General features: G+C 49.6%; 8 protein-coding genes across 10 annotated transcripts in view; 5 read left to right on the top strand and 3 right to left on the bottom strand.

The window, feature by feature from the left end:
* The first annotated feature begins 7,580 nt into the window (after positions 1-7,580).
* On the top strand, positions 7,581-90,279 carry BRD4 (bromodomain containing 4). Its single transcript, XM_060296806.1, is given in 20 exon segments — positions 7,581-7,684; positions 54,606-54,924; positions 58,656-58,793; positions 59,921-60,056; positions 61,687-61,976; positions 62,656-63,021; positions 63,906-64,034; positions 69,615-69,824; positions 70,577-70,776; positions 71,122-71,417; positions 72,523-72,633; positions 81,831-81,883; positions 82,018-82,381; positions 83,006-83,599; positions 85,706-85,837; positions 85,840-86,079; positions 86,213-86,343; positions 86,488-86,693; positions 86,776-87,016; positions 87,356-90,279. Coding segments are annotated over 19 exon segments (4,191 nt in total). The 5' UTR covers positions 7,581-7,684; positions 54,606-54,639; the 3' UTR covers positions 87,425-90,279.
* A 1,309-nt stretch (positions 90,280-91,588) lies between these two features.
* EPHX3 (epoxide hydrolase 3) lies at positions 91,589-95,714 on the top strand. Its single transcript, XM_030880322.2, has 7 exons — positions 91,589-92,710; positions 92,887-92,972; positions 93,343-93,500; positions 93,609-93,737; positions 94,654-94,757; positions 94,835-94,971; positions 95,065-95,714. The coding sequence occupies exons 1-7, from the start codon at positions 92,468-92,470 to the stop codon at positions 95,288-95,290; spliced, it is 1,083 nt and encodes a 360-aa protein (XP_030736182.1). The 5' UTR covers positions 91,589-92,467; the 3' UTR covers positions 95,291-95,714.
* An 8,747-nt stretch (positions 95,715-104,461) lies between these two features.
* Positions 104,462-137,774, top strand: NOTCH3 (notch receptor 3). Its single transcript, XM_030880314.2, has 33 exons — positions 104,462-104,616; positions 107,281-107,359; positions 110,590-110,732; positions 110,813-111,151; positions 111,244-111,366; positions 111,444-111,677; positions 112,526-112,681; positions 112,770-112,955; positions 113,622-113,735; positions 113,979-114,092; positions 114,655-114,888; positions 115,009-115,119; positions 115,607-115,799; positions 115,875-116,026; positions 116,247-116,360; positions 116,811-116,966; positions 117,872-118,097; positions 118,504-118,705; positions 118,912-119,065; positions 119,443-119,627; positions 120,187-120,319; positions 120,405-120,662; positions 120,744-120,862; positions 121,310-121,875; positions 123,291-123,623; positions 125,535-125,689; positions 125,788-126,010; positions 126,932-127,016; positions 129,686-129,848; positions 130,970-131,274; positions 131,540-131,687; positions 134,787-134,884; positions 135,692-137,774. Exons 1-33 carry the CDS (start codon positions 104,502-104,504, stop codon positions 136,736-136,738), a joined length of 6,963 nt encoding a protein of 2,320 aa, XP_030736174.1. The 5' UTR covers positions 104,462-104,501; the 3' UTR covers positions 136,739-137,774.
* An 18,189-nt stretch (positions 137,775-155,963) lies between these two features.
* Positions 155,964-159,693, top strand: LOC115865555 (olfactory receptor 10T2-like). The gene is made up of 3 exons (XM_030880435.2): positions 155,964-156,023; positions 158,719-159,278; positions 159,336-159,693. The coding sequence occupies exons 1-3, from the start codon at positions 155,964-155,966 to the stop codon at positions 159,691-159,693; spliced, it is 978 nt and encodes a 325-aa protein (XP_030736295.2).
* Positions 159,694-167,445: 7,752 nt separating this feature from the next.
* Positions 167,446-177,662, top strand: ILVBL (ilvB acetolactate synthase like). Of its 2 annotated transcripts, none has more exons than XM_030880327.2 (16): positions 167,446-167,948; positions 168,484-168,628; positions 169,857-170,058; positions 170,182-170,309; positions 170,395-170,533; positions 170,622-170,733; positions 173,390-173,489; positions 173,624-173,721; positions 173,831-173,967; positions 174,948-175,082; positions 176,133-176,247; positions 176,337-176,506; positions 176,583-176,653; positions 176,736-176,807; positions 176,968-177,073; positions 177,203-177,662. In XM_030880327.2, the coding sequence occupies exons 2-16, from the start codon at positions 168,494-168,496 to the stop codon at positions 177,379-177,381; spliced, it is 1,899 nt and encodes a 632-aa protein (XP_030736187.2). In that variant the 5' UTR covers positions 167,446-167,948; positions 168,484-168,493; the 3' UTR covers positions 177,382-177,662. The 2 variants fall into 2 exon arrangements, with proteins under 2 accessions (XP_030736187.2, XP_030736186.2); XM_030880326.3 differs by lacking the exon at positions 167,446-167,948 and adding an exon at positions 167,962-168,196.
* Positions 177,593-184,538, bottom strand: SYDE1 (synapse defective Rho GTPase homolog 1). Of its 2 annotated transcripts, XM_030880325.3 has the most exons (8): positions 184,400-184,538; positions 182,493-182,834; positions 181,747-182,391; positions 181,354-181,568; positions 180,574-180,700; positions 180,200-180,360; positions 179,375-179,600; positions 177,594-179,073 (listed from the first exon to the last, which is right to left on the bottom strand). In XM_030880325.3, exons 1-8 carry the CDS (start codon positions 184,485-184,487, stop codon positions 178,670-178,672), a joined length of 2,208 nt encoding a protein of 735 aa, XP_030736185.1. In that variant the 5' UTR covers positions 184,488-184,538; the 3' UTR covers positions 177,594-178,669. The 2 variants fall into 2 exon arrangements, with proteins under 2 accessions (XP_030736184.1, XP_030736185.1); XM_030880324.3 differs by lacking the exon at positions 184,400-184,538 and having other exon boundaries at positions 177,593-179,073; positions 182,493-182,946.
* A 10,844-nt stretch (positions 184,539-195,382) lies between these two features.
* Positions 195,383-196,316, bottom strand: OR1I1 (olfactory receptor family 1 subfamily I member 1). The gene is given in 5 exon segments (XM_030880436.2): positions 195,383-195,528; positions 195,531-195,750; positions 195,753-195,928; positions 195,931-196,055; positions 196,057-196,316. Coding segments are annotated over 5 exon segments (927 nt in total).
* Positions 196,317-230,345: 34,029 nt separating this feature from the next.
* TEKTL1 (tektin like 1) overlaps positions 230,346-236,505 on the bottom strand; it is an 8,389-nt gene continuing 2,229 nt past the window's right edge. Inside the window, exons 3-7 of the mRNA XM_030880412.2 lie at positions 232,106-232,304; positions 231,552-231,718; positions 231,321-231,416; positions 231,119-231,232; positions 230,346-230,594 (exon numbers count right to left, since the gene is read on the bottom strand). Coding sequence (XP_030736272.1) covers positions 230,346-230,594; positions 231,119-231,232; positions 231,321-231,416; positions 231,552-231,718; positions 232,106-232,304 — 825 coding nt within the window. The remainder of the gene's footprint in view (positions 230,595-231,118; positions 231,233-231,320; positions 231,417-231,551; positions 231,719-232,105; positions 232,305-236,505) is intronic.

Below are 236,505 nucleotides of genomic sequence, written 5' to 3'. Positions count from 1 at the left end.
CCCCCAAGGGCCAATGACTAACTTCAGGGTAACAGAACGTGTGAATTGTTTACTACAATAGTCCCCATAAGGAAAACTATAGCCTCCTTAGAGAGACCTAAGTTCCTAATTCCTTCTGATTGGAAGATAATTTAAATGACAATACTGTTCGCCTCAAAAGAACTAAGACCACAACATTCCCCAGTATTTGAAATATACTTTGTCTACTTTAACGATGCAAAACCAGAGGAACAAAGGGGATATTTTGGGAGAAGGAAGAACTTGCTTGCCACACTATTCATCAACCCCACTAAGGCTGAAATATATCTTCCCTAGGGAAAGGGGATATTTGGTCCCAGGATGTATGTTATTAGTTATCTATTGCCACATAACAATGTACTCCAAAATTTAGTGTCTTAAAATTAAAGCATGCTTATTATTTCACAATTTCTGGAAGTCAGGTGTGGCTTAGCTGGAATTACAAGGCTGCAATCAAAGTGTTGGCCAAGGCTGTGGTCTCATCTGAAGGCTTGATTATGGAAGGATCTACTTTCAATGTTGTGTTTGCTGGCAGAACTAATTCCTTGCAGCTGTTGGATAGAGGGCTTTAGTCCCTTACTGGCATTAACCAGAAGCTACGTTCATTCAGTTCCTTGGGCCTCTCCTACATGGCAGCTTGCTTCATCAAAATGTGCAAGCTGAGAAGGCAAAAGAGAGTCCAGCTGGATGAGTCAGTCTTTTGTAACCTAATCATGAAGGTGACATCCCATCACTTTTGCCATAATCTTTTTTTTTTTTTTTTTTTTGCCATAATCTCTTTGTTATCAACAAGTGACTAGGTCAGGACCACACTCAAAGGGAGGAGATTACAGAAGGGTAATCAATGGGGGCCATTTTTGAAAGCTGGCTACCAGACAACACTAGTATAAATCTAGATACAGATGCTGTTCTTATAAACATATTAGATTCCAAGAACCTGCTTCTTCAGCCCATTTGTCTTGAAGATGAAAGGAGTAAAAGAGATGTAAGCTTTCAGTCCTGACTTGTACTTACACCAATGAGAGCAGGTTATTCCCACATGAAGTCTTTTTTTTTTTTTTGCGGTACGCGGGCCTCTCACTGTTGCGGCCTCTCCCGTTGCGGAGCACAGGCCCAGCGGCCGCGCAGGCCCAGCAGCCATGGCTCACGGGCCCAGCCACAGCCACTCCGCGGCACGTGGGATCTTCCCGGACCAGGGCACGAACCCGTGTCCCCTGCAACGGCAGGCGAACTCTCAACCACTGCACCACCAGGGAAGCCCTCACATGAAGTCTTTGCTGAAATAAATTCTATCAAGCATCCTTCACCAAAATAGGCTGGTTTCAACTATAGTGAAGATCTGTCAAGGCAAGAAACCTTTTCTGTTTGGTAAATGCTGAAGAGAATTTTTTAAGCAGCTGGAGCAACCTCACTTGACCCATTGTCATTCATTTTGATGCCATGATGATTCCATAAGGGCTTGAATCCCTGGGACCATTAGTGGCTCATGACCGAAATTTTATCAGGAACACTTTCCACCATGCTTAGCCTCTAAGCTTTCAAATTGCCAGCCTTCTGTGTGAGTCTTAAAGTAGAAGGTATCTTGCAATGCTGCTCATTTCCTGGCCATACAGTCAGAAGTTTGTCCATGTCAACTTCATCATTAGCCTTTTCTGTTCAGTTCTCTTCACTTAGGCACAGTTTTCCTTGTTTATATGATTCATTCTTTTTTATCCCTAAAAAAATTAAAATATAATACAAATATGCATAAAACATATAGTAGAGTGAATGCACAGTCAAGAAGCAGAATACTTTCCAGTCATGTAAGATGAAAAAGACCAGCTGTACAACACTGTGCTTATAGTTAATAGTACTGTACACTTAACAGTTTAAGAGGGTAGATCTCACATTGTGTTTTTTACCACACACACACACACACACACACACACACACGAATCAGCAGGGCCATACCAGGTCTTCAATTTGGAAAATAAATTTTAAAAAGAAATAGAATACCACTATGCCTCTGAAATTGGCCACCCACACCATTCTCCTCATCCCTTCCTGATCACTCTCTCAAGTAACCAGTGGTAATTACCTGCTTGTCTTTCTTTATAGTCCCCACACCTCCACTGGCTCTTGCCCAGAACACAACCAAATAAAAGAAACAAGCAGAAGCAGCGGTCCTCCTAACTCCACAGAGGACTTCATGATGATGGATCCTTGGCTCAGACCTCCTCAGGCAACAGGAAACTGTAGTTTTATTTCCCTAAAAATCTCAGTCTATTTTTATGTTTTAGAAATCAACATAGAAATGGAATCATCATGTATGCCTTGCTTCTTTGGTTTTCCCATTATGTATGTAAGTTTCATCTGTGTTGTTGTGTGTGGCTGTGATTTGTTCATTTTCATTATACTACCATCTATTCATTCTACCAGGTAGGTGGACATTTGGGTTGTTTTCAGTGTGGGCTGTTAGGAAGAGCGCTATGCTGAACTTTCTTAAGTGTGTCACTGAGAGTTTCCGTGGAATGGAATTAGTGGGCCGTAGAGTGTGCAGAGCTTCAACTTCACCAGACAAGGCCAACCTGTATTCTAAAATGATTGAACCAACTGAGCAGTATATAAGAGCTCCTACTATCATTCCTTGTTTGACTTCCTGACTCCTTCCTCTTGAGTACTTTTATCCCATGTGCAACATTTGCATTTTCTTTCCACTTTGAAACTTTTTTAAAAAAACCACTGCCTTTTTAAAATTGCAATTGTATGGCTCTTCACACTAGGTCTTCCAGCACTCTCATTATTTTAAGTGTGGTAGTGAATGATATTTGTAAAACACTTTGAAACTAAGCAAAAACACAGCAAAATAAATGTTAATGAAGTAGTGGAAACCAAAATGACCCTTACAGCCATCTTGTACCTATTTGTGGCTGACAGAATTGTAGTGCTTTATTCTGAAGCTTATTTTTGTTCTTAGCTAGCTTATGAGTTAAATATTGGCAAACATAATGGTCAATATGTGTCATACATTTGTCAAAACCCATAGGATGTACAACACGAAAAGTGAACCCTAATGCAAACTATGGACTTTAGTTAATAATAATGTATCACTATTGGCCCATCATTTCTAACCAATGTACCACACTCTGCAAGATGGGGGAAGTGAGGGGGTGTAAGGGAACTCTGTACTTTCTACTCAATGTTAAGGTAAATCTAAAACTGCTCCCCCAAAACTATTAATTTAAAAAAGTTGTAAGCAGAATAACTTCTGCATAATGGTAAAGAAATTTCCATTTCTCTACACTTGAGGTTCTAGAGCAGGGATCAGCAAACTACTGCCTATGGGACAAATCTGGCCTGCTGTCTGTTTTTGCACAGCCTTCCAGATAAGAATGGATTTTATAGTTTTCAAAGGTTGGAAAAAAAACCCAAAAGAACAATATTTTGTGAATTCTGAAATTTACATGAAATTCTAATTTTAGTATCCATAAAGTTTCATTGGAACACAGCCACACCCATTCATTTACACATTAATTATGGCTGCTTTTGTACTACAATGACAGAGTGACAAAGATTGGCAATGTTATAGAGACTGTATGGCCCACAAAACCTAAATATTGACTACCTGGCTCTTTACAGACAAAATTTGTTGGGAGTTCCCTGGTGGTCCAGTTGTTGGGACTCTGCCTTTCCATGGCGGGGGGCGCGGGTTCTATCCCTGGTTGGGGAACTAGGATCCCTTAAGCTGAGTGGCAAGGCCAAAAAAACAAACAAACAAAAAATGTCGATTTCTGGGTTAGAGAAGGCAGTCTTCATGGAGTCAGGAGATATGAGTTCTAAACTGTGTAAATGTGTGACCTTGGGTTACTCATCGTCTCTAGAACCTAACTATAAATTCCAGAATTTATAGTAACTTCATGGGCAAGTTCTCACTGGAAAGTGGGCATGGATTCAGGCCATAGCAAATCAAACACCTCCAGCTTTTCCAAAGCTGATCACGCTATATAAATTTACCCTTGCTTTCAAGAAAACACTATATAATTTTTTTAACCTGTAAAAATACTGGCAAGTATGAAAAGAAAATGAGAAATGCAGAAGAATCTCACTGTAATACTGGTTATTATGATGGAAAAACTGGAAATGAATTAAATGTACATAATAGGAGAGTAGTAAAATAAATTATGATATATCCATACCAGATAACAATACTGTATATTCTCTCCAAGTTATCTCCCAATTAGGCAGATCTCCAAGTAGTCATGTGGAGTGACTTCCAAGATGTAGTAAATGAAAAAAGCATATTACAAATTAACAAGTACAGAATGATGTCTTTTGTTTTATAACACAACTATTTCTATATGTAGATATACTGCTGCATAGACTAAAAAGTCTAGACCAGTGCTGTCCAACAGAAATACATTGTAAGCCATATCTGTGATTTCATATTTTCTAGTAGCCATGTTAAAAATGTAAAAAGAAACAGGTAAAATTAAATTTAATAATATATTTTATTTAACTCAATGTATAAAAAATTATTTCAACATGTAATCAATATAAAAAGTTAATAGCGAGATAGTTTACATGTTTTTCATACTATATCTTTGAAGTACAATGTGTATTTCACACACTTAAAGCACATCTCAACTTGGGCCAGCTACATTTCAAGCATTCAATAGCCACATGTGGCTATCATATCAGACAGCACAGGTCTAAACACATCAAAGTGATAACAGTGATTACTCTGGTGGGGGAGGGGAAGAATGAAGGGGGACACTTTTTCTGCTATATTCTTTTGTATTGTTCAATTTAAATTATTTCATGTAGTACTTCATTAAAAATAATAATATATATTTAAAACAAGTCAGAAATATGTACTTCATGTTTTATTCTTTGTTTTTTTTTTTTTTGGCCGTGCCACGTGGCATGTGGGATCGTAGTTCCTTCATCAGGGATTGAACCCATGCCTTCGGCAGTGAAAGCTTGGAGTCCTAACCACTGGACTGACAGGGAATTCCCTGGATAAACATTTTCTGAGTTTGAGCTGTCTGTGAGGAGTTAGGATATGCATTATGGAAGATAAAAAGAATGAGTCATTGTTGTCCTACAAGATTTTTGGAGAAAACTTTTGGAACTGCCTTTACAGCTTGCAAATTCTCTTCAGGTTGGATCTGACTTCTAGCCATAGCCAAAAGCCCTTTAGTTGGGTCCAGTAAATCAACTAGGTATTATGGCATTGTCTAAAATGAAGTGTGACAAAAGATTTTATTATGTGACTTGCAAACTGGCAGCTCCAAATGCTTCCCAAAACATTTATGTTCAGCAACAACAATAAATTAAGTAGATAATGCAACAAAACGACTATGGGTAAGCTCAGCTTTATATGATACCTTCTTGGGACTTCCCTGGTGGTGCAGCGGTTAAGAATCCGCCTGCCAATTCAGGGGACACGGGTTCAATCCCCGGTCCGGGAAGATCCCACGTGCCGAGAAGCAACTAAGCCCGTGCAGCACAACTACTGAGCCTGCGCTCTAGAGCCCAGGAGCCACAACCACTGAGCCCGCGTGCCACAACTACTGAAGTCCACGTGCCTAGAGCCCGTGCTCTGCAACAAGAGAAGCCACCGCAGTGAGAAGCCCGTGCACCACAATGAAGAGCAGCCCCCGCTCGCAGCAACTAGAGAAAGCCCGCGCGCAGCAACGAGGACCCAACGCAGCCATAAATAAATAAATTAAATAAAGAGTAAAAGTAAGTCTTTAGTTTGCCCAGGACCTATCAATAGTTTATGATTGCCCTTAGTGAAGAGCAAGCAAACCATGATAGAGACAAAACTATTTGACTGCTATCCTAGTGTATCAATATGTTCTGAAAGAAGGGACCATCAGGAATTTTTTTAATTACCTGGACTTTTTAGAATAACTGAGCTTGCTATTTTTAAAAGATGGGACTTAAAATGCTAAAAGAGTGACGATAAGGGCAAAAGGGGAAAGGAGGTTATGGTTTCCCGTTTGAAAAATTTAACAGGATTATCATTTTAAACTGTAAGCAACCTAAGCCTAATCTCTTCGTTTTATGGAGCTGGCTTGTGGTTTGAATCTTAAGGATGAGAAGGAGGTCAGCTGGGGGACAACTGGAGGGAGAGTGCCCTAGGCACGAAGTCCAGCACCTTCCAGTCTTTAGATCCCAGTGGCTGGCCAGCCAACCAAGAAAGATACCTCCCCAGCCTTGCTAACAGCCTCCTCTCACCTCCTTTCCCTCACACCAGCGCTCCCATCGCAGCTCTCTCCCTTAATGTTCCAGCACCGCCCCACTCCAGCCTCCTTCAACACCCTTCAGCCTCCTCTCAGCACGGCCTCCCTCAGACAGTGTCTCTTCTCCGCCTCTGCCATCAGTCTTTGGAGTCTCTCCTCACTGTCCCCCTTCTCTTTGAGGGTCTATCATCAGTCCCTTCCTAAATTTGTGGACGTCTCCCTCTGCCTTCAGATCTTTTCCCTCAGGCCCAATTTTCAGTCTCCCTCGGTCCCGTCCCTCAGTCTATAGGTCGACCCCCTCACTCAGTCTGAGGTGTCTCCTCTCTTGGTCTGCGGGGTCCCCTCTCTCGGTTTGAGTGCCTCCCCACTCGGTCTGCGCGGTCCCCACCCTCGTTCTGCGGGGTCCCTTCCCTCGGTCTGGGGGGACCCCTCTCGGTCTGAGCGTCTCCCCTCTCGGTCTGCGGGGTCCCCTCCTTCTGAGGTGTCTCCTTCCTCGGTCTGCGGTGTCCCTTCTGTCCAACGACGTGCTCCCCTCCCTCGGGTCTGCAAGATCTCTCCTCAGTCCCCACCCTTGGTCTGAGGGGGGGGGGCTCTCATCTTCCCGCTGGCCTTGAGCACCGGCTTTCTCCACTCACCTCCCGGCCGCCAGCTCTCTTGAGCTCGCTCTCGCCGGGCACGGTCTCGGGCGCGCACGCCGGGCGGCGACAGCGGGTGACCGCGCGCGCAGCGTGCGCGGTGACGTCAGTGCGCTGGCGGCGGCGGCGGCGGCGGCGGCGGCGGTAGGGCTGTTTGTTCTGCTCTCCCGCAACCGAAGAGCCGAAGTGGTGGCTGCGGCAGCGGCGGCTGCCGGCAGTGCCCGCGGGCAAGCGGGGCCTGTGAGCGCGGCGGAACGGCGGGCGGGCCCCGGCGCCGCGCAGGCAGCCCGAAGAGGAGGGGGCGGCGGCGGCCGGCGGGGGCGGCGTGCGGCCTAGCGTCTCAGGTGAGGACCGGTGCCCTTCGGGGCGGCGGACGGCGCGGGGCAGCCGGCGGAGCTCCGCGGCGCGGCCCGCGTAACCTGCATTGCGTAATGGGGCCGGTGCGCCAGCACCTACGCCATCGGCGCGGCGCGGGGGCGGGGAGGCCGGGGCGACGCGGGCTCGGGCCTGCGGGCCTCCCGCGTCCCCGCGCCGTTCGCGCCGGGCCAGGGCCGCCTGCGCCGTTGGCGGCAGGGCGGTTCGCGGGCTCCCCGCCGTTGGCGCCGCCGCCCCCCGGCTCCGGCAGGGGTGCAGGGCAGGGGCGCGGGCGGGGGGCGCGGGCGCAGCGGCTGGGCGGGTGGCCGGGGGCGGGCGGGGGGCGGGCCGAGGCGCCCGGCACTTCCTGTCGCCGCCATTTTGTCAAGTGAGGAGGAGGAGGAGGAGGAGGAAGCGGCCGCCGCGGACTCCGCGGCGCGCCTGGCCCCGGTAAGTCCGGGCCCGGCGTAGTGGTCACAGGCGCCGCTGTCCCCGGCCGCAGTCCCCGGGGCGGGCTTGGCCCCGGCCCGGACGCTCACGTGGGGCGGGCCCAATGCGCTCCCTGGTGCTTTGGTCCTCTTGTCCAGGCTGGGGCAGCGCGCCCCCGCCCTCATTTCCTCATCTTCCGGGCTGTCCCCGGAGCTCTGCAGAGAACGGGGCTGGTTCCCCGGTGGGGGGAGAAGGCTGCCGCTGCACACCTGCCCGGAGACAGGCTCTTGGGGGCGGGAGCGGTGCACTGAGGGGCGAGCCTGGCCCCCTTTACCCACCCACTCCCGGCTTGGCAGCCCCTCACTGGGCGCTTTGTTTTGCTCGGTCGGTGCTTGTTGGCGTCCTTGCCAGGGTCTCGTCTATTTGCAGTCTTGTGCGTGGTGGTGGTATGGGGTGGGGATGTGGGGGAGTTGTGATTCAGCGAAATAAAATGACCCCCCTCCCTCCAAAACGGAAATAACACAACTTCACCCGACTGAGATACTCCTAAGGCCCAGCCTTGGATGAAGATGGGAAATCCCACTTCGGTGTAGTGGGCAGTATAAATACTTCTGTTCAGGCCCGTGGATGAGTCATGTTCTTTTGCTGAGTGACCTCTCTTTTAGTCAAGATCACGCATTGTTTTCTGAAGTGTTGTTTTTGTTTGTTTACTCAGTGTTTTGTGCAGCCTCGTGCGGTGTATGGTCTTGGCCCTTGGGTTACTTTCTGTGTGTGTGCTGGATGCAAGAAGTGACCTCTTGGAGAAGTGAATGAGAATTGAAGTGTCTTTGCTTATCTTCGAGAGGGCTCTACCTGTTCGTGTTTACAGAAACCGTCTCAGTGTACCTCTAAGCCAGTGGCTCTTTGGTGCTGTAATAATGTTTGGGAGATTTTTATGAATGGGGCTGTCAGGTTCCTTAAATTGTTAGTTCTTGGAATCTAGTCCTTGGAGGTTGTAAAGAAAGTGATACGCAGTAGGATTTATGAATATGTTACCAGTTTCGAGAAGTTTTTGGATGGCACAGTCTATTTTATGACTTAGCCAGTAATATGATAAAACATTATTTTCGGTTTAATTTGGATAGGATTTATCTTTCCCCCAAGGCATTGTAGATAACTAACCCCTTCTCCCCCAAATTTTCAGCCTGGGGAAAATAAACCTCTCCGATGATTTCCCTCGACCACATCGAGAAAAGCCTGATCTAAAACAGTGCATTGCTCCCCTGTTATCTGCCCTACCCCATAACCTTAGTAGGAAACAAAGTATCTAAGGGCTCAAGCTGTGGAGTGAGTTAGTCTCTTAAGATGGTTTTAGTTGGTCTTAACCTGAGGAGATGAGCCCACATGTGTGAATCTTGCTAGAATTCAGCCCCAGCCAATTGCTGAAGATAAGGAATTTTGCCTACAGGTGAAAGTTAGAACATGAAAGTGGCTGCATTTTAAAGATGGGTTGGCTGTTCTCAGGTGTCTATATGGTTACCTTCCCTTCCTGGGATAGAGATGAGAAAAAAAATTACCTAAGAATTGCAAGAGAATCATTGGCCACTTTGTAAAATTTCCACTAAATTATTGAATTGTTTAGAGGAATTTAGACTTTGTTTCCAAAAGTTACCTTTTTGAGCCAGTTGTTGTGATCTTTGTACTAAGTTGCACTTTTGCTTTTGGAGGTGGAGAGGATGCAGTATTTTCATGTTACACAATTCAGGTTATTGAATGACTTGAGATTTATGAATTCTGGAAGGAGATTGGAGGGATATTTTTTTTTAACTTATAGTAAAAACCATTTCGTATCAATGATTTGAAGACCCTGGGCTGTTAAATCTGCTCTGACAACCCGCTGTCGTCATCTGTAACGATTGTGTGGATGTGAAATGTTTCAAATTCTGATTTTGAATAAAATTGTGAAGTTGACACGTTTGTCTTTATGTTCCTGGCAGATCTATAAAAAGGAGAGAAAAGCTTGTTATTGAGAACAGTTTCAGTGTTTCTATTAATGTTTAATAAATCTTTGTGATTTTTAGTGTTTTGAAAAGACTGAACATTTGCAAGGTGAGAATTGTGGGGATTCTTTGCTGGTGCTGGCATTTTATTTAATTCATAAGACATGAGTTTGTAAAAAATAAGATTTCCTTAAATTATTTTTATTTTTACTAGACTGTAAGTTCTGTGAGGGCAGGGTTTTGTTTGCTTGGCTTTGTCTATTTTTATTCTCTAGTGTATCCTCAGCACCTTAGAAGAGCAGCTAAAATATTCCTTGAGTGAATAAACTGGAGAGATAATTTAGGAAGAATTTGACATGCCCATAATACCAAGTGCAAGTAATTCCTTTTAAATCAGTAAAATATTAACAGTGGGCATAATTGGTCAGTAGTGACTTACAGGAGACGTGAATTTTTGTTTTTATTTTATTTATTTATTTATTTTTGGCTGCACTGGTTGCTGTGCGTGGGCATTCTCTAGTTGCGGCGAGCGGGGGCTACTCTTCATTGTGGTGCGCGGGCTTCTCATTGCGGTGACTTCTCTTGCGGAGCACGGGCTCTAGGCATGCAGGCTCAGTAGTTGTGGCTCGTGGGCTCTAGAGCACAGGCTCAGTAGTTGTGGTGCACGGGCTTAGTTGCTCCGCGGCATGTGGGATCTTCCCGGACCAGGACTCGAACCCTTGTCGCCTGCATTGGCAGGCGGATTCTTAACCACTGTGCCACCAAGGAAGCCCGGGAGACGTGAATTTTAACTAAGGTAACGTTAAGGTCCCTAATTGCAGTAAACTTACTAATAGTCCAAGCAGCATGGCATGCAGTTGCTTCTGTGCACTGTCTACTGTGCGTCTCCCACTTAGCAGTTTGAAATGTGGTGAGTGGGTTTGGGCTGTGGGTCAGTCCTGACCTGGGAAAAGTATTTTAAGAGGAAGTTGAAGTGGGTGATAAATAAGTATGCGTAGCATTTCTTAATGTGGATCTCATTTTGTCAGTAAAAAGGTTTTGTTTTTTTGTTTAAAAACATTGAGCCCTTTCTAATATTGTGATTTCATGTGATTGGCCAATCCATTGTAACAATTAGTTTCTGAGCTTCTACTATGTATAAGGGAAGACAAAAAGATATTTGCACAGTGATTTTCTGTGGTACATATATTCTTTCTTAACGTATTCATTCTCTCCAAATATTTATTGAATATAAACTAGAGTATTATACTAACATTGTAAAATCTTATCTTTTTGTTTTTAGTGTTTTTATAACAGGTTTATTGAGATATAATTCACAAATGATAGTTCACCAATTTAAAGCGTACAAATCAGTGGTTTTTAGTATGTTCAGAGTGGTGCAGCCACCACCACAACCAGTTTTAGAACATTTTCATCCCTCCAAAAAGAAATCCCTATTCATTAGCAGTCACGTTCCATCCCCCCCAATCCCTGGCAACCACTGATTTACACTCTGTCTCTATAAATTTGCCTATTCTGGATATTTCAGGGATCATATGATACATAACCTTTTGTGGCTGGCTCCTTTTACTTGGTATAATGTTTTTAAGGTTTGTGCTGTAGCATGAATCAGTACTTCATTTCTCTTATAACTAAGTAATATTCCATTGTGTGGATGGATATGTCACATTTTATTTATTCAGTTGATGGATATTTGGGTTTCCACTTTTTTGGGTATTGTGAATGGTGCTGCTACGAACATTCATGTACACATTTTTGTGTGGACATTTGTATTAATTTCTCTTGGATGGATATCTAGGAGTGGAATTTCTAGGTCATGGTACTTAACTTTTTGAGAATGCACAATGACTTTTTAACTGCAGTGATTTTTCTAGTACTTTGATGGAGGGGTTAAAAAAAAAAGCTTAATGGAATGTGGTGTAGCCATTTAAAAGAATGAGGAAATGGAAGTGCAAGGATGTCAGCATGTTGACATGTAGTACAGTCTGCATGGTTTGATCCCCATTTGGTTTTTTAAATTGTACATTGTTAGAGAACACTTTGAAATGCTGGTGAGGCACAGAAAACAGTCTGGAAGATGCAACCCAAACTCGTACCATTGTTACAAAGGTTAATTTTAAAAACACTTAGGTTTTTTTTTTCCAGTCCAAGCAGGCTACAACTGATTAAACTTGATTAAACTGCATCCACATGTCCCAGCATAAATCATGGGATGTATTCCATTCTAAAGAAATAGATGGAGAGTGAGTCCAGTGTCAAAGATAGGGCAGAGCAGCCATCTGTCCTGTTCTTGACCAAATCCTGAGGAGGAATAGCACTGGTTGATCCACATCATTTGCAAAAGAGGTTTTATGGGATTTTCTCTTTAAACAAAAGTAGTGCACGGTCATTTTTTAAAATTTGGAAAATACAGTGTTAAGGTGATGTTAAGTGTTAAAAATTGTTACCTAACCCCATTTTTGTGCCAGTTTTTTTCTACATGAGTAACAAAATTGGATTGTGCTGTTAATTTTTCAAAAAATACTACACTGTGAACATTTCCAAAATACTCTATTTTAAATGGTTGCCTAAAATTCTATTACGTGAATGTACCATAATTTAATTCTGCTATTTTTGGACATGATTTTCAAGTTTTCTCTTTTTTTCATATCTAGAAATGGAATCACCAGACCAAAGGGTGTGCGTTTTTGGAAAGTTGATACAAATTAGTTTTCTAGAAAAGTTCCATGAATTTCCCTTTCTCCAATCTAAGCTTGACAGTGTCTTGTTTATAAGGGTGAGGTTTTTAACAGTTCCCCCCCACACACACAAATAGTAACTGTTTAAAAACAAAATGTGGTTTTGAGTGTGTTCTGAAGCCTTCTGAGAAGCAGAAGTGTCTCTGAGATCTTGCTCTTTGACCTTTCTACTCTCCTGCCCAGAGTTGGACTTTGTTTCCTGAAATCAAGTCGCAGAATTCCTGACTCTGTGATAGAAGTCCAGTGTTATTTGAATGCTCTGGGGAGGGCTTGAACAGCCTCTTGGCAGTCCAGTCCTGTCTCATTTTTGCTGCCCTGCTCCAAAGACTGATACAACCAGTGTGGCACAGTTAGACCCCAGTTTGAATCCTGGCCCTCCTGCCTGCTGTGTGACCTTCGCCTGTCACTCAGCCTTCCCCAGACTTCATTTCTCCATCTTTAAGTTGAGGATAAAATGAGGCAGTGCTCTCTCAAGGTTAGCTACTTATTTGCTGTCATTATCCAGGATGGAGAATAGAAGTGGGAAGAGGTAGCCAGGTATTACAAAGTAGAGCAGGTGAGGGTAGGAAGGTGGACCAGCTGACATGCCTGGAAACCATGTCACCGGGTGATATCAAGATCAGCCAGGTGCCTTTCAGATCCCCCTGTGTGTTGGTCTTCCTTCAAGTGAGCTGTGAGTAGAGATCAGTGGGGGAGGTGATATAAAGTAGGGGCTGGTTTTTCTAGGTGAGGATTTGTTTATCTGATAATGAGATTAAAAGTGGTGGTGGGCTTCCCTGGTGGCGCAGTGGTTGAGAGTCCGCCTGCCGATGCAGGGGATGCGGGTTCGTGACCCGATCCGGGAAGGTCCCGCATGCCGCGGAGCAGCTGGGCCCGTGAGCCATGGCCGCTGAGCCTGCGCATCCGGAGCCTGTGCTCTGCGGTGTGAGAGGCCACAACGGTGAGAGGCCCGCGTACCGCAAAAAAAAAAAAAAAAAGTGGTGGTAATGGGATTAATGGAAATTCAGCAAGCTTTGGGGGAGCCCACCCTGGGATGTTGTTGGCTGCAGAGTTTGGAGAAATGATCCATCAGGGGAAGGTGGTCCAGTATATCCTCAGGCCTAAGATGTAACTTAACTATTTTATTAAAACCTGGTTGTCTGAACAAAGGCAGCAGTCATTGGGAGTTGCTGATGGAGGAAGTTTTTGCGGAGCACAAGCGTAGCATCTCTCCATACCTTCCCTGCCTCTTTTGGCCCTAAATTAAATTGTGTTGACATCTGGATTTGTTGAAAGGATTCTGGTCTGCAGGAAGGTTTGTATCACAAGTCAGGGACTCCCTGGAAGGGAGGCAGGCAGTTGGATGATGGGCCAGGAAAGTGGAGTGTCTGGCTGGGAGGCTGAGTTCTTGCTGGTGGACTTTGGGCCTGTTGACCAGAAGAACCAGTCGATGCCAGTCACCATTACTAGGGGCCATCAGTATCCAGGTCCGTGTGGAATGCCTTTAGTTTGTGTTAAACTGTTAAATCTGAGCATTTAACTGCAAATGAAGAGTACCTAAATGAATATGCCATTTCTTCTTTTTGATCTGTGACATACTTACAAATAAAGGCTTTTTTAAGCTCACCCTAGGTGTAGGGTATTCTGTGATCTTTTCCTTGACAAGTGTTGGCCTGTTCTGCTCAATGTAGGAAGTTCCAGGACTCTGGGCTGTGGCTAGCAGAGTTGGTTGGGCTTGGGTGGAGCTGTGTACTGAGAACTGTGGAGTCCATGTCAGGGATCAGTCCAGGCCCACTCCCTTCTGGCCTTGACCTCGACCTCAGGCAAGTTACATAATCTCCCTAAACCTCAGTTTCCTCCTGTGTAAAATGGGATTTGTATGAATAAGCATTGACTGAGTAGACAACAGGTGGGGGTGTCTGGCCTCTGTGTTGTATTCAGATTGGGGGAAGGTAGGGGAGTATCTGACCTGTATTATATTCGATTGGTGAGAGGGTGCTTCTTTTGCTCTGCATAAAGGGTTTCTAGAATAGCCGTCCAGGCCTCACTTTGCCTGTGGTCACTTCTCTTGTCTTGGTGTCCCCTTAAGGCTGAAACTGCTTATTTGTTCCTAGTTGCTGTTAGGCCAAGAGACACTGGTACACTGTGGAAGCAGTGCCAGGGAAAGGTGTTGGGCTTGGTATTATGTAATTTCTAGAAGCAGGAATTAGTAATATCCGTGTCCTTGTGTGTGACTAACATCCCCAGTTGTCCTATCCCAGGCAATAACATACATGCTTGCCGGCGAATTGGCTTTTGAGATTGTTTTGTGTAAGTGAGATAAATTTGGGGATTTCACACTTGAAACATTTTCCGCTGTGTTTGAGGAAGCATACGTTTCAGGTGAGCAGATCGTTATTGTGAGGGTTGAAACAGGCAGACTGCGTGGAGTGTGGAGCCTGCCAGTGCATGTTGTGTGTGTGCACATGCGTGTGTGTGCACACAAGAGGGAGAGAAGGAAGGAACTGGGCTGGACACATTGCATCTGCTGTGTACCTTCCTTGGACCAGTCGCATATCCTCTCAAGTCTCAGTTTCTCATGTGTAAAATGAGAGAATAGGTTTGGGCTCCAGAGAACTTTGACCACAATCTAGATTTTAAGAGAGAGTAATTATTATTTTATATCTGTGTTTTTCATACTCTGGGTAATGAACTGAATTTAGTAGGTTGCAGTCATTGTTTAAGGAGGGAGAAAAAGGAAATGTCAAAGGGTGTTACACATTCAAGGGTATTTCATAAAACCTTTGCTGTGATTTTATGTACTGTGTACATGACAAAATCTGTTTCTTATTGTGAATCTTGTCAGCCTAGTGTGAAATAACCTCATTTTAGATACCTCTCAATGGTAGCTGTGGGTACCCTGAAAACTTTTTAAAAAATTTTTTTGGTGGCCATTTTGCAATCTGTTCCTTCATCACTTGTGCAAGGGTGACTGTCCTGGATATGCTTTCTAGTAGCGAGTGAAGTGCATTGATCTTGTTTTTTGGCTGAGTTGGGTCTTCGTTGCTGCACGTGGGCTTTCTCTAGTTGCGGCGAGCGGGGGCTACTCTTCGTTGGCGGTGTGTGGGCTTCTCATTGTGGTGGCTTCTCTTGTTGCAGAGCATGGGTTCTAGGGTGCGCGGGCTTCAGTAGTTGTGACTTGCGGGCTCTAGAGCTCAGGCTCAGTAGCTGTGGCCCACGGGCTTAGTTGCTCTGTGGCATGTGGGATCTTCCTGGACCAGGGATCGAACCCGTGTCCCCTGAATTGGCAGGCAGATTTTCAACCACTGCACGACCAGGGAAGTCCTGCATTGATCTTCACTTTCTTTTCTTTCTTGTACTCTGCTTGCTAGAAGCTGTTTGGAGGGTAGAGTGGGATGGGGAAGTTGAGGAAGCATGTAGTGGTGAAGGTTGTCAGTAGTTCGTAACAAGCAAAACAAGAAGTATGTGAAGAGTATTTTGTGTGTGTATGTGTAAGGCAAGTTACTTGTCTTTTACTCTCAGATAGTGTCTTCCCAAGTTTTTAGTGAAGATGTCAGTTTTAAAGGAAATGGCTGTATTGGTTAGGTCTCTCCGGTGAAAATACCAGGCATAAAACAGGTTGAAATGAAAGGGAATTTGTTGGTTGATGTGATAAGTCTGGAGTGGGCCTTGGGCACAGCTGAATTCAGGGGCTCAAATAGGGACATCAGAGCTGTTCTTTATCTCTGATATCCTGACCTCAAGGTCAAGAGTGATTCTTCCCCAGTAGTGCTCTCTAATGACGGAAGACTCTGGCTTGGGTCATTGCCCATCCCTGACCACGTGCAGAGTGGGAATGCCGAACCACCTCGCCTCAAACGTGACATATTTATCCCATCTCTGCCCTCCACTTGCTCACCTCAAGTGGTAGCCCCAGCAGCATCTTGCTCACCATTATGAGTCATTCTAGATGGGATAATTTTTGTCAAACTGTCTATAGTTTACACTAGAAGTCGAGTGTATCCCCTAACTTGAAGCAAGTTTTGGATGGCTGAAAGGGAAGCTAATTTACCATGCTTGGTCATAAACCAGAATTAGGTGAAATCAGCTTAGAATGAGTTACTCAAGAAAAAGGATAAAGTGAAGATGGTCAAGGATGTGTGTATTCCAAATCTTTGATAGAGGATTAAATGAACGACATGGTTTATTCCAGGTTCCAGGTACAGTGGGAGTTGCTGTGGGGGCTCTGGGAGGAGTCAAGCCAAGTCTCAATAGTCTCTTGAGTGGGCAAGAGGACTCCAGCCACTGGTGATAGAGCCCAGTTTGGCCAGAAAAACAGCCCTCAGGAAGCACAGGGGTGAGATGGGCTTAGATCACGGAATGAAGCGCAGGGGAAGACTGGGTTAAGAGACCAGGTAGATAAACATCGGCAAACGCTTGCGTGAATGAACTTGTTATGGAGAACATTTCAGTGGACTGGATTCATCTTCATCCACACAAAAAGTCATTTGTAATTTTGCCATTTGTTAAGCTGTTTCTGTACTTAAGTTCTTGTAAAGTCTGCTGCTTGGCATTCCTCTAGTATTACAGAAAGCTTACTCAGATTTCCATAATCAAAAACAAGTGTTAAACATTGCTAGAGTAATCATTTTCCTGCAGTTCTTGCTCTTGGATTTATTCAGTTCTTTAAGGGGCTCAAAATAATTGAGGGTCCAGTGGCCAAGGATAGACCAGCCCTGCTTCTCACTAGAGCATCAGTTTTTTTGTTTTTAATTTATTTATTTGGCAGCATTGGGTCTTTGTTGTGGTGTGCGGGCTCTTTGTTGCAGCGCGCAGGCTTCTCTCTAGTTGTGGCGGCAGGCTCCAGAGTGCGCGGGCTCAGTACTTGCGGTGTGCGGGCTTAGTTGCCCCGCAGCATGTGGGATCTCAGTTCCCCAACCAGGGATCAAACCCGCATCTCCTGCATTGGAAGGCGGATTCTTAACCACTGGACAGACCACCAGGGAAGTCCCTAGAGCATCATTTCTTAACTTGAGGGGAGGTTGGAGGTCCCTTTGAGAATGTGACAGATAGCACTGTGGATCCTTCTTCCAGAAAAATGCATATGTGCGAATGTTGAACAGTTTGGGGGCAGGGGCAGTTCTCAGAACCCTAAAGCCCATTCAGGGAGCATGTACTAAAATGAATTTCTTGGATTTTACTTTGAGAATGAGTAATTATGTTAATTAAAAGACTCTTGATGGTTTTGAAGACTTTCTTTTTTGCATGCATCCTGCTTTTGCAGGCATTTGCAAACTTATGACTGTAGGAAACTGTGTGGAGCACCCCTTTTGGTTTGTCCTTGTGAAAATCCTCCAGAGATTTTTACAGAGTGGTCGAGTAACCAGTGTCAGCTGTGGTACACATCTGTCCAGGGGCCCTCTGCGCCCTTCTTTTTCAGCTTGTTCTCTTTCTTGGAGATGAATGTCAGAATGTGCCAGAATGGGCTTATTGCAGCGGCTGCAGATGAAGGAAGGTTTTTGTTCTGGGGCTCTTCACTGAAGCTGTTTGTGCTGTTCATAAAACTATCTCCAGGATTTGGTGTTGGCCTGGAGCCTTTGCTGCAGAAGGTAATCCAATGGGTCGCTAGCCAGCCTGATGATTTCATGGTGTTGGATGTGGGTAGACTTAGAAAGATTCATGGCTATGGTCCCTTATGTGGCTTAGCGCCTGCTGTCAGCTGCAGCACCCTTTATTCCATGCATGCACTTGAACCTGCAGACTGAGGGAGATAGAGCTTGTGGGATGAGAAAGTACCATTCTTTAGTGTGATATGTTTATGCTTAGGGATATGAACATGCTACACAGGTGGTGTGCATGGTGCCACTCTGCTCTCCTTTCCCAAATCCTTGTCTGGTAGAAGGAATGGGAAATCCAGTATCGTAAACTTGAATAATTCATACTTTGTAATTGGGGCAGAGTTGTCAAAGGATGGAAAAGAACTTGTATTACTTCTAAGAATAGGGCATATTGTTTGAAAAATTCAACTGAGTAAACTTCAAAGATCTTACTGGTTTTTATTCAATGATTCATGAATGGGGCAGCATCCCATCTAGCAGATGGGAAGGAGCGCCCAAGGAGCTGCACAAATGAAAGACTTAGTAACAGAGAGCAGGATGAGGGAAATTATGCTATCAAAAAGCAGATTGCTTGTGGCAAGGTCACTTTCTTTTTAGGGATGTTAGGGGTCTGTCAGGAGGATTACCTCAGTAGTGCTGACCAGGTGATTCCCGATTGACTGGTTTAAGATTCCATTTTGGGAGAGCCGAAACTAAGTTGTGGTTTGTGGACATGGGGCTTAGCATAGGAGACACCATTTTGGGCCTGTTGTCCTCTTTTTAACAATATTAAAATCCCTTTGCTTTCCCCTAATTTCTAAAGTTTGAAGATAGACTTGTATATGCTGATGGATATTTCCCCTTTTCATTTTCTGTTGATCTTGGCTTTAATTAATCCCATTGCTCTGCTCAGTTGAATTACAGTCTTACTGTACAGCCATGGCTTTGTTACTTAAGCAGTTTTCCCTTTCTGTTCTGTAATTAAATAAACACATAGCCTATATGAAAGAGTTTTGTAAGAGGTGGTACTATCCATGTGTAGGTTGTTTTCATTTATAATCTTCATTTAAAATTCTTACCTCTGAAGTGCTTTTAGTTATAAAAAGCTGCTAAGTAATGAAGTTTGTGTATATGCGTCTCTGTTTTCCTTTTGACGCCAGGAAACAATTGAGCTCACAGATTGGTTGTCTGGAGATAACACCACCTTCATGTTCATCTGTTTCAAGATAATAACTCACATATATTTGTAATCCCAGGAATGCAGTTTGGAGTTACCAGAGTTGGAGCTGACAGGCCCATAGCTTAGCTTGCCTGTCCTCTGTGTCATTTCTCAGGACATCTATGGGCCTTTTTGTTCTGGGAACCCATTTGAGTACCCTTCCCTTGCACTTGTGAGAGCTGGGTACCCTCCCTGTCCTATGGCTCTTTCAAACCCCTCCCACCCCCTAATTGTTCATCTTGAGACAATAGTTATCTTTGATCATTGATTTTGTGAAAAGGTTCTGGGCTTTTAGCAAATAGTTGCCTGTGAATAGACTTCCCTTCAAAGGGTAGAACTACCTTTTCTGAATAGGCCTTTTTTTCTGTTTCTTCTTGCTTGCCTATTCTGAAATGGTAAATTTGAACAGGAGTCACCCTGCTTGGTTTGGGTCAGCCTTAATGTATGGAGCTGCAATATGGGTCACTTCTCTTTCTCCGCTGTGTTCCCCTCCACAGACTGGGGAGCTTGTGCATCCATTTATGATCAGTCCATTTTAGTGAATATTTGAGTGATAACTGTGTGCCAGGTGCTGGATTTCTAAGACTCTGTGTTCCTTAAAATCCTCAGAAAATGGGTACTGGTATCATCTGCGTTTTGCAGATAAGGAATTTGACACCCAGAGAGCTCAGTCACTTGGGTAGGGTTGCTGGTAAGTGGCAAGGCCTGTTTCTAGAGCCCAGGTGTTCATGATTTCTGTTCTACAGCAGAAGAGAGGAAGGAATCCACCTCATGCAGATGGTTGGGATGGTACATAATGAGAACAAGGCAGACCTAGGAAGTGCTTTCTGAGAGGTACAGTTCAGGCAGTCAGAGAAGGAAGAGACTATCCAGCTGTGAGTATAGGGAAAGAACTGATGTTTAGGCTCATCCATCTGTGAGGACAGCCGAGGCCTGGACAGAAACCTGGATAGTTCTGCAAGCAAACACCTGTTCTTTGGAGGCAGGCCATGCCCTTGGTCCAAAAGATCGGAGGTTATTAAAAAAAAAAAAAAAACTCACCGGGGCAGAGAATGGTCAGAGGAGGGTCGTTACTTTGGCTGGGCAGATCTTTTCATCCAGGATTCTGTGCCACTCTCCTGAAGAGTCTCATGAAGAAATTCACACATGTGGAATTAAACCTCACCTTTAAAAGGTTTCCACCAGAGCGCCAAAATGCCTTGATTTGGTTTCACCTCCATTTTCCCCTTGATACTCCAGTGAAAGTATATGAGAGGGAGTTTGGGGGAGTAGTAAGCTGGAGTGTCATCTTTAGCCCAGGTGCCCCACCCAGGCTTGTTAACTCAGGGATGTGAACTGGATGATCTCTTAGGATTTTGGTGAGCCTCTCAGTCTCTAAGTGCTACTTTATTGTAGGGTGAAATTGAGTTCCAGCTCTTGGGTGCTTATTTTCCCACATAGGGACCCTTATTTAAAAGGAATTTCCTGCCTGAAGCAGACATGCTGAATTGGATGATTCCATCAGTGTGTGTGCGTGGGACTTCTTAAGAAGTCAGGTACTGTGCTGTATTCTGCGTGCACAGTAACGATTCAGTGGTGAGTAAAGGTGTTCGCCATGCCTGTGCCATGTATGATTAAAATGACTGGGGGCGGGGTGTGACAGGTGTTTTAGAGACCTTAATATCTCCAGTGGTGAGCAGCAACCCAGTGGTAGAAAGGTGGTAATTCATTTAACAAGTGTGCCCTGAAGGAATAGGTTTTCATTTTACTTTTTTTTTTTTTTTTTTGCGGTATGCGGGCCTCCCACTGTTGTGGCCTCTCCTGTTGCTGAGCACAGGCTCCGGTCGCGCAGGCTCAGCGGCCATGGCTCACGGGCCTAGCCGCTCCGCAGCACGTGGGATCTTCCCGGACCGGGTCACGAAACCGTGTCCCCTGCATCGGCAGGCGGACTCTCAACCACTGTGCCACCAGGGAAGCCCCTCATTTTACTTTTAAAACTTTTCTTGACTTTATAAAATGACAAATGATCTCATTGAATAAGGGTTTGGTTCTGAGTAGCTGTGATAAGAATTCAGTCAAGAGAAAATCTTCTTGCTATAGCATTCTGCATGCTTGCACGCATCCAAGGGGTGTGCAGGTGTCTTAAGTAAGTGCCCAGAAGTGGGATAAGTAGGCCATTGAGGATGCCTTAATGCCAAATAACTGTAAAAAAAACAGTTGCATCTGTTTACCTTCCCACATCTGAAAATGTTGAGCCATATTTTCACCAAAATTGACATTAACAGACTTCTTATATTTGCACAGTAACGTGGTTGAGCATCTTCTTGTGTTTATTGTACTTGTTTGAAATACCTGTTTCTGACTTTTGTCATTTTCCTTTAGCTTGTTTATCTTTTTAAATTGATTTGCAGCCGTTTTTTTTTTTTTTTTAATAACCTCAAGGTTTTTAAATTTATTTTGGCTCCGTTGGGTCTTCATTGCTGCGTGCAGGCTTTCTCTACTTGCGGAGAGTGGGCTTCTCATTGTGGTGACTTCTCTTGTTGCGGAGCACGGGCTCTAGGCACACGGGCTTCAGTAGTTGTGGTGCACAGGCTTGTAGTTGTGGCTCACGGGCTCTAGAGCACAGGCTCAGTAGTTGTGGCGCACGGACTTAGTTGCTTCATGGCATGTGGGATCTTCCCGGACCAGGGGTCCAACCCGTGTCCCCTGCACTGGCAGGCGGATTCTTAACCACTGCGCCACCAGGGAAGTCCCTGCAGCCGTTCTTTATAAAGTCTGAGCACCAGATCTTTGTGGCTGGTACATTTTACAAATATTTCCCCCTAGTTTGGTGTCAACACCACCACCACCACCACCACACATACTTCTGTATTATCTTTTGACAAACAGAAAATCTTAATTTTAACATAGATGAATTTATGACTCTGTTTTACAGTTTGTGAGAACACTACCTGAAATCAAATATTCTGTTTTATCTTTTAAAAGTTGTAGAGTTTTGCCTTTCAGATGTATGTCCTTCATCCATCAGGAAATGATTTTTGGGTACAGGGTGAGGAGTCATGCAGCCTCTGAATCCCTTGCTGGCTTTGTGACCTCATATAAATGACTGATTTCTTCTGCATCAGTGTCCTCAGCTACAGAATGAGATCCTGATCTCTGCTGTGTACAAGGTTCTTGTGAGGTCGGAATACAGCATCCCAGCACACTGAGCCCCAAGCCTCAGTAGGCATTCAGTAATTTCCTCCTTGTTCTGAGTCCAACTGCATTCCCTAAGCATGTGGACACTCGGGGGAAGTTGGCACTTAACCCAGAAAGTTGTTGCTAGTACATTGCCTGCCAACTGCTACAGCCATCGCGGCCAGGCTGGGTTTGACTGCTCAGCAAATCTTCTGGCAGGGCACTGGCGGCTTGGAGAATGTTCAGCTGTGTGCAAACTTGCCTGGTGCAGGCAGGTGCTCAGTCTTAAGAGATGTTTAGTGCAAATCTGATGCATTGTAGAAACAAATGACTGCTTCCTAACTCCAGTTAAAAAGTTGAGTCCGGACACTCATCTAACCAGGAGCTTTGGGCCTTGAAAGGAGCTTGTTTAGTGACCACCAGTGACCACATGTGCAGACACACGGTGTGCATTCCTGTGAGCAAACAAACAGAAGGCTGGGGATCTGGTGATGTTTGGCATTTGTGTCACAGTGTGCATTTTCCAATTGATTCATGGAGAGATAGAATGGGCTGGGATTGTGTGGTGTGGTACAGTAGGGATGTCCATGATCAGAGACACTTTGCATTTCCCTCTGGAGGAGAGTAATGACCATGAAGGATGGGTGGACATTTTTGCATGTGCTCTAGGAGATCAGATGTCAGAGTGAGGAGACTGAAGGGCATAGACTTCAGGCATTGCTCATCGAGTGTGTTGCGGTGTATATTCCTCTAGAGCCTTTTCCAGTTTCACTCTCCAATGTTCTTGCTTCCATTTTGATCAGGGGCTTCGTCATACACCTTTCATGGAGGGGACCACTGAGCTGGGCATGTATTAATTCAGCCATCAAACATTTGTTGATCCCTCTCAACCCTGTAATGTCCACATTTGGAAAAACCAGAAATGTCCCAATGTAAGACAGCTGGGGAGTGGTAAGCTTTGGCCTTTTGTGATGGGTAGTGGCTGTCATGTCACAATTAGAGGTGACAGATAGGATCTATACACATGTCCCATCAACACCAGAACATAGTATGAGGGGAATATTGATTGTAAGTAACCCTGTGAGTTTACACATGTGGAAATAGGTGTTGTGCTGAAGGGTGACCTTTCCCCTACTTGTGGCTTTGTTACATTTTATTGTAGTGACAGCTAAATGTTTTAATCAAGAGATCTCAGTCCACAGGCAGAATTGGCTTGTTTGCTTATTGCTGCTTGTTCCCTCTGAACCCAAAGGTGTTCTGTTGTCAGGGCCAGTAGGGAGTTGTTTGGTTCTCTAGCACTTGTTGCCTAGGAGTCCCCCTCCCAGCCCTGCAGCAGCAAATATCTTTACTAGTTTTGAGATTTAACCAAAACTGTAAAATTGGGCCAAGGTCGTCTAGGAAACATTTAGTATGAAAAATTATTCTACACAGTAGTGTTCTATCAGGGTAAGTTAATTTTCTCAAAAGATTAATGAACTGTCTTAAACACTCTTCAATAGCTGGGTATCAACTTTCCCCCTACTTTGAGCTAGGAGTAGCCCCACTTCCCTAACTGATTTGAGCGCAGGAAATGTTTCGGTTGTGCAGCCTACAAGGTTTTTCGTTTTTTTTTTTGTTTGTTTTTGGCTGCGTTGGGTCTTCATTGCTGTGCGCGGGCTTTCTCTAGTTGCGGCGAGTGGGGGCTACTCTTCGTTGTGGGGCGCGGGCTTCTCACTGCGGTGGCTTTTCTTGTTGCGGAGCACGGGCTCTAGGCACGTGGGCTTCAGTAGCGGCACGTGGGCTCAATAGTTGTGGCTCACGGGCTCTAGAGCACAGGCTCAGTAGTTGTGGCACACGGGCTTAGTTGCCCGTTGGCAAGTGGGATCTTCCCGGACCAGGGCTTGAACCCATGTCCTTTGCATTGGCAGGCGGATTCTTAACCACTGAGCCACCAGGGAAGCCCAAGGATTTTTTATTACTCCTTTAAGATTGTTAGTTTCGCTGCTTTGCTGTCTTAAATGTAAACCACAAGTCACAGAACCCATTCTTTACCTTGAATTTTCCTGTCAGAAAAGCAATTTATAACATGTAGTTGTTCAGCAGTGCTCCAGTAGCTGCTCTCATCTTGGAGGAGTTTCCAGTCTACACAAGGTGGATGGATCATTCCAGAAAGTAGAGTAGTTTGGGTCTTTCTCAATACCTCTCCCACCCCCCCCCACCCCCACCCCCCAAAAAGCTGTGATTGAACAACATTAGGCACTTCACATAAGGCAGGCACTATATGTAAGCCTGCTGATCCTTGGGACAATCCTGAGGATGGGCCCTGTTAACTACTCCCGTTCACAGATGAGGAATCACAAGTCTAATGACGATGTCTGTTGCTAAAAGTCTCTCAGGTTAGTTCTGGAGGTTGAGGTTCAGACCAGGCTGCTTTTGTTCTTAACCTGTAGGTCTGTCTCCGCCTTCCCTGCACAGCAGCAGGTCTGAAGTAGGTGGGGCCCAGACATGGTTTATTTGTTTATTCATTTTCTTAAGTTTATATGCCATAAAATTCATTCTGAAAAATGCATCACTGGCAGTCAAGATACAGAATATTTCCAATCCCCCAAATTGTTTTGTGCCTCTTTGTAGTCAGCCCCTCCTCCTATGCCCAGCTCTACACATGAGTGTTTAAAATAAGATCCCCAAGCAATTCCCTGTGCAGCCGGAGATGAGAGCCACCACTTTATGAGCTCTCTCCAGAGCAGCAATTATGTCATGTTTTTTGCTTGTGAGCCTTGGTGGGTAAGACGCAGAAGCAGGTGGCCACTGCTGTAAGGACAGATAGCACTGGAATGTTGGGCCTTGCTCCTGAGTGGTAGTTGCTTGGTGGCAGCCTGTTGCTGCAGCCTTGCTCTGGGGAGGAAGGAGGAAGCACGAACGTTATGCCACAGAGTACACTCATGCTGGGAGCCATGGAAATATGTTCCTGTTCTGTGTGCCTCTATATCTGTCCATATTGGGAGTTCTGCCTGAGGCTAGGGCATCTATTGCTGGGGAATCAAAGTAAACCGCTTCTTAGCTGGGATTGGCCATAGCTTGGATGCCCCATCCCCATGTCCCTTCATCCTATTCCCTACTTCCACCAGGGGACTGTTGAGTTAGTTACTGTGCCTACGGAGCAAGTAGATCATTGTGAAAGAATTGTGTGAAAATTGCAGAGTTCTCTAAGGGGAGGATTCTTTTTTCGGTGGGGAGGAGAGGTGCTCTGCCCATTCATGCATAATAATCACCTTATAAAATTCTGGGTCCTTCTGCTGTGAGATAGTCACATGGGTCACAAGTGTAAGCAGTGCCCGGCCAGAGCCTCGGGCATTCAGGTGGGCAACAGTGGTAGCTGAACATGTTTGCGTCCCAAATGTCTGTGTCTACAAGTGTTTGTAGTGCCCTGAGAGTAAGGAATGGCTCTGTGCCAACAGAAGAGGGCTCTTGCGATGTGCCTGAGGCATGACCCATAAAAGTGACAGCATGATGTGTCTGCAGTTTAGTTTAGTTTCCAAATGCTGGAATCCCAGGAAATAGCCTGAACTGCTTAAGGATCTCTCAGTGTGGGGCCTATTTTCTTTTTCTTTTTTTTTTTTTTTTGCGGTACGCGGGCCTCTCACTGTTGCGGCCTCTCCCGTTGCGGAGCACAGGCTCCGGACACGCAGGCTCAACAGCCATGGCTCACGGGCCCAGCCGCTCCGCGGCATGTGGGATCTTCCCAGACCGGGGCACGAACCTGTGTCCTCTGCATCGGCAGGCGGACTCTCAACCACTGCACCACCAGGGAAGCCCGGGCCTATTTTCTTTCTCTAGGCCTCGGGTGGAGTTGGATTGATTGCGTATTTTACTAGGGATAAATGATTTGGTGTTCTTTCTATTAAGCCGATTTTCTGGTTGTAGGAAGTAGATTGTTATAATTTTGGTTTAGTTCACAAGTGTTAGGGAAGCTGTAGAGAAGTACAGTTTCCTCCCTTTTTCAAGGGTGGAGTGAAGACAGGAATCATCAGTGTGACCACAAGCTTTTTACATTAAGAATGGAAGGAAAGGGACTTCCCTGGTGGTGCAGTGGTTAAGACTTCGCGCTTCCAATGCAGGGGGCGTGGGTTCAGTCCCTGGTCAGGGAACTAAGATCCCACATGCCGCCCAGCACAGTCAAAAAAAAGATGCAAGGGAAGCATTTTTTGATTCTTCTCTTGACAGCCATTCAAGTTAACCACAACCTTAGGCAAGATTCAGGCAAAAAGAAACCAAGTATTCCAGCAGTGCTTACAGTAAATATTTCCGTTTGTGGAATTTTACCCATGTTTGTGTGTTTTGCAGAGCCCACCAATAAACTACTGCTTAATAATGAAGTCCCAACTGGGTTGTGAGTCTTTGGGCCTGCGCTGTGCTCCATTGCCTGCATAGAACAGGCACACAGGAACCTTTATCACAGTTGTTAGCGGCTGCTTGACCTGGTGTCTGGCCGCCTGTTGTGTTGTGGCTCGTAGTGGTTCTCCCAGTTGGGGACATTGCTGGTTGTAACAACATCCTGTTATGCTTCACCTTCACCTCGAAGATGAGATTGCAAAAATGCCTGAGATTGGGAATGAGGACATGCAGTCATCACCTCTTCCTCTCTGCTGCTGGGAGCCCAGGGTGTTTGCTTTATGGGCTGGGCCCTTATATGCTGCTGTTTCCATTTTCGATTTCCAAGTGAACCAGTTGCTTTCTGCTTTTTTTTTTGTAAGTTTTTTTTTTTTTTTTGATGTGGACCATTTTTTTGAAGTATTGAATTTGTTACAATATTGCTTCTGTTTTGTTTTGGTGTTTTGGCTGCAAGGCATGTGGGATCTTAGCTTCCTGACCAGGGATCGAACCAGTACCCCCTGTATTGGAAGGCAAAGTCCTAACCACTGGACCACCAGGGACGTCCCTGCTTTCTGCCTCTTACATCCCCTGTAACCCCTGAGGGCCAGCCTCAGACAAAAGGAAATGAGGACTCTTCTAGTTGGAGCCTACATCTGTATTCCCTTTGTCAGCAAGTGGGGCATCTCCCACCAGACCTGAGCCCCTTACAAAGGTGGATCCAAAAGCAGATGAAATGTCAACAAATTCTGAAAGAGACCTCTTAATTATGCAAACTGAATGTTCCTTGTACTTGTCCAGTAAACAAAACAAAGGAAGGTGTGGGAGTGTGTCAGGCTTTGATGAGTAGAAGACTTGAGAAGCAACTGAAGCCACCCAAGGCGATTTACCAACTTTGTGAAGATAGGTCTGGAGACTCTAAATGCTTCTGTGTCTTGTTTGTGTATTGCTTGTTTGTGAAGATGAGGGAGTAACATATTCCACTTGATGTGTTCTTAGAGACAGAAAAGAGAAAAGCGCTCAGTAAATTTAGATCTGTGAAGGAACAGCTTGGGAAGACCTTGCAGTTTGTGTGGCTTGGTCAGCAGGAGGGTGGCAGGACTCCCTGGCCTGACATTTGAAGGTGCCATAATAGCAATGATGCCAGTCCTGGTTGCCATGTTGTGTCTTTTGTGAAGATTGTGAGACTGTAACTGAGGGCTGCTCCTGTTTCACAACTTGTGATTACCTATTTGTGGGAGGGGAAGGAACTTTTGTTTTCAATGGTTTGCTTGAAGCTGTGCTGACTGCTTTTTTCTTCTTTCTTTTTAGTTCGCAAAAAACACAAGCAGATATGACAAAATCCCAATAGAAGAAGGGCGTCAGGCTAAAGTGCCTGCCTAAGGTCACATGAGCAGGATCTGAACCAAGGTCTTACTGACTCTGAAGTCAGTCTTTCACCTGAGGGGTCACTCCCCATCAGAGACCACTCCCCCAGGAAGGGGAGGCAAAGGGGGTTATGTGCTTAGATAACCAGATTAGAGGGGCTTCTGTCAACACATCTCCTTTGTTAAGGGGATTTTCAGAGGATTGAGAGTAAGTTGGTTTGTCTCCCTTTAGGCCTCTGTATTTCCCAGACTCAAATTTAGAGCTCTGCCCTTGGGTTGAGTGCTGCTTCAGAAGCTCAGTGTGGTTTAGGAGATCAATACACTGCACATTGTGGTGCCACCTCAATGATCCACCCCCTACACTGATCCTCTTGGTTCCCTGTTCACTTTAGCAGCCATGTCATACTCTCTGCATTACTACTGTCTGAAGACACACTGGCTCGTCTGCAGGCATCCTGCCATCTCTCTCTGGGGTTGGGAGGCCTCTGTCCCAGGCTTTGGACTTTGCATGGCTGGTATCCATGGTTTGTTTCTGGCTTTATTCAAACGTTTATTGAGACCTTTCAGCCTGCCAAGCACTGACTTGATGCTGTCCATAGCAGTACGAACTTGAAGGGGAACAAACATGATCACAGTTCAGTGTATGCTGTGGTTGTAATTTCCAGTTGTTCATTACTGGTATATAGGAAAGCAGTTGACTTTTATGTATTAATTCTGTATCCTACAACCTTGCTGTAATTGCTTCTTAGTTCCAGGTGGTTTTTTTGGTTGATTCTCTGGGGTTCTTTATATAGACAGTCATGTAATCTGCCAATAAAGACAGTCTTATTTCTTCCCAATCTGTATTCTTTTCTTTTCCTTTTTTTAATGTATTAGTTAGGACTTCCAGCACGATGTTAGAGGAGTGGTGAGAAAGGACATCCTTGCCTTGGTCCAGATCTTAAGGAGAAAGTGTCTAGTTTCTCAGTATTAAGTAGATCCTGTGATTATGATAAGACAAAAACTGGCCACAAGAACTCCTGGGAAGGCCACCTATGGCACACTTGGTGTGGGAAGGGGATGGGCACTCAATGAAGGCTTCTTGAAGGAGAGTGGTTTGCCAGGATGGGGAACTGTGGAGAACAGGGTATTTCAGACAGGGAAGGCCTAGTGTATTCAAAGGAAGAAATCAGCTGTGTCAGAATGGTACATGTGTGAGCAACAACAAGCATCTTTTTGAGAAAGATGGGGAACCTGGCTAGAATCCTTGGACTCCTATCATGTGCCCAGTGCTCTGAGGTGCCAGGGACACATTATATGTAGATACCAGCATATGGCACCCCCAGGCTGCAGTAGGAGTTTGGATGTGGTGCAGCTTTCTTTAGCAAGCTGGTTCTCTGGAATGGGCAGGCTCTACCAAGGTTCAGCTTCAACTGTATGGCTTGTTCCCTGGGCCACTGTCCCTGTTCGTGGCACCTCCAATTGGTACCTGATTCGGAAATTCTAAGGAAGATGAAGTATTATGGTGTTGAGTGCTGAGGCAATGGGGGAAACAATCATAGTCGAAGAATGGTTTTATCTTTTCTCTTTTTGAAAGTAGATGTGTTAGTTCTTTGTTCTCTGAATGGGTCTGGGACAGCCTGCCCCACTATTCACTATCCTTGACTGCTTTGCCACTTCACCACACAGGGCCCAAACTCCAGGCCTCACCCCACACTGTCTGCATCCTGGGAATCTTGGATGTCAGCCAGACCCTAGAGCCCCAGGCTCCAAGGAGATCAGCATTTCTGTTCATTTTGGATTAGTCCTGGCATCCAGCCATCATTTACAACATTCTTCCCTGGGAACCCGGCAGAGACATCCCAAGAACTGGCTTGATGAACCTTTGGAACATGAGCCTGCCCTAGGTTGCTGGTTGCTGTGGTATGTTGAGAAGACTTTTCTGGAGAAAAGCAGTGGGAAAGAGGGAAATTCCACACCCAGAAATTAGCCCTGGAATTATAGCCAAGTTTCAGTTGTGTTCCGTGCTGGCGGCAGAATCATATTCCTCTTCCTGTCCCCTTGGCTTCTGGACTGGAGAGGAAACAAGTGGACCCAGAAAATCTCTGCATGAGATTGTTTTCCACCTAGTTGGTGGAGATCACGGACTCTCTGCCAGATGTGTATGTAGAGGCCAGCGTGTCTCTCTCTTCCACTGTGAACCGCATATCCAGACCTTTATTTTATCAGTTACAGCTGAAGAGATTAAGGGGAAGGAGAACCTTAGGCTTTGGTGTTTTCACTTATGTTTTACTCAACACAGATTTTGAGAAAATTGTTATGAATTACATTTGTGAAAACTCGCAGACTCCTGGTATGTCCTGGCATTGGCACCCCAGTTCTTGATTTGTGCAGTGGATCACAGTCTTGGCTTGAATGTTAAGAATAACCTCGGTAGCTTTGAAAATCCTATTACTTGGCCCTTACCCGGGACACTTTTCACTGGAATCTCTGTGAGTAGGGGCCCAGGCATCCCTTTTTTTTTTTTCTTTCGGGGTTTCTCAGATGCTGCCAACTGTACAGTTCTGTAAACCGTTGTTTAGCCAGATTTCACTCTTGAGTCAGTGCTGAGCGTTGAGAATCTGGAAGCTGCACAGTCTCGTGAGGAGAGACATAACACTGGGCAAGTCACAGACTCTTCTGGGCATGTTTGGCTTGAAGGCTTTTATTTAAATCTGGCTACTGGATTTTTCCTTTGCTAACTAACTTCATTGCAGAGCACCTTAGTCTGAGGACAGAGGGAATGGTGGTCTGGTTTATTATTAAAGCCTAATTAACTATTTTGACTGTATTTGGGCCCTGTTGAAATTTGGGATATGGGCCTCTGACTTAAGTGCTGAAGCTATTTCTGCTAGTCATTTGAGATGGAAAACTTCCTGAAATGAATTACCAGAAGCTTTGCCCTGAGGTAAAGAGGGGTGTGCCCTCACCAACTTCATACTGCCACTACTCAAAATAGCAAAAAGGTAGAAACAATCCAAATGTCCACTTGATGAATGGTTAAACAAAGTGTGGCATATCTATATAATGGAACAATATTCAGCTTCAAAAGGAAGGAAATTCTGACTTGTGCTTAACAGCATGGATGAACCTTAAAGACACTGCTAAGTGAAAGAAGCCAGAGACAAAAGGACAAATATTCTGTGATTCCACTTATATGAGATACCTAAAATAGTCGAATTTGTAGTGACAGAAAATAGAATAGTGGTTACCAGGAGTTGGGGGAGGGAGGGGAGTGGGAGTTCGTGTTTAATAGGGACAGAGTTTCTGTCTGGGAAGATGAAAAAGTTCTGGAGGTGGATGGTAGTGATGGTTGAACGACAGTGTGAATGTACTTCATGCTACGGAACTGTACACTTAAAAATGGTTAAAGTGGTAAACCTTAAGTATATTTTACCACAATTTAAAACAGTTTTTTTAATGGGTGTGCCTTACTTCTGGGTAGCTAGCTGGATATTGATCATATTCACCACAGACTAACAGGTTGTGTCTGCACAGGTCGCCTAAGGCTGTTGTTCTCTTCCATGGCAGGTTAACTTGTTAGCTGTTTTTCCTTTTGGTGAAATGGCATAATTGTCTCCTTGCCTGCTATCGAATTGCCAGCTGTTGCTTCCTCCTGCGCCTTCAACTGCTCCTCTCCCCTTTCTATGGGCTGCTTCTAATCTGGTGTCCTGGGGACGGAGATAAGCCTGCCTGCTCAGTGGTCTTGGGCTTTGTGGTAGATCCGGTGCCACCCTTCTGGGCTTTCAAGTGGCCAGAACCCCCATCCCCCCCGCACCCCCCCCCCCCGGCAAACAGCCACTCTGGTTGTTGGGTTTCACGGTTTTTTCAGCTTCAGTTTTTACATTGGCATCTGAGGTTAATCTTGTTTTGAGTTGAAGGTGAGTTTATTATTGATTGGCTTTTTCCATTTGGATGTCACTGTTTTGAGTGGTGCTTCCATTGGTCCCCTTGAGCTGTTGGCATTGATGGTAGATGGCTGTTTGAGGACGCCCGGGTGTGAACTGAGCATGGTGGTCTTGCATGAGTCAGCCCTTCCAAGGGTACTGAAATCCAAAAGGAGCACAGATGTGCTCTCCTTCCTTTGCTGGAATCCTCTAGGGCCCGAAATTGTGAAACACAAAACCTAGGATGCTTTCAGTTTGGGGTGTTTGGGATTTTCAAAGAAACATCTATAGATACTTTCCACGTGCTTACAGTGTTTTATTAGGTAAGCAGCTTTCTCCATAGCCTGTTGCTTAGTCCAAATAATGGCAAGGATTTTGGGGGCCACAGTTTCCAGCAGTAAAGAGGAGACCCTTGGGGTGTAGATAAGTCACCCGAGTCTGCAGTCACGGGTAGAGGGTCGTGAAGGCATCTCCCAGATTAAGGCACACTTTTGCCTTTGGCACATAGGAGCTGTGAAACTTCTGGGAATTCTGAGATAGAGAGAAGATCAGGGTAGGAAATGTGTAAGTACAGTGGCTTGTTATAACTAGGGTACTCTTTTTGGCCTGTTTTTCTAATTAAAGGTGGAGCATATTTGCGAAATGAAAAATCAGGCTTTGGTCAACTGAGAAGCTGTCATTCAGCAGGGCTTAAAATTGTGACATTTATTTAGGGAATCGGGTTTCCCTTGTGGCAGTGGTTAAGAATCCACCTGCCAATGTAGGGGACACGGGTTCGATCCCTGGCCTGGGAAGATCCCACATACCGCGGAGCAGCTAAGTCTGTGAGGCACAACTACTGAGCCTGCGCTCTAGAGCCCGCGTGCTGCAACTACTGAAGCCTGTTCACCTAGAGCCCGTGCTCCGCAACAAGAGAAGCCACCACAATGAGAAGCCCGCACACCGCAACGAAGAGTAGCCCCCACTCACCACAATTAGAGAAAGCCTGCGCACAGCAACAAAGACCCAATACAGCCAAAAGTAAAAACAAATAAATAAATATTTATTTTATATAAATATTTTTATATAAAAATATAAATCATTTTTATAAAAGGGAATCATTTTTTTTACTACCAGCAAAATAACTGGTGTACCAGAAGGTAAACCTAGGATTTGCTCTTGTTGTATCCTGCCTGAGGGGTGGAGTCAAGGATGACTTGTCTCTCAGACACGACTCTCTGCAGGAAAATACGCTTGTATTGTAAATGTGTAGGCAAAAAGTAAAACTGTAGTATGGAACTGGCTTAATGAATTCTTTTGTCTTATATGTAAATTCTCAGAGGTAAATAAATTCTGTCCTTTTTCATTATTGTTAAAGGTGAGAGTGTAAACATTCTGTCACTGAATGGAAGCTATGGGGTTTTTTTGTTTTGTTTTGTTTTGTTTTGTTTTTGCGGTATGCGGGCCTCTCACTGTTGTGGCCTCTCCCGTTGTGGAGCACAGGCTCCGGACGCGCAGGCTCAGCGGCCACGGCTCACGGGCCCAGCCGCTCCGCGGCATGTGGGATCTTCCTGGACCAGGGCACGAACCCGTGTCCCCTGCATCGGCAGGCGGACTCTCAACCACTGCGCCACCAGGGAAGCCCGAAGCTGTGGTTTTAAGTAAGCCACAAGCCCCTGTGTTCAAAATAGATACATATCTAGGGAACCATCTTTAGAGTAATTTACACATGAATGAGAGGTTTCAGTGGAGAAAATTTGTGAGCCAGGTGGACTGTTTTTCCTTTTCAATGCATAATATGGATGAAATGGGATGAGATCAGGAACCACAGTCTTGCTTTTGTGAAAGTCCCAAGGAGTAGGGACTTGGAAAAGCTCCAATTCTATGTGCCCCCATCCTTTCTTTTTTACATAGTACATCACATAATTTTAGTTGTTATTTTCATTCTTTGTTGTCTGGCTGTCCCTGTTCCCCCACCTCTGGGCCAGAATGTGAGCACATGAGGTCAAGTGTCTTTGTGCTGAATCCCAAGAGCCTGTAGTATTAAAAGATACACAGTAAGGTGTTTGTTAAGTAGCTGAATCAGAAATCCAAAGTTTTCACCTAAACCAGGAACACCTCAAACGACAGGGGTATACCCAGTCATCCCTAGGCCTCTGCCGCTTGGCCAGCCTGGACCAGTTGGTTTTAAGCTTGTTCTTAATCTCAACACCATCTCCTTATAGACCCACACAAGACAGATGCATGTTAGCACGTGTCTGTGAAGTGGGGCAGCAAAGGTAAGAAGCGGGGCAGGCCAGATAATGGTGAGAAGAGCAGTAGTTGGATCACAAGAGAAAAGTTAGCAAAAGGAGCAAGCTCAGCCCTTATCAGAACCCCATGATTTGGGGTTCTTCGGGGTCTAAAGTGCCAGCATGCATAGCTCTTTCCATCTAGGTCTTGCTGGGACCTTTACCTCTGTAATGCAGTAGACTTTTTTCTTTATAAAGAACACATTTTAAAACGTCTCAAATCAGGGACTTCCCTGGTGGTCCAGTGGTTAAGACTTCCAACACGGGGTGCGGGTTCAATCCCTGGTCGGGGAGCTAGGATCCCACATGCCTCGCGGCCGAAAAAGAAAAAAAAAAACCCACCAAAACATAAAACAGAAGCAATGGTGTAACAAATTCAGTAAAGACTTTAAAATTGGTCCATGTCAAAAAAAAAAAAAAAAAAAGGTCTCAAACGATACTTTGGGTTGAAATCAGATCTATAATAGACTATATCTCTTGTATTTACTCACTAGAGATAGTGAGCCTAACTTACTAGGGAACTTATATCTACTGGGGGTGAAAGCTTATGTTTTCATAAGTATGGGTCAGTATAAAAATTGAATAAATCAGAAATATGAAAACTGTGGACTTGGAGTTGGAAGGTGTGTGTGCTGCGAGCTCTGTTGCCTCTGGTTTCTGCCCAGGCTGGGGGCAGAGTATGGTGGGTCCTGGTCAGGAGGGTAGCCTGGCCAGGTTGGCTCTGTTTCCCTAGAGGGTCTTCCACAGGGCTGGTGTTCTGTGTTTGTGTTGAGTGAAATTTCCTTTTCTTCCCCGGGCCTGGAGCACATCTGTTTAAGTTGCGTTCTAGGTATACTTGCACCCATTTATTATTAAAGGGATTTGAGTTTGAACTGGATTTGATAACGGTTTTTCTTCCTAAGCACCCATGGTGCATTTCTGTACCTGAAAGTATAATGCATTTTGATGCCATTCCTATGGCAACCAGTGAACTCCAAGGGAACAGATTCTATTTTGTGCTCTAACATGGTAACAGGATTAGTGAAGGCACATTGAAAACACCATTATAAGTCTGCTGCAGTTTGAAGAGAATTTAAATGGTCCAGTACTAAATTTTCAACATTGACTCCGTTTGAGTACACTTCTGATAATCTGCATGGCACTCAACTTAGTCTGGTTTTAAATACCATTGTGGGGAGGGGGTGCTTGATGGGGGCTTATTTTTAATCCAAAGTGGGTCCTCAGTAAAATCTTCAGGGACTCCATTTTCTGGGTTTCAAAACCTTGTTCACAGGTCTCTATCATTGGGGTCTTTGGTTTCTGTTTTTTGGCTGCGTTTGGGTCTTCGTTGCTGCACGCAGGCTTTCTCTACTTGCGGCGAGAGGGGGGGTACTCTTCATTGCGGTGCGCGGGCTTCTCATTGCAGTGGCTTCTCTTGTTGCGGAGCACAGCCTGTAGGTGTGCAGGCTTCAGTAGTTGCAGCATGCGGGCTTCAGTAGTTGCGGTGTGCGGGCTCTAGGGCACGAGGGCTTCAGTAGTTGTGGCACATGGGCTTAGTTGCTCTGCGGCATGTGGGATCTTCCCCGACCAAGGATTGAACCTATGTACCCTGCGTTGGCAGGTGGATTCTCAGCCACTGCACCACCAGGGAACTCCCTATCATTGGGGATTCTTGTGTTCAGGTGTGTGACACTCTACCCCAACCAGAGCTTGGAGGTCAGGTGATTTTAACTTGTCTATCCTGCCTTTAAACCAAACTTCTCTAAGAGACAAAATAAAACAGAAATGTGAATTCCTTCCTCAGGAAGCTTTCCTTCACCTGAGCCTCTTGCTGAGGTGACGGTGGCACTCTGGGAGGTAGTGCCTTATGCCTTCCTGCCCGTCGGAGCAGGGTCTTGGCTGTGGGTGGTGGCCCCCATGGGGAGAGGGCAGTGCCCCCGAAAGCCACACCTTTCCCAGCTTCCATTCTCCTGGTTTCATCAGATTGAGCTATCCTGTTAGCCGTTTAGGGTTGGGGAAATGATGCCCACCTATTTTCTGATTTTAAGTTGATAAGAAGCCTAACTTCTGCTGGAGTAATTTGGAGGCATCTTGGTAAAGCATCTCAACCCTCACTGGCTCTGGGAACTAATATCTGAGCCTGGAAACGTGGGGGGCTGAGTTGGGGACGTGACGAGGTTGAATAGGGCAGCCAGAGGTGGAGGAGATGAGGCAATTCTGAGGTGGTTCTGTACTTTGGTTTCCCCCAGTTGTTACAGAGACTGTATAGCTCACATTGTTTGGCTTCTCATGTTCAGGCCTTGCCTGTTCCAGCTGCCTTGGCATGGTGGGGACCCAGGTGGTTGTTTTCCCCAGGCTGTGGAGGGCTGAGGACTCCGTGCCTGTTCTCTGACTTTTCTTTCTCCATAGCAGATGATACTGTTGCACATTCTCCTTTGCCATAGAAAGAGCTCATTCATGCCATTCATTGAGGGTGGACTCAGAGCTCTGCCTTCCTTCATCTGCCCGGGTCGGCACCCCCACCCTATTCTGAAGTCACCCTTATGTGCTGACTTCCTCACATTGGCCTAGTGCAGCACACGATCCTGGGTTGGGTAGCACTGGCTGCTGAGGCCAGAACAAGGGAAGTGCAAAATGGCTCAGTTCTCCTTAATGCTAGGGGGAGGCACCATCCAAGTTTGTGGAGGGCTCAGGGTAGTGTCAGTAGTCCTGGCTGAATTCTGCGTGTGCCTCACAAAACAGCCTCTGGGAAGCAGCTAAGTTTATAACTGGAACCTGTGTTCCAGTCCCCTTCTTCTAGTTATGAGGAACCCAGGGGCCCTGCAGTATCTTAGCCCATGCTCTGGAACCTTCTTTGGAAGTTATTTTCTCATCTTGTTTCTGTCTTTGGTGTGTTCGCCTTGATCCAAAACTCTCCTTCAATGTCTTGATGCTTTAAAAGCCTTTGTGTACCTCACATTAAACATTTCCTGGTTTCCGCTTCCTCCACTTTCACATCAACTATTCAGCTCTTGGAGGACAAACTTCTGTGGTTGGTTCCCCCCCCACCCCGCAAGTTGCCAACAGCCTCATTGAAAATCCCAGGAGCAGCTGTGGTGCCTGAGACCACGGGCCCCCACCTACCACTTCTAACCTGCCCTGTGGTTTCACCATCCAGGAGGCTGCTGATTCCCACGACTCTGCCTACTCCTCTGGCAGGGATTTCAATTTGGGCACTCTCCTCTCTGGACACACAGTGTCCCGAATGGTCTCACTCGGCCCTGTTACTCAGCTCAGGTGTTCTTCGCTCCTATACCTGGATCCAGGTTTGTCTTGTGGTGGCTCAGCAGTTACTCCTGGGCTCCCTTTTGGCCTCAACAACTGGGACTTGTCCTCTTAAATTATCTTTGGGTCTGACCCCATTTTCCACATGCCTCCCCCCGAGTTTGGTCTTGATTTGTTCCTGCGGTAGCCTCCATGATAAATTTGCTCTCCAACTGCTCAACAATGTTACCAGATTGTGTGATGCCTAACCCCTAAGTGGCATGACTTCAGCTAGTACTAGGACTAGCAATCCCCATGGGAGAAGGGCACATTTACCTTTTCAGTTTCCCACAGTCCTTCTGTCACTTTGAGGAAGAAGTCTCATCAGTTGCTAATCTCCCTTTGTATATACATTGAGTGCTGCTAAGAATCTTGGCCTAGAAGCCATGCCAACATTGTTTTCATTGTCCTTATTTTTACACTGACTTTCTCTTTATAGCAGTTGGTGCTGGTTTTTAAGTTAATGACTTTTTTCTTTTAATTTTGAAATTTTTCATAGCTACAAAAAGTAGATTCACCAATTAACATTTTGCCACACTTGTTTTATTTATCGATGCACAGGTTTGTTTTTTTTTCCCCTCAGTCCTTTGAAAGTATGTCGCAAATGTGGTATCTTACCTTGTGTACTTCAGCAAACATCTCTTTGAGAATAAAGGCATTTTCTTGAAAGCAGGGACTCCAACAGATATTTGTATACCCATGTTCATAGCAGTATATCATGATGGTGAAAAAGTGGAAGCAACCCAAGCGTCCGTGGAGGGATGAGTGAACAAATATGGTGTATCTATACGATGGAATGTTATTCAGCCGTGAAAAAGGAAGGAACTTCTGATACATGCTACACATGGATGAACCTTGAGGACATTTTGTTAAGTAAAAGAAGCCAGACACAAAAGGACAAATCCTGTGTGATTACACTTATATCAGGTACTTAAAGTAGTCAGATTCATAGAGACAGAAAGTAGAATGGTGGTTACTAGGGGCTGGAGGGAGGAGGAAATGGGGAGTTAGTGTTTAATGGGTATGGAGTTTCAGTATTGCAAGATGAAAGTAGTTCTGGAGCTGGACAGGGGTGATAGTTGCCCAACAGTGTGATTGTACTTAATGTCACTTAACTGTATGCTTAGAAAGGGTTAAAATGGTAAATTTCATATTATGTGTATTTTGCCACAGTAAAAGGATAAGTAATATAAAAGGTGTAAGTTTTTATTCTTTTTTTTTTAATGGCATTGTCCTATAAAACCACAATAAACGTAGTGGAAAATCAACAATAATTGCATCCCATATTAAGAATTCCCATGTTGTCTCCCAAAATGTCTGTCTCCCATTCAGACAGGTTCACACATTGCATGTGATATGTTAATGTTTTCTTTTAAATAAGTATATTTGTTTATAAATAGCAAGTTGGTGTAAAGCACAGGTGGATCTGTGTGTGATGAAGGTGGTGGGTGTGGACTGACTAGGGTCACACCAACCCTGAATGTGTAATGGTCTGGGTCCCTTTGGCACTGGAGCTGAGTTCCTAATATGTATGCCCCAGCCCTCCTAGCTTCTGCAGGAGGAACCTTCTACATCTTTACAGTAAGATCAGCCCTAATCTCTTGGGGCTCTTGAACATCATCAAAATGATGAGTTGCGGGCTTCCCTGGTGGTGCAGTGGTTGAGAGTTCGCCCGCCGATGCAGGGGACACAGGTTCGTGCCCCAGTCCGGGAGGATCCCACATGCTGCAGAGTGGCTGGGCCTGTGAGCCATGGCTGCTGAGCCTGCTCGTCCGGAGCCTGTGCTCCGCAATGGGAGAGGCCACAACAGTGAGTGGCCTGCGTACTGCCAAAAAAAAAACAAAAAAAAAAACAAAAAAAAATGATGAGTTGCAACTGGAACTGAGGAATTGAATTTTTAAATTTTATTGAATTCTAATTAAGATTTTAAAACGCATGCCCATTTAGTTTTGGAGAACATTGAAGTATGTTTGGAACATCTTGGGTATGTGAATCTACTTTTTCTTTTTTTTTTTTGGCCACGCCGTGTGGCATGTGGGATCTTAGTTCCCTGACCAGGGATCGAACCCATGCCCCCTGCAGTGGAAGTGCAGAGCCCTAACCACTGGCCCGCCAGGGAAGTCCGTGAATCTACTTTTTTAACTTTAAACTTTATAAAATCTACATACAGAGCAAATATTCTGAATGAAAAGTTAGTTCCTGAATTGAGATGTGCTGAAAGTGTGGAGTACGCACGGATTTTAGACATTTAGTATGAAAAAAAAAGTAAAATGTCTGTTTCTTATAGTGGTTACACATTGAAATGATATTTTGGGTATATTGGGTTCAGTGAAATATACTGTTAACTCACTTGACTGATCACATTTATTTCTATCAGGCACATGTAGATATAGTACAAGTGTGAAGGATCTCTTCCTCTGTGCAGCAGCCTGCATTGCCACCCTCCACCAGGTCCTCCTCTGACTTCCTTTTCTAGGCTCCTAAAGACTTTGGGCCCTGTTGTTTTTTGGTGAATTCTCAGCTGGATTCTCTTTCTCATTTCTGTCCTGTCCTAATAAGGCCTAGGGGCCTCTGAGCCCTTGACACTGGGCACACCTCTTGAAGCCTTTGCTTCTCCACTAAGTGTTAGACTGGTGGAGGGAAGGGGCCCAGATGAATCTCTCATCTGCGTAAGGCTTCTAGGGTGTGGGAGGAACGTGGCAACCCATCTACGTTACTGGTTACATGGGAGGAGAACACTTCTCTGCTCCTCTTCTGTGTAGCTCTTTGTCCCAGGTCCCAAGCAGCACAGAGAGATGGGAATCATTGGTGGGAGGACATTGAGACCCCAGAGAGGGTAGTGGGGGCACCAGCCCAGTTCAGCTCTGCTCTCTGCTGGGTGAGACACGCCGGGCATTGAGTCTAGAAGAACTCATAGAATGCCAGAGAGTTATGTGGAGAGGTAGGGAAGGGCCATGGACCTCAAGCTGCTTAGCATTGTGGGTCTCCAGCTTTCCCCGTGCACGCCTTGCAAACCAGTTAACTAAACCCAGTGAGTGCAGGTGGCGTTTTCACTGAGATGTGCGTGTGCACACATTTTCATTTTTTTATTCAGTCATTCTGTGCACTAGATCTTGGTTTGAAGCTTCATGTGTGATGAACGTTAGTTCCACATCCTTAAATGTTATTCCTGATTTTAATAAAAAAGTGGCAAGGAGTTCCAGGAAATGCTGCAGGTTCATTGGGAGTGTGATAGTCTGTGTACTGGGTCAGGGGTTTTGGTTTCTGATGGGCTGAGAGCTCCTCACCAGTGAGCAACTCTTATTTTCTTAAGTGGATGCTAAGGACAAGCTGACCTGACCATGTCTGCCAAGGAGTAAACTTGGGCTGTGCAGCAGAATATGAGTCTGTGAAATTCTGCTGCAGCTGAGGTCCCCTGGGGCACAGCACATAGGGCTGGCTTTGCCAGTGGCCACTGCCTGCGGCAAGGCCCAGCTGCCCAGAGCAGAGTGGCTGGAGGCTTGGGATGGGAGGATGGGGCACCCCACCCCCACCCCCCACCTTAGAGATCAAACATGCTTTGTGGTGTTTGACCTTTTCTCTTCAGCACCTGTATCCACTTTTCTGTCTGTGTCAGAGTTGGGGCACTTGACCTCTGTAGATCATTTACTTCAGTGGGAGTTAGGTGGAATTAATGGCAAGCAGAAACATTAATTTTCACAAAGAAACAGATCCCTGTCAAGTTCTTTGCTTCCCTAGCTGTTCTCATCTGAAATAGTGTGAGTTTTGTCCCTGATTGTCTTCTTTGCACTCTGAAAGTTGCTGAGATCTAGAGGAGGTTGGTTATTTAAATCCACACATCCATCTGAAACTGACATGGTTAGATCCTGAGGGCAAAAGTAAACATTGAATGTTTGCTGAGGGCAGAGACCTCCTTGCAGTGCGTGGAGGTGGCTTGCCCTTACCTGAGAGGAGAAGCACCTGTCTGGAAGTCAATGGTGTGTGGAAGCCAGGGCCACTTGGCTTGTTTCCCTGGGGCTGCTTGACTGTTAGAGCACCAGCCTTTGCTGTAACCTTGGCAGTGCATGTCTAGTTTAGACACTGTCAGCTCTCATTGTTATTTGGGTTCTGTACCTGATGAAAGGTGAGGCAAGGTAAGAGGAAAAGTCATCTTAGCTGGAGCCACCTCTTGAGAGTGCCTGATAATGACAGATGTATCCTTCTTCTTCTCAGATCTTTCTTTTAAAATTCAGCTTCACAGTGAAGGTCAGAGGGTAATATCATTAAAGAAGAGGTCACCCATAAGCCTTAGCTCTTCATCAAGGTAACTAGGCTCTCCTGCATCTCTAAACTCTGAGTCAGTGTGTGCCCTTGTCCTTGATAGATGTGTCTGTTCCTGGCTCCTTGGTGTGTCTCCATGTCTCCTCTTGGCCTTTGAGGGGCTGATTAGGCCTTCCCTCTCAGTGAGGAGTCTTGGTGGTCAAGGCTGAAGTGTCACTTGGATGTCAGGATAATGGTGTCTCTGGAAGCTCTTGTGTTAGCCATCTTCCTGGGCCCCTTTTTTCCCCAGTAAGTGTAGTCTTGAGTCTGCCTCTCAGCTACCATTCTGCTGCTTTGAAGAGAAGCTTAGAGACATGATGTGCTCTTGTGGGGATATCTCTCACCTTGTTAGCCTTGCATACTCATGGAGGTTGCTTCCCAGGGAATGAAATTGTAGGAAAGTTGGTTGGAATGTCACCATTCCCACTCATGGGTCTATTCATCAGTTTTATGTTGTTTCCACTTAAACATAGCAGGACTAACTGTGTGCCTGTGAGCTGGCATGTTCTGGAACATTTCAGCCACAGACAGTAAACTACCTCTCGCCCATGTGCTGCTACCCATCGGCTCTTGGAGGTTGTTCATCGTCTGCACTTCATTTACCTTCCTCTTTGCCTCCCAAATTCCCAAACAGCTTGACTTTGACCACTTGCTTGGAGGTCAGCACTAACATGTTTCCCTGGTGTTTGGCGTGCTAGAAAACACCATAGTTGTTTTTTTTGTACTAGTTTTAAATTTCATTCATGAGGACCATGAGCTTGGATTTTATCCTTTTGTTGGAAATGGGAGGGTTCCAGAGAACCAATGTGATGTCACTCTCAAAAGCTTTCTGATCTACACCCAGGCCACCCAAGACTGTACTTTGAGCCTTGTTTGGTTAATCCTAGTTTTTCACTCTTAGACATTTTCTTCACTTCAGTACTTTATCTTTAGCGAAGTGAACACCATCTCCCATTCTTGCTTCCTTGCAGATTCTTCTGTTCTCCATCGTTACCTATGCTTCCTTCCTACTGGGGAACTCTCATCTAGGCAGAGGAAGTGCCTGGCGTCACTGCCTGCCTTGGCTTTGCAATCTGCATGACTCTGTGGCTATATTGGAGTCCACCTCTCAAAGCAGGATTTTTCTACATGAAATAATAGCCTGTTTTGTTGGCATTTCATATTGTAGTGTCGGTTAATCTCAGTGTTGCATACACCAGAACAGCTCTTTTGGAAAACAAAATCACTTAAAAATAAAAGGTTTAAAAGTAATGGCAGACAGAGAAGTAGGAGTAATAACTTTACAAGAGGCAACCAGAAGAAAATGTCAGTCTTACCTTACCTATGAAGGGCACAACCTGAGACCTAGGTCAGTGGGAATGCAGAGTTTGAATTAATGGCACTGTATTTCTGTCAGTCTTCCAGCCTCTAACTTGGAGACTTGGCCAGGTCAAGCCTGCTTTGAGAAGCAGTGCCTGGAGGCCAGCTCACCAGGTAAAGAGGCAGACAGATCAAAAGATCACACTAACAGGTCAGTGGGGGCTTGTGAAAGGGGGCAGATGGTTAGTTGGTTGTTTTTTGTTGTTGTTGTTTTTAATTTATTTTTTCTTGGCTGTGTTGGGTCTTGTTGCTGCGCGCGGGCTTTCTCTAGTTGCGGCGAGCAGGGGCTACTCTTTGTTGCAGTGCACAGGCTTCTCATTGCGGTGGATTCTCTCGTTGTGGATCATGGGCTCTAGGCACGTGGGCTTCAGTAGTTGCGGCACACAGGCTCAGTAGGTGTGGCTCACGGGCTCTGGAGCACAGGCTCAGTAGTTGTGGCGCACGGGCTTAGTTGCTCTGCGGCATGTGGGATCTTCCCAGAGCAGGGGTCAAACCCGTGTCCCCTGCATTGTCAGGCAGATTCTCTACCACTGCGCCATCAGGGAAGCCTCAGTTCGTTGGTTTTTAAATGTAAATAGGTGTAGTGGTCCACAGACCCACCACCATATCCCACTTCATTTTATGGTTTCACGTACTCACCCACTTGTATATCTTTACCTAATTTCATCTGTATTGTGCATTTTGCTTTTCTAACATAGCATTTTGTCACCTACATTTCCCTCACCTTGACGCAAAGTCTAGAAATCTATGGAACGGGTTGCAAACTGAGGCCTGTGGGCCAGTCTGAATTTTATCGGCACATGGCCATAGCTATTTGTCTAAAGATTGTTAGCAGGCTGCGTTCATGATATGGCAACGGTAGAATGAGGAATTGTAAAGACTGTATGTCTTGCACAGCTGAGTATATTTACTGTCTGGCGCTTTGTAGGAAAAATTAGCCTCCCCCTGCTGTTTTAGTAGTTTTGATCTTCTCCATATCAAAGTTTTGCTTTCTTTTTAACCGCATGCCCATCTCAGGAACATTTTAAATTCACACATTGTCTGCCCAGATTTAACCATCAACACCATGATGTAAGCCGTGTGTCACGGTGGAACCTTTTACTGTACCTCCAGCTGCTGGCAACTTTCATAGGGAAAAGATGGTGCAAAACTTTCACTGCCCCTAATTTAATGTGCCTGCTGATTGGTTTCTAAAGCAAAGGGACTGGAATTCTCATTGACGGGGCGGGGTTTGTGGCCTGCTGGGGTCTGGCTCCTGGTCTTCCTGGTTGCAAGGTCCTTGTGGGCCTGGTTCCCTCCAGTGGGGGACAGAGAGCTAGAGTGTGTCTACACACCCTTAGCAGGAAGGCTAGCTCATCTCCGCTTTGGGTCGCCTGGTTCAAGGCAGCTGCCAGCTTGAGTCTGAGGTGATGGGGCCCTGCTTGGCAAGTCCATGGGGCAGGGGGACGGGGCATGTACAAGCTGCATGAAGGAGGATTAAGGCTTCTAAGAGCTGCCTCAGCACACAGCCACTGGCCAGACTCCAGACACGTCAGTCTGGCTGATGACACGAGCACTGTTCTTAGCAGCCGCCTGAGCCGGTCAGATGGAAAAGTAATCCTGTTTGTGCTTCCCTTCTGACACAGATCACACTGTGGAACGGGCCTTCACTGTGAATGGGGGAAGTAGCTTCTGCTCTGAGACCAGGAGGAAAACATACCTTCTGATATTAGTGTTCCATAGTCAGTGTAACTAACATTTCAAGGAAGATGTTCCTAGCACAGGATAAGATTTACTGCAGATTGACTAGTATTGAGAAATTGCCAGGTTTTTACCAAAGTCAGGGTCCCCCATCCCCTTCTCTGTCTGTGGTTAGACTCTTTCTCTTGCCTCCCAAGTGATTCTTTATAAGAGAACCTTGCAGTGATGGGGAAGGGTCTTCCTTTGTCTGAAGGGTGAATGCTACTGTGAACTTGTAATTTCTTGAGAGACTGGGGTCAGCTGGCATTGGCCAGCATTTTTCTTGACATGAAACAAATTCAAGCCATAGCCACTCTGACCATTTACTGCTTGGGAAGCATAAATAATTTGCTCTTTACTCCTTGACCACCTCCCCTCCATGGCATCAGCAGGGAAGTGTACCGCTGATTTCACCCATGATGTGGGCCAATTCACAGATAGCCAGGTGCTGCGAGAGTTATCTTGACTTTGATTTGTTTGCGGGGGTGAAATTCTTCGGAACTTGCTTGAGGGTCATGTGACATTCAGCTGCTTCTGCAGAAAGGGAAAGTCTGTTGATTAATACATGCCAGGACATGGATGTGGGGTGCCCTCAGCCAAACAACAGACCCTCTGGGCCCAGCAGTTGGCTAGGCCTTTGCCCCTGGGCTTGGTGAGCAGAGGCAGCTGTGGAGCAGAGCACTCAAGAGACAGACAGCCCTAGGTGACCTTCTGCTGACCAGACCACCACCCACTCTGTTTCTTTGTTGCCAGGAGGATGAAGATGAAGGTGATGAGGCCACCACCTCCCATGTAGGCTTGCTGTGAGGATTAAATAAGTGTTCAGTACAGCACGTCAGCCCAGGAAGCAGCAGTTACCTACTGGCGAGCTTATCTAGGCCCTAGCAGAGATGTGTGTGTTGGTAGCTCGCATAAAGCTCTGCTGAGTATGGTCACTGTATTTCATGGGAGAGTTCATGAAGCTTTCCAGTTAATCTGCACTGTTCCTGCCTTCCCTTGCATCTTGCTCCCGGCGTGCTGTATCACTTTAGGATGGAGGTGAGTGAATGGACAGGACAGAATCAAGGTGGGGTCACTGGGCTTCGTGGGCCCTCTGGGACACCAGGAGTTAAGGTGGAACTACAAGTACAGAGTGTAACTGTCAGCCTCTCACAATGGACAGAACTGGAACTGAATCTCCAGGAATCAGCCTTTCTCTTTTCCTCTGTTGCTTGCTTTCAGAAGCCTAGACCCAAGCCTACCCCATGTCTGTCTCGCCTCCTAATCTCCAGGAAAGAAAGTGTTTCTGTTGAAATTTGAAAAACATTGCAATTGTGTTGGCTGCTAAATACTATCTGTCCTTAGATGAGTTGGAATGATAGCAAACAATATCCTTGAAAGCAGGAGTGCTTAATCAGGGGTCTATAAACATAGGAAAAGAACTGACATTTTTATTTTCATTAGCGCACCCAGAGGTTCCCAAACTTTCTTGGTTCACAGCATCATTAGCATCTCAATTTTTTCATCATGATCTTAGGCCAAAGGAAATACCTAACAATTTTGTTTATTAGGTAGTTAGATACAAACAACTGAATAAATACTAATGTCCCAACAATGGTATAGCTGTTTTGGAGGGGAGGGCACATAAATTGAAGGGAAAAATATGATATTCTTGGATTACTACAGCCAGTTCCTTATGGAATGTGTGTGCCTGTTGGGTACCGCACAACTCCTCAAACCTTAGAACCAGAACCTTAGACACCTGCCATCCACATTTCCTATCCCACGTTAGTTTTTACATGGTACAGTTGTCCCTTGGTATCAGTGGGGGATTCATTCTAGGACACACATAACAGACACACACTGCTAGGCACCCAAATCCGCAGGTTCTCAAGTCCCTTATATTGCAGCAACATGGATGGACCTAGAGATTTATATTAAGTGAAGTCAGTCAGACAGAGAAAGACACATGTTGCTTATATGTGGAATCTAAAAAAATGATACAAATGAACTTACAAAACAGAAAGAGTCACAGGTGTAGAAAACAAACTTACGGTTACCAGTGGCGAAAGGGGAGGGGAGGGATAAATTGGGAGATTGGGATGGACATATACACACTACTATGTATAATATAGATAGCTAATAAGGACCTACTGTATAGCACAGGGAATTCTACTCAGTACTCTGTAATGGCCTATATGGGAAAAGAATCTTAAAAAGAGTGGATGTATGTATACGTATAACTGATTCACTTTGCTGTACAGCAGAAACTAACACAACATTGTAAATCAGCTATACTCCAGTAAAAAAAATTTTTTTTAAATGGCATAGTGTTTGCATGTCCTCTGTCCTGTACTTTAAATCATCTCTAGGTTACTTATACCTAATACAATGTAAGCACTATATAAATAATTGTAAACACTGTGTAAACTCTTTGTAAATAGTTGCCAGTGCACAGCAAATTCAAGTTTTGCTTTTTGGAACTTTCTAGAATGTTTCCCCGCAAATATTTTTGATCTGCTGTTGGTTGAATCTGCAGACACCAAGGGCCAACTATTTGCTTTTTATCACAGCAACCTAAATTCAGGCTTTGTAAGATATGATACTGTCGAAAGGAATATGGTGCAGTCTAACATTATGAATTACCTTGTGCTGCTGGTTCCCACAGTGCCTCTCTGAGTTACTGTAACACCCTGTGGTCCTTCAACACTCAGTTTGGGAACCAGGACACTGACCATCTAATGTCTCTTCGTCTTTTTCTTCTTATTCCTGTAAACTGGGAATATGTTGTAAGATACCTGTTGGGAGTAGATCCAGAAATTAGACACACAGTTGGGTCATGCAGCCTTCTTTGGGTTGGAAACAATAGGTGAAATTCTCTTCCTGTCCCTTGACGTTCAACTATCTCAACACAGTACCTGCTGGCTCCCACCTCGACCACAGATCAGTGTGAAAACAGAGAGGGAAAAGCATATTTGGATCTTTCAGATGTAAAACTTTTGAAGATGGTATACTTTGTCGTGAGAATCCAATTAATTCCTCCATATCTGCAGATAGATTTATAAGTTTGAGTTTTCAGCCTCCTTTCCCCATTGAGCCATGGTGCTGAGAGCCATTCATTTCCTGTAGGACTGAGAGCACACAGAGAGCACCCTGCGTGCACCCTCATTGATTAACTCTGTCCCCACGCATCCCATCTTTTGCACCTGTAAACAGCGTGCTGCTGTGTGCAGGTATAGTTGAGGATGAACTTACTATTCCCTACCCCACAGTCTGGGACTTGTGAAGAACAAAAGCCCAACATGGTCACATGGCCCTTGCACTGTCCCATCCTGCCTGTCCTCCTTTAAGCTCTTCATATGCACTGGTATCTCTCCTGCTTACAGACCTGTGCCTGTGTTATTGCATCAGTTGTGCCTTCCCCTGTCCATCACAAGCCTTGTCCCTCTCTACCTTACCCACCACAGGAGTGCACACCCTCTCTGTCCATGGCCACAGCAACCCTGCCATTCTTTTTCACAATACTCACCCAGGTATTGCTTAATCACTCAAAGAACATCATGTCGACTGCAGAGTCCCTAAGCCTGGCATGTAGCTCTGATGAGATGCATTGGCTGAGCAATTTTCCGTGTGAGACTGTGAGCTGATTTCCTTTTCCAGAGCTTTGAAATTGAGCTGGAAGCCCCAGGGTGACAATCGTGTGTGGTCACTGTAGCCCCTGAGTTGTTCACTGAGTACTTGCTGTGTACTGAAAGGACAAGAGAAAAGTAAAGATGGCCCTGCCCTTGGGCTCCCAGGTGTGTGTGTGTGGGGCTGACCATCAGAGTCACTAGACAGAGATCAGGGAAGCACCAGGTACAGCAAATGAAAGGCATGAAGGTGACAGAGAAGGTGCCCATTGTGGCCACCATGTTGTTCGGAGTGTTGATGTCAGGGGCTGGGACAGTGCAGGGTAGAGGCGACCACTGTGGGAAGAATTTACCCAAGGTGTCAACCCAGTTGGATCTGTGCCTTAGAAGAGTCGTCCTGTGTGGCTTTCACATAGCGCTGCTCACCAGTGCCTCTCTTTCTTGGCCCACAACAGACTAGAGATTCTGGTGTTTTGCTGCAATATGCATGAATGGCTTCTTAAAGTTTCCCAAGGAGTTTACTTGCCCACAGTCCTGGGAGGGCTGAGCTGCAAGCTACAGACTGTCTGGGTGTGGTTTCTTGAGGTGCGAGTCCTGCCTGGGCCCCAAGTGGGTACAGAACAGAAGTCCAAAGCATCCCATGATTATCCCCATGGCTCAGTTTTCGTATTTCATGATCCCTCACATCGGGGCCATGGGTGTCACCTGTCATTGGTTGTCCTCAGAGCATCGTAAGACAAACTGATATATTTATGGATCCCATCTCATCTGTCAAAACCACGTTATCATGCCTTCTCATTTGAGCTGGCAACCTCCAGCAATTTTTTTCCTTATAAATTGACCTCAGTTGTTACAAGTATGTGGGTCTTGTGCTTAGTTTTTCATGTTACTTAAGATGGGCCAGCCCATCCTGGATGTTTGCATTGGACGCTCCTGGGGGTGCATGTTCAGCTCACAAATGGGGATTTCTCAAAGCTCAACTGAAACTTCCCAGGAATCATGTCAAATTATGGGCCACAGCAGCCCATAATAGAAGTGGCCTATCTTTCCACTTCCTGGGTAAGTTACTTCTCTGTGCCCTGGTTTCCTTATCTTTAAAGTGAGGATGAGGCTAGAAGCAATCTCAGAGTTGTGAGGATTTAAATGTCACTGTCAGATGTGAGCTGGCAGGCTAAAAAGGGTGTTTTAGCCTCTGTGGTAGAGGTAGTGATTTAAAGCAGAGATAAGACAAAGTTAAAGGGTCAGACTTTCTGTAGAAAAAGGTCTGTTCATTTTCTGAGCAGAAAATTCAGCTTCCTTGGCTCAAGGGCCCATGTGGGCCTGGCTTGAAGGTGAAGGAAAGTGATTGTGTCCAGAGTCCTCCATCCTTTGGCTTTGCTGAGAGTCCATTTGGAGAGAGAACAGGCACAGCCCAGCCCGGAAGCTCCAGAAGTCATTTACCTTGATTTCAGCTTGCCTCGGGGACACTGCTTGAAGGGTTCCAGAATGTCATTACTTAATAGGAAGTTTATGGGGCTGCTTCCTCCTGGTGGGATGGGCTTGTCTCGCTCCCCTCCCTCCCCCCAGCAACCTGCGTCCTTGTGGCTGACAGAGCTCCACTGTCCTAGGGCCAGAGCGTCTCCTTCAGGGTGGGGCTGCTCCTGTCCTTTGTGTGCCATAGCTCACCTGGCACATGCTTGGCTGTGTAATTCCTGAGCTGCTTTCTAGGAGACCTCTAGTAGTGGAAACCAAACTGCACATCATTCTTGATCCTCACTTAATGAGATCCTCACTTAATGCCACCCTCCCTCCCATGCTTGCTTCTCCAGCACATCCAAGACTCCCTTCCTGATGGAGCCAGAGTTACATTCATCCCCTTTTGCTCCTTTGGACATGTTGATCCTGCTGCATGAAAACCCCTCTCCCAAACGACTCCAGGTGTCCTTAAACCCCAGTGACATATTTCCTTCTCTGTGGTGCTGCCCCTCTGTCAATACTTGTGTCCAAGCACTCAGCATATCCTGTATCTTTCTGTATCTGATTTGTGGCCACCGTCTCCCCCTTCTGTCTTACTAGCCCCAAACCCCAGTTTCTGTTGTTGCCCAATAAATTATCGTCCCCATCCACTTACCTATGGAGGGTTTGCGAGGGAGAGCTCCAAAGTCTCTGCCATCTTGTGGATGCCTCTCCGTCCTCCCTCCTTCCAGCAGTTTTCTACAAATTCTTCTAGCCCACTGGCTTCCCCACGTGGAATCTGCAGTAAGTCTTGGCTGGCTGTCCTCTGGAGAGGGTCACAAGAGTGAAGCCACAGGCCAGGCTGCCCTCACCACTCCCACTTTATCCTTGTCCTTCCCTGTCTTGATACTTGCATCCTTATCTGTGGGGGTTTTTTTCTTTTTTTTTTAAATGAGTTTACTGTTTTGTTTATAGTACCTTTATTTTGAAAGGAAGCTAAATCAGGAGCCACACATGGATATCAGTAAAATTAAAAACCACGAGAACAGGGCTTCCTGGGTGGCGCAGTGGTTGAGAGTCCGCCTGCCGATGCAGGGGACACGGGTTCGTGCCCCGGTCCGGGAGGATCCCACATGCCGCGGAGTGTCTGGGCCCGTGAGCCATGGCCACTGGGCCTGCGTGTCTGGAGCCTGTGCTCCGCAGCGGGAGAGGCCACAACAGTGAGAGGCCCGCGTACCGCAAAAAAAAAAAAAAAAACAAAACCACGAGAACAAAACAGTGATGTTAAATTCCATCTAAATAATAGTATCGTCTGCTGACACCTCTGAGCACAACCTTTCACACTGGCACAAACAGGGACTTTCCTTGTCAATGCTGGAAGGAGAATAAAAGGAAATGAAAAGAGGGGAGTAAGTAATTAAATGCCATCTACCTAAAGGCAGTCTGTGCTTCCCTGGTGGCTTCAGGGACATGGTTCTGTGAACCCTCCTATGGCCCCACCTGAGCCCTAGCATGTCACTCTGCAGGTAGCTATAGACACTGCTTCTCTGAGATTGAGGTCCCACTCTTTATCAACTAAACCTCATAACTTGGAGAAATCTTTTCTCTTTTCCTTGCCCAGTCACTTTAGGAATGAAGGCATGCTTTTTGTCTGCAAAGCTCCATGCACAGCCAAACGCAGCTTCCAGGTACTGCCTCCTTCTGTCGCCTCCTTAGGCTACCCTCACATCCTGCCTTAGGTCAGCAGTGACATGCTCTCAGCCAGATTCCTCCCTTCCTCCCACATTACACTCAGTGTCGAGTGATTCAGCCTAGCCCCTTGTTCTCTCTTCCCTCTGTTCTCTTCTCTGAGCAAGCCCTTTCTGATGATTCTACACCTTATCCCAGCCTTTGGATGCTCCCTCTCCCTGGATCTGTATGTGGCCTCATCCTGCTTTCTTTGGGGTATGTTTACTCAAATCAGGGCTCCAGGATCCACCCTGTCCTTTCCAAGCTCCCAGCCAGGTGCACTTCATGTACCTCCCTTCCACCAGTAGCACCTCCATCCCCTCTGTCCCACCTTGATTCATTGCATGACACTTCTTCCCAGGACCACATGGTGCTTAGTTCTGGCCATACTTGTACCAGAAGTACCCCTGATGGGAAAAGGAAAGTGCCTTGTATCCCCAGAGCCTGAAGCAGGCCTATCCAGTCATGTCTGCCTTTGGAAACTATTGTAGTCCACAGTGCTCCTTCGAGGTTGTTGTGCTATTGCAAAGTTTCATCAACCCATCATCAAATTAAGTTGCTTCGGGAAATGTCCCTTCGTGGTCCTGAACTCCTAGCACACTGCTCTCTTGGCTTCAGGGATGCTTTCACAGGCTGCTGGCCAGCCAGTCTCCACCTCCAGTCCCCATCACATTCTTATGCCAGATGCCCATTTGGTTTTAGCTTTGGGTGTCCCTTCCCCATCTCTAGCACCGTGTGTGCAAGAGAGGTACCAGGGATCGGCTTTGCACCTACAAACCCTCCTTCCTGTAAGTGTTCTTCCTGGGCTGGTGTTCTCCGTGTAGAAACTTAGAAGTTGTCATAGGAGCTGTCCCTTCCGTCTTGGGTCTTGGGAGTTACCTGGGAGGGCGTAAACTCTAAATTCTTGCTGGCATCTTGAAAGCAGTTGGACATCATTAAATAGTTAAGTTTAGCATCAGATGGAAGACCACATCTAGACACCTAACTCACACTGCTGTAACACGCCCTTCCTCCAGCACTGGACAATTGCTAAGATCCAGAGTCTTTTGCATGCAGTGGCCATGGGCTGCTCCTGCACAGGTTCCCGCCCTGCGGCAGCGTTTTCCTTGGGGCAGCACTCTCTTCATGTGTGTTCTCTGGCCATTTGATAGCTAGACCTGTAATCAACCAGAGCACCCTGGAAGGAAAGCGATCTCCTTGGCCATGTCAGTTTTGTCAGGCCTCGGGCCAAGGGGTCCAGCTCTCCACAGCCCCCCATGATGAACTCACCACTGAGTTGCTTTTACATAGCAAGTTCTCCCTTGTGCTTTAAAATTCGGTAATTTGCTGGAACTGCATTTACAGAAACCACTGTGAGAACCTTGTTTCAAATTACACTTGGACTGAATTATAAAGTAATTCATCAGCAACTAGAGTGCCTAGTATGTGCTAAGTGTGTTCCAGAAAGAAAGCTGTGACAGAGACAGCCAGCTTGCTGTGTTTTTTCTTGTGCCCTCTGCCTACCAGCTCCTGTGGTCCTAAAAATCTTCCCTCTTTTCCTAAGCCCTTGCCTGACTTCGTCAGCCACAGAGGTTTTCTTACCCTCACTGAACTCCTAGGTTTATTACTGGAGTTGCTCATTACATGCAGGCAGCTCCTAGCTTATTTTCAGCCTTTCTTCCTGCAGGGACTGATCATTCCTTTTTCTTGCCCTCAGAAAGGTGTCGGAAAAATAGTGCACAAAAAGTGCAGATGATCAGTACTTTTGAGCAGATGTTTCTTCTCATTAATAGAGTGAAGAAACTCGACATTCTGAGTAAGGGGTGAGTTAGTGCAGGGGTCCCCAACCCCCAGCATCAGTCCGCGGGCTGTTAGGAACCGGGTTGCACAGCAAGAGGTGAGCGGCGGGCCAGCAAGTGAAGCTTCATCTGTTTCTCCCCATCTCTCACATTACCACCTGAACCATATCCCCAGCCCCCACCCCCACCCCGCCTTCCGTGGAAAAATTGTCTTCCACGAAACCAGTCCCTGGTGCCAAAAAGGTTGGGGACCACTGGGTTAGTGTGTTTCTGAGGGACAGTTTGACATTAAAAACATGAACCCACTGCCCTGTGGTTGTCCTGTTAGAATAACTGGACAGGTGCACAAAGTCGCCCTTGCAGTGATGCTCATGGTGTGTCTTGAAGCAGGTGTTGTTGAGGGCAGTGCACAGGACAGAGTGCTAATAAGGCACTGATGGAGGGGGGACGCTCATGTGCCACCCCCAAGCCCCTAGCGGATCACAGGAGGTGCCCCTCTACACCTTTATAAATAAGCTTTGAAAAGCTGGTTAATAGAACAGTAGGTCAAGTATGGATTCATTTTTATATTACCACAGTTACCTTGTGGTATTTCTGTAATCAGCAAACATATTATTTAAGTTACCAAGAAAACGTTCTTCATAAGCGTGAGCACTCAGCAGTGGACTGCGTGGGCTAGTCAGGAGTGGGCAGCCTGGCCTTCCTGCTCCGTCCTGCCTGGCCCCCACTCACCAAGTGGAATTACTCACTTGGCTAGATGCTTCATGAACCACAAATACAAATAAGAATTTTAATGAAAACGACATGATTTGGGGCTTGCAAATCATCCTCTCTCATACACAGTGTCCCGTGAAAGCTCTCAGATGTGAAAACTTGGTTTGTCGCATATTGTACCCACTTCCCTGTGAACTCCATAGCTCCCACAGACCCTTCCAGCTCCTGGTTGACTCTAGACTCCATGTCCCAGCCCTCGGAGTTGGTACCTGATCTCTCTTCCCTACTGGATGATGAATCTTTGAGGAGCACACTCACTGGGGCCCTTTTAGTCAGTGCATGGAGTGTCTCCCCAGCCAACCTGATCAGTCTTCACCAGAGGAGCTCAGCCTTTGGAGGCCACAGCCCTGGGGGATGTGTCATTGTGAGTGGCACCCATCTGCTGCCTGGTCTCTGATGGTAGCTTTTCTCTTCCCTTGTAGAGTGCCCAGTGAAGAATGTGATGGGATCAGTAGCATGTCTGCGGAGAGCGGCCCTGGGACGAGATTGAGAAATCTGCCAGTAATGGGGGATGGACTAGAAACTACCCAAATGTCTACAACGCAGGCCCAGGCCCAACCCCAGCAAGCCAACACAGCCAGCACCAACCCCCCTCCCCCGGAGACTTCCAACCCCAACAAGCCCAAGAGGCAGACCAACCAACTGCAATATCTGCTCAAAGTGGTGCTCAAGACACTATGGAAACACCAGTTTGCGTGGCCTTTCCAGCAGCCTGTGGATGCCGTCAAGCTAAACCTCCCTGTGAGTAACTTGGGCAGGGTCCGGGGCTGCCGTCCTCAGGTCTCCTCCTGTGTTGCTCCTGGTGAGGGTGGACTTACGGGAGGGTGGAGATGCCTTTGGAGTCATTGTGAAAAGCGCGAGGTCCAGCTCTGAACTCCAGCACGCACGAGGCCCTTGACTGAGTGGTTTCAGCAGTCCTGATGAATGGAAGTGGGGAAGGAGAGAAAACGTGCTCATTGGCCTAAATAATAACTGGTTTCTTTGATACTAGCATTCTGGGAAATATTCTGTAGAGATGTTGAAACGGGTAGAGGGCTGCTTGCAGCTTGCCTTTCAATTCCATGGGGAGCTAAAGTGGGGTCACTTGGTGGTCCGGGCCCTCCCTCCTCAGATGTGGTCAGCTCGCTTGGCCCAGTAGGTTCAGCAGACGTGGTTGGTCAGATTGTGAGAGGGACTGGCTTGCTGCAGTACCTCTTCTGGTACTGGTGCTGTCATCATCACCCAGAGCACAGGGCAGGGAAAGGTAGTAGAATAACTCCCAGGGAGCCAAGTACATGGAGGTGGCCTGGATGGAGAGAGGGAGTATGGGTGCAGCTTTGCCTCTGGCTGCCTCTGCACACCCCCTCACACCTGCCCGCCTTGTTGTGGCCATGCTGCACTTGCCTTTGTTCTTTTGTACCCCTGTTCCTCTCCTTTTTCCTTTGAGAGCTTTCCATTTGCCCACATTCCTAGCAAATGTTTCTGGAAACTCAGCTTGTACCTTTAACTGAACCTCGGGAGCAAACAGGATAAATGTGTTAATTTTTTTCCTTTCTTCAAAGCATCAAGGACTAATTGTCTTTAAATTGCCCTCTGCTGTTTGCCAAATCCCACACACTGACCTGGGCGAGGGAATTGGAATCAGATGATTGTTACAGTTGACCCAGACGTGGTTTTACGAGTTAGAGCTGCATGGGTATAGGATCCTCAGCCTCTGCCAGGCGTCCGGTTTCAAGAAGGAGGGACACACCAGTGTGACCTTCTCCTTGCTTGAAAGTTGCTATGTCTGTAACAGCTGGCCGGTACTCTCTGTCCATTGAATACCCATCATATGCACTCAGGGGAAGAGAGTCAGGAGGGGGAGCTGCAGGTCTGGGTCACGAACCAACTGAGGAAAGGGTATGGGAACAAAAGAAGGGTCCTCACCAAATCTGCACTTCAGAGGTCACTCTCATCATTGACCACAATCAGGAGTAGAGGCAGCGAGCCCGTCTCTGTGGGGAGTCTCTTGGGAGAGCTTGCTGTACCAGTTTCTAGCTGGGCTAATGGGCTGGGCCCTGCAGGGTCCACAGGTGAGGTGACCTTCCCAGAGCAAATGCAAAGAATGGGGAGAGAAGGAGCTGGGGGTTGGAATCCAAGGGGGGCCCACAGCTCTTATAGCACTGGAGGGAGGCGGGAGGCCAGGAGAATCAACCGCAGAGAGCAGACCCCCAAGTTTCTACGTCAGAGACTACAGGGAGGTCAAACAGATGAGGATTCCGACCTGACCCTACTGTTGGCCTTTAGGAGGGCATTGGTGACCTTAGGAAGATGTGACGCAGAAGTAGAAACCAGATTCGCGACGGTGTGAATAAGAAGGTGAGGATGTGAAGCCATCATTTCAAGAAACTTGGCTTTGAAGGGAAAGCGCGGCAGGGCCAGATGGAGGAGGGGTTGGTTTGTTACAGGAAGATGCAGAGGGTGCAGAGGCAAGGAGAGCTGAGAGGGTGAAAACTAAGGGGAACTGGGGGGCTTGAGATCCTGAGAAGGCAGCATCCCAGCCAGTAGGACAGACACGGGTGGGTAGTCTGTTAGGCCAAGGGGTTTGGGAGTTTGAGGTCATTCTCTGAAGTGGAGGCCAGGCTCCCCAGGGGCCACAGTGTGACTAGATGTCACCCTCAGCAGCTCTGATGTAGGAAGAAGAGAGGTGGGAGAGCTAGGGGCTAACCCTGAGGGGTGGGGCAGGGCTGTTTGGCTGGGAGCAATGTCATACTAATGCCCAGTTTTCCAGGGACACCCCCTTCTCCAGGAAATATTAATAGGGCCACTTCAAAAAAGGGTTCATTCTTTTTCTGTTTTCTGATGCCTTCCAGATCTTTACCTGTGTTTTGGCCCCTGTTCCTTGCTGGGCTTCTTATTAGAATGCTTGTGCCTCTTTCATTCAGAACACATGTACAATTGGATTGTCATGCCCCTAAACCCCTGTCTCCCTTTCAGTCTTCCCAGCCCCCATCCTCTTTTGTCATCGTCTCACCTCCTCCTTCCTACTTTGTCCTCAACCGCTATCCTGTTGGGCCTTGAACCACTTTTGACACACTGAGGCCAATTCAAGCACCTGACACCATTCTAAGTAGACCTTTGGCCGTGGAATAAAATCTAAATTTTCCCTGGGGCAGATATATTTGGACTTGGTTCTCTTGGGAAAGGTGGTCAGAGCAAATGTAACGTAGAAAGTCTGGTTCAGTCGCCCCTTGCGGCTGGGCAGGGCTGTGATCTTCGCCAGCCCTATGTGTATGCCAGTGGCTTCTGTTCCTTTCTCATGATTGTCAGAGCAACTCAGAACCTCACACCGCTTGCTCACCTTTTCAGTATTGTCCACCACTGTTCCTGGGCAGGACCTTGGTGCTTGCTAAAGCATAGGCCTGCCCCTCTGCTGTCAGGCTTCCCCTTGGACTTGGTTCTGATAACTTCACCTGAGTCTAATTGTGGGAGCTTCAGAGAATGTGGTTCTCAGTGGGGCCGGCTGGCTGTATGCAGGTCCCTCTTCTTGCCTGGCTCTCTGTGGTCCTTCCACCTGGAAACCTGAGCACTGCCTGATCTGTCCCCACATTCTTCCTGTGGTTGATTTTAAAAATAAGCGTTTGGTTTTAGAGTAGGTTTAGATTTAGAAAAAGTTATGATGGTAGAAGAGAGTTTGATTTGAAGGGCTTTAGGACATCTACACCTGCCGTCTGGCTTCTTCTGTTTAGCACTTGTAGAGTAAGATCTGAAGGTTTGAGGAGTGGGTCTGCTGCCGGGTGGGGGGTCGGGGGGCAGGGGGCAGGGAGGGTTGTGTGGTGTTTTTTGTTTTGTTTTTGCTAAGGATTGTGAGGGCAGTCCATTTGATTCCTCATCTGGCACTTAACCTGGTTAGTTGTTGAACTGTATCCAGATACTAGTGGATCCTTAGTGGTAGACTGCAGGTAAAAGAAATGGAAGTGCGATGAACTGAAGGTAGAGGCTTTTGCTCCTTGGTTCTTCAGTGTGACAGGAAGCAAGGGATCCAGTTGTTATGGGTGGGCTTGAATGCTGGTTCTGTAGGATTTTGCATTTTATTGATGTGGAAAATTTGAAGCAGGGAGAAAGTAGAAATTACCATGGGTTATTTTACCAGATAAGAACCACTTTTTTTTAAAGGTTGTATGCTTTCCGCATTACTTACTAAAAATGAAAGGATATTTTAACATCAAAAAAAATAGAGGAAAACATAGATCTCAGTTAAGACAACGTAGCCTGTTCCCAGACAGGACAGTTGGCAAACTTGCACATTTTTTCTCTAAATTGCCACCCAGCTTTTAGTAATCCTTCCCTGATCCACTTTATCTTGGGGTCCCCATGAGATGGCTCACTGATACCATGGAAGAGCTTAGGTCTGCATGTCTGTAGAGTGACCTGGAGTGACATCTGCAGGCCCACCTGTGAGTACTGCATGACTGCAGAGGTGACATTGGCCTTTTGCTCTCTCTGCTCTCCAGGATTACTATAAGATCATTAAAACACCTATGGATATGGGAACAATAAAGAAGCGCTTGGAAAACAACTATTACTGGAATGCTCAGGAATGTATCCAGGACTTCAACACTATGTTTACAAATTGTTACATCTACAACAAGGTGAGATGTGGGGGCTGATAGAGAAGGAGAAGGTAAAGGAGGAGGTGGGCATGTCTGGAACCCATTGGGCAGGGGTGCTGGGTGCAGGTGGGATCAGAGTCCAACGAGAGGAGACCATTGGCGACAGAGGTAAATGGGACCGCTGGTTTTGCCTGTGACTGGGTGTGTTTCTTTTGAGGCCAAAAACATTTTGGTCATGTTTCCAAGCTGTCCTTGTTAGCTGGAAGCGTGTGCTTCTGATACCCTTGGGACTTTGGTTCTTGAGCATGTCTAGTAGAGAAGGTGTGAAAAGGACAGTGACGACGCATTAAAAAGTCTGTTTGGATGACACAAATTGTCAGGAAGGAACCTACCAAGATATAGTTGTACAAAGGTGTGCTCAAACAGAAACCTAAATATGAGAGAGGGTACAGTGGGGCCCACCCGCCGCATCTGGAACTGTGGACATCACCATTGATAGCTAATGGCCATAGAATCAAGTGTTCCCTTACAGGGTCTTACATGTAGACATAAATATCACTTAACCCAGTAGCCAAACCATTCAGCTCGATTGTGCCTTGAAGCCAGATCATTTGTTTAAAGTCTCAGCTCTCACCACTAGGTTTAAGGGAAATGTGGACAGATGAGGTTCTCCATTTAGAGCTGAGTGGGAACAGCATGTGGCAGAGTGGGGACCCATAAGGCAGTGTGAAGTAGACATTTCCCCAAGCCCCAGTGAGCTGCTTTGGCGATATACTAGGGAACATTATTGGAGCCCTGTTCATGTATCTATGGCAAGAAATCCTGTGTAATTCAAATAATTCTAGTGAAGTTGCATTATGTCGAAGGAGGCTCTAGTGCAAGGAGGGCCCCTGTGTGTGATTGGCAGTGCTTGATAGATACTTAAGGCATTGGGATGGTTTCTCAAGCCAGAGGTTAAAAGACTAGAGAGGCAGCAGACCTGCAGGCATATGAAGCTTCCATGATGCCAGTTAGGATAGCTATGTTTTGACCCTTTAGGGTTTAGATTGGGGAAGGACCCTGAATATGATGCTCCACACTTTGGGGCATAGGGTGGGGAGCTCTTTTTCTGTCTAGAAAGGTGGGGAGGGCTTTCCAACCCTCACCACATGTGTCTCCTCTTTTAGCCTGGAGATGACATAGTCTTAATGGCAGAAGCTCTGGAGAAGCTCTTCTTGCAAAAAATCAACGAACTGCCCACTGAAGAAACTGAGATCATGATAGTCCAGGCAAAAGGAAGAGGACGTGGGAGGAAAGAAGCAGGTAGGGTACCTTCCGTGTCCCCAGCACTATTAGCTTCACACTGAAATAGCCTGTGGCAAAGTGGGGACCCAGAAAGCAGTGTGAAATGGGCATTTCCGCAAGCCCCAGTGAGCCGCTTTGGGGCTATACTGGGGAACAGTAAAGCAGGGAAATTGGCTTTATTTCTCCCTAATCTTTGCCAGCCTTCTCCAATTTCACTGGGAGACTGGGAGTGGTGGGAAGACAACTATATTATACACTCCCTGCCTTGTTGCTGTTTGGGTATGGTGAGGCCAGGTTCATCAGGGGAACCAGCCCAGAGGGTCATATGACCATGTGACCCTCCAGCAAAGTAGGAAAAATTGAGCCTAGCCTTTTTTGATGGACTTCAGTTAAAAAGAAAGTACAACTTTTTCAAAGCATTTTTAAATTATTTGAATTCTTCATCCCACCAGTGCTATAGTCAGTCTTTGTTTTTCATTTTAGATAAATTAACCTGATCAAGGGCAGTTTTAATTAATATTCCAGTCCTAGAGCCTTAAGGTTTGTTATTTGAATTATTTATTAATACACTTGTGTTGGAGCCATGTCTGCTATTTGATAGTCTTCTGAAGTCAAGCCCTCTTTGTCTATCTTAGCACCTACCCCTGCCCCCAAGCCTGACACGGGATTCCGAAGGCCAGCTGGTAGGGAGTAGCCTACTCATGAAATGTTTCTGTCTAGGAAAAGTTTAAACAGCTGCCTTCTGCATCTTGCCATCCGCAGCTCCGTGCTGCAGAAAGGTGATGTTTGCAAGGTAGCCTGTGCTGTGAGTTGTTTGCTTCTCTAAGGAGTGGGCTTTCACGTGACTTCCTGTCCCACGTGGAAGTGGTGGTTTCATGGGAGCAGAGGGGATTGGCTAGATCCCCTGTAGTGCTGAGGGGTAGCCAAGGAGAGCTGGTCTTGAGGGTCACCCCTTAGCCATGGAACCTGCCCAGAGGCGTCCAGTATCCTTACGACCAAGGAGCCCCATCCTCCCTTCCTGGGACAAGGGGTTTGGTCTTTACATGGGGTGGATGTAGGGCCTCGTGTGTTTCGGCTCACCCACACAACTGCAGGGAGGCAGTCTGAGCCGGTCATGAAGGGCAGCAGCCGTCCAGCCTCCCCCTGTGATTCAGAGAGGTGGGGGTAGCCAATTTCCAGAAACCTTGGCCAGGGCTGCCGATTCCGTCCCCCTGCCAGAAATGCTTACTCAGAAGGCAGTGTTTCTGGGAATGAGGACAGCTCTGCCTGAAAGCACCAAGGAGCATTTTTTTGCTGTCACTGTCCTGGTGCTGACTCTCAGTGTGTGTTTCCTGTGCCTTTGGCTCAAGCCTTCATGCTCGTGAAGGGGTCTCTGTGCCTGAGTCCCCAAGTCAGGACTTGGAGCCAGGACACCCCAGGAAGTGTGGAATGTGGTGTGCCACTGCTCTCAGAGCCCCCTGGGACAGGTGGACAGATTTGGCTGAGGTCCAAGGTATTTAGGCTGTTCTGTCTCTTAGACAAATAGTTACAGAGACACTGTGTGCCATGCCCACGCCGATGTGTGCTTGCCACGTGTGGCAGTGTCCCCACAAGGTCAGCCGGCATGCAGACATGGCATCTAACCACCTGTCCCTTTTATGATTGGTAGGGACAGCAAAACCTGGCGTCTCTACGGTACCAAACACAACGCAAGCATCGACTCCTCCGCAGACCCAGACCCCTCAGCAGAATCCTCCACCCGTGCAGGCCACACCTCACCCCTTCCCCGCTGTCACCCCAGACCTCATCGTCCAGACCCCTGTCATGACAGTGGTACCTCCCCAGCCACTGCAGACGCCCCCACCGGTGCCCCCCCAGCCACTGCCCCCGCCCGCACCAGCCCCCCAGCCTGTGCAGAGCCACCCGCCCATCATCGCGGCCACCCCACAGCCTGTGAAGGTGAGCGTCCTGTGCGTGTATGTGGCCTAGCCTGACCACTGGCTGACTCCGGTCACCTCAGCTAGATGACCCTTGCCTCCCCTTCCACTCCATTATAGTGAGGCTTACAGAAGACAGTCACCTATCCTTGCTGATGCTTCTGGCTCCCAGGGCACTTGTGGGTAGTTAGGACCTGGGGGGATCAAGCTGTGTTTAAATCAGCACAGCCTAAAAGCTGTTGTCTTGCTGACCCACAGATCCCATAATTGTGTAACACCTCCCAGGGGGTTGCTGCCCCCCTTCCCATTTCTAATTTAGACTGCATATTTGCAGATGCTGTCTAAATAGTCTCTGAAATGTGCCTCCCATGGGTGGCCAGAGTGACAGAGGTTGGCTGTGGGAGAGGTCCCTGGCATGTAGGAAACTGCTTTCAAAAGTCTCTTTGGCCTCTGGTGAGCAGATCCCACACTTAGTTGTGTGCTTTCTCCTGCCACTGGCAGGGTCCTGTCCCAGCTGCAGAACAGAGTGGTGGGACAGGGTTTCCCTGTCTTCAGTCCTTCACCTGTGGAATTTACCTTTGGGCCCTGTTCCCTGTGAGTGTTGAGACCCTAGAAAGGACCTGGCTTCAGGAGTGACCCTGAGGGCCCGCTGTGCCGGCCGCTGCCTCTGACCGTGCCTATCGCGCCTGTGCTCTCGGCAGACAAAGAAGGGGGTTAAGAGGAAAGCGGACACCACCACCCCCACCACCATCGACCCCATTCACGAGCCACCCTCACTGCCCCCGGAGCCCAAGACCACCAAGCTGGTGGGCCCCCGGCGGGAGAGCAGCCGGCCTGTTAAGCCTCCGAAGAAGGACGTTCCCGACTCGCAGCAGCACCCAGCGCCAGATAAAAGCAGCAAGGTCTCAGAGCAGCTCAAGTGCTGTAGTGGCATTCTCAAGGAGATGTTTGCCAAGAAGCACGCAGCTTACGCCTGGCCTTTCTACAAGCCCGTGGACGTGGAGGCGCTGGGCCTGCATGACTACTGTGACATCATCAAGCACCCCATGGACATGAGCACGATCAAGGTTAGTGGGTGTGCCCCTGGAGCTGGGGAACGGGCTCCCCGGGACAAGGAAGGCCAGCACCTCTGAGGCCTGTCCAAGAGGAGGGCCCAGTCTTACTAGCTGTCTAGGCTCTTCTCACCAGCCCAGGGAAGCCCAGTGCCCCCTGCTGGAGATTATGGGGACATCATCTGAGATCATGTGGTCATTTTGGTCACAGACAGCAATGCTGCCCTTTCCCTCATCTGAAGATGAGCCCTTTTGTGGCCTTGAGGCCCAGTGCCCATAGATACCTTCACTCGGTAGATGCTCCTGGAGAGTTTGGGGAGTGGTGACTTTGCCAGGCTCTATGTCATGAAGAAGGCCTTGGTGTCTCTTAGTAAAGGGCACACAAGTGCTGGCATTTTCACTGTAGTATTCTGAGGCCTTTTTGGTTTTGTTTATTTTAAGCCTTTTGGCACTTTTTTCCTTCTGAGAGTGGAGTAAGCCTGCCCAAACGTGGGATGGGCAGAGCAGGGGACATTGCTGTGTTCCTTTTGACCAGCCCTGTCTGATGTCACCAGGACAAGTACAGGCCAAGTCAGAACTGGGCCCAGCCCTCCCTTTGCAGTTCTGGCTTAAGCAGTACCTCTGTGGCTTCTCTGTCCACTTGCCTTTTAGCCAGGCACAGTGGGTGGGTTTGGATGCTAGCAGGGCAGTTCCTCGCCCTGAGACTTGGTGTTGGAGTATCTCCTTGTCCACCTGGTGCTGAGAACTGGGGTGATAACCTCTCCCCACTATCGTCTGGGTTAAACCCAGAGCCATTGAGAAGTTGACTTGCTCCTTCCTACAGGCAGCCCTCCTTGCTGCCACCTCCCCATTGGAGTAGGGGCAGCCATGGCTAACCAGGACCCGTCCTGTCTTTCTAGTCTAAACTGGAGGCCCGTGAGTACCGTGATGCTCAGGAATTTGGTGCCGATGTCCGATTGATGTTCTCCAACTGCTACAAATACAACCCTCCTGACCATGAGGTGGTGGCCATGGCCCGCAAGCTCCAGGTGAGGCTCTGGGGGAGCTCTGGGTGTGGGATCCTGCAGAGGAGCAGGCTGGCTGGGGTCCTGGGTGGGCCAGGCCACTATGGGCCTTGGCAGATTTTGTCACTTGCTTTGGTATAATGCCATGTTGCTTTGGAAGAGTGGACTAAAGTCAGGATAACACATAAATTTTACATTAGGATTATCTCCTTATAATTAAAGCAGGGTGGTTGGTTATGGTCTTGGGCATTTTGGATTTTGGGGTGTTCCACTGAAAGCCCCCCACCCCCCTGCATTCGGTTGCCCTTGGCTGGAAGAGTGCGTGTCCTGTGCATGGCCCAACCTCTTCTCCAAAACAGACCTGTCTCAAGTCGGCGAGGGACACTCTTGCCAGGTAGACAGTTTGTCACAGTTCTGAGCTGAAGTAACTGCCCAACTGTGGGCATTTCTTCACCAGAGCCTTGAAAGCCTTTGTTTGCCTTCCCGCTCCAGGGCGGCTGCTTCTAGATGTTCTGTGTGGCCATGATGCACTAATGGGTGGGATTCGTAACCCCTTCAAGTTGATTCTGGGTGATGTACGCTGTGGAGTGCACACATGGGTGGAAGGGAGGGGCAGATTACAGCATAAATATGTGAACTAACTCCACTTTTTTCTATTTAAAAAAAAAAAAGGAAAAGCATATACCCATATTTAAACAGAGACATATATTTGGGTAGAACAATGAGGAGTTAAAAATTATGGAGAAAAAAGTCGATATTTAGTACTGTTATAATCTGTTTTATTATTTGAAATTACACATAATAAAAATTCCCAGCCTCTTCTCCCCAAGGTCCCACGTTGCACTTCTGCTTTCAGGGTCAAAGCAGACTGTGGGCTGAGCCACCTGCTGTCACAAGGTACAGGTCCAGTCTGCACATCCTGCATCAGGTCCTCTCCTGGCACCTGGGTGGGCCTTTCTCAAACCAGGCTTTCTCAGCCATCTGTGAAATGTTTCCAGAAGCAAGGCTTGCAGAAGACCTTTGGTGACCTGTGGGTTGGTGTCTATCAGAGGTCACCTGAGCCCTGCTTGCCCACCTGCCTTCCAGCTCTGTTAACTCCACACGTTGTCATGCATTCACCAGCATAGTGTCTCCTATGTCATCATGTTGGAGCCAAGGCATGGTCCTCTTTGTTCTTTCACTGCAGCCTGTCTGGGTTAGCCTTTAGTGCTCTGAAACTCTAGGTGTTTAAAAAAAAAAAAAAAAAACTTACTAGCATGGATCTGGCTATCGTTAAACACACTCAGACTTGAAGGTTTGTATTTCTACTGGCTGTTTATTAGTTTTATTTTATCTGAGGTTTTTTGTTTAGTTCTGTTTTATGTTTTTGGAAGGGGGACTCTCTTTAATTCAGTGCTATGTTGTCTGCTTTCTTCACAAAGCTTCCTTTTTCAGTATTTACTTTTGCATTTCCCATCCTTGAAGCAGATCAGGGTTTATAACTTTTCTGCAATCCTCATATGTAGCCACTAGGTGGCAGTGGTGCCCAGAGAGAGAGGGGGAGGGAGGGGGAGAGGAGAGAGGAGAGAGGGAGGGAGGCACACCCACCCCCTTTCCCCATTCTCTCTCTCCTTCTCCTCCATGAGGACTTGGATAGCATTTGCCCAGATTAATACCCATGCCCTTTATTTGCCCTCATGCAAACAGCTAAACCAAAACAAGTTCTCTGTCAGCACCAAAGATCACTATTTTGAGCGACTTTATTTAAAAAGAAGAAAGAAGATATTCTCTGATATATTTTAGCTCTTCGTCTTCCTAATTTTTGTGCCTGTTTTAAGGCTTTTTTTTGTTTCTTTTGCTTTTTTTTCCTTCTGGGAGTGGCATGAGCATGCCCAGACACGGGATTTGCTCATAGCAAGGGCACTGAGATATTTGCCACAAAGCAGCCTCTTTTCTAAACATTGACTCCAGACACCAGGCTGGATGGGACAAGGTCCTTGCTCTCGAGGAGGGTCCACTTCAGGTGGGGGGAGGGGGCAGTGCGCAGTGGGCCACTCAGCACGAGGCTGCCTCTGCCCCCAGCTTGCTTTGTCCCTTGCAGGTTGGGTCTCCACGCTGTTGAAAGTAACATGCCAGGAGGCAGGTGGGGGTGCCTGATTCAGCCCAGTTGACGTGGCAGGCCCCCTGTGTGGACTTTTCCTCTAGAAGGCAGTTCCTGTATTTTGTAGCATCTTGAGCTGTGTTTTCTTCTTTCTTTCGAAGCTTTCTAGGATCAGCATGGTTTAGGTGGCAAGATTACCCACTGGGGAGGAGGAGTAACAAAATCCCAGCCCTTGTTTGCCTCAGTAAGAGGTGTTGGGATCTACTGTCCCTTAATTAGGCTGTGCCCAAAGACTGGGATTTACCCAGAAAGTTTTACGGGAAATGATCCACTTTATATTCCTCTTTCAGCCTGTAAATTCTGGGCCTTTAGAAAACCCACATCCCGCCACCTGGCAGCTGTGGTCACAAAGATAGTCAGGAGCCCCTGGGCTCAGGGTTTCCTTGGGAGCCTGAGTGTGGCTTGAGCTGAGGGCTGCTAGCCTAGCTGCTGGGCCCAGAGCTGCTGGTGGTACTGTCCTCTACCCTCTGTTCTATTGTGAAGTGAGGAGTAATTTAGGAAGTTTTGCACCTATGTGGATTACCAGAGTTTTATTTTGAGAGAAAGTGCAAATTCATGGTGGTACGCAATTGTTTTTACGGCAAGGGAAAAAATTAAACTGAGAAAAGTGTGTTGGGGTCCTGCATTAGATCCCAGAGGTAGGAAGCTTGTGAAGCGTGTGTGAGAGTGTGTTTGTGTATCTGAGTGTTCACTCACGGCCGCATCCCCACCACCTGGCACCTCGTGTGCCTCCACGGCCTACATTGTACTCCCCACCTCTGTGCCCTGGTTTTGCCCAGGTATGGCTAAGCCTCACAGCAGTATCCAGGCATGGCCAAAGAGGGGCCGACTGGGCAACACCTTCTCCTTGGGTCTCCACCTGTGCTCAGCTGCAGGCTGATTTGCCTGGGAGTCTTCGGACACTGCAACCTCCCAGCACCTGAGCATCTCTGTTTCACTAAAGGGGAAGCGGGGAGCTCCCTCCATGAATCTGATGTAGCCCAGAGTAGATGGCCCTGGTCAACATTCCAGCGAGAGGAGATACTTACTCTCTGAAACCAGTGTTCTTTCTGGTATTGAGAATTGCGACATGGCTCAGATTCTTGGAGTGGGGTGGAGGTAATGTCACACCAGGCGGAGTAGATGGGTTCATCTGAATACACTGCCAGCTCTGGTGCAGGAGCCCTGAGCCCCTGCTCCCCTGGTGGGTGCTGGTTGTTGGTGTTCACTGCTCCTTTCTGTCACTGTCCTCCCTCATGACATACTTGCCCTGGGCATCTCATCGGGTTTTACCATCCTCTTATCTGCCCCCACGCCCCTTTGATCTTTCTTTTGTACCATTCTCCTGGGTGTCTACAGCTATTGTCCTCCTCTCATTCTTAGGTCTCAAGTTCCCCAAAGGCTCTTTGCCACCCCTTGCTGTTTCTACCTTAGCACTTACGGCACTGTACAACTGTTTGTGTTCACCCCTTCAGGACAGGGAGTACATCATTCTTGTTTGCCACAGAGCAGGTGCAAGTCTCAGCCACTTGGGAAGGTTTTCTGCAGCAGCCCTTAGCTCATTGGCACACAGGCCCGAGTGTGTTTCCCAGTATGTCCCCCACTTGGGCTGATGCAGGTGGGAGGATGATGGGTCATTCAGCTGGGCACAGCCAGGAGGCAGGCAACCCACCTGGCTTTTGTCTCATGCTCCTTGCTGTTTGGTCTTGGGGCTTTGGGAGGGCAGGGACCAGAAGCAGCTGGGGAGGGGAAGGAGGGCTTAGGGCAGGTGCCACCCCCATTCTACAACAGTCACAGCCTGTGGGTCAGGAACAGGGATGTCCTTGTGGTAAGGGTAGAGCTGTCTGGCAGCTGGTGTTGGGGGCTAGGTTCACAGACCAGTGGCACGAGATAGCTTCCACTTGGTAAAGTGTCACCTCCCAGCAGCGCCAAGTGCTTGGCCCTGCTTGCCACCCTTCTCCCTTCTTGGGGTCCTGATGCCCTACCACCTTCTTAGACACATTTCTCTAAGAGCAGGCCTCGCTCTTTCAGATGCTCATGTGGGTCAGTCATGGACCTGAGCCTGCCCACATCCAGGGCACTGTGAACAGAGAGGGTCTTGCTCACCTGGTCTGAAGGCCCCCTCTCCCTGGCAGCTTGAGTGATAATGGTATCTGGTCATCCCTCCTGTTTGTCTTCTCCGTTGCTCTCAGATCTGCTCCATGATTTATTTCTGATTAAATTAGAAAGTTTTTGCCTTTCTAGTACTTAAACTGAAAACCACTCAGATAGCAGAGTTCAGGCAGCACCTTGCTGAGAGGAGAACCTGCCTTGGAGGAGGCTGAACCTGAGTAGTCTGGAGGGGAGGGGACAGTACCACAGTTGTGTGGAATGCCTGCCCTGCTGCCCAGGTCACTCATTTCCAGTTTCCTGGGGGCGGGGAAACCTGAAGCTGCATTCCAGAGACATCAGGAGAGTCTTGTAGGGTGGGCTCTGTCAGATACACTCAAGTTTGAAATACCAGCCTTGGAGCTCTACCCCACAGCCCTTCTGGGCCATGCTGCTCTCTCCAACATGGATTCACACTTGAGGAAGGCCCCCCTTCTGTTATGTGAGTTGCTGTGTTAACTGACTTATTCCAGGCTTAAAGCAGGTCTCAAAATCCTACTGGAAAACCAGGTCTCAGGAGCTCCTGGGGTGGGATCCTATGCTCAGTAAGCCCAGGGTCTCTGCTCACGTTGCTTGCACCTCACAAGGCTGGCTGTCTCCCATAGCCTATTCTCAGCATCCCATATCTCGTCTATAACTTTCTCACATTTCTGGTGTACCCTGGAGATGCCTTAGGCAGTGGCATGGCCCTGCTCAGTGTTGTGCCCACTACAGCGAGGACTTGATCTCCTCACTGGCTGTGGGCTCTGTGCTGGGCACACTCCCACCTTGGGACCTTTGTTCCCTCTGGAACTCTAAAACTGCAGACCCCACCCGCTCCCTATGGGAATGTGAACCGTAAGACCCCTGTTCTGTTCACTGTTGTGTCCTGGTGCCCGGCCCACCGTCTGGAAGGCTCCCTTGAGATGTGCTGACTGAACGAGCATCAACCTGATGGGAGCCTCAGAGCACTCTTTCTGTGGGTCCTGTCCGGGCCTGCCATCTGTCAAGGATCCCCAGACTGATGTCCTCATTGGGCTGGCTATCTCTTGTGATGTGAGTCACCTGTCCTTACCTCAGCTGTGTCTCCCAGGGAGTCGGTGCCAGGCCATGTCGGGAGCACCTTTCTCCCCAAAGTGAGATTTGAAAGAGGAGTGTTGAAAGGGTTATCAGGGGGCCCTTGCCAGCCCCTCGCCTTAGTGATAAGGAAGGGGGTCACCATTGACTCAGCCCTCTTTGTTTCCTGTTGAGTCACCCCCAGCAGCCAGGGATAGTGTGACACTGGGCCACAGTCCAGGCACCCCCAGGGCACCCAGCAGCCCTCATGGGCACAGCTTCCCCCTACCCCTCACCTCCAGGATGTGTTCGAGATGCGCTTTGCCAAGATGCCAGATGAGCCCGAGGAGCCTGTGGTGGCTGTGTCCTCCCCAGCGGTGCCACCGCCCACCAAGGTTGTGGCCCCGCCCTCATCCAGTGACAGCAGCAGCGATAGCTCCTCAGACAGTGACAGCTCCACTGATGACTCCGAGGAGGAGCGAGCCCAACGACTGGCTGAGCTCCAGGAGCAGGTGAGGACACAGGCAGCCCCATTTTCAAACCAGAACCCCCCGCCCCCCCCTACCTCCCCCCGCCCCAGCATGAGTTCCAGCATGAGCAGAATTCCCACTGGTCCCCTTGTGCCAGGTCAGGTGCATATTGTTCATACTTAAATGTACACTGTGGGTATGGAGATGGGGTGACTTGGCCGTTCCCTGGGCAGAGGTGAGGCTTTTGTATCCTTCTGGTATCTGGAAGAAGGAGGCCGAGCCAGCATATGGTGCGTCTCTTCTGGGGCTTCCAGGATGCTCCTCTCTCTACAAGCTGACCATTAGGCCTTTAGTGCCCACATGTGTCTATGCGCTCTTTTTTTTTTTTTTTTTTAATATTTATTTATTTGGCTACGCTGGGTCTAGTTGCTGAGTGCGGGTTCTTTGTTGCGGCATGTGGGTTCTTTTAGTTGCCACGTGCAGGCTCTAGTTCCCTGACCTGGGAATGAACCTGTGCCCCCTGCATTGGGAGCGCAGAGTCTTAACCACTGGACCACCAGGGAAGTCCCTGTCTATGCACTCTTGCCCAGCCTCTTTAGGGATCCTCTTCTTGGAACCAGCATGGTCATGGGGCTTGAGTGGCTCCTCTGACAAGGAGGACACTGGGCCACCCTGGGAGTTCAGGGTCTGGGTGGGCATGGGCACTTTGGATATCTAGTGAGACGGCAGGTCGTGGAGCTGAGGGCCAGAGACCAGGGTGACGGGATTGTGTGTCTTGCTTGTCTGCTCCACAGCTCAAAGCCGTGCACGAGCAGCTTGCAGCCCTTTCACAGCCCCAGCAGAACAAACCAAAGAAAAAGGAGAAAGACAAAAAGGAGAAGAAAAAAGAAAAGCACAAAAAGAAAGAGGAAGTGGAGGAGAATAAGAAAAGCAAAGCCAAGGAACTTCCTCCCAAAAAGACCAAGAAAAATAATACCAGTAACAACAACACAAGGTCTGTGGGTCACCCCTACCCCCACCAGTGCCCCTAGTCCAGATGGGGACAGTGGGGAGGGAGGCTGCCTCTCTGCTCTTTTTTCTGGGATGGGCCTTTGAGGGAGAGAGGATAGCAGGTAGCATGGTGCAGGCGGCAAGACAAACCAGAGCAGCCCCCCAGTTCACCATTTGTGGTCTCAACTGCAGCCATGTGCTCCCAGGAAGGTGCTTCCAGTGCCCCCTGTTTCCTGTGAAGACCACTGGGTGGGGGTGTGGAAGCCTCCCCAAGCCCTAAATGGAGAGATATGTGCCCACCTTCCCCCAGGGACCCATTCTTAATGGTGTCTGCATCACCCCATCGTAGCAAGAAGGAGCCAGCACCCATGAAGAGCAAGCCCCCTCCCACATATGAGTCGGAGGAAGAAGACAAGTGCAAGCCCATGTCGTATGAAGAGAAGCGGCAGCTTAGCCTGGACATCAACAAGCTTCCTGGTGAGAAGCTGGGCCGCGTGGTGCACATCATTCAGTCGCGGGAGCCCTCACTCAAGAACTCCAACCCCGACGAGATCGAGATTGACTTCGAGACCCTGAAGCCATCCACCCTGCGTGAACTGGAGCGCTATGTCACCTCCTGTTTGCGGAAGAAAAGGAAACCTCAAGGTGCCCTTGGGCACCCTGGGGCGGTGGCGGGGGGTGGTGTTCCCAGTCCTGGGTGAGGGAGAGGGCTGGGCAGATGGGCCAGGCTGCTACCCTTGCACCTCTAGTAATGAGGCCCCTGTTGGCACCTTCAGGTAACTTTGCCTTCCAGTCTCGGCCCTCATTCTCTGCAGGCTTGCTTTCCTTCCGATTATAAAATCTGCATTCTTGACATAGAAACCTTTGAAGGTTTGTGACATCAGACTCAGCCCTAGGCTTATTGGTGCCTTTGTTGATCTCTCTGGCTGCTGGCCATCTGCGGTCCACCTGCACCTAGGTGTCCTAAGCCTTGCTCTGAGCAGCAGCAGCTTTCGTCCTTAGCTTCCTGCCTCTGAGTCTTCCCCAGAAGCCACCCCCCTACGTCTTTGGGGTCTCTGGGCATGGGGGGTGTGGCTAGGAGGAAAGGCATTAAGTTGGCACTGTGCCTGCCTGCTGTCTTCTCTAGCTTGGTGTGACACCCCCCCTCCCCCACCCGCAGGTCTTCCAAGCAGCTCTTTTGTGTTATCAGTGCCTTGTCTTGGCTCACAGCTTTTGCGTTAGAACCAGTAGGACTTAGGATCCACATCAGGGCTTTGCACACAGCCTTCATTCCAGCCCGGACTGACTCCTGGGGTCCTTGGCACACACACACACCCCATCCTCCGCCCAGGGTGCCACACAGTGACACTTGCCTCAGTCTGCACACTGAGGTGCTGGGAGATCCCTTGGGGCTCTTTCCTTGTCTTGTCTTTGACTGTAATGTCCCCTTTAGGTCCTCTTTACCCACTGTCAGAAAAGTAGCTGAGGGAGCATAATCACAGCAGTCCCTTGTGTTAGAGAATTTCCTCCTGCCCTGGTCTCTTAATCCTTGATGAACCCTGTAAAAGGGTACTTTGAGAGATTGGAGGGACCTTGAAAGTCCAGTGTAAGCCAAGTGTTTGGCTGGCATGCATGGTAGGCTAGCTGCTTACCATTGGGAAATGTGGGTCTGGCCGGGGTTCGGAAGGATTGCAGCCGGCCGTTAGGAGCAGCCTTCGGGCTCGTGGGACTCAGGGCCCTGCCTGACTCTGTCCCTGTTGCTTTATTGCAGCTGAGAAAGTTGATGTGATTGCTGGCTCCTCCAAGATGAAGGGCTTCTCATCCTCAGAGTCGGAGAGCACCAGCGAGTCCAGCTCCTCTGACAGCGAAGACTCTGAAACAGGTTAGGTGTCTAACTTAGAGTCTTGTCGGAATCCTGCCTGTGCTCCATCCTGTGTCCAGGCTACCAGAAACCAGAGATGGCAGTCATAAGAACTTGCTGGGCCCTCCCATCTGTCCATCTACTTGGTCACCATGTTAATCTCTAACTGGGGGCGGGGGTAACCCTGCACCTGCCCCCGCACTACCCTCGACCTGGGCTGGGGCAGGGAAGACAGGTAGCCAGGGGTATTGACACTGCAGAGACCTGGGAAAGAAGGGGTGGGAGCAGATGATGGAATTGATCTTAGCGTGAGCCTGCCCAGCCTCACAGTCTTCCGTGTGTCACAGTTGCATGCAACACAGCCCTTTCAGGTGATGTGATTTGGCAGGTGTGGAGCAGCCTGCTTTTGGCCCTGCTGTTCCTGGGGCTTAGGGCACTGCCATCCCCCCCATAGTGTGCTCACTGCTGCATTGGCTACTCCTAACTGCACGCACTTGGACATGCGTGTCCTGTACCTCTAACAGTTCCTTCTCTCCATGCTCCATGGGCGTGCATTTGTATCCACTGGTGCGCCTGAGCAGCAGCTTTGACACGGGAGGTGGGGGCAGGTGGAGATGCTGAGAGCTGTGCCAGTGGTGGGGAAGGGGACCTTTTCTCCAGATACAAGCCCTCCTGGTTATTCTCAGGGGAGCAGATGCTCAGACTGGCCCAGAGGAGAGGCTAGGGAAGAAGCCTGGTGACTAGCCTGTTCTGTGAGGTGGAGCTGGCCTTCTCTGGGTGAGCAGAGTTGTCCCTGGGCAGGTCTAACTCTATCAGCTGAGCAGACAGTCTGTGGACCACCCGCGAGCCTGCCCTGGGACCCTGGGTGTGCCCCTCCAGGCAGGCTGCAATGTGCACATCCACAGTGGGAAACGTGTGTTTGGGCAACGAAGACTCCTGGCATATTCTTTCATGTACCTATTTTGTCCCTGATATTTTATTTTAACTGGAAATAAATGATAAGCTCCACTTTGTTCACATAAATAATGTGACCTGGTGGTGCCAAGGAAGTTTGAGGATCATTTGCAGCAGTTGGAAAGAGTGAAGCTGCCCTGAGGTGTGTGGGTCCACAGGTCCTCCTGTGGGCTCAGCCTGCCTCTGTCCAGGGAAGCTGGGGACAAGGGGGCCTCTGGGTCTTGTCACTGCTCCTCTTCCCTTTTATAGTAAGGACACCAGGTTTCCCAAGTGTTGGGGGAGGGCTCAGGACTACCTCATTTTCAGTGGGCCAAAGTGACATGAAAGTCACTAAGTATATTCTGTATTTATTGAGCTCCTATTGTATGCAAAGATTGCTGTGAGTAGTTTGCTGGCTGCCTCTTTCTCCATCCTTAACCATTTTTTCTTTCTTCCTAACCAGCTCCCCCTTCCATTGCTTTTTTAAACCTGTCTACCAGCAGGGGGCGCCGCATCTGGTGCTTGCTCAGGCAGAGCTGGCCCCAGGCCAGGGCCCAGTGCCCTTAACAGGGTGAATGGCCATATTCTTGGGCTCAATTAGCATTCCTGGTGGCTGCTGACTTCTCACTTTCAGTGCCAGCCAAACCTCAGGTTTGTCTTTTCCTCTGGGGTTTTGTACCTCCTGCATTTTCTAGCAGGCTGTTTCTACTAGGGGTTTCATAGCCTTTTCTCCTAAGGATCTGAACAACCAAAGAATACCCCAGAGGTTGAAATTGGCAACGGACCTGATAGCTAAAACAGCATGGTTTGGCCCCACCCACTGTGGCACCTTATGGGGCCATGACCATCACACCTGATGTCCCCGTTGCGAATCTGTGACTGTGGCCTTTGTCCCTGACTCCTGAGCTTCTGAGCGTCCTACAGCCCGCCTGCTGCCGCCTGCTGTGGAGTGACCATGACGGTATTTCTAGCAGCTCCCTGCTGCTGCCGAGATTTTTTTTTTTTCCCCTCCACATTTTTCCCCCTTTTAAAGAAGCTGGAAGGATTGTGCAACAAGTAATCTGAGAGTCCTGGGAACAGCTGTCCTGGCAGGAAGGAGGACGAGATTTACAGTCTCAGAGCCGCCAGCCTGCAGGCTCCCAGGCTCCAGCAGTCCAGCCCTGGCGGCTCCCTCGGCTGCCTCCAGCTCCTTCCTCTTCCCAGGCACCCTCCCCACCTTGGGTTTTACGAGCCTCTCTTTTGTCTTCGTGGTCCTGACTTTTCCTTTGCCTTCTGTGTGCGCTGGAGAGCTCTGTCGGAGGCCAGCTGAGAGCTTTTACTCTTGGGAGGGACCCACCCTATAGGTTTGTGCCCTGCAGCTCAGATGCTACAGGTTCCAAAGTGGGAGCCTGTGCCCTGGCACCACTGAATGTGGCCATCTGCCACCCCCATCCTGCACAGGAACCTGCACTTGCTCTCCGGGCAGCTCCTCCAGCAGCTGCTCGTGCTGGGTCCATGGAGCTGGGTAGATTTCTCTGACCAGTTACAGGTGGTTCTGCCTTGCGGGGGATGGGGCCTGGTGGGGGGCATTGAAGGTATTTCTCTTGGTGTTTGGGGGCTTAATTGTTTTGCCCTTCTTGTTCTTGTGTTTCCATTTGGATTAGTGCTGAAATTCCTAAGGGCCTATATTTGTCAGTTCTGCCGACACAGCCCTGAGACATGAATCACCAAAAGAAATTGAACCAGAGGCACTAAGTTGGGGCTAGGGCAGTGGTACGTGGACTCCTCTCTGGCCACTGTCCATAGACAAGGATGCTGCTAGCTGCTCAGGACATGGGGACTGGTCCTTGGGGCAAGGCAGTGCGTCCACAGACTGGGGCGGAGGGGGTGTTTCTTTTCCAGCTCTGTCCCAGGCCACTGTGTGTTCCTCCTCCTGTTCAGGAGCATGCAGCACTGCTGGCCAGTCCCACGACATCTTTTGAACCCAGCTGTTACTTGAGTCGTGGTCTTCCACTGAGCTTTGATTCTGGTTAAACTCTGAATCAGCTTGAGGGACAGAAGGTGGTGGTACAAGTGCCACCCTCCCACTGCCCCTGAGCCATCTTAAGCTTTCACCCCATCACATTGCTGATGTCTGGCTCTTCCCAAATGCCACCCACAAATCTTTATGGGCAGGGGTGGCCACACAGTTCCTGTCACTCTCAAGAGCACCCCTGGCCTGGGCTGGAACAGGAGTTCAGGGAATTCTCTTGGACTTGATTTTGGTCTTTTAGTTGCAGAGGGAGCACACTCCAGCTATTTTAGTCTCCTGGTTTCCTTTTCCCAGGATCGGAGCATGTGGGTGTTTCTTAATAGCTCCAAGGGGAAAAGGAATGCTTGATGTTTTGGAAAGATTTGAGCTGGAAAGTGCAGACAGAGGCCATGGGGCATTCTTCCCAGACAACCAGCCTCAGCTTCCGACCCCCTGGGGTCCTGGAAGGACTCGGTTCCAGTCCCATCTTGGGGCCTGCTGCTGCCCACTCCAAGGGTGTGACGCACGCTCTTGGCGAGGGGGTAAGTCCCCTGGTGGGGGTGGGGGTAGGAAGAGATCTGGAGGACGGGGCTATAGCCAGTCTGCCTGCACTGCCAGGTGACCCTCACACTCGCACACACACGCAGGGACGGATTTTAGGGCTTCATGGGCGAAGGTGAGCCTTGTGGAATGTGCCTTGAATGAGAGACCGGCCAGTGGGCGGGTTTTTCCCACATGCGCACTTGGGGACCATGGGAGTGCAGTGTTGGTTGCATCTGTGACTCTAACAGAAGCATCTGCTCTGCTATATGGGTGGGAACGAGCCCCACACCCCCTCCCCCATCAAGGGGAGCTGCATTCGATGCCTGGGACAAAGAAGGGACAACTTTCTTTCTCAACCTGTTTTTATTTTTTGTTTTTTTCTTCCTTAACAGTGTATGTAACTGGCTCCTCTTTTTATAATTTTTTTTGGTTTGTTTCTTGCGATTTATAGGAATGCAGAGGTGAGGCTGTTAGCTAGAGGTCCTGCACTCCATATCTTTCTTAGGGTCTTTTCCTACCTCCACCCAAGCCCTGAGGAAGGGTCAGCATCACCTCCTTGAAATAGACAGGTGCAGAAAAGCAGACCCTGGGGGATAAGATCAGAATCAGTGGGCGCCTAATGCGCATGGCACACCAGGCTGGTCTTCAGAAGTGATGGCAAGGAGGACAGGCAGGGTAGCCTCTCAGATGCAAAGACCAGTAAAGGAAACACCAGCATGCACTCGGCACATATGGAACTTGTTACTGGAAGCAGTTCTGTCTAGAAGCATAAACAGCATAAACAGACTCAGGCGGTTCTGGAGACATCCATACGTGCCAGATCCGAGGCCCTTCTAAGGGAAAGGTGGGTCTGTCCCCACCTGCAGCTGGCCAGGCAGGGGGTGGAACTCCTAGTCTGCGGCTATTCTCTCGTGCCCTGACAGCAAGCAGGGCACAGGAGGCTGGCTTGGTCTGCGGTTCTTCTGTTCTTATGACTTGAACGGTACATTCCACACCATTTCTCTCACACTGGTTTCTCTCTCCCTCTATGTAGGTCCTGCCTAATCATTGGACACGGACTCTTAATAAAACGGTCTTCAGTTCCAGATTCCTTCCCAGCAAGCTATAGCTTAAGTCCATTTTCTTCCGTGAAAGGGACAGGACTCCATCAAGTTATGGAATTCCTCAGAGCCCTGGGCCTGTCCCCTGGGGTGGATTAGTCATGTCCAGCAGCTCACGCCTAGTCCCGCCTCCGGGAAGGCTGCCTGCCTGGCTGCCCGCCCGGGCCTCCTGTGTAAAGACTGCCTGGCTGTCCTGCCCCGCCTCCCTGGTCGTCTGGGGTCCTCTGGGTGGGTGGCATCTCCCAGAGGGTGATGACAGTCCCCCCTGCACACGCATACATGTGGTGCTGCTCCGTGTGCAAGACCCCAACACAAATATGTTTTCTCTCCTCATCCCTCCCTCTTTTTTGGGGACTCTGGATCCTAACTGGTTCCCTCCTGGACCTTGCAATGACGTTAGCCCAGGGAGGATCTCATTCACCCTAAGGAAGAACACTGTAACATCTAGAGCTTCCCCAAGTGAGGAATGGGGCTTTAGAGGCGAGGCCAGCTGGGCCCAAAGGCTCACTGGGGCTGTCCCTCAGCATGCCTTCTCTCTGGTGACCTATAAGGCTCCGTTAGCCAGAGGCTGTCACCAGCCACAGCTGATTCACAGCCCCCTGGAGTCCTCCTTTCTGTTTTCATTGTTCCCACTGTTTCTGTTGGGCATTTTCCCAACTTCTTTGGCCTCTTCTCCTAAAGTCACATAGGGAAAGTACTTCCTAAGCTGCCTCCCAATCCCTCCCTTCCCAGGTACTTAGAAGCAGGCTCCAGGAGCTGCCAGGCAGGCCATTAGTGAGGGGCGGCTGGGGAGGAGTGGCCGTGTAGCCAGTTGACCTGGCTCCTCTAGCCCATCATCCTTTCCTTTGGTGGGGATTGGGATCTGGGCTAGTGGCAAGAAAGGGTTCTTGAAACCCAGAGCACTGGACCAGTCAATCGTGAGGGCATCAGAGCCTTCGGGCCCTGTTCCATGCACATGCAAGTAGTCTCCTAGTCTTCAGTCCCCTAGAGTGATGACAGCTGCTGGGGATGGGGCAGGTCAGGGTGGCCACATAATCCAAGCCCTCTGAGAGGCACTAAATAGGCTTTTTTTTTGCTCTAAAAATAAATGTCGGCCCTTTTTTGGTCATGAATCCAGCATCTCAACAGAAAACTGCCTGACGTGAAAAGTTCCCTAAGGAATAGCATCTGCATTTCAGAGAGCTTTTTTTGTTTTATATATAGTTTGTGTGTACTTCTTCAAGGCCTAACCATCTCCTGGCATCTTGGAGTCTGCCTTCTGCTGGAGCTGGAAGCAGGCTTGAGGAGGTGCAGTTGGCCACCGCCTGTGTGGAAACCCTGGCACTCCTCCCCAGCTCCTTGGGGCCTTGGGCCCAAGCAGCTCTAACTGCCCCAGACTGGCCTTGGCCTTGGGTTCCCGGTTCAGCCTCCCCAGAGCCTCCAGGGCCCTGCAGTGATACTTGGGAGTTCCTAGGCTGCTCCCTGATGCTGTAGCCGGTCAGCTTCAAGTCGAACTCATTCGCCAAACAGACTATTTTGAGCTGCCCTTTGGCCTGTTCCTGATGTGTTCCCAGTACAACTCAGCCTGGCTGGGGTCAGGGAGCTTCATGCCCGGAGATTCCCACAGGACAGTTGGGAAGCTGCTGGTATTGTCATTCTGGGAAGATTCTTCTGTCTTAGAACAAAAGTCAGGCTAGATTCCCACAGTGTCGGCCTGTTTGCCTCCCCACCCCTCCTTCCCACTCGTGTGCACATGGGCTGTAGCCACGGGCCAGCTGTCCTGCGTGGTCCTTGCAGCCTCGCTGTCCAGGGATCCCGTCCTTCTTGCCCGTGGGGCTTCCGTCTGGCAGAGAACCTGATCTTTAGATTCAAGCTGTCACCTATGCCCAGTGCCCCAGGAACAGAGCAGAGAGAGCAGAAGCCCACTCACGCCTTGTCGGCAGCCTCCAGCATGCGGACAGTGGGAGGTGCCAGCCGGGCCTGAGGAGTCGCTGTAGGAGGGGTGGGAGGCCTGGGCATCTGCTGGTGCTGAGACTCCCAGCCGGTTCAGTTGAGGGGCTACGCACCTCTGCCCTTACCTTCTATCCTGTCTCCTTCCCTTGAGTTGTGGGGGAGTGGGGAGAAATCAGTGTTTTAATCAGATTTTACAAAAACGTTTTAATTCTTTGTACAATTACCATCCTATGTAAAGATGAAACTTGTGTTGAGTTCAAGATTTTTATGGAATAAAGATCACACAGTACTTGAGGCCATCTTCATGTAACCCTTTCTAGAGAGTTTTGTGTGGGGGTGTCTTGGGGCTGGTGTGTTGTGAAGTTGTGCACTTCCTGTCTTGTCTTCCTACCAGTAACTCCAGCATGAGGCCCAGGACACGTGAGCCAGATGTGGCTGTCCCAAAGAGGCTCCAGCACCCCTTGGTCCCCACTGCTTGGCCCCTTTAGTCCTCTTGTCCTGGTGGTCTGCTGTGCACCTCCCACCTTCTCTCCCACTCTAGGCCTGCCCCTCCCAGCACTTAATGTGGAGCCCTGGGATGGTACTCCCAGGGACCTTTCTAAGGCAGCTGAAAGCCACTCCCTGGATCCTTAAGGGCCCCATTGCACTTTTTCCCCTCTAGTTCCCAGATGGGCCTCTCTGCTCATGGCTGCAGGGAGATGGTGTGGGTTCAGAGCCACTGTCCCTCTTTTGTGATGAAAAAAAGTGTTTCCTTCCAAGGCCATGAGATGACAGGCCACTCCTACCCTGCCCAGCCTTCTCCCCATGACACAGTGGCCTCTCCTGGTCAGACTTGACCCATTGGTCCCCTCCCTCCAAAGGCATGCCAGCATTCAAGCAGCCGCCCCCAGCCTCCCCAGCTGCAGTTTCTGTTACTGGAATCCATGCTGGGAGAGGAGCCCAGCCTGGAGGAATGCTCTGGCTTCTTTCTCCCACTCCCTTGGGTCAGCAACCTCTGTGTACCATGCTTTATCCCTGTGTGTGTAGGGTCCGCTTGGTCCTGGGCCTCCAGCCTCTCCTTTTCCATCCTGCGGCTGCCAGACACCCTGTGGCCTGATCCTGCAAATCACCCAGATGGCTCCCTTTTGTATGTGTGACCCTCAAGAGTGTCCTCACCAGCTTTTGTATGTGACCCAAAGAGTTCTGCGCCCTGTATCCTGGCATCTCTCAAGTCTGGGTTTGGGGCTGGGCCTACAGTTCCTGTGTCCCAGGTGTCCCTAGTCGCTGCCATTTGTATGAGACATGTCTGTAGCTGCTGAGTTTTGTGTCACTGTCTTATCACTTGCATGGAATGGTGAGCTTTTGCAGGGCACAAAGTCCCTTCTCATCCCTTTTGGTGACACGTCGCACCAAGGCTGTGCACCTCACAGAAGTTTAGCACGGCCCTCCATGAAGCAGCTTTGGAGCTAGCAGTGGAGCTAGCCCCGCTTTGGGCAAAAGCATGTGTCCTCCAACACCAGCAGCAAGAGCCAACACCCTGGCAAGGAGCTCAGGGAATGCCAGGCAAAGCCATGAGGTGCCTCTCAGTGACAGGAATCTGAAAGGCACCATGGGTCCTACCTCCCACCTGGTGGTTGGTGACTTCATTTCCTAGCCCTTGAGCACTGGCTGGGCTTTCTCTCCTCTGAGGTTTACACCCAGCAGTGTTTGGCAGGGGGCATCCAGCTGGCAAAAGTTCCTTAGCATAAGCTTCTAGAGTGGGGGCAGAGGGAGTCATGCTGGCTCTTGCACACTCCTCACAGAGACAGGCACACCCCAGATTTATCCACACAGTGGTGGCAACAAGCCATTGGCTCCTGAGAAACCGGCACACATACTGCTTTCTCCCTGCAGCACATTGACTGTATCCCAACACAGGGACTTCTCTGAGGCTGGTCTTCTGAGAGGAAGGGGAGTCTGGCCAGTGTCGTCCTCCTCTGCTGGCAATGGCATTGAGTACCTCCCCCATTGGCTCCTGTGTCGTCCAGGGAGGCTGGCTGGCTGGCTGGCTTCTCTCTTCCTCCACAAAACGCTCATGCTTGTCAGCACTCTCTTCACCTGTCCCATGGCTCTGTGGCCAGGCCTTGGCCCATGCTGGCACCAGTGGTCTTTCTCAGCCCAACTCACGCATCTCTGTTTCGTCTGGGAGGGTGGGAAGGAGCGAGCCTCAGAGGGCAATGCAGTTGGAGGCCACCGAGTTGTTACTTTTTAGCTGTGTGACCAGAGCAAGTCCCTTAACTTCTCTGAGCCTCACTTTGCTAATCTGTAAAATGGACAAGATCATTTCAAACACCATGGTTGTTGCAAGGCAAAGCAGTTGGGGTGCAGATGCTCAGGTCACTGTAGAGGCTTCTGACCAGCAAATTGGAGGAGAAGTTGGGCAAGGAGGTTTCTCGTAGCTCAGTTCCCAGTGCATTTGGGTGTCATCTTTTAACGGAGCTGGTGGTCCGGAGATTGGCAGGCAGCTTTTCAGGCATGGTCCCTGCTAGGAAAAAGCAGCAGGCAACTGGGTAGGTGGCACCCCACATGTCTTTCCCTCCCCTGTGACCAACTTCCATCCCAGACAGAACCCAGCCACCCTCCCTCTCACTGTCACCGGTCCTTCTCCTGAACTCATCCTCTGTTTTCTCCTTGCTCTGCGTTCAAGGCCAGCTCCCAGTCTTCTCCCCCGTAGGCTCACCACCTTCTCTTTTCCTCCACAGAGATGGCTCCGAAGTCAAAAAAGAAGGGGCACCCCGGGAGGGAGCAGAAGAAGGTATGTGGTTTCGGGGGTGTCCTTTAGCAGGTGAGCAGTGGCCACCTGTCTTTTGGGGCCCTGGAGGGACCCTGTGTCTGACCCAGACGGGTTTGGCCTGCCTGACGTCAGCCTGTCTGTCTGTCTGTCTGCAGCACCATCACCACCACCATCAGCAGATGCAGCAGGCCCCGGCCCCTGTGCCCCAGCAGCCCCCACCGCCTCCCCAGCAGCCCCCACCGCCTCCACCTCCACAGCAGCAGCCCCCGCCCCCGCCCCCTCCGCCCTCCATGCCACAGCAGGCAGCCCCTGCGATGAAGTCCTCGCCTCCACCCTTCATCGCCACCCAGGTGCCCGTCCTGGAACCCCAACTCCCAGGCAGTGTCTTCGACCCCATTGGCCACTTCACCCAGCCCATCCTGCACCTGCCGCAGCCCGAGCTGCCCCCTCACCTGCCCCAGCCTCCCGAGCACAGCACTCCGCCTCATCTCAACCAGCACTCGGTGGTCTCTCCTCCAGGTGAGCTGCAACCACACCCGCAACAGTGTGGGGAGGTCCCCTTCCCACCCTGGTCTTACCACAGTGACAGGGCACTCTGGGCGACCTGCAGAACCCCTCTTAACCTCAGTTGTCTCTAAGGGGAGGTTAGCAGCTTCCCGGGGCCATTATGGAAATTACACGAGAGGCGCCAGAACAGGCCTTGCACAGAGAGAGAGTGCTTTGGGTACAGAAGACACTGATTCAGATCTTCTGCTGGGCCAGGCGTGGTGTGAGATGGAAAAATATGTGATCCTCTGTAGCTCCCAGTCAGGGATAGGGGTTTGAGAGGGCGCACAGCCTCAGCTGAGATCGGACACACCTGTGGGAATCAGGAAAGACTTGCTCTGAGACCTGAAGGGCAAGTGCAGCAGTTGGAGGGAAGGGAAGGGAGGAGAGTTGGGGGCGTGGAGCACGGGGCAAGATGGTGAGGGGCCGGATCCTGTAGACCTCCCTGGATGCTGTCCTTATTCTGGAGCTTTTGGGAAACCAGGGATGGTGGAGAGGTTGCCAGTTGGAGGGAGACAAGTAGGAGGTCAGGATGGAGGAGACCCCGGGGGCCACGGGGTGTGTGAGCCTCACCACCCTGCTACTGTGTCCTTCCAGCTTTGCACAACGCACTGCCTCAACAGCCATCACGGCCCAGTAACCGAGCTGCCGCCCTCCCCCCCAAGGCTGCCCGTCCCCCGGCCGTATCACCCGCCCTGGCCCAGCCTCCCCTACTCCCGCAGCCCCCCATGGCTCAGCCCCCCCAAGTGCTGCTGCAGGAGGATGAAGATCCGCCTGCCCCACCCCTCACCTCCATGCAGATGCAGCTCTATTTGCAGCAGCTGCAGAAGGTGCAGCCTCCCACACCACTACTCCCTTCCGTGAAGGTGCAGTCCCAGCCCCCGCCCCCTCTGCCCCCACCTCCCCACCCCTCAGTGCAGCAGCAGCTACAACAGCAGCAGCAGCCACCTCCGCCACCGCCCCAGCCACAGCCGCCACCCCAGCAGCAGCACCAGCCCCCGCCACGGCCCGTGCATATGCAGCCCATGCAGTTCCCCACCCATATCCAGCAGCCCCCACCGCCCCCAGGCCAGCAGCCCCCCCACCCACCCACGGGCCAGCAGCCACCCCCGCCGCAGCCCGCCAAGCCTCAACAAGTCATCCAGCATCACCCTTCACCCCGGCACCACAAGTCAGACCCCTACTCAACTGGTAAGTGTCCCCCCACCAGCACTACCGTCCTGCCCCTGGGTTCTGGGGAGGCTGGCGCTAGGTCTAGAGTTTGGTCCTCAAGAAGCCAGAAGGGTCAGTTTGTGCTGCAGGCTGAGATGGGCTCAAAGCTGAGCCTCGAAGGCTCTGGGTTGGTTGGAGAGAGGCAGCTGAAAGGGGGCGATGATACTTGATGCAGTATTTTAATCAGGTGTCCATCTTGCGTGCAAGCCGAGATGACAGATTAAGGCCCCAGTGGGCCATTTTCTTGGAACTCACAGTCAAGTGCATTAACAGTGCATTGTGATACCTGCTAGGTGAGGAGGCCAGAAGCCCAGGGGAGGCACGTGCTCCGCCTCTGGGGATTGGGGCAGGCTTCTTGGAGGAGGTGACCAGAGGATGAGCACGAGTTAGCTTAACAAACAGTGGGGTGTGAGGTCCAGGCCGAGCCATGAGCAGGTCGGGGCAGTGTGGTCTGTTCGGGAACCTATGGAAACAGGTGCTCGGCTTTTGGTGTTAGGAGGCCCCCCTGGTGGAGCTGGGAGGGAGAATTAGGCTGAAGCTCACAGGTAGCTCACGACTCACCCAGGAATCATTGCTGTCTCCTGCTCCCAGTCTCCAGCCTGATCTAGGCTGCCATTTTCCAGTCAACAGCATTGGGCAGGCCATGTCCTCTTGCTTTTCCTGGGCACTTGTTTTCTAGGTGTCTCTGACCAAAATGTTTTGGCTGACCACGGTGGGGCAGTGTTCTAGTAGATGCCTCATGGTGTGGTGACACATTGACGTTCTTGGACTTGGCATGTAGATCATGCAGCCTGGCTTGGGGGTGGGGGGTGGGGGGTGGTATCCCGTGAGTGCCGCCTACAAATTGAATAAAGCTGTTGACTTTAGGCTGTGACTGCTCCTAAACCCAGCAAAAGCTGCCAGGTGCCAAGTGGATCACTGTGTACCCTGAGCTGAGAACAGCTGGCTGTCCTCCCTGGGAAAGACCAGTGGTGGTCCCAGCAGCTCTGCAAATGTGCCTGTTTTCCACCCTCAAGCAAGACAGGGTTTCCTTGTGGAGACCAGTAGTGGGCAGGTGATGAGATGCCTTCGGAGGAGTCAGCACTTGTGGTGGGTCAGGGCAGGTCCCCTCTGGCTACCTTTGCTTAGAGTCTCTGGGCCCATCTCTCCCCGAGTCTCTGTGGCCTGGAATGAGTCACAGGGAGTGACATGTGTTGGAGCATAGCTGGGGGCTTTGGGCCAAAGACCAAGTTGTTGGAGTCCAGGGAGGTTTGGCAAGCATCCCTGGGCACCAGGCCAACTTGGAGGCACCGCCCCTGAGCTACTGGGCTCCCCTCTAGGTGCTGCTGGATGAAGCTTCTAGCAGGCAGGAGATTTCTGCAAGTCATAGGCTTGAGAGCCTGTCATTGCCCAGGTCGGCCTCAGCAGGTGCTCCCAAGGGAACCACCCAGACAGGAGGCTGTTGCAGTTGTGTGTTTGCAGATTGCTGGCAGGCCCAGGCCAAGGCTGCCTGGGTCCCCCCAGCCTTTGGTTGGATGAAGGTGGGTGGGCTGGCCCACTTTCTCCAAGAACCATGAGCCCAACACCTGTTCTGCCAGTTCTGCTGTGGTGTAGGCCAGGTCCAGGCTTCTCCCCATTGTGTGGGCCTTGCAGGTTGAGTTGTATTGGGGAGGTTCCTGGGGATCTAGCCTTAGGCCCGAAGCAGCTGTCCAGGCAGACCGGCCTAGCCACATGGAGACAGCCGGGAGCCCAGGCTGCCTGCTCTGTGGGGTTATTGACATCCCTTGTATTTGACCTAGGCCATACCATAGGACCACCTGGAGAGCTTTTAAAAGATAATCAAGCTCAGATCCCACCTGGGATCAGATGTATCTGCGCTTCCTAAAGTTTACTAATGGAAAGTTTTTTTTCTGACACACAGTGGTATCAAACACCAGGATTGCACTCATGGCTCCACAAAGCCCTGCTGCACTCTGAGCACAGGGCCTGACATGCAAGGGACTGAGCCGTTGTGGGACTTCCCTTGGGTTGGAAGGGCCTGGCTGGGCCCAGGGCCGGCGGCCTCCATACCAGGCATGCTGATAAGCTCCTTGTCCCTTCTCCTAGGTCACCTCCGTGAAGCCCCCTCCCCGCTTATGATACATTCCCCCCAGATGCCACAGTTCCAGAGTCTGACCCACCAGTCACCACCCCAGCAAAACGTCCAGCCTAAGAAGCAGGTAAAGGGCAGGGCTGGGCCACACCCCCAGGGATGGGCGTAGGCTGGGGCCAGGGGCGCCCATCCACCTCACCAGCTGCCATGCCTGTGCCGTCCCAGGAGCTACGTGCAGCCTCCGTGGTCCAGCCCCAGCCCCTGGTGGTGGTGAAGGAGGAGAAGATCCACTCACCCATCATCCGCAGTGAGCCCTTCAGCCCCTCGCTGCGGCCAGAACCCCCCAAGCACCCAGAGAGCATCAAGGCCCCCGTCCACCTGCCCCAGCGTGAGTGCCCTCTCCAATCCCAGCTGAGGTTGAGGCCCCCAGGCCTGCACTGGATGTGAGCTTCCTGTGGGCCGGTCAACCGTGCCCCACTGAGGTGGGTTGGGCCCAGGCCCATGGGCTATTTGTGTTCCAGGGCCTGAGATGAAGCCCGTGGATGTCGGGAGGCCTGTGATTCGGCCCCCTGAGCAGAATGCACCCCCACCGGGGGCCGCTGACAAGGACAAACAGAAACAGGAGCCGAAGACGCCAGTTGCACCCAAAAAGGTAGGAGCAGTGGACCCGTGAGTGCCCCTGACCCCCACCCCAAGGAGATGCCTTGGTAGCTGTGTCCTCAGACTTTGGGCCTCTCTGGAGGAGTCCAGTTGCAGCAGGGTCCCTCACTGGTCCCCTGGTCTCTCTGCCTCGCAGGACCTAAAAATCAAGAATATGGGCTCCTGGGCTAGCCTGGTGCAGAAGCATCCCACCACCCCGTCCTCCACAGCCAAGTCATCAAGTGACAGCTTCGAGCAGTTCCGCCGGGCGGCCCGGGAGAAGGAGGAACGCGAGAAGGCCCTGAAGGCGCAGGCTGAGCACGCAGAGAAGGAGAAGGAGCGGCTCCGGCAGGAGCGCATGAGGTGGGCGCGGGCTCTGGGCAGGTTGTGGGGCTCCCAGGGCTTGCACTCATCCCCACGTGACACGGAGCCCTGCTCTGCTCAGGAGCCGAGAGGATGAAGATGCGCTAGAGCAGGCCCGGCGAGCCCACGAGGAGGCACGCCGGCGCCAGGAGCAGCAGCAGCAGCAGCAGCGACAGGAGCAGCAGCAGCAGCAGCAGCAACAGGCAGCTGCTGTAGCCGCTGCCGCCACCCCCCAGGCCCGGAGCTCCCAGCCCCAGTCCATGCTGGACCAGCAGAGGGAGTTGGCCCGAAAGCAGGAGCAAGAGCGAAGGCGCCGGGAAGCGGTGAGCTGGGGGACTCTGGTGGCCACTGCTGGGCAGAGATCCACCCCTGGAGGAGTTGAGAAAGGGGACCCTGAACCTGGAGTGGGCAGGGAGGCTCTCTCCCCAAGAAGTGGGGTGCAAGCAGAGAGCCATTGGGTGGGTACTCAGGGCAGAGCTCCTTCTTATGTGCGCCATGCTGGCCTCTGGGCCTCAGAGGTGCTCTGGCCCAGTGCAGGGGAGGTTTTGGGGTGTGGGCCCTGAGGGAATAGCCCATGCTGGAGGTCAGGGGTGAGGGTTTGGGAACCACAGCAAGGGCAGGACACTGAGTTTCACTCTCTCCTGCTCTCCTCTCTCCTCCAGATGGCAGCTACCATTGACATGAATTTCCAGAGTGATCTATTGTCAATATTTGAAGAAAATCTTTTCTGAGAGCACCTAGGTGACTTCTGACTTTGATTTCCTGGCAAAACGTTGACTCTCCATAGTGTTAGGGGCAGCAGTGGAGGCAGTAGCAGTGGCAAGGGGGTAACTCCGGGCCTGGCTCTCCTGCATGCTATGCCTGGGGCAGGCCTGATGGGCAGCTGAGGACTGCAGAGCCTATCTGCCTTACAGCCAGCCGGACGTCCCGCCACCCCCACCCCCACCCCGCCCCACAGGACGTCGGCTCAGAGCACGCCTCGCCACGAGCAAGTGCCGGCCAGACACAAGCCCCAAGTCCCCACGTGTGGGGCAGAGGCCCTTCTCTCTGCCAAATGTCTACACAGTATACACAGGACATCGTTGCTGCCGCCACCGTGACTGGTTTACTGTCCCCAAGAACGTGACGTTTGTGACGTCCTGCCCGCCGGGAGTCCTCCACACCCCAGCTGCCCCTGCCCTCACCCAGGAGACCAGGGCAGGCCTGCAAGAGCTGGTGGTGGCGAGGGCGCTGGCCCACCCCCTTGCTGGCACTGACTTTGCCTTGAACAGACCCCACCCCTCCCTTCCTCTCCCCCCACAAGCCTTTAATCGAGAGCCGCTCTCTGTAAGTGTTCGCTTGTGCAAAAGGGAATAGTGCCGTGGAGGTGTGTGTGTGTCCATGGCAATCTGGAGCGAGGTGACTGTCACACGCGCGTGTGTGGGCCGGCCTCGCCCGGCGAGTGAGGCCACCAACCAAAGTCAGTTCCTTCCCACCTGTGTTTCTGTTCTTTTTTTTTTTCTATATATATATTTTTTGTTGGATTCTATTTTATTTTTAATTCTCTCTTCTCCTCCAGACACAATGGCACTGCTTATCTCTGAAATGGTGTGATTGTCTCCTCATTGAGCGGCGGCTGCCACCGCGCTGTGGGTAGTGTGTGACCGTGGCTGTACTGTGTAGTGAAACATAGTTGGCATATCTTTGTTTGAAGTTTGTTGGTGACTCCACCAAACTGGTGTAAAAAAACTCAAAAAAAAAAAAAACCCCACAAAAAAAAACAAAACAAAACATACAAAACACACAAAAAAACTGCCTATATTTTACTCAGTTTCAAACTTTACTAGTCTATTTTTAATTATAAAACCAGAAAGCCACGTTTTCTTTTCCTTTTTTTTTCTCCCCGCCATTCGTTGGCTGCTTCTTTGTTTTTTAACGTCAAATCTGTTTCTGAGTTGTTGTTGTGTGTTTTTTTTTTTTTTTTTACCAGGAGAGGAAGGGCCAGGGGACGTGGTGGGCACAAGGGGCCAGGGGCCACAGGCCACAGACTGAGGCAGAAGCTCCCCGCCTGGCGCTTGGCCCTACCAACCGGCTGCCCCTTCCCCCGCTTTTTTTTAATTTTATAATTGGAGCCCTTGGTGAGGTTACGTGTGCCATGAGAACCCACTCTACACCATGACGCTGGTGCCTCAGTGTTGGCCAAACTCTGGAGTCACTGACTGGTTTGACTTTCATACGGTGAATATGCATTTGGTCTGTACTGATCATGGAATAAACACATCTCTCTTTTTTAATGCTGGCGTCTCCCTGACATTTCTTTGTGAACCACCTGTTGGCCTAGGCTAGGCCCAGGGGCCCCCCACACCACCTCTGTACAAGATCTACCGACAGGGGACCACGTGTCCTGTCCCTACTGTCCCTGGGCAGGAGCTGACCCCTATAAGCTGAAGCTGTGTCAGGGAGCCCAAGTACCCATTCTTCCTGTGGACCCTGGCCTAGGTTGGCTTCTTCCAGCAGAACCTGGTCAAACTCCAGACAGTGTTCTTCCCCTTTGCCCTTCCTCCATCTTGGTCCCCCACTCGGCCAGAGGACTTGAGCCACTTCTCCTACCTTGCCTGCCTCTACTGAACTACTCCTTTCGTTTAAGCTCAGGGTTAACCAGTTATTCTTAGATAAGTGTACATCCCCCAAAATAGGATCCTCGCCCCCCACCCCCCCAAGCACACACACGCACCCATTCCTCCCTGAGAAAGCCTGCCAGGTGGACACCCTGCAGTCTGCCCGTGTACCCATCTGTACACACGCGCCCCAGCCACAGGGCAAAGGCAGTACCCAAGAGCGGCCCCCAGGATGTAGGATGAAAGTATGTGATTTATACGTATGCAAAGACACAAAGTGATTGAAACATTTCCAGCACTATTAACCCACATCCCACTTTCTGTTTTTCAACCAGAAAGACCCTGTATCTTGTGTTTGGAATCTGCCAAACCTCTCAGCTAATGGTGTATGTAGTTCAGGCATTCAGCCAGAGACCTGCCCCACTCCTGCTACGCAATCCTGCCCCCTTTCCCTCCCACAGCACTTCCTCATAAGCCACTGTGCTGGTTCAAGTGTGACTTATATTTTGGTTCCTTGGGGTTTCTTCCATCTCATCCCACCTCCTCATTTTTGTTCCGTGTTTTGTTCAGAAACTTCCCCAGGCCAAGTCTGACTGTTTAGCTGGAGAAATGGTTTTGTCTGCACCTTCCTTCTAAAGATTTAATTCTGCTATGGCCCTTTCCACACCTCCCTGATGGGTGTTTCTCTTAACTGGGTTGTAATTAGAACTTGGATCTACTATTTAATTTCTTTGGCCATTTCCCAGTCTCTCCCACAGTACTAGAAATCTTAGTTCAATACAAGAGTTAGAGGTGTGTACAAGCCCATACTGTACTGTATGCACGGATCGCTTGGCCAATAATTATGTCAGTGAATCTGAGACTTGTATTAAACACCTTAGACATTTGTAGAAGGGAATTCGTAGACTTTTCACTTATATACTAAAGTTTTTTTTTTTGTGCAGTTCTCATTGCAAAAATAAACATTTGTACTGAATATAAAATTATCATCCTGTGACTACTGCTGTCTTTTTGCTTAAGGGTAGAGATTGGGCGGGGTGGGGGGGGGCGGTAGCAGGAATGTAGGAGTCAGTGTTCTGTAGCAGCAGCAGAAGGGAGGTCCACAGACACCCACCAGCCATGGCTGGTAAATGCAGCCAGGTTAGAGGACTCAGGAGGGATACCGGGATCATCAAGTGGTTGGAGAACTGATTTGATGGAAAACGTAAATGAAATCAAAGCCATGATACAGGCTAATCATGCAAGAAAGGGTGGATGATAAATGCAAGGCAAACAAACGTTTGTGCAATATAGACGTCTCTTCCGCTCTGAGATGCATTGTTAATGAAGCAGAACCACATAAACCACTATTTCCCTTTAAATAGGGACCTATGGACTTACTTATGGTCCCAGGACAAGTATAATGTTTAGCAGCTTTGAAACTACAAAGGTAAGGTTAACAGTGGTAGGTGTAAGGGAAGACGGGAGGTGATAAAAAGGGGGTAAAGTTAGAGGAAACCAATAGGAAAACTAACCATGGATACAGCTCCTGCAGTGGTGGTGACAATGAGATAGTCAATGCCCCAAATTGGTAATCAAGAAATAGCCACATAAGCACATGTAGAGATAGCTAAGTGTGCGAAAGAAGAAAGCGAAAATCGTTCCAGTGGCTGCCTCCGGTCGGAAGGAAAGATGGAGCCGAAGACTGCTGCTTTTCTCAACTCCTGGATTGCTGTTGAGCCAGCTGTTAGGCTTTAGGCAAATGACATTAAGTCATTTGCCGAATTTCAGGCTCTTGGTCTATAATACGGGAAGGTAATAATAGTACCTACACTTAATAGGGTTGTTATAAGGGTTAAATGATGAGCGACCTTGAAATGTTCAGCATCTTGGGAGGAAGGTTGCGAAACTGGAGGAGGAAGAAGCTGCCCTGCTCGCCCAGCCCTGCTCTGCTTCCTCTTTCGCCCAGAGCCCCAGTGATGCGACCAGCCCCGTTCTCCGGCGGCCGGGGCGGGCCCTGCCCTCTAGGAGTTGGTCTCCCCGCCTTCTTTGGTCGCCATTGGCTGATCCTCGACCTCACCAACTGCGGATTGGGTCCCGGGCGGGACCTGTCGTCTGCACATCAATGACCGCCATTGTCCAATCACAGCTGTGCAGGGGCGGGCCGACGCGTCCGCTGGACCAACTGGAGGCCAGCGTGGGGTAGAGGCAGCTGGACCACCGTTGGAACCAGGGCTTGGTGAAGGTGGTGCCAGGTCTCTCGGAGCCAGACCGAGGGGAGGGTCGCGCGCTCCAGGGCGGGGAGCCACCAGAGGGGGGCTGGCGACAGGGGCTCCCGAGGCTTCCTTGGGCCGCGGCGACCGCCCGCGCCTCCCTCCTAACCCCAGGCACGGCACTGCCTGTCCCCCCCTTCCGCTTCCGGGCCCACCTGACCCGCCATATTAGTTCTGACTCCGCCCCTCCGTCTCATTGGCCCGTACCCAGGCCGACTGGCGGCTCAATGGCCCAGCTCTCGCACCGAAGTCATCCAGGCCCAGCCTCGGGCCTTCTTCGCCCAACGTTAGGCCCGCCTTCTCTAGGCTCCACCCTCATTCCCACCCTCGTAAGCCACGCCCCTAACCCATACCTCGCTCCTAGGCCTAGTTGGGCCCACCTTTCCAGCTGGTAGGCCGCACCTACCCTGCATTGCCCCGCCCCTTTGCTCTAGGCTCCGCCCATTTCACCCACTGCACCTCCTGTCTCCCGTTCTTGCAGGACCTGAGCTCCCTCTAGACTTTAGACCCCACCCACACACCCAACTCGGGAGTCCTACTAGGCCCCGTCCCTTTCTTAAGTCCCGCCCAAGCCTTTCTAGGTCCCGCCCACAGCTCTAGCCCCTAGCATCCCTTCTCCCCAAGGCTCCACCCCAACCACACGAGCCTGGTCCTCGCAGGCTCCACCCCCGCACCTCAAGCCTTGCTCCCTGTCACTGTCGCGCCTGGGTGTTTACCTAGCCCTTAGGTGAGTCGTTCGCGGTGGCGGTTTCGGTCTGAGCCGCCCGCCTCTTCTCTCGGTGTGTTCCTCAAACCCCGACAGCACCGGGGAGCCCCAGACCAAAGGCGGCGGGGTCCCCAGCCCGGATCCCGCCTCGCTGCTGCTGCCCGCGTCCCCCGCCCATACACCCCAGACGGCATCGCGGTCGTCCCAGGACGCGACGACATGCCCGAGCTGGTGGTGACGGCGCTGCTGGCGCCGTCGCGCCTCACTCTGAAGCTGCTTCGTGCCTTCATGTGGAGCCTCGTGTTCTCGGCGGCGCTGGTGGCCGCAGCTGTCTATGGCTGCATCGCCCTCACGCACGTGCTGTGCCGGCCCCGACGCGGCTGCTGCGGGCGCCCCCGGCGTACCCCACCCGCCTGCTTGAGCGACCCCACGCTGGGCGAGCACTGCTTCCTGACTCTCAGGGTGAGCATGCGGGGGCGCCGCCGGGGTTTCGAGGATCGAAGAGCCTGTTGTGGGGACGGTGCGGGGGTGGCAAACGGTTGAATACAAGTCTTGGTGTGCACGTGGCCTGGCGGAAGAGGGGTGTTCAAGCCCGGGGAAGAGGAGATTCCCAAGTCTTAGACTGTGCCTTCCCCCAGAGTTCGGGCCTGCGTCTGCACTATGTCTCCGCTGGACAGGGCAACGGGCCCCTCATGCTGTTTCTGCATGGCTTCCCGGAGAACTGGTATGTCTGAGGCCCAGAGGCCAGGGACCCACAGGGCTAGGGGGAGGTGAAGCCCGGACCACCAGGGCACCAAGGAGGCAGGGACAAGGGCTGGGCAGACTGGGGGTGCAAAGTATATAGGGTCTAGATAGGGCACTCGGGGACAGGGGTCTACATGAAGACAGATGGGGACAGGAGGCCCTGAAGGGATGGGATGAAGAAGTATCCATGTTGAGGCTGCCCTGGATCCATGGCGCAGCCCACCTGCTGCGGTTCCCTTCTGGGAAGTTCAGGGCAGGAAGGTGGGGTGGCCCAGGGCCCCTGCTGGGCGTAGGGCAGAGGTGTATTCTGGGGACCCTGACTCAACCTCCCTCCCTGGACCGCTTGACAGGTTCTCCTGGCGCTACCAGCTCCGGGAGTTCCAGAGCCGCTTCCATGTGGTGGCTGTGGACCTGCGGGGATACGGTTCCTCTGATGCACCAAGGGATGTGGACTGTTACACCATCGACCTGCTGATGGCAGACATCCAGGATGTCATTCTGGGCCTGGGTGGGGATGTGCCCCCCCATCCCAGCCCTGGTGTCTGTCACCCCTGCCTCACCTCTTCCTGGCATCTCACTTACACTAGTTCCTCTGACCCCCCCCCCCCCCGCCCAGGTTATTCCAAGTGCATCCTTGTGGCCCATGACTGGGGTGCACTCCTAGCCTGGAATTTCTCCATCTACTACCCATCCCTGGTGGAGCGGATGGCAGTGGTCAGCGCTGCCCCCATGTCGGTGTACCAAGGTGTGTAGGGGAGTCCGGGATGCTGGGATGTGCCTGTGTGAAGGGGTGTGTGTCTGTGCCCGCACTTCTTTGTCCACCAGTCAACACTGCAGGGGCTGGGGACACAGCGGTGAACCTGGGTCTCTTCCCCCGTGGTGCTCCCAATCTACAATCAGTGACAATACAGTGCTCATATTTTTGTGAGCACTTACAGGTTACAATTCCTTTGACAAGGAGCCTGCATAGAGTAACCTACACAAGCATCCTGAGCTATGAAAGTGTTATTATCCCCATGGTCCAGATGGGGAAGCAGAGGAGAGAGAGGTTAATTTCCTTTCTTCTGGCAGGGAAGACATAGATAGCTAAGCAACTACAATAGCATGAGATGCCATCTCTGGCTACCCACTGTCCATCACATCACCTGATTTGAATTCCCAGAGTTGTAGTCATAGCTGTATGATCTCTTTCTCTTTCTTTCTTTTTCTTTCTTTTTTTTTTTTTTTTTTTGGTGGTGTTCTTTTCTGTCCCCGTCTCCAGCTTCCTGAGGGCAAGGGAGTTTTGTCTGTTCCATTCACTGCTGTGTCTCCAGAGTCTAGAACAGGGCCTGGTACACAGTAGGTGCTCAGTAAGTGTTTGCTGAATGAAGCAGGGGAAATGCATCCAGGCCTGGGCGGGGGAAGCACGCCAGTGGCTGTGGGGGCTCCCGGGAGCTGTGGAGGAAAGTGCCCCCATTCTGTGGGTACAGTGACCACTTGTCAGAGAGGCAAGCTGGTGCCTGGGCCAAGAGGAGCGTCCAGTGTCCTCACAGGCTCAGGCCGGTAGCAGTGGCATTCCTGAGTGTTGGCATATCTGTGTGCATGACCTGGGTATGGGTAGAGTGCAGAGGTGTGGGGCCACCCGAGAGCCAGGCCTCATGCCTGCCTTCCCTTCCCCCCAGACTACTCTTTGCGCCACATGGGCCAGTTCTTCCGTTCCAACTACATATTCCTGTTCCAGCTTCCCTGGCTTCCCGAGAAGTTGCTGTCCATGTCTGACTTCCAGGTGCAGTAGGGTGAAGGCCCAGGGCTGGGTGGAGGGTCGTGGGAGGGACTGAAGGCAGCGTCCTGCTGTGTGCCCAGATCCTGAAGACCACCCTCACCCACCACAAGAGGGGCATCCCACATTTGACCCCCAACGAGCTCGAGGCCTTCCTTTATGGCTTCTCACAGCCTGGTGGCCTCACTGGGCCCCTCAACTACTACCGAAACCTCTTCAGGTAAGGCCAGACCCAGGGCAGAAGCTCAGGAGAGTTCTGGGGGTGCGGGTGGGGGCAGTCGTCCTTCTGCCTGCCTGTCTGTCTTGATCACAGGACCTTCCCCCTGGAGCCCCAGGAGCTGGCCACACCCACCCTGCTGCTGTGGGGGGAGAAGGACCCCTATTTTGAGCAGGGGCTGGTGGGGGCCATCAGCAGCCGTTTTGTGCCAGGCCGGCTGGAAGCCCATATCCTGCCAGGCATGGGGCACTGGATCCCCCAGAGCAACCCTGAGGAAATGCACCAGTACATGTGGCCCTTCTTGCAAGACCTGCTGGACTAGCGGCGCTCGCTCACTGGCTTGCACGCACCCGGGCGTTCTCACAGTGTATCTACACGGGTGAACTTCTGATGCACACAGGTGTGGAGCTCCTAGATTGCACACAAGTGCATCTGTGGGTGCCCTCAGGCACACCATCCCCATATGCTCACGCACAGTCATGAGTGTATGCATGTGTGAGCAAGCACTTTGACCCCAGGAACCAGGTACGCCTCTGTGTGGAGCTGGTTGCTGAGTGTCCCATCTCTCCCCTCCATGAGGCCCCACTCTTCTCACCAAAGGCAGTGCCCAGAGTTGCATAGACCATGAACTCTGACCTGGCTTCCACCTCCAGTCTGAGTCTTCAGCTAAATACTGCTCTGTCCAGTATAGTACTGGTAGCCACGACTGGTTATGTCAATTTAAATGCCAATTAATTAAAATTAAATACGATGAAAAATTCAGTTCCTCAGTCACACTAGCCATATTTCAAGGGCTGAATTGAATCAGAGTAGAAAGTTCTGTTGGACAGTGCTGATGAGGGTATTCCTAGCTTAAGAGTAGGGGGCTGGCTCCTGACAGCTCACCAAGGGAGGACCATCATGGGCAGGCAGGTGGATGTCCAGACTCCTCTCCAGCCAGGCCCTGGGCAGCTCCCATGATCTCCCTCCTGGTCATGACTCCAGGCCTTATGAGGTCAAGTTCTCTCGCCACTGCCTGGGAAAGATCCCTGGAAAAACAGCTCTTGGCTCTGTTAGGATATGTGAGATTCTGGACTCGGCACAGGAAGGGACCAGCTCCCTGAATAGCCATCTGGGGTCTGAGGCCTGTCTCTCCAGTTCCCGGAATCTTCTGTTCCAAATTAACCATAGTTGCTGCTGATTCTTTCTGGGGACTCCTGGCTCCAGCCTCCAAGTGAGGGCCATACAAGCTGAAGATGAACCACCCAGCCCCAGGCTGGTCACAGCAGTAACTTCTATCTCCCTAGCGTTTTCCTGGCCTCTGGGAACACTGTCATGACTTGCAGCAGTGTGATAAATCAGTCTGGGGACCCAGCAGACCTCAGAAATACATTCTCTTATCTCTGGGATGGGCCTGCCTGGCCAAAGCCTGCCTGCTGGTCACCCGCTCTGTCCTCCCTTGTCCCCAACGTAACATCCTTTCACTCATCGTATGTGTCAGGAGCTGTTCTAGGCCCTAGGGATAGGGTGCGAACAAGGGCAAAGCCCCCATTCTGGAATTAACTGAGAAGAGGCAGAGAGAGCTATGCAGGTGTGTGACAGGGCTCAGGAAAGGCTTCCCTACCTGGGGTACAGACCTTTCAGGGAGTGGGAAGCAGTAAATAGGAAGGTCAGAGGCTGGAATAAGCTTGGGCTACTGGAGTAACAGCGTGGAGATTAGTGCCTGCTGCAGCAGAGCGAGAGGGGGAGGCGTGTGGAAGAAGAGGCCACAGCCAGACCGCCAGGGGCTTCGAAGAGTTTGGATTTGATTCTCAAGGGAAGCCAGGGAGGGTTTTCAGCAGGGGAGGGACATGGTTTGCATTTTGAGAAGCTCCCTGTAGCGGCTGAACAGTCCCACGCAAGAGCGAGAGTGAGGAGACAGGCTCAGGGCTGCGCACAGCTTCAGGACCGGACGGTCCAACAGCCCTGACAAGAGCCGGAACCCCCAGGGCCCTACCCATCCCGCCCCCCGCCAGGGTGGGAGCAGTGCCCCTCTGGGGCCGGGGAAATGGGCGAGAGGAGGAGGGAACCCGGGACCTCAGCTTGGGGCGAAGGTTTGGGGCGAGGAGGCCTGTGTGCAGGATGAGGACCGTGCGTCCAGGGGGGGCGGTGGGTCTGGTGACCGTTGCCAGGGTGACGGGGAAAGGGCTGATGGTTAACCGGAATGGGTAGCAGTTGTCTGGGTGACCGAAGAGGCCCAGGAGAGGGCTGACGGGAGGCCTCGGACAGTTGCCGGGGTGACAGGGTCCGCTGACGGTTGCCAGGGTAACGAGAAGGCGCCGTCTTCCTCCGCTGCTGCTGGCGGGAGAAAGGCGGTGTGGTGGGGAGGGGAGAAAAGCGATCGCGTTGATTGGGCAGGGTCCTGGAAAGTGAGCCAATAGCGACTAGTGGCTCGGCCGAAACCCGCCTCTCCCAGCCTGAGCCAATCCGGGAGCGTCTTTCTTAGAGCCAGGGGCTCAGAGACCTCATCTCTTCATGAGGGAGGTGGCCCCCGGAGGGTTTGGACTCTGTCTGAGGCCCCTTCCAGGCTCAGCCTCTCCCTCTCCCTCTTCCTTCTCTGAGCTCCCGCCTCCAGATCACCTTACATCCTTTACTCACTCATCATTCATTCATCCGCTCACCCACTCATTTACCTGTCCTCGCTACCAGCTGTAATCCGTGGCCCCGCACCAGAGGAGGGACGGGGGAGACAAAGCCGGGCAGACTCTCCCAGCCCTAGGTGGAATGCGGGCCGGGGGGTGAGGGGTGGGGCACCTACCTGGAGGAGGGCAGGGAAGGCCTTAGAGCTGACTCCTGCAAGAATGTGCTCCAATCCACAGAAGCCTCCCATGCACGGGTGATTTAGCGTTTCTGTGAGACTGGGAGGAATGTTTGGGATAGGAAGACATGGGATTACAAAGGGCTTCGAATGCCAGGCCAGGAGCTTGCTCCCAGTGTGGTGGGGACCGCAGGGGAGGGTCCCGGACAGATCTGTGTGTCTGGAATATTACTTCGGGGTTGGTGACGGGGCAGGACCAGGGACGGAAGATTGAGGGTGGGGAGGCCTGGAAGGAGGATGGGCATGGTCCAGGCAGTAGAGGATGAGGTCTAAGTCCAGGCACTTGGGGGAGGAGCAGATATGCAGGGAAAGCCAGAAGCAGGTTTTGGGGCATGTTCAGCCTGAGAGGGCTGGACCCCTGAGGCAGGGACCTAGAAGCACCTTTGTCTTTAATGGGTTAAAGACAAAGATGACCGAGCAAGCATCCATGTACCGTGGGGTAGAAGGGCACTGAAGCTGGGAGAGAGAATGAAGTCTCCCCAGAAGAAAGTGGAGAACAAGACTGGAGACTGAGCCCTGGAGGCCCCCAACATCTAAGGGACAGGCAGAGGAGAGAAACCAAAGAGGTAGGAGGGGAAGCAGGTAAGCATGATGCCTCAGCAGTGGGGGGGGGGGGGGGAGGTCAGGAGGAGGGGCATAGCCCATGGTGTCAAAAGCTGCTGAGAGATTGAGCCATGCAGATCATGAGGGCGGAAACCTGAGAGTGGGGGCTGAGGACAGAGGGCTTGGATGCTCTGAATGTGGTTAAGCAGGGATGGGAGGGAAGAGTGGGGACCCCAGTCAGGATCCTGGAGGGAACAACTGGCACATTCAAATGGGACAATTTGAGGCAGGTTTGCTTCAGGGACCATATACAGCAGGCAGGGTTTGGGGAAACCAACAGGGGTTCGTGCAGCACCCCCAGCGAGCACCCCTGGAGAGCCATTACCATCTCCAGATCCCCCTGACCTGACGGGGAAAGGGGAAGGAAGGATGTTAGCAGAACTCAGGGAGAGGTTTGTGTGGACTATGTGGACAGGGCCTTTGGTCAAGCAACACAGTCAGCCGAGGTGGTGACCCTACAGGGAAAGATACAGGAGAATTAATATCTTGTTCTCTCCTCCCCCCCCCACCCCCACTTCATCTCTGCCAGTGCCTCCTATTGGCCAAACCCACCTGGAAGCCCGAGGACAAGGATGTCCGTTGATACAGTCTGTAGAGGTCAGCCTCTTGGGGCATAGAGCAGAGTGGAGAAGGGGAAGAACGGAGGGAGCAGTGCGGGGGGGAGATGCAGGGGAGAGAGACAGGAGCTTGGGGAAGGGCTGTGTGTGTGTGAGATGAGCGTTTGCTGCAGATTTCACTTTGTCACAGAAGAGACCTCAACCTCTGGCCACAGGAGGAGGTAATGAAAAGCCCTAGGAAGGTGCTCCCCTTCTCTGAAGCAGGAGGAAAGGTGGGAGGACAAGTGCCACACCTGCAGGAAGGAAGGAAGACAAGTTTCAGCAGCCAGGGAGGCAAGGAGGCAGTTAAAGGACATTGGAGTGTCATAGTTCAGAGGTGAGCTGGAGGAGGTGGGGTCCTGGGTGAGGCCATGGATGAGGAAGGCTGGAGTGGTCTGAGCCCAAAGCCCATGAGGCCAAGACCTCCATTGGATGTCCTGCCCAGTGGAGGGTCTTAAGGCAGGGAAACCACTGCCTCCACCCCAGAAGGGGTGGGGTACGGCCTCCCTGCTTCCCCTGCCCAGAGCGGCAGAACCAGTAGGTGCTTGATAACAGTTAAGTTCCCTTCTTTTCATTCCCCTTTCTTCCACATTCAGCCCTCACATCCACTCCTCCTCTAGGAAGCCCCACCAGCCCCCATCCCTTCCTCTGACTGAGCTCTGATCTAACGGAGGCCAGACATGTCTGTGTCCAGACAGGGACATCTCAAAGGCTGGCTCTGAGCAGGTTCGGGTCCCAGCTCCTGGGTCCTGCTCTTCCCCCGAGATGTGCTGGGTATATTCATTCATTCAACTGACAATTATTTTACCTACTATGGGCCAGGCTCTGTGCTAGACATTGGGGATTCAGTAGTCAGCAAGACAGAGGCCCACAGAGCTCAGAATGACGTGGGAGCCAGGTAGGGTCACATGGAGTGGTCGGAGTTGAAACGGAAGAGGCCGTAGGAGCCAGAGGAGACCATGGGAAACTGCAGGGAAGGTTCCCTGGGAGAAGAAATGGCAGTGTTATTTTTTCCAGCCTCGATCACATCAGCTTCCCCTGCTAAAACCCTTCAGTGGTGTCCACTGTACTTTTCATACAACCCCAGACCCTTTGGCCCCTTGGAACTTGGCCCCCATCAGCTTCCCTGAGCTCCCTCCCCTTGCTCACTCTGCACCCAGCATCCTGGCCTCGTTGCTGTTCTTCTTTTCTACCCACCCCTTTCTCCTCTGGGCCTTTGCACTTGCTGTTCCCTCTGCCTGGAACACGCTTCCAGGCTGTTTGCCTCGCTGGCTTGTTCTCCTCCTTCAGATCTTAGTTCTAATGTCCCCTCGTCAGCGAGGCCTATCCTGACCCCCTAGAGCTGAAATCTCTTCATTTCTCATGCACATTCTATAGTTCTTATTTGTTTGTCTTCTTGTTACTTGTTTGTCTCCCCTATCAGGGCAAAAACCTCTGTCTTTGTCACCTCTACCTATCATAGGGCCTGGCACCAAGTAGTTAACTACTCAGTATACGTTTGTCAAATGACTGAATGAAGGTGAGAAGAGCTGGAGGGTCAGAGTGAGCCGTCAGGTGAATGGAGTCTCCCGAATATGAGAAAGGTGTTCCTGGCAGTGGGCACAGCCTGTGCAAAAACCGGGAAGCCTGGGAGACAGGGAAGGGGAACTGGCAAGGTGAGGAGGGTGTCACTCTGGGCAGCGGGGAGCCAGGGAGGCAGTGCAGTGGCCTTGAGCCACTTGAGCATGAGAGAGCCCCAGGGAGGCAGTGGCCAGGATAGCTGGCTGGGTCTGCAGCCCACAACCCCTGGGATCCAGCCTTCCCACTGTTGCCCAGGCCCCATACCCACCAGCTCTCTCTCCTGCTGGTTCTTGTTGGGCTCCCATGGCCCACTGCCTGGGTGTGACAGCCTGGCCCCAGCTTCCATGTGTAGAGGACAGGACTGTGGTCCCAAGAGGATAAGCCAAGGGCACGTTCTCAGGTTCCCGGTCAGTGGGCCTGGGCCCAGCAGCTGTGTCTTGGCTTGGCCCCAGGTCCCGCATCCCTGGGGACTGAGCTCATTGAGGAGAAATGCAGTCCCTGGCCAAGGCAGCCGGCAGGGGCAGGGGAGACGGCTCAAGCCCACCCCTACCCCCACCACGTTGGGAACTGGGCAGCTGTCTGCTGCAAAGCCGTGGGAATAATTGCTCCGACTGTCCTGTCCCTCAAGGATCCAGACACCTTGGGCTATTCCGGCCACCGTGGCTGGAGGGCGGCAGAAACCTGGAGAGGGGACGCTCACCTTCTGCCTTGCTGAGTGGGTGCCCACAGAGTTTGGAGGCTTCAGAAAGGGACTGACACCAGTAGGGTATCTTCCTTTTGTCCCCACTCCCCCCATGCTGTACTCACCATTACTGCTCCCTCTCTGTCTCTGTCTGCCACAGACCAGGGGCCATTGGATCAACAGGGTAGCAGACTTTGGACTTCCTGCCTAGCAAAATGTGTGTCCAGGTTCTTGGTTGCTCCTTGTGACAGGGAGATCAGCACCTATGAGAGCATCTCTTCCAGCAGAAAGTCCTTTCTCAGATGGGTCAGGGGAGGAGCTAGCCCCCACTGCTGAAGACCCTATCTTTGCCCCCTGGACCCCTAGTCTCTGGACCCCCAGATCCCTAGAATGGTACTGAAGAGAGTGGTCTGGGCCCCCAGTGGTGGCTCTTCTGGGCTAAGCATCCCAACTCCTTCAGCCACTTCCAGAGTCACCAAACTCTCCCATGTTGCCCCCTTAGTGCCCACCTCATGCTGGGTGATGCCTGGCGCCTCGGGAGCCCCCAGTATAGAGGAGCAAAGAAAGAGCAGGATACAGACACCCCCAGCCCCCTGTGGACAAGGCCGAGCGGTAGGGCAAGAGGGCACTAGGAGAGCTGGTGGTGGGGAGCAGAGAGGGCTTCCTGGAACTGGAATCTTGAAGAATAGGAGTTCATCAGGTACAGGAATGGAGGACGGATAGGCATGCTAGAAAGAGGGACCAGCATGGAGAAAACAGCGGCATGTGCAGGAAGTAGTAGAGCATTCCCTATAACTAGAAGGAAATGCATTTTTATTTATTTATTTATTTTTGGCCACGCTGCGTGGCATGTAGGATCTCAGTTCCCTGACCAGGGATTGAACCCGGGCCACGGCAGTGAAAGCCTGGAATCTGGGACTTCCCTGGTGGTCCAGTGGCTAAGACTCCAGGCTCCCAATGCAGGGGGCCCAGGTTCGATCCCTGGTCTGGGAACTAGATCCCACATGCCACAACTAAGAGTCTGCATGCCACAGCGAAGATCTAGCATGCGGCAACGAAGATCCTGCGTGCTGCAACGAAGACCCGGCGCAGCCAAATAAATAAATATTTTTTAAAAAGGAAGAAAGAAAGGCTGGAATCCTAACCACTAGGACACAGGGGAACTCCTATGAAATGCATTTTTAAAGAGAATACATCTGCTGTGAGTTCCTGCTTGGGGAGGAAGCAATGCAAAAGGGTCCTTCTAACTAGCTGGGTGTCCCAGGCAGAAACCTGAGCAAAGGCCATGAGAGTGCAAAGCCTGCTGGGTGAAGATGGAGTTTGCCTCAGTGTGATGATGAAGGGGACAGGAGGGGCTGGAGAGGGGCTGAAGGCTCTGAAAGCAGGGCTGGGGGGCTTGGATTTCCTCCTGGGGTGACGGGCATGGGAAGGACTTAGGCGGCACCTGCCCCATGGGCCTGTTGACTCAGCACACTCACAGTGAGTAAGCCCTTCTTATTGTGCAACTCTTGTCCTTTTCTCTGCCCAGTCCCCACCCCCATTCCCACCCCTCTCACTCCACGTGGCCTGGAGTCACTCAGACTTGGGTTCAAATCTTAGCTCTTCCTCTAGAAAGCCTTCAGCAAGTCACCATAAGATGGGCAGATACCCACCCCCATGGGGGCTGACCCATAAGATGGGTGGATAGCTCTCCTCCCAGATGGAGGTTGCACTCATAAGTTGAGAGTGGCAGGACATCCTCAGTTCCTGTCCCCTGTGGCTGGGCTATCTGCCAGCCTCAGCAGGGCTGGGGGTCATCTCCCATACTGGGCCCGGTCAGTTGTGACTGTCTCCCACCTTGGTGCCCCATGCTTAGGCCCAGTGTTTAGCTGCCTCATGGGCGACGCTCAGGCTCCTCGGTTTCAGCACCTCACCCCCAACCCATTCCTCCCTGCAGCCTCATCACCGAGCCAAATACTTACAGGTCAGCCTGGCCTCTTTCTCCTCCTCCTCCTCCTCAGGGCCAGCCCGAGCCCTGAGCTGCCCACTCTCCCCTCCCTCCCGACTTGACTCTGCCCCCTCCTCTGGGTGCAGACCTGTCTCTGCTGGGATGTCTTTCTTCCAGTTCTGGGCTGAGCCCCTCTGAACCCTTCTCAGTGACGCCCTCCCTGGGGGAGGAAACTGTATCCCCAGCCTCTGGAACAAAGCCGGACATAGAGCTGGAGCTTTATATTTATTTGTTGAATAAATGAATGAATGAATAAGTAACCCCCCCTCCCCCAGCAGAGCCCTCACCGACCCCTCTGCATGCCCTCCCCAGATTCGTCCCTCCCTCTGGCCCAGCCCTTAAGCCCACAGTGCTGGGGGTGTCTGTGTCTGGTTTTTTCTTCCCCAGACTGAGAGCTTCTCTAGGGCTGGGCATGGGGCCTTTCTGGGGCCCCCATTCTTGCCACAGGGACAGAGCCCACTGCAGAGTGGCTTTGCAGTATGACTGATTTTGGAGAAGACAGTTTGATCAAACTGAGCAAGACTGGCTGATTGGCAAAGTTGTGTAGGGTATGGGGTGGGGCTGGGGGGTGGGTTGGACATTTGGGGTTCACACAGGGTAGTGAGGAGGAAGGGGTTGCTTTCAGGGAGGGCTGAGAGTAAGAAGGGTTGTGGGTGTTTGGTAGCACACGTGACTCCTAGCCTGTGTCTGAGGTCCGAGGCTGCAAAAATCGCCTAAGGCTCAAGGTCTGGCGGGGCCTGAGTTTAGAGTGTGTGAGTGTTTCAGATTTTAAGTCCCCAGGAAGCTCTGTGCATGCCTCTGCATTTGTGCATCCTGGCTGTGTGTTCATGAGCCTTGCAGGACGTGCCTGGCTTCAGTTTCGGGGTGTCGGGGGTGGGGGAGTATCTGTGTTTGCGTCTTGGCTCTGTGTGTGTCTCCTGCTCTGGATGGGTGTTGGGGAGCAGGGGTGATGTTCAGGAGGCTGGGTGTGTCTGTCACGCTGTTTGGGCCCGCGTCTCACCGCAGAGCTGGCCTGAGTTTCCAAGAGGGTCTTCGGGTCCCAGGCTGTGTGGGTGGAGGGTGGGCAGGGACCCCGGGAGGCCAGGCCGGGGGCGGGGGAGCTCAGGGCTGGCCCCGGGGCGGAGCGAGCCGCCCAGGGCTGGGGGCGGGGCTGTCCGGCAGTCTCACTTCAGCGAAGTTGGCGGCGCGGAGGCTGGCCCCGGACGCGCCAGGAGCCCAGGGAAGGAGGGAGGAGGGAGGAGGGAGGAGGAAGGGTCGCGGCCGGCCGCCATGGGGCCGGGGCCCCGGGGCCGCCGCCGCCGTCGCCTGATGTCGCCGCCGCCACCCCTGCCGTCCGTGCGGACGCTGCCCTTATTGCTACTGCTAGCGGGGCCGGGGGCTGCAGGTGAGGGGCCGGGACCTGGCGGGCGGGATGGGGTGAGTGGGTGGGGGAAGGGTAAGAACGGAGTGCCAGGCCTCCCCGAGACTGGGGCTGGCGGGCCTGGGAACCAAGGACCAGAGAGCAGAGAGAGGGAGCGCAGGAGCCCGGGGACTGTGTGGCAGTCCCGGGGGTCAGGGACCCAGAATTGGGAGTGGGGGCGAGGCAGGACCCCAGAAGCCCGAGGAACTGGGACCCAGGGGAGATCTGAGCTGGGAATGAAGGGACACAGGAGCCCAGGACTGGGAGCTCGAGGTGCGGGGATCAAGATTGGCGCGGGGGGTGGTGGTGCGGGGGCGTGGGTAACCAAGAATCTGGGGCTCTCTCACAATCTACGCCCGTCTGGAGTCCTGGGAAGGTCACGATTGGAACCCAAGTACCCCCACGTCGGGGACCCCTCACACAAAAGCCCCCCACCCTACTCCGAGCAGGGCTGGCCGGGCGGGGGGCGGGGAGGTGGCGCGAAGTTCTCGGAGCTCTAAACTCGGAGAAAACTTCCCAGGCCGGAGCGCGGCAAGACCCGGACCCGGACCCAGAGCTGGAGCTGGAGCCAGAGCTGCGCCCGCGCCCCTTCCCCCTCCCGCGGCCCCGCTCCCGCCCCTGGCTGCCAGGACCGGACGGCCCCGGGACCCCGTCCCCGCCTTGGGAAGGGAGGGGAGGGCAGGGGGCGCGAGCCCACGTGCTCCTCTCCGGCTCCGGCGCCCCCTCCCCGCAGCCCGAGCCCCTACCCAGCCTGCCGGGGGACCCCTCCCCTCCCCCTCCCCACTCTCCCCTCCCCCGCCCGGGACAATGGCCGCGCCGTCTAGACACCCCCTCCCCCCGGCCAGCCTCGCGCTTTCTTTGCCAGACAAAGCGGGACAGCGGCGGGGCCCGGGCCGGGGCTGCAGGGGTGCACCCCGTAAAGGGAGGCCTGGCCGGCAGGGAAGGGATGCGGGCCGAGTAGCCCGGGCCCTGGGTCTCTGGACCCTGACGTGGGGCTCAGCACTGGGAGGGGTGGGGGCTGCGGGAGGAAATGGGCCTCCCCAGCTCAGCCCCGGGGTCGATGGGGCAGGACCAGGCAGGAGCAGCCGTCCCCGCGAGGCCAGCGCACACCCACATGGCCTGTCACACATTCACAGGACACACAGTCTTGGGTCGCACATGCAGAGATGCGGACGTGCGCGTGCGCACACACGCACAGAGTACACCTGCAGAGGAATACACCCAGCTCACACAAGGCACAGACATACACAGCTCACATGGGTTCACACTCGCATGCACATACAGTGACACATGTTCACACATACCCTGCACCACCAGCCCAAGACCTCACACACACTGCCTGCACACACTCAGATGCACATAGATGGAAGGACATGCCTACACCCAGCTCACACATGCAGACAGACGGGCACATCCAACCCATACACAGACACACCCAGGCACACAGAGGTCACACACAGACACACAGCTATATACCCAGATACATAGTTCACATACATGGACACACAAAAAGTTTCAGTCTATAATCCTCTACATCCATGCAGGTCACGCAAACACACATGTGGCTCACAGGGCCCACAGCTCAGCAGGGCCCACGGCTTGTGTCATGTGGCCCCCAGTGTGAGTTCGCAAACACCCACGGGCTCCTGTCTGGGTAATAGTGTCCTGTCTGCTTGTCCCTTGAGGAAGGGGACAGAAGCCCTGTTTGGTGCATTCCCATGTCCAGCTTAATTTGTTCTATCTCTCCCTTTTTATCTGTCTCTGTCCATCTCTATCTCCCTTTTTAATCTGTCTCTGTCCATCTCTATCTCCTTCTCTCTGCCTGCCTGCTTCTAGTTTCCTCTTTTATGTCTGTCTCTGTTTTTCTAATTTTCCTCTTCCTCTCCCTTTCTCTCTCTCTCATACATGCACACACAGGCACACATGCACACAGCAGCCCCACACCTGCTGGCACACACAATTCTCCACTAGCTCACACCCCGCCACGCCCCTGACCCATCTGACAGGACAGTTCGACTGTGCCACACCCCAGAGGGACACAGCCCTCAGGGATGGCGACGCTGGACAGGGCAGCCCACATCTTGTGCCGGCTGCCCCTCCCTTCAATACAAACCCTATCCCTGCAACACCCAATGCTGGAGGCACATGGAGTACATGCCTTGGCATCTCTCCCCAGACCTAGCACACAGGCCTGCCCAGCTGGAGTAGATGCCCAACATCAGCGGAAGGAAGACCCATATGCCCCTAGGACTCCCCGCCACTGCCCCCTCCACAACCCCAGGATCTGGGCACACAGTCCCAGACCTCCCTTCAACACTCAGCAGCACCCTCACTTCCTGCCTCAGCACCCCCCCCCCCCGCATTCTGGCAGCTTCTGAGCGCCCACATCTGGCATAAGTCGGCCCCTCCTCCTGCCCACCCCTGCCTTGTGGTTCCCAGGGCTCGAGCTGGCAGGGACAGCTGCAGCCCTAACAGCTGGGGCCAGGGTGGGGGGCCGTGGGAACTGTGGATGGGGGGCTCCCAGCACTCGCAGAGACGCCCCCAGCCTGGCGCAGCTGTTGCCTGGGGGAGGAAAGGAGGGAGTCTCACTCTGGGCTGGGGTTCCTGGGTGCCTTCCTGACACCCCCAACTTCCTTCACCCCTACCCAGCGCCCTCTTGCCTGGATGGAAGCCCGTGTGCGAATGGAGGTCGCTGCACCCAGCTGCCCTCCCGGGAGGCTGCCTGCCTGTGAGTGCCTGGCTCTGAGCCATGAGTGGGCCCTGTCCGGGGAGGCGGTCTGTCTTCTCCCCCTGCCTCTGTGTTCATCACAGAGGCTTCTACCACTTCCTACATGTGTGTGGCTTGGGCAACCCCTTGTTTCCCCACTGAATGCAGCAGAGTTAGGAGCAGAGGCTCTGGAGTCTGCCTGGCCTGGGTTCAAATCCCATATCATGTTGCCGATGGCCTGAGACTTAAAACTCTTTAAGCCCCAGTGTCCCAGTCTTAAAAATGGGCCCATCTAGAAAAAAAAAAAAAAAAAAAATGGGCCCATCAACGCCAACTTCACAGAATTCTCTGCTGCCTGAGGTCTTGTTACTCAATCAACAAATTTTCAGGCACTAGTGACAGTGGCTTGGTAGTAGTGGGTACAGCATCTGCACATTCCCACATCTCAAGATTTAGTGGTGGGGACACAAGAGCCCTGATCTGCCACTTTCTTGCTGTGTGACCTTGAGTGAGTCACTTCCCCTCCCTCAACCTCACTGATCTGTGACACAGGGTGCTTCTCCTTGGCTTGTGACCAGAAGGGGCCCCCAAAATGCAATGTTGGATAATGCAAGGAAAGACAGAGGATTGCGGGAGCAGGGCAGGGCCGGGCCTGGGATATTGCTGAGCAGAGGCAGACGGAACTCAGTTTGAATTCTGGCCTCAAAGCAAGTGCTTTGAGCTCTCTGTGCCTTAGTTTTTGCATCTGGAAAATGGGGCAATAATAGTTCCCTCCTTTATGGGGCTGACTGTAAAGATTGAGACCCTTCCTATGGTGCAATCAGCATAGTGTTGGGCATTCAGTAAATGCTTAATAAATGGGATTATCATTATTAATAATGGTAGGGACACAGGAAATAGGTGCCATAAGGTGGAACCTCTCAAGGTTACGGGGAAATGCTGGGTTCCTTTCTATAATATTATCATTAGTAAAAGCAGCTCACCCACTAGCTGTTGATCGATTCATTAATGTATCCATTTATTCAGCAACATGTGTGCCAGGTCCAAGCTGGGTGGTCTGGGTTGACGTTAGAGCCCCTTTGAAGTTACACACGCACTTTGGAGCACCACTGTGGCTCACCTGGTTGAGCGGGTTCCTCGGGTTGGGACGGTGGGAGTCGGGGGTAAAGTGGGACCTTACCCAGAGCTAGTCATCTGGGAGGCGGAGCCGCGTGGCCGGGCGCCTGCGTTTGGAGCTCCGCGCCTGGAATGCTGCCGTCAGGTGAATGCGCCCGCGGCTGCCCCGCCCCTCGACAGGTGAATCACCGGCCCACGCGGCGGCCCGGAGCCCGGATCGCCCGGAGTGGAGAGAGCTCAGTCCCCAGACCTGGGCCGTGGGAAGCACTCCCCACGCCCCCCACCCCCAGTCTCCTTCAAGGTTCCAAATTCTCGTGTCCTTTCGGGGTCGCCCCAATCTGTCACCCCTCCATGGATCCCCCAACTCTCCCCTTCAAAGTAGGCTCTCAAACCCTTGTCTCTATCTCTTAGTGCTCGCCTCCCCAGCCAGTCCACCCCGCCAAGTCCGTGCTCCCCCCGCCCGTCTCCCGCAAAGCACAGGCGGTTGGGTGGGGCGCGGGCGAAGCTGGAACCAGCCAGACCGGTCGGCAGGGGCGCGAGGCGCAGAGCGTGGGAACCCGCCCGGGGCGCCGGGAGGGGGCCGCGCGGCCACGCCCTGCCTGACGTGGGCGGGGGGCGGTGCGCAGTTCTCGGCGCCTAGAGCAGCACTTCCTCTCCCGGCGAGCAGTCTTGGCTGCCGTCCTTGGCCTGAGGGCCTTGGGAGAGGGCGCTTGGGAGCTGGGTTCTCCCCTTCTTACACCATCTGCACCCGGCCGTGCCCCGACTTGTTTCAGTGGGGGCTGGGGTGAGGGGATCTTGTGGGTGACGCTAAAGGCTGAGTCAGCTACTTAAGTTTAGCCCCGAGCGACCTGCACAAGCCAGAGGAGGAACCGGCGCGAGGGGTGGGTAGCGTCGGGGGACGGGCCTGGACCCTTTTGTCTCTCCAAGCCCCTCCCTCTGACCCCACCGTCTGGAAGTTTCTGGTCTTAAGACCAACCCCCATATTTACCCGCACATTCAAGGTTGCCTTGGTGGGTTTGGAGGGGGCTGCAGGCTGAAGGACTTTCCTCCAACAAGAGGGCGCCCGCGTTGGTGGCCACCTCCTCCTCGCAACGGAAGGAAGGGTAGTTATGTGCCCCCAGGAAAGGAGTTGAGGATTGGTGGGGGTTCTCCTGCCTATCCATGTGAGAGTCCATATTCGTGAATGAGGCTATGGGTTGGTATCTGAGTATTTGCCAGGGCAACACATCGTGTTGGTGTGTCCTTCTGTGTATCTGTGTATATTTTGGGGTCTGTGTGTGCCTGGGAATCTGAGACTTTGCATTTCCCGTTTCCTCTACTCTTCCCCACACAGCCCCATGACTCCCTCCCTCACTGTGAAAATGTATTTGCCTTTTCCCCACCCCCATCACTATCCTCCTTATCCTGTGTCTTAGTTTCCTGTGGCTACTGTAACAAGTTACCACAAACTGGTTGAAACCGACAGAAATTTATTCTCGCAGTTCTGGAGGCCAGAAGTCTGAAATCAAGGTATTGGCAGTCACAGCCTCTCCAACGGCTTTAGCGGAGAGTCCTTCCTTCCCTCTTCCAGCTTCTAGAACCTCCAGGTGTTCCTCCAGTCTCTTCACACGGCCTTCTCTTTCTCTCAAATCTCCCTTTGCCTTTCACTTGTAAGTAAGGACAGTTGTCACTCAATTTTGGGCCCACCTGGATCACCCAGGGTGACCTCATCTTGACGTCCATCATATAATTACATCACTAATTACATCTCTTTTTCCAAATAAGGTCACAGTCACAGGTACTGGGACATGGACATAACTTTTCTGGGGCCACCACTCAACCCACTACATCTTTCATGGCCCTCATGGCCCTCACCACCGCCCCACCCCGGCATGTTGTTTATTAATTCATTATTTGTATATCTTCTCTTTGCCGGACCTGGCTGTGAACATCAGGAAGGTAGGGACCACTTTAATTGTGTTTGCTGCTGTATTCCTCTTGCTAAGAACTTAGTAGGTGCTCAGGGAATATTTGTTGCATGGATGAATGAGTATGCGTGTGTGTTTGCTTGTGTGTTTCTTGTCTTTCTTGTGCATATCTCTGTGTTTGGGGCCGTCCTGTCCTCACTTTCCCCACCAGGTCATTTCTGCCCACAGGTGCCCACCAGGCTGGGTGGGTGAACGGTGTCAGCTGGAAGACCCCTGCCATTCCGGCCCCTGTGCTGGCCATGGTGTCTGCCAGAGCTCGGTAGTGGCAGGCACCGCCCGGTTCTCCTGCCGCTGCCCCCGTGGCTTCCGAGGTAAGGGAGGGTCTGGAAGGGAGCCCGGGGCAGGCAAGGGTGTGGTCAGCCCCAGGCTCACCCTTTCTGGTTCCGTCCAGGCCCAGACTGCTCCCTGCCAGACCCCTGCCTCAGCAGCCCCTGTGCCCATGGTGCCCGCTGCTCCGTGGGGTCCGATGGCCGCTACGTCTGCTCCTGCCCACCTGGCTACCAGGGCCGCAGCTGCCGAAGCGACGTGGATGAGTGCCGGATGGGCGGACCCTGCCGCCATGATGGCATCTGTCTCAACACACCTGGCTCCTTCCGCTGCCAGTGCCCAGCTGGCTACACAGGGCCACTGTGTGAGAGCCCCTTGGTGGCCTGTGCCCCCTCGCCGTGCCGTAACGGGGGCACCTGTAGACAGAGTGGCGACCTCACCTATGACTGTGCCTGCCTTCCTGGTGAGGGAGCTGTACCTAAGGGAGGCAGCAGAGGTGGGGGGACAGCAGGCCAGCCTGGCAATGACCATCCTTGCTCCCTCCTCCCATGCTAGGGTTCGAGGGCCAGAACTGTGAAGTGAATGTGGACGACTGTCCAGGGCACCGATGTCTAAATGGGGGGACGTGTGTGGATGGTGTCAACACCTACAACTGCCAGTGCCCTCCTGAGTGGACAGGTGAGCAGTGGGACTAGAGGGAAGCCCTTGGGTCGGCATGCACCAGGTGACTAGACTGGTGCATCTGTGTGCCACAGGCCAATTCTGTACGGAGGACGTGGACGAGTGTCAGCTCCAGCCCAACGCTTGCCACAATGGGGGTACTTGCTTCAACACGCTGGGTGGCCACAGCTGTGTGTGTGTCAATGGCTGGACAGGCGAGAGCTGCAGTCAGAATATTGATGACTGTGCCACGGCCGTGTGCTTCCATGGGGCCACCTGCCATGACCGTGTGGCCTCCTTCTACTGTGCCTGCCCCATGGGCAAAACTGGTGAGTGGCTGTTTTCCCTGTAGGCAGCAGGGAGCCATTGATGGTTCTTGAGTAGAGGCAAGGATGGAGTCTGACTTGAGTATTAGAATGATTATGCTGGAAGCTAGATTTGGGGTGAAGGATAAGCCTGGGAGAGGCCTGGGAGGAGGCTGGCAAACAGTCCAGGGCAAAAACCATGGGAATTTAGAGCTAAACTGTGACTGAGAAAGAGAGGGGAAAAAGTCCAAAGGGAAGTGGCAAAGGTCAGAGGAGGTGTTTGGGAGGGGGACTTGGAAATGGAGGGAAGGGTATGTCAGACAGAGGGTACTGCAGAAGCAAAGACTTGATGGTAGGACCCTTTTATAATCAGAAAAAGAATCAGTAGATTTAAAAACAATATGTGGGGCTTCCCTGGTGGCGCAGTGGTTGAGAGTCCGCCTGCCGATGCAGGGGACGCGGGTTCGTGCCCCGGTCCGGGAAGATCCCACATGCCGCGGAGCAGCTGGGCCCGTGAGCCATGGCCGCTGAGCCTGTGCGTCTGGAGCCTGTGCTCCGCAACGGGAGAGGCCACAACAGTGAGAGGCCTGCATACCGCAAACAAACAAACAAACAATATGTGGTTGCTTCCAACTTCAAATGGTTCAGAACAAAAGATAGATAAAGCTTACAATAGTTGAATCTAGGTGGTGGGTATATGAATAAACTTTTTGTATGTTTGAACTTTTCACAATAAATGATTGGGGAGAAATAGCTACTAAATACAATGCTGGTTAGTAAAAACAAAACACAAAACCATATTTGGGGGTGTGGGAGCTTTGGGCAGAGCTGGGGGGCATATCTGCCCTTGACCTCTACCTACTCCTTCCCAGGACTTCTGTGTCATCTGGATGACGCCTGCGTCAGCAACCCCTGTCACGAGGATGCTATCTGCGACACGAACCCGGTGAACGGCAGGGCCATCTGCACCTGTCCACCTGGCTTCACAGGCGGGGCGTGTGACCAGGATGTGGATGAGTGTTCCATTGGTGAGGGGGCGCTGTCTGAGAGTAGGGAAGGAGGGGAGAGGCAGTGGTCAGCTGGCCACACCTACACCCTCTGTGACTCCTCCTGCAGGTGCCAACCCTTGTGAGCACCTGGGCCGGTGCGTGAATACACAGGGCTCATTCCTGTGCCAGTGCGGCCGTGGCTACACTGGTCCGCGTTGCGAGACCGATGTCAACGAGTGCCTCTCCGGCCCCTGCCGCAACCAGGCCACGTGCCTTGACCGTATAGGCCAGTTTACCTGCATCTGCATGGCAGGTGTGTGGTGGGCGGGGCTGGTGCGGGGCCTGAGGTGGGGAGGCGGGGTGAGAAAAGCCTCAGGCTGGGCGGGGGGGGGGGGGGGGGGGGGGGGTGGTGGTGGTGGTGAGGGGGGGGTGAGGGGAGGGAGCTGGGACTGTGAGGCTGAAGCCTGGGATGAGGTGGAGGCGGAGCCAGAGCAGGATCTTGTGCAAGGTTGCAGGCATGGTCAAGTGGAGTCGGTGGAACCTCAGATGGGCTGGGAGTGGAGTCTGGACACTATGGGGTGGCAATGACATGAGGGCAGGACCACGGTCTGGAGTGATCAAGGCGGAGCCTGCAGACAGAAATGCACTGATGCCGGGGATGGGATTGAGGCTGGGCACAAGGCTGTGGTGGGCCCTGAGGCTGGGACCTAGGGACAAGACAGAGTCTGAGGACTGGAGAGGGCAAGGGCTGGTCTGAAGGCAAGGCCCATACGGAGTCTCATAAGCCTTGAACCAGTTGGGGCCACAGCTGAATGAAGGTCCAGCCTGAGTCTAAAAACTGAATCTAGGGTTGGGAGGCAGCAAGGCCAAGGCTCAGGGGAACTGTGTGTTAAGTGGGAAGGGGGTACGTCCCCCGTTGCTCTCCCTTCAGACCGGAAGCTAACCCCCATTGCCCTAATCCCCTTCCCTCTACCCCCAGGCTTCACAGGCACTTATTGTGAGGTGGACATGGACGAGTGTCAGAGCAGCCCGTGTGTCAACGGCGGAGTCTGCAAGGACAGAGTCAATGGCTTCAGCTGCACCTGCCCCTCGGGTGAGGACTCTGGGCCAGGGAACCTGAAAAAGACGAGTCTCTGAAGGGGCAAAGGCTCCAGGATGGGAGCTTATAAGACCATGTTAGTGGTTACCTATCATAACAGAAACCACCTTATGAAAAACATTGGAATTAATTTAAAACTAAGTAAATGGACTCCCCACCCAAACAAGGCAGCTCTGGTGAGGGGTGACTGCTCTGACCCTGTCTGGCCCTCTGTTCCTCCCACACCCCCCACTCCAGGCTTCAGTGGGGCTATGTGTCAGCTGGACGTGGATGAATGCGCCAGCACACCCTGCCGGAATGGAGCCAAGTGCGTGGACCAGCCGGATGGCTATGAGTGCCGCTGCGCAGAGGGTGAGGGAGGGCCAGTGACGAGTTGGCAAGAGTCTGGAGGCGGGGCTAGTGGGGGAAAGGGCCAATAATTACCTTGGGGAAAAGTTGGGGGCAGGGCTGCAGCAAGGCAGGACCTCAGCAGGGCCAATGAAAGAGCCAGGAGGCGGAGCCAATGATGGACACAAGCAGAGGTAAGGCTGGGGGTGAGGCCAAAGGGTCTAGCAGGATAGGTGTGCACTTAACTGGAGGGGTGGGGTCCGACCCCCTACATCCCCAGGCACCTCCCATGTGTCCCCATTTCCAGGGGAGGGCGAGGCAAATCAGGGCTGATAGTGTAAGGATTGGAAGCAGGGTCACGCTAGGGGTGGGATTTAACTGCGGTAGGGTCCTGGGCAGGGACGAGGCTTGGAGCTTGTAGCTGGATGGAATGGAGCTACATTCAGGGGCAGGGCCTGAACTGAGCCCGCCTCCTGTTGGCTCGATGGGCCGGGCCTGAGGTAGAGCTGAGCCAGAATTGGGCAGAAGCCACGGCTGTGGGCAGGACCTTGGCCAGTGGGCGGAGTCTGACCCTCTGTCCCCGCAGGCTTCGAGGGCACGGTGTGTGAGCACAACGTGGATGACTGCTCGCCAGACCCTTGCCACCATGGGCGCTGTGTGGATGGCATCGCCAGTTTCTCGTGCGCCTGTGCCCCGGGCTACACCGGCACGCGCTGTGAAAGCCAGGTGGACGAGTGCCGAAGCCAACCCTGCCGCCACGGTGGCAAATGCCTAGACCTGGTGGACAAATACCTCTGCCGCTGCCCTCCCGGCACCACAGGTGGGGCCGGGGGCTGGGCTGGGGCAGAAACAGTACATCTGGTAGGACACAGAGGGTTCGGGAATGGTGCTCCTGGTAGGGCACAGTGGTGGCAATCCCTGTCATGTTGCCCTTCCCCAGGTGTGAACTGCGAGGTGAACATTGATGATTGTGCTAGCAACCCCTGCACCTTTGGAATCTGCCGGGACAGCATCAACCGCTATGACTGTGTCTGCCAGCCTGGCTTCACAGGTGGGCAAGTGGCTGACGCGGAATGGAGGTCTTTATAGGGTGAGGGTGAAATCACCCATCTTTCTTGGCCAGGTTTTGCCCCTCTCTTTGCACACTCTGGTCCAACGAGGTTGTCCACGCTTTGCCCTGAGACAGTGCTTTCTCTCATTGGCGTGTTGTCCCCATATTAGCTCAAGATTATCCTGGAACATACAGGAAGGTGTTCAGACTCAGGGATTGAGGTGTTTTTGAGTGGGGCCAGGGTAACCCTTGGTGGAAATGAAAGTGATTTCATATAAGTTTGGGGACAAGGCAAGGATGATTTGGAGCAAGGTATCTCTGGGTTGAGGAGGTGGGTATCCTAATTTGCACAAGAGATGATGTGTTGTGAAGCAAATGAGATTGTCCTTGTTCAAGGGTGTGGCTCTGCTAAATGGGGCAAGGTTGTCCCTACCCGGTAGGCTCGGCTATCCTCGTTCTGGGACGAGGTTGTCTGCCTGCTCCCCAGGGCCTCTCTGCAACGTGGAGATCAACGAGTGTGCGTCCAGCCCATGCGGTGAGGGGGGCTCCTGCGTGGATGGTGAAAATGGCTTCCAATGCCTCTGCCCACCTGGCTCCCTGCCCCCGCTCTGTCTTCCCCCAAGCCATCCCTGCGCCCAAGAACCCTGCAGTCATGGCGTCTGCCACGACGCGCCTGGAGGGTGAGGCCTCTCCCCAACCCTTGATCCCCACTGCTTCCCTGCCCTCCTGCCAGCCCTGACTGCCTCGCCCTTCAGGTTCCGCTGCGTGTGTGAGCTTGGCTGGAGTGGCCCTCAGTGCAGTCAGAGCCTCGCTCGAGATGCCTGCGAATCCCATCCCTGCTGGGCAGGCGGCACCTGCACCAGTGATGGCACGGGCTTCCGCTGTACCTGTCCCCCTGGTGTCCAGGGTGCGTGTCCCCACTTTCCCTCCCCAGGGCTGCCTTTTTCCTTCTCATTTCCCTTCTGTTCCATTCTTCCTTCCTTCTCTGCTTTAATACCCCCCCCCACTTTTTTTCCTCTCCCATCCCTACCCAGGAGCTTGGGAAGTGGGTATCAAGGTGGGGACCTTGGGGGGAGATGGGAAAATGGAATCTCTCAAGACTGTCTCACTCTGCCTGCCCACTACAGGCCGTCAGTGTGAGCTGCTGTCCCCCTGCACCCCAAATCCCTGTGAACATGGGGGCTACTGTGAGTCTGCCCCTGGCCAGCCGGCTGTCTGCTCCTGCCCCCCTGGTTGGCAAGGTATATCAGCTGCTTCTTCCTCTTCCTCTCCCTCATCTCCTTTGCAACCTGCCCCATACGGGGTGATGCTGGGGACCCAGAGAGGGAGTCACTCCTGGTCCTGCCTTTTAGGGGAGCTTCCTTCTGAGAAGAAACAGAGCTAGACACAGACACTTGCAGCCGATGTGGTCAGTTCAGAAGAAGAGGAAGGGCTACGGGGTTGGGGAAGCTAGGAATCAGGCTGAGAGTTTTGGGGACCGCCTGGAGGAGCAGACCTCAGTCACAGAATGCATTCACCACCCTCTGAAACAAGGAGAAGGCAGTTCTGGAACAGTGTGTGCAAAATGCCCAGAGGCAAACTGTTCTTGCCTTTGTCCAGCTCAGGCTTCAGGTTCTTCCTGAGAGCCAGGTACCCTCAGACCCTACCCTGCGCCTTCTAACCCGCTGTGTTATTTTACTCCCCACCCCCAGGCTCACGATGTCAGCAGGACGTGGATGAATGTGCTGGCCCCTCACCCTGTGGTCCCCATGGTACCTGCGCCAACCTGGCAGGGAGTTTCAGCTGTACCTGCCACGAGGGCTATAGTGGCTCTTCCTGTGATCAGGACATCGATGACTGTGACCCCAGTGAGTTCAGGGGAGCTCTTGGTGGGGGGTGCTGACCTAGGGAACAGGTTCATCAAGCCCCTGCATGTGCCTAGCACTGTGTTTTCATTTCATCTCCACAGTTATCTTACTTTCCCCATTTTGCTCATGAAAACTGAGGCCCCAAAGAGGTTAAGTGACTTGCCCAAGGTCATGCAGCAAGTAGAGGGATGAGCTGGGAGAGGACTCTGAAGCCTATATAGATTGCCTCTGGCAGCAAGCAAGTTAGGATTGTGTGTGAAGTATGAGATAACAGGCCCCTAGTGAGTCTCCAGGAGCACTGTTCAATGGACAAATAACGCAAGCCACATATGAATTAAATTTTTTCTAATAGCCACATTAAAAAGTAAACAAAACAAACAAAAACAGGTTTATTTAACCTAATAACATAAAAATACTATCACTTCAGTATAATCAATTTAAAATTATTGAGATATTTTACATTCTTTTGTTTTTCATACTGAGTCTTCACAATCTGAAATCTGGTGTCTGTTTTATGCTTACAGTACGTCTCAAATTGGACCAGCCACATGTCAAGGGCTCAAGAGCCACATGTGGTCAGTGGCCACTTTACTGGCTAGCCCAGGCCTGGAGGACACCTCCTGTGCTGAGCCCGGGACTTAAGCAGACACAACTAGTACTTGGCAGCTCAAAGGGACCTTTTTTTGGCTTCTCCAACCCCTCCCCCCTGCCACATAGGCGAGGTTTCCAGATAAGGGAGGGGGTGAGGCCACAGAGGGGACGGAGTTTGATCCCCCTGGCCAAATGTGCCCCACCCAATTAAGCCTGGTTTTCTCCTAATTCCCCTCTGCACAAGACATGGCCAGGTCAGGCTGGACTGACAGGGGGCGAGCTGTGTGACCAGACCTCCTCCTTTCTGATCGTAGATCCCTGCCTGAATGGTGGCTCATGTCAGGATGGAGTGGGCTCCTTTTCCTGCTCCTGCCTACCTGGCTTTGCTGGCCCCCGCTGCGCCCGAGATGTGGATGAGTGTCTGAGCAGCCCCTGCGGCCCAGGCACCTGCACAGACCACGTGGCCTCCTTCACCTGCACCTGCCCGCCAGGTTATGGAGGCTTCCTCTGCGAGCAGGACCTACCTGACTGCAGCCCCAGGTGGGTGGGGCCTGTCCTGGGAGTCAGGGGCCCTGGCATCAGATGGGGAGTGGGACCTGAGGAGTGGGGACAAGGGGAGTCCTCAGCTTGGCACCCACCTCAGGACTCTGATGCCTGATGGGTTCGTGTCCGGGAAGGGGCAGGCCCTCTGTTGGGAGGTCACCTTAGGTACCCTGGTCCCTGAGGGAGCCAGGCCAGACCAGGGTGGGGTCTCCACGTGGCTTCCACGTAGCCCAGAAGTACCTGGTATATCGGGGCTAAGGGACAGGACGGGGAGGGGCCTCTGCTGGGACTGCAGCTTCTCCTTGGGGTAGGGGTTTCACCCACTCAAAGCTAGAAGGGGCCCATGGGGGAGGGTGGGGCCTTTGAGGGGGCGGGGCCTGACGCGCCCCTCCTTTCCCTCCAGCTCCTGCTTCAATGGTGGGACCTGCGTGGATGGTGTGAACTCGTTCAGCTGCCTGTGCCGCCTGGGCTACACTGGCACACACTGCCAACACGAGGCCGACCCTTGCCTCTCGCGACCCTGCTTGCACGGGGGCGTCTGCACTGCCGCTCACCCCGGCTTCCGCTGTGCCTGCCCTGAAGGCTTCACCGGCACGCAGTGCCAGGTGGGCGGGGTCACTGGAGTCTTGGGGGAGAGTCTAGAAGGATAGTCTGAGGGAGGGGCCTGCTGGGTACTCTGATTGGGAAGCCTGCCTGGATCCTGGGGGAGGAATCTGGAGAGGTATTCTGGAGCCTGCCCAGGACTCTGGAGGAGAAGCTGGGTCCGTTTTCAAGGGTCCCCAAGAGCAGACACCGCGGCCTTCCTTTCCAGACGCTGGTAGACTGGTGCAGCCGCATACCTTGTCAGAATGGGGGCCACTGTGCCCGGACCGGGGCCTCTTTCTACTGCCTTTGCCCCTCGGGATGGAGCGGCCGCCTCTGCGACATCCAGAGTCTACCCTGCAGAGAGGCTGCAGCCCAAATCGGTGAGGGGGTGCGCGTGACTGGGTTTGGGGGGCTTGGGAGGGTGTGTATGCACATACTTCCTGCTAGTGTGAGCCGAATGAGAGTGCGACAGAGCACGTAGACATGGTGGGGATATGTGACTCTGTGACAGCTGGCCAGGACAAGGACGGTGCGTATGTGTATCACCATGAGACAACCAGGATGTCTGCAACGCTGTGTGTGACCGAGCTGGCGTGAGCTTCGAAGGTGTGTGCATGTCAGTTTCAGGGGATGTGTGACAACCTGACAGTGTGGGTGAGACCTTGGTGACTGAAGCTAGTTGGGGGTGTTGGGTGGTGCTGTGTGTGATGTGGGCCGGGAGGAGGGAGCCTGCCTGACGCTGCTCTCCTCTGTCCAGGGGTGCCTCTGGAGCAGCTGTGTCAGGCTGGTGGGCAGTGCGTGGACAAGGACAGCTCCCACTACTGCGTGTGCCCAGAGGGCCACACAGGCAGTCACTGTGAGCAGGAGGTGGACCCCTGCTTGGCTCAGCCCTGCCAGCATGGGGGCACCTGCCGAGGCTACATGGGAGGTTATGTGTGCGAGGTAAGGAGTGCCCAGTGGAGGGGACAGGGGAGCTAGTCACTCCTGGGTGGGTCTGGCTACACATCTCTGTGTGTCTATAGCCTGGTGTGGTGTCTCTCTCTAGGCATGTCTGCGTTTTTGCTTTTGTGACTCTGGGTATATCTTTGTGGGTGTCATTCTGGGTAGATCTTAGGGTGTCTCTGTCTGGGTGTACTTCTGTCTTTGGTTGTTTCTTGGACATCTCTATGTGTGTCTCTGTGCATGGTGTCTCTTTGGATATGAATGCATGTACCAGTGTCTGAATGTGCATCTCTGGTTGTGTGTGTCTTGTGTGTATCTGGGTGTTTCTCCTGTGGGTCTGTCTTGTGCATTTGTATTGTGTGTGTCCCTTTGCACTGAGTGTATCTGTAGCCCTTGTGCCTGCATGTCCTTCCATGTCTGGGTGTGTTTCCATGTACTGTGTGTGTTGTGTGTTTCTGCACACTGGGCATGTCCTTTTGTACTGGGAGTCTCTGTATCTTCATGGCGAGTATCTGTGTCTCTCTGGGCTGAGTGGGTCCCTGCCTCACCCCCACCGCAGTGTCCAGCTGGCTACACTAGTGACAACTGTGAGGATGACATGGACGAGTGTGCCTCCCAGCCCTGCCAGCATGGGGGCGTCTGCATTGACCTTGTGGCCCGCTATCTCTGCTCGTGTCCTCCAGGAACGCTGGGTAGGCCAGTGTCAGGGTTGGGGGACAGGACGGGAGGCTGGGTTTCTGACCGCTCCTGACTGCTCCCCATCCCCCCTTCCCCTAGGCGTGCTCTGCGAGATTAATGAGGATGACTGTGGCCCAGGCCCACCCCTGGACCCGGGCCCCCGGTGCCTGCACAATGGTACCTGTGTGGACCTGGTGGGTGGCTTCCGCTGCACCTGCCCCCCGGGATACACCGGCCTGCGCTGTGAGGCGGACATCAATGAGTGTCGTCCAGGTGCCTGCCATGCGGCACATACCCGGGACTGCTTGCAGGACCCAGGTGGGGGCTTCCACTGCCTTTGTCATGCCGGCTTCACAGGTAAGCATGGGAGAGGGGGCTGGCCTGCGATCCTGCCTGTGTTCCGCATTGTGGCTGATGCACGTGCTTCTGCTTGCCCAGGTCCCCACTGTCAGACCGTCTTGTCTCCCTGTGAGTCGCAGCCATGCCAGCATGGAGGCCAGTGCCACCCCAACCCCGGTGCTGGGGGAGCTCTGACTTTCTCTTGCCACTGTGTCCCGGTAGGTGGGGTGGACACTCACGTCAACGTCTCTGGGAGAGGAGTGGGATCATGCCCTCATGGTAGGGTGTGGCTTTAGCAGGGAAGAGGTGTAAGATGGAAGGGGTTTCTGGGAAATGTTGAAATTACCTGGAGGTTGTGTGTTTGTGTGTGTGTGTCCCTCTGGAATTTGGAGTTGTGGCCTCTTGGGGAAGGCTGGGCTTACCTGCAAGGTGGGGCTCCAGTGCAAGAGGGAGAGGTTGAGCCAGACCTGGGGAGACTGGAGGTCCAACCTTTCCCAAGTCCTGATCCCCCATATTCCCCTCTCTCTCCCCCTTCAACCCTCAATCCTCTTCGCCACCCTTCCATTTCTCTTTCCCTCCTTCCTCCCTGTCTCCTCTCCTTCTCTCCCTCCATCCCCTGCCCCCGCACTTTTTTTTTCTCTCCTTTCCCCCCACCCAACCCACAGCCGTTCTCCGGCCCGCGCTGCGAGCGGGTGGCACGTTCCTGCTGGGAGTTGCAGTGCCCCGTGGGCGTCCCGTGCCAGCAGACGGTCCGTGGACCGCGCTGCGCCTGTCCCCCGGGGCTGTCGGGTCCCGCCTGCCGGGGTTCCCGGGGGTCGACACTGGGAGCCGCCAATGCCAGCTGCGTGACCTCCCCCTGCCTCCACGGGGGCTCCTGCCGCCCGGAGACGCTGGCGCCCTTCTTCCGCTGCGCGTGCGCGTCAGGCTGGGCTGGGCCGCGCTGTGAGATACCTGCAGCGGTGCCCGAGGCCCCCGAGGAGCCGTCTTGCCCGAGAGCCGCCTGCGAGGCCAAAAGCGGCGACAAGCGCTGTGACCGGGAGTGCAACAGCCCAGGCTGCGGCTGGGATGGCGGCGACTGCTCGCTGAGCGTGAGCGATCCCTGGCGGCAGTGTGCGGCGTTGCAGTGCTGGCTCCTCTTCAACAACAGCCGCTGCGACCCCGCCTGCAGCTCGCCCGCCTGCCTCTATGACAACTTCGACTGCCGCGCAGGCGGCCGGGAGCGCACCTGCAAGTGAGCCGGTCCTCACTCTGTGTCTTGTCTGTCCATGTGTCACATCTGACCATCCATGGGCCCTGCCTCTCTATCGGCCCATCCGTTTGCCTTGGTCTGTCAATCAATCCTTAATCTGTCTGTTGGGTTGTGCCTTCACTTGACCCGTCTGTTTCTTGGTGTACCGTCTGCCCATCCATGTGTCACTTGTCTGTCTGTCTTCCCATTCCTGTGCCCTGTCTGTCCATCCTTGTTCCCTGCCTGTCTGTCAGTGTGCCCACCTGTCTGTTCATCCATGTGCTCCTTTTGTCTGTTTTTCTGTCTGCTTCTGCACTCCATCTGTCCCTCCCTATGGCCTGTTTGTTTGTCTTTCTGTCCATCCATGAATTCCTTTTGTCCCTCTATACACCCAACTGTTTGTCTGCACACCTGCTTGTCCATCCTTGGACCTCACCTGTCCATCTGTCTGTCTCTATGCCAGTCTGTCCATCTGTATGCCCCATCTGTCCATCTTTGTGCACCACCTGTTCATCCATGTGCCTCTTCTCTCTGTCCTTCTGTCCCTTCACACACCCTTTTTGCCCCTCTATATGCCCATTCATCTGTCCATGCTCCTGCATGTCTATTCCTGCCCCTCTTCTGCCATTCTCTATGTCCGTTCATGAGCCCTATTTGTCCTATGCATTCCATCTGTCCATCCCTGTGCTGCGCTCTGTGTGACCCTCTGTGTGTTCCTCCGCCTGGAACCCTTTCCTTACTTTTATCTTCCTGTCCTCATTCCCACCCTCACTCTCCCCCTTGCTCATTCTGCTCCAGCCACCCTGGCCTTTCTTCCATTCTTCAGATTCCCCAGGCTTGGCCCCACCTCAGGGCCTTTGCACTGGCTGTTCCCTCTGCCTGGAATGCTCTCCTTCAGGAAGCCACATGGCTCCTTCCTCACCTCCTTCAAGTTTTTGCTCAAGCAATGACCTTCTCAGTGAGCTCCTCCCTGGCCACCCACCCCCAGCCTTATTTTTTTCCTTAGCATTTAATTCCATATAGATGTGTGTGTGTGTGTGTGTGTGTTTAAATTTAGCCTAAATTTAGGCTTTATTGGTGTGTGATCGAAATGCTGTATATTCTGCTCATTCATCTCCTTTAATATCCGTCTCCACCCACTGTAATGCCAGCTCCACGTGGGTAGGGATTTATGTTGGGGCCATATCCTTAGAGCCTACAGTAGCGCCCAGCACATAACAGGTGGCTCTCAGTAGTTATTGACTTATTAATAGTTACAAAGCAATGGCTGTGTTTGCAGAAAGCCTGATACATTCCACAAGCACGTGGATACATTCCAGTTCTCTGCGCTTGCGCTGTCTCCAGGGTCTGGGTGCTCTGTGGTGTTTGCATGCGGCGGAGCTGGAGGCTCCCTTGACCCCGCCCCTCTCTGTCCCCAGCCCGGTGTATGAGAAGTACTGCGCGGACCACTTTGCCGACGGCCGCTGCGACCAGGGCTGCAACACAGAGGAGTGCGGTTGGGATGGACTGGACTGTGCGGGTGAGGTGCCAGCTCTGCTGGCCCGAGGTGTCCTGGTGCTCACTGTGCTGCTGCCGCCGGAGGAGCTGCTGCGCTCCAGTGCCGACTTCCTGCAGCGGCTCAGTGGCATCCTGCGCACCTCTCTGCGCTTCCGTCTGGATGAGAACGGCCAGGCTATGGTCTTCCCTTACCACCGGCCTGGCCCTGGCTCCGAATCCCGGAATCGGCGGGAGCTGGCCCCTGAGGTGATCGGGTGAGTGACTCCCCCCGGGGGAGCCATGGTGCCCATGCAGAAGCTAGGCCGGGCGTGGGAAGGGGCACCATTCCTCAGGTCTTGTGCATTTATTTCCCTTAACATCTGGGAGAGCCTTCTTGGCAATACATAGAGCGTCATACAATACATGCATCTCAGTCTTGGCACCGTTGACATTTGGGGCCGGATCATGCTTTGCTGTGAGGGGCTGTCCTGTCTTGTGCGCTGTAGCATGTTTAGCAACATCCCTGGCCTCTATCCACTAGATGCAAGCAACGCACCTCCCCTCCCTTAGGATGTGACAACCCAAAATGCCTCCAGACTCGGGCAAGTGTCCTCTGGGGGAACAGAATAGCCCCTGGTCTAGCACTACTTCCTTCTGGAGAGGCAGGGGTATAGCAGAGTGTTTAAGAGCATGTGTAGTTTTTCGTTTGTTTTAGAAATGGAAAATATAGAACTCTCCTGCTGGGGGCCTGGCAGAGGGGCCAGAAGGGAGATGTGGCTTCTGAGCAGAGTGGGATGTGCCACAGGGAGGAGGGCTGCAGGCTAGAGATGAGGGGCAGGGCCTCTGCCTGGGTATGGCTGGGATGGGGGATGGGGGAGACGGAGAGGGTAGTTGATGGATGCGCCAGTCCCTGGCTGGGGTGACCGAGTTGCTGGAAGTGGTCTCATCAAGATGAAGACACAGGGTGAAAACCAGGGGTTACTTTGGGGCTTCCAGAGGGATCTGGGGGTCTCGGAGAGACGCTCAGGAGGCAGTTGGGGTCAGAAGATTGAGAGAAGAAAGAAAAAAGGGTTTGGCAATCATTGCATCCATGGGAGGGACACAAAGTAAGTGGGGAGAGATGTGGGGACAGAAGGATCATCTGGGGACACTGAGTCCTGAGGATTGGTTGAAGGAAATTAGCTCAGAAAAGAGAAGGAGGAGAGCCAGGGCCCAGGGCGCTGGGTATCCCAAAGAATGAAAATGTTTGGAGGGTTGGGTTCCTGGAAGCAGAGCCTGAGAGGGAGATTCAGATACATGTGATGTATTGGAAGCGTGCTCTCAGTAGACAGGGAATGAGGGAAGTAGGATGGGGCAGGGGAGGAACTGAGGCAGGAGGTAACCTCAGCCAGGGTCCGGCCTCAGCCAGGGTCCGGCCTCAGCCTGATCCCTTGGAGGGCTCTGGAGGGTGAATAGCACCTCAAAGTTGGTCCCACCTTGAGACAGGAGGGCCAGCTTTTGTACACCCCACATGAGCCAATCCCTGGCTGAAGGCTTCCCTAAGGGGTGTCACCTCCCAAGTGAAGGGATCCCCACTTTGCTGAGGCCAGAGAGGCAGCTGTCAACTGTTAGAAGCCAATGCTCATAGCAGGCAGGAGATGGATACACCAACCTGATAAAGGAGAAGTTGACATGAAAACAATGACCATTGGATTCGTGGCTCAGAGGACACTGGTGGCCACAGCAAGACTCGTTTGGGGAATTGATAAAGAATTTTAAACATATACAAAAACAGAGCAGGGTAATGAACGTCGAGGTACCTAGGACCTAGCATTGACAATGAACACATACGGCCGTTATTATTTCATACATAGTCCCTTCAGTGTGTTCTAGTTCCCATGTTATGTTGAAATAATTTCTAGTTAGCATGTCATTTCGTACGTAGACATGTCAGTATGTTTCTGTAAAAAATAAGCTCTTTCTTTAAAACACAATAATACCATGATCACAGTTAAAAAAATAAATATCCTTAATGTCACCAAATATATAGTAAGTGTATTTAAAAAAAGACTGGTTTTGGGGTTGTGGTGGAGCTGGATGCTAGATAGGGGGCAGTGGTGACATGGTGAGTAGAGATGCTGGAGCCCGGTGCAGGGCTTGTAGGAGGGCCTGCTGAGTCTGCCTGTCCCTCTGTTGTGTCCCCGCAGCTCTGTGGTGATGCTGGAGATTGACAACCGTCTGTGCCTGCAGTCGCCTGAGAATGACCACTGTTTTCCCGACGCCCAGAGTGCGGCAGACTATCTGGGAGCCTTGTCAGCGGTGGAGCGCCTTGACTTCCCGTACCCACTGCGGGCGGCACGGGGTGAGGGCCAGCCTGGCGGGTGATGAGGGTGGAACCGGGGCTCCCATGGCGGGGTGGGCCTTGGCCCCCGGTTGAGACCCCCTGCTTCCTGCCCGCAGGGGAACCGCTGGAGCTGCCGGAACCGAGCGTGCCGCTACTGCCCCTGCTGGCTGCGAGCGCCGTCTTCCTGCTGGTCATTCTCGTCCTGGGCGTCATGGTGGCCCGCCGCAAGCGTGAGCACAGCACCCTCTGGTTCCCCGAGGGCTTCGCGCTGCACAAGGATGCTGCAGCTGGCCACAAGGGCAGGCGGGAACCCGTGGGCCAAGACGCTCTGGGCATGAAGTGAGGACCCTGACTCAGCCCATTCCCTGTCCCTGACTGTGGGGCTTTGTGAGCCCTTGAGCCCACCTTGACCTGACTGTGACCTCTGACCCCTACCTGACCCTAACTTCAGACTCCAGCCTGGAAACCCAGTGTTCATCCCCTTGACCACTGACTTGATAATCCCTGGGAATCACCCCGATGCATGACCCTTGGCCCCATTTCCCATGATCCAGTTCCCTCACTCAGATCCTACTCTGACTCTACCCTGAACCCTCCCTGACCACAGCTTCTCAGATTTCACCCTGATAGTCAGAATTTGTTCCCACATGACTACTGATCTCGTGATCCCTGTCTGCATCCCAATCCCTTGCTGGCTCCGTGACCCTATCCTCTATGACCCCCAATATCACCTCTGACTCTAACACACCCTGACTTTTGACCTCACCTCTGACCCCTTTTCCACCCCAACTCAGTGCTCATTCCCCATGATCCTCAATCTTGGCCTTGGCCGTGGGCTTCACCTCCGACTCCCTGGCCTGTCCCTCGAGACTCCAACCCCACCCTGACCTAATCCCTGAATTTACCCTTCTCCTGTCACCCCGTGACCCCCGGCCTCTCTCCACAACCTCCTCGATTCTGGCTACATCTCTCGCCTGTTATGAGGATAACTCTATCCTCCATGACCCCTGACGTCATCTTCTATAACCCCTGCTATGTGCCTGGGACCCTCACTTGTCCCACAGCTGACTGCTCTGACCTCTGACCCCACTCCTGTGCTACCCCAGTTCCACCTTAAGACCCTGGCCGTCACCCATCACAACCCCTGATGGTACCCCCTGCAACCTTGACCACATCCTGCATCCCCTCAATGGACCATGTCTCTTGACCCTGCACCCTGCCCCTACTGACCTATTGTCCCCTCCCTCCTCCCCCCCACAGGAACATGGCCAAGGGTGAGAGTCTGATGGGGGAGGTGGCCACAGACTGGATGGACACAGAGTGCCCGGAGGCCAAGCGACTGAAGGTTGTGTCCCCTCCTCTGACCCCTGCCCTCAGGATCCTGGGTTGGGGCTTGATGGCCAGTGGGAGAGCCAGGAAAATCTCTGCTGTCCCTGGCGCTGGAGAAGAGTCACAGCACTCACCCCATCCTGGTCCTGGCGTCTTTCCAGAGGGGATCCCCTGGCCCAGACAGTGACTCTGCTTTCTCTCTGCTGCGTCCAACTTGGTCCAGCGTGCCCAACCTGAGAGCACTCCCAGCTGGTCTTTTCCTGTCCTGGGGCCACAGCTACGGGCCCTGTCTTAGTCAGCTAGGGCTGCCATAATGAAATACCGCAGACTGGTGGCTCAAACAGCAGACGCTTATCTTCTCACAGCTCTGGAGGGTGGAAGTCTACGATCAAGGTGCTGGCAGGGTTGCTTCTTGGTGAGGGCTCTCTTCCTGGCAGGTAGAGTGTGCTTTCTCACTGTGTCCTCATGTGACCTTTCCTCTGTGTGTGCATAGAGAACTCTGGCGTCTCTTCCTCTTCTTATTAGGACATTGGTCCTGTTGAATTAGGGCTCCACACTCATGATCTTATTTAACCCTAATTACTTCCTTAAAGGCCCTGTCTCCAAATATAGTCATGTTGGGGGATTAGGCCTTCAACATATGATTTTTGGGGAGCACAGTTCATAACAGCCTCCTGCCAGCATTACTTTGACACTTGGTGAATGCCTTGAATGTACACAAGGCATCTTATTTCATCTTTATGAGGATGCTATAAAGTAGCTACTGATACACACCTCCATTCTTAGCTGCCTCTCCCCTGCCTATGTTTTCTTTTTTTTTTTTTGGCCGCACTGTGCGGCTTACAGGATCTTAGTTCCCCAACCAGGGATTGAACCACAGCCCTCGGCAGTAAAAGCGTGGAGTCCCAACCACTGGACCACCAGGGAATTCCCTCCCCTGCCTATGTTTTAATATTTGTTGAAATGAAGACATCTATTACAATTGACAGCTAAAGAAACCTGCTTGCCCCAGGCTTTTTTTTTTTTCTCATCCCAAAGTGGGTGTTAAGTATATGGTACAGAATGTTTATGATGGCATTTTAGCATTGCGGAATGATTACATCATCCTTATTTTACCAATGAGAAGCTCAGAGCTCTCATGTGATTTGCCTAGGGTCACAAGCCTACTAAGTGACAGTGTCAGACATTGAATCCACGTTGAAGGCTGTCCCATCCTCCTTGGCCCTTTCTGGTTAGCTGTCCATCACCTGGCTCTCCCCTTTCATGAAATTCAACTCCCCACCTGGGTCCTTAAGCTCAGGTCTGGCTTGATCAGGCTCTGTGTTTGGTGCAGGCTGTTAAATGCCCAGGCAGGCTAGTTAGGGATATTCTGTCCTGTTTTCATAACTTCATTCTTCCCGTCTGGACCATGAGTCTGAAATGTATTGAGCTCCTCTGAGGGGCCCAGGTGCTAGACTCCTGAGGGTAAATCAATACATTTGTGTGTGATTATTTGGTCCTGATACCTCACGTTCATATCTGTGGTACCACGTGGGAGCCTACGTGGTATCCAGGGCAACTCCCTGCTTCTCACCTTTCACTCCTTTCCCAGATTAATACTGGGAAGTATTATTTTGCTTAAAGATTTCTTTATTATTTATTTATTTATATATATTTTTGGCTGCGTCAGGTCTTAGTTGTGGCACTCGGGATCTTCGTTGAGGCACGCGGGATTTTTCACTGCGGTGCGCAGGCTGTTTTGTTTTGGTGCGTGGGCTTCTCTCTGGTTGTGGCATGTGGATTTTTCCCGTCTCTAGTTGTAGTGCTCAGGCTCCAGGGCACGTGGGCTCTGTAGTTGCGGCATGTGGGCTCTGTAGTCTGTGGCAGGTGGGCTCTAGTTGAGGCGTGAGAGCTCAGTAGTTGTGGCGTGCGGGCTTAGTTTCTCCAAGACGTGTGGGATCTTAGTTCCCCAACCAGGGATCGAACCCGTGTCCCCTGCATTGTAAGGCAGATTCTTCACCACTGGATCACCAGGGAAATCCCAATACTGGGAATTATTATTATTGCAGGATCCCCCAACCCCACATTTCTTTAACCAGTGATTTGGAATTTCTAGAGTACAAGTTTTGCATTTCTTCTGTTGAATTTACTTTTAAAGTTTTTTGTTCTTTTTGATACTGTTGTCAATAGAATTGTTCTCTTAATTTCATTTTTGGTATGTTCCTATCTAGTGTATAGACAGGTGTGTGCTGGCAGGTGTTATGCTCTGTGTCTCTTCCGTTTTTTAAAATTAAAAAAAAAAATTTATTTATTTTATTTTTAATTTTTCGGCCGCACTGCACGGCATGTGGGACCTTAGTACCCTGACCAGGGATCGAACCCGCGTCCCCTGCATTGGAAGTGCGGAGTCTTAACCACCGGACCGCCAGGGAAGTTCCCTCTGTGTCTCTTCCTTGATCACTTCCGTGGGTTCCCAGACCCTCTCCCCTTCGAACCCGGATTAAAATCCCAGTTCTGCCTCTTATGAGTTCTCTGAGCTCCAGTACATCAATTTTCCATTTCCTTATCTATAAAAGAAGCAGGATGTTAATGGTTTCTTGGGGCCATGTGTGCATCTCCGTGAGAGAAGCCTGTGGGAATGCCCAGACTGTCCCTCTGACTGTGTCTCCCAGCCCCTTGTGAGAACCTGGGTCCTTGTGCCTCCAGGTAGAGGAGCCTGGCGTGGGAGCTGAGGATGCCGTGGATTGCCGCCAGTGGACTCAACACCACCTGGTTGCTGCCGACATCCGCGTGGCACCAGCCATGGCATTGACGCCACCACAGGGCGATGCAGATGCTGATGGCATGGATGTCAACGTGCGTGGTCCAGGTCAGGCATCCCTCCCTCCAGGATGCCCTTTATCCATCCTGCTCGTGAGAGGTTGCATCTGGGTCTGTTTCTGGGGAAAGCTGGGTGTGTCTGGGTGTCCGTCTGTGGGGGTGTGTGTTAATCAGGACTTTCGGTTGTAACTTTTAATAGCCCAACGCAAGCTAACTTAAGTAAAACAAGGGATTTACCGGCTCTTGTAAATGGAAGCTTCAGGCACATTTGGATCCAGGACTCAACACCTCTTGGCTCCACAGCCCAAGTAGGCTTTTACCTGCAGGCACTGATAGCTACAGGTGGGACAGGCCCTTCAAAATCTTTCTCCCATATGTACCAGCAAAAGTCCCAGGATGAGTTCTGATTGGATGGACATACCAATTCCTGAACCAATCAGTGTGGCCTGGGGCCTGGAATATGCAGATTGACAGGCCTGAGCTCTACTCCTGTCCTTGAAGGGAGGATTTGGCTTTATCTAGGGCTTGAGGATGGAGAATGGGATGCAAGTAGCCTCCTAAGGGAAACGAGCAAATGCTCATGAAGCGTGTAGCAGACCATGTTATCTGGATCCTCTTGGGTTTGTCTTTGCCGCATTTTGGGATATGCCTTCCCCAGCTCTGTTTTGCTTTTGCTCCCAATGACCAGGACCTATGGCTCTCTTTTGAAGCCCTTCAGGCTACCGGGGCCTGAGGTGCTTGGTATCTTATGTCCCTGGGGGCAGCTCCTGACCAGTGGATGCAGGAGTATGAAAGGCTCAGCTCCTTTGACTCAAGCTGGATTACAACTCTGGGGTACAGCTCAGCTTCCACAGTCCCCCTTTGGGATCAGGCTGAAATAACTCTCCAGGCATTTGCCCAAGGTTGCACACTTGTTTGACTGCCTCCCTCCTTCGTTCTGTGTCCCCTACTACCTAGGAGCCCTTCTGTGACAAATCACATGCCCATGAATCCTCATCCTGGGTTGGCTTCTGGGGCACCTGACACAGGTGTGTGTGTGTGATGGGAGGATTTGCCATTCCCTCTTGTGTTTCCACATGTCCCACTTCCTCCTAATGCAGTGCCCTCAATCGTATTCCCCAGAAAGGCCCTGTGCCCACCTCCCTTGTGACACACTCCTGGTCCCTGCAGATGGCTTCACCCCGCTAATGCTGGCCTCCTTCTGCGGGGGGGCCCTGGAAGCAATCCCAGCTGATGAGGACGAGGCAGAAGACACATCAGCCAGCATCATCTCAGACCTTATCTGCCAGGGGGCACAGCTTGGGGCTCGGACCGACCGCACGGGTGAGACGGCCCTGCACCTGGCTGCCCGCTATGCCCGGGCTGATGCGGCCAAGCGGCTGCTGGATGCGGGGGCAGACACCAATGCCCAGGACCACTCAGGCCGCACCCCCCTGCACACAGCCGTCACTGCTGATGCCCAGGGCGTTTTCCAGGTGAGATGGGCTTGCCTCTTTGGACTTCAGAGCTGGGACAGGCATCAGACCGACTTGGGTTCAAGCCCTGGTTCTGCCTTTCAGAGCTCATCTTTCTCATTTGTAAGATGGGGGTATATGGGAGTACAGTTTCTGGCAAGAAGCTATTCCCTGAACCTCATCAGTTCCATGGGGTGTATTGGTTGGGGTCCTCAGAGGGCTTAGAGGTGCTTCTCGTCCCTTTGTTCTTGCCATGACTCCTCCTGCTGTGCCCCATCTCCCTTAGATTCTCATCCGGAACCGCTCCACAGACCTGGATGCCCGCATGGCAGACGGCTCCACAGCACTGATCCTGGCGGCCCGCCTGGCAGTGGAGGGCATGGTGGAAGAGCTCATCGCCAGCCATGCTGATGTCAATGCTGTGGATGAACTCGGTAGGCTGTGGGGGGTAGTGGTGGGTGGAGGCTGAGAGGGTGTCATCTGGGCCCTGACTGTTGGTGTGAACTCACACCCACACTGACACCCAGTCAATGAAACTCGTGTACTCATAACAGGGTTTCAACATGGACCTACACTCATGCATTAAAAAAAAAAAAAAAATGGCGCCCATTAGCCCATACTCTGTGGCAGTGGTTCAGGAAAAGGTGCCCTTCCCAAGACCCTTCCCTTCCATCTGCTTTGTTAGAAGAACTTACTCTGGTGCCATCTGCTGGACAACTGGTGTAATAAATTTGCAAATCAGCCAGATCTATAGGTGAGGGCCGCTCCGTCCCTGGAGGTGGCTTGCTTGCACAACAGTGACCTGCCCTTGGACTCTTAGAAACATCCTTTGGAGCAGGTGTTCTCAATCTCAGCAACATTGACATGTGGGGTTGGATCATTCTTTGTGGTGGGGGCCGTCCTGTGTAGTGAAGGATGTTTTCTAAGATTTATTTATTAAAAATTTTTTTTTTATTTTAAAATTTTTATTGGAGGATAGTCGATTTACAATGTTGTGTTAGTTTCAGGTGTACAGCAAACTGAATCAGTTATACATATACGTATATCCACTCTGTTTTAGATTCTTTCCCATCTAGGCCATTACAGAGCATTGAGTAGAGTTCCCTGTGCTATACAGGAGGTCCTTATTAGTTATCTATTTTATTATGATAGTATGTATGTGTCAATCCCAATCTCCTAACTTATCCCTCCCCCCTTGTCCCCCTGGTAACCATAAGTTTGTTTTCTACATCTGTGGCTCTATTTCTGTTTTGTATATAAGTTCATTTGTACCATTTTTTAAGATCCCACCTATAAGCGACATCATATGATATTTGTCTTTCTCTGCCTGACTTACTTCACTCGGTATGACAATCTCTAGGTCCATCCATGTTGCTACAGATGGCATTATTTCGTTCTTTTTTTGTGGCTGAGTAATATTCCACTGTATATATGGACCACATCTTCTTTATCCAGTGTAGGGTGTTCAGTAGCATCCCTGGCTTCCACCCACTGATGCCAATAGCACCCCACCTCTCAGTTGTGACAACCAAAAATATCTCCAGACATTGCCAAATGCCCCTTAGAGGAAAATCACCCCTGGTTGGGAAATACGGCTTTAGAAGAGCACTGTCCAATAGAACTTACTGTGATGATGGAAATATTCTTTGTCTGTTCTGTTCAATATGGTAGCCACTGGCATGTGCTGTCAAGCACTTGAAATGTGGCTGGAGTGAGCAAAGAACTAAATGTTTTATTTCATTTAATGTTTTAACCTTTGTTTTGCCTACTTAAAAAAACCCCAGCTGTACTGCCATATAATTCAGATGCCATGCAATTCATCCATTTCAAATATAAAATCCAATCATTTTTAGTATAACCACATAGTTGTACAAATATCATCATAATAAAATTTAAAACGTTTTCATCACCTGAAAAAGAAGCTCTCACCTCTTAGCCATCACCCCTTCAATCCCCCTCATCTTCCCGGCCCTTAGGCAACCGCTAATGTACTTTCTCTCTATATGGATTGGTTATTTCATATAAATGGAATCATACAATATGTGGTCTCTTTTGACTGGCTTCTTTCACTTAGCACGATGTTTTTGAGGTTTACAAATGTTGTAGCGTGTATCCGTATTATTTCTTTTTTGTTTTTTAATGAATAAATAATATTCTGTTATATGGATATACCACATTTTGTTTATCCGTTCATCCACCGATGGACATTTGGGTTGTTTCTGATTTTTGGCTGTTATGAATAATGCTGCTATGGACAGTCCTGTATCATTTTTTGTGTGGACATATGTTTTCATTTCTCTTGGGTATATCCGTAGGAGCAGAATTACTGGGTCACATGGTAACTCTGTTTAACCTTTTAAGGAACTGCCAGACTGTTTTCCACAGTGGCTGCCCTGTTTTACATTCCTACCAACAGTGTATGAAGGTTCCAGTATTTCCACATCCTCACCAACACTTGCTATTATCTGTCTTTTTGTTCTAGTCTTCCTAGTGGATGTGATTTAGTATCTCATTGTGGTTTGATTTGCATTTCCCTGATGGCTAATGATGTTGAGCATCTCTTCACATGCTTATTGTCCATTTGTGTATCTTCTTTGGAGAAATGTCTATTCAGATTCTTTGCCCATTTTTAAATTGGGTTACTCGTCTTTTTATTATTGAGTTGTAGAAGTTCTTCATATAGTCTAGGTATGTCTCTTATCAAACATAGGGTAGGTTTAATATATTTGTAGGTTTTCTTTTTACTTTCTAGATGGTGTCCTTACAAGCACAAAAGTTTTCATCTTGATGATGTCCAATTTATCTATTTTTGTCGTTTTTGTTATTGTTGCTTGTGTTTTGGGTGTCATATCTAAGAATCTTTTACCTAATTCAAGGTCATGAAGATTTACTCCTATGTTTTTTTCTAAATGTTTTATAGTTTAAGCTTTTACATTTAAGTCTTTGACTCATTTTGAATTATTTTTTTGTATATGGTGTGCAGTAGGGGTCCAACTTTATTGTTTTGCACGTGGAGATAACAGTTGTACCAGCACCATTTGTTGAGAAAGCTATCCTTTCCCCATTAAATGGTCTTGGTACCAATTTAATTTAACTTATTTTACTGTTTTTTTCCTTTTGGCTGCCCTGTGCGGCATGTGGGATCTGTTTTCCGACCAGGGACTGAACCCAGGCCACAGCAGTGAAAGCCCGGAATCCTAACCACTAGACCACCAGGGAACTCCATTTTTTTTTTTTTTGTAATTTTAATTTACATAAATGAAAGAACCGCATGTGACTGGTGGCTATTGCACTGGACAGCACAGCTCTAGGTACCACTGAGTGAGGTCCACGTAGTACCCCCCGTATACGGAGAGTTACATCTACAGGTATGCACGCACATGGACCCAAACACAGTTACTCAGATACTCGTGGCAGGCCTACCCTCCCCCCATCCCAGGCCATATTCTAGCCATTTTCTGTCCCCCTGCTGTTGGGGGGGCCAGCAAATGAGCCTGGTCCTGACCCTGACCTTCCCTCACTTCCCCCCCCAGGAAAATCAGCCTTACACTGGGCTGCAGCTGTCAACAACGTCGAGGCCACCTTGGCCCTGCTCAAAAATGGAGCTAACAAAGACATGCAAGATAGCAAGGTGAGCCCCAGCCCTTGGCCCACCTGGGAGTCAGCCCCGGCACAGCTTCCACAGGTGGCAGAGAGCAGGTTGGGGTAGGCTAGTGGGGGCATTCACCCTGCCTGCAGCCAGCTTTCAGGTGTGGGATTTGGGCCCAAGGGGTTTCAATAGTGGATCAGAGGAGGAAGTGTATAGCAGTTGCTGGGTGACCTTGGGCAAGTTGCTTAACTCTTTTGAACCTCTGTTCGCATCCTCGAAATGGGGAAGCAACGGTAGCCACCTCATTGCGTCTTTCGAGGATTCAGTGAGCTAAAGCTTTTAGAAAGTGCCTTAGCACATCCTCAATAAAAGGTAGATGTTATGATTGTTGTTTAAAAACCCTTGCAAGGTGGTATTAGTCTCATTTTACAGATGAAAGAGTGAGGCTCAAAGGGGTGCGGGGTTGGATTCCATCCTTATTTAAAATTTCCAAAATTATATTCATTATGGATTCTTTTTGCATTAATCTTAATTTAAAAATTTTTCATTAAAATATCATTTATTTTGATGCCCCCTTAAATTTTATGTCTAAGGCGAGTGCTTCACTCTCTTCACCCCGGTCCTGGCTTTTGCGGCCTGAAGCTTAGTGGGTGCTGGATGAATGTGGCTTAAAGGAAAGAACTTGCCTAATTTTCCCCAGCAGAGCTGAGATTCCGACCGAATCTGGCTGGAGAGTATGAACTCTTAGATCTCAGGTTCCCCCAGAGAGAGGAGGCCTCTGTGATGTTAGCCAGCAGTTAATCCTGACTCTTGTGACCCTGACATCTTGTGGGTTCTGGGCCGCCACAGGAGGAGACTCCGCTGTTCCTGGCCGCCAGGGAGGGCAGCTTTGAGGCTGCCAAGCTGCTGCTGGACCACTTTGCCAACCGTGAGATCACAGACCACCTGGACAGGCTGCCCCGGGATGTGGCCCAGGAGCGGCTGCACCAGGACATCGTGCGCTTGCTAGACCAGCCCAGTGGGCCCCGTAGCCCCCCTGGCCCCCACGGCCTGGGGCCCTTGCTCTGTCCGCCCGGGGCCTTCCTCCCAGGCCTCAAGGTGGCACAGTCCGGGGGCAAGAAGAGCCGGAGGCCTCCTGGGAAGGCGGGGCTGGGGCCTCAGGGCACCCGGGGGCGGGGCAAGAAGCTGACCCTGGCCTGCCCCGGGCCCTTGGCCGAGAGCTCGGTCACGCTCTCGCCGGTGGACTCGCTGGACTCCCCACGGCCCTTTGGTGGCCCCCCCGCGTCCCCTGGCGGCTTCCCCCTCGAGGGGCCCTACGCGGCTGCCGCGGCCACAGCCGTGTCTCTGGCACAGCTCGGTGGCGCAGGCCGGGCAGGTCTCGGGCGCCAGCCCCCCGGGGGCTGTGTGCTCAGCCTGGGCCTGCTGAACCCCGTGGCCGTCCCCCTCGACTGGGCCCGGCTGCCCCCACCTGCCCCCCCAGGTCCCTCTTTCCTGCTGCCGCTGGCCCCGGGACCCCAGCTGCTGAACCCCGGGAACCCCGTGTCCCCCCAGGAGCGGCCCCCACCGTACCTGGCAGCCCCAGGACATGGCGATGAGTTCCCCGCGGCCGGGGCCCACAGCAGCCCCCCAAAGGCCCGCTTCCTGCGGGTCCCCAGCGAGCACCCTTACCTGACCCCATCCCCAGAGTCCCCCGAGCACTGGGCCAGCCCCTCACCTCCCTCACTCTCGGACTGGTCCGACTCCACGCCCAGCCCGGCCACTGCCACCGGGGCCACGGCCGCTGGGACACTGTCTGCCCAGCCGCTCCCCCTGTCGGTCCCTGGCCCTCTTGCTCAGTCCCAGACCCAGCTAGGGTCCCAGCCTGAAGTCACCCCCAAGAGGCAAGTGTTGGCCTGAGGGCTGCACAGTTCCTAGATTTGGGGAGGCTGTAGAGACACCCCATCCTGCTTCCTCTCTGTCTCCCCTTTTAGTCATTTCATTCTCTCTAATCTCTTCTCCTGCACCCCACCCTCCTTGCAGCGTGACCAAGACAGGTCACAAGCCTAGGGCTTCAGTCTTCCTTTATTTATAAGGGGTGCAGGCTGACCCCCACCCTTTGGGTCTTGTGGTGAGTCTGGGACATGCTCCTGCCTCTCCCCTCTTCCTGGGGCCACCGCCCCTCCAATTCTCTCCTGCTTTCTTGCCTCCTCTGGCCTCTCTCACTCATGTTCTGACACAGGTGGATTATTATTATTATTTTTTTTTACATTTTGTATAGAAACAAATTCATTTAAACAAACATTATTATTATTATTTTTTACAAAATATATATATGGAGACGCTCCCTGCCCCCTGCAAACCCCCCAGTGCCCCCGTGGGGCTGAGTCTGTGGGCCCATTTGGCCAAGCTGGATTCTGTGTACCAAGTACACAGGCATGACCGGGATCCTGTGTACCAAGTACACGACCCTGGTGTGTACCAAGTAGGCACCCTTGGGCGAACCCTCTGGGGCTAGGGGTCGGGTGAGACTTGGGAGCCTTCTCCCCACCCCACCTCCCTCACTTCACTGCATTCCAGATGCAACTTATTCTATAGCTTTGCTGGGGGAAGTGCCCTTCTGGCCTGGAGAGCCTGTCCCCAAGCCCCCCCTCACAGAGTGTGGGCCACCTCCCTTTGGGAACTGGGGGGTGGGGTGGCCGGTGGGAATATGAGGACCAGGGGAGACACGTGCATTTTACTTTGTCTCCCTGTAAATATGGGCCTGCAGGGAGGAAAGGAGCTGCCTGCGTGGTACCTCCTCCTGGTACTCCCCTGGCCCAGCCCCAGGGCAGAATAGAAGTATTTGTAGGCTATTTTTGTAATATAGCTTCTGGTCACAGTCCTTGTGTAGGTAAATTCCCAGGCCTTGCATTGTACAGCCCCCTTTCCCCTCACCACCTAATAAAGGAATAGTTAGCACTCAATGTCATTGTCTGTGTCTAGGTAAGTTTCGGGGGCGGGGGGGTGGTAGTGTGGGGTTTCTGTCTCTTCAGCGCTAACTTTTGAGACAGGCTGGGACCTGGGACCCTTTGCTGCAGTACTTGCACCTGGACGAACATCTACTGGAGCAACAAAAGACAAAGGAACTATAAGGGACTAAAAATAACTGTGGGCATGTGCAGTTGGGGCAAATTATGGCCAACAAGATACCAAAAGACCAAAAAAAAAAACCCAACTGCCACTTCTGAAGAGCTGGGAGCAAAAGCAGGGTGTCGGGAGCAAAAGCAGGGTCCTGCGCATGCCCCCTGCACACACCACCACCAAAGGGGTGGGCAGACCACCAAAGCCACCCTTCTGGCTCCACCCTTGGACCCGCCCTCACCCCATACCTCCACCCTTGGGGAGCAAGCAAGCACGGGAATCTGTTCGTTCTCGCTCCTCCCTGCTGCAGCAGGGGTCCCAATAAAGCCTTGCCTGAATTTCTTGTCTGGCCTCTGATCAATTTCTATTGACTAAGGAGGCCAAGAGCCGTGGTTGGTAAAAACCTGGGCTCTCATCTTGGGGTCAAGCCATTCGGCTTGCTTGCCGGCCACTTTTGCTTCCTCTTTTTTTTTTTTTTTTGTGCGGTACGCGGGCCTCTCACTGTTGTGGCCTCTCCCGTTGTGGAGCACAGGCTCCGGACGCAAAGGCTCAGCGGCCATGGCTCATGGGCCCAGCTGCTCCGCGGCATGTGGGATCTTCCCGGACCGGGGCACGAACCCGTGTCCCCTGCATCGGCAGGCGGACTCTCCACCACTGTGCCACCAGGGAAGCCCTGCTTCCTCTTTCGATGGATGATTGCACTGATTGGACTAGGGGTGGCCACCTGACTTAAATTGAACCGGACTCCCTTGCTTGAGAATGTTTTTAAAATGCGGATGCTAAGAAAGCTATCAGTTGGTGGAGCTTCTGCGGCCAAGGCAGATGGAGAAATATTGATGGCCAGTTTGGGGTGGTGGGTACTGATGATAAAACAGCAGAAGACTGGAGCTATGCAGGGAGAATCAGAGATGAGCGTTCAAATGGCTCCAGAGTGTTGGAGGGAGTACCTCATTTCCAAATGGAGTATCAATTCCAGTTAATTGAGCATTTATTCCACTGACATCGATAGGTATTTATTAACTGCCTTCTAAGTGCCTAATGCTGGTTCTGCATGGATCTCACCTCTACTTCATGCTCCCTTGGGGTTTGGAGACAATGCTGCACTGTATAATAAATACTCCTTTCTGTATACCAGCTTGAATGAGTTTCTATGTCTTGCAAATAATTGTGCCCCGAGACAAGGTTGTGTTTACACTGAGGTCGTCCAGGAAAGGAGGAATTTAATGTTCACTGGTTCACCCCATCAGCTGGACTGCTCTTGGTTGCAAGTGACACAAAAAATCTACCCAGCTGGCTTAAACAAACAAAAACCAATTTATAAATTCATATAACTAAAAAAGACCAGCTTCAGGGGATATTTGAGCTAGTGGCTCAGATGAGGTCAACAAGGGCTGAGTTCCTCATCTCTACAGATTTTTCTCTGGGCATCAGTTTCATTCTCAGGCTGCATGTGGTACTCAACCCAACTTCTCTTCCCGCTCCCACAGCTTCAGCCCTCCTTCTGTATTAGCAAAATAGGTGCAAGGATCATAGACCATCTCACACATTCCAGAGAACTGAGAAGCTTCTAGTCTTGGGGTTGATCTTGTATTGACTTCAAATGGGTCGCATATTTATCCTCTAACCTAGTGTTCCTCAACGTTGGTACTGTTGACATTGGGGGCCAGATCATTCTTTGCTCTGGAAGGCTGTCCTGTGCTTTGTAGGATGTTTAACAGCATCCCTGGCCTCCACCCACTAGATGCCAGTAGCACCCCCTCCTCCAGTGTGACAACCAAAAATATTTCCAGATATTGCCAGTTGCCAAGCAATGAAAAATTGCTTTTGAGCACTACTGCTCTAACCAATCACTATGGCAATGGGTTATAGAATGTGCTGATTTCTTAAAGCAATGAGTTTCTGCTCTGGATCTGGGGCGTGGGGTAAATGTCAGGTTTGCAGAAGCAGGAATTCTGTGGAAACAACTAATAAATATTCACTCCACCTCCTCTCTTTTGGCTAAGTCTTTGGAGATGGAACAATCTCTTTTTTAAAAAAAATGTATTGAAATATAATTGACTTACAATGTTGTGTTAGTTTCAATAAAGTGATTCCGTTATTTTATATACATATGTATACATATATATTCTTTTTTTTACATTCTCTTTCATTATAGGTTATTACAAGATATTGAGTATAATAAGTCCCTGTGCTATACAGTAGGTCCTTGTTCATTATCTATTTTATTTACTTATTTTATTTTTATTTTTAATTTTTTTTGGCCGTGCCGTGCGGCTTGCGGGATCTTAGTTTCCCGGCCGGGGATTGAACCCACACCCTCGGCAGTGAGAGTGGTGCATCCTAACCACCGACCACCAGAGAATTCCCTCTATTTATATATAGTAGTGAGTGTGTATATTTAATCCCAAACTCCTGGGACAGTCTCTTTTATTGTCTCAAGTTCATTTTATGTTCATTCATTTATCCTCTATATGCTTATTGAGCACTTACTGCATGCCAAATCCTGGACAAACTGTTGGGAGTAGAATGGTGAATTATATGAGCTCACTCCTTGCTCTTATGGAATTTCAGGCTAGTTAGGGGATGTATAGGGGTGCCCCCCTTGTCCCTTTGGGTCTTACCATTGCGGTACATGCTTGATAGCATCTGACTGCAAACACCAGAACTTCTCTTGTGTGGGCCAGGAACAACCCTCAAAAATGAGGGATGGGGGCTTCCCTGGTGGTCCAGTGGTTAAGACTCCGTGCTTCCACTGCAGGGGGCACTGGTTCAATCCCTGGTCGGGGAACTAAGATCCCGCATGCTGTGCAGCATGGCCAAAAAAAAAAAAAAAAAAAAATGAGGGATGGATGGGAGTTGGTGGATAAATACCCCAGCTCCCTCACCCCTCTGTGGGGGCAATTCTGAGGTGTGTTCCACAGACTCTCAGAGGGTGTCCGTCAGGATTGAGCCCCAGTTGCCCATGGTAGCAACTTACTCTTCCTCATGGGAACTTTCTGGAATGTTCCTTTTTGGAATGATCCTATTGGATATTTCTGGAATGATCTCTCAAATAAGTTCTTTGCACTTGAATCCTTGGTCCAAGAGAAGTTCATCTTAGCTGCGTGCATGAGTAGACTCTTGCAGGAAAACCGGAGATATTTGTTGGGGGTGCAAGCAAGTTTGGAGATCCTTCTTCCTGAGTGCTACACAAACGAGGAGAAAGTCGTTCTTCCCACCCACTTTGTCCACTTTATCCTGCGACCCTGGCTCTATGGAAGCAGGGCGTTGGAGATGTGTGTCTCATGGGGTGAACCCCCTTTCATACCTGGTGGAGCCAACTTTTTTGTAAGCAGATGTGAGACTCTTCCACTCTGGAGGCTCCCTGGAATGGTTGGGGGAGGGGTGTCAGGTGGGGGAACAGGAAGCCTGCATCAGTGGTTGGGAAAAATGAACTAGTGGGATTCAGATTCATGTGCATGTGACTTCATTGACCCACAAGATTTGGGGACATTTGGATTCACATCCTAGGTGACTTCTTTTTTTTTTTTTTTTTTTGCGGTACGCGGGCCTCTCACTGTTGCGGCCTCTCCTGTTGCGGAGCACAGGCTTCGGACGCGCAGGCTCAGCGGCCATGGCTCACGGGCCCAGCCGCTCCGCGGCATGTGGGATCTTCCCGGACCGGGGCACGAACCCGTGTCCCCTGCATCGGCAGGCGGACTCTCAAACACTGCGCCACCAGGGAAGCCCCTAGGTGACTTCTTGACCGAGAAGACAATGATAATACAGCTGTGTGTCTGCTGTTTGCCCCTCCAGATATATCCTCACACTTCTCCACTCTGCTCTGTGCGCTGGGAGGATGACCTGAGTGGAGAGCATCAGTGGACTCAAGCATCCTCTTGCTTCCACTTGGGTTTGGCCAGTGAGAGGCACAGGTAGGAGATTAGAGGGTAGAATGTATTTATTTCCCTGGTTCCCTGCCTGCAGGGTGGCTTTGGTGCTCTCCATCCAGCTGCCCTCTGTTAATCTGAATAATTGTTCCCTCTCCTTGGCCCTTCTGGCCTAGGGGGGTAAAGGCTCTCCACCATTGCAAGTCCCAATGTACTGCAGTATGACTCGTCTACACCCTGCCCAAGCTTCATCTATCTGTTATCTATCTATCTATCTGTCTATCTATCTATCTATCTATCTATCTATCTATCTTCCTACCTATCATCTATCAATTATCTATGTATCTATCTGTATATCTATGTATCCAACTATCTTTTAGCTATCTATCATCTATCAATTATCTATGTATCTATCATCTATCAGTTATCTATCTATCTATGTATATATCTATCTATCTTTTAGCTATCCATTACCTAACAATTATCTGTGTATCTGTGTGTCTACATATGTATCTATGTATCTGTCTATCTATCTATCTTTTAGCTATCTACCATCTATCAATTATCTATGTATGTATGTATGTATCTATCATCTATCAGTTATCCATGTATCTATGTATCTGTGTATCTATCTATCTATCATCTATCATCTTTTAGCTGTCATGTATCAATTTATCTATCTATCATCTTTTAGCTATCTATTTGTTCATTTTTGTTCAGCTTTATGAGGAATAACTCACATATAATAAAGTGAACCCACTTTAAGTGTAAAGTTTGATGGGTCTTGACAAGTGCACACAGTCATATAAGCACTACACAATCATGTTTCATCATTCCCCTTTGTAGTCAGTCCCCTTCTGCACCTCTGGCTCTGGCAGTTGTGGATCTGCTGTCTGTCACTGTAACTACAGTCTTTCCTTTTCTAGAGTTTCATATAAATGGAATTGTGCAGCGTGTAGGCTTTTGAGTCAGGCTTTTTCTGTTTTTTAAGTTAGCATTGTGCTTTTGAGATTGACTCACATTATTAGGCATATCAATCATTTTGTTAAATTAATTAATTATTGGCTGCATTGGATCTTCGTTGTTGCGCATGGGCTTTTCTCTAGTTGTGGCGAGTGGGGGCTACTCTTCGTTGTGGTGCGCGGACTTCTCATTGTGGTGGCTTCTCTTTTTATGGAGCTCTAGGTACACGGGCTTCAGTAGTTGTGGCACACGGGCTCAGTAGTTGTAGCACACGGGCTTAGTTGCTCCGTGGCATGTGGGATCTTCCCGGACCAGGGCTCGAACCCGTGTCCCATGCATTGGTAGGCAGATTCTTAACCACTGCGCCACCAGGGAAGCCCTAGGCATATCATTTATTATGTGTAGTCGTTTTTACTGCTGACGATGGTATGCGTGTCGTGTGTTATAGATATGCCACAGTTTGTTTATCTATTTGTCAGTTTAGGGACATTTTGGTAATTTTTAGTTTTCGGTGTTTAAATAACGTTGCAATGAACATTCATACAAGTTGTGTGGACACACGTTTTCATTTTTCTCAGGTTTTTTTTAGGAGTGAGATGGCTAAGTTTCATGGTAAGTGTTTGTTAACTTTTAAAGTTTTTTGCCAAGTGGCTGCATGATTTTGCATCCCTACTGGCAATGTATGAGAATTCCAGTTGTTCCACATCTTTGTTAATACTTGGTATTGTCAGTCCTTTTAGCTTAATTTAATTCTAGTGATATAGTGGTGTCTCACTGTGCTTTTAATTTGCATTTAATTTGCAAATGAATATGTCTCTTCATGTGCTCATTTGCGATTCACATCTTCTTTGGTGAAGTATCTGTTCAAATATTTTGCCCATTTAAAATTTTTTAATTTTTCAAATTAAAAATATTGTACCATTGACTTTGTGTGAGTGTGTACAGATCTGTGAGTTTTAACACATGTATAGGTTTGTGTAACCACCATCACACCCAGGATATAGAATAGAATAGCTTTCATCAATCCAAGAAACGTCTTCATGACATACAGATGGCCAAGAGGCACATGAAAAGATGCTCAACAACTCTAATTATTAGAGAAATGCAAATCAAAACTACAATGAGGTATCACCTCACATCAGTCAGAATGGCCATCATCAAAAAATCCACAAACAATAAATTCTGGTGAAGGTGTGGAGAAAAGGAAACCCTCCTACACTGTTGGTGGAAATGTAAATTGGTAGAGTCACTATGGAGAGCAGTATGAAGGTTCCTTAAAAAACTAAAAATAGAGCTACCATAAGATCCAGTAATCCCACTCCTGCGCATATATCTGGAGACAAACATGGTTCAAAAGGATACATGCACCCCAATGTTCACTGCAGTGCTGTTTACAATAGCCAAGACATGGAAACAAGCTAAATGTCCATCGACAGATGAATGGTAAAAGAAGATGTGGTACATATATACAGTGGAATATTACTCAGCCATTAAAAAGAATGAAAAAATGTCACTTGCAGCAACATGGATGGATCTGGAGATTATCATACTGAGTAAAGTAAGTAAGACAGAGAAAGACAAATATCATATGATATTGCTTATATGCAGAATCTAAAAAAATGATACAAATGAACTTATTTACAAAACAGAAACAGACTCACAGATTTAGAGAATGAACTTATGGTTACCGGAGGAAAAGTTTGGGAGTAGGGATAGACTGGGAGTTTGGGATTGACATGGACACATTGCTGTATTTAAAATAGATAAACAGGGACTTCCCTGCTGGCACAGTGGCTAAGAATCTGCCTGCCAATGCAGGGGACATGGGTTCGAGCCTTGGTTCAGGAAGATCCCACATGCCGCGGAGCAACTAACCCCGTGTGCCACAACTACGGAGCTGACGTGCCACAACTACTGAAGCCCACACACCTAGAGCCCGTGCTTCACAACAAAGAGAAGCCACAGCAATGAGAAGCCTGTGCACCACAACGAAGAGTAGCCCCCGCTCGCCGCAACTAGAGAAAGCCCGTGCGCAGCAACGAAGATGCAATGCAGCCAAAAATAAATAAATAAAGTAATTTAAAAATATAAAGTCCTCCTGTGCATAACTGCGATGTGACCTAAAAAAAATAATAAAATAAAATAGATAACCAACAAGGACCTACTGTATAGCACAGGGAACGCTGCTCAATATTCTGTAATAACCTAAATGGGAAACGAATTTGAAAAAGAATAGATACATGTATATGTATAACTGAATCACTTTGCTGTACACCTGAAACTAACAGAACATTTTTAATCAACTATGCTCCAATATAAAATAAAAAGAAACGTCTTCATGCTGCCCTTTTCTAGTCACACCTTCTCATCAGTTCTACCCCCGGCAACCATTGATCTATTATTCTCCATCACTTTAGTTTTCCCTTTTCCCAAAAAAAGTCATATAAATTGAGTCATACACTATGTAATCTTTTGAGATTTGCTTCTTTCACTCAGCTGAATAATCTTTGGGATTCATGTTTCAGTAGTTTCTCCTTTTCATAGCTGAGTCGTATTCCACCATAAGGATATATCACAGTTTGTTTAACCATTTACTTATTGAAGGACGTCTGCATCGTTTCTGGGTTTTGGATGAATAGAGCTGTCATAAACATTTTGTGTGCATGTGTGGACATGTGTTTCATTTCCTAGGAAAAATATCTAGGAGTGGAACTGCTGGGTCATATGGTGAAGATATTTTAACTTTATAAGAAGCTGACAAATGGTTTTCAGGAGAGGCTATACAGTTTTGCATTTCCCCCAGCAATGTCTGAAACTTCCAGTTGTTCACATCCTCACTGGCACTGGTATTGTCAGGTTATTTTTGTTGTTGTTACTGTTGTTTGTTTTTATCTTTTGACATTCTACTAGATGCACAGAGATATGTCATTGTGGGTTTTCTATGCATTTCCCTAATGGCTAATGATTTAATCATATTTTCATGTGTTTATTTGCCATCTGTATATCCTCTTTGGTGAAATGTCCGTTCCAGTGTGTTTTGTCCATTTTTAAAAGTTGTTTTGCTATAATTAAAAAAGATACATGCACCCCTCTGTTCATGGCAGCAGTATTCACAATAGCCAAAACATGAAAACAACCTAAATGTCCATCGACAGACATAGGGAACAGACTTGTGGTTGCCAAGCAGGTGGAGGATGGGGGAGGGAAGGACTGGGAGTGTGGGATTAGCAGATGCAAACTATTATATATAGGATGGATAAACAGCCAGGTCCTACTGTATAGCACAGGGAACTATATTCAATATCCTGTGATAAACCATAATGGAAAAGAATATAAAAAAAGAATGTCCATATGTGTATAACTCAGTCACTTTGCTGTACAGCAGAGATTGCCACAGCATTGTAAATCAACTATACTTCAAAAAAATTGCTTTGTTTTCTTACCGTTGATTTTTGGGAGTTCTTTACATGTTCTAGATAGAAATCCTTTGTCAGATATTTGCAAATATTTTATCTCACTCCATGGCTTAACTTTTCACTCTTTTAACCATATCTTTCACAGAGCAGAAGTTTCTAGTTTTAGTAGTCCAATCAAAGTGTTTTTTCTTTTATGGACTGTGCTTTTGTATCATATCTGGGAACTTGTCTTATTGTATGAGGCACAACCTTAATACGATATTGAACGGAAGTGGTGAAAGGAGACATCGTTGTCTTGTTTTTCATCTTTGGGGAAAAACATTTAATCTTTCACCATTCAGTAAAGCGTTAGCTGTAGGTTTTGGGTAGAAGAAGTGTATCAAGTTGTGGAAGTCCTCTCCTATTTCTAGTGTGTTAACAGTGCTGCATTTTATCAAGTGGTTTTCCGTGTCAATATATATTTTTTCTTCTTTAGTTTGGTAATACGGTGGATTACATTGATTGATTTTTTTTTTTTTTGGCCGCACCGTGCAGCATGTAGGATCTTAGCATCCCGATCAGGGATTGAACCCGTGACCCCCTGCAGTGGAAGCACGGAGTTGTAACCGCTGGTCCGCCAGGAAATTCCCCACATTGATTGATTTTTTAATTGACATATAATTCACATACTATAAAATTCACAAATTTAAAGTGTACCATTCAGTGGATTGTAGTCTATTCACAAGATTATGCCATCACTACCACTATCCATTTCCAGTTTTCTCATTGCTTTATGGAGGAGAGAATTTTTGGAGGTCATCACTCTGACATGGATTGATTTTTTTTCAAACTTTTTATTTTATATTGGAGTATAGTTTTTTTTTCTTTTAAAACTTTTTATTGGGAAAAATTTTTCAAATTTACACAGAAGGAGAAAGAATTATTTTCCCATTATTCAGCTGTAATAATTATCAATATTTTGTCATTCTCTTTTCATCTATCCCTCCCACCACTTGGAGTATAGTTGATTAACAATGTTGTGATAGTTTCAGGTGTACAGCAAAGAGATTCAGTTATACATATACTTGTATCTATTCTTTTTCAAATTCTTTTCCCATTTAGGTTGTTACACAATATTGAGTAGAGTTCCCTGTGCTATACAGTAGGTCCGTATTGGTTATCCGTTTTAAATATAGCAGTGTGTACATAATCCCACACTCCCTAACTATCCCTTCCCCCCCACCCTTCCCCCTTGGTAATCGTAAATTCGTTTTCTAAGTCTGTGAGTCTGTTTCTGTTTTGTAAATAAGTTCATTTGTATTGTTTCTTTTTAGGTTCTACATATAAGCAATATCATATGATATTTGTCTTTCTCTGTCTGACTTACTTCACTCAGTATGACAATCTCTTGGTCCATCCATGTTGCTGCAAATGGCATTATTTCATTCTTTTCAATGGCTGAGTAATATTCCATTGTATATATGTACCACATCTTCTTTATCCATGCCTCTGTCAACGGACATTTAGTCTGCTTCCCTGACATGGATTGATTTTGGTTGTTGGATTTATGGGTTTGGAGTTCAGAGGGAATGACTGATCTGGGATATATCTTCAGGGAGCATTGGCACAGGAATGGCATTTAACACCATATGATTATACTAATCACCTAGGGAGAGAGAAGAGAGTCAAGAGTGGGGTCCTGGAGGGCTTCCCTTGTTGCGCAGTGGTTGGGAGTCCGCCTGGCGATGCAGGGGACGTGGGTTCATGCTCCGGTCCGGGAGGATCCCACATGCCGCGGAGCAGCTGGGCCCGTGAGCCATGGCTGCTGAGCCTGCGCGTCCGGAGCCTGTGCTCCACAGCGGGAGAGGCCACAACAGTGAGAGGCCTGCATACCGCAAAAAAAAAAAAAAAAAAAAGAGTGGGGTCCTGGACTCCCGTTCCAGTGTTAGAGTTGGAGAGAAGAAAGAGATTGAGGAGTAGTCAGAGACGAAGGGGAGAAACCAGGCGTAGCAGATATTGTCAGCCTTCTGTCCATATCTCCTTGCTCTGACCACTTCAGTCTCAATTCCAACAGTCAGTGGAACAGCCAGTCTCATTCCAACAGCCAGCCAACATCTATTTGCCTGAAGGCTTTCTCTGGCCACAAAAGCTTACTCTATTCACTTGTTCAGCAGGCTGGGAGCACTGGGGAATGAATGCCCCCAGGGTCCTCCCTGAACACTGACTGACTGGAGTGGGTGTATACATACATCAGCTCCCTCTCCCCTCTGTGGTGAATGCTCTCTGCTGCCCCCAGTGGTTTCCAGTGGGAATGAACCCCAGTTGACACAGGGGTAACTTGCTTGATGACCCGTGCTTTATGAGCTTCCTTTCCTTTCCTTCCTCATTTCTCCACTCTCCTACTTGTGTGTTCTGAGATCACCTCCCAGAGAAGCTTACGTCCTATCAAATCCTTGTCTGCTTCTGGGGGAACTTCAACTATGACAGGGGTTGTTGGTGTAGAGTAGGTGGGCGTGCAAAATCATGAGACTGTACTCATGTATAGTCATGAAATTTAACTCATGATGTTAAAGTGCTCAGCTCAGACTCCCATGTTCATTGCAGCACTGTTCACAATAGCCAGGGTCTGGAAACAACTTAAGTGTCAGGCAATGGACAAAGAAGAAATATATATAATATTATATACATGTGTGTATTATATATATAATATGGTATATATATAATATGGTATAATGTATATATATATATAATATGGTATATATACATATTGGAATATTATTAAGTCATGAGAAAGAAGGAAATCTTGCTATGTGTAACAACAGGTATGGACCTTGAGGTCATTTATGCTAAGTGAAATAAATCAGACATAGAAAGACAAATACTGCATCATCTCACTTATATGTGGAATCTAAGAAAGCTGAACTCAGAGAACATAGAGTAGAGTAGTGGTTACCAGGGGTTGAGGGAGGGGAAAATGGGGGAGATATTGGTCAAAGGGTACAAACTTCCCATTTTAAGGTTAAGGTCTGGGGATTTAATGTACATCATGGTATTATAGTTAATAATACTGTATATATGTACACTTGAAAGTTTGCTAAGAGTATAGATTGTAAATGTTCTCACCACAAAAAAGAAGTAGTAATTATGTGATGGGGTGGAGGTGTTAGCTACTGCTATGGTGGTCATCATTTTGGAATATATAAACATATTAAGTCAACACATCATACTACTCAAACTTGCACAATGTTGTATGTTAGTTAATCTCAATAAAGTTGGAGGAATTTTTTTTTAATTTTTTTTTTTGCGGTACGTGGGCCTCTCACTGTTGTGGCCTCTCCCGTTGTGGAGCACAGGCTCCAGACGCACAGGCTCAGTGGCCATGGCTCACGGGCCTAGTCGCTCCGCGGCATGTGGTATCTTCCCAGACTGGGGCACGAACCCGTGTCCCCTGCATCGGCAGGCGGACTCTCAACCACTGCACCACCAGGGAAGCCCACGGTGGCTTCTATTGTTGCAGAGCACAGGCTCTAGGTGCGCAGGCTTCAGTAGCTGTGGCTCGCGGGCTCTAGAGTGCAGGCTCAGTAGTTGTGGAGCACGGGCTTAGTTGCTCCGTGGCATGTGGGATCTTTCCGGACCAGGGCTTGAACCCATGTCCCCTGTGTTGGCAGGCGGATTCTTAACCACGGCACCACCAGGGAAGCCCACTTATTGGTAATTTAATCAATGGATGTATGTCGCTTCGCCTGGAACAATGTCTGGATGTAGAACTAGAGGAGGTAGCTGTGGCCAGATCATGTGAGTCTTGAAAATGAAGATGGGGAATTTTAAACTTTACTCTGAGAGCAATGGGGAGCCATGAAAAGTCCCTGGGTAGAGAGGAAACACAGCCAGAGTCTTCTGTTCTGCTGGCCGGTGCAGAGGATGGACTGAAGGGAGAAGTAGCTGCATGCTTTTGCGATGGGTGAGAAGGATGCAGGTTGAGTTAGGATGGGGCAAAGGGAATGGGGGGAGTAGAGGAGAAAGAATAGAGAAGACTTGGCAACTAATTAATTCTGGGAGAGCAGGAGAGGGATAACCATGAGAAGTTAAGCCTGGGCAACATTTGTACACCAACGTCAAAGTGATCCACTTCTTCCTTCCTCCTTTTAGGGGAGGGCAGGGAGGGTGCCTCTTCCTTGGGGCAGCAGCCTTGCCCAGCTCGTGGTGGGCACTGACGGCCACTGGGGAGAATGGATGGAGTGAGGAGCACATTTGTGACCACCATCCACAGAAAGAAATCATAATTAGTCCTTTCCCCACTTTTTTTTTGCCATCAGAGCCTGTGGGCTGGGGAAGCAGACCCTGGGGTCTCCAGTTTCCAGGAGGGAAAAACCCCACAGGGTGTTGACAGCCTGAGCCCTGGGGGGTTTGTTAGTGTCTGGGGAGCCCCTGGGACAGCAGCTCCAGGGAACCCCTGTATAACAAGACCCCGGTCCTTAGCCCCTCCTCTTTCAGGCAGTGAGCGGAGAGTGATGTCGGCAGGCACCGTGGGAGCCTCCCTCGGCCATGGTGAATATGGATTCAGGGCCCCTGGCTGCAGAAGCCACCCTGGTCCATCCCCAGTCCTAGCGGTGAAATCTGAGAATGAGTTGGTGGAGAGAGAAATGCCGGAGTGACTGAGCATTCAACTGAAAACAGCCAACAGGGCCGAATTTGGATGACATTTGCCCAAAAGGTGTTCAATTCTGTTTTCTGTGTGGAATGTGGGATGGAGAAGATGATATTTGCTTAGGAAGGGAAGGGAAAACCTCAAGGAGAACTGTCCATTGCCATGCACGCCGACCTGCCTCCAGAACACACACCAGAACCTTGACCTGCACAGGCATGTGAGCAGACAGGGGGAGAAGGGTGGGGCTAATGCGTGCAGTTGGGGTGCAAAACACACACATGTGTGCCCTGCAAGCATCAGGCACACACACGCACATACATGTATCTGGGAGCTTCAGGGGCACAAATGCACACATACACATATAGAGTCATTTAGCAGTGAGGGCTCAAAGGCGATGGGGAAGGGGCACCAGTTTTGGGGGAGGCTTCCTGATGGAAAAGGAAAGACTCCAGATCCTAGAGTCCCATGTGTTCCTCAGCTTTCACCCTCACTGTGGGGGGGGGGGGCATGGGCGTGCCCCTGAGCTTGGGACTCACTGGGTCCCAACTCTCCCACTAAACAAGCAGCTTGCCTGGAGATCTGTCCATGGGTGCAATTGTCACGGGTTCCAGGTATGCAAATAAGGAACTTTCTAGTCCTGTAACCTGACTTCCTTTTGGCCAGGCACTCTCACTGGTCACAATTGGAAAGCGGACTTTGGACACATTGAGGCAAACTCAAACTCATAGCTTCTCAGCTGCCGCAGGGTTAAATTTTAGCCACGGGCTTCCCTTGTGGCTCAGTGGTTTAGAATCCACCTGCTAATGCAGGGGACACAGGTTCGAGCCCTGGTCTGGGAAGATCCCACATGCTACGGAGCAGCTAAGTCTGTGCGCCACAACTACTGAAGCCTGCATGCCTAGAGCTCCACAACAAAAGAAGCCACCACAATAAGAAGCTGGCACACCGCAACGAAGAGTAGCCTCCGCTCGACGCAACTAGAGAAAGCCTGCGCGCAGCAATGAAGACCCAATGCAGCCAAAAAACAAACAAAAGAAAACAAACAAATAAATAAATAAATTTTTTTAGCCACGTTCAGGGCTTCCCTCTTTACTCTTCCTTCTCTCTGGACTGGGCAGATGCCACCTCCGTGGTGAGGACGGAGAGGTGCCTGCCATGAGTCCACTGTGCTCGGCGTGTGTCCGCCCCAGCATGCCCTGAGATGAACAGAATCTCCTCTCATCCTGCCTGAACTGATCCCACCCTCCCCCCCCGCCCCCTCATACAGCTTTGCCAGCTCCCACACCCTGCTCTTTCTTCCACACACGTATCTAACCCATCAGGAAATTCAGTGGACTCCACCTGCACAACCTGTCCAGAATCGGCCACCTCTCACCACCTCCGTGGTCCCCACCCAACATCACTCACCTGGAACAGCTCAGCCACCTCCTCCTTGGTCTCTTGGCTGTCATCCATGTCCCCCCACATTCTGTTATCCCACAGCAGCCAGAGAGCACCTGGGAGCCTCTGAGTCAGGTCATGTCCCTCCTCTGCTCAGAATCCTCTGTGGCTCCCATATCACTTGGTATAAAAGCCAAAGTCCTCACTCTGACCCACAAGACACGCTCAGCTCAGTCACCTCTCTGCCCTCACCTCCTTCCTCCACCTCAATCACTCCCTCTATCTCCCTGTTTGTCCTTGCGGTTCTTGTTCCAGGCACAGTCTGGCCCCAGGGCCTTTGCATGGGCTGTTGCCTGTACCTGAAATGCTCTTCCCCATGCAATTTCTTGACTGATTTCCTAATTTCTTTCAAGCATGAATTTGGGGCCTTTGCCAAACTGGGACAAGCCACCCTGGTCCATTCCCAGCCCTCAAGGTGAGATCTGAAAATAAGGAGGAGAAACAAGAAATTTCAGAGCAACTGAGCATTAAACCTCAGCAAGTCCTTTTCTGACGGTCTTATGTAAAATTGCAGCCCTCCTCAGACCCCTCAATTACCCCCTAAGTTCTCTGCTTTTTCTTTTTCTGTAGCACTGTCTTCCAACATACGGTCTCACTTATTTAGTTATCATGTTCATTGCTTATTTCCTGATTCACTTCCCTAGAGCCTTTTGCTCCTCCAAAGCTGGGATCTCTGCCCATTTAATTCCCTGCTGTGTCCTTAGTGTCCAGAGCAGTGCCTGGTACAGAACTGATGCTCAATGAATGTGTATAGCATGAAAGGTGAGCCTGCAAAACTTGCAGCCCTTGAAGCACAGCCTCCAGAGACGGACTCCTGGCTTCAAATCTTGGTACCATCACTATGAGAATGTGAGCAGATGATCCCCTCTATGTTCTGCTTCCCCAGCAGTTCAAAGCCGAGAATAATAATCCCAGCTATCCTTGCAAGGAGTCTGAGACCAAAGGATTCATACCATTGTTTAGGGAATCTCACTATTATCTGTAAGCTCAGAGGATCAATATCTACTTGCACAGATGAGGCTCAGAGGGGCAAAGCCAGCTACCCAGGGTCACGTTGCTCCTAGTTAGTGAAGGTGCCAGTATTTAAACACAGGTCTTTCTGATTCCAGAGCTCAATTTTGTTGTCTCTGCCTGTCACTGTCTTGAGCACAGGATTTCTGCTTTATGTAATGGGGATTTTTATCAGTTAGTGACCTCCCTATCACTGGAGGCAGGTAAGTAGAGGCTGGATAATTGAGGTCGAGGAGACTCCTACACTGAGTGTATGTTGAGGGGTGTTTCCTTCCCAATTCACCTATTCATGAGGCCCAAGAAAGGCTGACATTCCTGGAGGAAGCTTGTGTTAATATTATGAAGGGCCCCTTCCCCATGTGGCAACTGCAGTCGGGAGTCCATCAACTTGGTCTCGACTTCTCCCTCTAAAAAGCATCAACTCACTCGAAAATTCCTCTAATTCCCTTAGGTCCCCACACATGCTTCCTGTGATCTTCCTAAAAAGTCTTCCTCATGGCTTGCCAGGGAGCCAAGTCACCCACCTATTTGCAGTTTTTACTAGACATTTGCTCTTCAGATCATATATTGAAAATGTTCATCACAAATGGCGTTAGCATATTTTGTATTTCAAAGGGAACCTCTTTATCTCTACCCTTAGCTTCCTTTTTCCAAACCAGATTCATTAAACTTCTTTAAGAACAATAAAAAATATTTACCCAGAGGAAAAAAAAATCCCTCTAAGAAATGTTATTTCTCTGTTTACAAAAATCCCTATTCGATGTAGGAAAATTGGGACATACAAAAAAGAATAAAAAACACATGCATTTGTAGTGAGTCAATTAGGATTTGATTATTTTGTTACACATTTCTCAGAAAACACATAAATGAGAATTCTTCTCATATCATCAATTATTCTCAAAGATGTGACCTTTTTTTTTTTTATGGTACGTGGGCCTCTCACTGTTGTGGCCTCTCCCGTTGCAGAGCACAGGCTCTGGACGCGCAGGCTCAGCGGCCATGGCTCACGGGCCCAGCCGCTCCGCAGCATGTGGGATCTTCCCGGACCGGGGCACGAACCCGCGTCCCCTGCATCGGCAGGCGGACTCTCAACCACTGCGCCACCAGGGAAGCCCAAAGATGTGACTTTAATGATAGTCCATCTTCTCTCCTATTAAAGTTCTAGGGGTTTTTCCCCTCTTAATGATTTGTAAGGGCATTTTATTGAACACTTATGTTGTTTCTTTTTTTTTTAACTTTAAATAATGCTACTATGAATATCCTGGAGTCAGATAATTTCTTTATGAGAAAAATCTAGAAGCAGAATTATAGAACCAAAGTAGGACTTCAGATAAATGACAAATTGCATGTTCCTGCAACCAGCAATGTAAAGATGACAGTAGACGGCCTCGTTCTGCACACACTCATTAACACCCAGCACTCATTTTCCTCTTTAATCTTTGCCAATTGGATAATTTAAAAAAATTTAGGTCTATTTAGGTCTTTTGCCCATTTTTTGATTGGTTTTTTTTTTTTGATATTGAGCAGTATGAGCTGTTTGTATATTTTGGAAATTAAGCCCTTGTCAGTTGTGTCATTTGCAAATATTTTCTCCCAGTCTGTATGTTGTCTTTTCATTTTGTTTATGGTTTTCTTTGCTGTGCAAAAGAAGAGCCAAAGATTTTTTAGGGCCACAACATTTTCTAGTTTATGATTTGCCTATACGTTTACTTCAATTTAACAATGTTTTGTGATATTCAGAAATTACACTTTTTTAGCGGTCATAATCCAACTACATTTTTTCCTCTGTGAAGTCTTCCAGCTAATTGGATTTCTATAATTCTCACTATATAAAGGCTCTGGTGTTCTTTCTGATGCAGTTTAATTTGAAATAAAAAAGTCTCTTTCAGACACATGCTCTGGGCATCTCTGTCAAGTATGCCTTTTCTTAGATCTAGATTTCTTAAGTGGAGTCTGAAATTCTTAGCTTTGGAGTTTCATTTTGCTTTATTCAGTTTTTGAAGATTTCAAGTCAGGCTTTGCTTTTTTTTCTCAGTGTGAATCCCTCAGAGGACCTCACTGGAATTTCCCTAAGTCGAATATTCTTTTAGTTTTATTTGTGCTGGATCAGGTGTTGGCAAACTATAGCCTGAGGGCCAAATCTGGCCCCCTGCCTGTTTTTGTAAATAAAGTTTTATTGAAACAGTCATGGACACGTATACATTATCTGTGGTTGCTTTCACACTAGATGGGCAGAGCTGAGCAGTTGTGACAGAGATCGTACAGGCCAAATGGCCTAAAATAGTCATTATCTGGCCTTTTACAGAAAAAGTTTGCACCGCTGGCTTGATCAACAGGGCTGCCTACTTCCTGCTTCCTGGTTTTCCTTTCTTCATGAAAAATGAGCATCCCTTCCTCACTTTTTGCACCTGTTAAGTTCTTTGATAGTCCTGACTAGTCTTTATAAACAGAATGTCTTTGGACTTGACCAAGCACATTTTTGTTGTTTTTCTCTACTTTATATATTCTCAGAACTATAATAATAATAATCTAAAATTTATTTTTCACAAATTAAAATTTCAACAAACTTCCAAAACATTTAAAGGGTCATTCTCAATTTCTCTCCTTCCATTGCTGCAGGTGAGTAATTTCAGGGGCACAGCTATTTATTCTCCCCTAAGGGTCACCGGCTTGCAGATTACCCAAAATGCCACTAGATGGCGCATAAATCAGGACTCACCTCTCCCCCGCCTCCACCCATCCTCGTCTCAGAGTCGGTATTTCAGGATTTCAAGGCTGAAATGTGCTTCTCTCCAAACCAATTAACTCTTGATAAGCAGGGAAAGATTACATTAGGACCATTTTCCAAATGAGTGCAAAATATTCAGAAACATTCCAAAATAGGTTATACGTATTTTTCTGAGCTAGCTGGTTACTTGATTATAAAATAATAAAACTATCGCCAATCCAGGATTTTTACTAATGCTTCATTGTTTGAATTAAAATGGTCAATAATTTTATGGGAATTTCCTGGCGGCCCAGTGGTTAGGACTCCGTGCTTCCACTAGGGGGCACGGGTTCCATCCCTGGTGGGGGAACTAAGATCCCGAATGCCAGCAGCGTGGCCAAAAAAAAAAAAAGGTCAATAATTCAGAGTTATTTTCCATTTAATTAACACAGATGTATTTATTAGCACAAGGCCTAGGGCCTGCAATACTATTAGGGGGCTCATGAAATTGTGTTACTGTCTAAGATCAGAAGAAATAAATAAATTTTTAGGGTGAAAATTATATTCATTTTACACCAACACAGTCCTAAAATGTAAAATTTTAAATTTTTATAAAACTGAAATAAATTAAAAAATTAAATTGTATTTAATTTATTTAATAAATTAAATTATATTTAAATAAAAATTTAAAAAATAAAATTTAAATAAAAATTTAAAACGATTTTTTTTCTTTGGCTGCTCTGCGAGGCTTGCAGAATCTTAGTTCCTGGGCCAGGGATGGAACCCCTGCTCCCTGCAATGGAATTGCAGAGTCCTAACCACTGGACTGCCAGGGAATTCCCTTTTTAAAACAAAAACAAAAACAAAAACAATGTTTATGGAGGAAGGCAAAAGTGCCTAGGGCTCATGGAAGACTTGATGTAGCCCTGGGTATTAGGTCTCCCAAAAGTATTCCTTTGTTCATTTCAGATATCGATGCTACAGGCTTTGCCTTTCTTGCGTATTCTTTTCACACAGATTGTAGAGGACCCTGTAAATTCCTGGACCATATCCCCTTGGCGCTTATTCTCTTCCTTACCTGCCAGACTTTGAATTCCCTGTACATGTGGCAGGTTTGGAAGTACTGGGAGATTAATGCCTCCTGGTCAAAACTCTTGAGCAAGACGATTGGGGGCTGATGGACAAACATCCCACTTCCCTTGTTGCCCCTCAGGGACCTCCAGCTGGGATTAAATTGTAGTGGTCCCACTAAAGAATGTCACTGGCCACCGGGCTCTTCAAGAATTGAGTCATTGGCCACTGCAGTCACTGACCTTCAACATACCCTGAAAGGGTTCAGGGTGGAGATCAGGAATGAGGCTCTCTGTGCTCTGGGAAAACTGACAGAACAGCCCTTCAGATAGTTAGATATTTTCAGGAGAGATTTTTTTAAAAATAAATTTATTTATTTTATTTATTTATTTTTGGTTGCACTGGGTTTTTGTTGCTGTGCACAGGTTTTCTCTAGTTGCAGCGAGTGGGGACTACTCTTCGTTGTGGTGTGCGGGCTTCTCATTATGGTGGCTTCTCTTGTTGCGGGGCATGGGCTCCGGGCGTGCGGGCTTCAGTAGTTGCAGCACATGGGCTCAGTAGTCCATGGGCTCAGTAGTTGTGGCTCGCAGGCTCTAGAGCTCAGGCTCATTAGTTGTGGCGCACGGGCTTAGTTGCTCCACAGCATGTGGGATCTTCCCGGACCAGGACTCCAACCTGTGTCCCCTGCGTTGGCAGGTGGATTCTTAACCATTGCACCACCAGGGAAGCCCCAGGAGAGACTTTTATGCACCCAATTTCTTACATCTTCCCATACTTAGAAAAGCACTAAAATCATTAACTAAAATAACTGTGCCTTGTGACCAGCAGTAATTTTCTACGAAGAGGTGTGCTTGATTGCTCATCCCCTTCTCCAGAATTACATATATGCTGATCTGCCCCCCACCTCTTCGGAGCAGTTGCTCAGAGCTCTCTGAGAGGCTGTCTCCTGGGCTGTAGTCCTCAGAAAGTCCCCAAATAAAGCTGAAACTCACAGCTCTCACTTTGTGTGTTTTTATTTCAGTCAAAACTTTGATAATACACTTTTAGTGTCTGTCTCCCTTCCCCACTCCACCACCCATGGCTTTGGAGATGAGGCAAGGATTACTTAGAGACTCTAAGAACTATAATAATTATGTGACATGATAGAGATGCTGAATATGGCTACAGTGGTAATCATATTACAATATATCAATGTATCCCAGGCCCTGGTGACCACCATTTTACTCTGTTTTTTTCTTTTTTTTTTACAAGTCTGGCTTTTAGGTTACACATATAAGTGAGATCATACAGTATTTTTCTTTCTCTGTCTGACATCATACTTGGCATGATGTCCTCAAAGTCCATCTATATTGTCGAAAATGGCACTATTGCCTTCTTTCTCACCACTGAATAATATTCCAATGTGTCTATGTACCGATCTTTATCCATTCATCTGTTAATTGGCACTCAGGTCATTTCCATATCTGTAATTTTCTCGTCTGTTGAAGAGCTGCTAGCTGGGTGATATGAGGAAAACAGTGACCTCATTTCTGAGTCTCTCTTTCCTTTTTTTCTTTTTTCTTTTTTTTTTGTAAAAAAAAAAAAGGGATGATTATCCTATCTCACTGATATCTGTTGCTTAGCAGAGCCTTATTAAGTTGTCCTATTCCATTTCCTCTGCTTTCTCCTCTCAGGTTCCAGAGAAGCAGTGGGAAAATGCCACCTGGCTGGTGACGGAGTTCATGCTGGTGGGTTTCTCCACCTTCCCAGGCCTGAGGACCACCCTCTTTGCACTGTCCTTCCTCACATACTTGGTTACCCTGGGTGGCAATGTCACCATCATCACCATCATACATGCGGATCGGACCCTTCACACTCCCATGTACCGCTTCCTGGCCGTGCTGTCCCTCTCTGAGACCTGCTACACGCTGGTCACCATCCCCAACATGCTGGGTCATCTGCTCATGGAGAGTGGAGCTATCTCCATCCCTGGCTATTGGGCTCAGATGTTCTTCTACCTGGGCCTGGGATGCACCCACTGCTTCCTCCTTACCCTGATGGGTTACTACCGCTGCGTTGCCATCTGTCATCCCCTGCGTTATTGGGTGATCATGAGACCCACAGTTTGCCTCTACCTGGGAGCCCTGGTTTTCTGCTTCGGGTCCTCGGTGGCCTTGATCGAGACCAGCCTGATCTTCTCCTCGCCCTTGTGCCGCAGCGAACGCGTGGAACACTTCTTCTGCGACATCACGCGGTCCTGAAGCTCAGCTGCAAGGGGAGTGCCGGCAAAGCTGGCATTCTTCTTCCTGAGTATCCTCGTGGTGCTGGTCGCCTTCCTCATCCTCCTCTCGTACACCTTCACTGTGGCCGCCCTCCTGAGGATCCCCTCAGCAGCCGGCCGGCACAAGCCCTTCTCCACCTGTGCGGCCCACCTCACCGTGGTCATTGTGCATTTCGGCTGCGCCTCCATCATCTACCTGAGGCCTGAGTCCAGAGGGAACCCGGACCGGGACAGCCTGGTGGCTGTGTTCTACACGGTGGTGACACCGCTACTGAACCCGGTGGTACACACTCTGCGCAATAAAGATGTGAGGGTGGCATCGAGGAGGACCCTGGAGCGAAGCCGCGGAGTTTTAAAAATAAACACTCGTCCTAAGTTCCGGGTCTAGCTTTTTCATGAACACTTGCCCTGCCTGACACTCAGTTCCCCCACCTGGAAAACAGAGGCCACTCCCATAACCTTAAATGAAGTAGCCTGGGGGAGGCAATTTACAAACAGTGCCTGAGACCCAGCATGAACTCCATAAAGGCTGCCCTTTCCCTTCGTTTTCACTTCTTTGACTCTGCTGGGCTGCAAGGCGGTCTGCAGCGCATGACGGTCACTAGTGGAGGGCGGCCCTGACCCTACCCGGTGCTGGCGGGCAGTGGAGGGCAGTGCTTTACCTAGCAGTGAACAGGGGTTGGCACCCGGTCCAGCATCCTTTTATTTTGTCTCGCTCAGAAGTAGTTCACTTTTTTTGGGGGGTGTGTGTGGGGAGAATGAATGTTACCAACCAAAGGCTGCCTTTATTTTTCCTGTCACACTTAAAGGATGTTTTCACGATTGTTGGCCACCTCTCTCCCCCTTGGGTCTTTTATTTCTTTGGTATATGATGGGGAAAGAAAGAAAAAAGGAAGAATTAAAATTTTTTTATTGTAGTGAAATATATATAACAAAACTTTTTATCCTTTTAAAATTTTCTTCTTATTGTTGAACTTTATGAATTCTTTGTATTTTTTGGATAACAGTCCTTTATGAGATACATCTTTTGCAAATATTTTCTCCCAGTCTGTGGTTTGTCTTCTCAGTCTCTTGATAGTATTTTTTCCAAGTATTTATCACTAACTAAAATGACCTTATTATCTATTGTTTGTCTCCTTTAGACAGTGTAAGGTCTTCGTACAACCCCTCACTACAGTGTAAGGTCCAAAAATAACGTGTGTTTACAGGGCATAGCATGGAGCCTGGTATTTTGGATTCAGCTGACAAATATTTGTTGATTGAATGAATGGATAAGAACTGTTAATATTATTTAGTTTGCTTTATTCTTTTTGAAAATGGCATTAAGCTGTTTTAAGTTCTTCCATCTCCTTTTTAAAATTTTGAAGCTCAGTTTCAAATTACCACCGTTTTCGTCTTCAAAATTAAGGATAATGGTTAGCCACTTACAAGAACATGAGATGAATTTCTACTATTTAATCATTTTTAAGTGTACAACTCAGGGGCATTAATTACATCCACAAGTTTGTGCAACCATCACCACCATCTCTTTCCAAAACTTTTTTCATCCTCCTAAATTGAAATTGTGTGCCCTTTAAGTAATGACTCTTCATTCCCCCATCCTCCCCATCCCTGGTAACATCTAACTTACTTTCTGTCACTATGAATATGCCTATTCTACATGTTTCATATAAGTGGAATCATAGAATACTTGTCCTATTGTGTCTGGCTTATTTCACTTAGCATAACGTTTTGAAGGAGCATCCATGTTGTAGCACATATCAGAACTTCATTCCTGTCTATGGCTGAATAATATTCCATGTTATTCACATGGATATATATATTTTTTGTTTATCCATTCATCTGTTGATGGACACTTGGGTTGTTTCCACATTTTGGCTACTGTGAATAGTGCTGCTATGAACACTTGTGTATACGTATCTGATTGAGTCCTTGTTTTCGATCCCTTTGGGTATGTAACTAGGAGTGGAATTGCTGGATCATAAGGTAATTCTGTTTAACTTTTTGAGGAATCACCAAATTGTTTTTCATAGTGGCTGCACTATTTTACATTCCCACCAGTAGTGTACTGGAGTTCTAATTTCTCCACATCTTTGTCAACACTTGTTATTTTCTGGTTTTGAAGAGTTTAGCCATCCTAATAGATGTGAAGTGAGTTTTGTAGTTTAGTAGTTCACTTCTGTTTAATTAAACACAGATGATGGATTGAAATCATCCAAAGTATCTTCTCTGACCACAATGGAATGAAATAAGAAATGAGTAACAGGAGGAAAACTGGACACTTTACAAATATATAGAAATTAAACAACACACCTTTGACCAATAGGTGAAAGAAGAAATTACAAGTTAGATTGGAATATACTTAAAATAAATGAAAATGAACGCACAACATACCAAATCTTGTGGGATTCAGCAAAAGCTATGCTCAGAGGGAAATTCATAGCTGTAAGCGCTTACATTAAAAAAGAAGAAAGATCCCAGGTCAGTAACCTAACTTTACACCTCAAGAAACTAGAAAAAAAGAGCAAGATAAACACTAGTGATGAGGCTTCCATTATAACAAGTGTTGGTGAGGATGTAGAGAAATTGGAACAATTGCACACTGTTGATGGAATTATAAAATGGTGCAGTTGCTATGGAAAATGGTATGGTGATTCCTCAAAAGATTAAAAATGAAAAATAAAATTACCATATGATCTAGCAAGTTGACTTCTGGGTATATATAGAAGAGAACTGAGGGACTTCCCTGGTGACCCAGTGGTAAAGAATCCACCTTACAATGCAGGGGACGTGGGTTCAATCCCTGGTTAGGGAACTAAGATCCCACATGCGGCAGGGCAACTAGGCCCGCATGCCACAACTACTGAGCTCGTGTGCCTCAGCTAGAGCCTGTGAGCTGCAAACTACAGAGCCCATGTACTCTGGAACCTGCACACCACGACTACAGAGCCCATGTGCCCTGGAGCCTACATGTTACAACTAGAGAAGAGAAAGCCTGTACACCACAATGAAAGATCCCACATGCCTCCACGAAGATCCTGCATGCTGCAGCTAAGACCCGACACAGCCAAAAATAAATAAAGTCAATAAACAAATAATAAATAAATCTTAAAAAAAAAGAATTGAAAGCATTTGTACACTCATGTTCATAGCAGCACTATTCACAGTAGCCAAAAGGTAGAAGCATCCCAAGAACCCACTGACAAATGAATGGATAATCAAAACGTGGTAGATACACACAATGAAATATTATACAGCCTTAAAAAAGGACAGTCTGACAAATGCTACAACGTGGATGAATCTCGAGGCCACTATGCTGAATGAAATAAGCCAGACAAAAAAGGACAAATATTGTAGGATTCTGTGTATATGAGGTAACTAGAGAGATCAAATTCATAGAGACAGAAAGTAGAACAGTGATTACCAGGGGCTGGAGCCGGGAGAGGGAGAAGGGAGAGTTGTTTAATGACTATGAAGTTTCAGTTTTGCAGGATGAAAAAGTTCTGGGGATGGATGGTGGTGATAGTTGCACGACAATGTGAATATACCTAGCAACCACTGAACTGCACACTTAAAAATGGTCACAGTGGTAAATTTTATGGTATGTGTATTTTGCCCCAATTACAATTTAAAAAGTTATGCTATGAGAGGCAGGCAGTATTAGCAAGAGAAGGATTTCTTTGTCTTGTAAATATCTTGGTGCTGAAACACCTGAAGGCATCTTCCTAGGCAGAACCAGAAGGACTGGTGCCCCTCTACTCAGCGTCATACCACAACCACGCACTCCTCATATATAGAGTATCCTCTCCGAGGTCATAGCCTGATGAGTCAATCATTCACAGCATCTAATTCACACTGTTCTTCGAGCCCTGGAATGGCTTCTTGTGGCTGGTGACCCACAGACTTGAAAAAAAAACTTCCAATCTACATGCAAAATAAATGTTAAAGCCATAGTAAACCAAAAACCTCAGTGGAAGCATGGGAAGCCCACAGAAATCACTGAATTTAGCAATTAAAATATTTAGTTAGGCAGGAATTGTGAAGACTGCCATTGCTGAGAGTAATGGTCTTTGCCCATGGTCCTTGGCTGTATCCTCTGGGAGGTTCCTCACTGGCCTCTCTTCCCCATCACCACTTCTGAAGCTTTCTCATTCCATTTCCTGTGGTATGATTCTAAGGACCTCATGGTACAAACTTGGGGCATTGTTTTTGTTTGGTTGTTGTTGTTTTTGGCTTCACCTCGAGGCTTGCAGGATCTTAGTTCCCAGGCCCACAGTGAAAGTGCTGAATCCTAACCACTGGACCGCCAGGGAACTCCCTGGGGGCATTGTTTTATATGCCAGAGATCTTTTGCTGGCCAAGCTCATAGTTTCTCTCAAAAATTTAGTAGGTGTCTGGTCTTTTTTTCTTCAGGCAGTTAAATGGGCAAGTAACCACAGCCAAAGATTTCCGCTGGCATGGCTCTTTTTTTTTCCTTTTCATTTTTTAAACTGTGGCAAAATACATACAACATAAAACTGATCATCTTAACTACTTTGAAATGTATGTTAGTTCAGTGGTATTAAGTGCATTCAGAATGTTGTGCCACCACCCCCACCATCCATCTCCAGAACTCTTCGTCTCATAAAACTGAAACTCTGTCCCCAGGAAACACTAACTCCTCATTCCTCACCACCCCCTGCCCCCCACCAGCCCTTGGCAGCCACCATTCTACTGTCTTTTCTTTATGAAGTTGACTACTCTAAATGGCTCATAGAAGTGGAATGATAACAGTATCTGTCTTTCAATGAGCATCATGTCCTCAAGGTTCATCCACCTGGCGTAGTTCTTAAACCCGAATGATGCCCTCATTTATTTCCTGGCTTCTATACTTGATTGGACCTTGGCATTCTCTCAAGGATGCTGAGAAATGGTTAATCTCTTGCTATAACTGCCTCCTCAGGGCCACTTTGTATCGCTGCTTCCCTTTGAACCCCCCAAATCACCAGACTCAGTCGATCTAAATTGTAGTCTGCATGGAGAGAGACTACCTCAATATTGTTAGAGTCCCTGCTACCTCTGCTTGCCTCCGTACATCTCTCTCTTTAACGACAGTGGCAAGAAGTAGCAAACAAATATAACAAATAATCCGGCTTTTCCTAACCACTTCCCAGAAGGCTATAGACTCAGTAAACACAGTCAGCTCTGCAAGACTCACAGTTTTACCTGCCTGGTGAGGATGACTAGCCGCCCAGGTGGCGCTGTCTTTGGTTCAAGGAGATGGAAGCAAGGACTGCGGCCTTGCATCACAGTTTAGAAGGAGCCTGGTGCCTTGGGCTCCTTCTTAAAGGCTGTAAGAGTGCTTAGAAACACAGGCCCCTCATGCCCACTGAACCAGGGGGTCTGGAGATCTGGGTTCCAGTTTAGCTTTGAACCACTTGCTGAGACGTGGGAAGGTCCCTTTCCTTCTCTGTGTCTCAGAGGTCATTAAACGAAGGTCATTAAACCATGACACATGGTTTTTTCCCTCTTTGACATTTTTAGACCCTGTGCTTTCTCTGAAACTCATAAATATGAGGATTGATGAGGAAAGGTCTGGTAAGTTCACTGTTTCCCAAAATGTGAAGCTCTTAACAGTAACATATCCTGCATGTGGCATGAAAGAAACCTTTGAATTGCGCAGGCAGAAATTTATTCCCTTTCTCAGTTCTCTTTGAAGGCTGATGATTACTTCAAGGAAAAATTTCAGTTTGGTCCTAGTGTATCTTTTAAATACACTAGCTTTATTTATTTATTGGGAATTCCCTAGCTGTCCAGTGGTTAGGGCTCCACACTTCCACTGCCAAGGGCCCGGGTTCAATCCCTGGTCGGGGAACTAAGATCCCACATCCCGCATGCTGCATGGTGCGGCCAAAAAAAATTTTTTTTATTTACATAGTGTGAGTGTGTATAATATCTGTCTATATACACACATATGTATGAAGTTACATGTATAATTTTATTTTTAAAGCATCCTACAGTAAAACAGATTTTTTAGTGTACAGTTCAATGAATTTTAACACATGCAACCACCACTACAATCTGGATACAGAACAGCTCCATCACCCCTCAAAATTCCTCATGCTATATGTCACACTTTCCGTATGTCCATATGTCACACTTTCCGTACCCCCTGGCAACCATTGATCTGTCCTCCTACACTATGGTTTTGTCACTTGGAGATTATCATATCAATGGAGTCACACAATATGTAACCTTTTGAGACTGGCTTCTTTCACTCAGCATAATTTTTTTTTTTTTAGCAATTTAGCATAATTTTTTTTGAGCTTGTGCGTAGAGAATGCTTTTCCCCTTAAGTTTTTTTTTGTTTTTTGGTCATGTCACGCAGCTTGTGGGATCTTAGTTCCCTGACCAGTTTTTGAACCTGGGCCCTCGGCAGTGAAAGCACAGAGTCCTAACCACTGGACAGCCAGGGAACTTCCTCCCCCGCGCCCCCCGCCAAGTTCTATTGAGATATAATTGACATATGATATTGTATAAGTTTAAGTTATACAACATAATGATTTATTATTTGTATTTATTGTGAAATGATCACCACAGTATGTTTAGTTAACATTCATCACTTTACATGGTTATAAACTGTTTTTCTTGTGATAAGAACCTTTAAGATCTACTCTCTTAGCAACTTTCAAATATACAATACAGTATTGTTAACTGTAGTTACTACGCTGTACCTTACATACCCAGGATTTACTCATCTCATAACTAGAAGTTTGTACCTTTTGACTACCTTCATCCGTTTCCTCCACCCCTCACCCCCTGCCTCTGACAACCACCAATTGGTTCTCTGAGCATAACTGTTTGAGACTCATCCAAGTTATTGTGTTACCATATTTTGTTCTTTTATTGCTGAGCAGTGTTCTATGGTATGGATGGACCACGGTTTTTGTAACCACCTACTGAGGGGCATTTTGGTTTCTCCAGTTTTTGGCTATTACATATAAAGCCGCTATGAACAATCATGTGCAGGTTTTGTGTGACTTAGATTATTCAAAACCCCTTCTGGTTTCCCAGCTCACTTAGAATAAAATTCAACATAACCACAGTGGTATCTGGGTGGGTCCCCAAAACGACACCCTGTGATAGGCATGAGGGAGCCATGTGGTTGAAGCACAGGCCCATTCTTGAAGTGTTTCCAGTCTGGAGGCCCAGGCAGCACTGCTTGAGTTCACATTCTGCCTCTATCACTTACAAGCTGTGCAACCTTGGGTCAGTTCCTTAACCTCCCTGTGCTTCAGTTTCAGCATCTATAAAATGGGGATATTGCTAATACACCTCCCTTCCAGAGCTGTTGTGAGGATTAAATGAGTTCATATGTCAAAAGGGCATGGAACAGCGCTTGCACATAGTAAGTGCTTGACATAAGATAATCACTATTTCATTATTGGCTCTGGAAGTTTAATTGGGCCCAGAAGGCCCTTCTAGGACATTTGCATTTTATCCTGTTCATATTGGCAAGGAGGGTGGGGTTGAGCAGGTAGGTGAGAGACAGTGGGGAGAGGGACTGGTTTGGAGACTGTTGGAATAATCCGGAGCAGCTCTTATAGAGAGGCGGGTAAGAGCCTGTTTGGAGTGGGTTCAAGAATAGGAGAAGAGCTTACGGAGACAGTTAAGTATAGATGGATTTTGCTAAAAAAAGGAGCAAATGGACAGTCACAAGTGGAGAATGTGGGGCCATCGGAGGTTTTTTTTTTCTTTTTAATGGGTGAAATGAAAACCTAGGAATGATTCAATATAAAATAAAATTAACGATGGGGTGGAATCCTTGGAAGGAAATCCCAGAAGTTGACAAGGGATGGAAGTCAGTCTTGGAGGGAAGTAGGGCGCTCGGGACCAGAATTACTCCCCCTGTACTGATGGGGAGATCATTTTCCAGATGCCAGACGGCTGCAACGTGGTGAAGCCCTGGTTGGAACCGGGTACCACTCAGAGGGCCCATTCGCTTGCACCGGAAGCAGAAAAACTCCAAGCGTCCGGGGAAGTGGGCAGGGCTTACAAGGGTAGAGGCAACAGCGTAGGCGCGGATAGGGGAGAGGGGGCGGGCCTCTGCCTTCGCTGAATTGCGGTGGGATGGGAGGCAGGGCCTGGAGCTAGAGCGAGGGGCAGGGTTTGTTTGGGGTGAGAGTCCCGGATGGTGGACACTGGGCAGGAGGTCCGAAATCGTCCATGCTCGGCCAACGTGAAGGGGCGTACAGCACGCCCGGTGTGGAAAGCAGGCTGGGCTCGGAAGGCCCGGAACCTGTGGGCCTGCAATGCTGGGCCAATGGAAGGCCGAGGAAGGTGGATCGCGCCAAACTCCCGGCGACTGGAAGCCGCAGAGGGGCGTGGCCTCTTGTAAAAAAAAAAGCGTGAGGCCTGCAGTGCGAGCCAATGGGAAGCGAGGGAGGGCGGAGCTTGTGCAACGGGCGGCCAGTAGAGACAGGGCTCTTATAGGAGGTGCCCTGAAGCTGAGCGCACGCGCGTCGGGCCGGACTACAGGGCGCCCCGGATCCAAGTGGGCAAAAGGGGCAAGGCCACAGCTGTCCGGCTCAGCCTGTTCAAACCGCGCGCCTGTTCACGTGACACGAAGGGAGCGGAATTCCTCTGGAGTTAGCGCCATTTCCTGTAGGTGAAGGTTAAAATGCCCCGGGGGTTGGAGAAGCATCCCAATGCAACCTGACCTCGACTCGAGGCCTGGGGTCGGGGGACAGGCTCGGGCCCGGGCGCTTGCTAGGGGGGAGGGGTCTGGCTTGTGGAGAGGGTCGTGCACGGTAACTTGGCGTAGACGTGGGGTGGGCTCACCACTAGGGCTGAGATTCGGGTCCTTGATGTCAAAGAGAGGCGGGGCTTCCCACCGATCCTTTGAGAAGTAGGTAAGTAGGAAAATAGCTATCTTGAGGCTTTGTCGCCGCATTGACCTGTGGTGACCTCGTTAGGTGGTTGTGGTGACGTAAGGGGGGTGGGCTGGCGTTGTAAGAGGTGTGGCCAGGTCCCTGAGAGTTTTGGCCTGGTCCGGAGCCTGGGGGTGTAAGGGGCGTGGCCGCGCAGAAACTCGTGCCAAGGGGCGTGGCCCGGGATCTGGGCTGGGAGAGGGGGCGTGCCTTCTTCTGGATAACTTAATTGTCGCGCCAACGTCCTAGCCCTGCCCTTTCTCCCTTAGGTGCCATCTCATGGAGACGCCCGCGGCTGCCGCCCCTGCTGGGGGCTTCTTCCCCTCTTTCCTGCTCCTGGGTTTCGCGACGCTAGTGGCCGCCTTGCTGGGCGCCGCTCACCGCCTGGGGCTCTTCTATCAATTGATGCACAAGGTTCAGGGGAAATACAAGGGAGACGGGCCGGGGGCAGCCAAAGGAGTGGACTTCCAGCGTTCTTTCCAGCTAACCCATTTTATAGGCGGGGAGAGTGAGGTCCGGTTAATCCAGAGGGACTGGTCGGGAGATTCTTTCCAGTATCCTGTCGCTGTTGCTGAGCTGCTTACGGGGCTCTGGACTTTGCCTCTAGGAAGAGGTCACAGGGAGGCTACACCTGCCTGGGCACTCAACCCCCCGCCCACCTCCTTCCTCAGGGGCCTCGAGCCCTTTTCACGGAGCAGTGCTCCATAACGCGATGGGGTCAGAGTGCAGAGAGCAGGCACCAGAGGACGTGGACGGCTGTGACTCTTTTGTGACAGTTGCTGTCTGCTGAGCTCAGCGCTTCGGAGGGATTTTCCCACGTACCCAATACATTCCGGAATAGATACTCTTGTTTCTGTCTTCATTTTCCACAAGAGGAAACCGAGGCTCAGAGAGGTTGTGTGATAGCTTGTGTTAGGAGACCTGTTTGGGGAAGAGCTGACCCCACAGACCTTGCTCTGAACTACTTGCCTTCTCTCTCAGAAATTTACCCCTTCCCCAGACCCTCTCCCCAGTCCTTCCTCTCCTAACCAGCAGCAACTTGAGGATTTGTGGAGATTTAAGGCAAAGGCCTCTGGTGTGCGTTGCTGTGCAGAAGCACTGTCTGTGTCAGCAGGCTGCTCCCATGTCAGGCACGTGGCGGCTGGCGGCCTGTTAACTGGGCCCAGTGAGTAGGAGGGAGTCTGGTAGGCTGGAGTCAGCAGTCACATTAAGTAAGATGCCCTGATACTGGAGAGCAGGCCGTTCTGGAGTCCCAGCAGATGGCCCCTGGCCAAACTCCCTTGGGTTCTGTGGATCGACCTTCCCTAACCTCTCTTCCTGCTTGCTCCACCATCCCTGAGGCGGGCAGTGTTACAGAGTGGGGGCCTTTAAGAGCATTGGTTCTATGGGACTTTGAGTCTTGCTCAGGAGTCTTGATCTCTGTAGTTGTAAAAGGATATAACGTCAGGAGGATCTGATAAGATGATATGTCCTACTCTGAGCCAGGTGTATAGTGTAATATGTGCCTAAGCAACACCAAGCTTCCCCTGCCCTCCGACCCTGCCCTCCTTCCTGGGGGAGGGAGATTGTCCCTCTTCCCACCTGCCCTGGTGCCCGTGCCCTGGTCCTTGACAATCTCGCTTCTCCCCCTTTTTGGGCCCAGGTGGACAAGGCAAGCATCCGGCATGGTGGGGAGAATGTGGCAGCCGTGCTGAGGGCCCATGGCGTGCGGTTCCTTTTCACGCTGGTCGGCGGGCACATTTCCCCACTGCTGGTGGCCTGTGAGAAGCTGGGTATCCGCGTGGTGGACACCCGCCACGAAGTCACAGCCGTCTTTGCAGCTGATGCTGTGGCCCGCCTGACCGGTGAGGGCAGAGTGGAGAGGGCTAGGGGCTGGTGAGACTGGGATGTCTTTTGAGGGGCAGGGTTTTTTGATGCGGGGGCTGGCCAGGAGGGTGGACACAGCTGTGACACGGTTTGTGTTTCAGGGACAGTGGGCGTGGTGGCGGTGACAGCGGGCCCCGGCCTCACCAACACAGTGACTGCGGTGAAGAATGCCCAGATAGCCCAGTCCCCAGTCCTGCTTCTGGGTGGGGCTGCCAGCACCCTGCTGCAGGTACCCTCTTCTTGAGGGGTGGCAGGGGCCCCAGGGAACCTGGAAGTTCTCATGTGTTGACTCCCTGGACTCCTGTCTCCACCAGAACCGGGGCGCACTCCAGGCTATTGATCAGATGTCCCTGTTCCGGCCACTCTGCAAGTTTTGTGCTTCTGTGCAGAGGGTGCGGGAGATCATCCCCACCCTGAGGGCCGCGATGGCTGCTGCTCAGTCGGGCACCCCAGGTGCGGGGCGGGGGCTGGGCAGTGGTCAGGCCCTAGGGCCTGGGGGCTGGGAGACACAGCAGACTCAGCGCTCTCCCTGTCCATGCAGGCCCGGTGTTTGTGGAACTGCCTATCGATGTGCTGTACCCCTACTTCATGGTTCAGAAGGAGATGGTGCCAGCTAAGCCGCCCAAGGGCCTCGTGGGTCAAGGGGTCTCCTGGTAAGTAGCCCAACTCCTACCATACCCTCCCCTATCCTCTGGCTTCTCCTGCAACCTCCTGCTAGCACCCATCTCTCCTTTGACTCATTCATTGATTTGCACATCAGTTGAGAGGAGCCAGCCGTGGGAAGAGCATTCCAGGTAGAGGAAATAGAATATGCACGTGTGCTGAGGCAGGAATGAAGTTGGTGGGTTGGGAAAGCAAAGTGGCCCATGTGGTGGCAGCAGGTGAGCAAAGGGGAGAGGGGCAGAGACTGAGCTCAGAGCAGCCAGCAGGAGCCACTTGGCAGACCTGGGACTTTGTTTTTAATTTGAGGTCCATTGAGAGGCACTGCAGGGCCTTAAGCATTGGCACGGGATACCCTGGCTTGGGTTTTTATTATGTTCCCTCTGGCTATTGCTGGAGTGTGGACTTTCGGGTCAGGTGGAAGCTGGGAAGCCAGGGAGGAGGTGTGGTGGTCACTGGGATGAGAGATGATGGTGGTCTGGAATCTGGGTGGTAGCTGTGGGATACATCTGGATGGATCACGTATGAGTGCCTGGACCTCCAGCAGGCCAGGATAAGGGAACAATGTGTCCCTATGGGCCCATGACATGGGCACAGCTCAGTCTGGGACCACTATGGGACTTCTGAGTGGTGAGTGGCCAGGATGTTGGAGAGAGCAGGTCAGTGGGGCTGGCCTGGGACAAGCTTGAAGGTTTTCCTGGAAGAGCTACAAGTTTCAAGGGGGAGTTTCTTTCTGTTGACGGGATAAAAAGGGTTCTAAGTAGGGGCATAGCCCTAGCAGAGGTACATGAAAAGGATCCATTTTTGGTCACCACTGAGGTAGGCCTGGCTGAAACAGGGTGCAGAAAGGAGAATCAGGGCTTCCCTGGTGGTGCAGTGGTTGAGAGTCCGCCTGCCGATGCAGGGGACACGGGTTCGTGCCCCGGTCCGGGAAGATCCCACATGCCGCGGAGCGGCTGGGCCCGTGAGCCATGGCCGCTGAGCCTGCGCGTCCGGAGCCTATGCTCCACAACGGGGGAGGCCACAACAGTGAGAGGCCCGCGTACCGCAAAAAGAAAATAAAAAAAAGAAAGGAGAATCAATTTTCCTCCTCCTCCTCCTCTTTGCCCTCTGTCCCTTGCATTTGCCTGTCCTTGCCCCTCTGCCTTCCATTCCCCCTCCAAATATTTAGCGAGTGCTGCTATGTGCTAGGTACCTGGATGGGCATGAACAGGACAGACAGGTCCCTGCACACGGGCGTGTGAGAAGCACCTCGAGGGCCAGCTCAAGGAGTAGCAGGTTTACTCACATGTCTTTTATAACAACCCTTTGAGTTAAGACTCAGAGGTATTATTATGCCCATTTCATAGATTAGGTAACTGAGACCCAAGGCAGTTGAATGACTTGCATGAAGTTGTCCAGTTTGTTAATGGCGCACTAGGATTCAGCCCGGAGGAACCTTCAATGCTTTATCCACAGAGCTGTGTTCCATCTATAATGAGTGAAATGAAAGTCCAGAGAGATGGGTTCGAATCCCAGGACTGCCACTAACTAGCTGTGTTAACCTTGAACAAATGATTAAACCTTTTTTTTTTCTTCCAGTTTTATTGAGATATAATTGACATACAGCACTGTGTAAGTTTAAGGGTTACAGCATAATGATTTGACTTACACATATTGTGATTAAATATATGATGTCAGCTTCCTCATCTGTAAGATGGACCAACGTTGTCTTTTCTCTCTAGACTGAGATTCTGTGATGAATAAAATGAGATTATTTTGACAGTGCAAAGCATATGCTGAAGTATAAAGGAATTAACCATTATTATCTTAAATAAGAATAGGGCTGAGTCCAGTGTCACACCAAGCGTAAGGCAAGGTGTCTCCCAACCTTCCTCCGACATGATTAGGGAACTAGCCCCCTGCAAGGCTGGCTAGTGCCTTGCCTTTTCTTTCCATGTTAGGGTTCCCCATGGTTCCATCCTTGGTCTCTTCTCATTTTCTGCGATCTTTACTCCTCCTCGAAAGAGAAACAGAAGCTTCAGGCTCTGACTAATTCTAGCCGGCTGATGCCCACATGTGTATTTTTGGCTGGATTGGGTGTCCTTGAGGGCAGGGCTGAGCGGGATTTATCTTTGTGTCTCCAGGGCCCTGTGACCCAATGAGTAAGGAGACATCAGAAGCCAGAGAAAGGCAAGGGTACGGACGATTGTTAATAACTCCAATTAATCGAGTGTTTTGCAATGTGCTTTATATCCTGAGTGGCTAGATCACTGAACCTTGGGAGAGATGTTCCCTTTTACATTTTTCAGAGGAGGAAGCTCAGAAAAGTTGGGTCACTCACCCACAGTCACACAGGAAGCAGCAGAGCCAGACTCAAGCCCACCTCCATCTGACCCCGCAGCCATGGCCCCTGATTCTGGCACTCCACACCGGTGGCACTTGGTTTTGAGGGTCTGTGTCAGGTTGGGATGGTCACCAGAACCTTCTGAGGGGAAACAGGCCACTGGGCACTCAGCCACTGGGGTCTGTCTGTCCCTGGGCTGTTGCTTTTGTACCTCTGTTCCTGTCCTACTGCCTTCCTGGTCCCTTTCCTGGTCCTTCTCCTCCTTCAGCTTCTGGAACCCTGGTATGACTCGTGGTAACTGACTCTTCCTCTCCCCTTCGCAGGTACTTAGAGAATTACCTGGCCAACCTCTTTGCAGGAGCCTGGGAGCCTCAGCCTGAGGGGCCTCTGCCTCTGGACATCCCTCAGGCTTCCCCTCAGCAGGTGAATTGCCTCTGTGCCCTGGCCAGGGACCCCCACCTGCTGTGTGGCTTCTCTCTGACCCAGTACTGGGGCTGTGATCTTGGGGGCTGATGGTGACTCAGGGGTGGCTATTTGAGCCCCACCTCTTGCCCCAGGTTCAGCGCTGTGTTGAGATCCTGAGCCGGGCCAAAAGGCCCCTTGTGCTGCTCGGGAGCCAGGCCCTGTTGCCTCCGACACCCTCAGACAAACTTCGGTGAGAAGCCTCAGGCTTGCCCTTACTGTCACATCCCTGGTCCCCTGGGGCCCTGTGAGGAGGGGCAGGCCCTTGGCCACACTCACCTCTGTTCTGCCTGGACCCCTAGGGTTGCTGTGGAGACCCTGGGTGTCCCCTGCTTCCTGGGCGGGATGGCGCGGGGACTGCTGGGCCGGAGCCACCCCCTTCACATCCGGCAGAACCGCAGCGCCGCCCTGAAGAAGGCAGATGTTGTGGTCCTGGCAGGTGGGCCTCATCCTCCCACCCTCCCTTTCCTTTCCCTCCCACTAGGCACCTCCCTAATCGTGTAACCCTGCCCCTCCTGGTCAGGTACTGGCTGGCACCCCACTCTCATAATCAGCCACCCTCCTACCTCTCACCACCCCCCTTCCCCTGGACCTGAAATTCAGGTGAACCCTCGCCAGGTTGCAGTTGTGTCCTGTGACCCAGCCTTACACAGAGCTAGCGGGCACCTTGGTACTTTGTGTACAGCGTTTGTATTTGTACGCGTTACACAGCATTTACACAGCACGTACACCTACAGCATATATATTTTTACATAAAGTGCTTGAATCCTGCCAGAGACATAATAGTGTTATCAGTTAGCTATTGTTGTGTAATAACCACCGTAAACTCAGTGGCTTAAAAGGCACGTATCATTTCTCAAGACCCCCCTGGGGTTAGGGGGTAGTTTTTGTCATTTTGGTAGGGCTCATTCCTGAGTCTGCGCTCAGAGAGGCGGGAAGGCAGCTGTGCTGATCCAGGCTGGGCTGGCTTGTAACTTGGGGGTTGGTTGGCTGTAGGCTGGGCTAGCTTGGCCTCAGCTGGGGTAACTGAGTTCTTTCACTCTCCCCTACCTCCTCCTCCATGTTTCTCATCCTCCAGCAGGCTAGCCTGGGCTTGTTCACTTGGTGGATGTTGAGAAACATGCAGGGCTTGGGGAGCAAGTATGTGAGAGGGAGAGAGTGGAAGCTGCAGGGCTTCTGGAGGTCTGGCCTCAGGAACGCATGCCATCACTTCTCTCACATTCTGTGGGCCAAAGCACGTCCTGAGGCCAGCCCAGGTTCATGGGGTGGGGAGCTGCGAAGTCTCATTGCAGGTGACACTGGTACAGGGAGAGGTGAAGACCTTTATGCATTCAGTCTACCATGGTGGATTAAGTAAGGTAGCGGGTACTCCCCAGGATGCTGGCCCTTTGTCCACCAAGACTCTGTCCCCTGCCCCAGGAACGGTGTGTGACTTCCGTCTGTCCTATGGCCGTGTCCTCAGCCGCAGCAGCAAGATCATCATCGTCAACCGTAACCGGAAAGAGATGTTGATGAACTCAGACATGTTCTGGAAGCCCCAGGAGGCTGTGCAGGGTGAGCCCCTAGCAGCCCCCCACACATATGTGTTCTTTCCGGTTCCTCTCCTCCTGGCCTCTGCTGCAGCTGGCTTGAGCTGGGTGCTGGTGACCAAGGCCTGGACCGTGCCCCAGGGGGGCCCCGAGTCGGCCAGAGACGCATATTTGGTCCTTAGACTGATGGGGTGCTTCTGGATGAACTAATGGTAGGGTGGGCACTGGAGGGAAGGCCTGGGAATGTGCGTGTGATCACATCCCCTGTCTGTACTCTCCCATGTCGCCTGCTGCCCTTAGGACCTGCCCCGAGGTCTCTCTTGTCCTGTTGTGGCTCCTCCACCCCTGTTCAGTCCTCTTCCATGGCCTTTCCAGGCCCTGCTTTGCCCATCGTTCCAAGGACGTTGACTCTACCCTGCGGTGCAGGCGAGAGGCAACTTGTGTCAAGCAGAGAAGTGGCACCATTTGCATTCATGTTTGGGAAGATCCACTGTAGCAGCTGGTGGGCAGCGAGTTGGAGGGGACCGGGTGGAGGCAAGGGGCCTGTTAGGGCAGGACAGAAACGATGAGGCCTGGAGTGGGGATGGAGAGGGAGGAGAAACTCAACTTCGCTGAGCCTGTGTGATCATTTCTAAAATGGAGATGGGGAAAAGTACATCATCACTGGCTTGTTTATTTGTTCACTGTACAAGCACTCTGCATGCCTGGGTTGTAGAGATGTGCTTGGAGGATGGAGGTGTTTTTAGTGACGTGTTTCAGAGGCAGAATTGACAGGACTGCCTGATCTGGGGTGTGATGGGGAGGCAGGAGACAGAGGCTGATGTGAGTTTCTAACCCACTTTGTGCTCCCTAAACCTAGCTTCTTTGGCCTTGCTCTCCCTCACACCCCTGTTGCCCTGACTTGGTTCCAGCAGGCTCTGGGGTGTGTTTCACCCATTTTGTGCTAGGACCCCCCTGGCCTGCTTCTTTGCCTCCTGCGCAGATGCCTGTTGGCTTCCTGCTGTCTTTGGGCCTCTGGTGCTTGAAGGGCAGGAGGAGGCCATCTCCCTGCAGCTCTACCCTCTTCCTTCCCCAGGAGACGTGGGCTCCTTCATGGTGAAGCTGGCACAGGGCCTTCAGGGCCAGACATGGGCCTCAGACTGGGCAGAGGAGCTTCGGCAGGCTGACCGACAGAAGGAGCAGACCTTTAGGTGGGGGCTGGGTAGAGTGGACCTGGGGGGTTGCGGGTTCCCGGGGGCCCATGCCGCTGGCTCTGCTGACCTGCGTTCCTCCATCACAGGGAGAAGGCATCGATGCCTGTAGCCGAGCACCTTAACCCGGTGCGGGTACTGCAGCTGGTGGAGGAAACTCTGCCCGACAACTCCATTCTGGTGGTCGATGGTGGGGACTTCGTGGGTACAGCCGCCCACCTGGTGCAGCCCCGTGGCCCCCTGCGCTGGCTCGATCCTGGTAAGGGCGGGCCTATGCCTGGGGCAGCGTGCATCGTCGGGGCCCCTTCACACCCACCTGCTCTTGGTTCTTCTAGGGGCCTTCGGTACTCTGGGGGTTGGTGCGGGATTTGCACTTGGCGCCAAGCTGTGTCAGCCGGATGCCGAGGTGAGTCAGAGTGTGCTGGGGGCAGGAGGCTCGCCGCTTTCTGGGCTGTGAGCCACCCCAGCCATCCTTGGTACCCCCTCAGGTCTGGTGCCTGTTTGGGGATGGAGCCTTTGGCTACAGCCTCATCGAATTTGACACCTTCGTCAGACACAAGGTGACCGGGTGACCAAGGGGTTCTGGGAGATGTCATCAGGGGTGGGGTGGGCTGGGGAGGGGGCTGCTTGGCTCGCAGGGGTCCTGTCCCTGTCTTTGACCTGTGGCTGGCCAAGCCCTGGGACTGAAGGCTGTGGCCTGGCCTCATCCTCTCCCTGCAGATCCCAGTGATGGCTCTGATAGGGAACGATGCTGGCTGGACCCAGATTTCCCGGGAGCAGGTGCCCTGTCTGGGCAGCAATGTGGCCTGTGGCTTGGCTTACACGGGTGAGGGGCCTGGAATGGGTGGGACGGGGGAAAGCTGTTTCAGGCCCAGCTGAATGTATGTTCCTCTCCTGGGCTAGCTGCATGGTAGGCTGGGTTCTGCCATCATTCTGACTTGATCTCCCCTTTTAGGTTATCACAAGGCGGCCATGGGGCTGGGAGCCCAGGGCTTGCTACTTTCACGAGAGAGTGAGGATCAGGTGGTCAAGGTGCTGCAAGATGCCCAGCAGCAGTGCCAAGATGGCCACCCAGTCGTGGTCAACATCCTCATCGGGAGGACGGACTTCCGAGTTGGCTCCATTGCTGTGTAGGGCCTCATGGGTCAGTGCCCTTGGCTCTCTTCCCACCCCTGGACTGTGCCAAGCTGGTTTCTCATCCTTGCTTGCCCAGGGCCTATCCCATGAGGCCCAGTGACCCTAGAACCCTCCCTGAGGACAAGGAGGGGCTGGAGGGCTCAGAGCTCAGAGAGGCTCCTTGGCAGCACTGGAGAGCCCTTGGGCCTTTTTCTTTGTGGGCTCAGCTGTGTCCTTTCTCCCCTTCTCTCTTACACATTGAATAAACCACCTCTGGTCCATGTGGGCCCAAGTACTCATCCCAGAACCTGTGCATACTGATTTATTGTCCACAAAGATGGAAGTGAGGGAAAGAGGGAGGAGACAGGAGGGGACCCTACTCTCCCACTGGAACTCTGGGGCTCACTGAGGCACCACTACTGGAGATTTCAGGGTGCCTGGGCACTGCAAACTCTTTCCCCGCTCTGTGGTCCCTGAAAGAGCCCCACATGCCTGCTCTAGACATGTCCATGCACACTAGTCCTCACACACAGACACACACGCACGGAGGCAATAAATATGTTCCGTACCAAAATGCCCCCAGCCTGACACTTCAGGTGGGGCCCCTCCGAAAGGGAGGTCTTATAAGTGCTCAATTTGTTCAGGAATGGGGAGGAAGAATTGGGGAGGGGAAGGGCCATACTCTGCTATCTACTTTTGCTGGTTTGAGGCAATTATGGGGTTTTCCTCGGAAAAGAGAGTGGGGAAACCAGCTGTTTTCCTATAAGCCTCAGGCTGCTCCTATCCAGCCAGAGCCCAGGATAGGGGCTTTCCCCCACCCTGCCTCAAACAGTACCTCATGATAGTCCTTGGGCCCGCCGAGGGAGAAGCAGAGTGCAGTGCTCAAAGCTAATACTGATTTGGTTGGCAGCAGCAAGAGGACTGAACTGGGGGGGTGTCTCACCATCCCAGGGTGATGCTCACAGTAACTGGCGTTTCCCTGGCTAAGGGGAAGCAAGAGAGGCCAGCCAGCCCTGCAAGCAGAACTGCCTTTTGGCAGCCGGGAAGAAGCCCTTGGTACTCAGAAAAGATGGCCACAATAGCTGGTCCCGAAAATTCCCAATCCCCGGCCTTCGCACCCAGTGCCCAAATGTTGAGCACTGGAAACGAGGAATGATTCTCAGCAATGGGTTGGCTGGTCACTAGGCAACTCCCCAGGAACCAGGAGCTAGGCCTGAGCTACAGGTCTGGTCCCCCTAGGTCGTTAGGGCACCGCCTTAGCAACCAGGAGCCCGGCCTTAGTAATCGGGGTCCGGCCCCGCCCGGCTCACAGACACACGTTGATCTGCTTGGAGAGCTCTCTCTCCAGGTCCATGATGAGGGCATCAAAGTCTTTGAGGTTCAGGTGCGGGTTGAAGGGAGCCTCGAAGTCGTCTTCGAAGTCGGTGGCGACCGTCGGCTCGCCAGCCTCTTCGTCCTCGTCTTCGCTGTCGCTGCCCGTCACGTGGTCGTAGTCCGGCCCGGACAGGAAGTCCCGCCCGCAAGGCAGGAAGTCCCGCCCGCAAACGCTCCAGTCACCGGCGTAGCGGTTGCTCGGCGGGCTCTCGGGGCCGCCCCGGCCGCGGGGCCGAGTCACCACTTCGGGGCTCGCTAGCGGCAAGTGCAGCGGCGGCTGTCGTTTGGGCCGCAGGTACGGGACCAGCTCCGGAGCCTCTGGGGGCCTGCGCGGATCTGCGGAGGGAGAGGGAGGGCTTGGATGATGTCACGCCCAGCGGTGGCGACTAGACCTCTGATTGGCTGCTTAGGTAGCCAGGCCCCTGATTGGCCGGTCGAAAGGCAAGGCCTTCGACCGGATCAGGATTTCACTGGCTGAGCTAGAACTGGTTGCTGAGGCAACCAGGTACCAGCTTACTCGGACTAGGGGGCGCGGCTTGCCTGAAGCCCGAGACTCTGATTGGCCACTGGAGAAAGCATCGTAGCGGCAGCCTGGCTACGATCGGCGGCGCGGGGGCGGGGGCGAGGGCCAGCTCACCTGGCCAGGCTTGCAGCAGGTAGTGCAGCACCTCGATGTGGCGCTTGAAGTCCACTGCATTCGAGACGCCCGGGCCAGAGCTGCGGATGCGGGGCCTGGCGGGTGCCTGGCGCGCCGGCAGCAGCACAGGACCGAAGCAAACGGCCAGGTTCTGCGGAGTCATGCGGTTGTGGGCGTGGAAGGAGGAGACAAGGCGCAGGTGGTCCAGGAGAAGCGTCAGTGTAGCCTGAGAGGAGAGGGTTGGGAGAGCATGAGGTGGGCAAAGCCGGTCCCCTGTCGCTCCTGAGGGAGACTAAGGCGGTTCAGAATGGGGAAACTGAGGTTCAAGGTCTCATAGCTGGGTGATGACCCAGCTAAGACTTAACCATTAGGTATTAGTATTATGATCCCATTTTGCTGGAGGGGAGACCGAAGCGAAAGGTAACTCAACTTTGAAATGGCAGAACTTGGGCTTGAGCCTACTCCTCTGTGTGCTAGGCAGGGCTGGTATTAATCCCATTTTATAGATGAGGATATTGAGGCACAGAGAGGGTCGGGACTTGTCCAGGATACCACAGCCAGGAACTTCCCTTATGGTAGGTTGACACACCTGTGTTCAGAGTCTGTATTTTTGATACATTCTGCCTGTGAAACCTTAAGTAACTCACTCAACTGCTCTGGGCTTTGGCTTCCATATCTATAAAGTGGGGATACTAATAGCACCTATTTTCTAGAATTGTAACAATGCCACACATTCATGGCCATCACAGGCCCAGGCATGGGTGAAACATTCTGCTGATGTCAGCCCACTCCCTGTCTTGTCTGCTCCCACCAGGCCCAACTCACCCTCTCCACATCTGGCAGGCAGCTGAGGAGCCCACGGGTGCCCTCAGTGCTGGAAGGAGCCCTGCTTGGGGGCTCTCGGGCCATGGCCTCCAACACCACCTGATAGAGGGGCTGGGTGATGAGCGGGGTAGGCAGCTCCCGCAGATAATCCTTGAGGATGCCTGTGGATACAGGGCCCACTCTGGTCAGGGCACCCCTGGTTTCTGAGGCTGGAGATTCAGCTGGGGCTGGGAGCAGGGGAACAGGAGGAGGATAGGTGCAGGAAGGTGAAAACAAGGCCAACAGAAGGGGTGAGGTCCCAGAGGGACCACAGGGACTGCCTTGAGGTGAGGGTTGAATGGGGAGCAGGCAGGAGAGAGAAGGGGCATGCTAACCAGTGATGACATTGATATCAGGGTACAGGTCCTCGGAGAGGCAGACAGCTGCACTGTCCCGCTCAAAGGCATCTCGAAGCTCTTTCTTCACGGCTGCTGAGCCACACAGACGGTACAGCCCCACTACCTGGGGGCAGGAGCAGAGAGATGTCCTCTTGTCAGGGCCACAGACTGATCAGGGCCCTGTGGGTGAGGGCCAGAGGCCTAGATCACAGTGGCAATGGGCTGAGAGGTTGGGGGCTGGCTGTCGCTTCACTGGCTGCCTTCCTGCTCCTCTGACGCCTGTCATTGGGGATCCCACCTGGCTGCCTGGACAGCCTGGCCCTGTAGACCCTCTGGATCACTTGTCCTGGCACCAACATCCTTTGACTCAGGAAACTCTGACTCATTTTCAGCTTACTTGTCACCTCCTCTGGAAAGCCTTCCTTGACTACCCCAACCAGCGGGTCAGGTCCTGCTTTAAGCTCTCCCAGTTTCTTTGCTCTTATCCCAGCCACAGTTGTACATATGTGATTTATTAGAGTCATGTCTTTTCCCCCATCAGACTCTGAGCTCCAAAACGGCTGGGATCCTACGTTACTAAATGAACAGATGACCCGTGAATTCTGGGCTAGGTGCTAGGGGTCTGGAGGGAGCCGGAGCTCCTGCCCTTGTCTAGGCTGGGATTGGAGCCAGGAGTTCCCCAGGTGGGGTAGGGGGAAGCCTGGCCTCCATACCCTGGGTGTTCTGGGGAGATGTTCTGAGGTCTTGGGCCTAGCTAGGGTGGGGTGAGGGACTTACCCGTAGCCCTCGGCGCTCGATCTGCCCAACACACTTCTGGATGATGAGGGGCACCTGGCCCGGGGACTGTTCCCGCTCCACCAGCAGTGGCAGGGGCAGCCCGAAGACTCGGGGCTCAGCTGTGCCTGGTGCTTCCTGTTGCTCCGACAGGGTCAGCTTGGCATACAGCAGCCCTTGGGGCTCCAGGCGCACAGCCAGCTGCTGGGCCTCGCACCCTGAAGACACAAGGGGACCTCCTGAGTTTAGTCTGCCCCCATAGGCTCCCGTGCCCTGGTCTCTACTCCAACCCACGCCCCATCCTGGGCTTAGTACCCTGGGCACTCTGGAGGAAGGAGGGAGCCCTGAGCTGAATCCTGTGCCCTACACCTCCTCCCCTGCAGCCACGCATCCTACCTCGGAAAACCGTGGGCAGCAGCACAGTACCCTGGGCGCAGGGCCGGTGCCGCCGAACGCCGGGGTCCCACGCCAGCACCAGGGCCCGCAGCAGCCGCGCGGCCTCGAGTTCCAGGTGGAAGGTGTGGTCCAGCCGCAGGAAGTCTGGCCCCCCACGCAGCGGCCCCGTTCGGGCCCGGGCCACCCCATCCACCTGCAGCAGGCAGCAGAGGTCTCGCGGAGTGGCCCCAGGTGCCGGTCGCAGCCCCCCCAGCCCGTACAGGTGCAGGCTGAGGCGGCCCCAGAGTGCAGTGGGGGGCGTCCGGGCCGATGGGCCCACCTCATAGGGTCGGAAGGCGGTGGGCGACGGGGGCCCCGCTGGGCGCTCAGGAGAGTCGCCATCACTGAGGTAACCGGCCCTCAGGCCCCGTGCGCCCTCAGACACTGCCGCCCGCCCCGGGGTCCCCACGCTGCTGTCCAGGTGGTAACGGCTGATGACGGACCCCGCGGGGGCGGCTCGCTCACGCTCTCGGCCAGCCCGGGTGCTCCGCAGACTCAGGCGGCGCCGCAGCTCGGGCAGCTTCTTCATCTTCATTGAGAGCCGCCTGGCCGGGCCTGGGGACTTGGTGCGGGAGGCTTTGGTTGGGGGACTGGCGGGGGCTGCGCCTATGGGGAGAGCAGACCTCAGGGTCCAGAAATCTGGGCTCGGGATGGGGGTGAGGCTTGTAGTCATCTTGGGGGTCCCGGGGTGTGAGGCTTGTGCTCACCTGGGGAGGCCAGGCTCTCCTGCTCAGCTGAGCCTGGCTGTGGGCCTGGGAGCTCAGGTGCCGGGAGTCTGGGGTCCTCCTCAGGGATGGGGTTGTACCAGATCTCACCAGCAGGCTCCCTACTGCCAGCTGCCCCGGGCCCCAAGGTGGCCTCATCTGGTGGCTTGGCCCCGCCCAGCACCCATCGGCGGCTGCTGGGCTCCAGGCTCTGCAGGTAGGCACCCCGAGCCGGGCTCCGAGATGCCTCGGGGCTGGGGGGCCCCTCTGCTCCAGCCTGGGATCCTTCCGGGGCCTGGGGCTCTGGTTCTGGAGGACTGGGCTCCGGGCGCTGGGCTGGGCGGCCTGGCAGAGAGCAAGGGGTGTGAGACTTGGCCTCCCACTGCTCCCAGAGCAGTCCCGGCCCAGGGCTCTTCCCCCAGCAGGAGAATGCACTCAGCACTGACACTCCACACATTCATTTGGAATGGGTGGTTGCAGGCCAGCAGTCTCATCTGTTACCAGCTTGCGGCCTCCTCCCCAACCTCCCTGGCCCCGGTATCCCAAACAGAACTCTGTCCCTCTGCTCTCCAGCCTCAGAGGTCTGGTGGGGTTTCTTTGGGCCTGGGCCCTGCATTCCCCACTCTACTTCCCTACACCTCTCGTTTACTCTGCATGGAGCCCTGCCCTTGTCCCTTCTCATTGGGTGGCTTTGGGCAAGTCACTTTCCATCTCTGAGCCTCAGTGTCCTCCTGTGAAATGTGGGGATTTGATGCCGCCCTTCAGGGAGGCTTCGGGGAGCTCAACATGGAGAGCACTTCATAGGCACTCATACCTTGGTCAAGCGCATAGCCCACAGTGGACGCTGCCTAGCCTGCTTGGAAGACAGGAGCAGGCATGACAGTGAGTGAGTGCCTGCTGGGTTCTCCCATACCTGTAGCATGTCACTCCCCACCTCCCTGCCTGTCTTCCAAACCCCTGCCACCGTCTCTCAGCCCAGGACTGACCCCCACGGTCAATGCCTCCCCCTTGGGACCTCCCCCTCCTGCTCCATCCTCCTCTCTGTGACATCCCGGGCTGTTTCCTGTGTGTGTTTGTGCGTGGGCACCCCCGTCCCTTGTCTCTGCTCTGGGAACCTTGGGAATCTTTGGGAAGGGCTTGGGGGAGGTCAGATCCATGGAGTCTTCTGCCCTCCCTCCTTTAACTCCTTCCTTTCCGGGACTTCCTGTCCCACGCAGCTCTGATTTCTTTAAGGTCCTGCCCGTTTCTTTAAGGACTCCCTCCTCTGGTCACTTCAGATTTCCACTCCCCAGGACCCTCTCTCTGGGTTCATTTAGTAGCATAGTCCACAGAGCTGTTAAGTCACTTCCCTGGCACTGGGTAAATGACCCAACTGCTCCGTGCCTCAGTTTCCCCATCTGTATAAAGGGGACAGTTTCTTGGGGCTGCCTAAGGTTGGGTGTAGCTGCAGTCACTGGTTAATAGGTGAGAGGGGGTGGGGGGTAGCCACCATGATTGATGCACCACCTCTCTCCCTCTGCAGGAGTACGCTCCCATCTCCCATCCCAGGTCTCCAGGGCTCAGGGTGTCCCCTGCCCGGCCTGAATAAGCCCCAGTTTCTAGGCCTCCCAGCTCCTCCTCCCCTGCACTCTCCAGGCGCTCTGCCTCGGCCCCATTTCCTGTCAGGGGCGAGGCCCCCTCCCGGGCCTCCCAAGGAGCCGAAGCGCTGGCATCCCTGGCCAGGCGCACATAACGGTCCGCGCCCCCTCTCCCCCCAGCCCGTTACTTTCAGGTCCTTTGCGTGCCCCGGCCCCCAACCCCGGCCCGCAGGGGGCTCCGCAGGGCTTCCCCTGTCCATCCGTGGGGCCCCGGGACCCGCTTCCAGGCCGGGTGGGGTTCGGCGCCCCTTCTTCCCCACCTCCCCCTCTCACCGCGCTCCTTCGCGTCCGACTTTTTCCGGGGAAGTTTCTCCCGGCCCCGAAGGCGGGAGAAGGTTTTCCTGAGTAGCGGCTCGGCCATGCTGGGGCCCGGGCCGGGCGGAGTGCGCGCCCCGGGCTCCGGCCGCGCCGCCCCCCGCCCTCCCCGCCCCGCCCGGGCCTCCCCGCCCGCCCCCCGCCCCGCGCCAGCAGGAAGCGCATTCCGGGAATGCTTGGCCCAAACTTTTTTTTTTTTTTTTTTTTCCCCTTCCCGCGGCCTGAGCGAGCGATGCTGGGAGATGTAGTCAGTCGCCCGGGCCGGGACGGGGAGGGAACGGGGGCTCTGTGCTACCTTCCTGGGCTCCAGCTCTGAATATCTAGGCGCAGTCGCGGGTCCTAGTCTTTCCTCTTATCCACCCTCCGTTGGTGATCGCCTACAGAAAGTTCTCTGGTGTTTACTTCCAAAATGCATCCTGAACAAATCCCTCCTCTTTCCTCCCATCCACTGCTCCAGCCTGGTGCAAGCCCTGGCACCACTCGTTTTGATGACACCCTCTCTTCCTTAGTTTCCCGGATGCCACTCTGGTGCCTCCCTCCTCCACCCAGTTCTCCACTCCCCTTTCCCCCCAATTCCAGTTACTACTGCTCTTTAACAAACCATCCCCAACAGCCGTTTCATGATGCTCACAGATGCTGTGGGTCAGGAATTGGGGCAGGGCAGAGCTGACATTGATTGTTTCTACTCCTCAGTTGGAAAGACTTAGAGGCTTAGGGGTGATTCAACAAATGAGGGACCAGAATCACCTGGAGGCATGTTCACTTGCAGTTGATGCCAGGTGTGGGCTGGGACCTCTGCAGGGGCTGTGGACTAGGGTACCTCCACAGGCCTCTTGGTGTGAACTGGGTTCCTCCTAGCAGGTCAGTAGTCAGGGTAGTTGGGATTCTTACATAGCCACCCAGGGCTTCAAAAATGAACAAGGCAGGGCTTCCCTGGTGGCGCAGTGGTTGAGAGTCCGCCTGCCGATGCAGGAGACACAGGTTCGTGCCCCGGTCCGGGAAGAACCCACATGCCGCAGAGCGGTTAGGCCCGTGAGCCATGGCCGCTGAGCCTGCACGTCCAGAGCCTGTGCTCTGCAACGGGAGAGGCCACAACAGTGAGAGGCCCGTGTACCGCAAAAAAAAAAAAAAAAAAAAAAGTAAAAGGCAGAAGCTACATTATCTTTTCTGATCCAGCTTGGAATGTGTTACTTCCAAGTAACACTTGGAAGTGTGTTAACACTGTGTTACTTCTGGCACCAGATTCGAGGGAAAGGAACATAGACTCCACCTCTGTCAATGGGTGGTGTGTCAAGGTGACCTTGTAACATTCTTTGTACAAGAGAATGTGGGGTGGGAGATATTATTGTGGCCATTTTGGAAAATTTAACCTGCCTCACTCCTATATTCCATTCTCCATGCTGTGCCCAGAGTGGACTTAAAAACCTGAAATCAGATCATAGCACATCCCTGCTGAACAGTCTTCCCATAACTGCTCACCCCACCTAAAATAAAATCCAGATTCCCACAAATAAAATCTAGCCACAACAAGACTTCTGGCCTCATATCCTTTGTTGTCCTCATGGCCCACCATGACCTCCTCTCCGATTCTCCTTCACATCAAACTGTTCCTGCCCCAGTCCCTTTGCACTTGCAGTTCCCTCTGCCTGGAAAACACTAGTTCATTTGAAGCTGCCTCTTTCTCATCCTTTAGGTCCAATGGCACTTCCTTGGGAGGCCCTCCCCTCCCTGACCACCTACCACTGTCCAGTCATTATTACATCACTGCGTTTCATTTCTTCTAACACTTGCCACAGCTTGAACTTTATAGTTCAATGATTTGTGTTAGTTTATCTGTCTCCTTGTTCAGACTGGGGCTGACCAGGTAATACTTGTCTGTCTTATTCACTGCTGAATGTTCAGGTGGGAGATCAGGTGCCAAGTGATGGAGGCCTGTACAGAGGAGGTTGTGTGTGTGTGGTGATAATATGTCTTGGTGCAGATCTCTGTGCTTATCCTACTTTGAGATCATTGAGATTCTTGGATGTGTAGATTCATGTCTTTCATCAACGTTGGGCAATTTTGGGGCCATTATTTCTTCAACTATTCTTTCTGTCCCTTTCTCTTCTCTCCTTCTGGGATTCCTGTTACGCACATAATGGTATGGTTGATGGTGTCCCACAGGTCTCAGGCTCTGTTAATTTTTCTTAACAATTTTTTAAAATAAATTTATTTATTTTTGGCTGTGTTGGGTCTTCATTGCTGCATGCGGGCTTTCTCTAGTTGTGGCGAGTGGGGGCTACTCTTCGTTGTGGCACACAGGCTTCTTGTTGCGGTGGCTTCTCTTGTTATGGAGCATAGGCTCTAGGCACGCAGGCTTCAGTAATTGTTGCATGCAGGCTCAGGAGCTGTGGCTTGTGGGCTCTAGAGTGCAGGCTCAGTAGTTGTGGCACATGGGCTTAGTTGCCCCGTGGCATGTGGATCTTCCTGGACCAGGCTCGAACCTGTGTCCCCTGCATTGGCAGGCAGATTCTTAACCACTGCACCACCAGGGAAGTCCCTAATTTTTCTTGGATGTGTGTGTTTGGGAGGAGTCAGGTTGAGAGTGGAGTGCACACCATCAGATCCCTGCCCAGATGCCTTTGAGGCAACTGCCAACAGTGGAGGGAGAGGTCGGGGGTCAAGACAACACCTCTTCACAAGTTGAGGGGAAGGGCTGTAGGACTAGTGTCCTTTGGGGTACTCTAACTCAGAGGAGCTGGAGACCAATGTAGGGGTGAGAGCAGCCCTTGGCCCCACCCATATCATGTCAGATGATTGCAGAACGCTCACAGGTCACATCAATATTTGTTATGTTTTTGGTAAACCCTTTGACAGGGTTTCTGTACTTTTCCTGTTGCATTTATTTGGCTACATGTAGCTCATTTAATTCACAGTTGGCAATGATTCTTTCTCAGCAATCAGAAATTCTTGATAAGTGAGAACAAATGATCTACAAACTGTATACAATGATTATGAATGCTAAATTTCACACTTTGTGAAGCTTGTACAATTATTCATCTGAATTTTGCTAGTTGCTGTTTGGATTTTGGAGTGTGTGTGTATGTGTTTTCTTTCCTCCAAATATTCACATTGTTGGCTTATGTGCTATGCTTATGATTCTTGATGGATAAATCAGCCCCCAGCAGATACAGGGATTTGTTGAAATGCAGGCAGGGGGGTAGGTCAGGTTTGAGTGGAGCTCTACACCTCTGTGGCAGACAATGGAAGTTGGTGGATAAGTACCCTAGCTTCCTCACCCCTTGTATGGAGTGACTAAGGTGTGTTTTCCACACTGATTCTCAGAGGTCCCCATGGGATTGAGTTCCAGCTGCCCCCAGTGGAAACTTGCATATCAATGCACTCTTTACTGATTCCCTTCCCTTCCCTGTCTCACTTCTCCGCCTCCCTTTCAGCATTTCCTATATCACTTTCCAAATAAACTACTTGCCCTTGAATACTTATCTCAGGATCAGCTTCTGGGAGACACCAAATGAAGACATTCTCTCTAGCCCTCAGTTTCCTCACCCATCCAAAGGGAAGAATAACTCCCCCTATTATCAAGGTTATGGGAATAGGAGGTGTTGGGAATGGGACATGTGTCTGTGGGCTAATTCCCCCATCTGCTACCTCTCTGGGGGTCCTTCGTTCCTGGGAAATGGAAGATGGAGCTGGTTATGGGGAGTCTCCTCCACCTCCTGTTTTTATTCCAGTTGTCCCCACACTGGAGGCTCACATACATCTGTTATATTCCAGGATGAGGCAATTGCAGCAGCCTGCACAGTCCTCCTTGGTGGGGAGTCCATCCTCAGAGGCACCAGGGAAGAGGTGGCTGCCCAGAGATGTCCGCTGTGGTGGCATTGAGGAACTAGAGGGACAGAGGGTGGTTGAGTTACCATGAGGCATCTTCCTGAGGCAGGATGTGGTATCACCTGGGAGGCAGTCAGAGGGGCGGCATATCTTGGCCAGAGCCTCCCAATGGCCCTTGGAAAAGCCCTGCCAGGCTGCTGTGGAGCTGAAGCTGAGGTACAGCAGGGCCCCCTGTTGCACACGCAGTACCTCCCTTTTATTAGCTCTGCTGGGCTTTCTTGCTGGCAAGGCCTCTGCACAGGCCCTGGCACACATTTGGCAATTAGCTACCTGCAGCCACGTCAAGAGCTGCCCTAGTGCCCAGTTTGCAGGGCCTGGGGGTGCTAGCGTGGCCACCAGGGCTTCCCAGATGCTGGTTGTCCCAGAGGTAAGGAGGCAACCTGGATAAGAGTGGCCGATCAAATGGGGATAAGAAGCCTGGGGTGGGCAGGGCCAGGCAGAGACCCCGTGTCATTCTTTAGCTCCTCCCTCCTCCCTCCCAGGTCTCGGGCTCTCCTGCACATTCCAAAGAAAGGTCTGGCCCTTGACTGGCTCCTGGGATGTAGCCTGTAAGCCTCTGGAGCATCCTACCTGGTAAGAATCTCTTTGTATACCTGGGGGCCATGCCAGTTAATTTATGCTAACAGTGAGATTTATAGTGGGGGCCTTGGGCCACACTGTATCAGTTTAACCTCTGGAGGGGCCAGAGACTAACTAAGATGAGCCATGTCTGTGGCTGTTATGGGCTGAATTGTGTGCCCCTCCCAATTCATATGTTGAAGTCTTAACCCCCCAGTACTTTAGACTGTGACTGTATTTGAAGATAGAGTCTTTTTAAAAATTAAAAAAAAATTTTTGGCTGCAATGGGTCTTTGTTGCTGCGCACGGGCTTTCTCTAGTTGCAGTGAGCAGGGCCTACTCTTTGTTGCCGTGCGCGGGCTTCTCATTGCGGTGGCTTCTCTTGTTGCGGAGCACAGGTTCTAGGCGTGTGGGCTTCAGTAGTTGCAGCACATGGGCTTCAGTAATTGTGTCTCGTGGGCTCTAGACCACAGGCTCAGTAGCTGTGGCACATGGGCTTTGTTGCTCCATGGCATGTGGGATCTTCCCAGACCAGGGATTGAACCCATGTACCCTGCATTGGCAGGTGGATTCTTAACCACTGCATACCAGAGAGGTCCCAGAGATAGAGTCTTTAAACATGTGATTAAATAAAAATGAAGTCTTTAATCCAATATGACTGCCAACCTAAGAAGAAGAAATTTGGACACAGACATGTGTGCACACAGAGGGAAGATGATGGGAAGAGACAGGGAGAAGATGGCCATCTTTGACACCTGGATCTCAGACTTCCAGCCTCCAGAACTGTGAGAAAATAAATTTCTGTTGTTAAAGCCACCTAATCTGTGGTGTGTTGTTATGGCAGCCCTAGGAAACTAAAACAGTGGCCAACCCCCAGTGAAAATCCTGGGCACCAAGACTCAAGGGAGTTACCCTGGTTGGCAGTACACTGTGTGTGTTGTCACACATTATTGCTGGGAGAATTAAGCACTGTCCACGTGATACCACAGGGAGGGGACAACTGGAAGCTTGTGCCTGGTCTCTCTTGGACCCTGCTCCATGTGCCTTTTGCCTTTGCTGAGTTTAATCTGTATGCTTTCCCTATAATAAACCATGAATATAACAACTTTGCTGAGTTCTGTGAGTCCTTCTAGTGAATCATTGAACCTGAGTGTGGTCTTGGGGACCTCCCACTACACAGATTCATAGAGAAGGAAGTGACTCCCCAAACCTCTGGCAAATGTACATTTGGAAGTAGGAGCTCCCTTTCCAGGACCTTGGGCTCAAGCCTTACTGAATCCTTCCTCATGTCTTGTTGGGAGTGGCTTTCTATCCACCCTGGTGGTACGTTTTGTCCCACAGAACCCCACATGGGCACAACTTGAACTGTTCCAAGCTGCAGCATGATCTTGGGAAAGTCACCCACCTCAGAGGCCATCCAGCATCATGGTGGAGGGAGGGATCAGGTTTTAGGGTCATACCAGGTTGGATTGGAATTCCTCCCCACCCCACCCTAATCCAGCATGTGACCTTGGGACAGTCACTTTCCCTCTATGATCCTCAGTATATGAATCTCTAAAACTGCTTTAAATACCAAATAAAATCCCATATGGAGAGAAAGAAATGTTAGTGTACTTTCATACTGTCCAGGGTCATTCTTCTCCTTCAGATCTAGATAAGATTGGCTCAAACCTCTTCCAACATCTTTGCTGAGATTTTGGCAGATCTCTAGATGAATACTTTCTCATGATCTCCTGTTGTTGCTGAATTAAATAGTTTCACTGTAAACTCAACGTTCCTGGTCTATAGGATGAGGCGCTTACTCCTCTCCTTGATTTCATCAGAAACCCACTCACCCAAGGCCTCTGGGTGTGGAATGGGTTTTACTGAAGTTTGGGAGAGTGGAGGGGAAGTTTACATTGCAACTGTAGCAATTTATTATTGACTGTTAGACATCTCTGTTCCAACCCAGCCTACCCGACCACCTCGTGTGGCATCCTATAGTCTTGCCATCACATTGCCTTCCCATCCATCCATCCATCCATCCATCCATCCATCCATCCATCCATCCATCCATCCTCCTATCCATCCATTCATTCATCCATTTGCTCATTCATTCATTCATTAATTCACTCAACAAGTAAATTTTGAGTGGCTGCTGAGCCCTGTGGACCATGGAGGTATGTCTCCCTGGCTCTCAGCTCACAGTTAAGTGGATGAAATAAACATTCATCAAAGAGTCACACAAATGAATGTAAAAATCATTGATATGGTGAGGAGAATGAGGGGATAATGAGCACCTGACGTAGTTGGGATAGGGAGTGGGTGAGGGAAGGCTTCCTTAAAGTGGGGTTTGCATTGAAATATCAAAACTGGGGAGGCATTAACTCAGGGTGGGAATGGAGAGACAGGAGCAGCATATATAAAGGTCCTGTGGCACCATCTTTGTTTATCCCTTTCTTTTCTGATACTGGGATTCAGCTTGCCTCACCTCTCACTTTTTAGTCCCTTTTGGTCTCCCTGCTGCTTGTCACTCCCATCCGTCTATACAAGGCTTTGCAAACTAGGGCCTGAGGGCCAAATCTGGCTCTTGAGCTATGAAAGGTTTTTAAATTTTTTAAATGGTTGAAAACCAAAGACTACAATTCATGAACCAAATTTCATTCTACTTTTGATAATTTTGTTTTGTAACTAAGACTTTCAAACCTAGTGCCCATGAGAGAAGACTTAGTGATAACCATAGGATTAACATGTCCAGTGAGACGTAATTTTAGAAAGCCCACATTAGACGGCAGATTTTAGACAGGATTTTCTGGGTTGCAAATTAACTAGTTTTTCTGTAATCGTGGAACCTAGACAGTTGATACAGAAGGTGGAACCTTCTTCCCGATTTCCTCTTTGTGAGATGTAGTCAAGATATTTTGGTAGTTGTTATGTTTGGGAGCACCTGTTGCAAGGTAGCCAGCCATATTAGGAGAGGCAAGTGTGTAGGAGGGTTTCTGGGGTGGGGGAGGGGAGGGGAGAAAAGGAGTGGACCAATACCTGTCACTAAAACCCAAACAGCCAGATCCATGTCTACAATATGTTTTACTTTCTTTAAAACAAACAAACGGGGCTTCCCTGGTGGCGCAGTGGTTGAGAGTCCGCCTGCCGATGCAGGAGACACGGGTTCGTGCCCTGGTCCGGGAAGATCCCACGTGCCGCGGAGCGGCTGGGCCCGTGAGCCATGGCCGCTGAGCCTGCGCGTCCGGAGCCTGTGCTCCACAACGGGAGAGGCCACAACAGTGAGAGGCCCGCGTACCGCAAAAACAAACAAACAAACAAACGAAACCCCCTACATGCTATATGTTATTGCTACAATTTGGGGAAGAGGAATGCACAGAAGGTAGATATTAGTTGAGAATCTTTCTGCATCATTTTGATGACTCTAATACATTTTTCAATGCAATGGTTAAAAAAAAGTACTATATTTTGTGATATGTAAAATGATACGAAATCCAAGTTTCAGTGTCAATAAAGTTTCATGGGTGCTCAGCCACGCAGCTTCCGCAATGTACTCTCTACCGTGGCTTCCTCGCTATAGCCTCAGAGCTGAGTCGTCATTGCAACAGAGACTGTATGTCCCATAAAGCTGATATTTACTCTCTGGTCCTTTACAGAAAAAGTTTGCTCACCCCTAACCCATGGTATAACTTAGCAGCAGGCTTGTTCTGAAACACCTGCCCTCCCATACACCTGCTCAACCCTTATCATTGTCCCCTCTGCCCTTTGTCCAATCCCTGTGGTGAGGTCTGACCACAGCTCCCTGCATACTCACTCTCCCCTCACTGTGGGCTCTGTCCCACCAAGAGAACGTTGCAAGTGCTGTTCGCTCCCAGGGGATGATTACACCGGAGGTGGGTGGAACTGGGCCAGATCACAGCCAGGATCTGTGTTTCTGAAAAAGAGCCCCTTTTAATCCATTTTGTGAAATGGCACTATCGCCACCTAATGGCCATTTACTACAACTGTAGCTGCAGTTCTTTCAAAGCATTTGACTTGGACCATCATCCTCTCCAGGACCCTGTCTAGGGCAGGGAAAAATGGAAAATGCCCCAGATATGGTTCACTCATATTTCTGAACAGATGGTCTATTCAAATTCCAAATCTCTACAGCTTCCCTCCACCCCCCATCTATCCCAGTGATCCTCAAACATTAAGGCTCATGTAACTCCCCTGGGGTTGTTAAAATTACGATTTAGTGGTCTGGTATGACATCTGAGTCTTCATTTCTAGCAAACTCCCAATAATATTGATGCCTCTGATTTACGGACAACTTTGAGTATCAGGCTTTACTTTTTCTATAGAAAAGAGGTCAGCAAATCCTTCTGTAAAGGGCCAGATAGTAAATATTTTAGATTTTGCACACCACGGGGTCTCTATGAAGACTACCCAACTCTGCCTTGTAGCTTGCAAACAGTCATATATGATACATAAACTAATGGGTGTTGCTGTGTTCCCATAAAACTTTATTTAAGTGCTCTAAAACTTGTATTTTATATAATTTCAATCTGTCACAATATAGTCTTACTTTAAAAAAATTTCCAGGACTTTCCTGGTGGTCCAGTGGTTAAGAATCCACGCTTTTACTGCAATGAGCACAGGTTCGATCCCTGGTCGGGAACTGGGATCCTGTATGCCGTGTGGCACGGCCAAAAAAAAGAAAAATTAAAAAAAAATTTTTTACCAACCATTTAAAAATGTAAAAACCATTTTTAACTTGCAGGCCATACAAAAAACAGGCTGTTGGATGGATTTCGCCCATGGACTGCAGTTTGCAAACCCCTGCTTTAGGCACCGAGTTCTAGACAATATCGTGTGTCGTTAAGACCTGGGGCTGTGGGATGAGTCCTCTGAATCTTCGCTATGGCTTACTAGCAGCTTCACTTTTCAAGCTTCAGTTTCTTCATCTACAAAATAAGGAGTTATATTACCTACCTTGTAGGGTTTTTGTTAAAAATTTAATGAGGTAATGTATATAAAGGGCTTAGCCCTGTACAGGGCACATAATAAATCTCAGCTGTCGATGTCATTATCGTCATTATTCTGAGACCCAGAAATTGAATCCACGCAGCTTGAATTCTTCAGCTTTTTCTCCAGCTGTGGCGCAACTCCCTTAACCAGAACACAGGGTACGTCATGGACTTGAGATGATATATCTGGGCCTGGTCTTTGCACGACGCTGGCCCTTCCTAAACAAACTGTATTAGTTGGTTAGGGCTGCCATAGCAAATTACCACAGACTGCATGGCTTAAGCAACAGAAATTTATTCTCTTGAAGTTCTAGAGGCCAGAAGACTCACATCAAAGTTGTCAGCAGAGTTGGTTCCTTCTGGGAACTGTGAGGGAGAGTCTGTTCCTTGCCTCTCCCCTAGCTGCTGGTGGTTTGCTGGTCATCGCTGGTGTTCCTTGGCTTGTAGAAGCGTCAACTTGACCTCTGTCTCCATCTTCAGATGGTATTCTCTCTAGGTGCATGTCTGTGTCCAAATTCTCCCTTTTTATAGGGACACCAGTCATATTGGATTAGAACCTACCCTAATGACCTCATTTTACTTGGATCACCTCAGTAAAGACCCTATTTCCAGATAAGGTCACATTCTGAGGTACTAGAGGTTAGACATCGACCTGTCTTTTTTGGAGGACACAATTCAACCCCTACCACTAACTCTCCATGAGTTCCCGGCCACCCCATACACTGGTTGCTGATAGCACTGGTAGAATTGTATTGGGTTTGGAGTCAGGTGATGGACATCACAGGAAACACACAGACTCTGGAGCTAATCCAGGGCCAGTGTCCTCCCACCGTGCTCTGCGCACTCCCTGCTTCAGGACCACCTGGAGAGCTTGTTAAGGATGCAGACTCCAGGGTCCAGTACCAGGCTGTTGAATCACAATACCCATGATCCAAATGCCAGCATCTCCTATGTCCCAATCCGGGGAATGGGGTGGCTTTTTTATGCCAGTTATCCCCATGCAAAGTCAGGACCACAAGACCCCCTGTGAGACTGAGGCTGGTGGCTGCTGAATCCAAGAGCAAGTGAGCTAATCTCAACAGATCCTCTCAAAGTCCTCCCCCAAGGCACTTAGGAAGCACAGTGATGTAATACATGTGGCTAATACACATTGTCTTTATCAATATTAAAATGAGTGTAGCTAACCTTTCATTCCACTAGGATTATCCATGTAGCAACACTATAAGCCTGATACTCCAGAGAATTTAAGGTTACTCCAAAGTCTTCTCTGCTACTCTGATCTTTGGGGAAGATAAACCATGGGGAAAATGCACATTCCCTTCCGGTAGCACTTCGTTCATCTCATATGACACATTTACTAAGTTGCTCTGTGATTATTTATTGACAGGTCTCTAACCCCCACCAGACTCTGAATGCCTTGAGGGCAGAGATGGGATGGATCCCTGTGTCCCAGGCACTCAACAGTGGTCCTGGAACGTGGTAGGTGCCGAACAACTAGTCTGCCCTAGGACTGAGAGGGGGCCACTTTGCCGACCAGCTTCCTCAGGGCTGCCTTCATGTCCTTGTTCCTTAGGCTGTAGATAAAGGGGTTCAGCATGGGGATGACCACCCCCCACATCAGAGCAGGCGCCTTGTCCTTCTGGGAGGAGCGGGAGATACAGGCTGCAGGTACACAGTGAAGATGGTGCCCTAGTTTAGTGACACCACGGTGAGGTGTGAGCTGCAAGTGGAGAAGGCTTTCCATTTGACCTGAGCAGAAAGGATCTTGAAGACTGCTTGGAAAATGGAAGTATAAGAGAAGAGGATGCACGCAAGGGAGCTGATGCCCAAGATGATGCCGAAAGGAAAGATCACCGGCTCGTTGGTGTGTGTGTGTCTGAGCCGGAGAGCTTCGGCAGGGGTATGAGGTCTCAGAAGAAGTGGGGGATTTCAGAGCTGGCACAGAAGGTCAGTTGAGCCATGAGGCAGGTGTGCACAAGGGACTGGAGGTTGGTGATCGGCCATGGCTCCCCCACCAGCAGCCCCCACACACGGGGGCTCATGATGGCCAATAGCACAGAGGGTGGACAATGGCCATGAACCTATCAATGGCCATCACGGCCAGGAGGAAGCTGTCTATGGTCCCGAACAGGTGGAAGGCATGCATCTGGGCAAGGCATACAGAGGGGATGGCTTGGCTGTGTCCAGAGGTTCACCAGCATCTTGGGGACGGTGGTGGAAGACAAGAAGACGTCGACCAGGGACAGGTTGGAGAGGAAGAAGTACATGGGTGTGTGGAGGTGGGTGTCTGTGATGTTGGCCAGGACGATGAGCAGGTTTCCAAAGACGCTGACCAGGTACATGAGAGGAGCAGCCCAGAGGAAGATCTGATGCTCTGATTTTTCCAAGAGTCCCAGGAGGAGGAATTCTGAGACTGCTGTTCAGTTTTCTGGTTCCATGGACAGTCTGTGTCTACTGTGAAAGATAAAAGGGGAGAGGGAAGCGACATAAAGCTGGGAGTCAGAGATGGAGTTCCAGTCTCAGCTCCCTACAGACCCGTAGGTTCTGTGAAAACCCATGGAATCCTTACAGCTCCCTTCTGTGGATTTCTGTTTCCCCACACAAAACCATCCATGTTCTTCCTCCTTCCTCCTTCCTTCCTTCCTTCCTTCCTCCTTCCTTCCTTCCTTCTTTCCTTCCTTCCTTCTTTCCTTCCTTCCTTCCTCCTTCCTTCCTTCCTCCTTCCTTCCTTCCTTCTTTCCTTCCTTCCTTCTTTCCTTCCTTCCTTCCTCCTTCCTTCCTTCCTCCTCCCTTCCTTCCTTCCTTCTTTCCTTCCTTCCTTCCTTCCTTCCTTCCTCCTTTCTCTTGTAGTTTGTTAATTTATATGGTAGTATTTAAGCAATATAATTGCAGCAGCAACTACAATCAGCACAATCAGGTTGGGGATTATTTAAAATAACTCAACTGAGCAGGAATGTTTCAGCTGGCTAGTGAGTAGCCCTCTGGCTTCAAGAATTCAGCATACTGGGACAGCATTCAGTATATTTTCAGGGGAAACAGAGATGTTGGGTGAACCCAGAGAGCTGGTTAAGTGGAAGTTTTATTATTTTTATTTATTTATTTTTGGCTGTGTTTGCTCTTCGTTGCTGCGTGCGGATTTTCTCCAGTTGTGGCGAGTGGGGGCTACTCTTCATTGCGGTGCATGTGCTTCTCATTGAAGTAGCTTCTCTTGTTGTGGAGCACGGGGTCTAGGTGCGTGGGCTTCAGTAGTTGTGGCACGCGGGCTCAGTAGTTGTGGCTCGTGGGTTCTAGAGCACAGGCTCAGTAGTTGTGGCGCAAAGGCTTACTTGCTCCTCAGCATGTGGGATCTTCCTGGACCGGGGCACGAACCCACATCCCCTGCATCGGCAGGCGGATTCTTAACCACTGCACCACCAGGGAAGACCATAAATAGAAGTTTTAAAGAGAGCTTTCACAGTAAGAAGAGAATCTCTGGAGATTTAAAGCTCATGGCGTTTTGGAAGTATATTTGCTCTCAGCAGTAGCTTCGCAGGACAAGAAATTTTATATTTTCCTATGTTCTAGACAAACTGTCACTGCCAAATGAAACAGTTTTGCACCCTCAGTAAAATATACACTGTTGTGTATATCATGTCAAACAGCTGTTCAAAAATCTTATTCAAAATAAAAAGTCCCAGGCCCAGCACGGACTATTCAAAGATAAGCTGTTTCCATAACAACGAGAAAGGTGTGATCAAATGCCTACTTGATGGAAAGCAGAATGTGCTCTATGTATATTCCTGGAGTTAATATGATGCAGAAAAGCGAGTTTGTAAAATAACATGCTGACATGAACTGATAAGAAAATATCGACTAAAGGAATGAACACAAGAGAACAAGGTTTAAAGAAATGCAAACACATAGGCATGTTTGATACTATTCTCATTCACCCATTTTCAGTTGCTAATGGATTTGATCCTAGTTTTATCTCCCCATCTATTTGGAAAGTCCCCATTATTTATTGGGACTTAGAGGCTTCATAGCAAAAGTCCAGAGAAAGCAAATCTTTGTTGCATTCATACAAGACCACCAAAGCCAGTTGCATTTGCCTTTCTAAGTCTCCATTTCCCAGTGGGTATATTTATCCTTCCTTTAAGTTAATGAACATTCATAGAGAACGTGTTAGGTTATAGGCACTGTCTCTATATACATGTACATATACATGTCTCTATGATACACAGATGATATAGAAAAAAAATCAACCTGGCATGATTCACCAGGTCCTTGTGAAACCTTAATATTGTCTCTTTCCAGCCACGAGAGGATTTCCCTTTGCTTACCTCATTTCTTACCTGGTTAGGTCCCCAGGTCTTAAAACCAATTGCTGACAAGAACACATCAGAGGCATTTAATGACAATGTTTATAAAGTGTTGCGCCTTCTAAGGAGCCACAATTTTTAATGTGCGGGTTTCACAACAACCCTGAGAGGGAGATGGTGTTGACCACAACTGACGATAAGAGCACTGGGGCTGGGGGGCTTCCCAGATGGTGCAGTGGTTAAGAATCTGCCTGCCAAAGCAGGGGACGTGGGTTTGATCCCTGGTCCGGGAAGATCCCACATGCCGTGGAGCAACTAAGCCCGTGCGCTACCACTACTGAGCCTGCGCTCTAGAGCCCGCGAGCCACAACTACTGAAACCTGTGTGCCTAGAGCCCAGGCTCTGCAACAAGAGAAGCCACCGCAATCAGAAGCCAGCGCACCGCAACGAAGAGTAGCCCCCTGCTCACTGCAACTAGAGAAAGCACGCATGCAGCCAGGAAGAGCCAACGCAGCCATAAATGAATAAATTAAAAGAAAAAGAGAGCACTGGGGCTGGGACTTTCCTGGTGGTCCAGACTCCACGCTTCCACTGCAGGGGCACGGGTTCGATCCCTGGTGGGGAACAAAGATTCAATATGCCACGTGGTGCAGCCAAAAAAAAAAAAAGAAGAAGAAGAAGAGAGAAGACTGGGGCTGAAAGAGGTGCTAGGGGCACTAAGCCTGCAGGTACTTGGGCTGTTATTTCAAGTGAGATTTATTTTCACTCTCTCAAACTCCACTGCTTCTGAGTATGGCCACTCACACCCTATATGCAGCGGTGTTTCAAAGATAAACTCTGTGCTGTCAACATGTTCTAGGTTAACCTCTTCAATGACAAGTGTTTTAGATTCTTACCTGCCTTCCAAGAACATTGGTCTCTGTAAAGATTTAAGGTTTACTGAAGTAAATGGGAGAACACAATATATAGGTCAGTCTGTATAAGAAAGGTGACAGGTGACCCCAAGGTGTTTCAAGAACAAGGAAGAGATGCAAATACCTACTCTGAGCAACAGGACCATTGGAGGTGAAGAGGTGGTGAAAGGGGGGCTTCAGGAAGGTGAGCAGCACGAGCTCTTCCTTGGTAAACTCAAGAGGTCTCCAGCAGAGACTTAGTTACTTTGCAAGGATTTTTAGAGTTGGGTTTGAGGCTTTTGTAGGGTGATGCTCGGATTTCTCCGGGATGCATACATTACTGTGAATCCCTTCCTGGAAACACATTTGCAACTGTCTTTGTTTGTTGACATGAAGTCCTTGGTTGCGCTAGGGCAGTGGTTCTCAGCTTTGAGTGTACATCAGTGTCACATAGGGGGCCGGAGAAAACACCTATAGCTGTGCCCATGCCTCGGAGTGTCTGGGATTGGGCTTGAGAATCAACATTTCTAGGAAGTTCTCAGGGGACACTGCTGCTGCTGGCCCAGGACCACACTTGGAGAACCACCACATTGGAGAAAGGTGGTTTTTGGTGTCCCCCTACCACAGACCCTAAATGCTTTTTCTCCACATGACTAGCTACAGAGAGCTTGCCCTCTGTACCTCCTTTCCACTCAGAGGGTATAGAATTGGTCTCAGTCTCTTCTCTCCCTCTCTCTCTCTCTCTCTCTCTCTCTCTCTCCTCTCTCTCCTTCTCTCTCCATCCAGGAAGGGAAATAGGAAATTCCTCCTCCCCAGTCCCATCCAGCTCACTCCCCTTCTCCATCCTTCACTGACTTACCAGGATGGTATTACCAAGAGTATGGTCTTGGCATACTCCTTCTTCACTGGCTCCCAGAGGATCCTGAGGTCAGTGCTAAGCCACCAGGAATGGCATGAGGAGAGCACTCAGCTGTGACGGCTGGGGCGAGTCTGATGTCTATGGGGGCTGAGGGGAATCATGTGTTCCCACCCCAGCTGTGGTTGTGAACAGGGAGCCAGGGACACAGCAGGGTGTTTAGAGTTTGGGGGCTCTTGGGCGTTTCAGTCACGTGTCTTCTTGTTAAGAAAGAAGATGCTAATTATTTGGTTTGTATTCTTGCCACTTGTGACCTGTTCTCTGGGGTACGTGTGCTTTGGGATGACGGAGTGGGTGACAAGGTGGAGACATCACTAGGGATTCACTCTCACTAGATACCCCCTAGTGTCCCCTCTCAGCCCGGAATGAGCCTCATTACAGTTCTCAGGCAGCGTGGTCTGGAGGTCCAAGCCCCTCCCCAGGATGCTCAGATGCCTGAATCCATGTCCTTTCACTCATTCCATCATGATGGAAACTCCTCAAGGAAAGGGACTTTATACTGTTAGTTTCACCAATGAAAGCTCCTGGGAAGTAGTAAATAATCAATAAATATATGTCACATAAATAAGTGTATCAAAGATACCTTGACCATAGGTCATGTGTTGTGCTTGGCACTGGGGTTTCAAAGCACGCCCTTGTGAAAATAACTTCTTGTCAGTCACAGGAAAGGATCGGTCTTCACTGACCTGGTGTAAGGCTTACCAAGGCCAGTTTTTAAATTATAATATTCCACTGTATATATGTACCACATCTTCCTTATCCATTCCTCTGTCGATGGACATTTAGGTTGCTTCCATGTCCTGGCTACTGTAAATAGTGCTGCAATAGTGCTGCAATGGGATGCATGTACCTTTACAAATTATGGTTCTCTCTAGATATATGCCCAGGAGCGGCATATACTTGCTCAGTCATATGGTAAATTACTCAGTTATAAAAAAGAATGAGGGGCTTCCCTGGTGGCACAGTGGTTAAGAATCCACCTACCAATGCAGGGGACATGGGTTCGATCCCTGGTCGGGGAAGATCCCACATGCCGCGGAGCACCTAAGCCTGTGCGCCACGACTACTGAGCCTGCGCTCTGGAGCCCGCGAGCCACAGCTACTGAGCCCACGTGACACAACTACTGAAGGCTGGGCGCCTAGAGCCCGTGCTCCGCAACAAGAGTAGCCACCGCAATGAGACGCCTGTGCACCGCAACGAAGAGTAGCCCCGGCTCACCGCAACTACAGAAAGCCCCCGCACAGCAACAAAGACCCAATGCAGTAAAAAAAAAAAGAATGAAATGCCATTTGCAGCAACATAGATGGACCTAGAGATTATCATACCAAGTGAAGTAAGTCAGACAGAGAAAGACAAATATCATATGATATCACTTATATGTGGAATCTAAAAAAAATGATATAAATGAACTTACCTGTGAAACAGAAACAGACTCACAGTGTTTGAATAGTTTTTTTCCCTGTATTTGTTTTAAACTTTTTATTTTATATTGGAGCATAGTTGATTAACAATGTTGTGTTAGTTTCAGGTGTATAGCAAAGTGCTTCAGTTAAGCATATACATGTATCTATTCTTTTTCAAATTCTTTTCCCATTTAGGTTGTTACATAATATCGAGCAGAGTTCCCTGTGCTGTACAGTAGGTCCTTGTTTGTTATCCATTTTAAATTTAGCAGTGTGTACATGTCAATCCCAAACTCCCAATCTATTTCTTCCCCCCACCCTTCCCCCCGATAACCATAAATTTGTTCTCTACGTCTGTAAGTCTATTTTCTTTTTTATAAATTTATTTATTTTTTATTATTTTATTTATTTTTGGCTGTGTTGGGTCTTTGATGCTGTGCATGGGCTTTCTCTAGTTGCTGCGAGTGGGGGCCATTCTTCGTTGTGGTGCGTGTGCTTCTCATTGAGGGCTTCTGTCATTGCAGAGCACAGGCTCTAGGTGTGTGGGCTCAGTAGTTGTGGTGCACGGGCTTAGTTGCTCCGTGGCACGTGGGATCTTCCCGGACCAGGGATTGAACCCGTGTCCCCTGCACTGGCAGGCAGATTCTTAACCGCTGTGTCACCAGGGAAGTCCCTGTTTCTGTTTTGTAAATAAGTTCATTTGTATCATTTCTTTTTAGATTCAGCGTGTAAGCGATATCATACCATATTTCTCTTTCTCTGTCACACAGTGTTCGAATTGTTGGTGGGCTTTATTTTTTGGTGTTGGGGTGTCCATGTTATGACTTTCATTTCTGTTTCTCCAGTAGGCCTCTCTACCTCCTGGAATCCTTCTATTTTTACCTTCTCCCCAACTGGCTTTTTAAAAAAATTCTTATTTTATATTGGAGCATAGTTGATTATCAATGTTGTGTTAGTTTCAGGTGTACAGCAAAGTGATTCAGTTATACATATATATGTATCTATATATGTATCTTTTTCAAATTCTTTCCCCATTTAGATTATTACAGAACATTGAACAGAGTTCCCTGTGCTATATAGCAGTGTGTACATGTCAATCCCAAACTCCCTAATTTTCTCTCCCCGCCATCCTCTCTCTGGTAACCATAAGTTCATTCCCTAAGGCTGTGAGTCTGTTTCTGTCTTGTAAGTAACCCAGCTGGCTTTTTTTTTTTTTTTTTTTTTTTGATGATGTACAAAGAGTATGGCTTTTTTTTTTTTTTTTTTGCCTTTTTGGCATTTTTTTTTTAAACATCTTTATTGGAGTATCATTGCTTTACAATGGTGTGTTAGTTTCTGCTTTACAACAAAGTGAATCAGTTATATATATACATATGTTCCCATATCTCTTCCCTCTTGCGTCTCCCTCCGTCCCACCCTCCCTATCCCACCCCTCTAGGTGGTCACAAAGCACAGAGCAGATCTCCCTGTGCTATGTGGCTGCTTCCCACTAGCTATCTACCTTACGTTTGGTAGTATATATATGTCCATGCCTCTCGCTCGCTTTGTCCCAGCTTACCCTTCCCCCTCCCCATAGCCTCAAGTCCATTCTCTAGTAGTTCTGTGTCTTTATTCCCATCTTGCCCCATCTTACATCCAATAGTTTGTACCTCCTTTCTCCCATACCTATATTGCCTGCTCCCTCTCACCGCTGGTAATCATTAGTTTGTTCTCTATATTTGTGAGTCTGCATCTTTTTTGTTTGTGCTATTTTTTAGATTCTACATGTAAGTGATTTCATACAGTATTTGTCTTTCTCTGTCTGACTTATTTCACTTAGCATAGTACCCTTATTTTATGTTAACAGCTTTAATGAGATGTAATTCCCATACCATACAATTCACTTGTTTAAAGTGTACAATTCAATAGATTATACTATAGTCACAGAGTTGTGCAACCACCACCACAGTCAATTTTAGGACATTTTTATCACCTCAAAGAGAAACCTTGTACCCTTTAATTATTGCCCTGAATTTCGCTCTCCCCCAACCTCCTATATCCCAACCCTAGGAAACTATTTCTCTACTTTTTGTTTCTGTAAATTTCCCTGTTCAGGACATTTCATATAAATGAAATCATACAATATGTATCTTTTGTTTTGGCTTCTTTCACTTGGCATAATGTTTTAAAGGTTCATCCATGTTGTAGCATTTATCAGCGTGTCCTTCCTTTTTATGGTTGAATTATATTCCATTCTATAGATATACCTCATTTTGTTCAACCATCCATACATTAATGGGTGTTTGGGTGGTTTCCACTTTTTGGCCATTATGAATCATGTTGCTATAAACATTTGCATACAAGTTTTTGTGTAGATGTATGCTTTCATATCTATTGAGCTTGTACCTAGGATTGGAATATTCAAACAATACCGAAATTATTCAACAAAACTGGAACATTCCCCCCAAATGCTCTAGTTACTGTGGAAAACAGTATGGTAGCTCCTCAAAAAAGTGAACAGAATTACCATTTGATCCAGCCATTCCACTTCTGGGTATATACACAGTAGAATTGAAAACAGGGACTCGAACAGATGTTTGCACGCTGGTGTTCACGGTAGCATTATTCACAATAGCCCAAAGGTGGAAACAACTCAAATGTCCAGTGATGGATGAATGGGTAAAAAATGTGGTATATCTATACAATGGAATATTATTCAGCCTTAAAAAGGAGGGAAATTCTGACATATGCTACAACATGGATGAACTTAAAGGACATTATGCTAAGTGAAACAAGCCAGGCACGAAAGGACAAATATTGCATGATCCTGCTTATATGAGGTGTCTAGAATATTGACATTCATAGAGAAAGAAAGTAGCATGGTGGGTGCCAGGGGCTGGAGGAGGAGGAATGGGGAGTTAGTGTTTAATGGATACAGTTTCAGTTTGGGGAGATTACAAAGTTCTCTAGATGGATGGTAGTGATGGTTGCACAACAATGTGAATGTATTAATGCCACTGAAGTAGACACTTAAAAATGGTTAAAATAATAAATTTTATGTTTTGTATATTTTACCACAATAACAAGCTTTTGAAAACTGGAACCTTCCCCTTCCCCCAGTTCTTTTGTTTTTGAGATTATTCAGGCACAAGACTGGGCAGTTTTTCTCCAAATCTCCACTTCTGCACTGACGTACACAGTCGTAGCTGTTACATATGTTGGCTCATTCTACCAAATTGTTCTATAACCTGCTTCGTTCACTTAATTTTATGTCTGAGTCATCTTTCCATGTCGGTTCATATGGAACAAACTCATTTTTGGTTTTCTCTTCAGAGACTTTGAATCGCAGAATAAGCTACATGCAGAAAAGAGCACAAATCATGTGCGTAGGTCAATGAATTTTCACTCACTGAACGCACCAATGCAATTGGGCCCTGATCAAGGAAAACAATGTGACCAGCTCCCTGCCCCTGAATTCCTTCTCCAGCTTCTTTTATTATCATCACTCTGCCTCTGGCTTCCCCAGACATTCTTTTGGTATAGAACATTATAGATGAACTTTACCTGTTTGGGGAACTTTATATGAGTGGAATCGCACAGTATACTCTCCTTTGTGTCTGGCTTCATTCAGTCAACATTGTGTTTGTGAGATTCAGCTTTTCAAAAATGGAAGTATTAGGACTTCCCTGATGGTCCAGTGGTTAAGACTTCACCTTCCAATGCAGGGGATGTGGGTTTGATTCCCTGGTGGTGGGGCTAGGATCCCACATGCCTGGCAACGAAAAAAGCAAAATATAAGGCAGAAGCAACATTGTAACAAATTTAATAGAGACTTTAAAAATGGTCTACATCAAAAAAATCTTAAAAAAAATAAAAATTGAAGTATAGTTGATTTACAATATTGTGTTAGTTTTAGGTGTACAGCAGAGTGACTCAGATATAGATATATATATCTATATATTTCACATTCTTTTCCACTATAGGTTATTACAACATATTGAATATCGTTCCCTGTGCTATACAGTACGTCCTTGTTGTTTATCTATTTTATATATAGTGGTGTGTATCTGTTAATCCCACACTCCTAATCTAACCCTCCTCCCTTTCCTCTTAGGTAACCATATGTTTGTTTTCTGTGTCTGTGAGTCTGTTTGTGTTTTGTAGATAAATTCACTTGCATTACTTTTTAGATTCCACATATAAGTGGCATCATATAGTATTTGTCTTTCTTTGACTTACTTCACTCAGTATGATAATCTCTAGGTTCACACATGTAGCTGCAAATGACAATATTTCATTCTTCTTTTATGGGAGATTCAGCTTTTTTTGCATATGTCTGTAGATCTTCAATCTTATCACTTTATTTTTCAATCCTTTTTTCATTAGTGCCCCCCACCAAGAAGCCATTTTACACAATTTTCCTAATTGCCCCTCCATGAAATTTAATATCACAGATATACTCTATTTATTTAACCACCTATCTCTATTTATATCTATATTGTATATATATATCTGTATATTTTTTATTCCCCCCAAGTTAATTTTTGCCCTCGTGGAGGTAAAAGATTACTCCCATTGAGGACATATGCTCTCTAGTATTCCATTGTGTGAATATACCACAGCTCATGTATCCAATCTATTATTGATGGACCTTTGGGTAGTTTCTAGTGTTTTTTTGAGATTATGAGCTATGGAACTATGCACATCCAGCGCATCCCATTTAATGAATATATGTACACATTTCTGTTGGATATACACTTATAAGTGGGAGTGCTGGATTATAGGGAATGCGTATGTATAGTTTCAGTAGCTATTGCCAAACCATTTTCCAAAGTGCTGTACCATTTTTATCCTCCCACCAGCAGTGCATGAGGGCTCTAAATCCATGACAGCATGTTACCAAACTCAGGTCCTGCCGCTCACCACTCAAAGGCCAATACTCAAGAGACGAGTGTTGGTAGGAACGGAAAGGTTGCTTTATTTCAGAGGCCGGCAACCAGGGGAGAAGGTGGACTGATGTCCAAGAACAAACTCACAAGTGCCGCTTAGGGGGCAAGAACTTTTAAAGGGGAGTTTCAGGAGTGTTTTGGCAGAGGGACGGGGCAGAGCAGCACAGTCAGCTCTGACGGTCATCTTGAAATCAGGAACGTGGTGTTCTGATCAGTGTCGTCTTGGTTGTTTTAAGTACAGTTTAATCTTCAGTGCCAGGGTTTCTTCCCATTCCTTTGAGGCCAGTTTTTGGAATTGTGTGATATAGAGCAGCTTATGTGATGGCTACAATTTGGTCATCATGTAGTCATCTTCCTCCACCTGGTGGGGGCTTCAGTATCTGCAAAACAGCTCTCAGGATATGGCTCAGAATATTATCTATAGCCCGTGAGGAATAACTAAAGTTCCTTGACTTTGTTTAATGACTAAACTATTATTATTTTGTCTTGTGTAATGGCTTAGAGTTTAAACTACAACTAAGTTCTAAGGCTAAGGGGGCGCTTACGAACACTTGGTATTTTCTTTTCTTTTTTTTCATTTTAGCCATTCCAGTGCATGTGCAACACCATTGGTTTTATAAGCTGCACAATATTCTATAGAATGGTTGTACAGTAATTTGTTTAGTCACCCTCCTGATGATGGACAGTCCGCGTGTTTCCAGTTTTTCACCACGACAAGTAATGATGCCATTAGCAACCTTGCACATTCCTCTTCAGGCACAAGATTGAGCCTTTTCTGGAGGAGAGGCTCCTAGAGGTGGAATCAAAGGGCATAGGCATCAAAATTTTTTTTTTTTTTGCGGTACGTGGGCCTCTCACTGCTGTGGCCTCTTCCGTTGAGGAGCACAGGCTCCGGACGCGCAGGCTCAGCAGCCATGGCTCACGGGCCCAGCCACTCCGCGGCATGTGGGATCTTCCCGAACCAGGGCACGAACCCATGTCCCCTGCATCGGCAGGCGGACTCGCAAACACTGCTCCACCAGGGAAGCCCCAGCATCAAAATTTTTGATAAATTCTGAATTCAAGCTTGCTTTCCCAAAAGGCTTTAGCAATTTGATGAACAATCTTAAACAATATATGAGAGAGTGCCCATTTCCCTGCATCCTCAACAGCACAAGATATTCCCATAAGCCTCAGTTTCCTCATGTGGCAGATGAAGACCTACCTCCTAGGCTGCTGGGGAGATTCAGAGAGGTATTTTGTATGTAAAGCACCCAACAATGTTAGTTCTTGGCATATAGGAGAATGTTATATTTGCTTCTTTTCCATCTCTCCTTCTTCTCCTTGCTAGTTCTCCTCTTCCTTCATTTTATTAAACAAATATTTATTGAGTACTCTGATGCTGGGTTGACATTGGTAAATAAACCTGATGTAGTCTCTCTCTTTGTGAAGATTACAATCTCATGTCATCTCTTTTTCTTCTTCCTCCTGCATCCTCACTGTCACCAACAGCACGCACAGATCTTGCAAAATGCCTCATTATCCCTAGTACTGTCACAAGTGTTAATTAAAGACCAGGTCTCAACCATAAGTTTTCTGGGCATTGGTAGGGCTTGGGGGCTGTTGAGCTGTGTGTGAGAAGCATCCCTTTTCATGTTTCCTCCAAATGAGCCAGGTAAGGTCTGACCATTCCAGGAGAGGATAGAACAACACACTGGGGAGGGCACAGACTCATCCACAGAGATTGGGAAACATGTCGTCATGTTGTTCTGTGATGGTGTAAAAAGCACACATTGTTCACTGGAAGAGAAACAAAAACCAGAGAAAGACCCAATCAAACTGGACCCAATATCCAATCCTCATCCCATGTCAAACATTTTAGCTAAGCTATGCTTCTTCTTCCTTCTTGCAACCTTTTTTTTTTAATGATGTATTTTTTAAAATTATGTATTTTTTATTGAAATATAGTTGAGGGCTTCCCTGGTGGCGCAGTGGTTGAGAGTCCGCCTGCCGATGCAGGGGACTCGGGTTCGTGCCCTGGTCCGGGAAGATCCCACATGCCGCGGAGCGGCTGGGCCCGTGGGCCATGGCTGCTGAGCCTGCGCGTCCGGAGCCTGTGCTCTGCGGCGGGAGAGGCCACAACGGTGAGAGGCCCGAGTACCGCAAAAAAAAAAAAAAAAAAAAAAAAAGAAATATAGTTGATTTACAGTGTTGTGTTAATTTCTGCTGTACAGCAAAGTGATTCAGTTTTATATATGTATGTGCGTATATATATTATATATATATATACATTCTTTTTAAAATATTCTTTTCCATTTTGGCTTATCACAGGATATTGGATATAGTTCCCTGTGCTATACAGCAGGACTTTGTTGTTTATCCATTCCGTGTATAATAGTTTGCATCTGCTAACCCCACACTCCCAGTCCCTGCCTCCCCCACGCCCCTCCCCCTTGGGAACCACAAGTCTCTTTTCTATGTCTGTGAATCTGTTTCTGTTTCATAGATAAGTTCATTGTGCTATATTTTAGATTCCACCTATAAGTGATATCATATGATATTCATCTTCTTCTGACTTACTTCACTTAGTATGATAATCTCTAGTCCCATCCATGTTGCTGCAAATGGTATTATTTCATTCTTTTTTATGGCTGAGTAGTATTCCATCGTGTGTCCAGCCCCATGGGCCCAGGGTTGAAAAGGGCATTTCCTGAGGTAACCTTTCTACAGAAAAGCAGGTGGGTCCAGATAAACCAGTCCCTTGTGTAGGCACCGTGTTTGAACATTGCGCTCAGAGTCATAGGAGGTCACAAGGAGGAAGGGCGGGGTGGATGAAGGCTGTGGCATGTCCAGTAGTCTCCTGAAAGCGGGGGTGGCAGAGATGATTCCTTATCAATTTCTCCTCAGTCTATCAATGACAAAAACATCAGAAGGCCCTGGCTGCTCCAATGAGACACATGTTTATACACTATCAGTGTGTGAGAGAAGAATGTGTCACTACGGGCTGGGGTAACTGTTAGTTAATTAATCTAAAACTGATTAATTATATTAGAGTTACCTGACAATTAGCCAGAGAAAGACTAGTGTAAAGACTCTTTGGAGGGATGCATGCATAAGGTTATATAGAGTTGCAGGTTGACTTCCCAGAGGAGCTGGTATTTCATCGGAGACCTGAGGAATGAGTAGGTGCTTTCCAGGTGGGCATTTGGGGGAGGCAGCCCATGAAGAGAGATCTCAGCATGGGCAGTAGCAGAGGAGAAGGAAAGATCTCAGTGGTTTCAGGGTACCACGCCTGCTTCCGTGTGGCTAGAGAATAAAGTGTAAGTGATGGTGGTGAGAGGTGAGTCCAGGTGGTGAGGGGTGAGTGCAGGTAAGTGTTGAGTTCATGTAGTGAGAAGTGAGTCTAGGAGGGGATGAGATCGTGAAGGGACTTGAAGCTACTCTAAGGAGTCTGGATTTGGTTGGGAGAACAACCATTTTGGTTTGTCCAAGACTGATGGATTTCTTGAGATGCAGGGATTTAAGTGCTAAAAAGCCTGGAGAAATCCCAGGCAAAGCAAAATGAATTGGTCCCCTATTCGATGGCAATGGGAAGCCACTGAGGAATTCTGAACTGGGGAGTGATTTGTTAACTCTTGGTTGTTAAAAGATCAGTTGGATCTCAGGTGAAATGAAGCTTCTGCAGGAAGCCACCTCTGAACACTCCCTGGACTAGGTCAGATCCCAATTTCCAGGGCTCCCTGCATTTCTACTGGTCAGTCACACTGCTCTAATAATTCTGGCTTGTTGTCTGTCTTCCTGAAAGGACTGCTGGCTGGTGAGAACATTAGCCACGCTTGTCGTTTACTCAGCACCTAGCAAGCCTCATGGAAAACATTCAGTAAAGACCTGTGAATTGGGAGCCTGGCTTTGTCAGAATCGACACTCATGCTGCCTAACCCTACAGGTATAAACTGGGAATAAGACCACCTCCCTCATCAAGACTGCAGTATGAAAACATGGAACACAGGACTTGGCGGGGGGCGCTCAAGAAATCTTAGTGGCGTGTGAACCAGAATGGTAAGGCAGAAAAAGATGGGTCACCGTGGATTGGAGCAACTGTCAGCTAATTAATCAACTAATTAAGTTGATGAATTCAATAGTTGTCTAATCTTATTATCTGATAACATTTTATTATTTTATCTTCTGATGGTGAATGGTCCTTATGGAGTTCTCTTGGCGGGGGTACCCAGACAGCTCATAGACAGAGGTCAGGGTGACCAATGCTGAGATGAGGATACAGGAGGCTGTGGGAACCCAGAGGAGCCCCCTGACCTGGTTTAGCACAGAAAGGGGGCTGGGTTGTCCCTGGACTACACTCCCATGCTGGCTTGGCTGCAGACGGATCACTTAACTTTTCTGAGCCAGCATTGCCTCACCTGCTGAAATCTACTTGGGGAACTATTCTGAGGATACAATGAAATACTTTCTGTACAGTGGCCTGGCATCACCTGACCAGGCTCTGGGTCAGCTGTTCCTGGGGCTGTAGTCACAGTCTTCATGGGCTTACATTGCAGGGTAGTGTTTCTCCACCATGGCTGCATACTGCAATTGCTTGGGAGAGCCCTTAAAAACTTCAGATGGGGCTTCCCTGGTGGCACAGTGGTTGAGGGTCCGCCTGCCGATGTGGCGGACACAGGTTCGTGCCCCGGTCCGGGAAGATCCCACATGCCGCGGAGCGGCTAGGCCCGTGAGCCATGGCCGCTGAGCCTGTGCGTCCGGAGCCTATGCTCCGCAACGGGAGAGGCCACAACAGTGAGAGGCCCGCGTACCGCAAAAAAAACCAAACCAAAACAAAACCAAACTTCAGATGCCTGTGTCCTCCTCCAGAAGTTTCTGACTTAAGTGATCATGCAGGGGTCCCGACATTGGTATGTTTTTAAAAAAGGGCCCCAGGTGATTTGAATGCATTGCAAGGTTGAACACTACTGGTTTTGTAGGAAGAGACAATAATTGAACAAATGAATAAACATGGTAATTCGATGGTGACATGCACTTAACATGGAAATACACCAGATGAGGTGACAGGAAATGACTAGAAGTGGTGAGAGTGTAGTTGGGGCGGCGGGTGTTGGAGGAAACGGCACTTAACGAGCCCTAGGGAGTGTAGGTGTTTAATTCACATGGTTCTTCCTCCTTTCCTTACACCACTGGTTCTCTAACTTGGCTGCACCAAGGGAGTTTTAAAAAATATTCAAGCCTGGCTCCCAACCCCAGAGATCTGGTTTAGTTGGGGCCCAAGCAGTTTAGTGGGGTCTAGGCCATAAACAACATAAAATTTCCCATTGTAATCATTATAAAGGGTACAATTCGGTAGCATTGTGTACATTCACAATGTTGTGCAACCATGTCTTCTGTCTATTCCGGAACATTTTCATCACCCCAAATGGAAACCCCGTACCCATTAAGCAGTCCACTCTCCCTTTCTCTCAACTAGAACTCTGGATTAATTCTGTCTCTATATATTTACCTATTCTTTTTTTTTTTTTTTTTTTTTTTGCGGTACGTGGGCCTCTCACTGTTGCGGCCTCTCCCGTTGCAGAGCACAGGCTCCGGACGCGCAGGCTCAGCGGCCATGGCTCATGGGTCCAGCCGCTCTGCGGCATGTGGGATCTTCCCGGACCGGGGCACGAACCCGTGTCCCCTGCATCGGCAGGCGGACTCTCAACCACTGCGCCACCAGGGGAGCCCCATTTGCCTATTCTTATTCACAATAGCCAAAGAGTCGAAGTAACCCAAATGTCCATCAATGGATGAATGCATAAACAAAATGTCATACATCCATACAATGGGATATTATTCAGACACAAAGAATGAAGCTCTGATATATGCAACAATATAGATGGACCTTCAAAGCATCATGCTCAAGTGAAAGGGGTCAGACAGAAAGGTCCACAAAGTATATGGTGCCACAGGACTTTTAAAAGCCACAGATGGCCCTGACGTACAGCAAAGCTTGAAAACCACTGCCTTATTCCATATTGGGTTTCCATCAATACAAGACTGATGTCCACGTGTGGGCTGACATTATTCACAGTGACAGCAATAGCATCCCAGACCTGAAACGGACTTATTTCTCAGGCAGATGTGGGGTGAGGACACCCAGTCCCCAAGCTGCTCAGTTTCTCAGACTGCTTTGCAGAAAAATAAGGGGAGATGTTTCACTGAACTTGCATATGCTTCCTGAGCACTATTTTTCCGTGAGTTCACAGGCACGGTAGCTACGTCCTGCCTTCACACATGGCCAGAGAATGGCCATGTACCCAAAGAGCTCATACTCACTGCTTGAACACATCCATGAATTCATCTTTGCAGCAATAGAGCCCTTTCTCTGCTCAATGCCTCTATTCTCATCTGTGACACCAACCCATGGTTCCATTTGGACCTCAAGTCCTGACATCTGGGGCCCCCTTTGCCTTGTTGGGAGCTGAAGCAGTGAGATGTCATTGTGATAAAAGGAGGTGGTGTTGCCCAAAGACTTAGAAATTATCATCATCCCGGGCTCCCTTGGGGGATAAACAACCCATGGGTGTCTGACAAGACTAGACGAGAAAGCATCTCGCCAGGCAGGATTTTGTCGCCACAGTCAGGGAAGACGTCCAAGTGCCCTAGCCGCTCCTTCCCTCCCCAAATGTATCAAAGTTTTGCAAGTCACTGAGCTTGCAGTACAACGGGGAGCAGAGTTATGCAGCTGTCATTTCTCAGTCACCTTTGAACAATGGAAACTCAAATCCTGATAAGGACTGTGAGATTGCACGGAGAAAACGGAGGTTTAGACAAGTAAAAAGTTGGCTCAGCAGTGGTGCAGCTAAGCTCCAAGGGCAGCTGTTTCAGACTCCTGAGTCCTCTTATTTTCCTTCCTTCATGGCCTAAGGGTCAGATCAATGACAAAGAAATATAAGAGGACAAATGCAGCCTAAGAAGGTCACATGAGCTCAGGAGAATAAACGAGTTAGCCCAATCCTCTCAGGGTCACTTAGAGTAGGTCTGGCAACCAAAGAAGTTCTCTCTCTGACCTTGATTGAATACACCCATTTTGCCTGGCCACATTCTCTGGCCTGGTCCACCCCCTGGCCATCTACATATCTCAGTCGCTCCCATTCCTACCAGTTTGCTGTAGAGGTGGACGTGTATGTGTATGTGAGTGTGCGCATGTGTACGTAAGGGTGCGTGGGTGGAAGAGATGCATATACGTGGGGAATCTTCACTCTGTAGACCCCAGTGACCTGAATGACGTAATGTCTTTGTGGATCAGTCCTTGTCTGTGAATGAGATGATACCGCCCACCTTACTTGAGTGCTGTGAGGACTTAATCTACCCAAAGCCCTTAGAAAAGTGTCCGTGATTTAGAAAGCACTCTGTTTTACTTCTTAAATATTGAATACTTCTTGAATTCATCTCTTTCTCTCCAACAACACTTCCTAGTTGAGCTGGCCAACATCCATGACCTGGACGGCAGCTGAAGACTCTAACTTGATCTCACTAGCTTGCTGTGTGACCTGGAAAAGCCCCTGCCCCGCCCCAGTACACCTGCATCTTCACTATACACAGGGAGATTGGCTCTGGTAAGCCGTTTGGTGTTTTGGAAGCAGCATGGTGTGTGCACTGTATGTCTTTTTCATGGTAAGGGTGGAGGAAAGGAGAAGGGAAAGAGGTGGCCATAAACTGATACTATCAATGACCTGAGCTAAGTCTTCTGGGGAGGGATCAGGTTCACACCACTGTAGGAAGCAATGACTTAATAGCAATTAATGATGCTTATTGTGCTATTAATGAGGCACGAGATGAAGATAAAAAAGAATAATTATCAGGTATTAGTGCCATGAATAAGCAGAAATGGCAATTGTGGTTACTCTTGCAATGAAGAGTCACAAATATGTTTCTGTGTTCAGAAATGGGTGAGGAAAGAGACAGGAATGATATTTTTAGGCCAGCACAAGGCCATTTCTCCACAGAGGGACAGAACTGAAGTCCCAATGCTGTCAGCTACCTGTCAACTGATAGGACATCTTGAATCTCAAGGGGATCTATTGATGAGATACTGAGTCCTTCTGGGGTTTTTCCATGTGAAATCAGATCTTCCAAATGCTGATGTCATGAAGCACTCCTGATTGTGGGCAACATATAGAGCTGTTTCTGCCAGGGGGGTGTTTAATGGTGTTACACAAAGAGTGTTTTTTCCACACTGGGGAGACCATTTTTAGGTAGGACTTCCTTCCTTCCTCCCTCCTTCCCTCCCTTCCTTACTTTTCCCCCCTCCCTTATTTCCTTACTTCCTTTTTTCCTCCCTTCCTCCCTTCCTCCATCCCTCCCTCCTTCCTTTCTTTTCTCCTCCCTGCTACATTTATTAACTGCCTACTATGTCCCAGGCATAGTGAATATAATGGAGAAAAATTAGATATGATCCATGCTGTCTTGGACCTTACATTTATTGGGTGGAGACAGTCATTAGCAAAACAAACACACTAATGAATACATAACCAGGAGTTAAAATAAGTATGCTGAAGGAGAGAAGTATGGTTCTCTGAGAACTTAGACTAACTGAGACTACTAAGGGATACGGGAAGACTTCCTTGAGGAAGAGACTTGCTTGAGTGGGGATCTTCCAGGCAGAGGTGTGGGATGGAGGTGATCATGAGTACGAGTGGCTTAGATATGGAATCAATGAGGACAAAAGGCCCTGGGACAGGTGAGGAAGCCAAAGGGAGGGTGATGGGGGAGTGGTCCAGGACGTGAATGGAGAGGGAGAAGCAGAAGCCAGCCCTACAGATTTCTGTCCCCAAATGACTCTTTCCTCCAGATGGAATGTAATAGGATCTCACCACCTCAGCCTCCAGTTGCTGCAGGTCGTAGTGTCAGAACTCAGAGAGATAAGTAGCTCCAAGACCACCAAAATCAAACCCAGAGAACTCTCTCCTCAATTTATAAGGCTTTAGGCTAGGCAGGTTTTTTTGGTTTTGTCTTGTTTTTATTGAAGTACAGTTGATTTACAATGTTGTACTTGTTTCAGGTGTACAGCAAAGGGATTCAGATATCTATATCTATCTATCTATCATCTATCTATCTATATTCCTTTTCAGATTCTTTTCCCTTATAGGTTATTACAAAATATCGAGTATAGTTCCTTGTGCTGTACAGTAGGTCCTTGTTGGTTATCTATTTTATATATAGTAGTGTGTATTTGCTAATCCCAAACTCCGTATGTATCCCTGCCCCCCTTCCCCTTTGGTAACCATAAGTTTGTTTTCTGTATCTGTGGGTCTATTTCTCTTTCGTATGTAAGTTCATTTGTATCTTAGTTTTAGATTCCACATATAAGCGATATCATATAACATTTGTCTTTGTCTGGCTTACTGCACTTAGTATGATAATCTCTAGTTACATCCATGTTGCTGCAAAGGGCATTATTTCATTCTTTTTTATGGCTGAGTAATATTCCATTGTATAAATGTACCACAACTTCTTTATCCATTCATCTGTAGATGGACATTTAGGTTGCTTCCGTGTCCTGGCTATTGTAAATAGTGCTGCAATGAATATTGGGTGAGTGTATCTTTTTGAATTATGTTTTTCTCTGGATATATGCCCAGGAGTGGGATTGCAGGATCATATGGTAACTCTATTTTTAGCTTTTTAAGGAACCTCCAAACTGTTCTCCATAGTGGCTGTATCAATTTACATTCCCACCAGCACTGTAGGACAGTTCCTTATTCTCCACTCCCTCTCCAGCATTTATTGTTTGTAGACTTTTTGATAATGGTCATTCTGACTGGTGTGAGGTGATACCTCATTGTGGTTTTGATTTGCATTTCTCTAATTATTAGTGATGTTGAGCCACTCTCCTTTTTATTACCTAACTGATTCATGTTCATGTTTCAGGCGACAACTTTAATGTCAGCTTTTTTAGGGCAACCTTTTATGACCTGCCTTCTCCCCACTGGGTAAGGGCTTCCTAGTTTTATGCATCCATTACACGTTGGTCTTCTCCTTTATAAAACTTCTGATTACTCAGGTCAGAATCTGTCCTGTCTTTTTACGGAGTGCTCACTGTGTGCTAGGAACTATCTTAAGCACTTTAAATAGATTATCCCATTTCATACTCATAGCCCTGTGAGGTAAAAACTGTTATTATGAACATTTTAAACATGGAAATAAAATTGACATACATTATATTCATTTCAGGTGTACAACGTAATGATTCAACATTTGTATCCATTGCAAAATCATTACCACATTAAGTCTAGTTACCACCTGATTATGACCATTTTACATTTTGAGGAAACCGAGGCATGAAGAGGTTAAATACGTTAGCCAAGGTTTTCCAATGAATACTCGGCAACACCCGAGTTTGAATGGATTTCTGACTCTAGTGTCCATGTTCTTTACTAATTCCTGCAGCATAGAAGGACGAGAGATAAAGTTGGAAAATTAAGCAGGCCCTTCCCAGAGCAAGATGGATCTGCTATTTCCAGACCACTCTGACACTCAGAGCTTACCCCAGAAAACAGCGATCATTAGGTCTCATGGTAGTTCTCACCAAATAGGGTTATGATGGTTTGCAGGGAAATGTAAGGATTGAGTCAGTAGGTGACTCAGGTGATGAACTGGGGAAGGTGGGAGCAGAAAGCTGATGGGTGGTGCATGGCTATGCTTCTGGAGCAAAGGGACAAAAGGGGCCCTGGACTTCTGCTCACACAAGGTGGAAACTGAAAGGAATGATATATTTTTTTAAAAAGACATTATTTGTTTATTTATTTTTGGCTGTGTTGGGTCTTCGTTGCTTTCTCTAGTTGCAGTGAATGGGGGCTACTCTTCGTTGCAGTTCGCGGGCTTCTTATTGTGGTGGTTTCTCTTGCTGCAGAGCACAGGCTCTAGGTGCGTGGGCTTCAGTAGTTGTGGCACATGGGCTCAGTAGTTGCGGCTCATGGGCTTAGTTGCTCTGCAGCATGTGGGATCTTTCTGGACCAGGGCTTGAACCCACGTTCCCTGTGTTGGCAGGCGGTTTCTTAACCACTGCACCACCAGAGAAGCCCAGGAATGATATTTTTTAAAGTGTGTTATTTAGAAAATATTTGGCTGTCATAACTGGCTTAAGAAATAGAAGATCATTGGGAACTCTACTCAATATTCTGTAATAACTTATACGGTAAAAGAATGGATATATGTATTACTGAGTCACTTTGCTGTACACCTGAAACTAACACAACATTGTAAATCAACTATATTCCAATAAAAATTTAAAAAATAAAAATAAAAGATAATAAAAGTTTTACTTCTTGTGTTTTGTATTTATTTACCAAAATTTATAATATTTATAATGTATTTGTTGTTTTGACCAATTAAGCACACATAAAAATTGTTGTAATAAAAAAGAAATAGAAGATCTTTTTCTATTTCATGTGAAAAGAGAGATAGATGGCACAAAGCTGGAATGGAAGTCAGCAATCACCAGGGAGAGAAAACCCCTCTATTTTGTTGCTCTGCTTCCCTCAATATGCAGCTTGTATCTTGTGGCCCAAACTGGTTGCTCCAGCTCCCATCATCACATCCCACATTCCAGTTTGCAGGAAAGAGGAAAGGGCAAGGGCAGGGCATGTTCCTTTCCTTTACGGGAATGATGGAGATATTTCACATATCACTCTACTCACGTCTCATTGGCCAGAATATAGTTCCACAGCCATACCTAGCCTCTCAGGATTCTCCATGTCCTCTCAGTCCATCCTCAGCTGAGATCATCCTTCTCAAGGATCTAGTGGTGTCCTCGCTCCTACATGTCAAAGCCATAGCCTCATGGTTTGATTCCTCAGACTGACTGCAGCTCTAGAAAATGAATGGAATCATGAAGAGAGTTCTCAGCAGGGAGTCGGGGGAATTCAACTTCAGCCCTAACCTTCTACAAGCTCAATGTGAGACCTGAGACCTGCTTCAAATTGCATCAGATTTCTGGTTCTTACGTCTCCATTTGTAAATGAGGTGATTTAATCCCTTTCCATGTATTCTAGCATCTCCTTCTAGGTTCCAGAACATTCCTCACCATCTTCCATAGAATTCCATGGAATCTGGTGGCCTGACGAATGTGGGGATGCTGGTAGGCATGGCTGACCCCTAGCCCAACTGGTTGCCAGGCCCTGCCTAGTGCAGAGGCTGCCAGCTGCTGGTGGGCTGGGTTGGGTCCCAGCATGGCTGGCTGCAAGGCCTCAGGATCCCAGCGCTCATTTCCTTCTTCCTTTATCCTTCCTGTTTACCATGGGTGTGAGGAGGACAGCCATCGTGGAACACAAGGTGAAAGCCATAGCAAGGTAATCATGCAGACCCCTTTCTCATTCCAGGCCTGGACTGCATACTTTCAATTTTACCTTGCTACACCGTTGTGCTGGGTCTCTGTGGTTTAAAAAACAAATCCATAATCTAACTAATACAGAATTTGGTACCAGGAGAAAAGTATTTCCTCGACAGAACCCCAAATGTATGACGTTGGCTTGGTATAGTGATTCTCAATCAGCAGCAATTCTGCAATTCTGCCCTTCCACCCGGGGTATTTGGCAAAGTTTGCAAACATTTTAGGTTGTCTTCAGTTGGAGGGAGATGTTACCGGCATCCAGTGGGTCAAGGACACTGCTAAATATCCCACAATACACAGGACAGACCCCCCATGCAAAGGATCATTTGGCCCCAAATGTCAACAGTGCCACGACTGAGAAACCCTGGCTTAGCAGGAAGTGGTGAGGATGCATGTATAAACGCTGGAAAGCTAGCCACTCATGTTCTACTGTGATGAAATATTTGGTAGGGCTGTTAATTACAATGTGTGCAGAGCCTGTGGTTCTAGAGGAAATGGTTTTTAAAAAACTGAAAATGTTGGAGTGTGTGGACTACTTCTCGCCGCTGTCAGCAAAGTCGTATAAAAACAAAAGGTGGACTCAGAGCGGAGCCAGCCAGTGTGCTGAAGGAGAAAACATCATGCTGAATGAAAGAACCCAGACACAAAAGGTCACATACTGTAGGATTCCTTTTATGTGAAATGTCCAGAATAGGCAAAGCCACAGAGGCAGAAGGTAGATGAGTGGTTGTCAGGGGCTGGGATGAAGGGGGGAATCTGTAGTAATGGCTTAACGGGGATGGGGTTTTATTTTGCCGTGACGAAAATGTGTTTGGAAGTAGATAGTGGTGATGGTTGCAGAACATTGTGAATGTAGGAGTCAGAGCTCTGCTGAAGGAGGGTTTGATGAGGGAGGGAGGGAGGGAGAGAAGGAGAGGGAGAGGGGGTCATCTTGAAACTTTAAGCATATTAAGTATGTTTAGATGAACTCATTGGCTATAGTTATTCCTTACACATGGAACTGACCAGAAATCAATAGACTGAAAGTATACTAATTTTTTGAGAGAATTTTATTATTGAAGAAATTACAAGTGTGTTTTTGGTCAAAAAGCCTATAATTGTTCAAACCCCAAAACATCCTCTGGCTCTAAATCTATACTAGCAGGACATAACCTTTGAAATGTGCACCCTCCCTCCTCAAGTTTCCATCTCTTATGCCCACTTAAGATGTATTTTGGGAGAGTGACGGACAAGGAAGACATCTCAGAGGCAAAGCCAGGAGTCATGGAGGACAGTGGGTAAGGAAATTTCTCTAAAACAGAAGAATGAAGTGAGAAAGTGAAACGTTCAACCTCTCTTCAACGTCTCCCTTTTCCCTTCATGGCGAAACATGCACATCACATAGCAATGTCAGAAAAACACCTTGCATCCTGAGAAAACCACCCTTGAGTTGCACCTTGTCTTTTCTTAAATCACTCAAAAGTTTTGCTTAGTATTAAACCCACAATAGACTAAATATTGGGACCTGTGTGTCAGGCAGCTTCTGACATTGTTTCCAATGGTCCCCACCACCTGGTATGCACTCCCTTGTGTAACCTGCTCACCTGGAGTGTGGCTAGACCTAGTGGCTCAGTTCTAATAAATAGAATATCTTGAAAGCAATGGGGTGTCGCTTCTGAGATTAGGTTACAAAAGACTGTAATTTTTGTCTTGCTCTCTCTGACTCGTCTCACTTGCCTTCCTTTTCACATTTTGATGATGGGAGCTGCCAGCTTGCAGAGACCCATGTGTCAGGAAACAAAGGGAGGTTTCCAGCCAATAGCTTGTGAGGACTGAATCCTAACAGAACATTGTGAGTAAGCCTGGAAGCAGAGCATACCCCAGTAGAGCTGTCAGATGAGACCACAGCCGCAATTGACTTTTTTTGGCGGTACGCAGGCCTCTCACTGTTGTGGCCTCTCCCGCTGAGGAGCACAGGCTCCGGATGCGCAGGCTCAGTGGCCATGGCTCACGGACCCAGCCGCTCCACAGCATGTGGGATTCTCCCGGACCGGGGCATGAACCCGTGTCCCCTGCATCGGCAGGTGAACTCCCAACCACTGCACCACCAGGGAAGCCCCGCAACTGACATCTTGACCTCAGCCTGGTGAGAGACTTTTGGACAGAAAACTGAGAGATAATAAATGTCGTTGCAAGCCACTGAATCTTTGGGTAGTTTGTCACATAGCAATAGATAATTAATACACTGTATGTTACTGACTCCTTAAAAGAAAACAAAATGTATTGCTGATTTTTTTGCAATGCTGACCCCTACACATAACCACAATGAGGAATTGCTATTCCCCCCACAGCAATTAGAATACTGAACAAAATAACCACACTTTTGTGGGTTTAGCTTTTAAATACATATCAAATATTAAATCTGAGAGCCAGTCCTCTGAAGGGGTGACTTCCTTGCAAGTTAAAAAGAAACAGTTCTCAGCTCTCAAATTTAATCGAGTTTTGCTTTCTACCACTAAAAAATTGAGATATAATTGACATCTAGCATTGTGTGAGTTTAAGGGGCACGACATACTGATTTGATACATTTATTTTGCAACGGGATCGCCAAGGTAGTGTCAGCTAACCCCTCTGTCGCACTATGCAGTTACAATTTCTTCTAGTGGTGGGAACCGGGAAGATGTATTCTCTTAGGTAGTTTAATGTTTATAATACAGTTGTCTATAATTACTATACTGTGTATTAGATCTCTAAGACTTACTTATTTACTAGCTGCACATATACGCCATTAAACAACTTCAGTTTTTCTTGAACAAAAGGAGCCTACTTGATTGCCAGAGAAGAAAGTCTTTAATATTCTGCACAGAAGAATTTGTCATTTGCTAATAACACACGATTGTGTTAACTCTTCTCCCCATTTCATAGTAGGGGTTTTAAATCACCACTCTCCTGTTGAATCCCCACACTGATTATATGATGTGTATGGGGCAGATAAATCACTGTTTGGTTTACTACCCACAAGAACATGAATCACTGCATTTGGACCTGATGGAGAGAACTGCTCATTGCTCAGAAGTCCTAGAGTCTGAGGTAGAACTATTTATGAAAGGATCTTGGGGTGTTAGCCAAAATGGAAAGAAGGACGAACTGGAATAAACACTCCAGGATTTGATCAAGAATTTTTGACTTTGCAAATTCATAGGAGCAGAGAGTAAAATGGTGGTTGCCAGAGGCTGGGAAGAGGAAGAAATGGGGGAGCTGTTGGCCAAAGCATACAAGCTTTCAGTTATGCAAGGTGAATACGTTCTGCAGATCTAATGAACGGCATGGTGACTGTAGTTAACAATACTGTATTGTGTATTTGAAAGTTGCTAAGAGGGTAGATTTTAAGTGTTCTCACCACACACACACACACACACAAAGAAGAACTTAGTAACTATGCCAGGTAATGGATGTGTTAGCTCGATGGCAATGATCATTTCACAAAGTATACATATACCAAACATTAAGTTGTACTTGTTAAAAGGATACAACATTTTTTTTTTTTTCGGTATGCGGGCTTCTCACTGTTGCGGCCTCTTCCATTGCGGAACGTAGGCTCCAGACGCGCAGGCTCAGTGGCCATGGCTCACGGGCCCAGCCGCTCCGCGGCATGTGGGATCCTCCCGGACCGGGGCACGAACCCGTGTCCCCTGTATCGGCAGGCGGACTCTCAACCACTGCGCCACCAGGGAAGCCCTGGTTACAACTTTTATTTGTCAATTAGTCCTCAATAAAGCTCTTAAGAAGGAAGAATTTTTGACTTTGAAGATGACTCTGAGAGGCATTTAGTTTAGTCAGGGTTTCTCAATCTTAACATGGTTAACTGTTTTTGGCCAGCATAATTCTATGCCATGGTGGGGGTCTGCCCTTTACACTGTAGGACACTTAGCAGCACCTCTGGGCTCTATAGGTGCCAGGAGCATCCCCTACCTCTTACCTCCTAGTTGGGACAACCAAAAATACCTCTAGACATTGCTGAATGTCCCCTGGGGGCCAGAATTGCTCTTAGTTGAGAATCTCTGTTTTTATCCCAAAACAGAGAACTACTGAGAACTTTGTTGAGAACTACTGTTTTAGTCCTGTGTGACTCTCCTCAGTACAATGTCCCTGGCAAATTCTAGTCCATGCTTGACTGTTTCTGTGTCAGGGAACTCACTACTTCACAAAATTAACCCCTCCCCTTCATGGTTGGACATCTCTGCAAAGCAGCAAGATCTTCCTTAGAGTAGAATAAGAATGATTGTTAAAGGATACAATTTCTCCTTTTGGGGGCGATGAAAATGTTTTGGAGTTAGATACAGGTGGTGCTTGTGAATTCAATGAATTACCACCTAATCGTATACTTTAAAATGGATAATTTTAAGTCATATGAATTTCCCCTCAATAATAAAAAAAGTACATGAGTTTTTACTATTTATGGAAACCTCCCTACTATCAGGCACTGGGGTAACTGACATACAGTATCACCTCAGTGAGTCCTGACAGCAACCTGGTGAGAGAAGTAATTCTAGTATCATGGTTTTACACAAGAGAAAACTGAGGCTCAGAGAGGTTAAACAAGTTGCTTAAGGTAACACAGCTAGGAGGGGTCAAGCCCAGGTCTGCCTCTCTCCCCAGCCGATGCTGTGTTGCTTCCTCTGCCAGTCTCTTATTTTCCAGGAAAACTGGGAAGATAATACAGGAGCTAGCAGAGTCATGGTGAACCAGCTAATTACAAGGAAATCTTTATATTTCTAAAACTGAAAATTAAATAAGGCAACACACATAGAAACACTCTGCAAACTTTAAGTTATTCCACTTGTTCATTGATTCATGTAACAAATATTTACCCAACGTTTGCTATGTGCCTGGTACTGGGGATACGGAGGGGTAAGCCAGATAAGATCCCTCCCTGCAACAGATGTTGGTGCCACACCCATATCTCCTTGGCACCATCCCCACACATACTACACTGGCCTTCCCAACTGCTAGCCCCTTCAGCTCCCTGCCTGAAGGCTATCTCTGGCCACTGAAGCTTGCTTGGTCCATGCAAAGGCCAGAAGCGCAGCCCTCAATCTATGACTGACTAGAGTGGATGGATAAGTACCCCAGCCTCCTTGCTCCTTGGTTGGAATAACTCTGAGATGCGTGCTCTCCACAGTCTCTGAGAGGTCCCCAGCAGGACTGAGCCTCAGTTGCCCATGATGGTAATTTGTTTAACACCTGTTACTGGCTGCCTTCTTTTTCCTGCACCACTGCCCTGCTCCTATCCTGGGACTTCCTCGAATTGCCTTCCAGATAAATTTCTTACACTTGAATTCTTGTTTTCAGGTCTGCTTCCAAGAGCTCTAAAAATAAGGCAGTACCTCAGGGGCTTGATAGTTACTAGACTATCACACACAAATGGGACAAGAATGATAAGGAAAAGTGCAGGGTATTATGGAAATGTATATATAGGGGTTTGATCTAGTCTGTGGAACCAGGGAAACTGATGGTACTAGACAGGAAAACGGGTAGGAAGAGAATTTTCTTTTCTTTTCTTTCCTTTTTTCCCCCTCAATGCAGCTTCAAGTAGCATTCTTAGAACCATCTTTATAACAAGTGTTCTTAAACACTACATGAACGGCAGAATGGGTATAAGTTCCATTCACTGATGTAACACTGTTCCCAATGCAGCTTGCAGGTAGCAGCCTTAGAGACATCTTTATAACCAATGTTCTTAAAACTTGTCTACATGCATGGCAGAATGAGTATAACTTCCATTCACTCATATACCACTGTGAGAGAGAATTTCTAAGCAGAGGGAGTAACGTGTGTAAATGCTTGGGGGCAAAAGAAAGTCTGAAGCGTGGAAGAAACTGTGGTAGGCTGCATAATGCTCACTTCCCCCACCTCTCCTAAAGATGTTCATGTCTAAATCCCTCAAAGCTGTGAATATGTCACCTTACTTGGTCAAAGGTACCTTGCAGATGTGACTGAGGATCTTGAGATGGGGAGAGTATTCTGTATCACACAGGTTGGTCCTGTGTAATCACAGGTTTCCTTACAAGAGGCAGGCAAGAGGGTCAGAAGCAGAAGAAGATAGAATGACCTAAGCAAAGAGTTAGTGTCAGGTTTAAAGATGCTGCTGTGCCCTTGAAGATGGAGGAAGAGGTTACAAGTCAAGGAGTGCAAGCAGCCTCTAGAAGCAGGAAAAAGCTAGGAAATGGGTACTCCTTCAGAACCTTCAGAGGAATCATGGCCCTGTGGACACCTTGATTTTGACCCAGTGAAATCCAGTTTGGACTTATGACTTCCGGAACTGTAAGATCTAAATTTGCATTGTTTTCAGCCACTAAGTTTGTAGTAGTTTGTTACAGCGGCAATAGGAAGCTCACACAGAAATAAAACTGACTGAAGCGCCAGGTGTCAGAATACAGTGGGGGAGTTGCATGAGATTGGGGAGGAGCGGGTAGTGAGGTCAGATTGATATGGTCTGAATGTTTGTGCCTCCCCCCCCAGCTTCATATGTTGAAATCCTAGCCCCCCCAAAATGATAGAGTCAGGAGGTGGAGCCTCTGGGAGGTGATTAGATCATGAGGGTGGAGGCTTCATGAACGGGATTAATGTCCTTATAAAAGAGACCCCAGAGAGCTCCCTGGCCCCTTCCACCATGTGAGGGCACAGTGAGAAGGTGCCTGCTATGAGCCAGGAAGAGGGTTCTCACCAGAATGCGACCATGCTGCCGCCTTGATTTTGTACTTCCCAGCCTTCAGAACCGTGAGCAATAGCTGTCTGTTGTTATAAGCCATGGCTGAGATGCGTTTGTGTATTATGGGGAAACACGGCAACAGGAGGTCCAGTTAGGAGGTTGTAGGACCATCCAGGCAAGAGCTGATGGTGCCTTAAACTGGAAGGTGAAGGGGATACGTGGGGCAGGGGATAGAGGAAAATAGATGGATTCAAAATTATTAGGAATAAAATCAACAGGGTGTTTGATTGCAAAAACTACCCCCTAGTTCTCAGCATAGTGGCTGGCTTCAGTTAATGCTACTGAACGATGTCGATTGAGTGACTAAATGAATGACAGGGATGCACCCAGTGTCCAAGGGAGAAGTTGCAGAACCCAATTATGGTTTTCATGGGCCTGAGGAACTTTCACCTTCATGGACCCCTTCTTCTGTAAAAAAGGATAAAAAATTATTTTTTTAAAAAAATTTATTTATTTTAAAATATTTACTTATTTAGTCTTTGTTGGGTCCTAGCTGTGGCATGCAGGACCTTTCATTGCATCACGTGGGCTCTTCATTGCAGTTCACTGGCTTCTCTCTAGTTGTGGTACGCGGGCTGCAGAGTGCACGGGCTCTGTAGTTGTGGTGCATGGGCTCCAGAGTGCATGGGCTCTGTAGTTGTGGCATGCGGGCTCTCTAGTTGTGGTGCATGGGTTCAGTAGTTGCCGTGTGTGGGCTTAGCTGCCCCACAGAATGTGGGATCTTAATTCTCCCAGCAGGGATTGAACCAGCGTCCCTTGCATTGCAAGACAGATTCTTAACCACTGGACCAGCAGGAAAGTCCCTAAAAAATCATTTAAAAACTGCATTTGTATAACTTATATGAGGTCACTAGAGTAGTCAAAATCATAGGGACAGAAAGTAGAGAGGTGGTTGCCAGGGGCTGGGGGAAGGTGAGGATAGGGGATTATTGTTTAATGGGGGTAGAGTTTCAGTTCTGCAAGATGAAAAGAGGAATGAATGGCTGGTGATGGTTGCATAACAGTGTGAATGTCCTTAATGTCACTGAACCAGACACTTAAAAATGGTTATGATGGTAAATTTATGTTAAGTGTATTTTACCACAATTAAAAAATTGAAAAAAATCCTGCATTGGTATAAAGATAAATATAATCCAGGCTGAAGTTATAATTTTAATAATTTAAATATATATAATATTTTATATAATCATATCATATGACATACTATATTGTACATTGTGTAAATATATTATATATTATATACTTATTTTTATATAGCTATATGTTTCTTCTGACTTTAAAAGAAATTAAAAAGAAAACATTTTCGTGGGCCCCTCCACCAGCGTCTGCTGTGGCCAATGCAGAAATCGGCCCTGGGAAATTGGCAGCAGGGAGGGAATGCATTTCAAACATGGCTTGCATCAGACTCATTAGAAATGCAAATCCTAGACCTTGTCCCCTGAGATTCAGATTCTGTAGGTCTGGAGTGTGGCCCAGGAATCTGTATCATTGAAGGGCACTGTAGGTATTCTCATGCAAATGACACCTGGACCATTCTTTGGGGGCAGTGCAGTATCCCCATGTGGGGACATCCCCACACCTTTAAAAGTCCAGACTTAACCCCTCACTTGCTGGGTGGCATTTTAAGTCTTGCCACTGCTCTATTTCTTCATCTCTAACATGGGGATGAGGACATTCACCTTTTAGTGTCACTGAGAGGCTCCCTGGGGGCCCACAGCTCGACTTAGGGGAAGCAGCCAAAATCTCATCTCTGAGGCAACTGAGGGGATTGTGCAAATGCTGTTGGGGAATATTGGGTGAGCCGAGGTGACAAACGGGGTCTGTGTCAGCTAGGATGACGGTGGCAGGTTGCAACCCAGAGGGTAAGGCATTGCATGCAAGGTTTGCATCCCCATGTAAGGTTTCTGGGGAAGATGAGTGGACAAAGATGCAGACAAAGGGAACAGTCCCCAGGCCCAGGAAGGACCTGGAAGGGGCTCAAAAGTCAGAAGGGTGGTGATGACTCTATACCCCAGGAGGATGGATGCACTGTGCCAACGGGCTCCCTTTCTCTTTTGTTTTGACCATTAGAGAACAGTGGCCAAGAGAGGAAGAGGGGATAGAGGCATTTATTCCCCCGGCATCCACATGGCATTTCCTTCCTTCTTGTGCTTAAGAACACCAGACAGTACTTTTCTCCTTCTGACCACCTTGCCCCTTCATACTTACGAGTGGCAAATGTGGCCCCTCACAATAAGTAACACCTTGGGTACTGTGTTATCCCTTGAGGTTTCCCTATATCCTGCCTACACCTCTGCAAATACAGTCCATTCTCATTATTCATGGAGGTTACGTTCTACAAAGTTGCCCAAATACTGAACCGTCACTCCCAGGAGAAACACAAAAAGTAGATTCTTGTGAGCCTCTGGTCCCGTATTTGTCAACTGATCCATACATAACCTTGTCTTATGTGTGTTTCTGCTTAAAGATGACTTATTTAATTATATACTGTTCAATAAAAATATTATACGTTAACGTGAGTCATTAATATTGAACTCAAGGGCAACAGCGCTATAACTTATGCCTGAAGCGAACCTGTGTGACACACGCATTTTCTCTGTAAGGCACGTGTCAGCCTTCTCGTACTTAGGAACACGAGACAGCACTTTGGCATGATGATTTGGAGCTGTTTAAAACAGTGAGATCACGAGCGAAAAGCCCAAAAATACAAAAAAAAGTGCCAAAAAGTAGACTCGGAAAGGACGCTTGTTTAGGGATGAGACCTGAAACAGGCAGGCAGAGCTTTGCCTTGCTGTACCCTCTGGGATTGTGTGGTCCAGACGCAAAAGTCTTCTACTGCTCTGTGCATGCTCTCAAATGACTGGGGGAAGTGTCACGGTATTGGGGGTTGCGAATAAATTTTAGTGAATTAGGTGAATTCACAAATACAGAATCTCTGAGTCATGGGGATCAGCTGTTGTTTCTTTGTTAAAATTCCTTCAAATTGTGTGGGCTGTCTGCTTCCTGTTGGCATCCTGATGGGTACAGGGAGGAAGTGCCTGAAGAACATTCCCAGGGAAATTCGAATCCCAGGGAAATTTGAACCCTAGGGAACCCCTGATGGTCCCCAGGCTGTGGAGTCCCTCTTGAGATAAGGGAGCTGGCTGTGATGCCCAAGGACTCTGAGTCAGATACTGCTGGTTTGAACCCCCAGCCCTACTCCTCAGCTCTGTGACCCTGGGCACGCAGCTCTCCCTTTTTTCTGTGTATTTTCCTGTCAAATGAGCATAATTTGCTCCATCTACACTCGGTTGTTATGGTGAGCCCATCGATGCTTATAGTCTGGAGTAAGAGAGAGTGAGCATGGGGCTTCCCTGGTGGCGCAGTGGTTGAGAGTCTGCCTGCCGATGCAGGGGACACGGATCCGTGCCCCGGTCCGGGAAGATCCCACATGCCGCAGAGTGCCTATGCCCGTGAGCCATGGCCTCTGAGCCTGTGCGTCCGGAGCCTGTGCTCCGCAACGGGAGAGGACACAGCAGTGAGAGGCCCTCGTACCGCAAAAAAAAAAAAAAAAAAAAAAATAGAGAGCATGGATTCAGACCCAGGTTTAAATCCTTTGTCCCTTGCTGGCTCTATGACCCTGGGCAAATGATTTCACCTTCCTGAACTTCATTTCCTTCTCTGTAAAATGTTGACTGGGCTCGGTTGTGACCATGTGACTTTGCCAAAAGGATAATATTTGTGAGGGTGATTTTTAGCACATGCATGGCCAGTCTCATGAGAGAGGAATCATGTGTGATTTGGTCCTTGCTGTATCCCCAGCACCTAACAGTCTCTGGCATGAAGCAGTTGCTTGGGAAATATTTGTGGCTTGAATGAACACCCCTTATTCTATGTACATTACACCCTGGAATCTTTCTATGAGAGCAGATGATTATCACAGCTTGGTGTGAAGAGTTCTGTGATGGGAGGGCGTCCAAGAGAACAGAGAGGAGAAATTGAACTATGCCTGAACGGGTGGGTGCAGTCAGGTGGGCTTCCTGTAGGAGACCACACTAGAGCTGCATCCAACAGGAAGATATTGGCTGCACTTGATCAACTTGTGAGCTCCCTGAGAGCAGGGACCATGTAAGCCTTGCTCACTGCTGCACTCTCAGCACCTGGTTCAGAACCTGGCACTTTATAGGGGCTTAATAAAGGATGCTGTGAATTTTGAAGTAACCCCTCCCCCGGGTAAATGGAGAAAAGGGCAATGGGAAGCAGGGAGGGCTCAATTCCACCTCTGCACTGGAGTTGCTTGGGGTCTGGGAGTATAAACAACCTCCACTAGAGAGAGCTCCAGGGGAAGCTTCATCCCTGTGTGTGTGTGTGTTTTGTCAATAAAGGCAGAATCCGAGGTCTGCTTAGAGAGCAGGCTGTAGAGTTAGGTATTAAAATTCCATCTCTTCTACTTACTAGCTGCATGACCTTGGGCATCTGCTTAACCTCACTGTGCTTCACCTTCCTTAACTGTAAAATGAGAAGAACAATTCACCTGCAGTTGAAGATATTTTATGTGCAGCCACTATTCTATAGGTCTTAAATGTATGAACTCCTCTATCCTTATGACAAGGCTTCGAGGTGAACGCTGTAATTCCACATTTTACAGGTTGGAGACACTGAGGCCAGAGAGCAACAGTGACTTGCCTAAGGCCACACAATCTGAAATCAGGGAGCCAGGATTTGAGCCCTGGAAATATGGTGGCCAAATCCATTCTATTAACTTCCAGGATACACGACCTATAAAGTGTTATAGGGTAAGTGACCAGTAGGTGCCTAATAAGTGGTAATTATTAGGTTATTTTAAATTATCATTCTGCTAGAGGGAGCTTGGAGAGAGGTTGGGTCAGGAGAGAGGGAGGGCCGCTGGGCTGGGGCCGACTGGGGCTACGGTGCGCCTGTCACTTGCGGGCGACGCTGGACTCCGCGTGTGGTGGCGTGCGTGGGTCCCAGTCGTTGACCAGGCGCTGTGCCTGCTCATAGAACACGTGGGGGTGCCGCTGGCGGAGGCGCAAGCGCACCACGTTGTAGTCCACGTCCTGCCCGATCTTCTTGCAGTTGAAGCTCCAGGCGACGTTCTTGCGCATGGAGAGCAGCTCTTTCAGGTTCTCTTCCACATGCGCGATGCGGCGCTGCAGTTTGTCAGCGCCCTGGGGACGGGGAGGGGCCGTGTTGAGAAACAGGCGAGCCCCAGCGAGGCGCTATCTGGGATGCGAGGACACATCTGGGCCAGGTGTGCATGTGAAAGGACAACAGCTGAAGAGGGGAGGGGCCTCAGATGGGGGGGCACATCTGAGTCAGGTGTGTGTGTGAAAGGGCCTCGCCTGGGAAGGAGCACAGCCAGGAGGGGCGAGCCTCGAATGGGGTTGGGAGTTACACACCTGGGCCAGAATGTACTTGGAAAAGAACCTGTGACAGGGAGGGTATGAAGGAGGGGATGCACCTGCAGCTGCGGGGAGGAGCGGACCTTGGATAGAGGTGCAGCAGAGGTTGAGGGAACTTATTTGAGACAGGTGTGGGTATTGAAGAGCATCCTTCTGGTCGAGGAGTTGAAGGACTCACAGACCTGAGTGAGGGGGTCTTACCTGGGCTAAGTGTGCTTGAGAAACGAGTCTTACCAGGGCAGGGCCGCGCCTGGAGAGGGAGGGCAGACGCGGAATGGACAGGGGCTTACCTGGGCGAGGCGCGTGGCCTCCGGGAGTTGGGTGCCCACGTGTCTCTGATACATGCGAACCAGAGGTCTGTCCAGTTTCTCTCGAGTCTCCAGGTGACTTTTTGACAGAGGACCCTGGCGGAGTGTGGTGTGTAGAGCCGTGAGGCCGAGCCTACCTGACGCCCCTGGCCGCATCCCCGCAGACCCTTTTCCCAAACCGTACCTTGACGAGGCCGCGGGTGACGCACATCTCCTGGTTGAATTTCGTGCACCGGTGGATAGTGGCCCTCATTAGTCCTAAGGTCATGTTCAGTCTATCCTGGGTGGGTGGGAGCACAGGGAGAATCACATCGGCCTCCTGTCCCCTCTCCTCCTGCGTCCCCCTTCTCCCTCCTCGGTGCTATAGCATCCTAGCCTCCAGCCGCCAACTCAGAGCAGCGCCGGCGGGGCCCACCTTCAGCTCCAAGGTCTCGCGCATTTTCTGCGCTAGCGAGGCGCACACGTGGTCGCTGATCTGCTGTAGCTGTTCTCGGATGTCCTCCTCGTTCTTTGCCATATCTAGCAAAGTGTCCTTGGACTCCATTAACAGTCGCTTGGCTTCGTACAGCGCCGTGGCGCACTCTGACGGAGTGGGGAGGAGGGATGCGTGTGGGGTGTCAGGGTCTCCTTTTCCCAACCCTGGCTTTCTGCATCCCCCGCTCTATTCTCAGGTGGTGGTGGGCCCTGGGCAAGGGGGCTTTACTGATGGACTGGGAGAAAGTCCAGGGGAGGGGCCAATAGCGGGGTTCGTATGAGTAGCATCAGGGAGTGACTGAACGAGTCGGAGTGTGGGAAGCAGTAGTGCACAGGGGAAAGAGCTAATCAAGAACGTGTGCTCTGCTGGAGACTGGCACCCCTCTCTCTTGGTCGAGGGGGGCCGTTACCCGGGGAAGGCGGCAGCCGAGAAGTGGGAGAGAGGTGAGTACTGAGGAAACCCACTATAGTGGACTCCTTTCTGTGGAGTTTTACCTGGGGTATAGGTGCCCACAGGGTCTGGAGGAGGGGTTTTCAGGCCCTGAGTGCGCGGGGTGGGAACTCGGGAGAGGGTCACCCAAGAGTGGCGGCCGGCCTGCTCCAGAATCTTGTCCAGCGGCTGGTTCATTAGCTCCGCAGCTTGGAGCCTCTCCTTACAGCAGAAGACCAGAGTGTCGCGGCAGGAGGCCAGGGTCTGGGAGTGAGGAAGGAGAGAGAGGCAGAGGTCAATTGTAAGCTGGGAGATTGGGGGAAGTGACTCGCGATCTCTCAGCTAGTGGCTGCAAAGTGTTTTGCCTCCAAATTGACTTTCTCCAGTTCTCGTTGCAGCCGGAAAGGAGCAACCCATTTTCAAGTGGAAGCTCAGATGCGCAGTACCCTCAGCCTCTGTCCAGAAGCCTTCAGTGGTCCCCGGGTGGGGAGTAAGGAACAGTAGGGGCTGGTGGCAGCTTTCCTGTTCCCAGTATTAGTTGCTTGGGTCCTGTGCCTGGCTCTGCTCTGGGAACCTGAGAAAGTCCCTCCCCCATCAATTTCCCCATCTGTGAAGTGGAGCGGTATTTAGCTGTACCTACACTTTGGTCTTCTTGTGCCATCCCTTCTCCTCAATTGCATTCAGGGCTTATCCCACCCCCATCCCTAGTCTCCAGGTCTCCCTTCCTCTTTTCTATTCAGTATGAAGCACCCTCAGCTGTCTTCAGAGTTCCTCTTTCCAGGCTCTACTGCATCTGGACCCCCATCCCTACCCAAATCCTACTGCCACTATTATAAAATATATTGCATTCCTTAGATATTTGTGATTATTTGAAAGTCATATTAAAACAGAAGACTTGGGGCTTCCCTGGTGGCGCAGTGGTTGAGAGTCCGCCTGCCGATGCAGGGGACACGGGTTCGTGCCCCGGTCCGGGAGGATCCCACATGCCACGGAGTGGCTAGGGCCGTGAGCCATGGCCGCTGAGCCTATGCGTCTGGACCCTGTGCTCCGCAACGGGAGAGGCCATAACAGTGAGAGGCCCGCGTACCACAAAAACAAAAACAAAAAAAACCAGAAGACTTCATATATATATCCATATAAACACCACATTCATCAAAATGTAGAATATTTCCATCACCTCAGAAATTTCCTTGATGCCCTGTACCTCTTTCCCACTAAGGTGCCTAGTAGATTAGTGAAGGGCTCAGGAAACTACAAACTTTGGACTGGCCATCCGGTTTTGTAAATAAAACTTCATTGGAACATGGCCGTGCTCATTCATGTACATATTGTTTCTGGCTGTTTCTGTGCTCCACTTGCCAAATTAAGTATAGATCTTTCTCGAGTTACGACGGGGTTACATCCCAGTAAACCCACTGTAAGTTGAAAATAGTATGTTGAAATGCATTTAATACACTTAACTTACCAAACATCATAGCTTAGCCTAACCTACCTTAAACGTACTCAGAACACTTACATTAGTCTACAGTTGGGCAAAATCATCTAACACAAGGCCTATTTTATAACAAAGTGTTGACTATTTCATGTTATTTATTGAATACTGTACTGAAAATGAAAAAAGAATGGTTGTTTGGGCACAGAATGGCTATAAGTGTATCCATTGAATATTGCATGTAATTTATCGAATAATGTACTGAAAGTGAAAAACAGAACGGTTGTCTGGGTACAGAGTGGCTATAAGGGTGTCAGTTCTTTACCCAGTGGTTGACTGGGAGCTGTGGCTCACTGCTGCTGCCCGGCACCTTGAGAGAGGATTGTACTGCATATTGCTAGCCGGGGAAAAGATAAAAATTCAAAATTTGAATTACAGTTTCTACTGAATGTGTATCACTTTTGCACCATCATAAGTTGAATCATTGTAAGTTGGGGACCATCTGTAATTGTGACAGAGACTGTATTGCACACAAAGCTTAAACAATTTACTACCTGACTCTTTAAGAAAAAGCTTTTGAAATTTAGAACTTCATATAAATGGAATCATACAGTGTGTCCTTTTTTTTTTTTGCGGTACGCGGGCCTCTCACTGTTGGGGCCCCTCCCTTTGCAGAGCCCAGGCTCCGGACGCGCAGGCTCAGCGGCCATGGCTCACGGGCCCAGCCACTCCACGGCATGTGGGATCCTCCCGGACCGGGGCACGAACCCGTGCCCCCTGCATCGGCAGGCGGACTCCCAACCACCGCGCCACCAGGGAAGCCCTACAGTGTGTACTTTTAATGTCCAGCTTCTTTTGCTGAATACCATATCATTGAGATTCATCCATTTAGGTAAAAAAATGGATTTTAAAAGTCTTTCATTCATTAATGAATTCAAATATTCATTAAGCCCTTCCTGTATGCTGGGCAGTGTGCCAGGTGGCAGGGATACAGTGGGGAAAATGATCCGGTTCCTGACCAAAGGAAGTGAGAGGGTCAGCATGTGCAGACAAGATTGGATAGTGAGTGAATCAGAGAAATGGGGATTATCTGAAAGGGTGCATGGGATCAAAAGAGGTTTTTTTTATTGTGGTAAAATAGACATAGAAATTTGCCAAGGAAACCATTTTAAGTGTACAGTTCAGTGGCGTTAAGTATATTCACAATATGCAACCATCCCCACTGTCCATTTTCAGAACTTTTCACCATCCCAGATAGATCTGTATCCATTAAAGGATAACCCCCCATTTGTTCACTGGTGAGAATGATCCAATAAAGAAAAAAATATTGATGATGCAGTAGAAGGGGAGAAGGTAGGTGTGGCAGGTAGATAGAATTATAGGACTGGCACAGGAAAAATGAGCGAAGTTTTCTTCAGTGGTTTCCATGCATTGGGGTCATTCACTGAGAATGAAGAAAGAGCAGGGAGTTGGAGAGATCTGAAGGAAGAGAAGGTATGAAATAACTTGCACAGTGGGACAGCAAGCCTTCTAGAGACACATGGTGAGATCTCTGGGAAAGCTCTGAGTGTCAGTTTGAGATCTGAGTTCATGATTTTAAGTTGAAACACGTCTATTTTGTGTGAGCATTTTTCTCCTGGGTTTGTATCTGTCTGTCTTTTCCCAACTCCCAATTTCCCTTTCTCTCTTGCAAGCCCTTCCCTAAGGGGGCCACAGGGTCTTCTCCCTTGTCTGTTTCAGACTTCCTTGAAGGATTTTTCAGGATCACCAGCTTTAAAGGAACATGACAGCGGCCTGGGGGTGCCGTAGGTTGAGTGCAGTTCAGGTTCAGCACCACGGACAGTAGGTGCACCAGCTCCTAAGTCCTTTCCCCCAACTCCGCTCTCCCAACCCTGGCCGCTCCCTTCTTTGAATGCCCCTATAATATGAACTCCTTGAGGGCAAGGCCAGTTCTGTACTGTTCACACCTTTGTCCCCAGTGCCAGGCACGGTGGTTGGGACACCAGGGTACTGGATTAATATTTGTCAAATGGAAGAGTCAAAAGTACACACAGGCTCCATGAAACATAAGTACTCTCCCATCTCCATTAGTGATCTCATAAGGAAATCCTTGTTGCAAGAGTAGGATTCAGTGAGAGACCATCACTGGCTGGAGCTGACAGAGACGAGCACATAGTACAGTGTAAAGAGCTCAAGACGTCTGAGTTAAATCATGAGGAAGTTCTCCCACTTCTGGGTACATATCCAAAGGAAATGAGGACCTCGAAGAGAAACAGCTCCCATGTACATTTCAGCATGATTTACAACAGTCAAGACACAGAAACAATCTAAATGTCTGTTGACAGATGAATGGATAAAGAAAATGTGATATTATATAATATATAATACAGTAATATAATAATAGTAGTAATTACCAGTAATAACAATATTACTATATTATATTAATACTATTACTATACTAATAATATATAGCAATAATAATATATTAATAATTAATAAATTATGTAGATATCAATATAGTATAGTATATAATAATATATAATATATAATGAAATATTATTCAGTCTTAAAAAAGAAGGAAATCTCGCCATTTGTGACATCATGGATGAGCCTGGAGGATATTATGCTACGTGAAATAAGCCAGATGCAGAAAGGTCTCGCTTATATGTGGAATCTAAAATAGTCACATTCAGAGAGGGAGAAAGTAGAATGGTGGTTGGCAGGGGCTGAGGGGAGAGAGAAATGGGGAGATGTTGGTCCAGTTGTACAAAGTTTCAGTTATGCAAGATGATTAAGTTCTGGGGATCTAATGTAACTATAGTTAGCAATAGTGTCTTTTATAATCGAAATTTGCTAAGTGTCCTCACCACACACACGAGGTGATTATGGTGATTATTTTACAGTGTACACGTATATCAAATCCTCAGTTTGTACATTTAAATATATACACAATTTAAATTTGTTAATTGTATCTTGCTAAAGCTGGAAAAAAAAAAGACACCTGAGCTGAAACCACAGCCCTACCACGGGCTA

Source organism: Globicephala melas, chromosome 3 (genome assembly GCF_963455315.2).
Source record: "Globicephala melas chromosome 3, mGloMel1.2, whole genome shotgun sequence".
In the NCBI taxonomy this organism is placed as follows: domain Eukaryota; kingdom Metazoa; phylum Chordata; class Mammalia; order Artiodactyla; family Delphinidae; genus Globicephala; species Globicephala melas.
Note: the sequence above shows the minus strand (reverse complement) of the source record. Positions and strands in the feature narration are given on the sequence as shown.

Coding starts and splice junctions, on each gene's coding strand:
- LOC115865555 (XM_030880435.2), top strand. CDS start 155,964: ATGGCGCATAAATCAGGACTCACCTCTCCCCCGCCTCCACCCATCCTC. Junction 156,024..158,718: donor CCATCCTCGTCTCAGAGTCG/GTATTTCAGGAT, acceptor TTCTCCTCTCAG/GTTCCAGAGAAGCAGTGGGA. Junction 159,279..159,335: donor TTCTTCTGCGACATCACGCG/GTCCTGAAGCTC, acceptor CTTCTTCCTGAG/TATCCTCGTGGTGCTGGTCG.
- EPHX3 (XM_030880322.2), top strand. CDS start 92,468: ATGCCCGAGCTGGTGGTGACGGCGCTGCTGGCGCCGTCGCGCCTCACT. Junction 92,973..93,342: donor CATGGCTTCCCGGAGAACTG/GTATGTCTGAGG, acceptor ACCGCTTGACAG/GTTCTCCTGGCGCTACCAGC. Junction 94,972..95,064: donor TACTACCGAAACCTCTTCAG/GTAAGGCCAGAC, acceptor TCTTGATCACAG/GACCTTCCCCCTGGAGCCCC.
- ILVBL (XM_030880327.2), top strand. CDS start 168,494: ATGGAGACGCCCGCGGCTGCCGCCCCTGCTGGGGGCTTCTTCCCCTCT. Junction 168,629..169,856: donor TCTATCAATTGATGCACAAG/GTTCAGGGGAAA, acceptor TTTTGGGCCCAG/GTGGACAAGGCAAGCATCCG. Junction 176,654..176,735: donor TGTGTCAGCCGGATGCCGAG/GTGAGTCAGAGT, acceptor GTACCCCCTCAG/GTCTGGTGCCTGTTTGGGGA.
- SYDE1 (XM_030880324.3), bottom strand. CDS start 182,946: ATGTGTGGAGTGTCAGTGCTGAGTGCATTCTCCTGCTGGGGGAAGAGC. Junction 179,601..180,199: donor GCCTGCCAGATGTGGAGAGG/GTGAGTTGGGCC, acceptor CTCTCCTCTCAG/GCTACACTGACGCTTCTCCT. Junction 179,074..179,374: donor CCTGCTGCAAGCCTGGCCAG/GTGAGCTGGCCC, acceptor CTCCCTCCGCAG/ATCCGCGCAGGCCCCCAGAG.
- NOTCH3 (XM_030880314.2), top strand. CDS start 104,502: ATGGGGCCGGGGCCCCGGGGCCGCCGCCGCCGTCGCCTGATGTCGCCG. Junction 120,863..121,309: donor TCTCTTGCCACTGTGTCCCG/GTAGGTGGGGTG, acceptor CCCAACCCACAG/CCGTTCTCCGGCCCGCGCTG. Junction 131,275..131,539: donor ATGCCCAGGGCGTTTTCCAG/GTGAGATGGGCT, acceptor CATCTCCCTTAG/ATTCTCATCCGGAACCGCTC.